The sequence below is a fragment of the Amblyomma mixtum genome, chromosome 1 (genome assembly GCF_055824585.1).
Source record: "Amblyomma mixtum isolate Tamu chromosome 1, ASM5582458v1, whole genome shotgun sequence".
In the NCBI taxonomy this organism is placed as follows: Eukaryota; Metazoa; Arthropoda; class Arachnida; order Ixodida; family Ixodidae; genus Amblyomma; species Amblyomma mixtum.
In genome coordinates this window covers 26,182,177-26,409,003 of record NC_143012.1, presented here as the reverse complement: position 1 = coordinate 26,409,003, position 226,827 = coordinate 26,182,177, and the positions used below count along the sequence as shown (strand labels likewise).

Below are 226,827 nucleotides of genomic sequence, written 5' to 3'. Positions count from 1 at the left end.
TTCTCGCGAGATGAACGAGATACAGCTTGGCTGGAAGTTTCCGCCAACTCACGGACAACGGGTGCAGCATTCAGGCAGCAGCGCAAAAAACAAGCAAAAGCGTACCTGATCGGGCACGTATACATTGAAGATCTCTGACGCAAACTGGACTAAGCGCTTCGAGAGAATGGGCAGCATAACGCTGGCGTCATCCGCACCGAGCAGCCGGCATTGCTTTTCTTTTTCCTTCTCTTGCTTTTTTAAAACGAGCGTGTCACCCGCGTAGAGTAGTGGACCGACGTCGCCGCGGTCCTCGACGCTTACACGCCGCGGCGGAGACGGAAACGCCGTTCGCTAAGCGGGTCACTGTTTATTGCCTTTTGTCCTCTCCGCGACGCGCCTTGTCTCTCAGGTGTCTCCGGTTTGCTGCTGTGTGTTGTTGTTTTCCGCCCCGGCCTGTGCCGTACTGTTGGGAACGCGGTGTTCCGCTGAGCAAGCTTAGTCGCCGTTGCACACGTTGTCTTTTGAGTGGGAGCCGCGCCGTGGACCCTGCTCGCTTTTGTCGAACGCGCGGCAGTAGCCAGCTGCTGGTGTTTGTACGACGGAACTGCACTTTTCCTACACCCCCCCCCCCCCCCTCCCCCGCCTCTGCTACAGCCGGACACGTACGTGCTTCTGTTGTCTCTGTACGCCAGCACGGCCACCGGCGTCTTTTCTTTTATATTTCAAAGCCATCGCTACAGAGACAACGGGGCAGCGATAAAGCCGCTTGGTCCGGAGATGTAGGAGCGATCACACAGAGGACCCACATAGTGGATCCACATGGGTCAGAAAGAAAAATTATAGTAAAAACAAAAATAAGAACGCTGTTGTGCTCTCGGTTCTAAACGACAGGCAAGCGGATCTCTTCCAGTTCAGATCCCCCCCCATTTCCCAAAGGATCACCTTTTTTTTTTTCATGGCGGAATTTTTTGCAGGACCTTACCAGAAGAATCACTGTGTGGTTTGTGTCCAGAAGTGTTAGGGACCAGGACACACACACACACACGCACACACGCACACACTGCCAATCTCTTCTTGTTACCTGCCTCTGGAATATGAATGGATGGGTGTTGGGTGTTAAGAGCACCCCGTTTGAAATGCGGTGGTGGCGCGTTCCATCGGACTGCAATTATTTTTCCCCACACTTAACACTTTCGTCAACTTTCGCCAGCACTGCAATGCAATTCACCGTCCATTAATTATACTCGCATGCCTTCTTAAGTTACATAAGAACTTCAGTACCTTCCCTGTAATCCGTAAGCCGCTTTTCATTGACGTCTACCGCGGATAGATTCACGTCACCTCCGATACCCTGCACCCTTGCAAACCTAGAAGACGTATCAGCCCCCTACGAGTCTCCTTCAACGACAGGCGTTGTAATGCGCAGCTTTTGCGCAACATGAGTAACGCGAGCTTGTCATCGCTCACAAGTGACAAGGCCATTGGCGAGTCTTCAGATTATCGGCCAATCAGCGTGCCCCTTCGCTTAGCCATCGTGGCTATGTAGAGTTTCGCAACGTATGAGTGAAGAGCCCTGAGCGACGCGTCCACTGGCGGAGGGTATTGTCCATCCATATTTCTTATCTGACGCAACCTCTTACTGGCACCAGGCCGCGTCCCTCGAGACTCTAATCGCGGAGATCCCAGCCAATTTGGAAATGATTTATGGCCGAGCCGCTGCTCTTCCCAAGGTTGCCGAGGAAGCGTGCCCACCCAGAAACAATGACGCCGCCACAGGTCGTCGTACACGCAGAAGATCACTGCATCGTGCCCGACTACGCGCGCGAGCGAACCTGTGTGTGAACGCGAGATCAAGCGCCCGTTATTGTGGGTGAGCTTGAGTGGATACCGGAAGGTTTGACGGTAGGGGACTGTGGAAGGGAGTGATTAACTCAAAATATAAAGGATATAGGTCTGTGATGCAGGCTGAGGAAAGCAGAATAAGTGCCAGAACGTGAAGGTAAGAGACGCTATAATATCAGATGTTAGAGCTCCCGCACATGCATGAATACACATTCGTTCGTCGGAGGTCCATCTACATCTTCCCTTGCCGCACGCCTTATTTCCTACACGTGATGATGATGATGATGGTGATGATGATGATGGTGACGATGAGCTGAGGCTGTACCCTTTGAATCGGGTAAGCGCAGGTCTGCGCCCTAGTCGCAACAGAAAAACAAAATGAAAAAGAAAAAAGCGGGGGGGGGGGAGGGGGCTGTTGCTGTTAAACGGGCTGTGTGTCGAACGCAATCTAGCTTGCGAACAGACAGAACAACGCTATGCAGACCATCTCAGCAGGTAGAATCTGTAAGAAGAATACAAGTAGAATCTGTGCAGCGCTGTTCAATCTGTCTGTATTAATACTGGGAAACAGCTCTCCCCGCTTCAAGTTAATCCACTAGCTCATCCTGTCGAAGCTAAGCTATAAGTACGGCTGAAAGTGAGTAAGCGAGAGGGACAGTGAGTGGAAGTGAGTGATTTAAGTTAGCGAGTGAGAGTGTACGCGAGTGACTGAGTGATCGAGGGCGAGTGAGCTAGAGAGTGGTTTGAGTGAGTGAGCGCAAAAAAAATCGGCGTCAGCCTGAACTACAGGAAGGTATGAAATACCAGCCACACCATGTATAAGCGACTATTCATTATTTTCACCTTGTCCACCACTTTTGTTGTTACAGATGCTGCTACTCTTTCTGCATATTAACCTGGAAGACTAAAGAACCTAAAGGGGAGGACGAACAAGGAACGCGTACGACGGCAGTGCCACCGTCATGCGAGCAGCTGTGCTATCAACACACTGCGAAGAAAACACCGCAGCTGCCACGGGAGGCGTCAGCGCGTAGTGGCGTCATTCAACGCCACCCCAGCAGCTGAGTGCGCGCTACCTTTTATACCTTTAGCTGCAAAGGACACGCCAAGGTTGACACCTCCCACAACTGTCTCGCGGCACGTGGACGTATAGCTTCAGCTGCGTCATCGCAACGTTCGCTGCTTTGTACGTCAAACACTGGTAACGCGGTTAGAACACGCACAGAAGGCAGGTGTTAAGTAGAAGCTATTCTATGCTGCAGCTTTTGAGCACGATTCTTTTGGTAGAGGCTAGCGTGGCACTTTGGACGCAGTCTGTTTGGATTAAAAGTCATGTTACTTTTTTCTCTCCTGAAATTTCACTGCCTGCAAAAAGTATAATCGTATTTAATTACTTTATTGAGTGCACACGACTTCTGCGCAAGGCAGATGAATACGAAATGAACCGTAGACAAAGATAGAAAACACAGCATTGAGTGTCAAGGCATTGAGAGCTTAAAGTACGGGGGAAAAATTTCTCGGGCGCTAGAAAAGGGCATGCATAGAAGGCAGGGTTTTTAGGCATGAGGTTACGTTTCCGCACCTCGTCAAAGCAAACCGGTGCCAGTGTCAAAACAATGCTTAACTTATACAGAAACTCCGGTGCATTATCGGCACCTGCAAAAGTCAGAATCAATTCGGCGTTACCGATGACTATTATCGGCAGCAGTACTTGTCACACACACCAGGGGCCAACAGCAAACTTACGGAGCGCACTTAAGACTGCTCACGTACTTTGAAGGCGAAATTTTTTAATTTATGTTTTTTTACTTCCTTTCTAATGAGACGCCTATTCATTCGCATGCTGTCGTACAGCAACGCATACACTAGGTTCCCCTTTATTCGCCAAGAAGCAACGCGGCTCCGTGGCCCATGGGATCTATGGTTTCTTTACGGAATGCTACGTAGTCAACCGACCACGGGACAAACAAGCCTTTGTCTCTTAACCATGGTTTAGCTGGCAATGTACCACTAGAAAGGAAAAAAAACAGGGGGAGGGTTGTGGCCCATGGGTTGAGTGCTCGTCTCGCAATCTGAGGGTCCTTGGTTCAATTCTCCGCGCCTTCGGAAGAAACTTTTTCCGTTGCTGATGACGTCATTGGGGGCTTTGCGGACCAGCTTTCCTGGACGCCGACACCGACATCGAGTTTCATTGCAAATGGCTAAATGAAAAGTACTACAGCAGTACTTGTCTGTGTCTGGCCTTAACATGACAGCTCGTTCTGAGTGGTGGAGCTGTACAGCGCATCTTTTCTCCTGCTTCTGAAAAAAGCAAACTTACTATTGCGAGTTTTGCTTCGGACAAACCGAGGTCCACCATGATATAGAGCGCTCAAATGCAAACAAGGCACCAGTATTTCCCTCTTCCATGCCGCAGCACCACATTTCCGACGCGTTATCGGACCAAGGCTTCTTTGCCAGTAGGCACGCTCGGTGTACAGCGGGGCGTCCATCTCCTTGAAACATTGCCCTGCCAAGGCGTCAAGAGGCCGCCACGGCGCAGGCGCAGTAGAGGGGTTAATGAGAGTCCATCGTCTTCGCTCATGCGCCGGACATATTTTCCTTTCTTTTATTTTTATTTCCTCTCTGTTCTTGGTCGTTTCCCCGGCACTTGAATTATGTCGCCCTAAAAGCATGCAGTGCCTCCCAGCCATACGCTGCCTTGGCGTTTGCAGCTCACAATAAGTTGTTAGGTTATTTTGTGTACGTCTATGTTATTTTCTGTCTTCATTCTTGGAAAGTTTCGCTATTGGAATTGGAAACAATGTGAAAAAAAAAAAAAATCCCAGTTGTTCTTTCTGGTATGACAGTGAGTGTTATCTACGGATGCTATGTTACTTTTCCAGTGTAATTATGTATTAAGTTTACGCAGCCCTTTCTGGGCATTGCTAAAATATTGGGTATTATATGGTTGCGTCGGAACCTGCATTCCCACGAGCACTAAATAATTTCCTGTGCATTATTTACCATTTTAATGTTGTTTAATGCTGATCTGTATATTTTTTCGAGGTGTTCTTATTTTGTATACATTTTCACATCGTAAATGGTCTAGACAACTGGAATTTGCAGGGTTTACGTACAAGAACCTCTCACTTCATCTGCTCTAGATAAGCGGACACCTGATTGTTATCTCCTAATTTCGAAGGCCTCTTGATTGCTCCATCGTACTTGTACAAAAACCGGTTTATGAATTGTTTGAATGACCAAACCGGCTTATCGACTATTTGAATGACTACAGAAGTACCAAATACCCCAGTCCAATGACGAACCTCGCTAACGGGCACGCAAGCCTCCTAAATGGTTCAACTTTCGCACAAGCAGCCGCCGGCTACGTGTAATAGCTCCCGCAGCACTGCACGGTTGTCTAGCTGGACTGAGCGAGGCACGAGAGCCGCGATTACCCAATATCCGTCGCTTGTAACACGCACAGCCCCTGAGGCCGGCCATCGTCTTCCTTCGATTACGACGATGCAGCCCAGCGCGGGCGCTTAAGGGATGAGCGAGTTCGTTCGGGCTAGACGCCGCGCTTGCACCTTCCTCGTCGTATTCGTGGCTGTTTCATTTTTTATTTTTTTACTGCGTTATTTCCTCGGTGTTTTCGGCGCGCACGACTTTGCTAGCTCGTTGCATCGTCCGGCGTGCGCGCCGCTTACATCGAGGAGGGGGTACCGTATTGACGCGAGTGTAAGCATCGCGTTTCTTCAGTGCGGTGACGTAATGGGGAGCGAAGTATGAGAGGGTGTATACCTACGTTTCTTTCCCGCCAGACTTCGTTGTTTCTTCGGCGCGCGCTCAGGACTTGGTGGTTGTGAGCTGGAGCTGTTTTGGTCGTAGAAGTTAAGAAGCATGGAACCGAAAATCCGGGCGCGAACGATAGCTGCCACGCGCTGTGGAAGTCGTTCACTTTTCGAGATTACCGTGTGCTGTGCGATGTCAGAGCACGTCAAAGAACCCCAGGTGGTCGAGTTTTGTTAACTGTCGACATGATTCGTTAGTGTTGTTTCGTTATGGTGTGATCCGACTCGCTGATATCCCTAAGCACATTGCGCAATAGATTTCATAACCACGGTATGCGCGTCCGGCTCGTCATCGGTGGTTTTGGTAGCGCTCGGGAGGTAAAGAGGCACGCTTTCATTTGCACGGCAACCCTCTTACAGGCCCACGTAAAAGATGATGGATGGGATGCTTCGGCAGTATCTGGAGACGCTGTGGCAGGCCGACGCGGCCTAGAGTCGGGGAGAAAAAAAAAAAAGTAGCAGACGATCAATGCGATTTTTGATGCAGTGTGCGTTAGCATTAGTGTTCTCCTCTAACGTTGGCGGGTGGCGTGATCCAGTCCATCAATCCGCATGTAACGCGCCGTACTGCCTATCCACTCCCTTCACCCGGGGCAGCCGCGGTAGCTCAGTGGTTATAGCGTTCGGCTACTCACCCGAAAGACGCGGATTTTATCCCGGCCGCGGTGGTCGAATTTCGATGGAGGCGAAATCCTGGAGGCCCGTTCACTGTGCGATGTCAGTGCACGTTAAGAACCCAAGGTGGTCGAAATTTCCGGAGCCCTTCACTACGGTGTCCCTCATAGCCTGAGGCGCTTCGTGACGTTAAACTCCAATAAACCAAACCAAACCAAACCAAACCAAACCAAACTTTTCGAGATTGATAATGTGCACCCCGTGTCCCGCATTCGCTTTAAAGCGGGGCCTGATTGACCATATGGAATTAGCCAAAGGCCATAGAACAATATCGCACTCTGTGAAATATTACAGCTTTACACTCTAAACAGAGAGGTGTAAAGAGGGAGTAAACTGTCCTCAATCGCACCCCCTTTTTCGAGGAGAGCTTATTCCGTTTTCGCTCCCATGTAGACGTATTCGTGTTTTTAGAGTGCAGGTGGATGATTGATTTCTTGAAAAATAAAGGGCATGAACAAGATCGCACTGAGTCATTCATTAGTGCATAGCGTTCAGGTTGCCGTCATTCAAAAAATCTCCGGTTTCTCTCTAACGAAATTCCCATTATGGTCGAAGGGTCGTGACGCCATCAGCATCGCCAAATATGAAAATCTCAGGAATAGAATGCTCGGGTACTCTTAATTGCATTATCATATGGGAATATTTTAATCCTGCCCACTAAAACATCTTAATTCACCTCTAATCCCATCAAATACACCTTATTCACCAACTAATTTCCTGTTAATCCAACTTAATTTTCTGGGTGGGTCTACTCCAAAATTTTTGGGGGTCCTTTGAAAATTTTAAGGGTGGGCCAACTTGCAAATGCTATCGCATTTTCTTTAATAATGTTGATAAGAAGGCCCCCAATTTTTTGCAGTATATATGGATGTCTGATGGACTTCCTAAGTTATTTTTTTTTTGTTTTAATGCCATGAACATCCTCGGGTGGTTAGAACACCATTAAAACACCAAATGGGATTGAAAAATTGTACACAAAATTAATAATTAACAAATTAAAACACAAACTTAGTAACATGCACTGACAAAAAACAGAAAAGAAAGAAAAATTGATAACAATATCGAGTCTGACACCGCAGGCAGGAACGTGTAAAGGCTTTACTATATTAATCCAAAGATTATTCAGCATAGATTCTTTAATAGGTGCTCCAAGAGTATAGATAGGCTTACACACGCGTGAATACGGTAAGGAGAGCGTGAATACGTTGCGGGAAAACGTGGCGGTCGGGATCCATCGCTGGTTGGAGCGAAGATGGCGGCGGAGAGAACAGCACAGAACTGTTTTGCACAGTGAGCAGGAATGAGGTAAGGTAAGCCTCTACGAAACGGATGGCGTAATCCGTTGAACATTATATTCCGGGAAGGGAGATTAGTGGCCAAGATAAAATGGTCCCAGAGTATATGGTAAGGGGAAAGCTTTGCTCAGCTTTTGGTAAAATTGAACGGCGCAAGATCTGCAGTGATATGAATAAACTACAGCGCGCAGGCTTCAAAAGGTAGGATGTCTTGTTTCCTGCATTTATGGCTAGCGTTTCTGCAGGATACCAGTTCAAAGGTTGCAAAACAACGTAACGCACCACAAACGCTCGAAGAGGCCGGATGGTATACGCTCGTGAATGGGAGAGTGAAGCTATCGCATGATGATTGAGAGCACATAAGCGCTATAGTGGTTGCTTAAAATGCACCTCAAGTTGTTGGGGATAACTTTAGGAACAGTGAGCAATAGCGCAGTACCAATCCTGCTGCCCATATTTCTTCGCTGAAAAAAATATATATAAAGACTAAAACAAGCGGTAAATTTCGGGTACCGTGGAAATTCCTGCGCTTCACATGGTTGAAGTGCAGATTTGCACATCACGCGTGGATCAAGAGTTGATTTAGGCCCGTGTGCTGTGCGATGTCAGTGCACGTTAAAGAACCCCAGGTGGTCGAAATTTCCGGAGCCCTCCACTACGGCGTCTCTCATAGCCTGAGTCGCTTTGGGACGTTAAACCCCATAAAACCAAAACCAAACCTTAATTTTTTTTTCTTCCTTTAGTGATTTTCTTCAAGTACACCACAGCAGCATACACATTAAAGCTGAAGTCACGTTTCATTTGTATTTTATATTGTATACAATCTATACAATAATATTATATATATTGTATATATTTTATATAATGCATATACAGTATATTATATATATTGTCCGTTTTATATTTTCGGCGTTGTTGTCATCTACAAAGTAACGAGCAAATGAAAGCTCATGCGGCCTTGCTGAGCTCGCTCTTGGTTCCTTAAGCCTTCGAAAGCAAACGGCGGTGGGAGGTATTATGCAATGCAACAGCCCCTTCCACACCCCGCACACCACGGTGAAAACAGTGCTTCCGTTTCTTATCTTTCTTTCTCTCTCTCTCTTTCACTTTCTTTCCAGCCTTTGCCACTGCAACGCATCAGTACACGCGCACCGTTCCTGATAGCACCGCAAAATCGAACCCGAATCTCGTGGTATACATGCCTCGGCACACGCCCGATACATTTCTGAGAAAGAACCAAATAAACAAAAGAAAAACCAGACCCCTTTTGCAGTCCGGTGCCGCAGTAATGAAATCCCGACCCCCCTCCTATCTGACCGCGTTGCTTCGATCTATATACCACACCACGAAGCATCCGTCGCCGCAGCCGCGCCGCCCTCTTTCCCACGCTGTTTGCTGTGCACTTTCACTCTATCTTCTTGCTGTGCAGCTGCTTCTCCAGCCAGGAACGCGTCTTCACCCTCGCCCCCTAGCGGCGCGACCGGCAATCTGGGAGGCGGCACAAAGGCGCGCTTCAATGCAGACTGGAGTAGAACACCCTACAGGGTCCCGGGGAGAAAGAATTATGTGTGCTCTGTATACACACTGCGTATACTACATGCACGGCCTGCAACGCCGTTCGGAGATTATCGCACTCAGGGAGGAGGCGGTGCGGTTCCAGCTATGCTGCTGCGGGCGTCGGCGCTTCCGAGCTCGTCTTCCTTCCTGGTTGCAGCGAGGAGACCTTCGGCGGAGAAGAAACCCGGTTGGGCGTCTAAATTAAGGCGACCCTTTCCCACACGCACTCTCTCTTTCTGTTGCGTCGTGCGCGTTGGAAGGCAGGAACGCGGCTCGTCCGTGACTGATGTCGTTGCGAGCGCCCATTCTGCACGGCGTGTACAACGTGTCGCCGCGTGTGCAATGCTGAAGAGATGGCTGGATCGCCAAGCGGGTGATGCGGTTGCTGAACCGGTGCTAAACGCTGGCCTGCATGGAGGGGAAGTGCGACGGTTTCGGGTGAATTCAGTTCAGACGGCAGCGATGCTGTGTTCTGTAAGCAGTGGAGACAGGTCAAGTAATGAAAAGTATAATTGAGTGACGGTTACGAAAGTTCTATTGCGTAATATATATCATCAGTGGGCAGCATCTCTTTGAACACTGTCATGGTCATACCATATTCCTTTATTTTTTATAGAATTGTGGCAAAGGTACCCTCTGCTTTGGGCGCTGTCATTAAATACCTTAGCAGTAATGAACTGTCTCGATATGTAGTCACTTGAACATTCACCACAGTGATAGATGTAAATTATATATTTTTACTGCCGATCTGGAGCATAGGAGTGCCTCCAGATTATTTTTGTTAGGAGCTGAGAGCCACCAGCACAGACCTTGCTGCCTAGAATAACGGCATTGCTAAATAGCAAGACTAGCAAGTATTACATAAACAAGATGGAAGTCAACGGCAATTCTGTACAGGTAACTATATAGGTAACACGATACGAAGTAACATAAAGACTAGCAGAGTGGAGGCACGCGGACGCCAACTTTCAAAAATTGATTATTGGAAGCAGACGTGCGCTCATTTGTACATTCACGGCGGCGGTGTACAATATCTACCCAATGAACAATGCGTGGGAGTGTACAAATACGCCCACACCAGTGTCAAATAGACTATCTTACTTTGCACTAAAAAGAACAAATGGTGCCCCCTTTGTACGGTTGATCCTTTCATTATAGCTGCGAAAAAGCTAACAAACTGAATTTGATTTTATACATCCCCAACAGTTCTGGGCAAAATTGTTTTTTAGAGGGTAAGAGTTTATCAGCGCAGTTTTTTCATATATTGTAAGATTTCACCATTACAATCAATATATCCTCAGATCTCCCGTCGACAGGCTTGAATTCTTTTGCTATGAATGTTTTCGCTACCACAAAAACCTTCCCCTTTGGTTTTTTATGGCAGTCTTAACTGCTCAGTGCGGGCGATGGAAAAACTTTATAAGAAAGATTTCGATGTACATCGGAAGAATAGACCATTACAGTACCTTACAATTTTCCAATACTCAAAATTTTTCTCCGAGAATGTTGCACATGAATATCGTACGAACAGTAAATCCGAACCTCAACCGTTTGTGCAAAACGGCAGCCTTCCACTCTGCTTCCCGAGCCAATCGCGCTCAACAAGTCCGCCCGTCTCTATCTCGGGAAAGCCCCGCGCGTCTGCAATATGCCGCTGCCGCGTGTTCGAAAGAAGAAGAAGACAGAGCGGCCATCCGAGCTGTCCGATCCTCCGCTTACCGCCTCCTGTATCGTTTCTTCCATCCATTCCTCTTTGAAAATCGTTTCCTATGCACGCGTTGAAAACTCCGCTACACGCGACTGCAACGGGCTCCGTTCACTGTCCAGTCCCCCCCCCCCCCCCCCCCCCCCCTCTTCGCGCTGCTTGGCTTTCGTGAATAAGCCTCAGCGGGTCAGCGCTAGGGGTGGTGTGTCACGTCAAGACGGCCACCGCCGAGAACGACGAGCCTAGCCCGCTTTGTTCGGCCCTTTTGTTTTTGTTTGCGCGGACGCCCACGTCTGCTTCTCCGCTGGCGTCGCACCCCGCTTCCGCGCCGCGCGTCGCTTAGCGTCGTCGCGTTGAAGTAGAGCGTTCCAGAAGCCGGCAGCATGAGTCGTATACAATGCATGGAAGGTTTGTCTTTCGTTTATTCTCGAAGTTGTAGCCACAATGGTTGGATCGCTGAGGAGTGAGTTATGCTGTAGCCGGAAACACCAGCGTGACGGACGAACTAGTGGACTGGGGTGTTCAGGAAGCAAGCGATATCATTAACAACACAGCGGACTAGCAAAGATTAATGGAGAAATGTTTTGGTTCAATGGGGTTGAGTGTCCAAAGGCGACTCAGGTTGTGAGGAACGCCATTATGGAGGGCAATGACATCGCACAGGAGATAGTAGACAGTTCTTTAACGTGCACTGACAACGCACAGTACACGGGCCTCTATAGTATTTCGCCTCCATCAAAATATGACCGACGCGCGGCCGGGATCGAAAGCTCGTCATTCGGGTTAGCAGCTGAGCACAATAACCACTCAGCCATCGTGGCAGCTCGATTTGACGCTCCTGAAACATTGAGACGTTGGTGAATAGCGGGGCGCACTCCTGTAATGCAGAAGCTAGATAATTTGGGCTCATGTTTTCTCCACCTTCCCTAAGCAGTGTTCGATTGGATCGTGCAGAATGCAGTAAGGCGTGCATAAGCGTGCGTGAGAAATATTCTGGTAAGTTTCCTCAAACTGCTCAAGGATGGCGGTTACCCTTGAACATCTGCAATATTTTCCCATGGCTCTACGTAGGAACGTATACAAATAGCATGTGTTTAATTTTAGCCCTTCATTTTAAATCTCGCATGCATTAAATACATATCCTATAGTATAGTTACAGAGCACGTACACTTTTTAAAGGTGCTAGTCCGATGCCTCCCCCAAACATTTTGCTCTTAATTATTAATTAGTTACCCAATATTTTATAACATATATTCAAATGTATTGTAATTATTCCATATCGAATAAAATGAACAAACCTTGGCTGTGCACATCTGCACGGAAAAATTATTGGACAAAACTTCGATGGACAATTACACCCCGCCTGAAGGCTGTGAAGTGATGGCGTTAATGGGTCCTATCCGTTCGAACGCACACTTCCCTTTATTTTTGTTTCATTTTATTATTTTGTAATTACCACAAGGCGCACAAGGTCTACCTTCTTCCAAAACAGTACGAACGTTGCTGAGGGGTAGCGCGCCCGGCTCACGACGCAAGGGGCAGCGGTTCGAGTCCCAGCTAGAAACGTTTTACTTTCTTCAGAGGCATTACGTAATGATGGTGAAATGACGTCATGGCTCCGCAGACCAATGAGGAATTGTGTAGCGATGTCATCAAGGTTTTACTGTATGTGATCGTTGTGGGGTGCTTGAATTACCCGCTCGAGGTCATGTGTTTGTGACGTCGCGACTCTCTCGACCAATCCCGGTTTTCTCGACACGCCAACACCAACTATGACGGTTTCTCCGCTGAACGGGGCCTATGCTATCGCGTTAAGGTACGACTCACGTACAAAGCGCAACAGGTTGACAACACCGTTCGTCGTACTCCTTGCATACATAGTTCCGTTGTGTACGAGGTCTGTTAGAAAAGTATCCGACTTTAATTTTTTTTGCGAACACCTCATGGATATGAAACAAGCGCGCTTACAGCAGCCGACCTTGAACCCTCGTGCGCATGCACGAATTTTTTCCCGAATGCCCATTGCGTCAGTCGCTGGGAAGCAGCGTTTGAGTGAGGCAGTGCACAGTGCTCTCGTCGGTTTTTTGTTGCAAGGAAAATGGCGGAGCGAGAGGAGCAGCGCTACTACCTCAAATTTTGCCAGAAACTTGGCGATAGCCAAGTGGAAACCATTCGAAATGTTCAGACGGCTTTCGGTGATGATGCTATGAGCAGCACACAGATTAAGCAGTGGTGCAACGGGTTTCAAGACGGCCGCACATCCGTGGAGAGAGAGCCACGCTCCGGTCGGCCATCAACATGCCGAAATGACCAGGCAATTGCCGAAGTGAACGCTGTGGTGATGTGGGGCTGTTGTGTGACTATCCGAGAAATTGCGGAAGAGGTGGACATCAGCAATTTTTCTGCACATTCCATTATCACCGAAGATTTGGCCATGGAGAGAGTTGCGGCGAAATTCGTGCCGAAGCTGCTGACGGTGGAGAAAAATCAGCTTCGTGTTGAAGTCTCAGAGGAGATGCTGGATTCCACAAACAGTTAGTCTGACTTCACCGACGCCGTAATCACTAGAGGCGAGTCTTGGGTGTACGGGTACGACCCGGAAACCAAATCCCAGTCGTCACAGAGGACGCATTTTACGTCCCCAAGACCAAAGAAGGCCCTCCAAGTGCGCAGCAATGTCAAAGTGATGCTGACTGCTTTTTTGACTCTCTCTGTGTGGCACACCACAAGTACGCACCCCACAGGGTCAAAGAGTGACTAAAGAGTACTACAGGGATGTCCTCCATCGCCTACGTGGTGCTGTGTGGCGCAAGAGACCGGAATTGAGGTCAAAAAGAAATTGGCGCATCCCTCGCGGCATTGCTCCTGCACATTCCTCGCACTTGATTCAGACTTTTCTGGCGAAAAACCACACTCCTGTAGTTCAACAGGCTCCTTACTCTCCTGATATGCCCCCTACCACTTCTGGCTGTTTCCTAAAATCAAGAGGCCATTGAAATGAGCGCGATTTCAGAAAAGAAAGGCCATTGTGGTTGCAACGACAGCAGAGCTAAATTCCATTCCGAAAAGGGCCTTTTCGGAATACTTCCTACAAAGGCAGCACCGCTGGGAGATGTATATGGAGCCCCAAGGAGACTACTTTGAAGGTTATTAGGTTTCTAACACTCCAGTTATGCCAGTTTTTTTTCTTCGGCCAAAGGTCGGATACTTTTCTAACAGACCTCGTAAGTACTTTGAAGTTATAACTTCCTTCAGGCGTTCCTTTCTCGTCACATTGTTCAGCTTCCCGGTCTTCGAAGTCCCTGGACTCGTCGCGGTTTTGCCACTTTTCACGTTCCATCTAAGACAACACACGTTTCCTCCATAAGCCTCGAGTACAGGCGCTCTTGGTATTGCAACTTTTTCGCGCAGACAGAAAAAGAGAATTCACCACAGGCAGTAAACGTGCCACTGAAAAACGTGTAACATCAGGGAAGCAGATCTAGCGTCCAGTGATTTGCATCGCATTTCGAACGACGTTTGCACGCTAGCTGCACCGGCCATTGAGCGTTGGCCAATGGTGTTTGCCGCCGGTACAAGAGCCAGATTAACGCGTGACCAATAACGGAGAACGCTCGCATGTGAAAAGCCTCTCGATTTCGAACACTGAGCAAAAAGCCAACTACCTGTTAAGGATCTCATGCGCTGTACAGCCTTGTTGCGCACAGTACATTCGTGAGAAATGTGAGAGGGAACAGGGTTTGAGCATTCATTTAATGATTACTCCGTAATTATATGTGATAGGCACAACATTTTTAAAGTTTTATAACTATAGTTTTCATCTTGGCGCATAATATCCAACAGTCATTCTCAAGCTTAGTGCAAAAATAACCAGAACATTTGCAATTTTGTTCAAGAAGGTTGTTCCCTCTTACCTTGCTCACGACTGTATCTGCCCGGTCACTTTGACGCGCCATTTATCTTGAAACGCTGCGTTCTGTTGCAGAAAGGGACTTGCCCTTTTCTGTACAACTCTCTTCGCCCTCTCCCTCTAAACGCTTCACAAGCTGTTTTGTTGCGAATTTTGAAATCCTACTTTCATTGTCTACTTCAAACCGGTTTTTATTCATTCCGCCTGCCAGTGTTCGAGACGCTCGGTTATTATAGCAGCGCATATGCGGTCCCCTTAAAAGGAGAAGGCGCTCGTGAGGGAACCCTTTCTCCGTATCTCGTTTCCTTTCTGTATATTTTTACTTCCCCGCGCAGCTTTCATTACGGCCACGCGGTCAGCGCTTAGACGTCCGTACACACGCAGGCATTTAGGGCGCTTGCATAGCCTTGGCCGACCTCGTATCACCGCGCAGACGTCCATCAAGCTTTTCAACCGAAAAACTCGGGCGTCCTCGAGCTGGGCAAGAATGGGTGACGCGTTAAAAGAGTGACGGGACGGTGGGAGCGCCGGCCGCTGGCATGCATGTTTGTTGGCGCGAATGAAACTATACAATGTGACGCAAAGGTTTCCAATTTTTTGTTGTTTTTTTATTCTAACTTCTTTTAAAATTCTGCGCAGAGCCACACCTTTTTGTCGCATATATGGCACTCAAGGACTGACGACGATAGCGGATGCATTTGGGTCGGTGGAATCTAAAGAAAGAGGTGCACCGAATAGCTGAGCGGCCGGGTGTTCGCGGTGTCGTTCGATCGCCATCTTTGAATTTCGTGAGTTATCGGAGCATTTGAGAAGTTTTTTTTTTTTTTTTCGGAATGAGCCAAATCCGCATCGACGTAACTTGGAAAAACGCGAAAGTTTGCTATCCGCAGGAGCCACGCAGCGGAATGCAAGCTTCAACCGTTAACGTCAGTGCACGCTAACGGTTTTAAACGTGCACTGATATCGCACAGCGTTATGCGCCCTTTGCATGATGCCACCTTTCTGTGATGCCTGTCAGAGTGATGTGCAGGTATTCGAATAAGTAAACAAATAAAGTGCAGGGCACCATGTTTCCATGTGCTCTTGCGGCCCCATGCTCCCCAGTCTCGACCGGTATGATGATTCGAAGAATATTTGAACGTGGCGCAAGTAAGGCTTCTCAGTGAGCACATCATTCAATCGAATCAAGTCGCACCTCTTTTTTTTTCTCTCTCTTTCTATCCCCCGTGACAGTACAGAAAAATTCAAGGGACACTTTGACTGTCTAAAGTGCGTAGAGGCGAAAGCGTTTTCCGCACCACTTTGAGTGCCTCTGTGGCTCTGGTGGCGTCACATATAATCGAGTACTGATTACTAAGTGATGACAAAAATAACTAATTAATGCTTAATTACTGAGTAATGCCTGAATACTAATTAACTGATAATTAATGACGCTTAAGTTTCGCCTTTAGGAGTGGAACGCGACAGCGTGTTGTAGCGCTGCCAGGAGTCCACGGAACGGGTGGACGCCACCACCCGTTCGGCGCGATGCCTTGCCCTTTGAACTCAAAAGAAATGGCGCAGTAATTCTCTGTCATTTCGGTGGGCACCTGAACCGCACCGTAGAGGAAGGGAGGAAGTGGGAGAGAAAGAAGAAAAAGAAAGATGGCCCGTAATGAAGAAAATGAAAATTGTATTTGAGGAAAGGAAATTACGCAGTAACTGTCTCGCATATCTCGGTGGACAGCCGTCAAAATTCAGGGGGGCACTTTTTTGACCTAAAGTTTGGTCACTGATGTGTGGTTAAGATGTTAAGCTTCGCCTCTAAGAGTGGAACGCGACAGCGTCTTGCAACCCTGCCAGGGAGTCCGTAGAACGCCATCGCCCATTCGGTTCTACGCTTCACTCGTCGGTAAATTGGTTTTTTTAGAAAAGGAAATGTGTCTGTCTCTCATACCTCGGTGGACACCTAAACCTCACCGGAAGGGAAGGGAGGATGATGGGAGTGAGCGAGGACACCGTATTCACTAGACGCGCCTTTGTTCATTGCAAACCATCGCGCTGGCATGGCGGAGTGGATAGCATGCTCGTCTCACACGCCGAAGACCGGGGTTCAATTCCCGAGCTCGACCAATATCCTACTTGGTTTTATTTATTTATCTGGCCTGACTTGAAAAGTTAATTAGGCTAATTGGGTAATTAAGCAATTAACTAAGCTCAGTCCCACTTACTTGGAGCCTCACTATGCGATCCCTTCAATTGGTTGCATGGTTACTAGCCAAAGTACAATCGGCCCCGTTTGAAATTGGCGCACTGTGACGTCACGACCGTTTCGACCAACTGAAAAGCGTGACATTTCTGTCGACAACTGCTGCTTCCAACGATGAGACATTAAAGGCTTTCGCCTTAAAAATGATCGGCGAAAACAATTTCTTGTTTACAGACGGATTGCTTCATATGGCGCAGTACATAAAACATGTCTATCTTCGCTTTTGTTTCCCGTGTGTTGGGCAAGCAAGTATTAAGTCTTTAAGTATCAGCCGACTTGCTTCAAAGCAACCGCTGCTAGGATTTCTCACATACCCATTACAGTGGCTCAGCAAATGTGGTGTCCACCTACTCAGTGCGAAGTCGTTTGTCTGATCACAGCTGCATGCCGGCTGCATTTCGGTGCGGGCGAAACGCCAAAACAAGGGAGCGCCGAGGTTCTCGAAACAATTCCGGCGCCCTCCACTTTACGCATGATATATGACTCCTCCCTGAGACTCTGGCCCGTGTAATGAAATTAAACGAGCGATTTAGCTAAAGGTGATCCTCGATTCGCTACCGAGATCCACTTCCGCGGCGACCCAGCTGCGCGTGGAAGTGGCAGGTATTCAGTGGCAGGTATTCAGTGGCAGGTATTCAGTGGCAGGTGTTCAGTGGCAGGTGTTCAGTGGCAGGTGTTCAGTGGCAGGTGTGCCGTCCTTGGGGCCATTTCGCATGCGCAGCTGACGTCTCGAGGGATCGGTTCGCGGTGGTAATTGAGCTGTGCTAAATCTCTCTAATATCTCTCTACACATAGGATGCACTTTAAACACAAGCACGCCTATTTTTGAGTAAAAAAAGGAGTAATGTGTCCTCTGTCCTGCAATTAAGCCTGTCCTGGACCCTGGACAAGGTTAACTGGAGAGACATGGGAGAGGCCTTTGCCCTGCATTGGGCGTAGTCAGGCTGATGATGATGATGGTGATGAATCTGTCCTCTTGCCCTCTCCCTGTTATAGAGAGAGTGCTCTAGAGGACAGATTACTCCCTTTTTACTCTCATATAGATATATTTGTTTACTCCCGCTTTTTATCCTTTATGTATAGAGTGTGTCCTCAAGAATTTGTAGGCTAATAATGCACTTCGATGCAGCACCACCATGAGCGCAAGACTATACAGGAATTTTAGCACAGCGCGATCCGCATTGCACTACCATGATCCGCGTAAGCAGGCACTCAGGTGCGCGCATCTGCGCATGCGCAAATAGCTCCCCCCCCCCCCCCCCCCCCCCCGCGGAAGTGGTTCGCGCTGTGCTAAAACTATCTTAAATCTGGTTGTTACCTCATCCAGAGCGCAGAACGCGCAGCCACTCGTCATGCGTAGATAAGCGCTAAGTCCAAGCGCGAGCGAGGTTAACCGTTAATCGCTGGTTCTGGCGAGCTCACGAAGGCTGAGCGCACGACTCAATCGCCTCTTCCGGCGTTCCCGGCGGCGCGGCAAGCTGACTGCGAGCGCGGCGAATCGCTTAGGCATGGTAATGCACGAAAATCGTGAACGCCTTCCCTTTGTTGCGCGAGTGGTTTCGAGGAGAAAACTAGAGGCTGTTATACGCCATACCGTCGGAAAGGCTCGGAACACGAATCGTGTAATACGAGAGGCCCATGCGGAATGAGGTAGATGTTTTCACGGTTGTAGAGGCTCCCTTTGAGTCTCTTGCTTTAGCTGCTGTATACGGCGAGGCAACTGACTTGAGTTCGGGGTTCACTGAAGCGTCAGCTCTTCACGCAGGCTTTCCGCGGGATTTGCGCTGCCGTCATACTAAGGCGAAAGCCTTTAATGGCTCATACTGTCGTCCGTTAGCAGAGGGTGTCCCACCTTTGGCAGCGTTTAACTCATGTTAAGTCTGGAACTAAATAAGATAGGAGAAAACGAATGGTTGCTTCAGATAGAGGAGGAAAAAATGAACATAGTAGTCACGTTTGATGACTGCAGAGTAATTAGTTAATTAAATATGGTAAAAATCTCAAAATTGCGCCGAAATAACGCAGACGTCGATATAGCCACGGGAACGATGTGACGTCACGTCCACCGGAAGTCGTCACGGCGTAGTGAAAATTGTCACAGAATGGTCGGATTCGTGTCAAATTAGATGGAAAAATGTGTAATTAAGCGCAATTAACGCTTAAGATCCCCGAAAGATGTATAATTTGGGTACCGATATAGACACGGGACCGGTGTGACGACACATGCGCCGGAAGTCGTCACGTCATAGTGTCCTCGGCTTTCGCCTCTCAACACTTTAGTTGCCGAAGTGTCCCGGCAATTTTTAGTGGTAGTAGTAGAACTCGAGTTCTACTACTGAAGGAGGTAGATATTGTCATTTGTGCGGTGGTCTCGCAAGAAAACTCAATGGAGTCAGAGCATCGAAACCACGTGATCACCTTCTGAAGAGCGCCATCTTAAGCGCTGCCGTGGCCCTACGTTAATCAATGAAAATGTACCGTCTGTATAGTCACGTCATCTATCGGTCCATTGCTACAAAAGCTGCAGAGCACCGCCTTTGGGGTTGACTATCTGGCCGTGCAGACACTTCTTTCAAGAACATTTATGAATATTAATTGCTTCATTAGTTTGTAATTCATCCGCTCTATTCGCCTTTATGACAACGATGAGGCTTCGTCTCTGTCATCGGTGCGTTGTTCTACATGCGACACAGACGCCAACTTATCCTTGTGGGCTTTTGCGCGTACCACCGGCGTATGTGAACCAACACCACCTAGACTTGATGTGAACCAACACCACCTAGTGATGTGAACACACAGGTCGGTGAGTTCATATGTATGTGACAGACGCATGTGAACTTTCCTACGCTACTCCACCACCGAATAACTAGGCCAAATAAACATCCTGATTGAAATAAAGGGATTCGATCGATCGATCAATCAATAACACGAAACACCCTGTATATGTTTAATATCTTTTGGAGCTCAAGATACCATTCCATTCCTTGAGTCACATTCTCAAGAATGTCAATAATTACGAGCTGTAGCTTTGGGCACTGACCTGAGATGTCGTAAGCGAAACGACCTTTTGAAACAGGGGTGTCAATGAAATGACAACCCTAAACCTTCGAATATTAATCGCCTGCCAAAGAGGAGCGTTTACACGAACAGCGAAAGGAAATAAAAATGACAGGCCCGGAGAGGCTTGCACCAACAAAGGCACGTCCGGTTTAAACGATTTCCCCTCGCGTAAGGGCATCTTTCATGGGAAGCACACAACGGGCCATCCAGGTATAGAAGGCAGGTCAAACAAAAGGTCGCTCAACGCCGGCAGAGAGTCCCGTGCGAATCGGCTCCCTCCACCCCAGAAGAAGGAAGCGACTCGCCGTTCGTTCCGCGAACGGAGCGTAAGAAGATAAAACCGCGAGCCGAGCTCTCCGTAGCAGTTCAAACAAAATCCGAACGCCTGGCGTCCGTGGCGGTGCGGTCGAAGCAACAGGCATAAATGATGAGGAAGGAAGATCGTTCGAAAACGGCCCGCACCGAGGTCAAGTCATTAGAGGGAAAGAGAGAATGAAAAAAAAAAAAAAACAGAAGCCTTCCGCTCATCGCCTGTGAACGAGATACCACCCCAAATGTCCTGCCCGTAGAGCGGGCTCGTAAAAGCCGTCTGCCTACAACGGGCCAGCAAAATGGCGGCCGCAGAAGAAGCAGCTGACAGCCGATATTCGTCGTCTGCTCGCTCGCCGGCGTCGTCTGCAAAAGCGCGGAACCCCATTCGAGCGGCGAGGACGGTGTAATTGGACGAGCAAACCGCGATGCGCTCTTCTCCCACCGCGCACTACGTACAACTCGGAGCGGTAAACGATGTCAGATGTAGAGAAAGCGCCGACAAGCAGAACAAAATGGCAGCGCGGCTCCACGAAGGGAGGGGGGGAGGGTTGGTCATGCCGGCTTTCAAAGCGGAAGTCGAGGAAAGGCCTGTGGCAGGTACGTATTGCTTGGGCACGATCGCTGCTTCAGGAGACGGACGCGTTGCCCCTAACAGATTGACCGCCTGCTTTGGTGGGCTCCATCAGTCGGAGAAACGTAAAGTGAACGACGCTCCTAAGAGTGCGACCAGCCCGCTCTTTGAGAGCACCGCTTGGTGGGACAGCGTGTAATCAGGCACGCCGAATGCGCATGCGCGGTGTTCGATGCTGAGAGCGTGCGCTTATGAACTCTATGCGGCGCCTTTAGACAGAACGGACGTGTGGTTCAGTTCAGGTTGTATCAGCACTGTGCTTTATTTCTACTCTTGTAACAGGTTTCTTTGCATGCATACATTACTCTAGCAGTTGCTGGTGTAATGTATGCATAACGCTTCCGGTCTGCTCGTCAGTAAGAATGCACGTCATGGAACGAAACCAAACCGCCTAATTCCCAGCGTCGTCGGCTCTGAGAGCATTGCAGTGCAGTGAGCCGTATCTGCAACGACACAAAGAGCAAAGCTCGGTAGGTGACATTGACGTGAGCGCGTGTAATTTAGCTCCTGATTACACAGGCGCGCCGGTGTTCGCTGTCGGTTGGTTTACGGCCTGACTGCGTTTAACATAACGTAATGGATGCAGTACTTACTAGCAAGGCCTGTTGGCAAAGCTCCGCACCCTAGCACCGCCGCCAAAGGATTGTTTTCGTTTTGTTGTGCACCATCTCTTCAGGATCTACCTTCATATTCACCCACGACGGAATGCGTGGTGGAGACCCCATCACGCTTGACGACTACAGCGGAAATGATAGGCGACACGAAAGGGTGCACGTGTTTAGGTACTGTTTTGTGCCACCGAAGGCAAAACCCAGAAGAGAGAGAGAATGAGGCGATACGTATCATACTACGTCAATAAACGTGTGCGCCGTCCCGACGGCGTCTCTACTACTCCGCTTTCGGACGAGTAGCAAGCAGCACAAGAGACCTCCTCAACTGCATTTGAAGAATCTAATCAATCGAACCTTATAGGTGAAATCAATGTCACTGCTGGCCTCGGCTGGGAGATGGCAGTGCAGGATCGTGGCCCATCCAAAAATTTCTTTAGACAGTCTATGGACTCTCCACAGACTTTTGTCACTAAGATCTATAGACTGGCTGTAGACAAATTCAAGAGCATAGTCTGTAGACAATACAAATCCTATAGGCATTATAGAAATCCATAGATTTATGGCCGTACAGTTTTACTAGACTCTTGTCTACAGACAGTCTATAGAGTGTAATTAGGCAAAAGGAAATATCTATTGGAAAGCAATAAAGTCTATAAGAAGTCTATAGACAGTGTATAGACCACTTTTCAGAGGGTATACCTTGCGTCGGGGAAGGGGACGAATGAATTAGGCAGTGTTAAAGGGTTCAAGAAGTGAATAAGTAGGCGAACTACGAAACCCTTGAGTAATTAGCCGCCATAATTTCTGGTTATCTCAAGCAAACCCCTATCATTTCAAGCGAATTTGTAAAACTGAATTTTCTTATGAGAGCTATGATGTCGCCTCTTTCTATCTTACTTTAATTAGTTTATTTATTTGTTCGCTCGACTGCGTGATTGGGTGGGAGTTGGGCTTGTGTTGGTGAATCCCATTTTTTTTGTGTGTGTGCGAGCCCAGATTTATGCTAATCAAAGCCCACGTAAAATGTTTCTCACCTATTGTTAATCATTTTAATACAATAACATTATACGCCCCATGGTGCCAGAATCCGCCATCGGCCATGAAATTCGCCTATTGACTACAGGGAAGTGACCCCACCACACCGGAAGTAATGTCACTTCCGGTAAATTCATCAACACCTGCTAATGCTATTGCGTTCCGTAATGGAATTAATTGTCCCTTTGAATTTTCACTTAGACGTTGATTTTGTTTCCGTGACCATTCATTTCGTTTCCATAAGTACAAGTATTTGTAATAAGGGAGTAATTACTCATTGGCATCCACCCGAGCGCAGCCATACGGCTACAAAGGAAACCTATACAGCTTTCTCAGAAACTTCGGGTGGATGCCAATGAGTAATTACTCCCTTATTACAAATCTACTCCACCTTGGGGGATTCCCCTAAACATTTGACCAACACTGTTTCCACTTCGAGTTATTGATCAATTCGCTCTCGCCCTACCATAAGCTTGCCGTCCCGGTTAGCTCAATTGGTAGAGCGACTGCTCCGGTGAAGCGGTGTTCCCGGGTTCGAACCCCGGACCAGAACGAATTTTTCTTTAACTACGGAGTTTCTGAGAAAGCTGTATAGCTTTCCTTTGTAGACGTATGGCTGCGCTCGGGTGGATGCCAATGAGTAATTACTCCCTTATTACAAATCTACTCCACCTTGGGGATTCCCCTAAACATTTGACCAAGTACAAGTATTTGTTCTTTGTTTGCTGGATATGGTTATCGAGACAGTCTCGTTTACTCATCGTTCGGTTTTATATTCATCCATGTTGTTACACGCCCCATCAAGCTAACTTCTTTCCAGCCTTGAAATCATGTGCTCAAAAAAAAAAAAAACAACGAGAAAAGAAGACTTGATATGGCTCGGTTGCTATGCACGAAATCTTGAAGCTTTTTTTATTACATGCAAATCGCGGCGAGACTATTTCTCGCGTGCAGTGACGCCACTTTCTGATTCCAAGGGAAATTGCCCATGCTCGCTCCTTTAGCGCCAACCTGTTCTCGCTTCCCAGAGGCTTCGCAGACGCTCCGGCGGGAGCCACTTTTCTCGGAAATCCGCCGCATCGATCGCGAGACTGCGATCGGCGCTCGGGCGGTCAGGCTTGGCCGACGACGCGTCGTGAGAGAAATCTGTCGCCCCTTGCGTAACGCGGTCGCGGCTGTCGTCCACGGGCTTCGCTGCATCGTCGCGCCTTGTGTCACCTGCCGAGATTGCGTTGACCGAACGACCCGCTGTGCTTCGGAGAAAAGGAAATAAAGAATAAAGTGCGAATGAATGAGACTGAGCTGTCAGTCTTTGCGATTTAGCGAGCGACGTGGCTACGCGCTGTCGACGTTGCCGTCATTGCGAAGAAAGGATATATAGGTTGGTGGGAAAGTGGCTTCAGCTTTTATCAGAGCGCATGTTTTTTTTTCGTTTTCGCACGTACACGCCCACCGACTCGTCTCCTTACACATGCACACAGACACCCTCATGCACATGCGCTCACGGAAGCTTGCTCACACTCGCACACACCACTTATGCCCTCGCATGCATGCTGTCGTTTGCACTCGCCCCCATTTGTACACTTTCTTGAAAACTCCTAAGCAGCTTGCACACTCCCTTGTATACGCTGGTAGCCCGGTACGTATAGGGTACGGTTTGGTTCGGCACGGTTCGGTACGGTTCGGTACGGCACGGTTCGGTACGGCACGGTTGGGTACGGCACGGTTCGGAACAGTTCGGCACGGTTCGGCACGGTTCGGAACTGTTCGGCAGGGTTCGGCGTGGTTCGGAACAGTTCGGAACAGTTCGGCACGGTTCGGTATAATACACTATGATACCGTAGAACGAGCAAAATTTAGCACAGAAGGTTGGAATGTGCGAAAGTTATGGACGGAGAGGAGGACACCCTGACATCTAGGCGCAGGATTAACTGACACCAGTAGCCGTGCACTCCTCTCCTCCTCTTCTCTGCACCATGTTCTTCCGGGTGCGAACGCGACCGCGGCGGCCGCGTTTCGATGGAGGCGCAAAAGGCGCCCGTGTGCTGTGCGATGTCAGTGCACGTTACAGATCCACAGGGAGTCGAAATCATTCCGCAGCCCTCCACTACGGGACCTTTTTCTCTCTTTCTTCTTTCCCTCCCACCTTCCTCCCTTTCCTCATGGCGTGGTTCGGTTGTCCACCGAAATATGTGAGACAGTTACTGCGTCATTTGCTTTCCTAAAAAAAAAAAAAAAACACTGATTGAGCACTACAGAGGCCATGGCTCATGTTTGCTTGGTCACTAAAGAAAGCCTTCTCGATTAAACTTGTTGGGCTAGTTGGTTACAGTTCGTCTTCACTGAATGCGCCAGAACAAGAAAATCCTATTTGTGTCCTTTAACTAAGATGAACCTTCCCGGTATAGCGGTCGCGGAAGGGAAGGGAAAACTTTATTTACACTAATGGTTTTTCCTGCGGTTAAAAAAATCGATGAGTTGTCTTCCTGACTGCATGATGTTCCACGTTAACGGCACCACCACTAAGAGGGATTACGCCGGGATGCGATATACTTCTACGGGGCACTGTACTCACCCTTCCTATATATGTCATAAAAAAAGCCGTGGGCAAACAGGATTACGTCATTTCAAACAAGGATGACTCTCGGTCGCAGGCTCGCTTTTATGGTTCGCAGCCAGCGCCGAGGGGTGGACGTTTGCCCACGTTCCCGCTGGTCGTTACTGACACGATACCGGTACATATAACTTCACGACATCACCACAGATATTCTGCCTCATTATTACGCCACGTTACTGCTCACTGTATGTTAGATAGAATTAAGCGCGAAAAAAACGGACAAGGGACGAAGTAAGGGACACAGAGGCGTTCACGCTCGTGAACGTCTCTGTGTCCCTTACTTCGTCCCTTGTCCGTTTTTTTTTGCGCTTAATTCTAACATGCTTCACCAACTAGCCCGGCAGCTTGCTCTCCTGAACTGCTCACTGTAGTTTATGTCCCTGGTCGCAAAAAGAAAAGCAATAAGAGTTGGGCGAAGCGCCCTGTATTTATTTGTCTTCATCTGGCCCTAAATGTATGTGTTAGGCTCTCGCATACTAGCTCGTCGGGTGAAACGTGAGGCAAAAAATGGCACGGTCGTTCTCCGTAATGGCCTTATGTAGGCGTTCCTCGTTGTTGTTTCATTGTGCAGGCGAGACCAGGATAACACGGAGCGCACTGCGGGGCTATAACGGTTCTTACACGACACTGCAAAAATTAAGATTTGTCGTGCCTATGCGGGTGTCAACGATGTGTTCGCTCAAATGCCGGAAATTGCTGGGGTTTTATGTAATCTGTGCGGCAAGCTTGAACGCTGAAGAATATTTCGTATAATTTCGATAGGCTTCCGTATAAATAACATCTCAGTTATGCAATAAATAAATGCAATGAAAGACACTCGCTATAGGGCAGCCCGTCCGCTGCCGCTGATTCCCATACCTACAAGGACTCATAATGGTGTGGCACCACAGGGACAGGGACAGAGACAGATGACAGCAACACAAGTAAGTGCTCACTAACAACTGACAAAATTTATTGAAATTCGTATGAATTCGTACCAACTCGCCCAATTTTCAACCCTTTTGTACAAGGACTCTGTTGTCTTGTTTGGTTTATGGGGTTTAACGTCCTAAAGCGGCTCAGGCTATGAGGGACGCCGTAGTGGAGGGCTTCTGAAACTGCGACCACCTGGGGTTCTTTGACGTGCACTGACATCACACAGCACACGGGCCTCAAAGAAATTCTCCAAAGAAATTCTACCGCCGCGGCTGGGATCGAACCCGCGTCTTTCGGGTCAGCAGCCGAGCACCATAACCACTGAGCCACCGCGGCGGCCTCTGTTGTCTTGTTAAAGAATAATGTACGGAGGAGAGAGAGAGAGAGAGAAAACTTTATTTACAGAGGAATTCGGGGCACGCCCCAGGGTCCCCGCACGACCCCACTGCACTCAAGTGTTTATGTTCCGAAGGTCCATAACACTGGCAGCACGGCCGGTGGCGATGGTCTGCACGGCCGGGTCCTCCGAGCGCAGAAGGGTCTCCCAGTCCTCCCAGGTCTTGAGGTCCTCTAGGTCCCGCGGGGGAGGGTCCGCCGGGCAGAGGGAAATGATGTGGAGGGAAGAGGCGAAGGGTTCTGGGCATAGGGCGCATGCCGGAGTGGGGAAGGAGGGATGATAATGGGCTAGGGTAAGGGGTGAAGGGAATCATGCACGAATCATGTACGGAAGGCCATCGCGGTTGATTTCACTATAACAGCTATTCGCTGTAAAATTCACAGGCGGCTGGGTTTGCTGTTCGGCCTCGTAAAGGTACTCCTGCCGCACTCGGAAGGCACCTCTCATGCTGAGTGGGAGGGGACACAACAGCTCCCCTTTCCTTCGATAGGCTTGATGCGATGAGGACGTCAAACGAGCCACAATGTCCGGCCTAGAAGTTGGCTCGCTGTGGGCTGATTTTTCGACAAATACTGCTCATAGGCACTGTGAGCAGTAAGTTGAGATTGGTGATAGTGGCCTAAAGCTGACGGCTCTCTCTAAGATGTTAATAAACACGGACAGTTGAGAAATACTCACAAAGTTGGGCGGCTAATAAATATTGGTTGGTGTCAGTATTAAGGCGAAAGCCTTTAATGTCTCATCGTTGTAAGCAGCAGTTGTCGACAGAAATGTCACGCTTTTCAGTTGGTCGAAACGGTCGTGACGTCACTGTGCGCCAATTTCAAACAGGGCCAATTGTACTTTGGCTAGTAACCATCCAACCAATTGAAGGGATCATATAGTGATGCTCCAAGTAAGTGGGACTGAGCTTAGTTAATTGCTTAATTACCCAATTAGCATAATTAACTTTTCTAGTCAGGCTATATAAATAAATAAACCGAGTAAGAAATTGGTCGAGCTCGGGAATCGAACCCCGGTCTTCGGAGTGCGAGACGAGCATGCTATCCACTCCGCCATGCCAGCTTTTTTTTTTCTTCAACATGGTATTTATTACAGTGATGTAATGTTCTATGTACATGAACTATATACAAGCCATTATGAAAACAGTGGTAATCAATACATATTCAAAAGACATACACTAGAAAAGGGGCAATGCAGAGCACATCAGTAATAGTGAGTGCCACTCCGGTTCGTACTCAGTCTGGGCATACACGTCTCTTAAATGAACAACCATTCGACTGAAGTGATCCTTTGTAGACACAACAGGTTCACAGTGTCTGTCCATCATGCGGGTTTTCCAGAGGCTGTGCAGTCCAATCAGAAAGAACATGTCCAGGGGTTCATCAACAAATGGCAGCGCAGTGAGATAGCGAACAGAATGTGGAGTCAGATGAATTCTTTCTTTAAAAGTGCGTTGCAGGATATCCCAGAAGAGTACTGCATCTTTGCAACTGATGAAACAATGCTGAATTGTTTCTGGTTCATCACAAAGGCGGTTCATCACAATGCCAGCTCAATGGTTTGGAATGAACAAAGGCGCGTCTAGTGAATACGGTGAGTGAGTGAAGAAACTTTATTTCCGCCAGAAGAAGACCCGTGCCCCTCCGGGTCCGCACGCAGGCGTCCGGGGAGGGGCAGCGTCGCAGCTGGAAGACTAGCAACGGTATAGTCGCGCAGCTTCTGCTGCCAGGCGGGTAGCGTATCGTTGTATGCTAAGGTCGGCATTCTGAGTATGGTCTCCCATTCCTCTGCATTATTGATTCTGCCATATCCTGGGGCACTGGGGCATCTCCATAGTATGTGTTCGAGTGTAGCGGTATGCCCGCAGAACTCGCACACCTCCGCATCCTCCCTCGTGTCACCTCCTGTCCAGCTCCTCCAGAGCGGGGATGCGAAGTTTCTAGCTTGGAGTCTTCTCCAGTCATAGGCCTCAGCCGAGCTAAGCGATCTATCCGGAGGAGGATAGATCCTTTTGTTCTTTTTCTGAATGTCTGTGATGCTATTAAAGGTATTGGTTTCCGCTTTAGTGCTGAATTCGTATGAGGTGTCCACGGCTCCCCGAGGTAAAGAGGAGCGGGCGAGCCTGTGGGCGGCCTCGTTTCCAACCAGACCCGAGTGGGCTGGGGTCCAGATAATTAGAATATTGTGGGCGGGGATAAAGTCTTTTAGATATTTAGCCGCCATTTCGTGGATGCGTCCCTTGCTGTAATTTCTAATTGCGGCTTTGCAGTCGCTTACTACGTATTTGGTACCTGGCTGAGTTAGAGCGATCGCTATTGCAACCTCCTCCGCCACAAGGGGTTTTAAGTCAAGGTGTCTTACAACGCGTAACGTTCTGCCTGAGTCCCCGACGGCTACGGAGACGGTGTCTCCTAGCGTGCCTACCGCGGCATCAGTGTAGGCGACGGTTCCCTGTGGCATCTTGCCTAGCTTAGCAGTCAGCTGTGCGACCCTGCTTTTCCTTCTGCCTTTGTCGTGGATGGGATGCATGTTTCTAGGTATGGGAGCGATAATAAGATGCTCTCTTATTTCTCTTCGCTCACTGCCATCCTCCTCCCTTCCCTTCCGGCGAGGTTTAGCTGTCCACCGAGATATGAGAGAGAAATACATTTCCTTTCCTCAAAAACCAATTTACCGACGAGCGAGGCGTAGAACCGAATGGGCGACGGCGTTCTATGGACTCCCTGGCAGCGTTGCAAGACGCTCTCGCGTTCCACTCTTAGAGGGGAAGCTTAACATCTTAGCCACACATCAGTGACCGCACTTTAGGTAAAAAAAGTGCACCCCCCACCCCCTGAATTTTGACGGGTGTCCACCGAGATATGTGAGACAGTTACTGAGTAATTTTCTTTCCTCAAATACAATTTTCATTTTCTTCATTACGGGCCATCTTTGTCTTTCTTCTTTCACTCCCACTTCCTCGCTTCCTCTACGGTGCGGTTCAGGTGTGCACCGAGATGGCAGAATTACTGCGCCATGTCCTTTCCTCAACAACCGTTGCGTTCAAACGGCAAGGCATCGCGCCTAACGGGTGGTGGCGTTCCGTGGACTCCCTGGCAGCGCTACAACACGCTGTCGCGTTCCACTCCTAAAGGCGAAGCTTAAGCGTCATTAATTAGCAGTTAATTAGTATTCAGGCATTAATCAGTAATTAACCATTAATTAGTGATTTGTCATCACTTAGTAATTAGTACTCAATTACATGTGACGCCACCAGTGCCACAGAAGCAGTGAAAGTGGTGCGTAAAACGCTTTCGCCTCTACGCACTTTAGACAGTCAAAGTGCCCCCTGAATTTTTTATCAAACTTCATTCGAAATTTAACGAGACGGACTTCTATCGAAGATGTCGATCAAACAAGGAAAGAAAGGAGAAGACGATGTCCGTTGTTGCGTCATCCATATTGCCGCGAGCCTTTGTAGTGTTCGTTTATTCTTCAAAGTTGCTGGCACGCAGCTTTATCGCTTTGTTTGTGGTGCAAGAAGCGACCAGAGTTATTTCGCTTGATCGCATCCAGGCAGAGCCGATTCTATGCTGTTCCAGAATGTTGCAACTTTGCACGCCGTATCTCGAAAGTTCGCTGTCAGCTTTAAACTGAGCACGGCCGAGAACGGCGGGCATTTCGTTTGACGACCGCCGAGCACGCTTGTTGCTGTCGCCGCCGCCAAGTCATTCAGTCCAATCTGGGCGCAGGCAAGAGAGAGAGAGAGAAAAACTTTATTTACAAAGGAATTCGGGGCACGCCCCAGGGTCCCCGCACGACCCCACTGCACTCAAGTGTTTATGTTCCTAAGTTTCATAACACTGGCAGCACGGCCGGTGGCGATGGTCTGCACGGCCGGGTCCTCCGAGCGCAGCAAGGTCTCCCAGTCCTCCCAGGTCTTGAGGTTCTCTAGGTCCCGCGGGGGAGGGTCCGCCGGGCAGAGGGAAAGGATGTGGAGGGAAGAGGCGAAGGGTTCTGGGCATAGGGCGCAAGCAGGAGTGGGGAAGGAGGGATGATAGTGGGTTAGGGTAAGGGGCGAGGGGAGAGTATGTGTTTGTAATCTGCGCCAGAGTGTTGCGTGTCTGTTATCTAGGGAGGGGTGGGGCGGGGGGTAGAGCTGGCGAGAGGCTCTGTATGCCTGGGTCAGCTCACTGAATGAGTGCATGCGATCCTTCGTGAATCCCCGATCCGAGGCCACCTGAGCCCAGTTTAAAGAACCTCGGGCTAAAAGGTTGGCGGCCTCGTTTCCGGGATTCCCGGAGTGCGCAGGCACCCATATCAGCTCCACTTGGCGGGGCGGGGGTGCATCGGGCGAGTCCAGTATGTCAAAAGCAGGGACATGAACTCGGCCTCGAGCAAAATTCAGAATCGCAGTTTTAGAGTCAGTTAAAATATACCAGGCTTCCGTGCGGGTTATAGCAAGTGCAATGGCGGCTTCCTCTGCAGCCTCTGGGGACGTGTCTGGAGGGAGAGGTAGTGTGAGGAGGGTGGATGAAGAGGAGTCCACCGCAGCTGCTGTCGCTCCATCACCCGTGCAGGCAGCGTCCACCCATACGGCGTCCGGCTCGGGGCCGTACGCTCGATGGAGTGCCTTCGCACGGGCTCTGCGGCGTTGCTCATGGTGGGACGGGCGTATATTCCTCGGGAGCGGCCTGATGAGAAGCTCTCGGTGAAGGGAAGCCGAATAAAGTTTTCTTTCCGAAGAACTTTTTGGTTGTATTCCTCACGGCTTCGAATGCCGTAACCACTACGTGACATCTTGTGGAGGTGCTGCACCGTGAACCTGAACAGCTACCGAAGATGGAGGGTGACGCTACAATATCACCGCTGGTTCTTAAACTGCCTTGTGATGTACCTGTATTCAGTGGTCTACCCCCCATGAAGACGCCTAAGAAAGGCTAGACCAGTTTGAGCGTGTGGCGACATTCAACCGATGGGACGACCAAGTGGAACTACGGTACCTCTTTTTCGTCCTGAATGGGCCCAGCTAAAACCTGGTACGATAATCACGACGCTTGCCTGGGAACGTGGAGGGAATTTTGGAAAGAACTCGTGAAAACATTCGCAAGCTTTGCCCGCAAAGAAAAGGCCTGCTCGAGACGCGCACCCAACTGCCGAACGAGATAGTCCTAGTGTACGTCGCAGAGATGTGCCGTCTGTTCCGATGCGCTGACTCTCACGTGACAGAGGAGAAGAAGGTACGCTATTTTGGTGCGAAACCCGCCCAAGACCGTTGCCGAGTTCAGAACTGAAGAGTCTACGATCGAGAAGACCCTCAACGTCAGGGTTCGGCAGTACGACCGGACACTACCAGCCTTCTCTGTGGTCCATGCGGACACCTCAGCGACCACTAATGACAGCCTACGGGACATCATCCATGAGATCGTCCGCGAAGAGCTAAGGAGATTGTTGCCACCATCCTCACAGCCTCAAGCAGCGATTCTCATTGACTTGCTTATCAACCGCTCGAAAATGCCTGCAGTTCGAGAGAGTACGCGTACATGCTTTCCGCAGTCGTGCACATCCTTGTACGCCCACCGATAGCAGACCCGTATAGCACGACGCCAAGCTTGATATCGCTGTCCGGAGGCAGTTAGCGCCGTCACCCACTCCAATGACCCGCGCAACCGCGCCAAGTTCAGACGGGAAATGGAAACGTGAGAGGTGTTAAAAACGTAAAAAGAAAGTTGCATGGGGCAGCGTATTCTTCCCCGTGAAAGCGATAGCGGCGTTGAAGAAGCGACCTTCCTCCTCTCTCTCGGTCGCGCGGAGGCTCCCGCCACTGCAAGAAGGTAGTGCGGTCAAGTCCCGTTGGACCAGTTTCCATCACCCCCCGTCCAGCGCACGCAAGAGCAAGAGCCACCGGAGCGGCAACAGCAGCAGCAGCGCTCAGAAGCCACCGCTACGTCCGCGTCTTCCCTCGCAACACCTTCGCTCTTCTTCGAGTGAAAGAGAAATGACCGGGAAAGAGCGAAAGAAAGAGAGAGAGATTGGGTGAAAACAAAAATGAACACCCGCAGTCTTCTGCTAGAGATCGTGCGGTCCAGCGTCCACAGTGGTTCCGGAGAGTGACCGTGCGGTGTTTGCGCACTGTTGTCCGCTCAGCTGCCTTTCGAAGCCGTCGCTGGTCGGTTCTTAGCGTGCTTCCCGGCGTTCTCGGATGCGCTGAGACGTCGTCGTCGCCCGTTATATAAAGAGGTGAACGCGTTCGCGCGCCCTCTCTCTTCACGCACACCGGCGTTGATCGGTCAAGCGGTGGTTCTCCGCGGTAGACTGTGAAAGGAGCGCTGCTTCCTCTAGAAGGTGTCCGCGACGACGACAGCGCGATGAGAATGAGGCGCTTGGATGCTGCGCCGCTGATGACGGTTTCGTCCACCGCGGTGCTCCTGCCGGTTCGACCGACGTGGATGATCTGCGCTGCTCTCCTGCTGGTGGTCACGTCGGTGGCGGAAGCACAGCAACGAAGTGTGAGTGCTCTCAGGAGATGAATGTTCTCCCGGGAAAATTGTCGCGTACTTCTTTTTCTCCTTCAAAGTCGGCTGACTAAGTCCCGTTTCACTGACTCCTTTTCAAACTAAAAAAAAAGAGTATGTTGCTATGGGAGTTTTATGGGAGTATATGCCCTATTGTCTGGGTAAGGACGAAGGATTGCGGAAGCCCAAAAGCGAAGCGTGAGTGGTGACAGTATCTTGCTGTTGCTAACAAATTATACTTTCAGATCAGCACACTCGGTCAGCTTGCGTAGCAAGGCTTCTTTCAGTACTTAAAAATGGAGAGTACCGTTTTGAGAGTCTTATGAGAGTAAATGCCTTCTCGTACTGGTAGCCGAAGGCAGAAGCTCAAAAGGGAAGCATGAGTGCCATCAGGAACTGAACATTCGTTCGTTACAAATGATTCCTTTTAATCTTATTTTAGCTTATATGGTTATCTAATTATTCCCTTTAACTCTTTTATTACTGTCTTTTTGGTTTCTTATACATCGGCTGATTCTTAGTACGTTTGTATTGAGACTTACTTTATCAGTTCAAGAGTTGTGTTTTATGGTACATAGGCAACTAAGGCCATTATGCGTCAAACTGAAGGTATAAAAGCAGTTTTCCGCAGAATTTGATAGGAAGGGGAAGAATCATCGGTGGTGTAGAGGGCCTAAAACGTTAGTTTGTACTACTTAGTAATGACAGAAGACAGAAATTTTGTAATGTTGCTTAAGCCTTTACACGACTAGATTGCAATTTAGACACTAGTTGGGTTTTCATATCAAGACGCCAAGCACTGAGAATTGAGAAGTTCTGCACGTGGAATGCTGGTCGGAGTGGGCCTCAAGTGCATCTTCGAATAACTCTCTCGTCCGCGGACAGAAAATGTTTTATTATGAATATTCATACTTCCTTGCCCGCTTGCCTAGCAATGCAGTTGTGTACTGCGAATATGATATTTGGTAAGAGTGTAAAAGAAAATCACCGAACACTTCTTCCGAGCGAGTCAATGCTCCTTGTTTATTGCTTCACATTAGTAAGAACTACATTTCTAAAAATGCGGCTTTGAAGATGCAAACACGGGCTGAAAGTATGACGCTCATGTTAAAGAGTGTAAAAAAAAAGCTGTGTTGTTGTGTTGTGTTGGGTTTAATGGCACATAGGCAGCTAAGGCCGTCATGCGCCAAGCACAAGGTATAGGAAATTTTTTCTGTGGGATTTAATAGTGATCAGTGGTGTAAAGGGCCTAAAAAGTTTAACTACCTAGTAATAACGAAAAAAACAAGATTTAGGAATGGCTAATGATAAAAGCTTTAAAAAAAGGTCAGGTAGCCTCAGCGGCCATCCTTGGCTAATTGCGGCAATTGCGGTAAAAAGCGCTCATTGCGGTAAAGCAAGCTTTGAAGGCTGCAATTGAAGAGGTTATATGCATTTTAAGTTACTCCGACCATCCACTTTTGTGGAAAAAATTTACACGCCAACCTTGTGAATTAACGGACTATGCTCTCAGTGTCATCCGGAACGATACGTATAGAACGAGTCAGGCGCGTACTGCACCGTAGTGCGCAGCTTTTGCACAAGTCAGTGCTCTCGCCTTCTGTAATTAAATCTGTATACACGACGACAGTTATGCAATTTATTCTCCTTCCGGTCGCGATTCATGATAGCCGTATTGCGTTGGAATAAAAAAATTCAGTAGTATCAGTCCTGAAATGCCGATTATGCACACTTGGGTTACAACAACGCAATTTCTGGAGTAGAGTGGCCAAGTTGTATAAAAATCTTGCGCTCTGTAAAGCCTTTGGATGAACCTGCGCGATTTACGCACCGACGTTTGGGGTATATAATGCCCGTGGCGAGCAGAACCTTTGAAGCTGCTACAGCATGCTCATTAAAATGCCCTGTAAAGTGCAATAAAGCTTTCTAACTGCGCCACTAAATGTTCAAGCGAAAATGCAAACGTTTAGCTCGTTAGAAACTCGAGTCATATCAGCTGCGCACACTTGATATATCGAAGATGGCGAGCAAAAATTGAGAGCGAGGCTGACCTGTCGGTGGTTAGCACACATGCATGATTAATACTTTGATGCTCTTGACCATATAAGTGCACCAGAAAACAGTGACGAAACAGAATTTGCCTAATCATTTTGGCAGCCGAATAAGCCCGTTTTATGTGCAGATTACACAGTCAGCGGGGCTTACAATAAATAAAAGTGATATTCGTCTGGCCGTACCGCAGGTGCAAGAAGGGGCGCCTCCCGTGTGCCCCCCCCCCCCCTGTGTTAATTAAGTGATAATTCTCTATCACTGCTTAGGTATTACAGACGTGAGGAGAGCACTTTACGTTGAAAAAAACTAACCACGCAGAATTTATTACTTCGAGACATAAATCTTAACTAACAACATTAGCGGGTAAATTTGTAGTTTCTACGTCCTCCTCTCTTAACCGCTACGAGTGAGATAAAAGTCAATGGCGTAACTAGCTGTCTCTGTACTTTGCTTTGGTCAGTTCATGCTTTTACATTTACATCGCCGCCGCTGTCCCGAAAGGCACACCTAAACTCGAAGCGAAGGCTAGAAGACGCTCCGTTGCCCTATCCCAGAAGACGGGAACGCTGTGCAGCGCTGCTTTAAATGTCCCATTGCTCAGGCAAGCCGAGACCCCGACGACCGCGCACAGCGCTACCAGCTTGCCGGCTGTGAAATAGTTCGCCGTGGAGCGGCCGTTGTCTTTGCCATTTTTCCGGTGCCGCAGTGGAGCCCGCAGTCTTTCTTGGAACCCTAAGATGGCGTCCCTAGCTCCGTTCCAACAGTGCGGTCCTTGAAGCCTGTACTGGTAGTTGAGCACCGGAGAGGTCATGAGTGCGTAGTACAGCTTCGGATCCGTGAAGAGTAGCTTCAGGTAGTCAGGCTTAACGCCAACGATTTTAGCGAGGTCCTCCACATAGGCGATCTTGTCGATCATCAGGGAGTGTCTGGGCGTCGGGACGAAGAAGGACTTGCTCTTCTGCTGCGTCGCGGCCACGTCCTGTTCCATGGCTTCCCTGGAAGGCAGCTTCAGCTTTCCCGAGAACACTCTCGCCATATAGCGTGCCTGCATCTCGAACGCCTGCAGGAGGTTCGCGTTGGCATCGACAAACCCCAGGAATGCTACGTTTGGGTTAGCTGGCGGGATCATCATCTTGTACAATAGAAGCCGCTCCCCATCCCGGTTTAAAGCGTCTGTCGGGAACGGCAGGCCGGTCGTGAAGCCGGTGGCGAAGACCACGGCGTCTACCTCTTCCTCGATGTAGTTCATGACGACGCCCTTCTCGGTGAACTTCTGCGGAGGTCCGCGTATCTTGACGGTCCCGTCCAGGAGCTTGCCGTCGATGTACTGGTTGATGACGAGGCCCTGGGTCATGACGTCGTGATCGGCTTCCATGCCTAGGGCCTTGTGGTCCCAGGCATCGTTCGCTACGCTGATGACGAAGCGACTGAACCACGAGTAAGGAAGCCAACTGAAGAGCCATAGTCGGGCTTGGTTGAAGAAGTACACGTCCATGGGAACGGACTTGTAGTGTGACGGAAGGACCCAGTTGATTCTCCTCGTGCTGAGAAAAACCTGCAAAAGATGGCGACAAAAAAGTAACAGATCTTAGGGTGCGAAGCGGTCCTCATGAACTTAATGACCCCACCGCCAAAGTTCCGTGGTCTCTTGTAACCAAATATTTATCCTTTCAAAAAAATTACCGCACTTAAGCATGTCGACAAAACTAGCTACGCCAACAGCAATCGCATGTTCACTTTATGATGGGGGCGGAAGCATGCTGATAAGATTTAAACAAAACAAAAGAGTGTTCGCGAGCTCTGTTGTAATAAAAAAGAAAAGCCTAATTACTTTCGGACCAACACCTGGGATGCCTTATCAAAACGTTTCTTCGGCTTATGAGCCGCGAACACTCAATTTTCTGTATTTGTCTAAATCTACTAAATTCCCAATGCAAAGACGGGTAAGCTTGTCTATCTCATCTCGATCTTGTTGTCATTCGAATAACTTTGTACACATGATGATGCTGTTATCCTGCTCTTGCCAAGTATGATATTATCCTCTGATCGAATCGTGGGCGTTTGATGTACTGGGGGGACGTGTTTGACGAGGCATTTGTCAAAAAAAAAAAAAACAAACAATGGGGCTAAGACGGCACGTCCGACGTGTTTGACGAGGCATTTGTCAAAAAAACAAACAAACAAACAATCGTGCTAAGACGGCACGTCTTCGCCCTGAGACTAACGCGGAAGAAACTGAATACGACTCCTTGATCTGTTATGAAAGAGGGGCAAGTGGCCTTCAGTGCATACAAAGCGACTTCGTAATCAGAGCAGTCGCCGTCGGCGTTATCTTGCGTGCCTGTAAATGCCCATGGCCGTACGCGTGCTTTGCGACGACCGGATGGCTCGAGCACGTTCGCAGCCCGCGTCACAGAGGAGTCTGTTTTGCATAGAATCTGACCGAGCGATGAAAGCGAGATCTCGGCTTTTGATCATACCTAAGAAATCTGTACAAAAGCCTTTTTGAACGGGAAAGGGTTTACGAATGCAATTTTTTTATATATTGCGAGATTTCACTACAACAGTCAATATATCTTCCGTCGGCAGGCTTGAAATTTTTTTGCTGTTAACGTTCTTGCCGTCGTCAAAAACGTCACCAATTGGTTTTGCATGGCAGTCTTAACTTCTCGATGTGAACGACGGAAAAACTTGAAAAGAAAGATTTTGCTACACATAGCCGCCGCGGTGGCTCAGTGGTTATGGTGCTCGGCTGCTGACCCGAAAGACGCTGGTTCGATCCCGGCCGCGGCGGCTAGAATTTCTTTGGAGGAGAAATTGTAGAGGCCCGTGTGCTGTGCGATGTCAGTGCACGTTAAAGAACCCCAGGTGGTCGAAATTTCCGGAGCCCTCCACTACGGCGTCTCTCATAGCCTGAGTCGCTTTGGGACGTTAAACCCCATAAACCAAACCAAACCTTTGCTACACATCGTTAGAATGAATCATTACCTTCAATATTTCTATAAAAGTACCTTACAACTTTCCAATATTCAAAATTTTTGTTCAAGAACGTTTGACGTGTAAACTCGCAAGGATGTTAGTACATACGAAAAATTCGCGTCGCCGCATGTTGCCGAATGGCGATAATTGTTTTAAATGTTGAGCTTTAGTACGTACACTGCGGTCAATAAGTTAGGCGCAGTTTTCTTCATACAATTGCAGACCAAATTCAATTAATTTGTTATCTTCAGTCATAGTAGGTGCATTTTTATATGTTGTATTAATGGGTATCCATAGGAAACTTCATATTAACATAAGTGTGGAATTAGTTCACACATGCAAAGTACCTGGACCATATAAATTTCTGTGGTTCCGAAGATGGCAATGAACTGTGTGCCTACAGCTGTAAGCTAACTTTGTAGTCTTGAGTGCTTGGTTCGTTCACAAATATTCGTGCTTTTGGTTGCTCTGACTACAATTTAGATGTTAGTGCTGTCGATTCTACAACACAAAGAACTGAACTCCGTCAGGCATTGCTGTGCCTTTATTGTAGACTTCCGCACGTATAGTTAAAAATAATCATTGTAATATACGAAAAAATAGTAATGAACTTTGCGTACATGCTAGCGACTAAGTCCGTTCGGGGCCAATGTTCCACTGAAGCTAGCCCCAGTTTTAAAGCGACACAGAGGAAAAATTGAAATTGGCCTGTATCAACAGATTACAGCTTCTTTACGAACAAGTTACTTTAGCTCTAAACGGGGTGTTTTTAGGCTTAACAAAATATTCCGACGATCAATCTGATGCGATGATCCTCCGTTAGCAGTGGTAATTTTAATTGCCTTAATGCTTTTGCGTTTGAAGTTTTTCTAGATAGCGGTGTTACTGGAGGGCCGCTGCCACCCTAAACATAAAGGAGTAAACAATTCATGGGAGCACTTTGACGATATAAAGTGCGCCGATGCGAAAGCCTTTAACCGCCTCTGTCGCTGCCCTCTGCTTGGCAACTGTTGAAGATCGTTTCGCGACTCTTGCTGCTGACTCCCAGCGTTCAGAGAGCAACTGAGCAGAGTTCTGTGTGGTATGACCATTGGTCAACCTTGTGACGTCATTGCGCATGCGCCGTTGTTAAAGCACCTGAGGATTGCGCATGGGGGCACTGCGCATGCGCCGTTGTTAAAGCACCTGAGGATTGCGCATGGGGGCACTGCGCATGCGCCGTTGTTAAAGCACCTGAGGATTGCGCATGGGGGCACTGCGCATGCGCCGTTGTTAAAGCACCTGAGGATTGCGCATGGGGGCACTGCGCATGCACCGTTGTTAAAGCACCTGAGGATTGCGCATGGGGGCACTGCGCATGCGCCGTGTGCGCGTTGAGTGGGTTTGCGCATTTACTGGGTATCATTAACTAATTAATCGTCACGAACTAATTAACTAATTATCATTAGCGGTTACCTGGTTATATTTCACTAAATAATTAATTATCAATAATCTTTTAACGAATTATCATTGACCATTTAAGTAATCATCATTAACTGATTGACTAATCATTACCTACAATTGAGTATGAACTACTGTTCATACATCAACTACTACACCATGAACTATAATTACTGACTTTTCAAGTAACCATTAACCATTCTTACTATCATACTGATGACTGACAGGTGCCGCGGACGCACGGACGGGGGGACACGCTGGTGAGTCATGAGCCAATACAGGCTTCCTCCTTAAAAGGGGAGTAAGCTGTCCTTAGTGCACATTCTTTTACCAAAGAGTGTGCGATAGGGGACAGATCATGACGGTGAAGGCAGCGAGGACATCATCTTGATGAAGGCTTACTACGCTGTATGCCCTAACTCGGGATAACTCGGTTCTCAACGAAAACGAAGTAACCATGTGGCATCGTTAATAGGAACGCGCACACGTGGAGGTAGTCGGAATCGTAATGGCCGCAGCTCTGTCGCGCGCTCCACAGTTCAACAGAATACGAAACCTTCCAAGGAACAAGCATGATTGTCGCATCGGTAAAAGTGCAGTCTCCGCCATACTTGTGTGTAGCGCTCGAGAGGTGCTCTACCCTGGAAAGAACTTGAAGAACACATCACAAGCTAGTTGGTTTTCCATCACACGAGAACAGCGCAAACTACACAAAGGACGCAGAAAGGGTCGAATTTTTTGGAGGCGAAATTACAGAGGCCCGTGTACTGTGCGATGTCAGTGAACGTTAAAGAACCCCAGATGGTCGAAATTTCCGGAGTCCTTCACTACGGCGTCTCTCATAGCCTGAGTCGCTTTGGGACGTTAAACCCCATAAACCAACCAACCACTGTGGGTTCAATAGAAGCAACGATTGGCCGAAAGTTGAGCCGCTTAGACCAACAAGGAATGTGGACTCGTGCATTTCACCCTCAAACCGTGGGCCGCAGTACAAGTTCATATTTTATAGCGTGATGGGCACTTCTGGAGCATTTTACACAGGAGGTGACGCCAACTGTGTGTATTGTGGCTATCAATCCACTCATGAAAAGTGTAGTCCCGTCGCGAGTCCACAAGATTAGATAACTTCTCCCCGTGCAACCGAGCTGAAAACGACAGCACCACGCACACAGAGCGATAAAGGGATAAAACGGACTGAGGAAGCAAACCATAAAAACGAAGTCTCGAAGTAATACGCTCAGGTCGCACTAGTTGCGTCCGTTACTCTGAGCAGCAATAAGCTGAGCAGTCAGAGCCAGTTTTGACTCAAATAAAATTACGAATTAGTTCCGTGAGAAGGAGAATGTATAGTTTGGTTTATGGGGTTTAACATCCAAAAGCGACTGAGGCTATGAGAGACGCCGTAGTGGAGGGCTCCGGAAATTTCGACCACCTGGGGTTCTTTAACGTGCACTGACATCGCACAGTACACGGGCCTCTAGAATTTCTCCTCCAAAGAAACTCTAGCCGCCGCGGCCGGGATCGAACCCGCGCCTTTCGGGTCAGCAGCCGAGCATCATAACCACTGAGCCACCGCGGCGGCGGAGAATGTATAGGAAATATGTTTGTGCGCATCATAAGGAGTCATTTAAGTCGGCGGAACTTGCAGGCATGCGCGGCGTTGATCGACAACTGCCTCCTCTGCTAGATTCGTGCATCTGGCGCGCGGTTTCAGTATCAGAGTTGCATCCTCGAACAGGCCCGCGACTATCGCGCGCCTGGCACGACCCAGATATGCTCCTGTTGCCCAACGCATCCCGGTGCGGTTGAAGTGCACCGGCGGCTGCAGGGATTGCCGCCTGTGACTTACAAGTGCTCTAAACACGAGTAATTGAGAAGAAATACACAGTATACCCTTTGTCTGGTGGGCTCTACGTTCTTCCGGAGACATATTACAGCCGCAATGGCTCAGTGGTTATGGTGCTCGGCTGCAGACCCAAAAGACGCGGGTTCGATCCCGGCCGTGGCGGTCGAATTTCGATGGAGGTGAAATGCTAGATGCCCATGTACTGAGCGATGTCAGTGCACGTTAAAGAACCCCAGGTGGTCGAAGGTGGTCCCTCATAGCCTGAGTTGATTTGGGAAGTTAAACCCCTATAAGCTAAACCAAAAATTTGTCTGATGCGCTGATCTGTGTTATGGATCACAAGCCATTGACCACTACTTGTAAACTGTCGGGTTTAACGCCCCGAATCGACACAAGGGCTGTGAGTAAAACCGTAGTGGATGGCTCTGGATTAATTTAGACCGCCTGGGGTTGAGATTAGTACTGCGCGAATGGGACAGGACAGGAGGACGAGGAACACAGACGACAACAGAGGCGCAGACTCGTACCTGTGCCGGCACTATCTTGCGTTTCAAGCAGTGCGCCAGTACGCCTGGAGTCCTGTGCGTTCGCCCAGTACTAATCTTTTCTGCGATGAACCAACTAGCCCGCAAGAACGTTCTACTTCACCTGGGGTTCTTTAACATGCGCTGACATCATGCAGCACTCGGGTGCTTTCTGCGTTTCGCCTAATCTAAACGCGGCCGCCGCGGCCAGGATTGAACCCGGGTCCTTAGGCTCAGTATTCAACCTCCCTCACCACTGAGGCAACGCGGCGGTTTCTTTCACCGTTGTTTCACCTTTGTTTTGTTTGTTTCTTTCCTGAAAATTAGACATTGTAAATAAACGGTTGATTGTCACAACTGTTTTTGTTATGACAAACTGTATTCTGTCTGAATGATGTTAAATAATGTCAGATTACGTTGCTGCGAATACTGCCAGGGTGGCACAGCCACGTCAGGCTCTTTTCGGGCCTTTTGTTATGCCTCGCGAGGCAATCTGTTCTTGAAATGTCCCTAATAAAAAGAAAAGAAAGGAAAGGAGAGTGCTTTTCGCTCATAATTATTGACTAGTCGTTGGTTGAAAGTCCATATTGCGTTCCTCTTCATATTGGAGCTGCCTGTATACATTCAATTGCATTAATGGGTTCAAGTATGCCGCTTGCAATCAGTCAGCTTTCATCTGTTGACAACATTCTTCTGTATATTGTTTTTCTTACTGTGTTGGCTTGCTATTCCAATGAACTAAGAAGATCATCTCTATCTGCGCAGACTGCATCGCGCAGAGCTGTAGTTATTAAAGTTCGCATGCTTACCTGACGGGCGACGGTGCTCAGGTTCACGGCGACGTCCAGCGCCGAGTTCGCAAACCCCACGACGACCACGTTCTTGTCCTTGAACGCTTCGTCGGCATACTTGTATTCGCGCGAGTGCATCACCCGCCCGCGGAAGAGCTCACGACCGGGAATATCGGGCACCGAGGGCGACCCGTGGTGTCCCGTGCAGACCAGGACGCCGTCGAAGACGTCCTCCCAATCTCGGCCGGTCCTCAAGTCGCGGACCCTGATCGTGCCGTCCCGGTCCAGCCTGAGGACCTCGTGGTTGAAGCGGATCTTGGGAGTGACGCCGAAGTGGTCCGCGTAGCTGCGAATGTATCGGAGGTACTGCCAGTGGGGCATGAACAAGGGAGCGTCCTTGTCTGGCGGGAAGTCGCTGTAGCAGGACATTTCCTTGCTGGTGTTGGCCACCGTGAAGCGCATCACGGTACCGGCCCCCGACTCCGGCGTCTCGTCTCGGTACCACCATAGCCCGCCGCAGTCGGATGCCTTCTCGAAGCAGACCACGTCCAGTCCTTCTTCGAGACATGCCTTAACGGCCGTTATGCCGCAACAGCCGGCGCCGATCACGGCGACCCTCATCTCTCCCCTGCTGAGCGGCTGCGGGCCCGACGACCAGAAGCAGTGTGGCACGACTCGCTAGAAGAGGACACACAGGAGTACCGTTACGTCATAACCCGAACACTTGCCCGATTAGATAGCGTACGTGCACGCCGCAAGACGGCGTCGTTTTGTTCCTGATTGTTTATCATCCGAGACGTCATCGTGGAGGAGATTACGAGTGAAGCCGGAAAGTCCAGCTGCCAGAAAGCTTTCTTTTGATAGTATTTGAAGACTATAAACGACGTGGTAAAACAAGAAGCGTCAGCTCGGCACTTAAGCACTAGAACACCACTGAATGGCAGATTGCGGAGGATATCATTCGTGATAAGAGACACCGTACTGTTTAAGTTGTATACGTAGCTATACTTGAGCGCAGCGCTCCAAGACAGCGTCAGTGTCGGGCACAGCAGTGGCCAGAACCTGCTAACGGCGGCCGAAACTGGTATGAAATAGGGTGCCTCGATGCGCGGGCCGCGCGCATCGAGGCACCCTAGTCTGAAATGCAACGTTGCGCTACCTAGCGGCGGCCAGCTCTGTTACTGAGCGTCAATTTATGCTGTGTGCCCATTTGTAGTGGAGGTGGTCGTCCTAGTGGTCCTCGGTTTGGTGGTCTTGGGTTTCAAACGAGTAGAGGCGCGGCGATCTACTGCTAGTGCAATATTGAAAGAAGGGTTGCTTATCTGATTCAGATCCTGGCAACGCTTTATCACAATGGCGGCACACACCGGGAGCGGTAGGCACGCAAGATCCTAGATTCGCCGTGAGTGTGACTTCTAGACTAAAGCCCATGGAAAGCAGGTCTCAAGCTTCTGAACGAGCACTGCTACATGCATGAAACGAAGGCGCCTTGAACGGACTTCATCGTTCAATTCAGGGCCGACAGGTGACGCAACAATGCACTTCAGCATAAAGTCATTTCAGTAGGCACTTGGTCATCGGGCGCACTTTAGTACATTTCAACTAACGGAAGTAAATTCATTCAGTGGCGTCGCTAGGGTCAGCTGAAACCGGTGCGGTGGCTAGCGCGTCACATCTTCTGCCTTCTGCGCACCTTCCTTCGACGCTTCCGGTACACCGCTCTGTCGTCATGCTCCGAGTGAGTGTGGAGCTCACTGTATACCTTTTACGGCAGACAATTTAATTAATCAGTTGTATTAAAAAGCTTAATCACGTGAACAAAGACTTTGTGAATAAAGGAGTAGTGAAGGAGAGGTAAAATCCGCGCCGCATATTGTGGCATAGATGACTATCGCGAATAACAGTGTGAGAATTAGACGGGAGTAAATAAAAAGTCAAGATTTGCAAATATTGTTTGAGAAGTGAAAGAGTTTTGAACGCAATGTGTAGGAATATTTTTAAAGAGACACAATGGCAACCAGCCAAGAACTATTTGATAATATACTGATGAACTAAATTTGTGCCTCTAGTAATGACTACAAACGAACCAATAATCAACTCCTGCAAACATTGAGCATATGAAAACGCGTGTAAGGACTGCGCAGGATCGACCAACGACAGGTAGAGTGGAGAAAGGCGCGCTCGAACACACAGAAAACAAGTGAACTTATATGGGTAGGGTTTAGTTTGGTTTGGTTTATTGGGGTTTAACGTCCCAAAGCGACTAAGGCTATGAGAGACGCCGTAGTGGAGGGCTCCGGAAATTTCGACCACCTGGGGTTCTTTAACGTGCACTGACTGGGTAGGGACAACCAAGAACACATAGGCAAGCAATAAAGATAGTTCGCACTGATACTGCAAAACGGCTAAACTTTGCAACAATAATTTGCAAATATTTAAGGCAAAACAGTTTCAGAGCGTCGCTTGATACGTATACGAGGAGTGTTCAACATGTTCTCTTCCTGTGGTGGGGAGCTAAGCTTTTCTGTGCAGATTGAGACAAGTCCGGACATGAACACATATGAGCAGATCCATCCGATTAAGGCACCTATAGTTACGGTATGGTTAGTGCGGTGAAGCGTGGTCTAGAAAGTAAGCAAGGAGATTTCAAACTTCGTTTCGTAATTAACGTATTTGCAAAGAAAAAAATCCATGAAGGGATGATTTCTGTACTTGGTCATGACACACCTTGCTTCAATAATGTAAAGCTGTGGGTCAAGCAGTTTCAACACAGTAAGAAATAACTTGCAGATTACCGCCATGACGTGGGGGCCATGATATTTGAATATTTTTGGTGTTATGGCTCAAGAAAGGGCATTTCAGTAGACACGGTTTCCAGTGTCATTCGTGATCTTTTGATGACGTCAAAGGTTAGTTTCGGGCGGCAGCTACAGGTGTTTACGCCGGCGCAGAAAGCATATCGTCAGCAATGCAACCAAGAGAAGTTAGCCATGCTTATAAAATATCCAGGAGGCTTTTATTGACGAAATTTCACGGGTGATGAAACTTTGGTCCAGCGCCACGATTTAGAGTTCAATCGAGATTCTATGCAATGGAGGCACAAAGGTGAACAGCTCCAAAGAAAACTCATGCGCCAATATAAGCTGCAAAGATTATGGCAACTTTTACCCGACAGCATAAAGAGCTCCTCGGCTCGTTTGGAGGCGTCCGGTTCAAACCTGGGTCGATTCCAAGTATCAAGTCATGTGATCACATATGGTCAGTGTATACAATGAGGTATATTATTAAGCATGACACGTCACGTGATGCGTGGTGATGACAAGCATGCCATATAACGTGACGTCACCAAACCGGAAGCGACTTCCGGAAGTGGTGTTACCAAACCAGTGGTGTTACCATACTTGGCGGACGCATCGTTTCTATTAGGAAGTTGTGTTGCACAAACATTTGCACTGAGACCATTATATTGTTTATGTATGTGCATGTATGTGCCCCTTGCTGTTGTGTTCGAGTGGTGCCTAGGGCCCAGTCAGGCGGATTGATTTTCGCCTTTTGCCCTCTGCACCAAGGCACTGTGTTGTCTGAATTTTCTTGAATAAAAAAAAATCTACATGTTCCTATTACAGTGGTCAAGCAATTTCTTATACTTTTCTAAGTATAACCCCTCTCCCCTAATATCATGACGCCACAGGCAGCGATATCCTCATGAATATTTTCAGGCCTAGTGGAAAGGTTATGTGAGACATAACTCCTCTGCTGCAGTTTCATCTCCTTCAGCTCGGAACCCGGTATGGACAACGCACCATAAGTAAGACCACTGTATTCACTGCTTCGCGGTTCAAGTTGATAAAAGTTCACGTGCCAAAGCACCCACGTCGTATATAGGGCACACCGCAGTGGAGGAGTTGGGATGATTATTTGTCCACGGAGTCGTCCTTAAAGGCCCATTCACACGACGGACGAAATCAGTTTCGCCCGGACGCCGAGACGGCACCACGTGACCAGACGTCACTGGCTCCGCCTTCTTCGCGGACGCCGCAGGCTTTACAAGCCAAAAACGGGCGCGCGGGTCACACACTAACGCCTGAACTGCGGTCTGCTGCGAAGAATGGTGCTTGTCGGATGAGATTCTCCGAAACCTCGAGGCACCTCCACACCTCCAGGACGTGCCACTGTTTGGCTTGGAGCTTGCCTCAAAGCCTGTCTTCAGCTAGGGGCCTGCCTCTATGCCTCCGTGTGGCTTCGAACATGCCTTTACGGTGGCATCTCTTCAGTCATGTCCTGTGCTCATACTTATACCTACCGTCTTTGACGTTTGCTTTGGCGACTTAGCACCCTCACTCTCCTTTTACTTTCTCTTTCCTCCATCCCTGTGCGGAGTGCAAGTCAGGGTTACCTTACCGCCGGCCGACCTCTCCACCTTTCCGTTCATTAGATTACTTTCTCTCTCCCTCTCTCTCTCTTGATTTGAAAACCCCAATGGCGTAATTTTATTGAATGAAGAACGTTAAAAGATTGCATCTTGCAACTGAGGCAGCCTGACACCGCACCCGCAACGACCCCTTCCAAAAGTTTCCTTTAAATATGGACATCCAGAGATTGCTGCCCCGCCTTACACACCATCTGAAATACTGCACCCCACCAAAGTATATTTATATTGTCAAAGATTCACAACCTCATCATGTGCTTGCAACTTTTTTCCTTCTGTTTTTATGCAGTGGGGCCTTTCATTAAGCCCCCCCCCCCCGCCCCCCCTCCAGAAACGAACTCTGTAGACCTGAGTGCCAAATATATTTATTGAGGGGGGGGGGGGGGGGAGGGAATAGCAAGGAACCAGATGAAGTGGAGATCACGAAGGGCCAAAAAGTCCATGAGTATTCTGGATGAGTATTCTGTTTTTGAGCGCCGGCAAGCAGTTAGCAACTGGCTCAGCAGTGGCGGTAGTGTGCTCCACAAAAAAATAAAAAAAGTCATGGATCTCCTGTTAACCACACCGATGACGCAACAGCCGCCGCCAGAGCGGCCACCCCGACAGCAGAGCGTGGGTGCAACCGCGGCTTTGACGTCGTCTTTCCAGCAGTAGCACCGGGGCGGGTAAGCGGAGCTCGTCTCCGCTCCCTGTATCCAAAAATGGCCTCCCGAGCTCCCTTCCAAGCGTGGGGTCCTTCCAGTCTGTACTGATAATTCAACAGCGGGGAAAGCATCAGCGTCCAGTACAACTTCGGATCGGTGACGAAAAGTTTCCAGTAGTTCGGCCTCACGCCTATGATTCCAGCGAGGTCGTCTACGTAGCCCACTCGGTCTATCATGAGGGCGTGTCTGGTTGTGGGGATGAATGTGCTTGTAATCCTGTTCTGCGTGTTTTGTATGTCCGCCTTCATCGCTTCCTTGGACGGCAGACGCAGCTTTCCGGACAGCACCAGAGCCATGTAACGTGCCTGCATCTCGAAAGCCTGCAGCATGTTGGAGCTGGCGTCGATGAATCCCAGGAAGGCCACTTTGGGGTTGTCAGGAGGGACCATCATCTTGTACAGGAGAAACCTTTCCCCGTTTAGGGGCAGCGCGTCCGAGGGGAATGTGAGACCTGCCTCGTAGCCCGTTGCAAAGACTACCACGTCGACGTCCTCCTCGATATCGTCCATGACCACGCCGGTCTTGGTGAACCGCTGGGGGGCGCCGCGGACTTTGACGGTGCCGTCCAGGAGCTTGCCCTGAATGTAGTTGTTGACGACAAGGCCTTGGCTGAGGATGTCGTGGTCTGGTTTGAGGCCGAAGGTTTCGTGGTCCCACGCTTCGTCGGCTATGCTGGTGAGGAATCGGGAGTAGCACCAACGGGGCAGCCAGCCGTAAAGCCATAGTCTGATCTGGTTGAAGGCGTATTCGTCAAATGGCGTTCCTCGGTAGTGATTGGGGAGTATCCAGTTGACTCTCCTGGTGCTGAGGAAGACCTGCGCAGCGGTTGAAGAAGGTTTTTTAAGGGGCGTCGCATGAACCCAAAGGAACACACTGATGAACATAATAGAAAATTCGGACAATGGAATCAGTCTATGTGCAAAAATCTGTTTTGCCCAATGTATTCAGGGGAACTTATTAAGGCGGAAATGATTTCAATTAAAGAAAAAAAGACCAGTTGGTCGTAATCATCCATTCGCGTGTAGCCAGACGGCCACAAGTAAATATACACAGCTTTTTGAATCCTTTGTAACTTAAAAAAATAACTGAAGGAATGATTACGATACTCGGTAACGATGCGTTATTGCAGCGCAACTGTTGTAGGTGAATTATGCGACTGAATGAAGAAGCTATTTTTATGCCAATTGAAGTAGTGAATACATTTTAATTAAATGCTCCATATATCCTCTCCATCAATTTTATTTATGCGAGCTATTTTTCCACACCTGAGGCATTTTTTCTGGAATATTCCTCTGACTGACTAAGGCTGTTTTGTGGTCTGTCAAGTGAATTCTTTTTGTCCTAAATGTATCATATCCTTCTGACGTTGGTAGTTTTGAAGAAAGTTGGCCTGTACGCTTTGTAGCGAAGATATATGAAGATATTGAGCACGATATTCGACCACTGTAGAAACCTTATATCCAGTGCTTGAAGTGTCAGACCTCTCAAGCCGAGAAAGCAGGGTGAAAGGCTTCGTTTTTGTACACTGTGCTGATAAATCCAGTGAAGTGTTTTTCGCGCCATCAGTGTCACTGTTATCGGGGTTGGTTGTGATTGAGGAGGTCTCATGACACCAGGGCGTCTGAGGCCAAAGGACGCAGGAGATATCAGGTTTTCACTCATTTGATCTTCATCACCTGCGCACAATGCTACCGCGAGTGTTGCTTCCACTCAAAGTTCCAAATAAGGTTTCGAAACAATTCAGTCAAGCGCTGCGGTGCACAGAAGTGCTTTACTGTAGCTCGAGCGTTGGCGCCATTAAAGGGTTGATACCGACAAAGCAGCCATTCAGTAGCGGCGTTTTCTGGGAAATGAGGCGGCGGCATATGGTCGCATAGGCTTGTGGGACGTTTGTTGCGAATTACCGCATGCCGTGGGAACATATGGTTCTGAAGCGCCTGCCCCACAAGTGCAGGTAAGGGAACACATGACGATGGCGCATCTGCGCTTTCCTAAGCCAAACGCTTTGAAATGTCGCCCTTAAATTCAGCGTTCTCTTTTAGAGCCACAGCTGTGCCAGCTTTATTCTCTGGAATTTACAGCATGTCTCAAATGAAAACTGGATGACTACACCCCTGCCCAGTTAAGAATGCTGGCCAACAAGGATGCTCCATTTATGATCACTTGAACCACGTCTGGAATATTTGTGTCCTGTCTGCAGGGGGTGAGGAGCAAGTGGATAAACGTACAGTTACCCAGTTATCGCTGTCATATCTTCACAGGATAGAGAACGAAAAGGCCGAGTTTTTTTCGGGCTATGTCTGTGTTGCAGTCCCCTCCCCCCACCATTCCCACTCCCTTCCATTCCTCATTCTACCACGTTACTTGCCTTGCCTAGATTCAGGTTAAAACCGACACAATGCTACCATGCCACCAGCCTTACCGTAATTTTGCTTTAGTGTTTGCTTTCTTCCCAGAAATGTCTTTCCGCTATATCTACGTGAGAACCGACCGGTATTTGACAGCGTTATGCTGATGTCCACGTGACCATACTACTGGCGGGTAACCTGGTTCTTACTGTCTTCTTCCTCAGTAGGGGCCTGTCTCACCCCTTTCAATAAGGTTGTTAATCTGCGCACATATCCACACCAATTCTGTCAGTCTTTATCAAACGAAATGAAATCAAAATGCTTATCTCCAACATTACGAAATACAAATGCAATGCTGAGGCGTGCAGGAAAAGAGCCTGCTGGAGGCTTGACTAGTCATGCAGGCTCAGAGCCACCTCTACTCTCATGTCCAATATTCTTGGACACAAATTTTGAATATCGGAGAATTCTAACGTACTGTTATAGACATATTGAAGGTAAAGGGCCCTTCGGATGTGCAGTAAAATCTTTCTTTTATTAAACTTTTTCCATCACTCGTACGGAGCAGTTCAGCCTGCCATAGAAAACCAATGGGGGAAGTTTTTGACGATAGCAAGAACGTTAATACAAAAAATGGTAGCCCGGGTCAGGGAGATCAGCAGATATATTGATTGTTATAGTGCAGTATTAAAAAATGAAAAAAAAATACGCTCATAAACTCTTTCTCGTTCAAAAATGCTTTTCTCTAGAATTGTTGGGTATGGCCTAAAAGCAATAAGCAGGTCACAAGGACTAGTCTACCTCGGGTCAACCTCTCATGCGTTTCCCTCTATCAATCTTCTCTCCCCTCCTAAATGTTTAATTGTCAGCGAAGTTGTGCTTCACGTCCTGCGAGCCCTTCGTATGGACTACCTCACTTACCTGCCGAGCAACAGAGGCAACGTCGACCGCCACGTCCACAGCCGAGTTGGCACAACCCACGACGACCACGTTCTTGTCCCTAAACGTCTCGTCGGCGTACTTGTAGTCGCGCGAGTGCATCACACGCCCTCGAAAAGAGTCACGACCCGGAACGTCCGGCATCAGAGGAGTGGCGTGATGACCGGAGCACACCAACACTCCGTAGAAGGTCTCTTCCCACTCGCGGCCGGTCTTCAAGTCGCGGACCCTGACCGTGCCATCCCGGTTCAGCCTGAGGACCTCGTGGTTGAAGCGGATCTTCGGAGTGACGCCGAAGTGGTCCGCGTAGCTGCGAATGTAACGAAGGGTCTGCCAATGGGTCATGAACAGGGGGGCGTCCTTGTCCGGCGGGAAGTCGCTGAAACTGGACATTTCCTTGCTGGTGTTGGCCACGGTGAAACGCATCACGGTGCCCGACCCCGACTCCGGTGCGTCGTCTCGGTACCACCAGAGCCCGCCGCAGTCGGAGGCCTTCTCGAAGCAGACCACGTCTAGTCCTTCTTCGAGGCATGACTTGACCGCGACTATGCCACAACAGCCGGCGCCGATCACGGCGATCCTCATTTTTCGGGCAGTGCGCCTTGGGGTGAAAAGACATTGAAAGACATTGGGCTCTCCACTGCCGTAAAAGACGCTGCAAGTTTCGCAATTGCTCTCGGCTTCTGCAGGCGAGCCGCACAGAACAAAGATGATGATGTGCGGTGAAACGCACACAACGTTCGTTTCCCTCAACTCATCGGAGCATGTAGCTGACGCGAATGCCTTCTTCTAAGACACCGCGCCGTCACCCTGCCGGTGCGAGTGATTGTAACAGTACTTTTTCGAGACAATATGGGAGCAGATTTCGACGACTCCCTCGTACTTTCTCAGCTCCTGAAATGGGAAGAATAGACGTTGAGGTGCAGCAGAGCACCCCGTTCAAAGACGAAGAACAGGCCTTGGCTGGGCCCTCCTGAAAACGCCGAGAGCTGCGGTCGACAACAAAATTGCCCCTAGCTGTATCTTCTTTAACAAGTTTCAGGACCTTCTAACCCAAATGTCTGTTTAGCTTTACTAATTGATTGTACCACATGCTGCATTCAGCTGTTTTGTTATTTTGTTTTGTTCCTGCGGTTATGTTATGCCTCTAAAGCACTATCTGTTCTCTTTTCGTGTAAATTACAATGTATATTGCAGGTCTTTTGTTTGTTTCTTTTGTTTTGTTTTCTACTTGTGCTTTCTGCATTTATGTATTGCACCTTGGCGCTTGCTCATTCTTGTTTTGTGTGTCAATGCTCCCCCCTATGTAATACCCTCGATTGAGGGCCTTTAGGGATTTATTGCATAAACAAATAAATAAGTATATATATATATATATATATATATATATATATATATATATATATATATATATATATATATATAGTACCATACCCTTTCACAAGAGGCGTTGTTTAATCAAAAGTGGTATTCACCCGTGTCCTCGTGTCTGATGATTTTATTATATTTTTTATTATTTTGTTGTTGTTGCTGTTCGCCTTTTCTTGTGCATTTCAGCTACGACCAAAACATTTTTGTATTATTTACATTTTTTTCACAATGTGATTGCAGTTATACTCCACGATGATTTAGTAATTTTTGACTGTGCTTTCTTTACTACATTTATCATTCACTGGCGATTCATACTGAGGTGTTTGCCGCTGCGATGCGCCAATCAGAATGTTCCCTCCCCGCGTACATTCCCTTATAAACTGTGTCTTTTGCCTGTACCCCATCACTCTGACGAAGGCCAGACCCTGGTCGAAACGTTAGAATAAAGTTGTTGTTTTTCTACCGTGTGTCAACCGAATTACGTTTATATATATATATATATATATATATATATATATATATATATATATATATATATTTTTTTTTTCCCTTCTCCAAAGAACGATGCAGTGCACTCCGATGCAGGACGTCCTGTTTCATTTCAGCCACCTGTTACAGTTCTTTATTTCGCTTAGAAATATCAGCGCACGTGTGCTGTTTGCAATCCGTCTGCACCCAAATGCGACACGTGCGACCCCGTGGGATCCCGCGACCTGAGGCGCCACCGGTGTCTTTATTTCGCTTAGAAATATCAGCGCACGTGTGCTGTTTGCAATCCGTCTGCACCCAAATGCGACACGTGCGACCCCGTGGGATCCCGCGACCTGAGGCGCCACAGGTGTCAAATGGCGTTTCGCAGTGAGAGTGTCGCCTGAGAATGTTACAGCTGCTGACCGAAGATGGCAACCAACAGCACGTGCTTTTAGGGCGAATAGCCTGTCGGAACCAGTGCGATACCTCACCCCGCTTACCCCTAAATCCCCTCCTTTTATTTGTTTATTTATTTTATTCATATACTCTAAAGACCCTAGCGCACATTACATGAGAGAGGGGGGAGGTACAATAAAAGTTGAAAGCGCAGAACATACACAATAACAACCAAACATTCATATAGTTCGTACGTGAAGTAAACACGTCATTGCAAATAGAAAATGAGCTGCTCCAAGACATAATTAATGGTCGTTCTTTATCGATATGGTCTGCGGTAGCGAGAAACGAGCGTTTCGAATGTATGCAACAGATTTGCGAACGGTCGTTTATTTATTCAACATAAACTGGCGGCGGCAACACACAAGATTAGATTGACAGATTTTGCGAGAGCATTGACAGTACCGTTAATGCATAAAATTGCGAAAATATCGATTCATCGGGCAGGTCGCATAAAGAGGTACGAATAACCTGCAAGTTTAGCAGGGAAAAAAACGGTAGTAGACTGAGCGTTGAAGCCTATAGACACTGAGTAACAAGGGAGAATGTGCGGTGCCTCCGCTCCAAGATGGCCGGCGATGAGCAGGTCATGGAGTTCCTTCAGGACATCAGAACGGAGCCGTTGAGTATCGCAAGCAGCAACCCAGGCCCGTCCGAGTGGACACTGCGTCGTTACAGAGTGTGATCACAAAGAACAATTGTTGTCATAGGGAGGCTTTCAGGTTTGCAGAGTCGAAGCCTTGAATGAGCGGGCTCTGTTCGTCTGGCACCGAAAGTCAGATATGGCGAAAAGGCAAGACCGAAAGTCTCCAACTCAAGGCAGATGACGGTGATGGTAAGAATAGTAATAGGGACAGCTGAATTGATGGAGCATTGCAAAAAACAACAGGGCTAGTAGCGTCCGTTCATTGCCTCGTACTTCGTCCGTTTGCGCTATTGCTTTCCGTAACGAAAAAAAGAAAACCAGTCCGCGTCGAGTTGCATATACCTGGACGTGTACTTATCGCGGGATGGTTTGGGTGCGTTGATTATGCAATTACTAACAGCGCCTGTGCTTGCGTTCTTGTCGTGTTCCATCCTGTCAGAAGTGTCAGCCTCTGAACGTGACATTGAACGAACTCTGTTGCAGGCTCTAAAGACAAACTAGTCGGCCCGTGGGTTCTCTTAGGGGAAAAAGTGTAACTCAGTCAAGAGTTGACAGTCGTCCATGACTGTGAAATGCCGACCGAACAGGAAGGGCAAAGTTCGGAATGAATTGGCTCAAGAAGCAAACACTCGCGTCCACTGATTGACCTATTTGGCTCAGCGGTTGATAGAAGGCGAGTAGCGTAACGAGTGACGCGTTCGTAGCCTTTCAGTAATTGTAGGGCTAGTATGACACCCGTCCCCTGCGTGTCTTCTGGCATTAGTTCAAACTTCAGGAAGAAGAACTCTACTTTGGGCTAGTTGGTTCATGATTCAGGAGGAAAACGGCGCAAAAAAAAAAAAAAAACGTGGACAAATGAGAGACAAACACGACGGGACGGCGCTGGTCCTGTCTTGTTTGTCTCTCTTCTGTCCACGTTTTTTTGAGCCGTTTTCCTCCTGAATCAAACTTCAGCAGCGCCTGTTGCATCATAATAGGATGAAGTAAGTGGCGTGTGGTGTAATCAGCAACGATGGAAGCGATGAAAAAGCTTGCCGCGGGCCCGGTCGTGTTCCAAAGCATCGGTGGCGGCAGAAATGACGCTTCATGGAATTGAGCTGAATTCCGGCTCGACGAATAAGAACAACAAAAGTAGAAAGTTGTTTAAGGTGTGTATAAAACGTTGACGAGAACACCACAAGGTCGTACAGGTAGCACAGATAAGTGATACACTTGAAGTCTTGAAAGGGGCAGTCCATATCGCCCGCTAGAAAAACGCCGCATCATTACATATAGCTGAACGACAAACTTTAAACAGATAGACCACAAGGTGTATCTAACGGGGTGTTTCCGTGTTCCATGTCACCGAGAGCAATCTACCAAAAAGCGGCGCGGAAATCGATAGATGAAATCATACCGGTCAAGGTGAAGATATTTAAATATAATAATCGCGCAAAATAAAAGCGGAAAATGTTAGGCGGCTGACATTTATCATTTGCAAGGAAGCCTTACTGAGGATGGGACACCGCGATTGTGACATGGACGAATGTCTAGACTGACAGCGTGAAAATTCGAACCCCGAACAATATGGTGATAATCAGAGCTTTGAGCTCGTGAGCTGCGGGCATGAATCGATGTGGGTGTATGAGTGCTCTCATTGCCAATCGTACGAAAATGAAAGGCAAACACAGTTTCGTTGGGATGTGCAACATTTGAAACACAGATTCTCCTGTGACACCATGGTCGCAATCCCACTCACCCTCTTCCTCCTCACCCCCTTTTCCGCAGCTGCTGCCCCCTAAGTGCTGCACCCTGTGCGGTCCGCACCCCCTGCTTCCTCCTATAGCTAGTGACGCCATACTTTACAGAACGGCTCGTCTTGTGGACTACAAAATGCAGGAGGAGTGAAGCGATGTTTTATTTTTAGGCCGTCTCCCACCCCTGTGTGACTCTTGAGAAGGGCTTCGAGAAACACAAGCCCCCCCAAAAAAAACACTTTGAAGGAACGCATACTTTCGGCCTCTCACAGAGCAAAGTCGCGACGACAGCGCCACTGCACCCCCTCCTCCTCCTCCTCTGCATTACAGCGCACATTCCCAAGCCGCCCTCTCATATCACGCGACCGAAGACGGCACATTCTCCAGCCCCCTTTCCCTGCAAACCATGGACAACTTTTCTTTCAGCCATCGCGTGACCACGGCTGTCTTCGGTTAGGGCATGAAACGTACAGTCGCGGTCAGAATTACCTGCAACGCTCTGGCGGCCACCTTCTCGTGGTTTACGTTCGATAGGAAACGAATACGCTGTCTTGCACAATATACCAGGCACCCGGGAACGCTGCTCGGCAGCTATGTACAAACTTTGCAGCAGCGCCCAACTCGCACTGCTTCGAGACATCAGCTAGTACCACCTGATGCGTGTTGCAAGTCATACCGCACGCGATAGTACGTCAACGACTCTTACCTCATAGTGGGCCCCGAGTTAAAAGTCGCTCTACCTTGCTATGGTCTGCCAAATCATATTGTGCCAACGAAGGACTTGCGAAAGACGTACCAGCTCTGTTTGGGCTGAGCCTAAGGAAATACTTCTCCTGCCGTTCACGCTACTTTCTGACCCGCTAGAAGAGCATAGGTGTTGTCTACTACTCACGTTGAAACACAGACGCAGGACCTTAGGCCGCTCCTTCTGGCGCCGTGGACGTGAAGTCAATAAGTGAGCCAGCGAGTGGACTAACTGGTTTCTGATTGTTGGGGGGAAGCAACACGTGAAACGCTTCGGGGAACCACGGTGTGCCTCGCTTCCACAACAACGACAACGAGAAAAAAAAAAAACGCTCAAAGCGAATACGAATTGGCTCGCGTGCGTTGTTCCTTCGTGTTAGCTTTTAGCTCTGCCTGGAGCGTTGTTCGAGGGGACCAGCTTTTCCTGGTCGCGTGTATTTGAGGTCGCTGCGGGGCACATCGCAAATCTGCCTAACTCTAATCGTCCGCCTAAGAAGACGAAAAAAAAAAACAAACAAAGAAAACCTATGAGGAAGCGATAGCGTTACATTTCGCATTTGTTGCAGCTTCTGTAGCAACTTCTGCGTGTGTCTGCGTCAGTTTCTTTGCAACTGTGGATCCATCAACCGCCATATTCGGACTGATAGCTGCTGTAACAGGTATCAGCGATGCAGTGGCTATGCCGACATTTGAATACCTCATTTTTTTCACATTTTTTATTCCTATTCTCTATTTAGGTTGCAGTGTAGCATCTATGTTGCTCACGAGTTGTGCGGACGTCACAAGGTCACGTGACTTGTCTTGGTCAGTCAGCGAATTTTGTGGCACCGGACATTGGCGGGGTTTTGGTTTTACGACAACTGAAATGATATCGCAATAAAAGGAAAATTCAGGGGGGCACTTTGCTGACCTAAAGTGCGGTGAGGCGGAAGCCTTAAGCACGGTGTTGCTACTTGTGTCACTGATGTGTGGCTAAGATGTTAAGCTTCGCCTCTAAGAGTGGAACGCGACAGCGTCTTGCAACGCTGCCAGGGAGTCCACAGAACGCCATCGCCCATTCGGCTGCACGCCTTGCTCGTCGGTAAATTTGTTTTTGAAGAAAGGAAATGTATCTGCCTCGCATATATCGGTGGACAGCTGAACCTCGCCGTAACGGGAAGGGAGGAAGATGGGAGTGAACGAAGACACCGTATCACTAGACGCGAGCATGTCCACTTCAAACCATGGAGCTGGCATGGCGGAGCGGTTAGCGTGCTCGTCTCTCATTCCTGGAGACCCTGGTTCGATTTCCCAACTCGACCAATTTCCTACTCGGTCTTATTTATTTATTATATAGTCTGACTAGAAATAATAATTAGGCTAATTTCTTAACTATTAGTACTCAATTAGTCATTAATTATCATGCAAATATTATTAAGTATTGAATAAGTAATGATTGGCATATGCCCATATAAGGCACGTAACCGAAACGCGGACACATCTGCCGACACGGCTGCTAACGACAGTATGAGGCATTAAGGGCTTTCGCCTTAAAAACAAACAAGGAAGTGAGGAAGGGGATGTGTAGGGACTGACGCTGTGGGTCGCAACTGTAAATCAGGGACGCTATTCCCTTTTTACTGCCGTATAGTCGTATTTTTGTTTCGAGTGTGATGATGAGATTCACGGTCGGGATAGTAGGTGATTCTTTTAAGATTACATTAATTTTTCTTCTTCCGTGTCTTCTCCGTTGGGCGAAGTGAAACCACTCCTTGCGTTATCTCTTGCGTACTGGCTGAAGCCAGCGGAGGCATTCTGTCGCTTCAGCAAGTGACGAATAGCGGAAAGAATGAGAATGGAATAGCAGAATATTTATATTATACCGGCTTTGGTCGGCCTGTGAGCGCCAGGCAACAGCGGCAGCAAGTCTTGTCCCCGTCGCTTCCAGAGAAGTTAGGATGACATCGGGTGAGCCTCTGCTCCCCGCTCCGGATCTGCTCCGCAAACTCCGCCGTTACTCACATTGCCACAGTGATCAGGCAACCACGGAGTTGTTCTCAACCTACTGTTTAATACATCTTTTAAACTTCTAGTTTCCTTAAATCCCAAGGTACCGACAGTGCCCGCATCGTCGTCCAGCGTGACCAGACTGAAGGACCATGTAATGATTGCTTTGGCTTATTGCGGTTTAACTTCCCGAAGCGACTCAGGCTGGGACGCCGTAGTGAAGGGATCCGGAAATTTCGACCACCTGGAGTTCTTTATCGTGCACTGACATCGCACAGTACACGGGCCTCAAGGATTTTGCCTCCATCGAAATTCGACCGCCGCGGCCAGGATCGAACCCGCTTAATTCGGGTCTGCAAAAGAGAGCCATAACCACTGAGCCACCGCGGCGGCTTGAACCATGTAAAGGAACACTTATCTGAAAGTCCCAATCGCAGCTCCTGCATACATGTGAAATGGTTCATTACATGTTAAGTGGACTATGTATTGAATCCCTTCAAATGTATACTGGAGCAGCTATTGGGACTTTCAGACAATGCGATTTAGTTCAGTATCTTTAACTACTCATGGAGCATCATGGTGGACGTCTACAGCCACAAGGGACACGCTTTGTAACATAAAGTCTTCGCCGTGAAAAAAAAATATCTGAACGTGCAGCTAGAGAGAAAAGTGACATGTTTTATCTCCTCAAAACAAACACCGATAATTATAGGCGCTGCTGCAATGCACATGCCCGATTTGCTCTTCGTTGGTAAGGATTTCCTATAAGTTAGCGTTAGCTATAAATACTTGCTGCTACATTTATATTCAGTCGTAACATTAGTGTAGGTGTCTTAAAGAAACAACAACTAATGATTACCTACAAGCAATAACCAGGTGAATATCAACACCCGGCAGCGGTACTTTGTCGACTGACGAGTCTTACAGCACTAGTGCGCCCGCGCACCAAATGGCAGCACTGAACAACGGGAACTCCGAAGTGAGCAGTACAGCCAGACAGAGCACCACGATCAGAAGCACCACCGTAACCAGGGTGATCTCCGAACGCTTCCGCTCAGACCGGTCCAGCCTGCCGGGCGGCTTCAGGGGCGCTCTCATCCGGGACTCGTATCCTAATATGGCGTCACGGGCGCCTGGCCAAGAGTGCGGGCCTTTGAGGCGATACTTGTAGTTGAGCGTGGGCGCCCTGATAGCGGCGAAGAACAGTCGGGGGTCCGTCAGGAGCATGCGAACGAAGTTAGGCCTAACTCCAATAATGCTGGCCAACTCCCCCGTGTAGACGAGGACGTCGACCATGAGCGTGTGGCGCTTGGACGGCACAAAGTATCTCCGGGCTTCCTCCATCTTCATGATAACATTGGCGAGCATGGTGCTCGAGGACGGCAGCGCCAGCTTGCCGGCGAACACCTGGACCGCGTAGCGGGACTGCATCTCGGCGACCTGAAGCATGCAGGCGTTGACGTCCACGAGCCCGATGAAGGCGACTTCGGGGTGTTCGGGCGGGAATATCCTGTGGTACAGAAGGGGGAAGTCGCCTTCGCGCCGAAGCACGTTGCCGGCGAAGGGTACGTCGGTTTTGTAGCCAGTGGCGAAGACCACGAGGTCGGCCTGTTCCTCGACGCCGTCCATGATGACCCCTTGCTCAGTGAACGCTTCGATTTCACCGCGAAACTTGACCCCACCGTTGAGAACTTTCTCCGGCAGCGCGCTGGTGATGAGCGCGTACTGAGCGAGTAGCTGATGCTTCGGTTCCAGGCCGATCAGTTTGTGGTTGCAGGCGCGGTTGGCCACCCACTGCAAGTACCAGGAGCTCAGGGCGATGGGGATGTAGTCGTAGAGGAAAACGTTTAGCTGCTTCGAGAACTTCACGTCGATGGGCACGCCGCCAACGTGGCGGGGTACGATCCAGTTGGCCCTCCGTATGCTGAGGAAGACCTGTCAAGGAACGACGGCGTCGCTTTTTATCAACAGTCCCAAAAGACTAAAGTTGCAACGAACAGCCCTTGTCAAACGATGGTTACAATAAAAACGATCTTGTTGTACGACGTTTCTGCGGACCTCTTTTTTCGCCTTTTTCTCCCAAGGACTCTAACCAGAGCTGAGCATAGCATGTCAGCGCTGTTCTAACGCCGATTAAATATGTGCCTTTGATCGCAGAGCGTCTCTCTTTCTCGCATCATGATCAAGCAGTTTATCCAGGGAATTTGACTGTTGTCATGGGTTTTGGTTGAGACGCTTTCGGGGATAAGATGGCTGCCGCTGACTAAGTACAGGATTACCTGGGGTTGAATAAGAGAGGGCTTCTCCCACGTATAGTTAGCCTGATGATGATGGCAGTGATTTGCTTTATAAGTAAGTAGAAATGCTCAAATCATTATTGTTTTGCTGGCCCTTCAGGACAGGGTTATTTGGAGTTGAATAGGAGATGCCTTCTAACGCGTACAGTTAGCCTGGTGAAGATGGCAATGATTTGCTCTATAAGTAAGTAGAAATGCTCGATTCATTATTGTTTCGCGTATGCTTCAGGACAGGGTTACCTCGAGCTGAATAGGACAGGCTTTCTCTCACGTACAGTTAGCCTGGTGACGATCGCAATGATGTGCTCTATAAGTAAGCAGAAATACTCGAAACATTATTGTTTTGCGGACGCTTCAGATGCAAAGTGCAACAAAGGTCGTATTCACCCAAAACAATTATCATCAGTCCGGCTGCGGCCACTGTAGGACAAACACCTCTTCCAATGATATCAAATGATACTTATCTTGCGCGAGCTGCGGCAGCACTATCCTGGAATATATTTCTCGTCTGACAACTTCACTCGCTGCCGTCCGTTGCTACACTCTTCTAATCTCGGAATCTACTACGCTTCCCGAACGGACAATCGGTTACCTGCGCGCGGTCCGCACTACATGCCTCACCCATCATTTTTTTTCTCGTCCTAATTTCAGCTATGATATCTCTCATTAACTCGTGCTTGTCTGTAAACACACGCCTCTCTTCCTATCACTTTACGTTACTTCTGTCTTTTTTCATTCCATGCCTATCTGCGTTGTCCTCAATTTAAATTTAAATGTTTTCATTTGTATCAATTAAGTTTTACAGTTCTGTTTTCGAGTTTGTGTTAGCCTGCGGATTCAGCTAGGATATTTATAGCTGGGCTGACGCTCAGGCGTAAGATGAAACCTGAACATTTTTCACAATGCTACTACTCCTCACGGAATAATGCTCCTAGTACGCTAGGAGGGCAAAAATAGCCTGCGGATGCATCATGCTATGCATGCATGTCTAAAATTTCTTGTGCATGCACCTTTGCATCGATAAAAAAAAACCTAAAGGAAAGCAGTATTTTGTAAAAATGACACTAACAAGTGCTTGGTAGTGAGAGGGCTGGGAGGTGGGTTTCTTGACAACACAACGTGAACAGGCGAGGGATGATCTTTAGGGTGCTTAGCCAATGTTTGGGCAAGAGGACTTGCCAATCCGTCTGGACTTACCTGCTCTGTGATGTCGCTCATGTCAACCGCGATGTCGACAGCAGAGTTTCCGAAGCCAACGATCACGACTCTTTTGCCGCGCAGACTCTCCTCGGTGTACTTGTAATCCCGTGAGTGCATCACTCTACCTTTGTACTTGTCCCGTCCCGAGACGAACGGCACGAAGGGCATCGCATGGTGTCCCGTGCAGACCATCACTCTGTCGAAGGTCTCCTCAAACTCCTTGCCCGTCTCCAAGTCTCGCACCCTCAGCGTCAGGTCTTTGCTCATGTCGACCACCATGTGCTTGAAGCGTATCCGCGGCGTCACCCTGAAGTGGTCCGCGTAGTCGCGAATGTAACGCAGCATCTTTTCGTGGTGGAGGAACACGGGCCAGTTCTTGTCGGGCGGGAAGTCGCTGTAAACGCACATCTCCTTGCTGGTGTTGGCCACGGTGAAACGCATCACCGTGCCAGTGTCCGGGTCGTCGTCTTCGTCCCGATACCACCATAGTCCACCGCTGTCGGCTGCCCTCTCGAAACACACCACGTCGAGTCCTTCTTCGAGACATGCCTTGACGGCCGTAACGCCCGAGCATCCGGCCCCGATCACTGCGACTTTCATCGCCCAAAGCTGAAAAAGCTTCGCGAACGGGTTCCCGCTTGTAGAAAGACCTAACACGCCGAGCCTAAGACATCGACTGGAGTCATCGATAAAAGAAGTCTTGTCAAGGCGGTGTTCTCGTCATAGAGGTGTCCTTCACGGTCCGCTCAAAGGATATGATTGACTTAATGCGATCCTCCGCGAGACACTGATGTTAGAGCTTTCCGAGCTTCTTTAAGCTGTGGTTGTCGTTGTCGTGATCTTTGGAGGGCCAACTTGAAGACCAATATCCCCTCAACGCTCTCGTAGTACACTTGCGCAGCAAGATTAACGCACCACAGATGCTTCCGTTCGTAGTCTTGCCGTGTGCGCTGGACTCCCAGTCCGTCGTCCTACAAATGCAGAGAGAGAACTGCAGAACTGTACGCTCGGGTCGAGGCTTACTACTAGAGGTACTCCGTCTCCACCAAACATGACGGGAAAATGCGACCGCGAGGGCAGTGCAGTTATAAGCCCCGAACCCAGTTTGCAAAGCTTGAACGAGCGAGTGGTCTCCGGCGAAAACCAACACTCAGACCTTCTTTCCTCGTCGCCTGTTGTTTACAGGCTAGATTTTACTCCTTTTCTTTTTCTGCCACGACCTGGTAGCGAAGGTTCATCATAGAGGAAGCTTGCCGACATTTGCCTCATGTTTTTTTCACGCTCCACGGAGGCTCTGTAGACGCCACAGCGGAGAAGTAGACGTCGAAATCTATTCCGCGAACAGAGGACGGAATCTGCGTCCGCTCGAGTGCCGATGCCGCCGAGAATGATTTGCATTGCCAGTCACATCTCCTGCTGACCTTGAGATGGATTACCGTTTCTTTACCGTCACGTCTTTTCACTCTCGCTGGGCAGGAAGAGCTAAGGTAAGAGTGTTACGGCTCGTTGAACTCTCAATGCAGCGACTTGTGATATTGTTTATTGATGGATATCGTGCTGAGAAATAGGGTTAGCTATTCCACTCGCGTATATGCGTGATCGGTTCGATGTAGCGAAGCAAATGGACTGCAGACTGTCTCCGCTCGGCTTCGCCGAGACGAAACGGGCTTCCCTAACTATGCTGTGTTCGGTCCTATATACGACGCGTACGTCACCGGGTGAATACCAGTAGTCTATACCCTGCCAAAACTGACAAGCTCAACTCGCGACTAACGCGAAGTTTTCTCTGGAAGAGGAGGAGGAAAGGCGGGGAGGTTAACCGGTAGAGAGAGAGAGAGACTTTAATGAATAAAGGAGAGATGAAACCAGTTTGCTACCCTGCGTTGGGGGAAAGGGATGAGGGGATATATTTCCTATGGAAATAAATGATAAGCCGAAGCAAAAGAGTACAAACTCAATCCTCGTCGGATTCTGGCGGCGGCTTCACAACGGCTATGGTAATTACGCCACTGATACGAAGGTCGTGTGTTCGTCTCAGTTCGCTAAAGCTTTCTTGTTCTCTATTCAACGGAAAGGCGAAATTCAAATCTTCTTGGGCTGTTATTCTTTTCGTTCTCTTTAAGAGTAGGCGTTGATATTCATACCTTATAGAAGCACGTGGAGAGATGAGTTTAGTGAACCGTGCGCCACTTTCGCATTGAATCGCGACTTTCCCTTCCGAGAATAAAGTCTGCTCGAGCCACGCCCATGGAGCGGTCGGCGTCACGCGGACTCCATTTGCAAGGCAAGGAGCCCAAAGCAAGCGAGCCTTGACTCAATCAAAAGCCGAATGTGTGGCGGTGGCATACAGGATCGCGCGTTCCCGTTACACGTCGCCCCCTAGCGGCGCACATTAGCGAGGCTGCGAGATAGGTAATCGCCTCGGCGCGCTTTGTATACACCGCGGCGGCGTCGTGATGACCCCTTTGTGACTCGAGACCTGGCTCCTCACGGCTCACGAAGGACTTCGCTCTTCCCCCTCTCCTCTCTTCTCTTTGGCGTTCTGTCTTTGTAAATCCATGCAGCATTGTGGAAGCTGAGTGCATGACGAACAGCGTCAGCTTTCAAGTGCTGCTGAAGTGGCAGTTTCTAGGTTTAAGCTACACAGAGATGCGGAGGTGCTGCAGAGGGGAAATGCTCGAGTAAAACTATATTCAGGCTGCAGTCGTAACGCATTGAACGCTAGAGAAGTAGCGAAATACTTTTCACGAGTTTCTGTCGGCCGGAAGACTTGCTTACGTCACTTCTTGGGCAGGATGCGGCAGTTGTGTTCATAGTGACAAAATGAGCCTTAAGATGGCGCGCACAAAGAATGAGAAAAATGAGACCTCTTCACTCTGGTCGAGTGAAACGGCGGTTTAAATTAGGCCCTCAGCGCCATTCTATCCAGTTGCAGGGTTCTGAACTGACCTTGCTAATGGTACTGCTTTAGAGACAAAAAAAAATAACATATAGCGCGCGACAGAGAACAAGGATTAATGGTAACCATAACAATGGACTGCCACTGCGGCGTGTCTAGCCTGTCCTGCTGGAAGTTGTCCCACCCGTGCTTCTATGTCTGGCATAGAATTACAGTGCCCTCTGGAAGCAATTTTTAGCAATGAAGCTTTGTGGGCATCTCCAATTACAAGTATCTGGGCTGGTCTTATTAATTAAACATTTTTTTTCTGAAGGGCAACACGTACAGCCTTTGTCTTAAGTTCCCGGCCCACAGGACTCGGTATTGAACCTTGTTTAACATGCAAAACCCTTTACGCACCACCGCTGTGGACATCTGGAACTTCCCGAATACCATACGTGCCTTAAGCTTGGACAGTGAATCCTCTGGTCCGGGCACTGAAAAAGAACGTACACGTAACTCGGCACGCAGAACAAGGACTCAGAGGAGAGGCTGTGCGTCAGAATTTTGTCTCGACTGTCATCCTTCTACACTCTGAACAGAGAGGAGTAAAAATTGAGTGAGATGTCCTCTAGCGCACTCCCCTTCAAAAAAGGAGTGCGTTGGAGGACAGAGTACTTCCTTTTACAGAGTATTTCCTTTCTACAGCTTACTCCCTCAAAAAGGGAGTAAGTTTAAGGAGTGCATTGGAGTACAGAGTATTTCCTTTCTACAGCATACTCTCTTAAAAAGGGAGTAAGTTTACTCCATTAAAAAGGGAGTAAGCTGTCTTCTAGAGGACAGAGTACTTCCTTTTAGAGCTTACTCCCTTAAAAAGGGAATAAGCTGTTCTCTAGCGCGCTCCCTTTTATAAAAGAGAGTGCGCTAGAAGACAGAGTACTCCCGTTTTACTCCCATATAGGCGTGTTCGTGTTTAAAGTATATGTCCCCCGTTAAGACCACAGTGACGTCCAGGCGCGGTTCTTTTCGAAGACTGGACCGAGCAGGTCTCAGCCTATGGTAACGCTGAACCAAACTGGTCGGACGGACTTTGTCGACCTCGCGGTGCCAGAGTGTGTGAAACTTGCGGCGCTTTCAATGTGGGACGTCAAGCTCCAGCAGCCTGGGCACAATTAGCATCGACCGGAACGCGCGGGAGCCGTGTGACCCGCGACGAAAGATGAAAGCTGGTTCGACGGCGTTCCGGCGCCTCCTCTCTCGATATGTGGGACGTCGTGCGCTTTAACCTTGCTGCGTCCCGAGACAGCGCCAGCGCGCTTCTGGGACGACGAGCTAATTGTCGATAATTGCAAATTATATACGCCGAGAGAAACTCGACACGAAGCTTGGCGTCCGCAGACGCTGTGTTGAAACACACGCGCGGTCGTCACTGTCCTGTCCCTATAATTGCCTATCGCGGAATGATATAAGTTTCGCCGAGTTCTTGCCTGTGTTAGGTTTTGCTCTGTCTCTAGTGAGCAGTAGTGGTATTCGACTTTATTGTGCTGTCGGTCATTTTACTCCTGGCCTGATCGCTCGTATTGTTCGGGGCCGTCACAGGCTGCTGGGGTTCTATGCGCCGTGGTCTCACGGTCGCCCCCTTGATTGCTTTGATGAAGGCGCTGTGGCAGCTACGCCGTGACTGCGTAGTAGATGTCGCTGAAGAAAACAGGCGCCCAGCAATTAAGATCTGCACCACTAGCCAGTGCTTAGGTGGCCCTTACCAGCGGAAGTCGGTTCATTGTGATTCGTATCAGTGTGCTGTCATTTGCCGTGCTTTATTTTTTTTTGTTCACATTGACCGTTGCTTCATGCTGTTTGCATTCGTCTAAGCTACTCACATAGCCCTCAAGGACACAAGATCAGAGAGCTGTTTGCTTCCTTGTCTCGCATTGCCTTTTTTATCGTCAGCCTGTTTCAGTCGTCCTTTTGTACTAAGGGAAGAGCAAAAATCTTTGCAACTTGGCTATCACAGTGATCTCTCTATAGCTATTGTTCAGGCCATATCTCTAGCAAAGCAAGGTCTCAATATCAAGCCTTCCGGTTCCTCCCTTGGTGTGAACCGATCAATTAGGCCCTCCCACGATTCCGAAATTGGGTACCGGAGCGCGATACAGTTTTTGTGCAAAGAAAGAAGTTCCATCAGAAAATTTCGCAGTAAAATTACGAATGTATATGACAGTGAATTTACATCATATGCTGCACTAACTCGTTGGTTCACCGAGTTCAAATGTGGCCGTGTGGACCTGCATGGTGACCAAAGGTCCGAACTCTTTGACCAATTTGGATCATTCAGTCTCACTTGAGAGTCTTATCATGAACAGTCACCGAATTAACGTGACCGAAGTTGCCACAGAATTAACATTTAGTATGGCAGCGCTTTCACAACCATCCATGATGTTTTGGAAATGTGGAAGTCGCAGCACGATGGGTGGCACGGAGCATCTCTATTCAAGACTGACACCACTGCTTGCATTCTTCATGGGAGCTTTTTGTGGCTCTGTGCAAGCGACCAAGAAGATTTTCTCACCCGCCATGTTTCTGGAGATGAGGCGTGGATGTACAAGTGGGACCCTGAAACATAAAAAAAAAAGCAGTCTACACTGTGGAAATGTACACAGTCTACACCTCCAAAAAAATGATGACCCAACGAGCCGGGAGCAGAATGACGACGACAGTTTTTTGGGTCGTAAAGAGGATCCTGTTAATCAATTATCTCGAAAATATCAGGACAATAACGGGCGAATAATACGCCATTGCTCTCCTAAAACTGCATGATGCTACCGTTGAAGAACGATGAGGATTGGTGACAAGAGACGTCTTCCTCCTTCACGACAACGTCCCGGTTCACAGGTTCTGTGTTCACGAGGGTGCCATCAAGAACGTGCTTTCGAAGAGGTCGACCACTTACCCTACAGTCCCGATCTGACCCCTAAAGACTCCTTTTTAAATCCCGAAGTTGAAGAAACACTTGAAGGCAACGAGGTTTGATGACTGTAGCGTACTTCAAACTGCCACCTAGGAGCGGCTTGACGTCCAAGACGACTTTTTTTTAGAGCGAAAAACTCGACTCCTCCCATGCTGAACTGAAGGTCAGCTGGCTCTTAGATTTGACCTCTAACGGGCGGCGCGCCGCATGTGCAAAATCGCGCGTGGCAGGTGCCTCGATCTTCATCTTCAATTTGTGTCTTCTCCGACGCCACAGCTGCGCTCTTGGCAGTCACGCCCGCTGCTGCGCTGGCTACTCCTCGCCAGTTGTGGCATGTGATGTGTCACGTGATTCGCTCTTGCGCTTGGGAGCCACGCTCGCTGTCGCGCCGACCGCCGCTCTGGACGCTCGCCCTTGCACTTGTGGCACCACTTGGTACATCACGTGATTTGCCCTCGCTGAAACAATTTGCTCTTGCTGAAGTCTTGAAACAATAAAGATGAACCAAAGCTATACCGTGTCTGACCATGCTTAAAAGAGCTTTCGCTCTGTATACCCTGGCTCAACTGAGTTTAGCCACAGCCATTTTTTTTTTTTTGCAGTGTATCAAAAGCTATCCAGACAAATGGTAGAAGTGCAGTAATGGGGGCCGGGATTATGTCGAATAATATTTTTTTTTCAAAGCTCAGGTAGAGTTTCTGATACGCGAGGCACAAAACTTTTGCGTCACCCGATTTACGTTGATCCGGGCTGATTATTTCATCGGTTGTCTACGCGGCATGAAACTTGCAGCTCACAAAACCCGCTGATGTAAGGAACTCTAACAAAGAGCTCAGGGGTGCTGGTCCCACATGTATTTATTCAAGTATGCACATCGAAATGAGGCTCATATTCCCGAGGAAAGTGCATCACTGCCGATCGCTGGCTTTCCTCAACACCTCTTTCCCTTCCATCGGTAATGAGCGCCAATGTCCTGGTCGAGCGGTAATATCGAAGAGGTCATCGCCTACACTTTTTCTTCTAGACCTGTCGTACCCTGCACACTCGGCGATGACGTCATCAGGGCTGGCATGTTGACAAGGAAGCAGCGAACAGCGACGTCGCGACACTGCACTTCTATTTAGGCGGAAGCCTTTAATGCCTCATCGTTGTAAGCAGAAGTTGTCGACAGAAAATGTCACGCTTTTCAATTGGTCGAAACGGTCGTGACGTCACAGTGCGCGAATTTCAAACGGGGTCAAGCTGTACACTGGCTAGTAACCAAGCAACCAATTAACGGGATTGTAATACTGATTCTCCAAGTTAGTTGGACTTACTTAACCAATTAGCCTAATTAACCTTCCTAGTCAGACCAGATAAATAAATAAAACCGAGTAAGAAATTGGCCGAGCTCGGGAATCGAACTCCGGTCTCCGAAGTGCGAGACGAGCACGGTACCACTCCTCCACGCCAGCTCGATGGCTTGGAATGAACAAAGGCGCGTCTAGTGAATACGGTGTCTTCGTTCACTCCCATCTTCCTCCCTTCACGTTGCGGTGAGGTTTAGGTGTACACCGAGATATGAGAGACAGATACATTTCCTTTCCTCAAAAACCAATTTACCAACGAGCAAGGCGTAGAACCTTTTCTCAAAAAGCGTTGCATTCAAAGGGCAACGCATTGCGCCGAGTGGGTGGTGGCGTTCCGTGGACCGCCTGGCAGCGCTACAACAGGCTGTCGCGTTCCACTTCTAAAGGCGAAGCTAAAGCGTCATTAATTGGAAGTTAATTAATGCACCAACAGAATGTGAAGTGAACAGTCGCGTAGCAGAATGCAGCACTCAGGCTTTCAGTTAATTAATGCACCAACAGAATGTGAACTGAACAGTCGCGTAGCAGAATGCAGCACTCAGGCTTTCGCCTTTCACAACTTTAGCCGCTAAAGTTCCTCGTAATTTTTCCCCGGTATCGGACAAAAATTAAGAAGATAAGCGTGGCGGCGCCACCAGTGTACAAGACGATTACTATGGGCGTACTTAGCAACGGTCTTTTAGTGCTTCACTATTCCAATGGGTAAATCCCGAGCAAGGTCTTGCGATGTTTGTGGGTCTGCTAAGTGAAATAAGCAGAAAAAAGAAATGAAATAAATATCCTCGACTGGGGATCAAACCCGCGGCGGCGCGAACAAATCAGCTTCATTGGCCACTGCGCGAGAGAACACGCCTCGTGTTAAACTGCAAATCACTCTCGAGCTGGGCATTGTACATCGTCTTCTTCATCAACTAATACTACTATCAAACTAGTATTTGTTCTTTGAGTTAGGTGGCGCCAGTGACTGAGAGGTGTGCGCTGCATGCGTTGGCGTGGGCAGCGTTGAGGCAGAAACGCGGCACTAGAACAATAAGCGCTGGCGTTCACAACATTGTTGCAGAAAAGCGGCACTGGAGCATAGGCTGCCGGTGTATGTTGGGTAAATTGGCACTGACGATAAAAAAAAAAGTTGAAGACTCGCATAACTGGCTCCCTGGGTTAGTGGACACCTCAATCGCGCTTATAGGTACAGCCTTTGCTGAAAGTTTAGAGCCCAGGGGGTTTGCTTCTGGGCCACACAGCTTTGCTCGTAATGCGTCCTCAGCGTCCCAAATCTCCTGAAGGTAAGAATATTTTTGGTCCTGCTCCCTCCGATGCGTAGGACTTCCATTAGTGCTACAGGAGCGCCACAATAGGGCTTAGAAGCAAACCCCCTGGCCTCTAAACCTTTGACAAAGGCTGTACGTGGCGGAGGTGTCCACCTGCAAAAATAACTGTGCTTTCGCATAATATTTCATGCTTAGCAATACTAAACCGCCGGACATTTTTTTTCCCGATTGTGTTTTGAGCCGTTAGGCGCTGATACAGACGGCTAGGCTTTGATCAACGATTCAATTCCCAATTCGAAGAAAGGTGTGGTGTTGTCTTCGTTCTTACCTGATCACAGTTTATGGACCGTTCTCTGCAACAACTCGGTCGGCATTTCTTACCACAACTTATGCTAATCGTACACACAACTCGCATTAAACGTCGTCACCCCTTTGAGCCCCCTTTGAACCGCTGGAGATTGAACGAAATTACTGCTGTACGGGAGAATCCAGAGAGCAGCCAGATAGCATCAGGGGCCGTGCAAGAGGTCCGGCGTGAGCACGCGATGGCTGCGCTGAATCGCATTGACTTAATACTATGATTTGGGCTGGCGAGTGAGGCCGTACGGCAACTTCACTTTCTTATTGTTACATAACACGGGCTCCGCACTCAAGCTGGGCTATACCTTCTACCGAGGCCGACCGTCTCTGACGCCTCTGCAGGAGCCGATGGTTGCCAGCAGGCCGCGAAGGGATTGAATAATAAATTTCCTGGACTGCGGAGACCAATTACTCGTCGCGGACCACTGACGGACGGCTGACCCCAGACGGCAGCTTTGCTGCTGAATTGCAGAATATGCCCCATTTACGAGACGGCTGTTCTTTCGCCGGGTTGGTAGAAGGCGCCACGATAGCTGCGAGTTCCGAGCGTGCCCTGACTTCGTGGTCCGGAAGAACGTCATAGGGATGATCACTGCACCAAGAAGTGGTAACAGACTAATTACTTTCTTCTGAGGGTGCCTCATTGCTTACAATGGGAGCTTTGATGCGAGGGTATTGAAAGCCTCATCGGTAAGGAAATATGTCGTCGGCCATAAAATTCGTCCATTGGCTGCAGCGAAGTGACGTCACTTCCGGTGAACTCATCAACAGCTTCTTGGGTGTCCATGTGAATTTTGTTTACTTCCGCTTTTGAGAAACACAGACATCAGTCATGACAGCAGGGCTCTGACTGTGTTGTCAGCGCCCGGCAAAGAACCGCATTCAGTCGAAATTAATCTAGATCCATGCATGGCAGTCGAATTTCTATGGAGGCGAAATTCTAGAGGCCCGTGTACTGTGCGATGTCAGTGCACGTTAAGGAACCCCAGGTGGTCGAAATTTCCGGAGCCCTTCACTAAGGCGTCCCTCATAGCCTGAGTCGCTTTGGGACGTTAAGCCCCATAAACCAAACCAAACCATACACTACAGTGACTATCTTTTTATCTTATTTAACTTCCTCCTTCAGGTCTTCCCTCAAGGCGTAGATGAGGGGACCACCAAAAGTGAGATAGATACTGCGCCTTTCATTTCCTCATAACTACCACCTCCACCAGTTTAGCCTGGTCAGACGCCAAGTCAAGAATTTGATGCAATAGGTGAGAAGTACCTGAAACAGAGGCAAGAGCAAACAGGCCCATTTGGAGTTCAGAACTCGTTCAATAACAGCAAACCTCGTTGTAATGAACCAGTCTATGAACGGCATAGCGTATGTAACGAGCGAAATTATATTTCTGTTCACAGCTCCAATAAAAACAACGCATTCAATACCTCTTTATAGAATCAAAACTTAATTTCCAGTCGACACAATCGAATAATTTTCCTCAGTCGAAATGCAAGTGGCCACTTCCCGTTAGGTTGAAGGTACGATCCCCTCAGCGACTACCTATGAGTTTTTTTTTCGATTTATTGTCTTTTGACTCATCATTATTACCTTGCAGTAACATGTAATGAAGAGAGAAGGCAATAACTGTGGAACTGCGGGGGCTTCGCTTGTACCTTGTACCTGCACGTCGTGGAAAAACGTTTCATGTTTTTTTTTTTTTTAACCAAGCGTGAAGAAAAAATAAGTGCAACGCGGATTCGGAAGCACAGAAGACGAGGCCTTTCCCGTCGACCGCCTTTGCTACGACAGTTCGAACACCGAGTCTTCGATACGGCAGCAATGTAACAAACGCACAGGTGCGCAAACAAGCCAGAATGTGCGTAACGTCAGAAATTTTGTTCCTCTAGTCCTCATTTCAAAGCTCTTTCAGACGTCACTCACGGGTAAGAACGCACGCCATCTGACGGGGCACACGCCAATTACAGTCGCGCGCTCTATCTCGGTCATTATCGACGCTGTAATGCATTACGACGACGGCGATAATTTGCGCAATCGCGACCACCTCTACAGCTTGCTACTCAGACTCGCCGGAGGGCACGCACTGAGAAAAGTCGAGCAGGGCGGTTCGCGAATAAGGCCTAATCGGCGACCGCCGCAGGAGGACGTCCCATTCGCAATCGAATGTGGGTAGAAGTGAGTGACAGGCAAAACGCAGCGGTTACTGTCAATTGGTCAACTCGCAGTCGCGCTAAACGCTGACGCCAGGTCGCGCTTGTTGTTGTTGTTGTGTTGTGTTATGCTTCGTTGAGCTGCGCCGTCGCTGTTGTTGTGACCCCAAGGAAATGGCGCATGGTCTCCTGGGAGAGAGTGCTTGCCACGTAGTAGAACAACAGGCATTGTTGTTGACACTGAAGGAATGACACGTACCCACGGTGGGTGATTGGCCAGAGTTTGGTGCAGGCCCATGCATAAGAAAAATTCCCCCAGACTTAGCTAAAACGGTTCATAAAGAATCAGGGAAGGTGCGTAATGAATTGTGAAAGACTTTGAGGTGATATGAATGATTGAAATCAATGAAAAAAAAAAAGAGATGAGAAAAAAGCTACACATTTTGAGGGGAAAGTAAAGAAAAAGAAGCGTTAACGCAAAATTTCCCGGTTTCAGTAATAAAACTATGAAGACGCTCATACAACGAATTTAGGGCATGCCCTCTCACGGTTGTTGTGAAGGAGCGGAGGATGGGAATAGTAAACGAAGGCATCATTGGCCTAGGAAAAAATAAATATTCCACTGACTCATCTGCATTCTTTCATAAATTTTTCACATGTGAAAAGCATGTTGGTGGTCTGAGAACTTCGTTGTGAACTACCAAGTAGCGCTTTCCGTATGTACTACAAGTTCTCACCTTCCTGCAGTCGGCGTATCGCATACGCTACAAACGATGCAAATGTTAATTAATTATCGTCTCATCTAAACAATCACATGTGCTCACAGCATTATACGAAGTGCAAAAATCCGCTTGTCCTGTGGTTTCTTCGCTGTCCTTTGTTTGTTCGCGCCCAGAAATTTTCATCATGAACAACCTACAACTAGCCCAGCTTTCCATTCTGTTGCCCTAAAGAAAAGATGAACACGGTCGGAGGTATGAGCGAACACTAAGTAAGGTGCTTGTAAGAGATCTGTCGGAATTACACACTCGGTCACTCAGGAGGGGGAAAAAAAAAAAAACATTTCCCATTCCCTTACCCAGCTCTTCAACTTTGAACATTTGTATTGGTTTGTACTACAGTAATGTTTAACTGCTTCATTTTCCTTATTTGTCTTGCTTGCAGGTTCCTATTGGACCCAAGGGTCGCGTCATCAAGGACTGTGAGTGGAGGTACAGGCATGTAAACCACGTAAGTGTTGTGTGGGCATACCTTTGGTCCTAATCCTGGAACTCTTAGAAAAATCCCGGCGTGTCTTGGAATCTAAAGCATCCTGGGCTATATTTGTAAGAATTTCTCAAGGTGGGGTGAGACTTCGTAAATGACTTTAAGAAATTGGTCGTAGAGCAGTTGAAATGGCAGCTATGGGCACGAAATTTGTTAGCAAACTGATAAATAGATGCAGCTTGCATTAGCGCTAAAACTGGACAAAAATTATGTCTAATATTTTTATTTTGTTTTTCTACTAACGTATTTTTTCTTAAAAGCTACTGTTTGCAGAGCGTTGAAATTTTTCATGACCGCAGAAACTGTCGTTCTACACAGCTGATGTGAAAATCGGCGCTTTGAAAAGAAATTACATTTATGTTCATTAAAACTGCCACCTATGAATGTTCTTTTTTGTCATGAAAATAGACATCAACTTAGGCTTTTGATTCTTTGATTCTGGTACCGGTCTGTAAAAGTGATTGGTTGGAACCCGAGGAAAATCTTTTTTGCTCACGCCGGAGAAGAACATACAGAAACCTCGAAACATGCTGTTTAAAAAAAAATGCAAACAAAATCTGAAAATTCGCACCTTTCTGCTCGACCTAAGCACGAAAACGCATGTTTGGAAACGCGAATCGGCAAGAGTAATATAGTTTTCAAAAGTTTAAGAAATAAGATGCAGAATTTAAACATTGATTTTTTTTTTACAAAACAAAGTCCCTCTCTGCGTTAATTAATGAACTCCCAGAGCTGTTCAGGCATTGTCTTGGTGAGCGGGTAAAAAGGCGCAAACGAAAGACAAGAAAATATTAGTCACGGAGAATATTTCTCCTAATTTATGCAATGTTACCTAGGTTTAGTAAATATATGGGATTGCGCCAGAACAGTACTTTAAAAATCTTTCATACTGACACAATGCTTGCTAAAGCTTTGCGCGAAACGCTGTTATCAGAAATGAATACAATGCTACATGGATTATCGTTCCATCCTTTGGGTGCACGAAGAAGAAATCAGTGAAAGATAGAAATCGCTTTACATATAAGGATGCCAACTTCGAGAGGATGATCCATGCGATGTTTTATGTACTGTGTTCTTTGTATTCATTTATTATGTAAAGTGAAATGATAATGTAACTTGTGGAATTAAGTTAATTGCGAACCCTTTCGCCGGGATGCTAATATGGAAATACCTGAATACATTTTATATACCGTTGTACTTGCTCCCCGATCATGGTTAAGCAGAATGAAGTGAACGATACCATGAACAAATTCAAGCGATGTTATTAAGTAGTCATGTATAGGATCCTAGACTTCTGTACAATAATAAAATTTAGGAATAATTAGCGTTTTATTCTGCTGCTTTCTGGGTCGTTAAAAATACTAGTGAATGAGCTGTGCTCAAGCAGTCGGCAATAGTTACTGGTTATACATGTAGGACGATAATTATCAAAGGCGTCTTTACTCCCAAGACATATGAAGTGGAACGATACTTCCGATTTTCCGTTGTTTAGGAAGTTTGCTTGTAACCAGGGACTGTTCAAAATATGACTGAATATAACTGAGCTATAAACACAATTTTTTACAAGAATTTTGTCCTACTGCAATTACAGCTACTCGTCTCTGATGCGATAACAACAGTATTGCCCTATAGCTTTATCATCTCATCGTATAGAGGCGCATGTGTTTTCAAAGCGAGGGACATTTTTAGACACTTTCCATTAATCGGAAAACGATTGTTCTTCGCGCATTCCATGCTTTTGTTATGATAAGCACCACATCCGTATTTTTTTAGTTACACGCTCTACTAGACCCAAGATGGGCCCGTTGCAGAGCAATATTTACGCAGCTGATAATACGCAGAGCCTTCGCCTTGAAGAACAAATGGATCTTTGTCGGAAAAGCTGCCTGCAGGTAGCATAAAGTAAGCATTTGCAAGTCGTAATTTGGTTCTATGGGCATCGTGGCATTATAAATAGCCCGTCAATGAAGCCATACGCGTGCATTTCTTTACTAACTACATCAAGATAGATGAGCCTAGTGGTCAGTCGTTAAACCCAAGCGCGAAAGCCTAGTTTCCGCGTTCCTGTGCGCGCTCATTCCATTCACTCTGTTGTTTTCCATCTCTTTTTACCATGCTTTCATCCTTTTAATTTTTTTTTTGTATTCTCTTTCTGCCTACCTTTAGTGCCTCTTCCTTCGTCCCTTCCTTACTATATTTTTTAATTTCCCTGTTGCTTATTTTTTTACCTCTTTCTTCGCTTGTTCGTTTTCTCACTTCGTGATTCATTCTTTCTCCCCTCTTCTGTTTCTTTCCCTGCTTCTTTTCTTCTCCTTGCTTCCTTTGTATCTCCGTTCGCTAATGGGAAGCTGCTGCGAGTCGTTATCCATTCGTCTTTCTTCTTTCTCTTTCTGTCTCTTACGCTCTTTCTTTCTTTTGCTTTCCAACTCTGAGACCGCTGCAATCTGCTCTTTCCCGGCGAGCCGTAATACGCGGCCCGCTGCAGCGCCATTTCGCGAAACCAACAGAAAGGGCACGTGCTGGCTTTCAAGCTAACAATGGCGTCGGTATTTCATCCTGCCACGACTGCCGCTGTACGGGAGCAATTAAACTCCACGGTAGCGGCCAGCCGTGCCCGTGATTGCAGGCAGCAGCGCGAGGCGAGCTCTCTCTAAACGTCGGTGCACATTGCTGCCATGGTGGGGAGGTGGTGTTGCAGGAACTCCGCGCGTGAAGTTAGTCGTGTTAGTTAGTGAGTGAGCACACATGAATGCTTTACTTGTTTTGGAGATATGCTGGAAAGATATAGATTCGACGTATGTGTACCACTTTCCCCGCTTTGCATGTATACGCGGGGCACCAGATTCATTTTAACGCGAACGCCACTTTACGTGCAGGATGAACTTAGCCGTAAACTTCGTGTCACGTGTTCAGCTGCAGCAAACTGCCGCCATGGCATGGTGGCTCAGCCGAATTTTGGTGTGGGGTTGTCCGAAACAAGTTCCAGGAGAAAAGCTGAGCTTGGATTTTAGTGGCCATCGTATTAACCTCTCCGGTTATACACTGCCTATCGTTGCGAGAAACCCAGTACACAGTGTAGTACAATAAAATGGAGTATCTAATACTATAAGTGAGTGACTAGTCGGTTGGTGACGGCACTCGGGCAGTACTTTAGTGCCGCAAATTCGAGCCTCGTTACTGTTTCTCTAAACACACCTGCGGATTGTGAAATGGATGGGCTTCACTGATCGGCTCAAATAGAAAACGTGAATGCACACATGTAACATGTTAAACTAACAATAGTTTCGGGAAGGGGAAAACAGGCATTACAGTCGCGTATTTCTTCCTGTATGTGCGGGGCAGCTTGTGGATTGGGGTTGCCTTAAAGTGTGTGCGTAGAAAAACTCAGAAGGATCGTTGGTAGTTCACTAGCATGCGGGCGACACATGCAAGAGCTACCTGAGCACAAAGGCTGATGCAGATTTAATAGATCTCGGTGTGATAAGCCACAAAAAGTGAGTGCTGCGCATAAACAGTGTTGCGCATCAGACATTATATCAGTCTAAGCCTAAAAATTTCACAGCAAGCGCTGGTGGCTTCGAGCAACATACTAATCGCGCCGCCAGCCGGCCAGCAAAAACTTTCCGCAGAAAGAAGTGTAACTTCACTGCTCGACTGGTAGCCTTGTCCAGTGCACAACTGAAGCACATGAGGAAGAGCGAGCTCCCGAAGCACAATTTAATCGAATGAGCAAAGTCAGTATTCCAAGAATTCAGCCGCAGAGATCTTCAAGAACGAATTACCGTAATCACTCGCATATAGGTCCACCTGCTTTTCTGTTGTTGTTGTTTTTTGTTTCAAATTTGCGCTCTCCAATCTCGGTGGTCAACCAATATGCGGGTCGCGTACTGTGCGAAGCGCAAAACAGGCTTTAAACGCACAAAAACAAACGGAGACAACAATGCCAGCTTTGCAATAGTGCAGAAAGCCTTCCTTTCCGGACGCCTTCCAGCCTTCACTGATTGATGGCGTATTTTAATTGGTGATCTAGAGCAGTGACCTGGAACTGTGAAGGAGCACAGAATCCGTCTCGGCCAATAAATAAATAAACGTCTGAGGCCAAATCACCCATTGAAGCACGCTTTTCGGTTCGCGGAGCAAGGAAACTTCATGTTTTAAGGCGAGAGCCTCTAATGCCTCATCGTTGTCGACAGAAGGTTGTCGACAGAAGGTTGTCGACAGAAGGTTGTCAGCAGAGGTGTCACGTTTCTTCTAGTCACAATAGAAAAAATACCTTTGTGCACGCTGGGATTCGAACCAACATCCTTCCGTTCTGCATCCGAGCGTGCTAATGGCTACGCTACTTCCTGCCAACGCACCAACGCATATGCAGTTCTCCTTGTCTAGGACGCTGGAGTGTGTTTGCAGAAAGGCGTCGAATGAGACGGATGCTTCCCAAACGCCCTCCAGTGTCTCCAGCAATTAAGATACACAAACAACTGTGTACTCAATTAACATCTTAACCACAAATCAGTGACACAAGCAGCAACACCGCGCTAAAGGCTTTCGCCTCACCGCACTTTAGGTCAACGAGGTGCCCCCCTGGATTTTTTTCCGGCCCACGAAGTTCAGTAGGGGGGGAGGGAATCGACCAATACGATGTATCGGCCAATATACGAGAGAATTTCACGGAGGATATGCTATCGCCTTTTATCCTCTACAGTACTTTCGAAGAGGGCGCATGCGCGGTTCCTTTTACTTCGTCATTCCCGTCTCCCAGAGACGTGACGAAGTAGGTATCGTAAACTTCCGCGATTATGAAGTAGCTCGCACCGTTCGAGGTACCTCGAAATGTGCGAAGGGGGAAAGGAGGGGAATCTCACACCTGCTTTGGAACGGCTGTGCGTTGCATCCTGCGGGGCTACGCACGGAAGCAGTCAAACCACGGGAAGGGAGTGAGCGCGTAAGAAAAAAAAAAAACTGGAGCACAGGCAGCGAATTCTCCGCGCTCCCTGACCCCAAAGAAACCACGCGGTGGCCGAAATTAGCATGAGCCTTTCACGGTTCGCTCTTCAACGGCAGCGGGTTGCGGTGTGTCAAGAACCGCCGAGCTGACCACCTATACCATTGTTTCCCCTGAACTCGAAGAAAAAACAAAACTTTCAAAGCAAGTAATGGAGTAGAACCTATAGAAACGCGCGCACACGGAGAAAGCCGGCCGGGCTCTCTTCCTCTGTGTTTAAGCAAACACGCCCGCCATTTACACCTCCGCCAGCCCGCTACAGTTTCAGCAGCGTCCGTTTGTGAGAAGCTAGGCCGTAGCGGGCTAAGTTTAGAGCAATTCACGCGATGCTCTTGGAATGAAGCAAAGAGACACAGGAGGCAGATGGAGGCGTCGGCATAGAGATAGACGACGCTGTTAAAAGGAGTCACAAAGGGGCAAACGAAAGCCAGTGGCGGCCACCGCGGTGCTCTCGACGCTGGCGCCGGCTCTGAATGCGTAATCGCGAAGGAGATGACCGGCGAGCGCCGCCTCTGGATGCCCAGCCGGCCGCGTCGGTCCAGACGGGTCCGCCTTTCTTCTTCGCCGCTGCATTGTGTCAGAGCTCTATTTCTGGCGAGGCGCAGGAGTTCGTGCTTACCTGTAACCGCAATACGCACCCTTTCTAGCCCCCCCCCCCCCCCCCCCCCCCCCACCTCTGCCCCTTCTCTTCATACCCTCCGTAACCTTTCTTTTCTTCCGAAATCTCTCTCCCCTTCCCCTCCCCCCCAGCCTTTTGATTCCACTCTCTCCCCAAAGCAACTTCTCTCTCTCTTTCTGAATTATTTCGACAATCAACGTGTCGCAGAGTCTACTGAGGATATCGCCCATATGTAGCACGTTACGCAGTCTGAATAGAGGGGCGGATACCACCGAAATCCGGGTCATTGGCTCTTAAGCATATCTGCTTTGTATTTGCTTGATTTTTTTTTATTTCGCTTTGCCAGGTTTATTGATTTATTATTGTTGTTGTTGTCATTTCCTTGCAACGCAACTCGTTTCGTGGTCCGGAACTGACGCGCGGCGCTCGGAAGTCGACAGGCGGAAAGACAAACTCGAGAGGAGGAAATGCAAGTCGTCTCCGGGGCTGTCGCGGCCCATACGCGCTTGTAAGCCGTGCAACATGTGGGACGGACCAGTACCGTTACTGCCTTCTCTGTCAGTCACGGGCTTCCCACGACTATCCTCAGAACTTCACGCGCAGTTTCTTTCTTATTCTCGGGCAGGCGCGGCAGTGTGCTCGCCTTCTTTGAGTTGGACAGGTCGCTGAGATGCGATCCGGCTGTACCGCATCCGGCCGTCGTAGCACACAAATATGTTGCGGGGGAAAAAGCAGCCGTGCGAAGTTTCCATTTCCCTTCGCAGGCGAAAATCTCGCACCTGTCACGCACTGGACGCGATGATGTAACAACGTAATAACGCACACGGCTCGCTTTTTTCGGGGAACGTGTCGCTTCCTGGTGAGTAGTCTGGCATTCGCCGGAAGCCCGAGGAAGGTTTCGAGGGGCATTCTGAAGGTGGTCGCGTCGCGGAGTCTCGGGCCACCCGTATCACTGCTGCTCGAGAGCAGACCACCGTCTTGAGCATCTCGAACCCTTTGTTCTCTTCGACCGTGCAGCTTTCCTTTGAGCAAGGTTCGGCCTTTGTGAGAAAGGCACAGCCTATGGCGTTTGCTTCTAAGCCACGTGTCCTTAGACATGTATTATCCTTGCGTGTCCGCACCTCCGGAAGACGCAGGACAAGAATTCAATTCACCTACGAGACGTTCGGAACTCTGGTGGCATACCAGGTGCTTTAGCGAACAATTGAAAAAAAGTCCGCTGTGGCTTAGCTTGCATGGTTAAGCCCGGTAATTGCGAAAGCAATATCCGTACCTACGCCATGGTTCAGCTCGTAGTGTAGCTGGTGGTGGTGCTTGTGGTTAGACTTGTGGTGATGCATCGGTTATACAATCAAATCCAATCTAATTTAATCTTATCTAAATCTAATATAAATGTAATCTAATCTAATCTAATGTAATCTAGTGTAATCTAATTCAATCTAATCCAATCCAATCCAAATTAATCCAATCTAATGCAATCAAGGTCAAATGAAGGTCAATGGTGGTCACCGCCGCGGCACGGCAAAGGCGTGAAAGTGCAAGTAGTATTGCTTTCGCAATAAAAGTGCAAAAATATGCTTTTTGGAGAAAAATATTGCTTTTGCGGCATAGTATTACCAGTGTTGGAGGACACCAGATGACCGGTGAATCGTCTTAAGTAGTAAGCTGGTTAACTAATTTTTAATAATTTAGTTTTTAACTGCTAGAGTTAGGCGCCTATTTGCAATTAGAGATTTGTAGCCGGTCGTTAGTAATAGCCGTATCATTTTTTAGGATTTCATTAAGTACATCGGAATACAGCTAAGACATGCTAACTAGCAGGCTGGTTAATTAATATTGAATAGTCAACTTTTCAACTATTACTGTTAGGCTCCTAATTATTGAGAGGCGTGAAACCCGCCGTAAGTAATTTTTATATCGATTTTTAGAATTTCGAAAACGCTGTTACCCTCGGCGCTGTGGCCGAACACATGTATGCTACCTGGCGCCGAAATACATGCGCAATCGAGAAGCTTGCAGGCAAAGTAGCCTCTCCAGTGCGCATTCACTCGTCGAAGTAGCCAGAATTTGATGGACCACAGCGCCAAGGGTAACCGCGTTTTCGAAATTCTCAAAACTGACATGCATGTTATTTACGTTGGGCTACATGCCTTTTGATAATTAACGACGAAGCAGTAATAGTTAAAAAGTTAACTTTTTAGTCAACCAGCCTGCTAGTTAGCACCTCTTAGCTCTATTGTGGTGTACTACACCTCTCACAATGCTATGCCGAAAAAAGCGCTCTTCTAACTAAAAAAAAAAAACAATTTTATAAATTGCGCAAAATCTTAGGTGAAACACCCTGTATATTTACCACTCTCCAACACCTGCGAAATGGGGAGCCGAATTTTGTTTTACTTTTTTAATTCCGCTAATTTTTTTCAGTGTGTTTTCGATGTATGTTTTCCACTCAATGGTCGATTTGTAAGGGCGCGCCTTAATATAAAATGTATTTACTTGTGCATCACCGTCCTCCAGCTGTGTCACCTGCCGTACTGCACTCGTGTTTTACTGGTGTTGTTATTTCTATTTTACAACAGCTTAATCGAGCGAAAACCTATGTCAGACAGATGACCAGTTTTAAACTCTATCCATCCATTCTGTGTTTGCAATAGATGCTGAAAAGCAAGTGGCCTGTGCCTCTTGCGTCCATCCAAGGGGGTGAAGTATAGAATACGCCGAGGTTGCGATACGCACCCACTTTAAGTCAAGGCATGTACCGCAATAACGACCGGCAGCTTTCAGCAGCTGGCTGTACACGGAATATTAATTCGTTTCTCCAGTACACCTTGTTCCGTCACCTCCGTGATGTCGCAGTCATTGCTGCTAAATACATTCTTGTATTTCGCTTAACGCTTATCACTTCAATGTTATGTTTTGTTTTGTTTTACAGAGTGACGACGTCCTGTCCTGCAAGAAATGTGTCAAGGATTACGAACTCCACTTTCCCCCTCGAAGACTAGACGTAAGTGGAGCTTCGCAAGCTATACTTTCGTGAAAAAAAAAATTCACGATTTATACATCTCTGAAGTGTGCACACCTGCTGTAGAGTTACCTTTGAGTGGACAGGAAAAATTAGCTCCATAGCACTCCTCAAGCGCCAGTTGTCCAATGTGAATGTTTGTGAGCGAATATAGGGAGCATATGACGCCACCTCTATGAAGCCGAATAGTAACTGTTTCTTTGGGAAAATAAGTATAACCCGCCTTGACATTCTGGAGCCCCCTAAGCCCCCTACGTGGTGCGAACTTTGCGACAATGTAAAGCGCGAATAAGGGGCCAGATCGTCGGAACATCTGCCACGTCACAGCGTTCTGTGATTGGTCGGCATACCTGCACTGGCCGATAGTGACACAGCCAGAGAAAAGGACGCTGGCTATTAAACGAAATGAATTTCAGGTCAGAGAATGCTTTTTAAAATCTTGTTCTAAATTTTCATTTCGCATGGTCAATCTTAAAACCTGACGTCACAAACTATCTTAGAGCAGGATCACCTTTGTCCAACATACGGAGAGGCATATGTTCCGCACAACGAAAGACGGGCTCTAGGTTGTGACGTCAGTGAAACAGCCAATGGGCGCGAACCGCTAACGTTCAGAGCAAGTAGTAAAAAGCACGTAAGCGTTCCGCACGGCGCACAGCATAAGGAAAGTGCTTGCACAAGAACCCACGTATTTGCAAGCTTTCGTTGTAGCTATATGATCCTCTGGAGTTAACCACGTATAACCAACGCAGGCGCACGAGTTCGAATGGCCACGCTGCTTTCTTTGTGTGCTAATACGATCGCGAGCTGTCAGGAAGTCCGAGATCTCGATCTGTCCAACATGAGCAGGAAGGTCGCGCAGCTGTTGTTTGCATTTGTTTGTTTATTTCCTGCTTGTGTGTTTACATAGTCATGAGTGTTTTCTTGGTAGAGAATCAAGGTCTTGTCGACCATTAAATGCCCACTGATGTGGATCCGTCGGTTCCTTCCGTCACTGTCCATATTGGTATGGGCAAGATGGTCGTATAGGCTTTATTCGTATATGCCTAAACTTCATGAAATGTTAAAAAATATATATTTCTACGTAAAATGTTTACTTCAGAATTGAGATCCATCCTTCTATTGATGGAAATATTTTTCTTAACGCAGGATTTTGAGTCGTCCTACTATTCACTAGCTATTGCGTGCCGTAAAGACTGAAATGTCGTGACTCTATTGTCACATTTCTTATAACACTTGGGGGTCTTCTAATTACTACGCATGAGACTTGTTTCCTTTCTTTGCGTAATCACAATGTAGTCGATGAGGTGTAATTACTCAGTGTGAAAAGGAAGGAATAGCGCCGATCAAAAGGGAGTTGCTGAAGGATGAACTAATTACCTTCTGCAGTCATTAAGCTATACAGTGCCAGTGTTACTAAATAAGATCAGTCTATCTAGTTTTAATAACGCTCGAATAACACGTAAAATTTTGCGTTCAAAGTTTCTGGAGCGACCCGTGTTTGCTGTTTCTGGCGTGAAATGGTAGCGCGTGCAATAAAAACAAACATATAGTAGTTTAACCTTTCATGTGTGCAATTATCGGTTTGGTGGCAGTATCGCGTGCATGTTAACCCTAGTCTTTGTATATTTCGATATCTTTTTTGATTCATTTACTTCACCTCAAATTTTTGTAAATTTATGATAAAATGTGGCTGTTTCTTTAAGTATAGCAATTGATATTTTGTGTAAAAATTTTTTTGTACTGCTGTCACTGTTGCCTGCCGCCGGCTCCTAGACCTCATCAAGCTGTTGCTGCAGCTTTTTGCCTGGGAGACCGTCAACATTGTGAAATGTTGAAAATAAAGATGAATTGGATTGAATTGAATGTAACGAACGTTCCGGCTTCCGTACGGAAGCCTTGTTCACTGAGCCAAAAAGCCCAAAGCACGAAACTTCAGTGCGTCGCAGTAATCGCGTGCATGTCGCTCACGCTCCTGCGTGTAAGCTGAGGCACGAACTGGTGGCCGTGGAGGATCAACTCGAGAAAGAAAAATTTTCTGGCGTAGTATATAAAATTTCCTGCGCCGACTGCGACTGCTGTTACATTGGCGAGAGTGGTAAACTTCGAAAGGCGTTTGAGGGATCAAAAGAACGAAGTGGCAAACTAGAAGATTGCTTCGAACGCACTTGAGGAACACGTGGAAGCAACGACACGCAGGATTCCTCGGGAAGAAGCAGCGATTGTCGGAAGAGGAAAAAAAAAACTGTTTGTCACGCCGATATCTGGAGTCCTTGATGATTCAGACTACAGATAAGACCCTAAATCGCAACGATGGTATGGTAATGTCCGGGCTAAGTACGCAAGATGCCTAGGGTGATTACTTAAGCTTCGTGCTCTGGGCTTTTTGGCTCAGTGAACAAGGCTTCCGCACTGAAGCCGTAACGTCAATTTCATCTTTTAAAGACTCCCTATTGGCCGGCATATTTCCTTTCTTTTCACACATGAATCTTCCACCCGACCAGTCGAGATTTCGTCAAACCTTAGATGTTAATCTACTCAGTGTTTCCAGAGGATTCTGGCGGCTCCTCCTGAGCTCACGCGACGCACGAAACTGAACGCACATAGAGCAGCACTTGCGCACGAAACGTTTTCAGCTTTTCTAACCTGCTCTAGCGGGCGCAAGATTTTATACACAGTAAACATTTAGAGTTACTGAGCGCGAAAGCGGTTTCCTACAAATTGGGCATTAAGCACATACGGGTTAAAAAATTGTAGTAAAAAAATTGCCTATGCTGAGCCGCCGCGGTGGCTCAGTGGTTACGGCGCTCGGCTGCTGACCCGAAAGACGTGCGTTTGATCCCGGCCGCTGCGGTCGAATTTCGATGAAGGCGAAATTCTAGAGGCCCCTGTGCTGTGCGATGTCAGTGCCCGTTACAGAACCCCAGGTGGTCGAAATTTCCGGAGCCCTTCACTACGGCGTCCCTCATAGCCTGTGTTACTTCGGGACGTTAAACCACAATTGATTTATGGCCATGCACTTTCAGCATACTTTTGTCTATAAATAGACTATCCTCAGAGAAAAGGTTTGGTTTATGGTTTATAGGGGTTTAACATCCCAAAGCGACACAGGCTCTGAAGGACGGCGTAGTGAAGGGTTCCGGAAATTTCGACCACCGGGGGTTCTTTAACGTGCGCTGACATCGCACAGTACAAGGGCCTCTATATTTTCGCCTCCATCGAAATTCGACCGCCGCGGCCAGGATCGAACCCGCGTATTTCTGGTCAGCAGCCGATCGCCATAAACACTGAGCCATCACGGCGGCTACCTTATAGAAGTCTATAGAAAATATAGACGACCATTTTTATATGGGCTGCCCTTTCATCTTATGTGGTAGCGGTGTGATAGGTCCTGGTGCATGATGATGTTTTACAATTAAATCACTGAAACCAGTTCGGTGCTTTCTAGTTTGTGCCTAAAAGAGCCGCGAAAGTAGCATTGTAGTTAAAGGGCATAGGAGATTGAATTCTTGACAGCACGTAATGAACAAGAGGCGGAACGGTAGCCTCGTCTGAGACGGAGAAAAGTCCTCTCGTCGAAAAGTTGGGTGGTCTGAGGCTTCCTCCGGATCCTTGTTCAGCTTGAGCATACTTTTGTTTATAGACACTCCATAGACTATCCATAGAGAAAAAGAAATATCTATAGGAATGCAACAGTGTCTATGAGAAGTGTATAGAAAATATAGAAAACCATTTTATATCGGCTGAGCTTTCATCTTATGTGGTAGCAGTGTGATAGAACCCGGCGCATGATGATGTGGTTCTACAATTATGTCATTGAAGCCAGTTGAGATGACAAAGGTGAGGTGATTTGAGGTGATAAAGTATTGAGATGATTTGAAAGCAAAGATTTCAGCCTATACTCCAGGATTTTAGGGGCTACCACACAACTTTTTCCTTTAGTCACGATTTGAGAAGTAAAACGGCTGGGGTCATAAAGAAATGAGGTGGCATTCTTTCTTAAAAAAAAAAAAAACAACTTGTTTAACGTCATCTCTCACTTACACATCCATGTCTAGTAAACCGCCGCTTTCCCCCTTCTCATATTTTTTTCTTTGTATTTCATAAGAAGAATGCTGTTTTAAAGATGAAACAAAACTCACTGACTAGTGTGGTGGCATCATAATAAGTAAAAAAAAAAAATCTCACCGTCCAGTTAAATTTCCTAACTTTCACTTCTGTAGCAAGTGTGGGATTCAAGTATCTGTTGTCAGTTTGGCGAAGATTCATAGGTGGCAGAAGTTATACCCCTGTCACACGGCCAGTTTCAATGGCCACTGAGTCGGGAGCCTTCGAGATTCCCAATCACTATCGAACTCGAAGGAGTCGTGTCGCTGCTACACGGCAAACCTCAATGGCCATTGAAATGGTTCTCGTGTTTTACGCCAAGCTTATGTGGCGCCACAATCGCTACTTTAGATTTTGCGGAAATAGCGAAAATATTTTCATAAATCTAAACTCAATTTTGTAATGCACTTTTTTGGTGTCATGGGAGGTTTTTAGTAGTTATTGACGCTCATTTGAGTTGTCTTGCAAGACACTGCTTTTTCGAAAGACGCGGGTTCGATACCGGCCGCGGCGGTTGAATTTCTTTGGAGGAGAAATTCTAGAGGCCCGTGTACTGTGCGATGTCAGTGCACGTTAAAGAACCCCAGGTGGTCGAAATTTCCGGAGCCCTTCACTACGGCGTCCCTCATAGCCTGAGTCGCTTTGGGACGTTAAACGCCAATAAACCAAACCAAAACCAAACCAAACTACGATGTTATGTTTGTTTTTTGTAACGCTCTTGCAACACTGATACCGCTGGCGTTACCGTCTTTTGCGATGGCGAGTATAAAATTAATGCGGTTTAAACCAGACCGGTACAATTTTTTTAAAGACTAATAGTTTACTGCTTGCATTAAAGTTTAGGAGAATAATGTTTGTTGATGCTTTTGTACCGTGCACGTAAGGGCGCGTTGGCGCCGCTCGAAGCAACGCTGGAAACCTTGGGCAACGCTTGAAGGCCCTCGAAATCTCGATAAAGTTCCGCGCTGCTCCGTTGACTCGATATACTATTCGAAGGCCGTTGGAACCGCCCGTGTAGCAGCGCTCAATGACCTTTGAGTCGATAAACTATCGGTTCGAGGGGTATTAGACTCAAGTGTGACAGGGGTATTAGACTCAAGCCGAGTCGCAGCTCAAAACTAGTAACTAGATAGAATGAAATTTCGGCTAATCTCTTGCGCATTCGCGTCCTTTTCCATTACCGTTTGAGCTGTGAAAAAAACAAAAACACAAACACACACAAAAGAACGAAAAGGAGCAAACAAACTGACGACAGACGCAAGAAGCCACTTCATATTAAAAAAAAAAAAGGAATTAAGGCAGGCACTTAAGTCCCTTACGTGCTTTGAGTGCGAAAGCTTTCTTTTTTTTTTTTATTAGCCTGCAGTCGTAAGGCAGCTCATATATCAGGTTCACCTTTGTTCTCCGAGAAGCGACGCAGTTTTGTAGCCTTTGGACTGCGTGCCCACCCCACAATCTGAAGGTTCTTGGTTCGAATCCCGTACGCTTTCGCTTAAAAAAAAAGTCCATTAAATACTACTGCGTGGCCTAACGTATCTTATGCAGGGTGTCTCGCCTAGGACTGTACTCAATTTTTAAAAATACGGCTCTAGAGTTAGAAGAGGGCTTTTTTCGGCGAAGGATTTTCGCTTCAATGCCCGCAAGTATTGGCGACATTCCAGCGTAACTAACGTTAAGGCGTCGGTATATCTTTCATTCTTGGAATATCGCAGAACAATAGCACGTATCTGCCTCTTCCATAAAATTGTTTGCAGCCATCATTCCTTCACGCTACCTCTTGCGCAACCGGCCCGCACATCTCACCAATTGCATAATCACTTCAGTTTCAAACGCCTTTCGGGAAGGACCACCACATTCAACTCATCATCCTTGCCCCGTGCAATCATTTATTGGATTAGCCTTCCTACCAACATTGTTCACTTCAGAGATTATGTTATTTTAAAAGAAAAAATAAGCAGCATATTGTTCTGAAATGTGTTTTTTTGTGAAGTGTGTTCTGAAGTGTGATTTTCAATTTAGTTCTATTTTCTGGTTGGTTGCTTACTATTGTATAACGATGTTAAAAGAACCATCTTCTATTTGCTTCTGTTTCGCAGCCCAGTTATGTAACCCCCCTCACATAGTACTCCAGTCGGAGCCCGTGATGTATTTGAAAAATAAATAAATAAATAAATAAATAAATAAATAAATAAATAAATAAATAAATAAATAAATAAATATTGTCAGTGGTGTAGTTCATCCGAATACAGCGAAGATGTACTAAATAGCAGGCTGGTTAAATAATATTGAATAGTTAACTTTTTAACTATTACTGATTAATTACTGAGTGGCATGTAGCCTACAGAAATTGATATCCATATCAGTTATTAGAATTTCGAAAACGCGGTTACCATCGGCGCTGTGGCCCAACGAATTATGGCTACATCGCGTCAAAATACATGCGCTTTCGAGAAGCTTGCAGGCAAAGCAACCTCTCCAGTGCACGCAACTCGTAGAAATGGCCAAAATTTGTCGGCCCACAGCGCCCAGGGTAACCGCGGTTTTGAAGTACTAAAACCTCGTACAGATATTAATGAGGGCGAGCTACACGCCTCTCAGTGATTAAAGGGTCTAACAGTAATAGTTAAAAAGCTAACTATTCGGTATTTTTTAACCAACCTGCTAGTTCGCACGTCTTAGCTGTATTCTGACTTACTTCACCGCTGACAATGGTGTGATGAGAAAATCGCTCTCATAGCTCAAAAAGCCTACTTTTAAAAATTGTGTAAACTCTTAGCTGAAACACCCTGTATGTAGCCCATGCGATGAGGACGAGCGTGTACCCCACCACCAACAAAGCCAACGTTATAAATTTCTGCCAGCACAGCCAAACTTGCACGGCGCACCCGTGTTCGCATAACGAATGAATAATTAAAAAATTGAATACATTTACGTAACCTATGAAGCAACCTACGCACCGAAGTACCCGGTCTCCGCATGCAGGTATACTGTCATAGACAAAAGTTTGCGGGACGCCGGTTAGCGGCGGAAAAAAAAATGGTTGTGTGATCGGGCAAAGCGGCTAAATAGAAAGCATTGAAGTCCAAGGGAACATTCGTGCTTTGTCCTATCGAAGAATACCAGCTAACTGACAGGCCGGACAACGAAACCTACATACGTGTACGCAACCATCGCGCAAACAACCGATGTTTTCTGACTGCGAGTTGGAAAAAAAATTGGATCAGCAGCATTTCACCAAACTCACCTTTACAGGAAGCGACGAGTTTCTTCTGCTTCAATGAGCTTTCGCGACTCAGGCCTTACCGATCGGGTTTGCGACAAGGTTGTTGCAGAAAAACCGCCTAAGGGGGGATCTCGCATCGAACAGAAACCTCGCCGCAGACAACAAGTTGGCAAGCTTCGCGTCCTTACTCTCGTCAGCCGGTGCAACGTGTACGCGCCGAACACGGCTCTGTAACCGACCTAAGCAGGCAAGGGCGCGTTAAAAAAAGAATAAAGTAAAATAGAAGGAGATAACTGGTTGTTTTCCGGGACAAATTATGCAGCATCGTCAATGTCGAGCGTTTGCCTGGCTAGGTGCCAGTCCAGTTTGCAGGCAAGAAAACAAATCGCACTGAAAGAGCTCTGAGGGAAAGGGTGACGAAAGGGTTGAACGCGTTCTCTCTTGTCTTCGCGGTACAGACGTCACGGTATCTGTGCCGGCATTTTTAAATTGGTGCAGACACGGAAAGTTCGAACCCGAACAAACGATGTTATTTGTTTCATGGGCCTAAGGAGATGCCTTCTAGCAAGTTTCGGTCGCTGGCGTTGAGTGGAACTTAACTTAATATTACTATTTATTCATTTATTGTTGCTGTTTATTGAATGCTGTCCGAAGAGCCGCTCGGCATTTCCACTCGTATTGAGTGACGTCACGGTGGCACCTAACCCAATTATTAATGCGAAAGCATTATTGGCTATGTCGCATCAGCAAAAAGTGTCCGCAAAACGTGTCCATAGATTTTATCCGCCCGATTGCGTCGTCCTCTGACGATAAGTATGTGAAAGTGTGACTGTGATAGATAATGTGATAAAATTGTGCCGTGTGAAAAATTTCGTTGATGAGGCGTAATTTGTTAATTAATTAAACGTGAAAAACGCGAATAAAAAATACTTAGACGTCAAAATAGCCATAGACGTCGATATAGTACACGGACGTCAGAACAGCCGCGGACGTCGATATAGTATGTGGACGTTTTGCTTTCGCATTGCCCCAATGCGGGTCGCAGCAGTGACCTCAAAGTTTTTGTGACGTCATCGAAACCACCCATTCTTCTCAGGAACCACCAGTATTTGCCGGCGACGTCGGCGTCATCTAGAATGTGGTAGTCCAGATTGGCCGGTCGACTGGGACGTCAAAGTGCGTTTCAGCACTGGCGCCGACAGAGATCGTAACTGCTAGTACAAAATCGATTGTAATTAATTCTTAACGGTGCGCACTGGTGTTTTGAGCTCATTTTCATGGTCACTATAGTCCCGTAGGCACCTTTGAAGGTAAACAAAAAAAAAACGTACACCATAAAACTTTTCGTCGTACTCCTTAGCAATTCTATTATAAGGGAGTAATTTCTAAGGGACGAATTTTATAAGGGACGAATTTTTCTTTAACTACGAAGTTCCTTTGTAGCCGTATGGCTGCGCTAGGGTGGACGTCAAGGAGTAATTACACCCTTATTACAAATCTACTCCACCTTGGGGGATTCCCCTAGATATTTGATCAACAATTCTGTTGCTTCTCATGTATTTTGAGGGGCGCGCGTCGAGCGTTTGAATGCTTTCACATTTTACTTCTTGTATCGCAGGTCGTCAAGATGCGCCAGGCATGCGTCCAACCGGTGAGTCCTTTTATTGCCGCGAGACGAGTGGATTCACTGCGCATATCGATGAGTCCATTTAAGTGCGAGTCTTTCTTTATATGTATTTTTTGTGTTTACTTTATATGTCTAGTACACAGCCAAGGAGGCCGCCATTATCCTCTGCAACGCTTTCCACCGCCCTACGGTAAGTTTCCAAACTGTTCAAGGCTGCTTTTATTCGCAACAGCAGAACAGATAGATAAAATAGACGTATAAAAAATGAAGCAACCCACTTCACTCAGCATGCAACTGAGTGCCCTGGTTGTCGACAAATACTGGCGCGCAGCATTCCTCTCGCAAAAGTCCATTTACATAATGCGTTGATACAGCCGTTGAAAGGCTTGTTTTCCTTCCAGTACAAAATAAACATTAAAAGAAGGAAAAAAGGTGACCGACCCCAGTCAAGTTTCCAGTTATGAGGAATGCCAGGAGGATAAAACCCTCAGAAATCGGCTGTGTTGGTATTTCAAGACAGCGATAAAAACTTTGGTTGCCCCATTCGTGTCTTGTTTGTCGACGCCGGAGAACAAATAAAAGAAGGCTGTATTGGAAAACGTCAAGGATTGCTAGGTGAGAAGCTCAGATGCCTCCTCGACCGAGCGACTCACCTATTGGGTCCGCACTGCTCGAGTTAAAGGCGTGAGCCGTCATTACATCTTCCAAATCGCAATAACTGGTGGTGCCGATGGTACTGCTAAATGTTATTTGCCCCTCTAGGATTGGCAACTGCAACCTCTGACGTCACGACTGGCAGCATCATTGGCCGCTAGGGTCGCTAGGAATGGCACGGAAGGGGATACTAAACGACTAGCTAAAGATGAGCCAGGCTAATTTCACCTGTAGCATACAACAACTTAACTCAACTAGTTAAAAATATGGCACTCGGGTGCGCGTTCCCAGCATGCGATTGAGCATAATGCATACCAACGCTTTTGAATATTTGATTGATTGATTGATTGATTGATTGATTGATTGATTGATTGATTGATTGATTGATTGATCGATCGATCGATTGATTCGTTCAAACTTTATTCAGGCACAAAAGTGGTCTCGGGCGATGAGGGAAAAGGCGCATACACTCTGGATTACGATTTCGCAGTTTACACCCTTGTATTCCTCAGAAGCGGTATATCAGAGTGAACAGTAATACGGACATAATACATGAGAATAAATTGAACAGATTTGCACTATAGTAAAGCAAAAAAAAAAAACACAGTACACACAATACGTTGCATGAACTGCATGCATTACTACTGTAATAAGCAAACAACAAATGAAACTGAAGTGTACACTGCTCAAGAGCAAGAGAAACGTACAAACACAAGGCATGAGAAGGGGTGAGAGCTGCATTTAAAGGGGTACAAACACAAAATTTCGAACGCAAGCGAAGTATATGATTTGTTTCACGGGCGTAAGGCCTTCTAGCAAGTGTCAGTCGCAGGCGTTGAGTGGAACGTAATTAGTGCGATAGCGTACGTTCAGCGGCAAATCCTCCGACGTCGTGGTCGCCATCAGCATGAGGACAAAAACCGCCAGAGAAGCAACATAGGTGGCAGGTGGGCCACCTAGATCACGTGACCTTATGACGTCATCGTAACCTGTCCACCGGATCGTGAGAAAACTGCTCACCGAGACAGGCGGCAATTAAATTAATCACTGGGGGCTATAGGTTGCTCGGGAAGAGCAACCTGGGTCACACAAGACCCTCAGGTGGCAGCACCTGCCGTCGCATGGGCAGTGGCGCATCTCTTAACCTCGGCACCGCTGCACCAGGAGTGGTATGAGGACTTCCAATGGTCTATAAATGTTGAGTAGACAATGACCAATTCCGCATATATGGGAGTCAACCCTTTAACGTTCTCGCTTCATACCCTTAAGGCGGAGCTCAGGTAAGTGTCCCAAGTTAAAATAAGCATAACCAGTGCTAGCGCATCTATGTTGCAATATGACTACCCAAGCTAAATCATTCTGAGAAAGCGGTTAGCTTTCCTTTGTAGACGTATAGCTGCACTCGAGTGGATGTCAGTGAGCAATTACTCCCTTATTACAAATCTACTCCACCTTGGGGGATTCCGCTATACATTGAACCAAGCTAAATCATATGTCACTTTGTTTTTTAGATATGATTTCGAATGTTGTCCGAGGAGTCGCTCGGCATTTCCACCCGCATAGAGTGAGGTCAAGGTGCACTTATTCCGATTATTGTGACGTAACTGAAGCCAGCGGTTGTTCACAGGAACAACCAGCGCCTGTTGGCGACGCCGACGTCTTCCGGAATGGGGTAGTCCAGGTTGGCCGGGCGACCGCGACATCAATGTGCGCTTAGGGCAGGCGCCGACCGAGTCGAAAACTTCCGGTACAAAATCGTTTGTAATGAATCATTAACGCTTCACACTGGTGTTTTTCAGCTCATTTTCATGATTATTAGGCAAAAACACACACCTTTCAGGGCAAGTAAACAGACGCCTAAAGTGCGTGCACCCCTTTAATACTTCGCCCCATTCAAGTACACAGCAAAGCAACGGCGTTGCAGTTGACCGTCACGATTAGACAGCCGCACCAGACATTAGAAGGAGCTCTGTTGTTGGTGAAGTGCTACATGTATCTGTATTTCTTCTATTTAATCTTTTCTTTTGCAGGAAGAGAGGGAAAAATGCATTCGCTGCGTAGAAGAATATGACCTTCCTGAGAACGCTACCAAGATCGAGGTGCGCGGCCAAGGATTATCGTTACTTCTAACCAGCTTGCAAACGCATACACCTTACAAGCGCGCAGTGTTTTGGCGAGCTGGCTCTATTGCGCCCGTAATAACCGCTCATTATCTTCGAGGAGCCAAGTGCGCATTGGCTGGTTTTACAATTCATATCAGTTTATTTACTATGTCTACTTTCTTTATAAAGACACATATACATCACTGCCTGGATCCTTAGCTAAAAACTAGTTATATATCCATGTAATAAAAGTAAAGAAAGGCTCACTAACCATTTTATGCTTTACATTTGCTGAATTTACGCTTCGCTTTACTTTGGCTGGCTTTATAGGTCGCTAATTCATTTTTATGCTTTTACGTTTGTTCCATTACAAATATTTCGCCTTACTTGGAGCCGCAGCGCCGCTTTCCCTCTCTCCGTACTCGCAGCTCGTTAAGGGGTGCCGCTGCGCCTCAGCTCGCTGCAGGCTCAAGAGGCTTCACTCTCCAGTCACGCAGAGACACACGCCGGCATTTTCGCCTAGTGGCACCCATAGAGTTTTGCTCAGTAAAAAAAAGGGGGGGGGGGGGGGGCAAATTATCCCATCGTTGACTGTACTATGGTGAGGCCTAGGGGGAACATCTAATTAACCTGCGAGTGTGGATTTCAGTTTAGGCTAAAGCTTAAAGTGAAACAATAGTTTTCTTATCGTACCATATTGGTCTCATTTTCCCTCACGAAAAGTCTCGAAATGCGACTGTTGTTCTCATTAAAAACTAGGCATGAGCTGTTTCCCTGGGCGAATAAAAAACTCTCCAAAGGGCATTATCTCAGACATAGTTTCGTCGACTCTTTTGACTGGCTGGGACTTGTGCCAATCAGTAAGCAATCTTACGTGTGAATTATTGGTAGAAATTCTAAAGACTACTTTGCTGTGCCTATCCCGAGCCAGGGCTATAATATCGAAGACTCATGCGTAAAAAAAAATCTCTCAAAAGCATCCTCGGAAAAAATGTTCCCTCCTACAAAACTTGTACTTTCAGCATCCTTTTTATAAAATAACGCCGTTATCTATTCTGTTTCTTACAGCAACGCGAACTTGACTGGAAGTGCACACCACATGTGAGTATAATCCGGCATTGAGGATTTGCAAGATCATGTATAAGCAAGTTCTTGTTTAGAACACGCCTACATCATTCGAGATTTTCTGCAGCAACCCGGGCCATGCAGGGTTGTCGCAGAAGACCGCGAATGAGGAGGCAGAAATATATTTTAATAAAGCTTTCTCTATATCTTTCTGCGGCAAAAATTCTAGTGTGCTATTCTTCATCCATGCGTACTTTGCTGGCAGGTATTGGAATAATCAAAACCAGGATTGTGTGAATAATCATAGTAACCGAAGTTTTAAGGCTAAGACTCTTCACGAAGAGTACTACCAAATAGAATTATCCAATTCAAACGAAGTGCATAATATTTGACTGTTTCGTATTTAAATTATTGTTCTGTTTCCATTCGGGGCGGCAGCTGAGCGATATCTATATTTGTATCGATTTAGAGTGAAAAACCTTTTTTTTCTTCGCTCAGTGTCTATAAACAACAAGCGCCGTACTTCTAACGTCTGAACCATTTGGCAGGCAGTGGGTCGCGGTCTGTCTAATTGCGCCCTGTGTGAATAGCCGTTCCATATGTCTTGGCGTCATCCAGCATGCAGGGCGCCGGGTTTACCGGTGCTGGAGTTTCTTATTTATTTATTTTATTTTATTTGGGAGATACTGCAGCCTCGGAAGACCGAGCAGGTGGGTGCATACAGATACAAAGCTTTACACAGCAGTGCTTTCAGAAGCATACTTCAAACGTGAGTTTGGTTCAAAAACTAGACTATTTCGGCTTTTAGAATAATTCTCTTCGAAATAGTATAAAAGCGCAGTGCTTTACTCGTTTCACCGCCTTGTGATTGTGTCCCCTTTGCTGAACCATTGGCGTCATCTCGCGGGAATACTTTTACAACGGACATCTTTTATAAAAAGCTCGCTTCTTGTGTCAAGTGATGTTAGGACGCCATTCGTTTGCATGCGTCGAGCCGGATTTGCATGCGGGACCACTTCACGAGTTATTAAACGAGACCGTGACGTAACATTGGTTCCGGACCAGTGGTTTAATGTAGGTTTAGAATTTTCCGCTTTACCTGCGCAACCAAATACAACTTCGTGCAGCTGGCAAACACTATAGGCGTTCTTTCCTGTACTCTGAACACAAATACGCCCATATGGGGGTAAAAAAGGAATAAGCTAGCTGTCTTCTAGCACACTTCCTTGGGAGTACGTTTGAGGGTAGCTAGCTTATTCCTTTTTTACTCTTTTCTGCTTAGAGTGTCACGAGGTCTTTATCTCATATTTAAGCGTAAATAAATACTTACATCCCTAACTTTTTACAATGGACAGCGCTGAAGACGACAATCAGCGTGTCGGTTTGAATAAATTGCTCGCGTTTGGCTCCAGCTTAGTAGAAGAAATTGTGCAGTTCAAACAAGAAAAGAAATAGCAGAGAAAAATAGAAACAGACATAGAACGATGTAGACTTCAAGAGGAACAAGACAGTTCATATGGCGCTTCAAATTTCGTCTTTTTTTCAGCAAGCACCCGCCACGCTACTGCTCACCGAGTGCCGCTTCCGCTACACAAAAACTGTAAGCCCGATTCTGTAAATACCCACGAGCATGCTTCTGTACGGAGTACTTTTAACCGTGCTTTCGTTTGACCTCAAGGGAATGTCCGCTGTATTTGTCCATAAGGGCAACGTAACGTTCGCCAGGCTATCGAGTCAAGATTTGATATATTTCGAAAAGAGCAGCTTAATCTTGAGAGTTCGTTTAATTTTGCGTGCGATTACGCGCATTGCCGCAGCCGGCTATACAGTGCAGTAGCTTCATCCACGCTAATCTCTGCAAGCTTCACAACAAAGTACGTGCCTGTTTTCTTCAACTATACTGAAGTAACAAATGCGCGGCGCCAATAAAGAAATGCACAGCAGGAACAGTCCCTGCTTTGTGAAATATATTTTTCAGAAACGCATAACTTGACTCTACGCCAATTGGTAGAGTTTATACTGCGAACATTCAAAATGATCAGAACTTACGTTTTAGAGCGAAAGCTCTACCACGCTAGTCCGAAGCGAAGTTTCGCTGCGTGTTGCCGGAGCCTCGAGTGGAGTAGCAGGTGCTTAGTAATGGCGTCCCTAGCAACCGGGTCTGCGTCTAGAAACAAGCGATCGCTGCGCCGAGCTCCGCGCTTCGCCACGGCGCAGCTCTGCCGGATCGTTAGACTAAGATACTACATAGACATGTACTATAGTATAGTGTGATAGTATAGTGATGTGCATAATTAGTATAAGAATTTCCACATGTAATATATTATTGGAAAGAGGAAGTTTAGCCTAATTAAGTGACACTAATTAGACAGATTAGTCACTGTAATTAATCAGGTCATATGTATGTTGCTGTAGCAACGAATAACACCTGACGTGACCTTCAGCTTGACCTTGAAAAAGAATTTAACGAAATGTAACAATAACAATGGGTGAACGGACGACATAATATACGGTACAACGCATTGTCAGTCACGTGACTGCCGTAGCTCTACCGTAGCTGCTCTCGCCAAAGACGGCGGTGACATGGACGGGAATGAAGATGTAGTCGCTTCGACGAGCTCCGGTACTGGCAGTTGTCCGGAATACACCCAACGTTACAGACGCCAAGCCGTCAAGTGGCTCGACACACCAGAGCCTTCGCTCTCTAACCAGGTTCAACAGTAGTAAAACCATAGCATTTTTTCGCACTAGTTCGATTGGAATGATTCATTCGTGTTGGCAAGATAGAATAGCTTTAGCTTTGCGTTGAAAAGAACGGTGCAGCTCTGTAGTGTTGTCCTGGAGTGTGTCCTCGCGAGCATCTCTTCCACAGCCTGGAAACCTGACCGAGTGCGAGAGGTGTGTCAACGCGACGAACATCGCCGAGAACGCCACCTTCACCGAGGTGAGCTGTAGCCGCTGCAGCTCTGCCCATATGCAGTGCTTTGAAGCTATTGTGCCACACCCGTGACACTTCAGCGCAACACTTCTTTCTCTGATTTTATTTTGTTCGTTTCTTCTTTTTTATGCTCCAATTTCAGTACAAGAAAGTGGAAGCCAAGTGTATGCCCAGGGTAAGCGTCCTCGTCTTCCATTTTTTTTTTTATCAGCCACTCGAGTACAACCTCGAGTTAAAGGGACACTGGAGAAACACTTAATTTTTCTCTGTGTCTACAGGTTACCGCATTCAAATTTTACCGGACACTTGCGCTCCACCTTTAAGGGTGTGACGCAATAGCATTGAGGGTTCCCGTCAGCGGCTCCTCTTGCTCACGCAGACACGGACACTATTTCCATATTACGTGAATGACCACACGACATACATAGTATAAAAGTATACGCTTTGCACGGAAGGCGGATGCTCTACCTCTACGCCGTCGCTGCCACTGATTGATGCATCGGTATTTGCCAATACCCAGGTCGGAGATCAGCGGGCGAGAAGTATGACACCGAGTGAATACAGTCCACTGCGTTATCAATGCGCGGTAAAGGGTACACGTCCTTCTTTGTGGCCGCATAGAATCAACACTAATCGGCGCAAAATCGCCATGAATTGTCTTTGTTCCTCACTAGTATTACGGGCGCGGCCCACGGACTGGAAGACTCGGCACCGAATGACTCCGTCATGCAAATCTCTTGGACCTCATTGTGAATGACTTTGCGCTCGGCCGCATAAACTCAATACGGTTTCTGACGAATAGGATCGAGATTCCCCGTGCTCATTTTATGTTGCATGCGACGTACTGGCAAAGATGAAAGAGATCCGTTGCGGGTAAAGTCGAACGCGTGAGCATGTAGCGCGAAAACGTGCCACAATGCACGTCGTTCGGGAGAGGCGAGCGACATGTTGAACACCTGTCGCAACTGAGCAGAATAGTCCGGAGTCTCGGATGCTGTTCGGGGACAATCGCAATTGGCCGAGGCAGTGTCGGTAACATATAGTCGCCATATCTCGCGAGTTTAAAGCCAGACGGAAGACGCACTGGTTGTGAGGACGCACTGGTTGTGTGCAACCGTCCGCTGCATGTGGAACCAATACGTTTTTCTTCAGCGCACTGGTTATGTCCGGTTCAATAGCGATGTGGCAAGGCCCCAGTCAAATTCCGGAAGATTTAACGGTGGCGAAAGCTTCTGTCTGAACTGGCAGGACCACGTCTTGCGTGAGGAAAAGCAAGCCGCAGCGACTCTGGAGCGGATCTTCGACTAACGCAGACACAGCATGTGTCGTCGCACAAGAATTTCGCCGGCTCCAATGTCTAGCGTAGCTCCACACTCGCGCAAAAAGTCAGTGTAGAAAATTACATCATGCGTAATACGTTCTTAACACAATAAATTCTGTCCTGAAACGTTCTCCACCCACTGCTATACAGAGGCAGAGCAAGGATCTACAGAGATTAGTTTGACTCCCGACGTCGCAAAAAGTGGTGGCTCGGTCCCACGCAAACATAACTTTCTGCCCAAGACGATGCCTAAACGAAAGTGTCATCACAGACAAAATGACTGTTCTAACATTGTTCACAAGGCATTTTGTTCTTCAGAAGGAGAGTGGGAAGTACGTATGGGCGAAGTTGACCGTTCGGTGACCTTACCTCCATCGCTTGCACCAGCTAGTTTCCCTGTGGCGGCGGGCTGGAACGGCGACGGGGAACGGCCGGGTCACAGTGGAGGCGAAGTGATGCAGCGCTCGGAGACGGTAGACTCCGCACTGTCTAGAAAAGGACGGCTGTCGAAGAGAAAAGCAGGCGGCTACTATGGTGCGTCGTCTCGGAAACGGGAAGGGCGTCGTTCGGAAGGACGCGCAGATAGACGGCGCTGACAGTACGGGATTGGCGTCCGCTGCGGCCGCAGCTGTAACAGACCGGCGCCTATCTCTTGTCCTTTGCGCGGCTCTTCATAGGATCGTAGAGGCCAGGGAATGGGCTGCTCCATATATGGCCGAAGCAGGAAGCACGGGCGGCACACGTGATCGTGGGTGAGACCTTGCAGCTGAGAGGGCAACTCATCACGCGCGATCCGCCGAACCACTGAGGCGATATCGTCAGATCCAGTAAGGTCGACGCTGGCGATGCTTCTGACAGTTGACAGCAGACCAAGCTGGGAATCTCGGAGGCCAGGTTAAAATGTCACTCACTTCTAAACGGTGATCACGGAGTCCTTTTCGGTGTGGACGTCATCGAGTTGCCCTCAGTGTCCCTTTCAGGACATTCTAGCCGAAATCAGGGGTGTAAAATGAGCTTCTGTACTACACATCACGCGACAAGCAAGTAGATGATTGTCTGTTATGGTTATATAGTGCATGGCTTTGGAGAGGGTTAACTAACACTGGGCGGCTGAGAGCAACGAGCGAGATGAGATGATATTAAAAACTCTACCGGAATATCGAATCCACGGCTGGCACAGCGCATTGCGATTTGGAGGTCAGTGCAAGAGACAGTCTGTGTACCACAGTACACTTTGTCTAGCGGTAATATGACTTTAGCTTCGAACCTATCCATCTCTGCATACAAAACAAGGAAATAAAGCAGTATTGTTCCACACAGTGAAGTGTGGTGGAACCAATTTTCTTCTTTGTACGATCCCTAAACTTGCAACGTTAGGCTTGATTCGACAAAGGTTTCCCGACAAAGGCCTGAATTAAAGAAGGCTTGTAAAGCGGTCTTTTCTTTTCGACCTCAGACGTAGTGCACTGCACGGGCTCGGGCCAGCCCGAAAGCCCGGGCCCGGCCCGGCCTGGCCCATGAGCCGGGTCGGGCCGGGACATGATTTGTTTTGCCGGGCCTGGGCCAGGCCCGGGCCTGAAGTTGCGGGTCCGTGCCGGGCTCGGGCTTAAAGCTGCTGGCATGAGCCGGGCTTGGGTCCGTACAGAAACGGCTGGTGTCCGACTTTTCATTCACTATTGCAGAGTGAAGTACACAACTGCGGCATTGAAGAAGCGACACGGATGAGCTATGAGTTATAGTATGCGCAGAGAAAAAAACTAAGCTTTATTCATTGACTTATTTACTTTCTTATTTCCACACCGCGTTGCACTAAGAGTAAAATTCAACCGGCCTGAATTGTCCATTGATCGTTCGTCATCCCAAAACATACCTGTACACTATTAGAAATGCATTCGGGAAGAGCATGTTAGTTTCGGACGCTTATAGTCTTCAAACACATATCGTGAAATACTCAAGCCTTTTAGCTTGTCGTTTCTGCTGAACGGCGACCAGTTCGGCTATGAGCTCAACCTGTGAGATCGCGCTCACTAAAAAAAATGTCATCCTTCTGCTTGCTATAGGCAGCTTTAATATTTATACTTCGCGGGCGGCAGAATATAACTGATTAAAATAATGGGGGAACGAAAAGTGGACTACTACGCGTGTATGCGGCCCTTTTTATTTAGCACTCGGAACTTCCTAGTAGGGGTGTGCGAATATTCGAAATTCTCGAATATAATTCGAATATTATATTTTTACTATTCGTATTCGATTCGAAATCCAAGTATTCGTGTTGTTTCGAATATTCGACCCGACGCGAATATTCGTACCCAGCCGAATATTCTATTGCGAGCACCGGCGTTCATTTCGGTCCGCAAGTCCTATCGACAGAGACATAACAATAAGGCGGCGCCCAGAGCCAAGTGAGAGGGCATTTTTGTGGCTGGAGAAGTCGCTTTAGCTAGAAGGGAACTAATTACTTCTGCCTGAATATGTGGAGCAGCCGGTTTTCCTTCACTACAACCTTTTATGTTCATCCCAGCAACGCGCTTTTTTGCTTATGGCAAGCTAGCCTTAACCAATTCTGAGTACTAGCCATCGTCTCTGATATTTCCACTCCTCTAAGATTAATGTTCGAGGCTTTGATGCTTTTTGTGCAGCCACACACATCTTTTGGGTTCATTTCATCACTCATAGTTGAACTGTGATGTTCTTGGGTGCTCAAATAATGTTCTAAAGTGGTTAAATGCGTCTGTCCTTGATTATTCGATATTCGATTCGATATTCGGAACCAATTATTCGTATTCGAAAAATTTGATATTCGCACACCCCTACTTCCTAGTTTATCTGTGCGCACCTACACGAGATCACTCTTCAAAAGACGGGCCTGGCGAACACTACTCTTCATCACTTCCTTCTGGGTTAAAAAGAACCAACTTTCTGGAAGCCAAACTGCGGTTTCAGAACCTTTGTCGGCCAGTTCCTTATCGGAGTAGTAGCAGTCTACTTGCTCAGAGTGAGCAGTATACCTCAAGCGTTACTGTGAAACGGGCCGGGCCGGGCCCGGGCTGGGCTTCACTCCGGCATTCACGGGCCGCGCTGGGCTCGCTAGAGCGATAATTTAGCGGGCCCGGGCCAGGCCCGGGCTTAAAGCCGCGGGCCTGGGCCGGGCTCGGGCTTGAGGTAATGGGCTCGAGCCGGGCTCGGGCCTCAGACTGAGGCCCGTGCAGTGCTCTACCCTGAAGTGCTGAGTGCTTAGCTGCAGTCGAATACAAACTCGAGAACGCACCGGAGAATGCCCCTCACGGGAGGCCCCCCAGCCTATGGCGTCGACCAATTGTCATGATTTCTCAAGACGGAAAGTACGTTAATGAGCTTTTTAAAAAGACAAAGTGAACCACGTAAAAAAAAGGGCATGACGTCGCGGTTAAGCCCCCTTCAACTACTAACGCGACATTGCAGGCGGCTAGCAGCTAGGAGCAAGGGGATTAACAGCGAAGTCATGACAATCGGTCGACGCCATTGGCTAGGGGGTCTCCTTTAAGGGACATTTGCCACAATGTTCTTGAGTTGAATTCCACTATAGTTTTTACTGCGGTCAAAGACGTGAAAGCACGCAAGCGCGCGTGAAACGCAGTCCAAAGGAATGACTCAAGTGTGTTCGCTGATCGGGCTATGCGGTGTACTGCATAGCGATAGGTAAAGGAGTTGTCTTATGTGCAGCGCTTTTTATGCGAAGCATACTACTTTAGCTACCACTTCAGCCCTTCACCGTGGTTATGCGCCTCCAAATCACGTGATACATGACGTCACACCACGTGACACGATGACGTCACGACAGTAGAGAAACGGGGGCCCACCTCGCGCCGTCGCTGTGGTTGTGCGCCTCCAAATTACGCGACACGATGATGCCACACCACGTGACACGATGACGTCACGACAGATCGCCGTCACGCTCTGGGAGAGGGAGAACGATGCCATCGCACAGACGCCGGAATGTCCTCGAGCGGCATTCCCGCGCATTTCGAACGCGCGTTCACACTCGGTGTAGGTGAAACGCTCGCTCCACCGGGCAGGCGGACGCGGCTTCCGTGGCAATCCAGGCGCTCACCCAACGCGCGTCTCGGGGTTAGTCGGCGTTCCGCTGTAGCCATGCCGTTGTCTTCCCCCACGACGAAGGCTTCTAGTGGTTGTATTAAAATGGCCAAGTATTCAACCAAGGAAAGCCATGTATTACCAAGCCTAGCCATCAATATGCTTCGCATCTGACTAGGCTTAACCTTAGCTAAGCCTCAGCCATTTTTTTTTTATTTACCGCTCGATGTGCCTGTCCGCACCATGAAAGCTTTCACACATACTCCACTCTGACGGCTGCTCAAGCTCTACTTTCTCGTCATTTTCTTTCTCCTTCCTGCGCTCTGAGTTCAGGCACGTACGGTATGCGTGGTAATAAAAGGGAACACATTGTTAGCATGCAACTGACTGACGCTGTTTTAGTATGTACAAGAAGTTTCACCTGTTATTCGTTTGTCTCGAATTGTTCCAAGTGGTTTTCCTTTCGTAGAAATGATTCGCATAATAATGTCCGATGGAATAGCGGGCTTCTTACGAGTGAAAGCAAAGCTGCGTGCCACATAAGGAACGCCGTAAGTAGAGGGCAGCGAGTTAATTTCGACCGATTCGGTTTCTTTAACACCGGACTCGAAATGTCAGCCTTTAAAGTTGAACAGAGACGTGAAAAAAGAAAGTTCGCTTAATTTATGTGCGCAGACGAAGCGTTTATTTTGCTTTGTTTCATACTATTTGTAGCTGCACGCGTGAAGATACGAAGCAGAGAAGGGGTGGTTTATTCTGAACATACTCTGCAAGGTATAGCTCAGTGCAGAAGCCGGAAGAGCACACTTATAAACGCCAGGTTTTCCTTTTTTTTTCTTTAATGCCCAACATTTTTCCGGCTTTTCCACGCCGCTGGCGGCGGCTCCTTTGGCATAAGTGTCTCGCGCTTATCAATTCAACACTCCAGACACTTACGCGTTCTAGAAGTGCATAATAAAAGCGATATGGCGTCCTTGGAGACTCGTACGACTGGCTCAACTACGTTAAAGCGCTAACGGTTGCCGCAAGCGTTGCATACAACCCTGAACGGAGTGCATTCGTGCTTTTTCGGATCGAAAGGATGAAGACTAGAAAAAAAAAAGAAGTAGATTACAACACAGACTCCTACTGAATACATGTCATGAATAAAAAACCATGGATCCGCTCCAAATCGCCTTACTCGCTATTCTCGTTGTGTACTGGAGCGTTTTCAGCTGGGGTTCTTCAAAGGAACCAGCCTTTGTAAATTGGTACGGCACGACAATGTACCGGTAATTTGGCAATGTTCGATGTGTTGTAGATTGCAGCAGAAGTGTATTCGCGGGCAGTTTGAACGCCCATCTTCTTCAATTGCTTCGATTTTCTACGCGAATTAGAACACGTTTATCAGAAATGGCTTTTAGCTGTTTCTGAGTTACACGGAAAGTAGCGACTTGGATCACCCGTTTAATCGTTGCCACCGGCCTCACCATGCCTCTGGTCATTCTGTCGGAACTAAACGGCAGATATTTGTTATACTGCGTCGTCACTAAAGAGTCGTCCAATGTTACGATGCACATGAAACAAATATGTGTCCTCCTTGCGATATAAGGCACTTACCTCAGTTCTAAAATCGGCTTGACATGGCGTATTGCGGAGCTCTGGGTCAAGCTCTAATTATGGATGACCATGTACAGTCGGGGATAGGAGTCTCTGGACTGCATGCTACATAAACAAAGCGGATGGCTCTAATATTAGTCACCGGTTGGAAACCATGCATACTTCCGGAGGCGAAAGTTTAAACCCTGTTCTTATAAAATAGAGCTATCGGCTTCGTTTACGGAGAACGAAGTCCAGAGACTTTTGTCACCGACTGTGCAAAGCGCTAAGGGATTCGAATTCAGTGAGGTCAGCTGAGTAGATCCTCGTGTCTCAGGCAGTAGAGGGTGTGAAACAAACTACGCTTTCATTCGTGGGGACAGCAGCAGACGCACGACGCTTCCAAAAAGAGATGAGGCAAGGGCTGTACTGCTGAAAAGAGCTCGACTGCAAGGATGGAGAGTAGGCGCAACACAAATCCTCATTTCTTTTTCGTCTTTGTAGCGGCGCTGTTTTGTAGCGAGAGCTACATTACCCGCAGTCTCGCCGTTTCGCTGTGGCGACATGGCGCCAGTTTTGCGCATGCGCGAGGAGCCTAGTGACGCCAGAGCCGCTCAGCTGGTGCGCTGCGCGCCGACCGCGGAGCAGACGCCACTCGTCTTTAATGTCTAACACGTAGCCATGACAATAAGCGACACAACTAGGCGTAACCAGGGATATACCGTACCTCTCGCTACGTATAACCTGGCATAGCTGAGATAAGCCACTGCTAATTTTTTACCACGCCAAAGATATAACTCTCAGCCCAACTTCTGACGTCAATGCAAGCTTTCTACCCTCTATCTGTTCTGGTGTTGTAGTCGTACCTTTGCTGCTGCTGCACCCGGCTCCCCCTGTTTGCCTTCCTGATAAGGCTCTTCCATCGTTCTTTTGCAGGCCTACCCGAAGGACCGAATCAGGCGGCTCTGCAGATGGAGGTTCCTCGAGGAAGTAATGCAAAAGCATCGCATACACCTCCGTTCTATCATCTGACTCGCGATTTCTTTCTCCCCCTCCTTTCACGGCGCAGGACGAGATCCATCACTGCGAGGAGTGCGTTGACAACTACACCCTGCCGGTCCCGTACGAGTATGAGGACGTAAGTGTTCCACTTTACGTATCTCAAAGCATACGCAATACCCCTCCTCCTCCTTTCTCTTACTCTCGTACAGTCAGGGACAAAAGTCTCCGGACCACGTGTTCCTCTAACGAAGCCGATAGCTCTGCTATTAGTCGGCGGCTGGAGACCACACTTGTGGAGGTAAAAGTTAAATTTTTGTTTTTTCATCTCCACAAGTGCGGTCTCCAGCCGCTGTCTGATAGTAGAGCTATAAGCTTCGTTTGAGGAAAACGTGGTCCGGAGACTTTTGTCCCCGACTGTACAGGCGCACACGTCTCTTCTTTGACTCCGATTTGAGAGAAAAAGTCTTGACACTTCGCTGAATAGCTCAAGTATCAGCCTGCTAAACTCATCTGTACGTTCAAAGGATGCTTGAGCAGCGGCGGAGGGTTTAGCCTGACTGAGTGCGCTCGAAATAAGATTCGCAATTAAAGAGTAATTATACCCTTGGGCATCCATCCAAACGCAAGAGTGATTACTTCTTTATTACAAATCTAATCCCCATGGGGGATTTCCCTAAACTTTCGACCAAATAAGATTCTCTGAAAGCGGCAATTTCGGCCAATAGACCTCCTATATACCGCGTGCTGCTGAATGCGGGAGAGAGGCGGACTTGAGGAAATGAAATTCATGGATCAGTAGAACGGCCAACCGACCGACGGTACAGCAAACCAAGTGCGATTGGAAGATGACTTATCGACGTGCGTTGAAATGCATATGCGAGAGAGAGAGAGAGAGAGAGAGAGGGGGAAAGGCAGGGATGTTAACCAGAAGGATTCCGGTTGGCTACCCTGCACAGGGGAAGGGAATAAGGGGAATTAAAGAGGAAAGAGAGAAGTAACGGGAAATAATCACAGTCTGTCAATTAAGGCAGTCGCTCTCAAAAAGCGAAAGAGTGCCTTGTAAGCCTTGATGGCAGTTGACTGTTGTGGCCACGGACCGAGGATCTTGGCCTCTGTGAAAGGGCGAGGGTCCAGGCGGTCCAGAGCACATCGCAGCTTATGTCTTTCGGCTACAAAGGCAGGGCACTCACACAAGATATGGGTGATTGTCTCATCACAGGCGCAGTTCACACAAGAGGGGCTGTCGGCCATCGCGATCCGGAAAGCATACTTATTCGTGAAGGCAACACCGAGCCATAGGCGACACAGTACTGTAGCTTCACGACGCGCTACATTACACGGAAGACGGAGGCGCAGTCCAGGGTCCAAAATCCTGAGGCGACGGTTGCACAACACACCAGAGTTCCACGCTGAAAGTGTGAGCTCCAGCCTCAAGGAACGAAGCCCACACGCTGCGTCAGCTCTCGTTACGGGGATATTAACGGGGATTCCGTCATTGTGGGCAGAACGGGCAGCTTCGTCAGCCTGGTGATTGCCATGAATGCCGCAGTGGCCCGGCAGCCACTGGAAAATTATGTTATGTCCTTTCAATGTGGCGTCATGGTAGAGCTTGCGGATTTCGGCAACGAGTTGTTCGTGTGACCCACGGCGTAGTGCAGTTTGCAGGCCTTGAAGGGCTGCTTTAGAGTCGGTGAAAACTGTCCAGTCATGTGCAGATTCCTGACTAATGAACTGAACTGCAGCCCGTAGGGCAGCTAGTTCTGCACCAGTTGAAGAGGTGAGATAGGTAGTCCTCACCTTCATTAAAATAGACCTGGCCGGTATCACCACAGACCCAGCAGAGCTTGTTAAGTCACTGAGCCATCTGTGTAGACATGTATGCGGTGTGTATGGTTAAAATGCAAATGATGCAGTGTCAGTTGCTTGAGAGCAGGCAATGATAAATCAGATTTCTTATTAATTCCAGGAATAGATAGGTGCACCCGGGGTTCATGGAGACTCCATATGGGTGAGCATGATCTTGATGGGTGGGCGAACTGCGAAGGAAGATAGGCACGGTGAGCTTGAATTACATTTGCAAATGCAGTATGTGGTCTGAGTACGGGAAGAGCTGCAAGATGATGACTCGGAACTCGCGTGAGGTGCCGAATGTGTGTTCTCATGGTTTCAACAGCAATGTGTGAAGTAACAGGATGCTCCCCAGCGACAAGAATAGTGGCTGCCGTTGAGGCACATTTAGGTAGCCCAAGGCAGATTCGTAGAGCTTGCGCTTGAACACTTTGAAGTGTCTGAAGGTTTGTCTTTCTGATATTGTTTAAAATGGGAAAGCTATACCGCATGTATCCCAGGAACAGCGAACGGTACAGTTGAAGCATCGAGCGTACAGATGCACCCCAGGACTTTCCCCCGAGGAAGGAGAGAATATGAACAATCGCTGTCAGTTTCTTTCGCATGTCGTAAAGATGGGGACTCCACGAGAGGTTCCTATCGATAACAACGCCAAGGAAGCGATGGTTTTTCTCATAGGGAATTGCGTTGCCATTAATATATATGGGGTAACTTGTCATTTTTTTTTCGCGTGAACGCCACGAGGGAACATTTCTCGGTTGAAATATTTAGGCCCTGCTGACGAAGGTATAACGTCAGTATCGTTGCCGCCTTTTGTAGTCTCGCACGAACTTGGGGACGGGTCACGCTTGATGCCCAAATACAGATATCATCGGCGTATATTGAGATCTGGACTGATTGTGGCAATGAGTCAACCAGGCCGACGAGAGCTATGTTGAAAAGAGTTGGGCTCAGCACTCCACCCTGCGGGACTCCGCGCGAATTTAGATGCGAAGAGGTTGGCCCGTCTTCAGTCTGGACAAAACACGACCTCCCTGACAAATAGCTGCGTATCCAGCTGAACATGCGGCCTCCAATCTGAGCAGCTTCTAATGCGTCCAAAATGGCCTGATGCGTTACGTTGTCGTAGGCGCCCTTGATGTCCAAGAATAGTGCCGCAGTCAATCTTTTCAAGTTTTTTTGGTGCTGGACGGACGATTCAAGGTCAACCACATTGTCAATGGAAGATCGGCCACGTCGAAACCCAGACATAAATGCAGGGTAAATTTGGTATCGCTCTAGGTACCATTCCACGCGTGTTAACAACATTCTTTCCATGACTTTCCCGACACTGCTGGAGAGTGCAATTGGTCGGTATGCTGAAATGTCGAGTGGCGATTTTCCCGGTTTAAGGAGTGGTACGAGACGACTGGTCTTCCATGCATTAGGAACTATGCCCTCGCACCATGACTTGTTGTATGAGTCCAGAAGAACCCGTCGAGCCTCTTGGCCAAGGTTGGCGAGCGCGGAGTATGTCACACCATCGGTCCCCGGCGATGACGACCTTCTGCAACAAGCCAGCGCAGCGTCAAGTTCCTCCATGGAGAACAAGTTATCCATTCGTGAATCCCGCGAGGGTGGAACATCACTGCAGTGCAGCGTTGTGGATGGGTTCGGTTGGCCTGTTATCCTTGCGCAAAATTCTTCGGCTACCGCGACCTCGCTGCGTTTTTGGTGGAGCGCGAGGGATTTAAACGGGTGGCGCTGTTGAGGGGACGTACGAAGGCCACGGATCACATTCCAAACGCGTGACAAAGGCTTTCGTGGGTCAAGTGTCTCACAAAATGTTCTCCAACGTTGTGTCTGCAGGGCTTGAATTCTGCGCTGGATTTTCTTCTGCAGGCGTCTTGCATCTCTGAGGTCTAAGCGCGACTTTGTGCGTCGGTATCTGCGCTCTGCCCTGCGCCGTAGTGCCCGCAGTCGTTGTAATCCAATATCAAAGTCGGTGTACTTTGCGACGGGGTTGTAGCAACACGTTGCGCTCTCCATGACCTCCTTAATTTTTTGTTCAAGACCTGTCGAGAATCCTTCCATGCATGCATCCTCCATACGCGCTTTAAAAACTGTCCAATCAATGCGCTGCATACGTGTGGCAGAACGGGACGTACAATGGCCGGTAAAAATCAGGTAGGTTGGGATGTGGTCACTGCCATGGGTTTCTACATCCGAAAACCATTGGAGGTTGTTGGTTAGGCATCGCGAAACGAAAGTCAAATCTAGGCAGCTGCTATAGGTCACCCCTCGAATATACGTCGGGGTTCCGTCATTTAGGCACTGGAGGCCGTGGTCATAGGCGAAGGAGACGAGTTTCCTTCCACTAAGGTTCATCCTAACGCCTCCCCACATGGTGTGGTGAGCATTGAAGTCACCTATAATCACCCATGGACCGGAGGTGGCTTGCATCAAATCACTCAACCTTTTTTCGTCAAAGCGGCTTGACGGCGCCATGTACACAGCCAAAATCGTAAACGTGAGGTCACGGTTCTTCACTGTGAGGCAAACATACTGGTTGTCATTGTGTGGGGGAACCGAATGATGCACATATGTAAGTTCACGTCGAATGTAGACGATGACTTTGCTGGTTCTGTTGCGCGTGGGGGTAGTAAAAGCTTCATAACCGGATAATCGCAAAATGTTGGGTAGATTCGGTTCACAGATAACAAGAATGGGGAAGCGGTTTTCATAAACATAATTTCGAATATCTGAAATCCGGGACTGGAGCCCGCGGGCATTCCACTCAAAAATAAAAGCTTGCTTGACTTTCTTCGTAAAAGATTGTTCCGGGGGAGCCATGGTGCCTTCTAATGAAGAGCTGCAAGAACTGGCTGTAGCGCGTCCAGTACTTGCAGTGCGTTGTGTGCTGCTGGCGTGCGCAAGCCGGACAGCAGAGCACGCATAACATTCATCAGGGACGTTAGCATTGCAATCACTTGTGTATCTTGGCCGTGGTCGGAATCGTGCCTTTTGCCCGGATCAGTTGTAGGTGTTGCAGACATGGGGTGCGGCAACGTACCGGACGAAGTGTGTGCTCTAGGCTTTGGTAGTGGTGGCCACGTTGTGTCAGAGGCAGCAGGGCGTGTTTCACGAGTCGCCAGGCTTTCCTGATTTGTTGTCGATGGAGGCGGACAAGCTGCACTGCCGCTTGGGGTCTTCTCTTCGAAGGTATTTGTGTCATTCAACGACCTTCGGCGGCGGCGCGAACGACGTCGTCGCACCTTTGCAGCAGCTTCTCTGTGGGTGGAATGATCACGCACCATTTGTTTCAGTACCGCCCTCTCTGTCTTTAGGCGAGGGCAGTCCTTCGAGGAAGAAGCGTGAGGGCCACGACAATTGGCGCACTTCAAGGCAGTCGCGCGGCAACTGTCGCCGCTGTGTGGCTCAGAGCATTTTGGGCACACAATGGTGTTTTGACAGACCCCGCTCACATGACCAATCTTCATACATTTCCGGCACTGTAGCGGCTTAGGTATGAATGCACGAACTGGGTGACGAAAGTGCCCCACCTTCACGTATGATGGAATGCAGTCACCCTTGAAAGTCAGCTTAATGCATGTAGACCTTCCAAGGCGCTTAACTTGCATTATAGAAATGCTGTTGGTTGCCGGCTTGATTAATATGGGCAAGTCGGCGTCAGGGATAGCGATGTCGACGTTGTAAATTACGCCAGCCGTGGTTCCGCTGTCTTGTAGAATAAGTGGGCGTACACTGATATTTCCCAGTTTGGTGATGGCGGCCAAACTGTCCAGCTCGCTTCGCTTCATGACATCAATGGCAATGATGTTCTTATGCGGGTTAACTCTAACGTCTTTGATCCCTCCTGGTACAAGGCTTTCAAGGAATACGGAGATGGCTTGCCTGTTCAGGAGATTCAAGTTTTCTGTTGGCTCCAATGGCACGAACAAGGCCGTATGGGCCTCGGCACTTCGCGCCGTGATGACCGTATCCGTACTTGAGGACGTCGTTGACGTCGACTCAGTTTGTCTCCGCAGTCTGCGCTTGGCCTTCTTACTGACGACGGGTACGAACCCATCGTCGGTCGAGGAGTCATCACTTCGGGGAGTCGAGTAGTCATCACCGTACACAACGGTGTCCTGGCTGCTGGAGTCACTCGGGGCGTACAGGCGCTTCCTCTGGGCGGCCGTTGCCGACCCACCGGGATCCACAGAAGGCACAGCGGCCTCCACTTCCATCGCCGTGACACAAGGGGAGCGGCGCCTCCCTAATTATGGCACAAATTATCAAAAAACTGCAGAGATATGAAGCCAGCGTTCTGACACAGAACAACTTCTTTCTCTTTGCATATGCGAGACGCCAAACAATGTCATAGCTCTGGCTTTTTTGTTTCGTTTCTCTTTAACAGGTGTGGACGATGAGGAAGAAGTGTTTGCCTCGGGTAAGAGCAGTTTTTCATTGGGTTTAATTGTCGGAAACAATGCAGGTGGACACGCATCTAAAGTACACTGGCCAAAAGTTGCACGAAAAAAAAACTGGCGTTTCGGCGCCCATTCGTAATTTCGGAATATAGTCAGTATATATATATATATATATATATATATATATATATATATATATATATTATAATATAACCGTCCCCATATGATGATCGACTTGTTTTATTTCAACGTGATCAAGGCAGGGTGGGTGATGGGTACTGAAACGTCAGTGTTTTTTTTAGCAACTTTTGGCGTGGGCACACTTTTTGCCATTCGTTATAATAATCCCTCGCCAGGTGGCCGTCAAGCCTTGGATTTCTTTATGTATGCAAATAGGCTGCATGTACTTTTGTTTTTTGCACAAATCAACAAATATATTTCGATCCGATGAAGGCGCCGGCAGGCCTTATCTAAAATTGAACCTGAAAGGAGCCCACGCAACGATGACGAATACACGAATGCCCTTATGAGCCCTTATAAAAATGGTCTATAGACTTTCCATAGACATCTTATAGACTCCGTTGACTTCCTATAGATACCTCCTTTTCCCTATTCACAGTTTATGAAATGCCCAAGACAAAAATTTTCTAAAGTGTATGGGCATAAATGTAGAGTCTATAAACTGTCTATAGGATTTGTATCGTCCTCAGTCTGACCAAAGAAAATTTTGCGAGGGATCTTCTCACAAATTCGTCTCGGTGTTTATTTGCATCCATTCCTGCTGGAACTGATAAATATTGTTTTCTGAATAATTTCCAGGGCACTTTTTCTTGACCTCAGAAAGATGCGTTTATTTAACGAGTGATAGTCAAAAAAATGATTTCAACACGCAGTAATGTGAACTTATGTCCAATTTTATCTCATCAGTCGCAACTGGCATACTATAATGAAAGTCGGGTGAAATGCTCCGTGCTGCGCAGCACTATGAGGCATGCACAAAGCAGATGAAACCTTAAGATGTCGGAGCTTATACTAGCAAGCTTCTGCTTACACCGTTAACTAATTGACTCATTCCTCGAACAGCCCGCTCTTCTGCAATGTACGAGAATCTTTTTTTAGTGCGTTCTTGTGGCATCTCATTCTTGCTATTTTGTTATTTCGAATATTTCGATAGTTCGAAGTATCTGATGTGCACTAATCCTTGGTACCGTTGTTGCCTCCGTCGAGGTGAAATCGTGTTTTTTTTTTTACAAGCCTTTTGCGAAACGTCTAGTCATAACCTAAATACTGCGCAACAGAAATGATTAAGTAAGTTACGGGCTCGAGTTGAGGGAAGGAAGGAAAGAAGTTAGCTGCAGTGGTATATATGCTGTCTATGCGCCACGTTTCTCATTGGCTGATTACATTTTCACAAAAGTCTGAAAGCGTTTTTTCTTTCAATTTTCACTTCCAGCCCACAAGAAAAGAATTGCTTCGAAAGACGTGCGATTGGTACTACAAACACCAAGAAGTAAGTGCTGCTCTCGCTCGATTTTTACCAGTCAGGAAACGTGGGAGACTAGAAAGGCCACATTCCATCACCTTTAGAAAAGGCGTTCACTGTTATTCCTTTATTAATATGTGAAGTTATCCTCTTCGTCTTGGCCTGCGGGGCCACCAGAAATGTAAATAGCACTATCAATTTTGCAGCGCTCTCTAATCAAACGAGACTTTACGCGACGTGGCGCTAAATGCTGTGCCTAAAATATTTCCTGCCAGGTGGAGAAAGCAGCTTGCGAAGCCTGCGTTGAGAAGTCCAATCTGCACGAAGACGCGTCCTACGCATACGTAAGTCCTTCGATCTGCAAAAGCAGCACCCTGAGCGTAGTGAAATGCATGTACGCTATAGTATGCGCCGTATTAATTAACGCAAAATTAACCAGCCCGTTATTCTTTGCACCCAGCCTCTTTTGATGACCCAATTTTTGAAAAAAAAAAAAAAACATGCCTAGATTCTAAGCGCATTTCCACATTTTGAGGGCGTCTCTATTTTGTAAAAAAAGTGTGTCTGAGACAAAAGGGGGCCTGAATTCGGGATAACGCGGTGTAAGATATTAAACTAACTATAGTAATTTTGTGCGTCTCCTAGAGTCATCACTGCTTAAATTTAATGAAAAGGAAGAAACGGGTGAAAAGGCAGAAAACTGAACTTTAGGGAAAAAGAAACGCAACTCGCATAATACTTTTGCAAGACAAGAAGCAGCTCGAAGGCGATTTGAAAACCATGCAGCAAGACGACAAGTTTTGACACGGACGAAGATCTGCCTCATCGTTGCTTATTAAATCAAAGACCGCTTTCTCTTCAAAACGCATGCATTCCGCAAAGACAATTGCTCATTTCGATGTCTAGAGCAGCCTACGGATCGTGTAACTAAATTCTTTGAACGTTCTCGAAGCTGCACGCGTTACCGGCTCGGTAGTGTGTTCTTGACGATCATGTGAAGCTTTCTTTCGCAGGAAGCACAAGTGAGAAGCATCTGCATGCCAAGGGTGAGTTTTATCTCCTCTTATCGCAGATAATGCCATGCAATACCTTTTCTAATGCAGCAAAAATCCAAATGAGAACCGTAGAAAAAGACATTCCGCATGTTGCATTTTCTTCCTGACGCCGTCATGCAGGCTTCAGATTATTCATCTGGCCGTGGAGATACTGCTATTCTTTGCTTTGGCAGTTTCAATGCCTGCTCGCAAAGCCGGCGCTTGTCAGCTTATCCGTGTAATAACGCGCCTGAATCAAATCGAAAGACCATTGACGCATAGAATGTGTGCTGAGCCCGAATTATTTTATTCTACTCATACTTCCGGCGAGTTATCGTATCTGGTGTCATATTTTGGCTGATATTACGTTGATGAACGGCAGCTCGCGCATATCTTAAAAAAAAAGGGGGGAGGCGGGTGGGACGTTTGGGGTCACGTACGGAGAGACGCAGCATGCGATATCTAATCTCAGTAGGACACGTCAGGCCGCTTCTGACGTCTTATTGCGCTTGACCGTAAATGATGGATGCCTTTTGTTTCCTTTCATAACTTTCCTTCAAAAGGTTTGAAGGGAATAAGCAAGGTTACCGATTTGAGTGTCGCATCATCAGCCAGAAATATTTGAAGACGCAATGGTTGAGTAGGACCTAGCTGAAAGTGAATCAGACAGCTGCTGGAAAACACTCATTAGCGGAACATTTTTTGTCTGAAAAAACAACCCAAAAATTATGAATCTAACTTATAGAATTTTCAGTACCAACGCAGCACTCCGTGCTCAGGCAAGGCGTACAAGAAGGTAAATGCCTACGGGACAATTCAAATGTGGACGCGAGCACAACAAAGGATTGATTGAAAAGGAAAGACGTACGGGCTTAATATTACTTTTAAAAGCTGGCCATCGTACTTTCGAAGTGACAGTTAACAACGTCGGAATTCAATCTATCCGAGCTATAATACCATGCTGCCGTTCATGTTTAACTTGCGCCCGATATCATGTGCGCATTCATTTGCGTACTGATGGGGCTGCTACCGCCGGGGATCGAACCCACGACCTCGTAGTTAGCAAAAAAACGTCAGACAGTCCGCTCGGAACATGAAACTGCTAACATTTCGCTCAAGGCTGGAACTTACTTTACTTTCTAATTTAGGAAACGTCTTGCGTCACTCTAGAGACTTCTCACTCTTTCGTCACTACATTTTGCACATGCTGGAGTGCGTAGCATGTTTTGGTACGCCTTGTGCGCTAAAAAAAAAAGAAAAAACATCCAGTCAATAATACGCACGCACAAAAACTCATGTAGCTATAGCCATCTCATCTGCGCTAAGCGAGGCCGTTTACCCTCCTGCTGTACATAAACAGAGTCTAGGTGGTACTGCGCTCAATGTCTACATATTCAAATTATCGATTTCTCATGTTGTTATTCTTTTTTTGCTTACAGAAACCTCCCAGAGAAAGGGTGAAGGACGCCTGCCCTCGAAGATTCAGGCAACCGGTAAGGCGCTCTCTCGGTATTGCTTTTATGTTCAGCCCGCACTGCCGTTAGAGGCAGTACAAATTAGTTATCGACAAAAATGCAGATGCGTTGTGGTTCGACAAAACACTGTGCTCAAGCTTAGTGCAAGTGAGCTGCGAGCCGTGGGCGAATCCAGTATTTTTTTAAGCATAGGCCTTGTCTTTATTGTTTTGTTTGTGCAGTTTACACTACGGGGCTGCTCTTGCGCGAATTTTTTCAAAGCGTAAGCGTCAACTGCACGAGTTGACTTCGGAGGATACAACCATGATGTTTTCTCTGTCAGTTTTGAGAGGAGTCTTGTATTTCCTGAAGCACTACTAAAAATATATAACACACAATACGCTCGTTCGTAACGCGCTTTATTAGCTTTGGTTACAAATTAATAATGCTAAAGGCGTTACCGGGATTCGGCTCCTAGATGGGACCAGTCATGAAGCCGGCAGTACCTTACTGTTTGAAGTTTGCTAGGTAGATGAGAGGAAAAGATTAAGAATTCTCTTCATTGCTGTTACCGGCAAAAAAGCCAGGACTACATGTGCATATTTCCTGATGCAGTTTCATCGCACCGAGCAATAGTAACAGACAAAAGACCACGGCACAAACAATATTTTAGTAGCAAGGGTGAGATTTGTCTTCGGGTCAGAAAGGATAGATGAGGAAACGAATATCAACGAAGACAATGGCGTTACGCGGCCAAAATGGTCTTATTACCAAAGGAGACCAAACAGTGGCTTAAGGTCGGCGTGCAGGTTGGAGCTGAGAAGGGTTTAATAACTTTTATCAGAAACCAATTAAGTGCAAGGGTAGAAAAGACACGGATATGCAAAACACCAGGTTTGAAGGCAAATATTTTGCTCGCCTTAGTTTTTTTTTATAACTAACCAAAGCCTCCACCAAGTGACCAACTTTTCCTTCATTGTTGAAAGCATATCATTTCTTTGTTATCGTAAATGAATCCGCCTAAATTATGTACCTCCGTTATTCTGCTTTCAGTCCAGGAAACCTGCGCAGAACCATAACTGTTTTTGCTCAGAACACTGCTTATTTAACGAATTCCTGTTTTCCAGCCCAATATCTCAGCCATTTGATTAATGCTTGCATAGTGAAGTGCAATCATATATCAACATTCCTAGTCGCGCTGTTGATTTCAGTATAAAGGCTGCATTCCTTATATCCACAGAAGAAACATTATAAAGATTATTGTGGAACAAGTTTCTTGTGAGACGGTCTCTCTGACACCCAGCATTAGTTTATCTCTCGGTCACACAGCAATAGAAGTTGTCGATACAATTAGAACTCTTGGTGTATATTTTCATAAACATATGTTCTGGGATGTCCATGTAAATAACGTCATTTCTCGAACTTCAAGAACCGTGGGTATACTAGCTAAATTAGAGCATTTCTTACCTCCTGCTGTTGAACTTCACTTGTTTAATTCGTTATTTATGTCTAATGTGAATTACTGCTGTCTTGTTTGGGGCAACACTACACTTACAAATTTAAATCAAATTCACACTCTACAAAAGAAAGCCGTTTGATTCATCGCAGGAGTTCGGCCAAATATACACACCAGAAGCCTTTTCACGAAGTTCCAAATACTCTCCATACATAGCCTTTATTATTTCACCTTGGCCAGAAGATATAAACGAGATCCCCATAGCGATGAGGCCCTTATTCCATCCCTAGCAAACTTAAGTTTAAGAGAATGTAGGTTGACATCTCGGCGGCCAGAAATTTGGAAGGTTCCTTTTTTAAGCACAAATTTTAGCCGTCAAATGTACTTAACTATCTGCACAGTCATAATATCAATTTAGAAAATATTAGGATGTCAATGTTGAAGACTTCTTTGCGTCCTAAAAGAGATGGTACCTTCACTAAGAATTGTATGATGGTGATGTATCTTTTTTTTCTATCCTGTTTATATGTATTGTGCTGATGCAATCTTCCAGCATGAAAATGCAATATTCTTATTTTATTATGTTAGCTTCAGTTCATGCAGTGGCTTTGAACATATATTTTGTGTATAAAGTTTGCCCTGAAAATTAAGCACTTTATATGTAAATATGTTGCACAACCGCTGTATGCCTTGTAAACAGGGGCTTGAACCTCGTCAAGTGAACTATTTTTCACTTTTGTTCGAGCCCCTGCCGCTTTGACGGAAATAAATCGTACTGAAACTGAAACTGAAAACCAAATTTTTACAGAAAACTCTCAATGAGGCTTTCGGTATTTGGAATCGTGCCGAAAAATACGCGTGTCTTTCCCTTGTAAAGTCATTATTAATGTAAGCTCGCAATGAATAGTCCTAGAAACGCTTTCTATTTTTCTATTTGCAGGAAGAAATTCAGCGCTGCAGGAAATGCGCTGAGGAGTACATGAACGACAACGAAGCTGCAAACGAGGTCCATTCGCTGGATGTAAGGTTTCTCTGCAGCTATACTCGCGTAGAGTGGGACAAACTCCATTGCGCATAAATTTATGATATCGATGTTCTTTCGCCCATATTTGCAGGTGCCGCAGTTATACCGGAAATGCTTGTCCGGGGTAAGAGTATTTTGTGTGAAAAAACATGTTTCACCCCCCCCCCCCCCCGCCCCCCCTTTCCTGAACAAAACGTGCTAATGATGAATTCTCGTTACCAAGTTTAAATAATTATTTTTCTGCTCATTGGATAGTTTAGAGGAGGATAAATAAACTTCATTACAAGAACGTGGAAGTCGACCGCGAGTTGCTGCGAGAACTCGTCAGTCCAGGAGTCCCATGGTTTCCGCTTCCCGCTGCGCCCGGTACCCCAACTTGAATTGTCATCGGGCCGAGTAGCCAGCAAAGTGCTTTTCCAAGAGTGGTGAAGAGAAATTACGAAAATAATTATCGGATATTGGGGAGTTCGTCTTACTTTTAGTAATGAAGTAACAGGGAGAAATATTTTGCGATCTTTCCATATTGTGCCGAAACATAGCGCATTATGCTCCAGAAACTAGGTGAGATTAATAAACAAAATTATTGAGTAGGGAGGCAAGATAAACTGTTTAAATAGGTAGTTAATGGCTATTCATGAAATGGAGCCCTTAAACTTTAGAAATTCGCAGGTACTTTACGGGGGAGAAAAAAGCGAGTGATGTGTCGAATAAATGATGTATGTACGATTTATTCACCTTTAATTTACGCAGAACAACCTGAAGTACCGCCTTCTGGAGGAGTGCCAACAAAAGATACAGGAACCTGTAAGTGCATGCGTGCTTTAATTTGCGCAGGGTGTATGTATGAACTTATCAATCATGTTCACGCATAGCAGACCAATAAAAGCGAAGTACTGTAACTACTCGCGTGATGAACGCACTTTTTTTTCGCGGTGCATTCATTGATTCACTTGAATCACTTGATTAACTTGATTCGGCGCATAGCTCGAGGTACGAGCACCCTCACTCTGACGAAGCCACAGAGTGTGAGCGCCTGAGTAATGGTTATAAGTAACTACAAAAGAAATGAAAAGCGCTAGCGCTATCACTTAAATGGTCATTTCCACGATTTGCGCAGCAAGTGCAAACGTTGTCAGTGTTTTTTCTTTTTCCTCCGAACGAACTTATTTCATCCGAGGACCAGCAAACACGGCAAACAGCGGCGCTTCTTCAGTTTCTTTCATGATGAGCTGTCGCGGCTTACGCCCTCTTCAACACTGCGTTTAATCTTTCGTAGTAAGCCGTCGTTATTAATGAAGGCGCTCCTTATTTCACGTCCATCGATGAACCCATCGTCAGCACTGACGTCAGCACTGTGTCTTTCAGGAGGTGGCCAAGAAATGCAAGCAGTGCATCGCCAGTACGTACCGTTGGAGGATACCCGAGCACCTGGTGAGCGTCGCCCATTACACTCTTCCCTGCCGGTGCATGCCCCACTCACTGGAAACCATACGATGTTTTCCTTATATTTATCTTTATTGCTTTTCTGATAACGGGGTGGTTGTTGTTGTTTCCCAGGCACGAGAGGCGAGGAAACGCTGTCTCCTTGAGGTGAGTTGCCGCTTTTCCGCCTGTAATAAGGCAGGCGAAATCAAAAGAAGAAGGAAAGAAATTAAGGAAATAGAAAAGGCGAACTGTAGAAAAAGTAATTCGGAAAGGAAACAGATTCGAAACGTAGCAAAGTAAGCAAAAATAGAGTCCCAGTAAGGACGCAAAAAAGGGAGGTGTCAGACGTAAACAAAATAAAGAGAAAACTGCTTTTCGCTCTTCAGCTGGCGGGTCACCTCGCAAGCTAGCAGCATCTTTCCTGGCAAAAAAAGTAAAAGAGAAAGAAAGAACTAAGGGAATTAAAACTACGCAGAAAGTGAACTATGGAAGTGGGCGCGTACGAATATGGCTTCGAGGGTGTTTACTGCTTGGACCGCATAGGCGACTGATCCGTTCACCTTCAGGGCAATCCATAGCCTCTTTAGTCGGGACTCAATTTCTAACTGTTTGATCGGTCAGAACCACACTCGTCGCAGTGGCTTAGTGGCAGTGCTGTTTGACTGCCAAGCGCAAGGTCGTGAGTTCGATTCCGGCTGCGACGGCTGCATTTCAGTAGTCCCGTATTGAGGAACTTTGGAGCTCTTTAAAGAACCACCACCGAAGGTTGAGGTTAATCAGGAGCCCTAGACTGACGGTGTGCCCCAAAGCCACTTCCCCGTTTTATTGCACGCGAATATTAATTAATTATTACTCGGTCGAGATCAAGCGTGCACTTGACTGAGAATGATTTCCGTATCCAAATGATTCGATTCCAGCTACAACAAGTATATATAGCCTGGGTCGCTGACCCACCCAGGTCGCGTGATCTTGTGACGTCATCACATCCTGCCCTCCAGGTTGTGAGCAAACTGCCCACCGTAGCACTTAAGTTAATGATTGGACGCGAGAGCTTACGCAATAGGCGCCCGTGTGTTGTGCGATGTCAGTGCACGTTAAAGATCCTCAGGTAGTCGAAACTATTCCGGAGCCCTCTACTACGGCCCCTCTTTATCCCTTTCTTCTTTCACTTCCTCCTTGTCTTACGGCGCGGTTTAGGTGTCCACTGAGATGTGAGACATTTACTCCGCCAATTCCTTTCCTCAAAAAAATGGCAGTGGTTTAGCTCTGGTTAAACCTGGTTGAGTTGCGAAAGCAGCGGCTGCTTGGCTACGCTTAGGATTCGCCTGTGGTTAGGCGTGGTTAGGCTGGCGAAGCGAGCGCCGGCGGCGGCGGCGCCATCTGGCGAAGCGCGGTGGCGGCGGCAGCTGCTGCGGTTGCTAGGCGACGGCTCAAGGTCATTCGTGGAGTCGCCGCTACGGTGAAAGTGCGGCCACGCTGAAGAGGCGAAACGGTGGGCGCAGTATTGCTTTCGCAACAAAAACCAATTTCGGTCACGAGAGGTTGCTCGGGAAGAGCATCCTGGGTCTCACAAGTCCCGCCGATGAATTTGAGTGAAACAGCCACCTGCCGAAGCAGTGGGGCGTCGCTTAAGCTCTGCACTCCGCCAGTAGTTCTGGTATATGAGGGCTCCCTGCGATCTATGAATGCAAGGTAGAGAATGACCAGAGGGCCCCATGCAGCTGAAGGGAGTCATTAACGCTATCGCATCATGCCATTAAGGCTGAGCTTAAATGTCCCTCCCAAAGGTTTTTGTTTCTGTTCCAGGGCATGCAAGAAAGCTAGCCCATCAACAACAGAGCTCTACTTTTCAAGCACTCCGAAGAAAAGACTCATGCCATCGACAGACCACCAACAGCCTGCAGTTATACCTTATTGTTTTGCTGAATGTTTACGAAAATGCGACAATAGCCAAAGAGAACAACCCACTCAATAAACTCGTGTTCTGTGCGGCTCGTTTATGATGGCCTCTGCGAGAAATCATTCACATATGTGTGGCATGTACTGGCAATAGTTTTTCCTGATCTCAGAACGAATTTCTCTGATTTGCAAGCCGCGCGACTTAACGCACTAAACGGGCAACCCTTAAAAGTTTTTTTTATACAGTCTATAGAGTTTCTATAGACTCCTGTCTATAAAGACTACAGACTCTCTACAGACAAATCCTACAGAACAGTCTATAATCAATAAAAATGCTATAGACAGTCTATAGACGATCTATAGGTTTATGGCCATATACTTTTGTCTATAGGCCATGAATAGACTGAAAGAAATACCTACAGGAAGGCAGTAGAGTCTATAAGAAGTCTATAGACTGTCTATAGACCACTTTTATAATGGAAATGCGCATCCCATTGGTGCAGTGTATGTCCTGAAGTTTCTTCATCGAAAAAAAATGGAGGACGATATGGTCGTCCTCTTGAGAATTTGTCGCTTTTAAGGAAAGTGGTTGCCCGGTAGTTATGGTGGAGGAGATAAGAGGCACTCTAACGTTCAATGGCTAATAGTTGTACTCACAAGAATAGATACGCCTGGCCCTCGAGGTGCTTGTTAGTAGTTACTTGTTTCGTAACACATCAGGGCGAGCGCGAGGCGTTGCCCGCGATGACGTCACGTATCCACGCGTAGTGCGGCGTCAGTTTGGTGTAGATTCCCGGATGACGTGGCTCGCCGCATCGAAGACCGCCCGATATGACGCCCGCCAGCTGCCATCTGCCGGCCTGCTTGACAACGAGTGGACCACCGCTGTCACCCTGGACAAGAGAAAAGGGCCCGGGACACAAAAAATGATGGCCGCCTCACTCGAAGAAGGCGAAAGTGAATTCATAACCAGTCTATGCATGTGCTGCCGTGATGGCTCAGTGGTTATGGTGCTCGGCTGCTGACCCAAAAGAAGTGGGTTCGATCCCAGCCGCGGCGGTCGAATTTCGATGGATGCTAAATTCTAGAGGTCCGTGTATTATGCGATGTCAGTGCACGTTAAAGAACCCCAGGTGGTCGAAGTTTCCGGAGCCCTTCACTACGGCGTCTCCCATAGCCTGAGTCGCTTTGGGTCGTTAAACCCCCTAAACTGAACCAAACCAGTCTATGCATGCACAAACTGGTCCTGTGGCTTCGGTTAAGGAGCAGAGAAAGTCATGAAAGGAAAAGCGGAGAGGTTGGCCAGTGCGTAGGTCAGATGACTATAGTACTGTGGAACATCGCCAGGTGGTAGAATCTGTGTGAATGAAAAATTAACGTACTGCTTAGTTAATCCTTTATAGTGCTAGGCCTAAATTTCGGACAGTTGCAGGTTGGGAGCAAGTGCAGAATACATAAGCTTTATGATGTTGCAATAAAACTGTGGGAAGTATACACAACGGACCGTCCCAATTGTCCTCGTAGGGAGAGACTAGAAACAAAGGAATGAAGGAAGGAATGAAGGTATAGTCTTCGTCAAAAGTTTATAGCCAAAGCGGGATTGCTTCTGACCCACGTCGCGAGGCTCGTTATCCATCCTCGGCGTTTGAAATCTTTTGAAGGTAAGAATTACCGTACTTCCCGCTTGAAGGGCAGGACTCCCACACATGCAACAAGAACACCACAGCACTGCTCAAAAGCAGTACCTTCCCTGGACTCTAAACTTTTGACAAAGGCTGTACGTCTGCTTACGTGGCAGGAGTCATGGCGGCCGTCTTCGTACCCGGCGCAGTACATGAGGTTGTTGATGACGCATGTCCCGTTGTAGTAGGCGGCGCAGTCATCCAGTGGCAGCACGAGCACAGCGGCCTGCTTCAGAACCGGGCTCATCTCGGCCTCTTGGATTGACCGAGGGCACGAAGACGGATAGTTTCTTGGTTAGAGCGTTTTAGGGGACCGTCTAAATCCGGGACGCACTTTTTACAAGCCACGAGATTCAGCACATTCCAGCATACGTCTCGCAGACGGATCTGCGCTTACAGAGGCTGGGACATTACAAATGGCGCAACAAAAAAGATCAAAGGCAAGAGCAGTAAGCACAAAGGACCAGCACTAGCTCCAAAAAATTGATACTTTTCTGCAGGGAGTTTTAACGACATCCCCCGCAGACGATAGCTTTCCAGCGTCGTCGTACGTCGTAACCATAAACATTGGCGTTCCCGTGATGGCCATGAAACCATCCACGTGGTCTTGAGGGATGGGGTCATGTGATGTGACCTCAAGTGGGCTGGATGAGCCGCGCTTATGAGAGATGGCCAGGGGCCGGTGGTTGCAGCTGCCGTTCTCACTTGGGTCTCGGGGAAAGCGGAAGGTACGGACAGTTTTAAGCGCGTTATTATGCAGGGGTTGGCAGGCTTACAGATGACCTTGTATGGTTAGCCTTGTGCACGCAACTGGAGAGCGCCAATTCTGGGTACGAAGCACAAACCGAACAAAAACAAAATCCTTGCCTTTGGATGATATACAAACGCCACAACCACTACACCATGTCCCAAGGTTGCCGGCCCATAGTATTGTGTGAATACTTTCCTCTTCACGCATACAGCTTTAATTTAGTGACATGGCATCCAAGGGTCGGAAAGACTTGTATATGACTCTGTAAGAACTCGGCTTTTGCGCAGAAAATGTGGACAGAAAACACATTGCAATACAAAACAATCGCTCACCTTCTGTTTACACTGTAGACTGTGTTCGCAGAGGGAAGGGGTATTTGATGCTACCTATTCAACCAACTTCTGAGAATTAGCAAGCTTGACTTTTTTTTTTTTTGCGGATGCTCACAAAGCCTAATCACAGGTGAAAAATGAGATGAGACCCGCATTGGAGCAATGCCAAAACAAAACGCCCACACATACTATATCGACGTCCGCGACTATTTTGCTATGTATTTTTTTCGCGTCGAATTACTGAACTAATTACACCTCGTCAACCAAATTTTTCCCACGGCAACATTTTACCACACACTTATCTGTCACAATCGCACTTTTACACATTTATCTTCAGAGAACAACGTAATCGTGAGGGACAAAATTGCGAACACTTTTTTTCTGACGTGACAGAACCATATAATGCTCTCGCATTAATAAACACTGCGGCCGTGTTTTTGCCGTATGACAATAGCAATAAAGGGCAAAACCGCTATCGATCTATCATCGGTCACCAAGAGGGAAGGGGAGACTGTCTTACCGCGTGTGGCACCCCAGCCGGTAACGTAACAGGTGGTGTTGTCAGCGAGTTCCGGAAGCTCCTGTAGACAGATGGGCTGCGCCTGGCCGTTCAGCGTCACGGGCGCATTCAGCTTGAGTAGGGCAATGTCATGGTCCTTCCGGTTTTCCACCAGCACCTTCTTCTGGAAGGCCAAAAGAGGACAAACCCAAATGGGTGCCATCTTGGTAGAAATTACCGAGGAGGTAGACATCTCTGGACATCCTTGTAGCGACTCTTAGCTTCAGGCATTAGTCGTGTGGACAAGGACGGTCTATAACCTACCCAGAAGCAACGACAGCAGAGAGAAACGTATACTGCTAGAAAACGCGGTTGCATACTGGCTGGCCCATGCTGAGATGAGATTAGCGCGCTCAAAAAGAGCCCCATTGGCTACGTCCAGAATTCTCGGAGAAAAATTTTGAATATGGTAACATTGTAACGTACTATTATGGAAATATTGAAGGTAATGGTGCATTCTTCCAATGCATAGCAAAATTTTGCATCGCGAAATTGAATCCGAGTTTCGCGCTTGATGCCCTCGTTCGCATCGTCTGCAACTTCTTGCACCTCAACCTACGCATCTGAACCGCGAGGGGCCCTTCATGCAACATTTCTTAAAGTGGAACTCACGACGTCTGCAACTCAAACAGCATTTCTTTCAGATACAGCAAGAGCTGTTGCAAAGCACAAGGTCATTTCCATGAGAATATTAAAAAAGAACATCTGTTCGCCGAACCATTCACTTGATTGCGAATTTTAACGTGTTGTTCCAAGACTAATGAAACCAGAGAGAACAGTGTGTTCGGTAAAGGTGAAGTCTGCACTCACCACCTCCATCTGGTAGCCGGGGTGAATGAAGATGGAGTCCACGTAGCGCAGCTGTTGCGTAGCCTCCTCCTCGACGAGGTAGTACTTGCCAACGTAGACTATCCAGTCCGACGGCTCGCCCCAGCTGCAAACGTATGACCCCCGCCCATCGAAATGTAATAAAAGACAGCCTCTTCGTTTCGTTCCCCTCGGCTACATAAACCGCAAAGCCATAGAAACAATGAAGCACAAAATGATTTCGAAATTTGTGCTGTATACACCTCACATAGCCGGAACAATCCAAGTAATGCGGTGAGGCAACCTATGGACAGTCCTGTACTCCGGAAGCGCTGCCCTCAGGGTTGCATTCTGGGGGGAAAAACTGTCTTAAAGCTATCTGTACCAGTTCTGGCACTGCAGATAATTCTGGCATTGGAAGAACAATTTTTCCATTGGCTGTCTGAAGTGTTCGCATCAGAAGCGCCGCAGGAGGCCAGAACAGTTCTTCCCAGCAGTACGTATCCTTAATACAGTCCTGTACTCGCAAGAGACTGTCCTTAGGTCGCAGGCGGCCTGAAAGAACTGCCCCTGCCACTGCATCAAACGCTTAGATACCAGAAGCTTAGTAGATTTTTAGTAGACTTTTGTCTATAGACTGTCAATAGAGTGACGGTAAACAATCTATAGATTTATGGCTATACACTTTAGTGGACTTTTGTCTATAGACAGTCTATAGGCTATGAATATTCAATAGGAAATATATGTAGGAAGGCTATAGAGCTTCGAAGAAGTCTATGGAAAGTCTATAGCTCATTTTTTATAAGGGTGCACAACGACACCGACAACGCGAAGCTGCGAGAGCTAGGCTAATAAGTAGGGGTGTGCGAATATTCGAAATTTTCGAATATATTTCGAATATTTAATTTTTAGTATTCGTATTCGATTCGAAATCCAAGTATTCGTGTTCTTTCGAATATTCGACCCGACGCGAATAATCGTATCTAGCCGAATATTCATTGTGCGCACCGGCGTTCATTTCGGTCAGCAAGCCCTGACGACAGAGACATAACAATATGGCGGCGCCCAGAGCAATGCGCATGGATGAAGGAAAATTTTTCCTTACAATTTTTCCAAGGGCCATGCCGTAGCTAACTGCGCTGGTGAGCTTTTTTATGGCTATACCTGCGAAGTTGCAATAGTCAGAGCTGTGCACAAAGTACCTCGCAATACGTGCCTGGTCAGTGCCAAGTCAGAGGGCATTTTCTGTGGCTGGAGGAGTCGTTTCAGCTAGAAGGGAACTACTTCTGCCTGACCATGTGGAGCAACTGGTTTTCCTTCACGACAACCTTTTATGTTCAGCCCAGCAACGCGCTTTTGTGCTGATGGCAAGCTAGCCTTAATCAATGTTGTGTACTAGCCATCCTCTCTGATATTTCCACTCTTCTAAGAATAATGTTCGAGACTGATACTTTTTGTGCAGCCACACACACCTTTTGTGTTCATTTAATCATCGATGTTGAACTGTGATATTCTTGGGTGCTCAAATAAATGTTTTGTAGTGGTTAAATGGATCTGTCCTTGATTATTCGATATTCGATTCGATATTCGGAATCTAGTATTCGTATTCGATTCGTATTCGAAAAATTTGATATTCGCACACCCCTACTAATAAGCTTTAGTATTGTTATAAATCTGTATAGAAGCTTGAATTGCTGGGCGAGCTGGTTATTCATGTTCTAGACAAAAACCAGCGACAACCTGTCTCTTCTGGTCCTGTGTCTCGGTTTTCGCTGTTTATTTTTTTTTTTTTTGCTAGGACAGGATTTGGCCACCCTGGTGTAGTACTTGGCCGCAACCTTCTGTGAACAAACCGATTAACTCTCGGCCCTCCGTCCCCAGCGGCTGCGGAGCAACGGACCAAGGCGGCGGTCAGACCTGTGACTCAGCGGAGGGTGCTAAGAATAACTGGGTGCAGGCAGGCCTCCATTGGAATCTGAACCTGGAAATGCTTAAGGAGTTTGTGGGGACATGGTGGACGCAGCTGGCAAAGGACAGGGTAATTGGAGAGATATGACAGAGCCCTTTGCCCAGCAGTGGGCGTAGTCAGGCTGACGGTGATGATGATGATGTATAGGATGCGACCTATAACCGACTACTTAGGTCTCAGGCGGTGCTTTGTCTTCTCTCATCTCCAGTAACTGGCCACAGGTATGATTCCTGCCCTTTGATTTGGAGTTTGTTAATTAGCATATAGGATTGCAGAACTCTCGCACTGGGTGTGGAGACGCGAGGAGAGGCGAACTCGCACCCACGTTCGGAAGCAATGCGCCGCGGAGACGAGCCACTGTCGATCGACGAGCGTGGCGCCACACTTGTGTCCGTAGACGGGGTCCTCGGCGAGCCTCAGGGACGCCTGCCACGGCCAGCTCTCGGGCTTGGCTCTGCGACCGCCCACGATGTAGGCGTCCTCGTCGCCATGGAAACGGAACGGGTCCGTCTGCGGCTGTCCGCACGTCGCCGACGCGTCGTTCTCGCTCCCGTCAAAACCTGGGAGCAAAAATACAACGCAAACCGGGTGTGATCATGATTACTAAAACATTGGTCAAAGGGCGAATGTAAAAGTGGTCTTTTCCGCCCTGATAAGCTGAAAAATCGTGAAAATGACAAAACCCGGCGGCTCAAAGGAGCTTGAGTGTAAAAAGGAACACCGAACGAAGTTCGTTGAATGTACTGGCTCAACTGTCCCTTTGACATGTGGAAAGAAACTATGTTGGCCAAAGCGGTAGGTGTTTAAATGAGCTCATCCGGAAACATTGTAACAATGTAACTGAAAAGCGAGGAGGGCTTCAAGACTCATACTGCAGAAGATGTAAGTTAAACATAAACAGTAAAGATCAGAACCAAAATGAATCAGGTCATGCTCGAAAACCAAGACTAATGAGATAGTGTCAACGTGCCAGCCAGTTTACCGTGATCGCACTGTCGTCACCAAAAGTAGATGTCACCTAACCAGATAGATTATCGAAATAGAAGTGATAGACCGATTACAGGTGCTTCCCGCGTGTCAAAGCCATCGATCACTTTTACTCGCAAGGAGCTATTGCACCTGCGCTATCACATCAATATCCCACCTGCTGCGCATGCGCGATGCTGGCCGTGTTCTTCCTATATATTCTGTCCCAAGACTCAAAATAAATAGTTGCAATCAGTGCTTTTGTGTCCCATGTGCCTTCTTTTCTTGTATCCTCGTGCCTTAGTATGCTTCCGTCATGACTAGGGCCCGGAAATTTAGGCATTTGCCTAAACATGCCTATAAATGCCTAAACGGGGTTTTTTTGCACATGCCTGCCTTTTTGTCAATTTTTAGGAAATACTACCTATTGAACCGCACTTTTGCCTATAAATGCCTAAATCCGGCACTTCGGTCCTCGGTACCGTTTTTCAATATTGAGACATCTGTCTCTATGTGTGGTGAAAGGCGCTCGCCGATGCACGCACAAAAGGCGCGGGTCTCGCCGAACGTTTTTCTCGAATTGTAACTTGAACGCAGTGTAATGAAGTGTTTATCTCGAAGTGTAGCAAGAGGCGAGTTTGGAAAGAGGCCCGACATACATTAGTGCAAACTTCTCAACATTGACGGAAAGGATGACTATTGACTCTCAGTAGATGAATCGTTGAAGGTAGCGGCAGAAGTACCAGCAGCACTTCGGGGACTGGAAGGAAAGGGCGCCTCTGCTTCTACGAAGGTGCAACAATTGGTAGAAAAAAATAGATGCCTAGAAACAATTTCCCAAATCAGAGACTTTCCACGCGGAGACGATACGGCCACATCACCTGAAGGCATAAGCCTTTGTCAACTCTCATGTTTTAGGTTCGCGCCACTAAAGTCATGTGATGGCAAACGAAGCCTTTTAAAGTACAAAACTATGCTTAGCGAAAACAGAAGGAGCTTCAATTTCGAAAACCTGAGAAAGTGCTTTATTGCTTCAGTTGAGGACTGCGTACGCTCCGTGCTTGACTTACAAATGTTGTACTTATGAGTAAAGAGTACTAAGCGCCTATTTTTGCTTTATAGCGCCTATTTCAATATTTTTTAGAGCCTAGATGCCTGCCTATTTCGGGGGTCTTTAGTGCCTACATTTCCGGGCCCTAGTCATGACAAACCAACAAGCCTAAACTGCCACGTTCGCCAACAGAGCTTTGATCCATCGAATGATCCATTGAATGCCTACAACAACCGATTCGGAATGCCTGCAGCTTGGCTCCCTGTTGCTCAGAAAGCTTTGACCTTGCCATCTTTGCAAACGCCATAGGATGCGCTTTGTGGTATGTACGCTGGGCTCACCTCATTGTTTTAACGGAAGTCTTAACCACGTAGACCATTCTACCTCTGCTGAGGCGTTTTTCCTATACGAATGCTTTCTATTATATTTCGATCCTTTCAACGAAGCACTAGACAGACTTCGTCGAAAATTCATTTGACTCACTTTTTATACAGTTGGCTCTCAGATAAAGCCTGAATTCAACTTGCCGCGTTCTGTAAAATCGCTCTCTGCAAGCAAAAGCAGAGACACGCATCTATTTATACTCCTTGACTTCGAGTTTCGTGAGAACTAATACTTCCGCTCTCACAAAACACTTTCGTTCCGTGTGGCTGTATTCGTTCGTACAGTCATCCACAGACCTCTCAGACCACTCGAACTCCGTGCCGTCTGCGCTCCGCAGCGCGCAGAGCGACGTCTAGCGGCAGCGCCTGGTTCGAGATTGTGCGTCTTTCAGTGCCGTCTGAGCATCAGACATGCGCTATCTCGAACCAGAAGCCTCCGCTAGACGTCGCTCTGCGCGCTGCGGAGCGCAGACGGCACGGGGTTAGAGCGTTCTACACAGGTCTGTGGACGACTGTACGAATACAGACACGCGGTATCAAAAGGCACAATGCAAAAGCATCTGTTAGCTCTGGATGTCCATAGTTGAAGGTGGCTTCACACAGCGTTGTGTTCTCGATATAGTGCGAATGAAAGCATAACCTCCGTGTGTTGTGCGATGGCAGTGCACGTTAAAGAACCCCAGGTGGTCGAAATTTCCGGAGCCCTTCACTACGGCGTCCCTCATAGCCTGAGTTGCTTTGGGACGTTACACCCCAATAACCTAACCTAAGCTAACCTAGAACCGATTACTTAAGGATACACGCAAGACAGTGCTCTCGGGAGGTGAGCTGCGCCTGGTCGCGCTGGAAAGCCGCTCCAAGTGAGGGCAACTACCGGACGTGCATGCTAAATACCACTACGGCTTACTGCTACACTCTAAAACCCGAATACACCTATATGGGAGTAAAAAGAGAGTAGGTTGTCCTCCAAAGCACTCTCTTTATAACGAAAGTGCTCTAGAGGATAGCTTACTCCCTATTTTTACCTTTCTTTTAATAAGGTGGCACTCGCCGAATAAGAGCCAGTGCGTCGTGATCTTGTGCGAATGGCCGCCACTTACCGCAGCGTTCTTCGTCCGTGCCGTCGCCGCAGTCGTCGTTTCGGTCGCACTTCTTGCCCTCGTCCACGCACTGGGAGTTGCGACACTTGAGTTCTCCCTCCTGGCACTCTTCTGCAGTCGCAGTTTGTGAACAAAATTACGACACGAAGTGTTTTATTACAAATCACACCAATTACAACAGAACTACTTCTCACCATGGTCTACCACGACGCACTAGAAGACAATAAGATGCACAAGTGGTTCCATAATATAAGTGTACACGGTTCTGACTTCAGAGTGTCCTGAAGCGCTACTTCGCAGGACTTCAGTGGGATATAGAGGCTATAAGATAGCTTGGACAACGTGTGCATGCGCAAGCGTTCCAGTGACGCGGAAAGCTACCCAGTACTTTCTGTTGTAGTCCTTGAAAAGTATAGATCCAGGAGACAGTCATTGTGCCCTGTTCCTTCTTTTTGTACGCATTGCATTCTTCCGGCCGTTCTCCCTTTCCCTTCTCACTTTGTTCCTTTTACCCTTTCTCGATGCGCACGGTTGCAAATTTAGCCGGGGTCTGGGGCTGCGTCTTGTGAGAATTATTTTCCGGACACATTCTCCCGGAAAGTGACCGTTTCTTTGCCATTGGTGAGGCCTTCGATACCAGACCCCGCGAACGATGTAGCTCGATGGCTATCATTAACCATGACTCCATAGGTGGTAGCTGCCATGGTAAATAGGCAAAGGAATGAATCGAAAAATTAATTGTTCTAGAGTACGGCCCCTGGATAACATTCCTGCGCTCTGTGTCTCCCTCTTCAGTGACTATTTGTGTACTATCAAGGCGCCAAGTCCTCAGACCACGGTCGAGACAGCGGACTTAAGACTGGTGTGCCCTTTGTGTGCATGCATCGCTAGTATTCATTCATTCATTCATTCAATCAATCAATCAATCAATCAATCAATCATATCTGTCTGTCTGTCTGCCTGCCTGCCTGCCTGCCTGCCTGCCTGCCTGCCTGCCTGCCTGTCTGTCTGTCTGTCTGTCTGTCTGTCTGTCTGTCTGTCTGTCTGTCTGTCTGTCTGTCTCAGTCTGTCTGTCTGTCTGTCTGTCTGTCTGTCTGTCTATCTATCATCATCATCATCCATTCAATCAATCAATCAACCAATTGTTACTTTACCTCCTACTGGAGCTTCGGTCAGGTAATATCGCGCGACGAATCCAAATCCCGGAGTGCCTAGTTTCCCGGAAGTGAACACAAGCGTGGCGGCGGTGTTTGGCGGCAGCGCGTAGTCGCGAGGAAGCCACGGTCCGCACCAACGGGCCAACAGGGTGGCGGATGCCAGGTCGTCAAAGGCCGATCCCGCGCTCGATAGCTGCTTCTGCGCCTGCTTCTCCTGCTGAGACCTGGACTGCGGCCGCAATTCCCCGGCGTACAGGGCCAGCCGGTCGCGGACACAGTCCATAGAGTCTTGAAGCGAGAACTCCTCGAACGCCAAGTTGATCACCTCGTGTGAAAGAGAGAAAATGAGAGGGGTCTGTGTAGAAACGTTTTGTGAGATCAGATTCTGATCCGTGTAAGAACAGTATACATCTATCGTCGCTTGTTCCAAGGAAGGGGAAAAGTCTGGATGCCTTTGTTCGGTCTTTCTTTAATGCATGAACTAGATTGTGGAGTCGCATTTTTTCTTTCCTCTGAGCGCACACCCGGTATTCGCTTTCCTCGCTCCTGCTTTTTCCGTGTCACCCCCCTCCCCCGTTCCCCTTCCTGCTGTCCGCTCTACCCGTGTCCACTGCGTCTAGATCTCCCCTATTCCGTGACCACTTTCCCCCTGTCTGTTCCCCGCGACTCTGCTTAAAGGGCAACTCCGGCATTTTTTGTTCCCCCACGAATTTTAGTGAAATTTTCAGGGTGTGTTCTCCGCAGTTTTCTGGTTATTCGTGCAAATTTTGCAGCCGGGCGACGTCCTCCGGTAGTGCAAATTAATTTTAAAATTTCCATATTGTGCCCTCAACCGGAGCGATTTCTACGGGCAACCTTGCGTGTTTGACGTCATGGGTCGGCACGCTTGTCGATATTGGCTCTGCGTTTGCTGAAGAACAAAATTTCCGTGCTTGTTTTTGGTTACTTCGGACAAATAAGACCAAATATGTCGATTACAGTCGCCACTTTAGCCAGTCAATGCGCAAACGATAAGTTTTGGGACCCCCAAGCAGCATTGTCCAATGGCCAATGATTGGACACGACCTGAATCAAATCGTTTTTTAATGATTATCCTAAAAATTTGCTTGCACGCCATGCGCATATCGATGAAAACTGGAGGCTCACATAAGCTATAAAAAGCCTGCTATGGGATTCCTATGTATGCAAGGGCACTCACAGCCAGGTGTTGGACACAACAAACGTTTAAAAAATATTTTAATTCGGTTCCAAAGATTACCTCAATGCTCACTCTCACGATCTAGACCCATCGCTAGCGCCATCAACCCTGACGTCGCAAGGTGGGAAGAAAAATTATTAGTTTTAGTGACGTCATACCAAAATACAGTGACGTACGATGAGCGGGGTACAGCAGTTCTAGATGGCATTGGCACAGCCGCGTGAGCGCAGTCGACGCACCAGCGAGCCGCATTTGCTGCTAACCGCCCCTCGCTCGGTTTGCGGCGCGCCGTTGCGAACAGCGTCGCAACGTCCGATTGCAGCTCGCCGCCTGCGTCCGGCCTGCTAGATGTCAACGGCGGGCCGCTCGCGGCAAACGCAACGACGGGAAGCGGCAGCCAATGCGAGCGCGGAGAGCGGCAGCGTCATGATGACATAGGGCGCACCCCTTGGAGCCGAGCGGCCTGCGCCAGTCTTCGTGCCGACCGCCGGCATCTGAAGAACGCGATAGTATTGTTTGTTCACGTTCATAGCAAACCCTGGGATATATGAATATCAAAAATGCATCGTTTCTGACGATCGTTGGCAAATAACGAGTTCCTGGTAGAAGTGATGACTGCGATGCAAGCAAATTTCATCCCATAGCCGGTTTTGCGCTGCTGCTACCTGGTGCGATTCGCCTGCCATCTGCTAGTTGCGTTGCTGAAGACATCGTGGAAATCAAACATATTTTTTATTATGGGACGAGTTCACAGTAAAGGGGTGCCGAGCGGAGCGTTTCTGAGCGCTGGCCAGTCCCGAAGCGCCCTCAGCTGCGGAGTCAATGCGAAACCATCTAGGCGCGACGACTAGGGCAGTCTGGGACCAGCGCGCAGGTCGTCGCCCGGCGTTGCCGCGGGCAGTGTCGTTGCCGAAAGATCCACTTTTAGCACAGTCATGCTGTCGTATCTCGAATCTAGGAAGCATCCTTTCTGGTAGCATAGCTGTTTTGTATTTTCTTGTGCGGACGTGAAGTACGCCGAACCTGCCGGCCGGCTGGCCAGCCTGGATCCCGTCTGCCGGCGTCATAACAACTAGCTAAAGTGTGTTCTTGACGTAAATAATAAACCCTGGGATAAGAAATGTGAAAAATGTGTCATTTTTGAGGATCGCTGACTAATACTGAGCTGCTGGTAGAGGTAACAACTGTGATATGAGCAAATTTCTTGCCACAACCGCCTCGCGCGCAGCTGCCGCTGGCCCGACGTTCGGGTCCGGCTCGCCTGGCGCCCGCTAGCTCCGCTGCCGAAGGCGTCGAGGAGATTGACCATACTATTATTTTATTGTGAGAAGATGCTGTTGACACTAAAGCTGTTTGTGAAAAGTAGGCCTTTTAATAGCGCAGGCGACTTCCAAAGCGCCGGCCGCTTGCGAAACAGGCTATAGGCCTAGCGACGACCACGGCAGCCAGGCAGCAGCAGAGATCGTCGCCCGGAGCGCGCGCGAGCGGTGCCGTTGCCGAAAGCTCCTAACATAAGCAGACATGCTTTGTCGCTGCTCGAGTATAGCGGGCCGTTCTGATCACAAGGTGAACTTGTCTTTTCTTGTGATATTTGTACACCATCCCAAGCAGCGCTCAGGTACTGCTGCACGGCGGCGAAGTGTGACACCGGTTGTGGGCGCAGCTTGGGTAGAGCGGCGCAGCGATGCTTACTGGCATTTTGCAAAGTGTTTCGCATTCTCACGCGAACCCGCGAAGGCGATATTAGCGTGTGATCAAAAAAAAGTCGATGCTGCTAGCCATCCGTTGTTTTTTTCATGCGCTGGTCAGCGCGTGTGTGAGAAAGCAGACGATGCAGCAGTATGTGCGTCACAACTTTTGTGGGCCCACGTGACCAGGCGGTTGATCTTCCCCCTCTGTGACGTCACTGTACAACTCGGCGTTCCGAAAACGAAACCGAAAATCGTTCACCTAAAAATGCGATAATAAATTATTCACTGTGAATATATGAATATTTGAGTGTGTATCATGCTTCCTGGAGCCATAAGAAGCGTTTGAAACTAAGAACGCGCGAACCACAAATTTGGTGTCTCCACCCCTTTAAGCTCGGACAGCGTGCATACGTCATGTATGGTTTATTCGGCGTTTAGCAGACAGCTGTACTTGATAATATAGACTCAAGAAACAATTAAGCTTGGACAGCGTGTCCAGTCGTTCGTCTGCACACGTCATGCGTGGTTTATTTGCTTTTTTTTTCGCCGTCTTTTGGTTTTCGCGTCCCGTCTACACCGCTCGTCATTCGGTGACTGGAGTCGGAGCGGGTCGCACGTATCTGACAACGGCAACGTAGAACGGCTGGTAGGTCTGGATGCAAAGCATACTACGTCTATGTGAGTAAGAAATTGACTTCGCTACGCGGGTCGCGTCATAAAGCAGTGAATTGAACGCGTGTACTCCATACGTGTGCACTTTCCCCGTTGTACCAGCCGCGGTGGCCCAGTGGTTACGGCGCTCGGCAGCTGACCCGAAAGACGCGGATTCGATCCCGGCCGCGGCGGCCGAATTTCGATGGAGGCGAAATTCTAGAAGCCCGTGTACTGTGCGATGTCAGTGCACGTTACAGAACCCCAGGTAATCGAAATTTCTGGAGCCCTTCACTACGGCGTCCCTCACAGCCTGACTCGCTTTGGGACGTTAATCCCTAATAAACCGAACCAAACTTCCCCCTTGTAGGTATAGTGAACGTACAGACGAAGCGTTGGTCCCTTGCTGCCAACGCTGCCAAGAAAATGGTAGTAACCCACCAAACCATAAACCTCTCAGAGACGTCTATAGCTAGACGTCTCTGAGATGTTTTTGGTTTGCTGGGAAGGGTATCTTGAGTTTTGGCTTCAGTTTCTGTTTATCGAATTGGATTTGTGCTCATTTGTGCGTATGTATGCTTGTTATCGGCTATTAATTACCACATGGCTATCACCGGTCAGGAGGTAACCATCCACGGCATATTTCCGGCGGTAACTTCTTCGTCGGAGGACTTCGGCGACTATACTTGCCTTTGTCTACACCGTCAACGAGGTCCGGGCCTCCGTTAAGTAAACATGCGTCCGCCCGGAGCCCTGAACGCAACGAGGCGCGAGTGAGTGAATTCTTCCCTACCGGCGTTCTTAGACGCATGAAGAACGGTGTTGTGAAAATGGGTGATATATTTTGAGACGCCTCGAGTTCAGTCGGTCAAGGAGACCGCTAAGCCTAGCGAACCTACGCAGTTTCAAAGATGTGAGGAATTGAAGAATATAGGCAAAGGCCAGCCAGATCTTTAACATAAAAGAGGAAAAAAAAAACAGAATAGACGTATTTATATGATTTCAAGTGCATTCAAGGCTGCTTAGTCGCCGCATTCCGTCTCCACGGAAGAAGCCGATAAAATGCTGCCGCCATTTTGGGCAACCTGTTAGTGCGCAGACGAGAAGAGGTAATATAGTTTCACTTTATTAATATTTAGCAGTAGGTCTCCATATTTAGAAACTCTATGGAGTAAGACCATTGTCCGCCATCTTCTTTAACTGGCAACCGCGAAGACCGGGAGGCCGCCAACTGTCATATTCAGTATTGCTTATTGAGGAAGGAAGTCTTCAGTGATAGAGAAGGCCAGGATGCGGCTTTTTCAGATATGACTTCTGCGAATGGGACTTCTTGAAATACAGGTCGAATTCTTAGGAGTGCTGCATGTCTTGTTGTATGCCTATTCCGGCCGAGTGAAGTTGGCCGAAGTTGACCGACGAGTTTGCCCTAAGACAGCAGAACTTAGGAGCGCTCCATTATGTGATATCCGATTTGGATGACGGTCCACTGCTCATGAGGCCGCCCATGAACAGATTCCCTGGGACGCTGGTAACCGGCAATTCATCCAAACCTCGGTGATAGCAAATGAGCTGCAAGTTACTCAAAGCAACATTTCGTCAGCATGTGATGGCCTGTGCTTAGAAAAAGAAATATTCGTGAGAGTGTCATGAATTTTTGGGGACGTCAATTTAATAACTATAACGACGATGCTTCTTTGGCAGTATGTACTACACTTATCAATTCACTTGGGCCAGGACAATGTCGAGTTTGAGCTCCTACATCCCCCCCCCCCTCCCCCGGAAAGAGCTCAGGGGATATTCAAAATTCCGCACAGCAATGTTGCCCCTAACAAGATGGCCGACTTCGCTATGAAGGAACTACATGGGCTTCAGGACAGGCGCTAAAGGTGTGGATAGAATGTAAGAAACGTATTTTGGAAGAATCAAACAAAAAACCAGTCTTTCTTGCTTTGTTTCAGCTGGAAACGCATGGTCCACCATCTTGTTGGGGGCAACATTGTAATGCGGGAAAGCGCACTTGCGGAATTTTGAATACCCTCACCCCACCTCTCCCCTTCCCTGCTACTTCTTTTCCTTCGGGGAGCGGCGTCTCTCCCCCGCCGCTGCTGTCCAAGAGTCACGCCCGGCTCTCCCCCTCCACTACCCTCATCAGATCATGAGGCCCGTGGACTGTGCGATGTCTGTGCACGTTAAGAACCTAAGGTGGTCGAAATTTCCGGAACCCTTCACTACGGCGTCCCTCATAGCCTGAGTTGCTTTGGCACGTTAAACCCCTGCAAAACATAAACCATCTTTCCTCCTCTCTCATTCTCTGCCCTCCCATCGCATTTCCGGTGAGTGGCGCCTCCATAGCCCGGTGCTGAATGCTAGTTCGCGCGCCAGTTTCGGCCTAGCTGTCGTCGCGTAATACAATGCGTAAATACAATGAGCGCGAACTAGCGCACGGAGCAGAGAACCCACAATCCCGCATGAAAGTTGGCCGGCCCTTTCTAGCGACGTTTTGATGCTCGCACCCTTCTTCGTCGCATGCTCCTGCGTATACCAATGCAGAGATGGCTATTAGGTTTCGTTCAGACGGCAGAAGACAGCCAAGGGAGCGGCCAGTAAACCGCGTAGCTCCAGGGGGTCATAAAGCTCCGTCTCTGGCGGTGAAGCCGGCAGAGAAGCGCTGACCATTCAGCGTGCGAAAAGTGATGAGAGGAGAGGGAAAGGATCGAAGACGCTGAAATTCAAATTTTGACCGCAGATAACTAAATTTCTACAAACCGCATTAAAAAATCCATGCTGGAGGATATTCGTGAAGTGGCGTCTTTTAACGCCCCACTTATACCGCAACTTTATCAAAGACCCTCTCACAGCCCCTTTAAAGCTAATTCAAGCTAAGTGAAAAGTATAAAACATACAGCTGAAATTGGTGTCTATATGTATACTCCTTTAATTGAAGCTAATTGTTAGTTATAAGTATCATACTCTCGCGGTTCCAGAGTCAGATGATCAGCACGGTTGCATCACTGTTTTTGCAAAAGTTGCATATGCTGTTTGTGAAACGCCTCCATCAGGAATACGACGCTTTAGGTATACTGCTCGAAGGTGTTCCAAGAATTGCTCGTATTTGGTCATCACACCCTATGTACAACTATACTGCTCTAAGTTATACTGCTATGTACTGCTATACTGCTCCTTGGAGCTATAGTGCTCCAGGGTGTTCCAAGAAACGCTCGTCTTCGGTTGTCACACCTATGAACTACGTGTGATCGGGCAAAAAATGGGATGTCCCATTGAGGACTGAAAAGCCATTGTAGGGTGGCCAGCGATGTCCGTCAAGCATTAAATGCCGTGCGGAAGCTGACAGGAAGCTGTAAGCTCTCTCCGTCTCTGCAAATTTTTTACAGCACTAGTTTTGTACATCAAAAGCAGCAGCCTTCATAGCAAGATACTTTTGCATTCCTCATATATGCCTCGTTTTTAACCATGGCAAAATTCTACTTAAGAATCTGCGCCTGTATCCTGCTGCCAGTTTTCCGAAAACAGAACACAGACACCAACCCAGCAAACCAAAAACCTCTCAAAGACATCTAGCCAGACGTCTCTCAGAGGTTTTTGGTTTGCTGGGAACGACGCCCTGAGCCACTTTTACATCAACTGCAGCCACTATGGGCAGCATGCTATAGCATTCGAGTAACTCAGGTTCAAGTTGATTTGACTCACATTCGTAACGTTGCAAATTTCTGACCCATGTTTCTTGAAAAAAAGCTAAAGGGATGTATCGAAACTGATCAACTAACACACAATTTGAAAGGCTATGAGTGGTGCAGAAGTGACCAGGTGTAAGCTATCGCCTAATTTCCAACTACCTTACCTTTCCGGGTGGCGTACGCAGCGTCCAGACGCAAAATGCGCCTGCGGGATACCTTGCGATGCCATCGAAATTTGGGCTCACGATGTACGTAGGGTCGTTGTCAACAACGTCAGGCCTGAGGGCATCCTTGCAAGCCCTGTCCCATTCAGAAATCGCAGGAAGGTTCAAGCTGCGGGTAAACACCTGGCCAGCTAAACAGCAGGGATGGGAAGCACGAAAGGCAAAGATTGCTTTAAAACAGCTTCACTTGTCTTGGCGTATTCCTTTCTCCTGTTTACTCCCTTTTTGAAAGAGGAACACATTTTAGAAACCAGGGTGTAAACTGTCAGAAAAGCTTGCTTCCATCTCACTTCTTTGCAGTAATTGACATACAAAAGTACTGCATTTATAACATCAAGATAGACAGCTCAGAAGCTCTGCACATGAAGGAAAAGTCACACAACCACTACAGCAATTACTGAAAGAAGGCACACACAAATGGAATGCTTCAAAGAAATTCATTTATACATGCTCACATATTCACTGTACATAAAGACTTCCAAACTGTGACTGCAATGCCTCAACATGTCTAAAATATCAGAACACAAACAACTGCTATAATATGACATGAATATGCCATGTAGTGACAGCAGTGCAAAGTACGTCTGCCTAGTTTACATGACATTCTGGACGAGGCTTTCTGGATAATAACTGCAGCTATTACACTAACATTAATGATTAACCAGGCACAACTACTGAATAAAAGAAAGAATGTAGTACCACCCACCGGAGCACAAAACTGTGACGACTAATGTGAGGAGTTTCATTGCCCAAGTGAGGTAGCTTCAATGCACCTCTTGTAAAGGAGAGCATGCCGCTGTCACTCTTATCTTATCAGGGTCGAAATTCATTGTCCGACAGACGTAATGAGACAGGGGTTTGAGCGATAACCAAGATAAGAAACAATGCTTGTAAATAATCGGGCCAATTACATGTTTTATGCAACATTTGCCGCCATTAGCGTCATCAACGGCAGCTAAATGTCTTAAGGGGTTTTAGAAAATATCTGAGGTCCAGAATCTCTTTTGCGAAATATTCAACAGGGGGGCAGAGGTGAGATGACTTGTCCAGTCTGCTTTCTTTCAGTGAGCCCACCTGTCGTTCCGCCTGGGTAAGCAAAAATTTGTATTCCACTAATAACACTAGGTTAAATCTGTAAGCGAAGTCTAGTTCCACGTGACGAAAAAAAAAAGGTGGGGAAGTTATAGAAATTTATAAATGAGCACAAATGCCCAGACCCTGATTGCATGAATTTTCACTGTCAGTGCCAGCAGTTCAAAAAAGGTAGCAAAATCTGATTTGACAGTACAGTACATAGAGTGAATACATATGACAGGAACAGACAAGTAATATAATAGAAATGCAAAATACATGTACCTAATCTGCAACAAATGTGTGCTACAAGCACTGACAGCTGTGCTGTCCTATTCACCAAACAAGCATGCTCCACGGCTGCCCGCAGCCAGGGACCTACAATGGCACTCAGCACCGAGCAAAACCATGGACCATGTCTGGGCAAGTTGGCGACCATAATATTAAATTTTCCGCACCTATGTAGCACTGCAGTGCTAAATGCTGAATACTACATAACTCAGACAAATATTAACAGCTAAACAAAGAGAATTGTATGATTAACCGTCTCACTCACACTCAGAATTTCACACAGAGGTTTTCAAATTGGAAGTCTTTAACCAACACGATAATAATGCAGTATCAAAGTTCTGAACCTCGAGCACTTCATTGCTGCTGACCCCCAACATTTAAATACATTTATAAGAGAAATATTTATAAGTAACATTAGCTAATCAGGATAACTTCCAAGTTACCAAAAACAATAAAATAACAGGTGTACACTTAGGCACATACAACAGGTGAATAACAGCATCTGAAATCATTTCCTCATCTGCTGATGTAGCAGTTTGTATACTGATATCTAGATTTTTTTGTTCTCAGGGTCAGCTTTCGCAGCGAGTGATCGCACAGAAGGCCTTTGGCACCTCTGACAGCTGATACTTCAACTTTGCTTTGAGAAACATTCTTTTGCAAGCGCAAAAAAATATGATAAAATTGATACAGTCGGTATCGTACAGGCAATACAGGGTTAAAACCCCATAACTTAAGCATGGTTTCATCTGGAGCAGGGCCAGACCAATGAGTGCAACTCTGCAACTTCTTAGCCATTGGAATGGTGGCGCCATCTATAACTAGGAGTCGGAAACTACCGGTGCAAGACTTTAGGGTTAATTACCCAAGCAAAACGTATTGGCCACGATTACTTCTGCTATAAAATCCTACTTTGTTAGTGCGGTATCATGGTCGATTATGTCATACTTAGGTTTATCATGTCAGTAAGAAGAAAACTACCATTCCAAATCACAGTATTAAGACCCATCCCTAGATGTCACTTTTACATGAAATCCCAGATTGAGTAAGCTTGCAACATTCAACACAATGCATACAAACTCTGTACACACCACAGAAATTATATGGAAACGGTTGTGAAATGTTTCACTTACAGCAAGAAATAACAAAAAGTTATATTACATTAGGCCTTTTGTTCTAACTTAATTTTTTGCATAAATCTTTGCATGTTGCTAAGAAAAATAACAATAACATTGCAGCAAGTTTTTAGCAGTTCAGAATCAAGAAGCATACTACACACAAAGGCAAGTAACAACCACTACCATGGGAACATAAACAAGCTGCCGCTACTCTGCAAGTACTAAATTGCCAGACAAGTGATTAGAATCGCGTTCGGAAACAAAGCTTTTCGCCTAACTAATACTTATTAGATAAAAATGTGGTGGTCTCCTGTATAAGTTTCAAAATCAACTTTCTGAACATAATGCCCGGGTAGAGTATTTGGTCCACACTGTTAAGGACTACTAGCGAAAGTGCTCACTCAGATGCCCTTCATCATTGATCAGAGTAACTCTTCAGTAAGAATGAACCATGAACAAAATGTTTGAAAGCATTTCCAGCTAAGAGCTGTCACTCCAAACAGTGGATATTACATTCAGTATAAAATAGCAGAGCCGAGACTAGCATATGATGCAGGAATTGACAGTACACGTTACAAGCAAGCAAGTTGGTGAAATATATACTTGCAGCACTGTATATCTGATGTAGAATTAGCTACTGCATGTAAGAAAAGGTATGAATGTCATTTTTAACTAGATATCTAGACAGCGGAATGATTTTATATTGCGCAAGAGCCAATTTAATAAAAGCTTTTCTAAACAGTAACAGCATCCGTGCGGCGAACCATGGGGGCCTGTGCAAGATGTACTATGCCCTGCTCACTAAGAACCAAAACGTTAAGCCGACTCATTTGCACGCTACAAAACTTGTTCCTAAGTATTGTAAACATGGTAGATGTGTACAATTTGGCTCAAACAGAGGCGATTGTAGTCGCTGGAATGCGACGCTTCAAACATCCATTGAAGGATTTTAACTATTCCGAGCATAGTCGAAGTGTCAACATGAAACATTATTGCTCACAATAAACACACCATCGATGCTAGGGTTCAGCCTACGTTTTTAGCAGTGAAACAGCAATTGTGCCTGTGTGCTTTTCAAGACGCACTCCTGAAACTGGTGCCAATCAAAGGATTTAACACAAATGTATTTTAATAAAGCAATTGAATTATTATAAAACGATCTCATTACACCAAGTTTTTGCACATGACCTCTACCTCATGTGTAGCTAGTAACCACAATTTTCATGGACTCTTCATAGCAAGTATGACGCAAAAAGCCAGTGCTAAAAGGCAACTTGGCTGGTGCCAAATGTATCACCGCCTTTTTTCTAAATAATCTCACTCAGCTGATGACCTCATCTGAGATGGGAAAACTAATAAAGTACGACGAACTGCTCGGCCAACTGAACACTGCTTTATTTGTTGCACATTTTTCAGTAAAACTGGGCAATTGAACAAACGAAACAGAGCTGGAGAGCTGCTTCCTTATATTATTGCAGTAAAATAAAAGTCATGCGACATATCATTACTTCTGAACAAAAAGTTCTAAAACACACTGGCACATGTATGCCAGAAAGCACAACCCTTTCTAGATGATGAGTTGATGACCATCACCACCAAACTTGTGGTTCAAGATAAAAGTTGGGCCAGAGTCAACTGTCCCAAAGTTGCCATAAAGTAAAACACAGCACTGACGGTGACTCGCATTATGGCTGCCACAGAAACAGTATTCAAAGAGGCAAGACTGGCCTACTGCAATACTTTGGCACTCGTAGCATGAATAATGTTGGTTGATGCCAGTGATCTGATTGAAAGTCAAGAATAAGGAAAAACTTAATGGCAGATATTTTCCTATTTGTTTGGCATGCAAAAAAAAGCAATTTCACAGAGCTGGTCTATGCAGTGATAAAATCCATTTTGAGTGTCTTGCACATCATATCTTACAAAAGCATGATGCTTTACTGTTTTTGCATAAATTATACTTTCAGCACTTACACACAGAAAAACAAGAAATTGTATGCTTCATTTCTGGCAGTATGCCAAAGGGCAAAATCTGCATAAAAAATTGTAATGTGGAGGTCTTTTTACCCCTCGCTTTACTATAAAGCTGCAGCAGAATGAACAACCAGACTTTATGATTACCTTGATGTTTATTTTTACATGTAGATAATGTCATGGTGAGAGATGAATATGTTGTTTGAAAAAACGAGCTGCATTCAATAATAAAACATAGCTGCACTGCTTTTTCCCTGCCTTTATCCTCCACAAACTAATTGCTTGGATCGCGATACACACGTCTACAGACAATAAAATTAACAATGGCGTTCATGTATCCACGCCAAGTGGGTGCTCCTGATGGGATTCAACACAACAATGTCAGTCTTCTCTCTTTAGAGGAAATGAACTTCGCAGTCAGAGAGCTTCAAAATGTGATGAAGACTGAACACAGATCCAAGGATCGCGTCTTCTCTTTCGCAAGTTCAATCAGTCACAGCCTTTCACGCAACAACAACGCGGACGCGCCACTCTACGGCTTGAACTTGACGAGCGGTATGCTCTTGGACGACAGACACCGATCGCACACCCACTCTGCGTAGACCTCCTGCGTAAGCAGGTGGAAGGCCGCGTCCGTGAGACCCGTGCAGATCCTGTGGAACCAAAAATTGCAGCCGCTCTCGCACAGGATCGCCTGGTCGTTGTCGTGCACTTCCTTGTGGCACACGCCGCATGGGTATATTGGGGGAGCGTTCGGGTTCTGCGGGTTGAACACCATCGGCTGGTCGGGTGGGTAGACCTTGCCAGAGGACATGGGCATGGGTTTCGGGTGCATCGCGGACGGGGGCATGCCCACGGGCGGTCCCGTGGGCATCTGGGGTTGGGTGACGTTTGGCGGCTGATGCAGCATGGCGTGTTGTGGAGGCCGCCGGTGCAGGCTTTGTTGGGAAGTGACGCTGTCGTCGAAGGGATTCGAAGCGACGATCGTCTCACCGTACCCGGTCATCGGTGGAGGCGGCACCAGGTCCGGTATCGAAGGACTTGCCTGCGCCGGCGTGCGACGCTTCTTGGTGGACGGGCTCTCCGGTTGCAGCTTCATGTCGCCCGCTCCGACGCCCGGGCCGTCGAGGTCGGCGTCCTTGAATTTGTTCGCCCCCTTGCGCTCCCGAGGCATTCTGAAGCCTTTGCCGCTTTGAGACTTCGTCCACCGGGGTCAACGCATCACAGCGAGATCAGTGAAAGACAAAACCGGCAAAGAAAAAAAAGGGACAAACGCACGGCGACAAACACGACCGGTTGACGCCAAAATCACTGGACGCGTCGTTTTAGGCTTGACTCGGACAACTTCGGCTTGTACAGAACTTTTCTGGCTAAGACCGTTTGTGCGTTTACTTATACAAAGCAAATAAACTACACTATACTATGTTAAATTAAGTAAAATTTTGAATTGCTACTTTATTATAATTATATATGAGTTCATTACTTCCAAAAAGTTAAACTTCTTACTTCTTTTTAACGCTAGTTTTTATTCTCCTCGGAGGAGGGCGACACCTGCCTGCTCAGCGAGTTTGTATGTGTGCGTCTTCGTGGTGTCTGTGCGTGCGCGCACGGCGTTGTCTCCGGCATCGGCGCCCAGGCAGTAGTAAACGTCAAAATGGCTGGGAGCATTCTCGAAAATCTTAGCGGCCGCAAGCTTGCTTGCATAGTTGCAGTAGTGCTAACACTTCAGGTTGTCTGCTTCCTTATCGGCGGCCTGATTGGTGAGTAACGTCGCCTTCCAAGCTAGAGCAGAGCGTGCGCCTTGCGTCAAATGACCGCTCTCCATGGGACGTGATTGAATAAGGAGCATAACGTCAATTTATTGTCCCTTTATTTCATGAGTAGGCTTTTGCGGTGACGCACACTTTGGACTGCAGGTTTTTTTTTTTTTTTTGTCTCGTAGCGCATAACTGAAGGTGCAGGATGCACAGGTGGAACAGTTTTGTGGGATATGTCATTCTTCATACGTCTTGTGAGGAGTTCATTGAAGATTTCTAATTTTCTGTGCATAAAGATTGTGGTTAAGATGTTATGGAAGCTGTAAATTGCTCGCAGTGGTACTGAGCGCTGAAGGAAGAAAAAAAAAAGCCTCTTAGTCGACCGCGACCACTCGTTTCATCGTATCTCGGAAGGCCAAGATTACATGGTGCTGTGGCGGGCACTGGAGAGAGCCGCAGCTTATGTAAGCTTCGGAATGTATGCTTGCATTCAAGCGCTCCCCTGCATTTGTCTCCTTCAGCGCAGCGAAGGTGTTGCGCTTGCAGTGGACAGTTGAATAAACTTTCCTCGAATCGCCAGCAATCTCGAGCGCTCGAGCAGCGCACAGCGCATGCAACTTCCGCGCGTCAAAACCGTGCACACACATGCGCGCGAATGAGAGAGAGAGAGAGAACTGAGAAGCGATGAGCCTTCTTTCTTGGCGGCCTCGCGCCCTCTCCACTGGCGCCGTCAATGAAGCTTCAAAGGCTGCCGCCGCCGTTTGTATATACCTGTACCTAAGCCCTCCTTCACGTGTGGCATGGGGAAAGGGGGGCGCCCGACGATCACCGTGTGTGGGCTCCGCATTGACGCCTTTTTCTGGCGCCTCGAATCCCCCCTCCTCCCTCCCTCCTTTTTTTTTTACTCAGGGAGAGTTTGCTCGCCACTTTTATGTCGATCGTGCGCGTTTCACAAGCGTGCGAAGGCTCTTCAGTGCGAAGTTCAAACCTTCGCCGCCAGAGCTCGCAAATTTTTTCTCTTGTACTCTCTGCAATTATATGGACTCGCAAAGCTTCAAAAGCGCTCAGTGATTTTTGTACCCTTTGTATTTACTTTGTTTTTGTTTTCACATATTGCCATATTCATACCTTCCCCCCATGTAACATCTTGAATTGGGGCCGTTAAAGGTGAATTAACTTGTGCACAAAGCGGTAGTGAATAAAACAGTAGGGAATAAAATATGCTGAATGTTTAGAGTTTTATTAAAAGTGGCTAACAAAACATGTTCATTGTTTAGAGTTTTTATTAATGAAAATGTTCAAAACAACGGTGTGAAATAAAGCATTCGTGTTTGTTTTGTCCACCTCATCTGCTGCTTAACATGTTTGCGGAGTCGTGGGTCACCGGTAGGTCACATCATGTATTCCTGCTATGCAGCACGAATACTGAGTGGTGCTATGAAGTCGTGGGACAGCTCTGATTTTTGAAAGAGCCTGGGAAAAATGCACAAAACGCACATGGCAGGTTGTTAGTGCCATCTGTTGTCAGTTTCAGTAAGTTGACTTCGCCAGAGGCTCACTAATGGGTCATGCCCCACCCCTGAAAATCTATGGGCCACAACGCATAGGGATTAGGGGCCCGAAAATCGTTGCTGCAGTGGACGTGTTAAGGGCATGAGTCAGAGTTTTTTTTTTTTAGCATGTTTTTGACATCTTTTGTTCCTTACTTTCGACTTGAACAGCTCCAGCCCCATCCAATGCGGACCAGATTCTGGCCACCATATGCAAGCGGGAAACCGTGCTCCCAATGGGTGTATTTGACGACACCTGGCACGTACCACGAGGCAATGAGGGGCAGCCCACCAACTGCACCGTGATCCACGAGCTCACCGACACGTCTCGAACTGACCCGAACCTGACAGCCAACCACATCGTTTTTGCATTCCAAGCCCCAGGACCCCGGGCCCAGATGGACCTGGACTATTCGCGTTGGATGCAGAACTTGATTGGCATCCTTCAGCTGGACATCATCCACAGTGAGACCAACCCAATGAGTGAGCTCAGCTTTCCATTATTTACCTGTTCTTCTTCTTTTTTTGCTGTTCTAAAGTGAAAGTATCTTGATCTGAGGTAAAGAACGCAAGTGGTGAAAGGCAAAAATTTGTGACTAATACTGCTGTCACACTGGCACTTTCGATCGCAGTCAAGTCGACCGAAATCGAACTCGATGCAGATCCGGCGAATTCACACACGTGCAGATGCTACACGGCGTAGATGCTACACGGTGAATTCAATTGCGATCAACCACGATCCTGCTCAACCGTATGAGCGTGATCAAGGGGTCGCTGCGAGCCTCGTTCCCAGGCTACACGCCAACTGAAACAAAATATTGCAGCTAAAACTAAAGAGTACTGAAATATTTGTTATGAGAAAAGAGGACAATTTTAAAACAACATTTTGTTTTTATTTGTGTGTCTTGATTTGCAAAGCGGTGTTTATACTCTTGACACCATGTACCCGGCATGCCCATTTTGACAGTGGTAAATAAACGCGATCCAGGCTCCCACATGTGTTGGCTGCCGAGCATTGTTTTGCTCCTGTTCGCCATGGAGCCCACTACTGGTTGCAGCAGAAAGTGATTAAGTTGCTTTTTCTGCTCATAGTTTTCGAAATTTTTCAGTAGAAAGTTTTTAGTAACGATTGTTATTTTTCATTTATTAGAAATCAATGGTGATGATGATATTACACACAGCGCTTTCTCATATGTAGCAATCTAACTAGCTGATAGGAATTGAGCGGATACATGTAGCAGCTGTCTATCTCGATCACGCTTCAAACTTCAACTGTGTTTGAGACTGATCGCGGTCCGAAGTGCCCGTGTAACAGGGGTATAAGCATAAGAAAGCCCATCTCTTTCACTCCAGCTGCCATCTCTTACTATCCTCGTTTGTGGTGTGTGACTGTAACACAGCACTCGTGATAATGCAACAAACTTCAGGACACTCAGATCGAGGTTATATTTGCTTTGAAGTATGGAATACTATTGTCACTAACATCTGTTAAGAAATCCTTATTAGGTGGATGAATAGCTCCATTCTTCGGAGAAAACTTAGCTTGTGTATTTTTGTACCCCACCATGAATGTACACCTGATACAAAAAGGAAGAAACACCCAGCACAGCAGTTTTGATTAGTGAACTCGTTGGCAGGAAGGAATGAAGTTAAGCCATTGAATTTGGGACTAAGTTATCTTAAAGACAAATAACTAATAACAAATTTAGGCTCTTCACATGTGAACTGTGCCTACATGTTGTCTGATCATGGCTTTTTTCTTTTTTCGTCAATGTTATCCACGATACCTACAACACAAGCGAGAAACCCGCTGCTTAGCTTGGAGGCAAAGCTTGGCTACAGGAACAAGCATGACCCTCCGGACAAGTGGACCCTTTTGGCGAAATCTGTTGAAGAGCGCCACTTGCAGTGCGATATAAATAACACCAGGGTATGTTCATTTGTGTGTATTGCTGCATGCCGATTATTATCAGACGTGGAGTGTGTCTGGAAATGCAACTGTTTTTTGTTCACAGAAACAAAAGTTCATTTTAAAACTGTATCGTAGTCAATTGTGTAAATTTAATGATTATGCATGATTATTACTTAGTCGGTGCCTACATTTCTGCGCTTAAGTGACTGTGTCAAGTTGTCAGTTGCAAGAGCATTCATTACATTGTAGAACGTTGTAAACCTTTGCAATTTATACTTTCTAAAATAAAATCTACGTAGGGTGGTGTGAAGTGGAAAAAGATGAGATGTAGGACTGAGAAAATACAGTGAATTTTTTTTTATTTGTTTGCTTGTCTGTTTACTTAACCTTTATGGCTCTTGGTGCCCATGATTCTGGTTTTGGGTTTTTTTGTCCAGATTTCTGATGGTCACGCCTACAACTGTGACGTCCTCAGCCTGTTTGAGTTGGGCAGCCTTCATCATGACTATTATCTCCTGAATCTGCGACTGCCACTGCACGAAGGCAGCCCCGGTAACAAGGATCTCAGAGAAGTCAAGGATGTCTGGCTCGTGGTGAGTGACTGTCTCACTGCATCTTGTCAGCTGTTTCATGTCCAAGCGTTGCTTGACTGGCTGGAAATTTTTTGGAATGGTTCTTCTCTAAATAAGTTGGGATTGTTAGGTTAATGAAAGCCCAAGCATGATGATATTGTTGCGTAGTGGTGACTGCAGTCCGGCGAATAGGAAAACAACGAGGATGTCCTCGAAACGGAACTCGTTATTCGGGCTGACTTGCGCCCGCAAAGAACTGAATCACTCGGCGGCGGCGTAGTAACAAGCGTGCTCGGCAGTCGTCAAACAGAATGCCCGCTGCTGTAGGCCGTGCTCTTTTTAAATCAGATAGCGAACATTCGAGATAAAGCTTGGGAAGTTACTATAACATTCTGGCACAAAGTAGAATCGACTCCGCCTGGATGCGATCAATCGAGATAATTCTAGGCGCATCTTGCGTCACAAACGAAGCGATAAAGCGGCGTGCCGGCAGCCTTGAAGCATGAACAAATAAACCGAAACAAAAAACGCTACAAAGATTTGCGGCAATATCAGCTTGCATCATTTACTTCAGCAAATAAGCTATGAAAGGCCTTTTCCAGTGAGTTCAGGTTGTTGTGTCAGCTGCAGCCACATTATTGCTGCAAACTTCCTGAGCTCATCATATCCAGCTCTCAGTCACCTTTGATTTCTTCCTCTTGGCATCCACCCTAATGCCGTAATTACCGCCAGTTGTTATGGTGCATTACGTTTCCTGCCCATGTCGATTTTTTTTTTTTAATTGCAGCTTCTTCAGCTGCAATCGTTAGCTTCTGTTGCTGAATTGTGTGCTGCATACATGCTGCTGTTCTTTGATATGCTTTGGTACTGTTACTCAGTGTTGCCTTGGAATGTTAAGGTGAATTTTAATTACAGCTCTATGATGCAGAATGGCGTGCACAATATGCATGATGCCTTCAAGCCATGCACAATAGCTGAGATTCGCTTGAAATTTGGAGAAATGGATAACTTCGAGTACTGCACAAGTTATTGGACTAGCTGTTACTTGGGATATAATACAGTTGATGACCAATGTGGTTGGACTCACTAGGGGCAGCTAAAATTTCAGAAAAATCGGGCAATCTGAAAAATAAAATCTCCCCGTAAAAATTACTTTACGTCAACTTATAATTGCCAGTATGGTGGAGGTAGCAGTCAGGAGTTTAGTGCACATTCTGTTACTTCACATTACTCAATCTCGGTTTGCATTGTATACACAGCTGACAGGCGGCTACCGCTTGAGCTGGGCGCTCAATGGCTGTACTGCCATTGGCTCGTCCTGGACAAACGCTTGGGCTGGGGTAAAGTCCAGGTGTGAAAGATGGTCCGAATTTTCGTCCAAATGGAATGTCATATTTGCCATGTTGGTTTGAGAGCATTAGCTCCGGTTTAGCGGATACGACAGATACATACATGCAAACAATTTGTCTTAGGGCACTAACTATATGAGGCAATAATTTGTGGCAACACACCACGCAGTTGCTTTGTACGATGGCCTTGCACAGTGAGCTAAGGGCCACTGTCGCTGAGCTTCTGGGTTCGCAAAAAATTTCACCCATCGCCCAGAAGAGGCACGAGAGACTAGCCATCAGCAGAAGGCATTCCGGGTTGATGACTTCCGATCTATATTGCGAGCAAAGGTCATTTTTGTGGCGCGGTTTCGGCGAAGACGCTGCCGATGCTCTCATCGTCATCACCCATGCATCAAAATGACTCGTGAAAGTCTGATAGGCGTTATAAAATAGAAAAGGGTGTTGTAGGATACACCTCTCAATCATTACAAGTCTCAGCTCCTCAGTAATGTAGTTAGGCACAGTGCTCCTTGGGTCCCTATATTTTATTAACAGTGCAATTCATTTTCTAAAGAACGATTTTCATCATTGCTTTTATTGTGCTTCATGCTGTTTAATGTTTTAAAAATGGGCCTGTAGCACAGTTTTACTTCTCTATGCGGACCAAAGTGGCCACAAATGAGCAACACTGCATGCCGTTCTGCGTTTTGTCGCTTCATGTGGATGTGCGAGCAGCAACAGTAGGTGACAGCTGTTGCCATCATGCATCGCGTCGCCAGGAACATGGCTTCATGTAGCCACCTTGTACTAACACATACCCACACGAATCAATCTCCCCTCAGACATTTTTGCGGTGACACAGTGGGCAGTGCTGCTAGTTGCATTGAAAAATGGGCAATACAACTTAATGTAAAGACTAGCGCTCCAAACGAGGACTCCAAGCACACTTTTTGTATCAAGATGGACCGCCCACTAGCCCAGCTTTCCACTCTGACTGGGAAGTACAAGAGGCTCTCTTAAAGGGGCCCAGAAACACAATCTTAGTTAACTGTTTTGCCTGTTGATTGCATACAGTGAGTTATAATGGTGCTATTAGCGTCGGTAATACTGCATACATTCCGTTTTTTAATATTTTAATGTCCTCCAAAAAACAACTTCATGGCTCTGATGGTGTCGCCACACAGTGGCGGGTTTTTAGCAGCAGATATGACATCACCTGGCGCGAGCTTGATGACCGGACAAACAGTAAATATACTGCAAATTGTGTGAATAAATAGAGACACATTTTGTCACCTGTCTGCGTTTTATATTAGATCAACAAAAACAACTTGTTTGTCTTAGATAAAAGCCCTACAAAGCAAGTAAAATAAAAATACACCACCAGGGGCGCTCTGGCATGGAAACAACGCTGCCAGTCTCAGCAAGAACGAGTTACAGAGAGCAGGCAACCATGGAGTACAAACTTCCGTGACATGCTGTGGCTGGCTGTTTTGATTGGTTGCGCCAGGTGCCGTCATTGGGAGAGCGAAATAGTAGTGGGAAGCCCCGCCAAAATCGAGTTGAGGGCAGCGTTTTGTTTGCGTGTATTTTGACATTTCTCCACTGAATAACTCCCGTTCCTGTGCATCGATTCCTGTAATTCTTTTTAAGTCAGCATCTGTGTGACATAAAGAACCCACCTGAAGTATAGCCGATATCCCCCCAAGCAGTGTTTCGCAGCCCCTTTAAAGAGAACTTGATTACAGAAGGGGGAGAGGTGCATTTGTCTCAGATGGACGCATGAAAATCTTGGGGTGCTCAAGTTCTGGAGTTGTTTTTGCATGGCATCAGCCGTCTGCTGAAGAAAGGAGTGGTGGGGCAGGTTGGCATGCATCTAGTGTTTACTATGCCAGCAAACTGTCTGCATTATGCAGGGAAGTCATTCTAGATGGCCCACTGGCAACACGATGCGAAAAGTGGTTTGAGAAAAAATTCGCGCCTTGTGACAGTGAGGTGGTATATATGAAATTCCACTGTCTTGCAGAGCGTCTTATATGGGGCATATGTGTTGCATCACTGATTGCCTGAGAGAACATGCCATTTCAACCAATGCAGGATCAGGCAGCGTGCTAAGCTTTTGTTGAAATGTGATCTCACTCCACACCTTGAACACTCCAATGTTCTGCGGAGATGCAGTCAACAGCATATGCGCTAGCTGTATGAAGCCTGCATCGTAGAAAGTGCGACGTGTAGTCACCTCACCATGGATTTGACAAGAAATTCACTTTCCTGCAGTCTAACAATGAAAAAAGGAATGATAAGATGCTATCCTTGTTCTTTGTTTTTATAAACACTTCTTTCTATATTTGTAGTGACCACCGCAATAAATTTTCAGTTATTAGTCAGCACTTGTGTCTGTCATTCTCCCATTTGTGTATTGTTTTCTGCGCACTGTTTTCAACGGCTTGTAAAAGGGGCTGGATGACTCCACATGTCTGGGCTTCCATCCCTAGGTTGTGCGTGCATAAAGAGTACGCACACTCATAGATCAATTGATAACTTCTGGCTGTATAGTGAAACTGGTTTTCAGACGGCAATTGCAGTGCGATTAATCCGAAAATAAAGCAAGTAAAGAAAAGGTGGGGGTTTATGCGTGCACTGATTTAGGTGCTTGGGGAATGCAAAAAGTGCTCCAAGGAATGCAAGAATTTCGTGTAACCTAGTTTAAGAACCACTGGCGTAGCGCAACATTACTTCACATTCAGGATTGTTTTTTGCCTCTCAATGGTTGTTAAAATATTGCGTATGTTTTGCAGCTGATTCACCAGAATGGTGGCTTCACGAAGGTGTGGGTCTCCCTCAAGACATTCTTTTTCCCCATCGTACTGGCCACGCTGATCTGGTTCTGGCGGCGCATCAGAATGCTGGCGCGTCCTCCGCACCTCATAGAAGGGCAAGTTTTGGACTCCTGTGGTGCACTTGTAACATTTCTAAAGGAGCATTTTTTCAATACAGAGTCACTAAACTTTGTTGTATCCTCATTTCAGCTTGCTGCTTTCCCTCGGGATTGCCCTGACCTTGCTGAACTGTAAGTACGTCTCCCTTCCAGTGGCAAGCCTGCTTTAGTTGTGTTGTGTTCGAACTGGGCAGTTTTGTTTCTGATCATAGTTGCTGCATTTTAATTGAATCTGAGTTCAGCGACTTAACACTTATCGCTAAGCTCTTTCATATGAATCTGTGCTGAAAGTCAAGGGTACTGATATGCAAAGGAAACGAGACAGCGACACCACAACTACACTGTTGTTGGTACTGGGCATTTCGACATGTGCCACAGTGATGCATTAGCAGGAAGAAGTGTTCCTGATTTCACTCCCAGATTTCCTGGCAGTGGAGATATGGTTTGCTGCGAAACAAACCTTAATAAATTCTTGAAAGGTTCAGCTATCTTAATTTTTTTAAGAGCAAAATCATGATGATGTCATCATTGTCTCTTTTAGGGAGTTCTCAAATGCTTCACACCGGAGTATGCTGCTTCTTGGAAAAACGGGCTTTTTAACAGCAGGCCACGATGACAAAAGTACCACAGATATGGCGTTGTGCGCATGCACAGTTATTTTAAGTGAACCAGGGGTGAGACATAAATAAGCAGAGGTGCACAAAACTACTCTTATTATGGAGTTAATTAAGGTGTAGGTCTGGGCTAGCTGGTATTCCATGCTTGACACAATGCGCGCAGAAAACACAATTGGAGGCCTCCAATATGTACCACCAACTCGCCCGTTTGGCTATAGTGTTGAGAAAACACAAGGACGAATGAAGACAACAGACAAGCGCTACTTCCAGCAGTAGTGCTTGTCTGCCGTCTTTCGTCCTTGTGTTTTTTATGTGCTTTGGGTCAAGTTATTAGTGCGAAAGCACCAATCAATCCGGAGGTTCAGAGCCTAGCGAATCGTCTCTTGTGGATATTATGTCTGAGAAGTGCGAGTGCTGTGTCCCGTAGTACTGCCCTTTCATCGTCATGTTCTGCGTGGCACAAATCTGTCCTTTAACACTGTTTTGGATGTGGAAACATTCTCCTTCATTTTTTATGGACTCTCAACAAAAACTTTTTCAGAGATACAGCACCTGCAGACAAATTTGATTTTTTGGTTGTAGCCTTCTTTATCACTGAACTTGATCTCTTGTCGTGTAAGGATGTCTGTCCAGTGCTTTCTGAAGATGGCTCACAACCCTCTAATTAAGAACAATGGGCTGAATTGCACATCTTATGCAAGGCCATCTCGTATTCGCCATTGACCGCCGTGGTGGCACAGTGGCTTTGGCATTTGGCTGCTGATTCCAAGGCCGCAGGTTCTATCCCAACTGTGGCAACCACTTATCAGTGGCGGTGAAATGCAAAAATGCTAGTATGCTGTGCAGTGTCAGCACAGGTTTAAGAATCTCACGTGGTCTAAATTAATCTGTAGCCCTCCACTAAGGCGTCCCTCACAACGTATTGTGTCTGTTCGGGGTTTAAAACCCGCAATTTGAATTCGTATTCATCATTGCTTTTGTCATTCTGGAAACATGTGCCCTTATGTACAAACCTGTTCGGCTATTCCCTATTTTCCATGTTTCGCTCTCTTGCATTATCCTTTTTCTGTAATACTAGGCAGAAGTGACACAAGGCTTCTTGGTGCACTGGGATCCTTGCCATTGTTAACTCTTTCCCTACCATGGGGGAAATGGCCATTTTCTGAAGGTTTCAGTACATTTTTTTTCTGCTAAAACTTTTGCATTCAATACCTATTGCAATACCAAAAACAGAGCTGAATAAAGGTGCTTTCTATTCATATAAGTATAAACAACAAATTGCATGTTGCAACAAACATTTTTTTTTGCTAAAAACGAGATTTTAGGAAAAAATTGAACAAAACTTGCAAAGACACGCTTCTATTTAAAAAGAAAAAAATGTAAAAATTTTCTGAAATATGCAAAATGTTCGTTACTGTGTTGGCCACTACCTGCAAAAAAAAATCATTTCTATCTTGAATAGTATTCATGCTACAAAACAATACCTGGAAACCCTACAGTTGTGCATCGGAGCGTGGCCGCCTGTGTTTCAGGCTGGTTTCCATCATCACCGATGTGAAAACTGAAGCATCTTCGGCACCTTGCACCATTTTCAGGCTCGTTGTTGCACAGGTCGTCGATTAAATCACTCGCAGACTAAACGCAGTCCTGAGATTTGCTATGTTTTAGTGCGCGTGGCGCGCGTGTGGAGGCTCCCAAGCGACTTTGATGGTACTGAATCTTCGGAGCGCGCTCAAAAATGCCGTTTTATAGGGGAAAAAAAAAAACTATATCGGAAACAAAACTTCACTTCTCCGGCTACATGCCAGATTCGCATCGTGCCTGTAAGCAACGCGGAAGGCTCCGAAGTCGAGCGGCGAAGGCGTCATCTGCGGGCATCATGGCAGGCTATGAGCGCAGGTCCACGTCCTCATTTCTTCACAGCGAGTTAGAAAGTGCCCCATCGTGGGACAAAAGAAAACTACATCGGAAAGAAAACTTTGAATCCTTGCCTACAAGCTGTATCTTCAGCGTGGTGATTAGCAACCCAGAAGGTTCTGAAATCGGAGCATGAAATCATCGTTAGCGGGCTAACGATGTTCAATGGGCGCGGTAGGGAAAGAGTTAAGACCATGCACTAACTGAGCAAAAGTTAAATGTGTCATGCTAGCAAGACTTTTATCATTGTTGTTGCATATCTGTGTGAACTGAAAAATAATTGTGTGATAGCAAAAATTTGATGGCTGTTCTTTCTACTGGACTCATCATTAAGGGAACATACTGTGATCTATTGAGCAAATGCGTTCGCTTGTAGGTGCAGTGAGAGGTGTTCTCAGATGAGCAAGCATTTGCAGTGAACTGTAAACCTGTGAGAGCAGACTTATTTTTCTGACGCCTGTACCCTTTCTTTGCTGTGGACGTGTTAAAGAGATGGGCCGCTCGGCATGGCTTGCAAACGGAGACATGGCTCAATATGTTTTATTACCTTTGTAATAGACATCCAAAACCTTAAAGAGGTTGTCTGAAAATGATATGTCGTGCAAGGGCTGTAACGTGAAAAGTGAAATTTTTAAAACGCGGAGAATTGTTCCCCTCGGTTGGTTTGCATTCTGCCTGTTGTGCATCTTGAGAATGCGCGCACGTCTTTTCTGGCTGCAGTGCCTCTGGAATTCCTGACCCTGTGGTTTGACATGCCATTCATGTTGCTCATGAGTGACATCAGACAAGGGATCTTCTATGCAACCCTGCTCAGTTTCTGGCTCATTTTTTGTGGAGAGCACCTGATGGTAAGCTGGCTCATTTCCGAGTTTTATAAGAACTAGTTGACGTGCACTAAGGCACACAAAAGGCACATGATAAGTGTGACTTAACGGGTAGTGTACTGTGAAGATTCTAGCATTTATGACACACATTAAGTGTGACTTAACGGGTAGAGTACTGTCAAGATTCTAACACTTACAAGTGAAGCAAACATTCTTCCATTTGACTCCTCTGTGCAATATGTGGCCAGCTATGTCAATCTAGGTATTTATTAGTAGCCTCCACCATAGAGTTTCTTACTATTACCTAGAGGGAAAGCTGGCGGCACTGCACTTCAGCCACCATGGACGCTCAAAGCATCATGGGGCAGTGAGCTACTTGTTGCGAGACAGTCGTAGTTTTTCGGGAACACAGAGTGGCACTACTAAGACGTTTCATTCCAAAAACATTGTTCGTGTGTGCGCAGACGACCTTCGCGCGAACGCAGTGTGAAAAACCCATAGTAGTGAAAACGCGACGACACACGACGCCAAGAAAAGGCTTTACTTTTATGAAATGCCATTAAAAACCTCTCATAGTGTTTAAGCATCAACATTTTTTTTTTAAACATATTTACTTTTAAAAGTGCGCTTGTTAATTACGAAATATTAGTTTTTGTAGTGTTCATCACTGGGCCAATAGGAGAGCTAGCCATGCCTTATTTTGGGCGAACTTTGCACTTAAATGCTTTTCTGCTCGTTTGTTGCAATTTACAGACAGAAGATTGAATGTTAGGACATTCTTGATTATCGAATAGCGCTTATTCTTGCATTGTTTTTTGGCCAAAAGTTGCAGTTCCGCAACAAGTAGCTCACCGCCCCATGATGCTTTGAGCGCCCATGGTGGCTGAAGTGGTCTGGAGGGGTCGCCATGCAAACTCCCATAGACGGGCTGCCAGCTTTGCCTCTAGGTAATAGTAAGAAACTCTATGGCCTACACCACTCACGGCGAATCGACACACCACACTTTCCGGTGAGAAGTGTGTGGCCAAAAACGAGCTTACTGAGAGGTGAAGGACGACAGGAAAGCTAGGAAGCCTTCGACGGTGCTGCGCTTTTCATAGTAGCATCCTGGTTGTGACAGACTCCATTGCCAGCATTGGTAAAGCTCTAGCTAGGGATACTCTAGTGGTGCATACAAGGTGGGCCTCAGAGCTCCTGCCTCTTGTTTTGGTATGTCTGACAACTCTCTGCAAAAGGAGCACCCTCATGTCATTCAAATACAGTCAAGCCCACTTATAACAATACTGGTTATAACAATATATCGGATATAACAATGGTCAGTCATGGCACCATCAGCTTTGCCATGTGTTCTATGGTAAAATAAACTGCTTATAGAAATGCTGTCAAGGCACATTATTGGTTATAACAATTAAATCTGGTAATTGAGCGTCAACCATTATAGAAAAAAAAAGAAGGGAATGCTACAACCACACCAGCAAAACCATGCCTACAACACAAAAGCGCGCACATGTGGGGCCGACCAATGGACTAAGCTGGCGCAGCAACGCCACGAAAGTAAAAGAGGCAGGCGTCATCGCGTCATGAGAGCTGCTGCCATGCGTACCCCCAATCAGTCAGTGCAATGCGCGTGCGTGCAGCCAGCGCGGTTTTTCTCTTCTCAGCTGTCACCGCACCCTTAGTTCTGCATGCTTCTTGAATTTTCCTTAAGAATCACTTCCGGAAAGCCGGCTTGATTCCTATGACGCGGAGGTGCGCGAAACTCCGGGTGGCGCAGTGATGGCGGTGCTTTGGTCATCGGTGAACGGTGAACATTATTCCGGTTCCCTGAAGTTCGAATTAACGAGCTTTTACAGGCATTAGAACAATCAAACCACTCTGGATATTTACTGTCAATAAATGCTCTGAAGTTTGTCATCTTTTCTTTTTTTTGGCACAACCCTGTTATAACAATTATTGGCTATAACAATGGTATTTCCATGGCACTTGAATATTGTTATAAGTGGCCTTGACTGTATATCTAAAGTTCAACACTGCTGATCACAGTGACTTGCTGTCGTTAGTTGGAGCAGTGCTGCATTTCGTGTGGTAGAAGCATTACTGGTGGAAATGAACTACTGCTATGAGAAAGTGATTAAGTAGTCTCTGCTTATTTTGACCATCCGTTTTTGTATGGCAAAGACATCTTCCACCAAAGTTCAACGGCGGCACTGCTGCTATATCAGTTACTGGACTACAAGAGCTCTCGTCTTGATAAATGTGACCTGGCTGTTATGTCAGGCCACTAGTTTGTTTGGTCTAGCCCATTTTAATGTTTCTGGGGCTCTCTCAAATACAGTGTATACTGCTGTCAGCCCCCAGCCAGTGTTTGCCATTTGTTGCTTTAGTTTGAGTAGCTTTTGAGGCACAGTGCTGTAATGTACAGGTTGAAGTAGTATGACTTCATTAGCACACATTCATCTGTCACTCCTAAGTATGAGAATAATTCTGTTCGCAAGTTGTTTTGCTCAAGATGCACGGCCTCTTAATGCCCCTTCAAGTTCAACACACAAGTAAAAATAGAACCAAATCTTCGCAATCAAATTGCATGCGTGTGTACTATACAGAGGGCACCAGGCCTGTATTGCAAGCTCTGCTGGGGTCCTAGTAAGCAAAGAAACTATGATGTGGGTTAATATAGCTTCTGGGTTTCAAATGCAGTGCCTGTCACAAGCACAGCAAAATGAAAATGCAAGCTGCAAAGGCCCGTTTCTAAATGGGAGCGCCATTCCCTGGACCTAGCAGCGGTTGTCACTTTCATAGTTTCATATCGGCTGTGTTCGAAGCACCCAGCGTCCCGTGTTCTGAGTCGACCTTACCTATCATCTTGATAAAAGGGAAGAATTCGGGGACACTTGAGCTCCGCCTTATGGTTGTGACATGACAGCATTAAGGCTCCCTTCAGCGGTCTGGGGTCCTCTTGGCATATCGCTTGGCGGACACCTGTTCTTTATTTTTCTTTTATTTTCATTTAATTTTTATGTTTCTTGATTAATTTTTTTATTCACCACCAGACACAAGGCCTCTCTATGACCATTTCCATCTGATGAAATATAGGAAAGGCAAAAATGGCATGGAATTGTTACAATTATACTGGCCATTAGTATGCTGGTGGTATAGGATATCAAACGCCATGTATGCTATGCTACTGTGCATGTTGCTTGGCCAGGGTTCATGATTAATGTGTTAGGTTTGGGAAGAGGGTTTAGCTGACTGCTGAAGTGTTGCTGCATCTGACTTTTTTACTTATTTCGCTAATCCATAATGTTATAACAGAGCACAATATGGCTCTCTGAACTTTGTGATGTGTCCTAGGGCAGAATTGTATACTTCTACTATGCCTTCAGCCGTGTTATTGGATACTAAAATTGCATCCAAGCACTGTGACTCATTATGTCATCGAGCAGCCTGCAGAGGTCTTTTTCTTGCAAGAATCTCTGCGATAATTACGATCGAGTTCATCTGTGGCTTTATCTTTGCAAAGGACCTTTAGATTAAACTGCATATAACTTCAGTATGCTCTTCAGAAAGGCGTATTTGGCTTTGCGTAAAGCACATGAAACTGACAGAACATGGCCTTTTTGTGAAACTGTCAGTATTGAAGGCTGTCGTACTTTGCTGGCCACCAGGTTAGAATGTTTTTTGCATTTTTTATTTTTTTTTACATAACTCTGAGCAATTAGCAGTCATAATGATGCTTTCCTGGTAAGGTGAAGAACTGGCAATTTGGTGTTGTGTGCTTAGTATGTCAGACATTGCAGAAAAGTTGAGATGCAAAACGAGAATTCGACACAGACAGCGCTGTGTCTGTGGTAAATTGCTGTCTGTCTTGTTTGTGTTTTGCTGTTTTCTTAGCGTCTGGGTAGTGTCACGAGTGGTAGACTATAAATGAGCCAAGCGTTATATCTGGCTTTGTAATAATGCCTCCTTGTAAATCGTGCACGCCTGCTTTTGTGTGTAGTGTGTGCTGCCAGCTCTGTGTGCTTGTGCGTATTGTTTTCTTCATTGGCTTTTGTGTTTGCTTTTTCATGCACGTCTTGCAGGAGGGCCGCAGGGTAGGTTGTGCTTTCTAATGGTAGGTTGCTCGTGCGCTGAACGCACATTTTCAAGAGAAAAAAAAATAAGGCCTGCATCTCCGGAGGCCGCTTTTCGCCTGAAGCGCCATAAATACCATTCTAAAGTACTTGAATGCTGGTATGTTTTCTCAGAAATTAAAAGTCTCTTTCTTTCTCAGAGTTAACGGATTGCAGAGTTGGCTGACCGTGCACACTGTATTGCAGGACGACATCGAGCGCAATAGGCTGCGGTCTTACTGGAAACACCTGAGCGCGGTGATAACGGGCTGTGTCTGCCTCTTTATCTTTGACTTGTGTGAAAGGTGGGTGGTGAGAGTAACGAAGTAGTGCCCCTGGTTTTGCAGAGTGTTAATTCGAACTTACTTGCATGTGGTCTTGCAGAGGAATTCAATTGAGGAATCCTTTCTACAGCATCTGGGCATCTCACGTTGGCAGCAACCTTGCCGTATCCTTTGGAAGACTGCTTTGAAGAGAGCTTACCAGTGTGTTTGTAGCCATATCTGTGTATATACTAGTATCTTTGTTACTCTAAATGCCATTGCGTCTACTCCACATTGATATCACGGCACCATTATCTCTGTCATGCACTGTAGTGTGCTTAGCTTTATTTTGTAACAGCATCTTTTTGTGGAGCATGCCAGAAATGTAGTAAATAAGTGGTTGTCTCCTCTGTATTCAGTCATATGCCATGTGCGGGCCAAATTCTGTTTTTGTGCACAATTTCTTTTGAGCTTGAAATTTACCGTAAAAACTTTGTTGATGCTTAACGTACCCTTGCGAGCACAGTGCAATAGCATTAGATGACCCTCCTGAGCAACTACTCCTTCTCTCATAAATTCATAGATCCACTGGGTGGGCTTGTGAGACCCAGGTTGCTCTTCCCGAGCTCCTGTAAGGGCCTTTTTTGCACAGATAGTTTCTCGGGAGGCTCTCTGTCTCTCCACCACTGAGCTGATGAGCAGTGCCAGTTTGGGCAGGTGGCATTTGCATTGAATTTATTTGAATTAATTTCATTTCCACCTGTTTGTTCGTGATGTGGACGGACAGATGCCTGCTTTTTCCATGAACGGGACCTCTAATGCTGTGCATTACAACTAGATGAAGCCTTCGAGTGCCACTGTTTCCTTGTATGTAATCTCCCCCATTGTTGCAATGCCAATGTAGTTGGTACCTTGCCAATAGCTGCTGTTCAGCTCGAATCAAGCCTTGACTTTGAACCTTTGCAGCTGGCCTTCATCATTGCAGGCGGGTTGTCGGCCGGCATTTACTTCATTTTCCTTTCTTACCTGCTGTATCGAGTGCTGCGCAACATTGGCTTCAAGAAGAGCGCTCTTCCGAGCATGAGCCAGGCACGCCGCTTGTACTACGAGGTTCGTTTTCAAATGATACGGCACCTCTAGTCACATTTCGGTTAGTGTATGCTAGCTCGCTCATGATCACAATGATTTCTTTCGTGCAGGGTATCATATACAGGTTCAAGTTCCTGCTTCTTGCCACGCAGATCTGTGCAGCCCTCACAGTGATTGCCTACATCTTAGGACAGGTCAGCAGGCACTTTTCTTGGTGTAGTGGGCCGTCCTTTCGTTGTTGATTGCTTTCTTTTTGTGTTGTTCCTAGTAGATATGCATGCACGCACATGTGTGCAACATCCAAATTTGTTTTGAGGGCTGGTTTTTGGCTGCATATTTGCATTATGTGTAGTCACTGCCAGAGCAAACGCAACAGTTAAATGTGGTGGAGGAACATGGCATGGTGAAACGCCGCTGCCAAAGGCAGAGATGTAGACTGTTCAGAACTTAAGGAATGTACCGTATTTTCCGGTATATAAGACGCGGCTTTTTTTCAAAAATCTTGCTGGTGCGTTCTATACAAGGGTGCGTCTTATATGCGACTTTTTCTGTTTTTTTTTTTTTCTGCGAGTTCAGAAATTACTCAGGTCCATGCTCAAGCTTTTTTCACCGAAAAAACATCACTACCAATAACGCGGTTTTAACAGGGTTAATACTTCAATACGGGGACCCCCGAGAGCAACTTTATTAGGTGAACTTTATTATTAAACGGTGGGGATGCCGACTTCCGGAATCATAAACCCGCGGCCGTTTCGCAGGCCCCAAGCAAAAATAATGTGAAGTGCCAAAAGATGGCGACAATCGCGTTTCTCGCCATTGTCAAGACAAGCCGGCGTTTCTTTCAGTCACCGTTTGCAACTTTTTTTGCTCCGTGTACGTAGTGCGAAGAGAATGTTTCAGCTGGGTCGCCTCCAGAAATGGGCGTGCTTTTTGATAGCGCATCTTAAGATGAATACTTCCAAGGTTTTAAGTTAATATAAAATGTTCTTATGTACATAAGGAGAGTTCCTTCGTTCTTTTTTTCTTTTTTTGCTAAAACGTGGGCGGGTATGGCGTGAGTGTTGCCTTTTTCGATCACTTAGCGGTGCTTAAGAACTTATTTTGCAATGGTCGCACAAGCATGTTTAATTAAGCCTAACTAGCCTAACTGGGTAAATTGGGATGCGTCTTATACACGGGTGCGTCTTATGTACCAACTTTTTCAATGACAGCCTGCATATATGGGGGGTGCGTCTTATACACCGGAAAATACGGTACAGCCCCGGCCATAATGTTACGAAGCACACTTTGGCAAACACTTTAGTCTTGCGTTGCCTAACGAAAATTGGGAAGTACTTTCTACGTATGTTGCCACATGCCACTGGTGCACTTGCGTAATGAACTCAAGAAGCCATCACATCTCTGCAGAACGTGCGAGGAAATTTCAAACATTGAAGCATGCTCCGTAATATTGTGGCCACACCTGTACACGCACAATGCAGGCTGGCAACTGTTGGTGCTGCATTAGATGCAAAGCAGTTTTCTTTTATCACTGATCGCACTGAAAGGATTAGAGGTAACACCGTCAAGATGCATTTAAAGCACTTCAATTAATTTTACGTTTTCTTGTTTGGGTGTAGTTGTACTCGGGTTCAGGTCTTCCTCTTTTGTGATGGTGGAGATGGGGGTCCGTTTGGGCGCGACACGTTGCAGGAGGGAGATGAGACGTAGGCGAACTTCTTTGCGGAAACGTACAAGCTGGGTTTATTTACAACTATTTACACTTATACACATCGACCAGGGTGGTCGCTAGCATTCAGGACGATCGGGAGCGTCAGGCCAGAGCTCGCCCCTACGAAACCCTGTCCTGCCTGGCCGACTGAACTCGCGCTACACGTAGCGGCTCCTCGTCCTTCGGAACGTGGCCAGCGCAAAGCTAGACCCTGTCCGTCTCGCGATTCCGACTCTCCACCAAGAGTCCCTGCCCAAGTCTCCCCCTTTGGCGCCAAAACGCCTCCTTAAATAAGTTTCCCCAGCATTCTGGGGACCAACTTAGTGACCAATGAGAGATGGGCTTCTTACAACCAATCAGAGACACGCCGGTACCCACGAGCTTGTTTGCTCGCGAGGGCCGCATGCCTTTGAAGAAGCCGATAGCGCTTTTGCGCTTTTCCACACACAGTGAAACACTTTGACAATACCACAAAAGCACGCAAGCACCACTTCCATCAGCTGTGGCTCCAAACACTACAGGGTGCATCTGAGCCCTCTGGCCAGAGGCAGAGTAATCACAACTCGTTACCCGAATGACCACTTCCATCAGGCCTCACGACCATTCGTAATTGCACTCAGCTGCCTCCCACGCAAGCTTCCCCCTCAAGTGTCCCTGAAGTTTTCTTTCGCACTGTTCGACACCGCGGTCGAAGGGTCATTGAACTTAACCCCGACAATAGCCGGGGTACGCGACTCGTACGCACTGTCCGCGGAACGGGTCCCTTTCCGGCACCCCTCGCTGCCATTGCTGCTTTTACCTTTTGGGGCGGCAGCCCTTTGACCCCAGCGTTTCCTCTGTCTGCTTAAAAGCTACGCCGCCTAAAACATCTTAAGATAAGGACATGGCCCGCTGCCCGGCGGCCCGCAAACTCAACTGGTGTTGCAAGTGCTTTTTTTTTTTTGGAAAGTGGAGAAATTTATGGTCAATTCCACTGGTCGATTTGGAGGAGGGTGCTGAATCCACACCAGGATACTTACATTTCGCCCTCATTGCTGGTGTTGGTCTCTAGGCTCCTTCAACCGCTTTCCAAATTAATTGTGATGAGTACTCTAGCTACTCCGTCTGATGATACGCATCGTCGCTATCAGGTGTGTAAACAAACGCTAGGCATGCATGCAGTTCTTTAGCTGCAAAAACATCGTTTTTGAAATGAAGCATTACAGCAGTACACTACGTAGAGCTGCTTGATGCTTCTTACAGTGACAACAAGTTGCCATACTAGTGCATTTATCGACGCACTTGCTTCTGGCAGATGCTGTAATAATGGATCTTTAATGACAAGAGTAGAAAACTACCAGGCTGGATCAAAGCAGTAGCAAGAACGGTTTGGTTACGAGAGTGTGGCTGTGTGGTTAGTGCACAGGTTAGATTTACTCCTCAAGGTGGCGTAGGCTGTTCAGAGCTCACATTAGTGCCACAGAAGGGGCGAAAGTAAACCTGTGTCCCTTAACAGTGCTGCATGTGCAGCAGCTGTTGGGGCGAGATTAAAGGTGCACTGAAGAGGAATCTGAACTTGTCTTTTTGCCGTGGGAACCTGATCTACAAGTTCCGAGCTTTCTTAGAAACTGCGATTTATTTGCCCTGTGTGGCCGATTTCACCAATTAAATCGAATTAACGTCCGGCTCCCGCCTTCTTTTTTTAATTCTGCCTCGTACGGTGGGCAGAGTCGACCAACGCGTGGAGCGCCTTTCACCCAGTCCCGTGGCGGCTTGCCGCTCTATCATCGGCGGAGTAATACGTAGTAGTCCGTAGAAGCAAATAGTCCGCGCGTATTTTTATTTCTGCGGGCTTATTTTGCGGCTATATTATCTACAAATGAAACTACTTATTCACGGAAACCTAAAAAACAAAATGAAGCGAAAGCAAAGCCTCCACGGAGCTGGCTGAAAGGCACTCTCCGCGTTGGTCGACTCCACCCACCGTACGAGGCAGAATTTTAAAAAAAGGGCGGGAGCCGGACGTTAATTCGATTTAATTAGGGAAATCGGCCACACCGGGCAATAAGTCGCAGTTTCTAAGGATGCTAGGAACGTGTAGATCGAGTTCCCGCGGCAAAAAGACAAGTTCAGAATCCTCTTCAGTGCACCTTTAACAATGCTGCACGCGCAGCAGCTGTTGGGGTGACATTAACCGAATTCGGCATTGACTGCAATTTGTGTCCTCTCCTCCACACCGACCCTGGTGGTGCTAGGTGAGTGAGGGTCGCTGGAAGTGGGATGATGACATCAAGCTGGAGTTCACGTCTGCTTTCTTCACGGGCGTCTACGGCATGTGGAACCTGTACGTCTTCATGCTGCTGGTCCTGTACGCACCGTCTCACAAGTACTACCCGACGCCTGCTGGTACGTGCGCACCCTGCTGCCATTCTGCCCAAGGGAGGGTTTTGCATGCACTGTTTAAAACCAGAAAGCTCCGGTAAACCGGAACACATTTTCATGCCTTTTATAATGTTAGCCTGTATTGACTACCTTGTTTTTTCTTCTGCTTTTCTAATCAATTAGCTTTAAGCCACAACATATTCAGTAATATTCTTACTTGATCAACGCCACAAAAAAAATAAATTAATTAGATAATAAAACAAAATCCCCTGTGCTCCTTGGTTTCTGTGGCTGTTGGCTTCTCTCATATTGATAACGAGCCCCTCATTCCCCTTCCCTTGTTTGCTTAATTGCTTAGCGAGGGCCTCGGTTCTGGCAGCCTTGACGCCATAGGAAGCATAAGAGGGTTCTCACACAGCTTCCACCCTCGCCGTTCGATGGCGTTCTATGTCACACCAGCGATAACTCAGGACGTTCAACGTCCGCCGCTTACGAACGTGGGTGGCGCTGATGAACACTCTCAAGGTTAGGTTATTTGTAAACATAAATACCCCCGAAAGCAGAAGGTTTGACAGCCGTCGCCCTAGCTCAGAGGTAGAGCACCGGACGCGTATTTCGGAGGTCGTAGGTTCGGATCCTACCGGCAGCATGTGGTTGTTTTTTCTTCTGCTTTTCTAATCAATTAGCTTTAAGCCACAACATATTCAGTAATATTCTTACTTGATCAACGCCATAAAAAAATTAATTAATTAAATAATAAAACGAAATCCCCTGTGCTGCTTGGTTTCTGTGGGTGTTGGCTTCTCTCCTATGGTTAATATTGTTTGTGATTGATCGTGTCTGATGCATGTCCATGACCACATCACCATTGCGAGTAATACTGCATAAAAAACTTTAGTACTATATCATTCCTGCTCTAAAGCAGTCTCTGAGAAGTTGTCTAATAAACCAAGAAATTGCGTTTGATGTGCGTTTTTCAGTTGTAGCAGTAGTATTCAGAAAGACTGTAGTACTTGAAAAGGGCGCTGTCTGGGTGGTGGGGTAATGGGATAGTGGGTAACAAGGCTAATGTTATGTGCAGAGGTTCTGGGTTTCAGCCCCTGGAGCTTAGGCATGGCAGTACAAGGGAACAAAAACTATTAACTCAGAAAAGCTTTTGGCAAAGCTGACAATATTAAACCTAATGACGGCTACGGGAAGCAAACACTTTGAGTGTATCTTATGCTATCTTTGTCTTTACCGCTTCAGTTATTTGGAGATAATTCATGTCCGTTTGTTTACCACATACCGTGTAGTGCTTGTGTGGAAACTGCCAGCCACTTTGAAATAAAACAAAGTGCGTGCCTCTCGTCGATTTCTGATGATCCAGATCACTCCACAAGCCAGGAAGAAATCGAATTTAGCCGGCTTACCACAACGGAGCCTGTGCCCACGGAGCCCACGGAATCTTCTTCTCTGACAGAGTTTGCCAAGAAGGCTGCCCTGGATTAGTTTGTCACTTACTCAGGCACTCGGAGTCCTCGATTTGTTTCGTCTTCATCCTAACTTTCCAGGACAATCAAGCTTTCACAGGCCCCAAAGCCTGCAACACCATATGGCCAGCTACATGTGTTCTCACAGGATGTATTGCATTAGGACATGACTTGCACTAGGATAGCCTATAAAAGCACATAAACTTCAGGGACAAAAGGCACTTAGCTTGGAGCCAATTTCAGAAGCTTAGATGTACGTATTCAGTGTTAAGAAGCAGCCCCAGCTGCAATAAAGCCTTGTGGGCTAACCTAGCTTCTCTTCTGGTAGGCTGTACAAAAAAAAAAAGAATCCAGAATTTATTTCACTGTAACGGAACCTGTGCCCACAGAATCTATGGAGTCCTCTACTCTGGAAGTTACCTAGAAAATTGCCCATTTATTCAAATCTCCATTTAAGTGCCATTGATCATCCTGTCTTGTTTAAAGCTTCGCATCTGCATTTCTGCAGTTTTCTGCTGTGTGGCATGCCATCTTGCTTGATCACGAGATTTCCATATATGTGCCATTTTTGTGTATATTTCCTGTGCCATGTTTTTCCTTTCTGTAAATTTAGCTATTTTACTGCCATCCGTTGCTGTGTTGTCTTGTAGACAAGGGGCATTTACTTGTGAATCGTTCCTAGCCCAGCTGCACATGGTCAGCAGCTGTAATGGCACCATTTCGAGGTGGCATGATTGCAGGGGATCAGAGTCGCATTACTTCATCTTTTATTTGTCGGTCCACTTGAAGCGGTCACGTTGCTGTTTTCATTGCGTATAAACCGTGGCAGCTGTTTACACATCATGCAGCATTGTTTAGGTTGCTTTTGACACCTAGCAGCATCGCGTCAACAATGAATTTGCTTTTTCTACTACTACTTACCTGATGTGATTCTTGCATCAGCTTCGTCTTTTCATTTACAAGAGCATGGTTACCATATCATGGATTTTGTGGGGCCAGCGAGGAGTTTCTACAGGGTGTGGTTGTGGCGTCAAAGCGAGTTCCCGGCTTTTGGAAGAGCAGCTTTGAATAGTGAACAGTGACAATGTTCTGTTCGTGACATCTTTGAGAACTGTGATTTTTTTATGGCATGGTGTAGATTGTGTTTCTGTAAGGTTTTGTGATTACTGAAGTAAGTTTTGCATGTTTAACTACTACAGCGTCCTTGTAGTTCACTATACAGTCGTGCCCCGTTAATGTGGACACTTTGGTTCCCAAGCAGAACTGTCCATAAAACGAGTCGTCCATAATAACGAGTCAAGAAAAATAAAATAAAAATCACATACTGAGAAAAAAAATTTGTTATTCATGTCTGCTTCTGTACATAGCGGTGTGTACTGGACTCAAACTTTGATATGATATTGGCAACCTGGTGTGCATTATCAGGGTTTTGCATTATCAAGCTCTCCATGACGAACTCTTCTCTGCTCGATGAATTGGTGTCTGAATACTGTGAGCGAGGGAGTGAAGTCACCTGGCTGTTGTGTAGAGGGCCATCGAGCAGCCTTTCCGCAACGCTATTCGTATGGCTTCCCATGAAAAAAAACACTGCAAGCTGAAGTACAGTTTAGAACTACGTGTTACCCGACTGTGAAGAGCTCAGGCCTTGTCAAAGTGGCATTTTTTATCTCAAAGGGGGGCCAGTGTGTGAACCACTATGGAAAGCGTGTCCAGAGCAGGACGGGCAGTCCCGATTGCGTGCTCGTCTCCCTTTTGTTGTCGCTGTAGATTGTGTGTGTGTGTTGTAACTGAGAAAGGAGCATTAACGGATTCGCCGAATACACATGGTGCTCATGGGTTGAAGAAAGACAACTTCATTTCTTCCTGCCATTTCGCGCGCTTTTTTTTTCTGTCTATTCCTTCTCTTCCCTCCTTTATCAGTCTCCCAGCCCGCATTCACCATAATTTATCGTAGTTCGGCCTCTCATTATGGCACTCCCACTCCGCATAAGTCTCCTAGTTCCCTCTTTCCGGTGCCTCTCTCACTTAAAGGGACACTGAGGAGAAATTGAAGTTGGCTTGTATCGACAGAATACCAGTTCCTGATTACAAAAACGCCATTCATACTGACAACAAAGCTCTTGTAACGTAGAAAAGAGGAAGAACCAAAATACAGGTATCGCCGCCACAGGCCAAACTCGCAAGTACAAGCGTGGTGACGTCATAGGACAAAACAGTGTAGCTAGAACCAATAGTTCTAGGAACACTAGGACACGAGAAGCCACGAATCACTGAGGCGCAGCAAATGCATGCGCAAATCTCCTTGACGTCGCCAGATGGCGCCACGTACCGACAGCTACGCGCGCTCCTGCAGCGCCGGGACCAATCAGCGCCTGCTCACAGCGGTATGCGGGCTCCCGGTATTCCGCTAACGGTAAACAAGGTACACGGTATGCTAAAGGTGTCTATTTGCGAGAACTTGGTTGACGACTTCGAGAATGGGATCCATTGTAACGCTGGCAAAACGCCGGTGCAAACGTAAACGAAGCGACAGCCGCAATAGCCGATAAATGCCTTCAACGTGCGGCCGGCGGTAGCTTTCTTTTCGGCTGCTGCTGGGCCGCACTGCTGGCCGCCAGAAATCACGGAGTCTGCGTTACGTCATGTGCACGTCATGTTTCAAGTCACTTAGTCCTGTGTCGTCATAGGAGAATCCCAAGTTTGAATCAGAGCGGCGGGAAACACTTTTTCAACTTCGAATCCAAATTTCTTAGAAATAAATGCATCTTTCGCTGCCGGCCAAGTGGCAACAAAGACATGAAATGTCGAACTATCGGATTTTGCTATAAAAAAATATTAATAGAGCTCTCCTCAGTGTCCCTTTAACTGACCTTCAGTTCCTGTACAGCCCTCGCCGTTCTTGTGTATTTCTGCTCCATGAGATAAAGACGGCACGTCCGCTTTGGTTCTTTTTCAACCATGCAGGCCTCGTTCAGGCCTTCGGCCTAATCAGGTATCATGGAGTTTCATGCGCGGCCACCTTTAACGTGCATTTGGACAGTGACTTGAAAGAAACAGAGCAGACTGCTCTGTTTTTTTTGAGGTGCTGACAGTATTAAGTGGGACAAAAATATATGGACTGCAATGGGCTCTGCGCATTCTCACCCTTTCCATTGTAACGAGGTGCAAATACATTGAAAAAGTTTGGTCCTCAGAAAAACTTTGCATAATTCGGGTCGCCCATATTAACGGGGTTCGTGTTAGCGGGGCACGACTGTATCCGCTTGCGTAGCTGTGCCAAAGGTCACCTGTGTTCTTGAGGCTATATTATTATAGCTGTAGAATGTTCACACATTGTCTGCTGTCCTGTACTGTGCTATAACTGAAGTGCAATGTTGTCTGCCTTTATTTTTTTATGTTTACACTTTTTATTCTACTGCTGACTGTACACTTGATTCGATTCCTTTACTTGACTCTGACAAACACAACAGCGTAAACTCATTTTATGCATCACATGTGTGCACAACTATTCTTCCTTATTTACTTTTGCATATATTACATCTATGGCAATATCGGAAACTAATTATATCTGTCTGTGCTGATGTGAGCCAGTTTTGCAGAATAAACATTTTTTATGAAGCATTGTTTCTTTGAGATTTTCTGAAATTCAGAGAAAAAAAATGATGCAGCAAACAATGGATAGCTTAAATGGTGATAAGTTATTTTGAGTGGACTCATGATTGATTTCACCTAAAAAATAGCATTCCCTAATAATTGCTGCATCATTATTTTCAAAGATATTCAATCCCACTCTGATAAATTTTGCTAAAAATTTAGCGATCATTTGCCATTTTGATTTAACTTGTAGCAGCAGAAATGGTACTTTATTTATTTACGATCTTAGCACTACAGCAATAGCAGTGTAATATTTACACAACAGAAGTAACCTTATACCTGTAATATTCCTGTGTAGGGCTGGTTTAGTAACACGGAAGTGCCCTAGTAGATTATATGTCATGCTCAAATCAAACTTGGCATAGAGCTTAGCAACTGTAAACTTGTCATTGTATTTGCAATTTCTCCATGTCATGATTCATGCCATGATTTTCCTGTTTGAGCTTACAGGATTATCTGCAGCACTTGTACCTTTTCGTGAAGTTCCTTCATAACATCCATGTAGGCTGTGCAAATAAAACTCCTGGATATTCTGCCCAACTGCAGGAGGAAGAAGTGATGGCAGTGACGATATGCATTCTGCTACAAGAGGGAGTCTTCTCCAGCGCCTACCAGGTGAATAATTCCCAGTCACTACATACCACGCCAATGCCATTTTAGCCTGGAGAGTCAAGACAGCAAAACTCCAGCATACTTTCATACGGACATAGTAACACACTCCACTACGACCGGAACAGATTTATTAACAAAGTGTACAAAGAAATACCATCTCTGAGTATGTTTGTGTAAAGTATTTTCTCTTTTTGTTTTTCTCGCGCTAACTCTGAACTCCCCCCTCGTAAGGCACTTGTGTCATTTTCATAATTGCACCCTGAGATGCGTCGAGGTTGTGGGAAATATGTACATGCAATTCGAAAAAGTTACAGCACCATTAGGGAGGTTAGTGCACGCCAGTCCCGTTTGGTCCACACGGTCCGTAACAAACAGCAATGGGATGTCGCTTAAGGTCTTGTCGTTTTTTAGTGATTAGAGGGCCTTCGTTTGTTGGCTCTTGAAACAGATGCGCAGGTTCAGATGTCAGTGTTAGAGGCTCTATCTGCAAGGAAATAAAAACGCAAAGCTTAGTTACTACCACAGACACATTAACCAACAAAGTTGGAACAGTGCAAAAAATAGCATGCGCTGTCCTATTTATACCCGAGAGCCTAACAGGCGTTACTACTACCAACTCGCTCAACACTGGTGCCACATTACACATCCTTGTCTTTCCTTTAGTAACGTGAATATGCTTTGAGCACTACTGCTGACACGTGTCTCTAAGAGCGTACAGCACTGTGAATTCAGGCTCTCTAGGCATGTTTTTGGACATCAACTACACCAGGGCTGCTCTGGCAAGCGATTCAAGTGACGTGGCTTAGGGGGTGAGGTTTTCTGCACAGTGCTGGAATGGTGTACCACACATCAAAAGCAAACATTACATCTCTATAGGAAAGATTTAGGAGGAGAAGGAGAAATGGTCTTGTAGGGTTGCGAATGGGTGAGAGCAGAAGTTGCTGTAGGGTCTCATACTGGATGGGAATAGAAAGCTGTCATGCTGCTGGCTTACTGGTGGCTGCTACAGCAGAACAATGTGTTAGTACTAGCGGTCCTGCATGCTTTCTAGCCATGTTGGCTGGTCTCATGTTGCGCCCATATACCGTCATCTTCCTACACGCAAGATGCATTAGGCAGCGCTAGAAAAGCACACCTTGGTGTGCACTGCTGGTAGCATGGGATAATGACAGAAAAAGTCGGATACTAACCGTAGACAAAAATTGGCGTCGCTCAAGCACCACTTTTAACATTTACACGCTACGACAGCTGGCATCTGCTGCAAAGGAAGCAATACGAAAAATTGAATCAGCATTATTGGTTATCAGTGCTGATCAACATTTTTTTTGTGATTCCTACGAACAACCAAGACTTCAGTCTGCATTCTATGGCTTTCAAGATTCCAACTGCACAAGATGTGTTTATGGAGAGAGAGAAAAAAAAAGCACTGTAATAATTGCATGCTAAGGAAATGCTGGTAGCACCTAGACACCTGCAAGCCAGGTGCTCAAGGCAATGTTTCATTATACAATGGTCAGTACTGTCAGGTTTGTACGAACTGCATAAGAAATTCATATGCACAGGCTGCCATTAGGTTATTTTGAGATAGTAATTTATTGATATGGATGGGGATGATAGATGATGCTATAGATGCTTATTAAAATCGGGATGTGTCGATCGTGAACTCCTACAACGCAGTGAAGTCTGCATTTCAAACTGCTGTCTGTAGGCTCTAGATGCTGTAGGCATATTGCACGAATGCCTACAAATTATAGAAATCACTGCATAAAAGTTTTTGCTCGCATATGTTGTCGGGACATGCACTTTTTAGTCTTCGCTGCAATGGCCCACTCCAGTCAAACTGTCTGAAAAGTTTGATATGGATTTTGCTGTAGTGCACTCTAGTGCTCGAGGAGAGGAACCAAGTAGGTATGTAGAAGGCCTGAAAGTGAAGCATTTTCAAAGTAGTGTAGGTCAGTGTTTCACTATGTAGTGGAATGGTTGGTTAAAACATGCTGTGCGCACATGCTCAGCTGAACTGCAGAAGCAAGCCAGAGAAGTTCACAACAGAAGTTTGCACATATCGTTGATCAAGGTAACCAATGACTGTCACGCCACAATTGTAGCTTCAAACCAGTGGAGATCAGTGTATGTCAAGTGATGAGTAAAAGGACGATGGTAAAAGATTATCACAAAAACATCTTGCTGCAAGGGCCGCACACACTTGCAATTCTGAGAAGGCATTCAAAGTTAAAATGGCCAGTTTGAAAAGGTTAGGATGGAGCTTTTGTTTTAAAGATGGACTGTTGCAAGCACCTACACAAACATCCTGTCTTTTGCCACTTTGAAACTTCGGTACCAGCCATGCCCTTATTTTTTGTATAGGAGTACCAAGGCTGAGCAATAAGCACACAAAACTATTGGCTTGTAGGGACATAGAAGAAGTCACTTGAAAAAAATGGACAGTGGCTGAACATCTTGTTACTCTTGCCACTCCACTGCGCATGTATGCCACAATTCACAACACAACTACCAAATAGCCTGAATGCATAACCACATATCAGATGCAACTTATTTATGCATGCTCACCTACATTTATCTGTTAGGTCGTGCTTCATTCTGCTGCCTTAGTCCAAAGGGCACAGGACGATACCCCTTGCTGGCACCAAAAGGCTGAACAGTCAACAGCGGCTTTGAACCACCACGTTTCGACACTTCACTGGAAGGCAGCCTCTGCCTCGCATCGGCACGAGACCGCTGCAACTCATCGCTCATGCTGTCCGAGTCTTCGAGGGATCTGTACCGCCCTTCTTTTGGCACATCCGCCTTCTTTTGAGGCACGCTGTATATGTAGTTGCAGTGGGACTCGTAGGTCCTGCCGCTGTTGGTCCTCTGCAGGGCCTCCTTCTTGAACACGCTCATGGCGTGGTCTACCTTGCGGTCGTCGTATGAAGAGCTCCTTCGTCTCGTCGGGCTGGAACTACGGTTCCTCGCGGGCCGACCTCCAACCTGCGAAGCCGGCGAGAGGGATCTCCTGTCATCCGCCGAATGACCGTTGCATTTGTCGGCGTTATCGATGCCGCCACGCATGACGCGCGATATCTGGTCGTAGATTCGCTTTTTCGCCGGCGCCGACTTTCGCTCCGGTTCAGCTGTCACTACGGTCGGGTTGTAGTTCTCCAGCGAGTTTCGGCACTCGTCTCCCGACGAACGGCCGCCTTCGGGCTCGGGCCGCGGTGGGCTGAAGTTACGGGAGTCCGCACCGTTCATCTGGTGGTCAGAGTCGCGCCGCCGCAGCCATTTGGGCACGCCGTTGCTCGAGGCGCCTTTGTGATCGGGGCTGCTGTTGCCATTCCAGGTTGCTTCGTCCCCGTTAAACAAGTCGCCGTTCTCTTGGCCATCAGACTTTTTAGCTTCGAGGTTAAGGATGCGCAGTTGATGCCGTATGTCCAGCTTCTCTTTGTCCCGCTGCTTCCGGAACTCCTCTTCCACGCGGTTCATCCAGCGGATCTCCTTCTCGCGAAGTCGCTCCTTCTCTGCTACTTCCTGCGCGAGCTGCTCTTCCAGCCTCTTCCGTTCTTCCTTCCTCACGGTGCTCATGTAGGAGAACTTCTTGGCCTTCTTATTCTCGAAGCGGGATGGACGGTTGCTGCTGGGAGGCTTGCAAGCCGAACCAGTGCGTACCTCGTACTCGGGCAGATACATGACGTGGCCCTCTCTCGAGAAGCTGAACGAAGATGTTCTCCGGGCCGACTCATTCTTCGCACTGTCGTGCCACACCGGACTCTCCTTAGGCTTCTCATCGGCTTCGGGAGTGACGGGTTCTTCCGACAACCTGCGCAGGTCGATGTCTGCCACAATGTTCAGGGAATTGGGCGCGCTTCGACTGAGTGACCAGTTCGAGTCGATGCCCGGCTGCCTGTCGACGAAGTAGTCGCGACCGCGGAGACCCAACGCCTTTCGCAGGTTCCGCAGGCTGTTGAAGTTCTCGGCAGTCGGCGTCAGACGCGGGTTCTTTCGTAGCCGTCCCCGTGGTCTGCTGCTCTGATCAGAAGAATCCTCCGTCCTCATTGTCGCCGACGGTGTAGACCAGGGGAGGAACATGTTAGCCGGCATGGTGAACTTGGCCTGGAGGCCAAGCATACCATGCGGTTGCTTCTCCTGGAGCCCCGATGTCGTGGGACCCACGCTGCCAGAGTCGGAGTCGTCCATGAGGTCTTCCTTAGGGACCCAGTGGTCGTCACGAACGCCATCCGGAGGGGACGCTCTCCCTACGCCTTCTGACCGTCTTCCGGGGCCGGGACCGAAGGGAGCTCCGTCGACGACGTCATGAATGAACAGCGGACTGCCGGCATCGGGCGAGATTCCAGAGTCACCGCAGCGATCGGCCATCACCCTCCTTGGTGCCATGACTCGACTGACCCTCCTTATCTGATCTTCGAGGACGTCGCCATCATCGGTGCTGGCTTCGGAGCGAAGCCTGTCGCTCCTTCGCGCCTGGGGACTGTCGGTAGCCCATAGCGACCTCCAAGCATCAGTGGGCGAGAAGCGTGGTATGTCCATCTGCTTCCGGGGAAGTGTCGGCCTAAGCTGGATATTGACGTTGAGGTCCTGGTCTGAGCTGCTTGATAGAGACGATTTTGATGACGTGCCCCCTCCGCTGAGGTTGTCCAGAGGCCACTGGGATTTTGGCCAAGCCGGCACGGGGCTGCGGCTATTTCGCTGTCTGTTCTCCGCCTTCCGATTACCGTTAACATAAGGCTCCGGGTCCTGGTCGACAGCAAAACAGTGGTCTTGTATCCGACTTGAATCGTTTAAGATGTACTCGATGACTTTTGATTCTCCCTGAGAATGGTCGTCGATAGCGGCTAGGGTGCGTGTAGTGAGGGCCGCGTTTTCGCGTTTCGGCGTCCCCTTTTCAGTCACTTGCTTTACGTTTCCGTTGGGCGTGGAACCGTCCTTCAGTTTGAGGGCGTCGAAGTTTGAAAAGTAATACTGCTTTTTGGGCGTCGATTTCGGGCTCTTGAGGTCACCGTTGCAGACTGGTGGCGTCTTCGCTCCGTGACCGTTGTCTTCGGCGACCTTGCGAGCGAAGCCGTTGGAAGCCCTCCGCTTTGCCACAGCCAAAAGTTCCTCCTTGAAGTCTTTGGCAAGTGTCGCAGGCTCTGCCTTGGCCGGACCGTCACTCGAAGAAGTCGTCTTTTTCTGTCCTGCGCCTTCGGCCTTTGTGGGCTCCGACTTTGAGAGCCTCCATTTATCGACGTTCCGCCGGTTCTTTTCATAGCTGCTGCCTGGTCGGAAGACGACATTGTCGTCCGAGTTGTAATCCGGAGGTGGCGGGGGTGGTGGAGGCGTTGGCGCCGGCGACTTGCCTTCGCCGCGGCGGCCCTTCAGTTTGGAGAAGACGGTTTTTCCGGGCTCCTCGGAGGACCTACCACTCGGAGTCTTATCAGTGTCCTTGGGAAGAGTGTTGGACTGTGGCTGCGGCGGCTCTGGTGCCTTGGCTTTTTTTCTGGATTTGATTTTGGCCTTGCTGGGACTGATGGCGATCAGGCTGCGGCCTGTGATACCTGCAACGAGACCCCGCGAAGAAAGGAAGATTAAAAAAAAAAAGAAGACCTCTAGGAGCCGTATTCTTCTTGCTGGGTTCAGGCTAGAAACGGAGTATATACAGTTAAATCGTGCGCTTGAAATACAAGCATTCACGCATTAGTTGTATCAGCTGATAAACGTGGTAAACATATATGCAGTGGATCTTTATATCAAGCCGAACACTCCTAATCCAAAATGATGCTAAACGTCGAAAAAAAACGGTAAATCAAACGCACGAGTACATGCAACGGCCGGAGTACCGACCAGCTATGCTCGTTGCCCTACTTTATACCAAGCACTTTGCCCTGTCAGTCATGGCAATTCGGGGGCTTTCCTAACGGGATTCGTCGCCCCGCCCCCTTGTTCCCTGCCTGTTCTTTTCCAGCGCACGTGGCGCAGCGGGGTCGAGGTTATTATTTTGGCTGCCGGGAAATGGAGGCCCAATGACAGCTACGGGTTGCTGGCGCGCGTCGGAAGCCACTTCAGACCCACCACAAGTCCTCAGGGGTGAGCGCCCACGTACGGGCCAAAAGGTCTAGGGTACAATGCTGTGTATCACTCATCGTTCCACTTGGGCTCTATTTAGTTCGTTCTGTACCGTCCAAATTTTATTTGTCGAGATTCAGCTGTTTAGCCTGGACAATGTCGACTACATCTTCAAAAGCCGGCAACATGTTATGCAACGACACTCCGTCGGAAATGGAATTTCACCGAAGAGCTCGTCCATGTAGGCGCCTGCTTTGATGGCGACGGCGGGCCAGCTATGCGGATCTAATCTTTAGCTTAAGATAATTCCCGATCAATGGGCAAGCATGGTATACTCATCATTCTTTAATTGTGCAATGTTTTCGTGAGATGAGCTCATAGATACAGCGTGTGTAATAAGGTTTGACCCTTGAGGGCGTCACGCATACCTTCGTCTTCATCTTCATCGTCGTCTTCGTCCTCGACGACGCTGCGCGCAATGTCGGGGTCGCTGTGTGCCCTGCGGCCCTGCTGCAGCTGTCCCGGCGGCTCAGCCTGCTGCTGCTGCGGACCGTCCAGGTCGGACATCGAACGCCTCTGCTGCAGGATGCGCAGCAGGTCCGGATTGTCCTGCGAGCCGCATTCACCACACGTCCAATGAAGGCGCGTTACAACGCCAGACAAAGCAGAAAACATTTGCACCTCGTGCTTTGCTCATGACAAGAATAAGCATGTTTTCACTTTGTCTGATGTTGACTAGAGTGGAGTTACATACCCTCCTTGCATTTATTTAGCACAACCTATCTTCTACCGAGGGCACGGCCCGTGATGTACGCATGAACTGTATTGAAGTTTGAGGGTTATTTAAATATTACATGGGTATTAAACAGTGCAGAAGGAGGTCCCGAAGTTAGACTGTAGTCGACGGTTCGACGTCATACAGTCTGGTCAGGAATCATGGCTTGATGAAATTCACTGGTCACTGACCAAGGTCAAACACAAATGACGTTTAGGGAGCGCTACGGCTCCCTTGTATGTGAACAAGGGAGCCGTAGCGCTCCAGAAACGTCATTTGTGTTTGACCTTGGTCAGTGACCAGTGAATTTCATCAAACTGAAGTTAGACTGTCAGAGGGACCTCTCGACAAGGGGCCCCCCTCACAGAACCAAAAGGACGGGCGCAAAACCGTACGGACAGCTGACCCTAGGGCTTCTCTCTTGTCATTTTCCTAGCTGGGCGTTTGTCTTGTGAGTGCGTTTCACCACTCTCAAAAAAGTTGGCAGCGGCTTAGCTCTGCTATGCCTGGATATACGTAGCGTGAGCAGTGACATCACGTGGCTCTGCGCCGGCGGCAGCAGCGGCGAGGCGCGCCAGCTGTGCGCAGTGACGTCACTCGCGCATGCGCAGTATGGTCGACGGAGGGAGCGCGCGAAACAGCGAGACTGTGGCCAGTGTAGCTCACGCTACAAAACTAGGCCAGTTACCACCAACAACGAGGATTATGTTGACATCCAACGAAAGCAGCACTGTCCAGGAGGGGAGGGGGGGGGGGGGGGGGCATGCATACCTGGACGTCCGAGTTCTGGCTGATGAGCCGGCGGCCGCTGATTGTGCCCCCACTATGTAGGATGTGTCCGTTCTGCGTGGTCTTGAGCAGCCGGACGCCCTCCACCGCCGGCTGGGGCAGCACCCGGTTTCCAGGGCTGGCGAACTTGCCGGCCAGCCGCTTGTTGTTGAGGCGCAGGCCGCCGTTGCCCAGACCGCCATTGCTGCTGCCTCCGCGGGAGGACGACAGCACGGATGAGTCTCGCGGCCGCTCCTCTGCGGCCTGGGAGTGCGAATTGCCCATGGCCTGTCCGGATGACGGCTGTCCTCAAGGCATCGAAGCCTGTGAATAAAGAAGAAAAAAGAGACCCCTGTCAGTCGCAAGAAACTTGGCCGTCCTATCCCGTTGCCGGAACTACGTTTGAAGAGCTCCCTACTCCTTGGGCATAGCCCAGAGAATAGATATGGCTTTAGCTTGGCTTGCTCAAGGCACCTTGAACTCCTTTAACAAGCTTCAGCATAGTGATAACCTACGTTTGATTCCGTGCAGTTCGTCTTTCCAACGGAGCGAAACTGGAGCAGATCCAGCGGATTGGAACGTGAACATTTTGACAGAAATCTGTCTGATCGGGGGTGCGCCATAAAACCCAATATAACTATAACTGTCTGATCAGGAGTCGAAACAGAAAAAAAACGTAAAACTCCGAGCAGACGGGTCCCCTGAAGAGCAGTGGGACGCTTGGGGGAGACCCACCGACCTAGACCTCTTTCCAGCCCCACCGAAGTAAGCGAAGACCATAAGCTCTGTATCCGCTCACGCCTGGCTCCGCGCATAGTGATTGCTCCGAAGACGGCCCTTCTTCACCTTCGGAGCCCTTCACTGGCGGCCCCGCAAACGAGGACCAATATTTTTCAGCCAACATTCTGCAGCTGGTGGCAACTGTCGCTGAGCACCAACGAGAACTTTTTTTTATGCGAAGCATACTACTTTAGCTACCACTTCAGCCCTTCACCGTGGTTATGCGCCTCCAAATCACGTGATACATGACGTCACGACAGTAGAGAAACGGGGGCCCACCTCGCGCCGTCGCTGTGGTTGTGCGCCTCCAAATCACGTGATACATGACGTCACACCACGTGACACGATGACGTCACGACAGTGGAGAAACGGGGGCCCACCTCGCGCCGTCGCTGTGGTTGTGCGCCTCCAAATCACGTGATACATGGCGTCACACCACGTGACACGATGACGTCACGACAGTGGAGAAACGGGGACCCACCTCGCGCCGTCGCTGTGGTTGTGCGCCTCCAAATTACGCGACACGATGATGCTTCGCATTCTCCAGGCTTAACCAAGTTAAGCCTCAGCCATTTTTTTTCAAGAATGTAAGTGCCGAGCGCACTATGTGTGTACTCCCCAGGCGAAAATCCATTGGGTCCAATTGAGCTTGCTAATTGGATCCAGTTGGAATGTCCATTTGGTTCCAATTGTTTATTTGGGCAATTGGTTGCACTTTTGGAACGTCCCAACTGGAGCTTGATACAAATTGGAACCAATAAAACATTCTGCCTGTTCCAAACGGAATGTCCAATTGCAAGCTGTTCAACTGGAGCATTTATGGTTCTAAACACACAAACTGGAACCTATAGGACATTGCAATTGGAACGTCCAATTGAAACCAATTGGTTCCAAATACACAACTGGAGCCAGTTGGACATTCTAACTGTATCCTATTTGGAAATCAAATTGGACCCATATAGCTTTTTTTTTTCTCGCCTGGATCGTGCGACGGTGTAAGTCCTCCCACACATCTGTTGTCTTAGAGCAGCTGAGAAAAAGCTAATGCACCTCTTTCGTCGAAGAAGCCGTTTCTTGTTTCTGTGAAGTCTCCCTGCTCTCGATATTGCTCGGCGATATGAGCCCGAGGCGGCGCATTACGCATGTGCTCTGTTCTCACGTGCTCTCGAGTCAAGTGCACATCCGCGTCATGACTGCAGGAAGTTGTCCGCGAGCCTGAAAGCTGCGACACAGGGGTAACACGGCCCAGGAACAACGTCACTAACATAAAGCCGTGGTTGACTCTTGATATTTTTAATTTTTTGTGTCTCTCTTCCACTAAGTAAAGAATCGATCAGTGGTTATCGCGCTCGGCAGATGACCCGAACGACGTAGATTTGATCCCGGTTGCGGCGGTATAATTTCGATGTAGGCGAAATTCTAGAGGCCCATGTATACTGTGCAATGTCAGGGCACGTTAGAGAACCCCAGGTGGTCGAAATTTCCGGAGCCCTAAACTACGGCGTCCCTCATAGCCTGAGTCGCTTTGGGACGTTAACCCCCACAAACAATACACCATCTTTTGATACAGTGTTAGCCTCGACGTTTAATTGCAGACGTGGCTTTGCGGTCATGGCAATTCACTGTTCTCACGTAAATTTCACAGCCGTGATACCTGGCCGCTGCTGCCAGGTTTCGGCGGAGGTGAAACGCGCGAAGATCCCTGTAGCGACACTTCAGTTTCAGCGCGCAGCCATATTTGTTTGCTCCAGCGGAAGCTTTGTCCTGTTGACCTTGACATCGTATTTGCAAACTGAACTTTCGATCTCCGAAGAGCAAAAGTGCCTCACTGACATGAGCCCGTCAGATGACTGCAGCTGAATGTAACGACGACGATGTGTTCAGATTCGCGCGGCCCTTAGAGTTTCTAGTCGTTTGGGTCAGACAGATCGACATCAAGAACGGTTCTCTGCAACCCTTCTCCGCCAGCAAGGAAAGCCTTAAGGTTTATATCGCCGCTCGTGGCGCCACGTGTTCCGTTACCCTTTCCACTCCTTACCACGTACTACTTCGCATGCCCATTCTGTTTCCCTTGCCGTATAAAAGCAGGCGGCCATTTGGAAAGCAGAACCCCCGTAGAAAATCTGGGGCGTCGGTATATTTGTATGCCAAGATCTTTAGCCGGCTATTCGTAAGATGCACGCGGACACTTACGTAATCCGGTTCATCGCGAGAAGGTGTATCTGGCCCGGTTGTCGCGGGGACAAACATTCAAAGGAAACGAAGCGACAAACGAACAAAAAGAAGCAGACTTCCGTTACTTCTTCTCATGCGTTCCTGATCCACTCGCCCGATAAGTGACGAACTTGAAAAACGGGGCGTCGTCGAGGGAGCTTATGGGCCGCGACACGCCGCCGCGGGCCACGCGTAGAGATAGCGCGGCCGACGCCACCTAGCGGCGCGCGAAGAAAAAACCGGTGGGAGACCGGGTCAGGCGAATGATGCGACCACGACCGGCCATGGGACGACGCCGCAGCGAGGTCACCTTTGTGTCCCGCGCTGTTTGGCCCCGTACGTATGTGTGGTGGACGACGAGGGAACGGTTGATCGCGTACTTCAAGAGAGGAGAGAAAAAAAAAAAGCACTGCACGGGCTATATCCAATTGATCGAGGCAGAAGGCTAGAGGCGCGTGTGCCATGACGCGTTGCTTAGAAAACGGTGCTGGCAGCGACACCACGTGCTTGATAACAGCTGCACGAGACCTGCACGCGTTTTCCCCTCAGCATCTAAACCTACCACCCTCCCAGCCGACAAGACCGGTCTCTGCCGCCGTCGACAAAACGTGCTCGTTATTATACGGTCGGAACGTGCGTGCGCAGCTGCGTCCACGGCGGAGAGACTGGAATTACCGCTGGCTAGAAAAAAAAAAGGGTTAAGTAAGGAATACCATTACGAAACGCGCGCCGTTCCAGTGAGTCGTAAACGTCCCTATAGTGCGGCTTACTGCATGCCCGCGCGTTCGCCTCCGAACGTGAACAGACAAATCCTTCGTTCGCCCACGCAGCTGAAGGGCGGAATTCGCCTTGCGTGGTTTCTTTCACGGCGGAAATGGCAGCTCGTGCGTGATACGTTAGCATTCGTTCATGCTGAACCAAGTTTTGATCCGCGAAGCGACTGTCCGGGAGAGGGGCGTGAATCGGCGCTCAACAGTTCCTGTGCGCGGCCCAGGATACCCATGACAACGCGCGGCCATCTTGCTGCGCTCGGCCGATATAGTCGTGCCTATGAATTTGATGCGCTCGTGCTGCGGCGGAGCGGCCGTAGGTCACCTTTCCTTTTCACACTTTCAACGGCGGCACATGCACTGCGCCTCGTAAGTTGATGCGTTGCACTGAGGCACGACTGGCTGCGCTCCTGCGACTGTATTGCGTCAGAGTTAGTGAACTGCACGATCAGTTGGATGTGAGTAGCTTGCGTCGCTGAAATGGTATGCGTCTTGAAAGTTGGCACTACTAAACATCTTCCTTTTTTGACTCCATCCTTTATCCCTTCCCGCAGAGCGCGGTTGAGGTGTCCATAGAGAAGTGAGACAGTTACTGCTTCTTTCGTTTCCTTATGACAGTTACTTGAAGGTCCGTGATGACTTGATGCTCCCTGGTGATCGACTTGAAGATACATGGTCCTCGAGGGTCCTTGAAGGTCCGTGGTGAAGGTTCCTGGTTCTGTGGTCAACGCAGGTACGTAAAGACGCCTTGTACGCCAGATCGACGGTATATCGATGATAATTTGTACAATGTATCCGACTGCAACCCACAAGGAGCTATTCCATCGAGCGGTGTACCGGCGTCTGGTAGTCATTTGGTGTTCTCTTGAATGCATGAACGGATGACCTCTGGTTCCCAATTGATCAGGCAAGGAAGACATGTTAGGGTCCTGCGTGTTCGACGTCCGCTGGAGTTGTAGGTACGCTTGAACGCGCACTACAACATATACCTGCCCATACACGACCCAGTGTTACTTTCCCCCCTTACTCGAAGGCTCGGCTCTTTTGTAGGAGGGCTTCGCCTAGCGCAAATATACTTGCCCAGTGTTATGACCTGTCGGCTGGTATTTCGAGCAGTAGGCGGAACTGGACGACAGACACGCTTATTACGCCTCCCTGCATACGAAGCATCCGCTGGAGACGCACGAAACGAACAAGACGGCCTTTTCGGAGGTCAGTGATGAACTGGCCACCACCGCCGTCTTCACCGCTCTGCGTACATACAGCACAAAGCCGGTGACAAACCTGCCAATATTTCTTCCCCGACACAGCTCTGGCCGTACGTTGAGGGACCTCATTTTGCCAAGGTCCTCGACTCAACCAAAAGATGGAACACGAAGCACTGCGCGAGCTCGTCGTGTTGCGTCCGAGGCGTGCTTACATAAATTCGGATTTGCCGACATATATACGCTACGCCTCTGGCAGAGCGGAGCGAGTACTGAAGACGACCGGCCACTACAGGACGCCTCCCTTAAAAAAATTTTTATTGCGAAAGCAATACTACGCCAGGTGTCGCCTCTTCGCGGTACCGCAGCCTACCCTTCACGGTCGGTGGTCGGTCATGTGACTACTGACGTCATACCAGAGGGAGAGATGGGGCACCAAGTCGGCTCTTCAGCGCGCCGCAGCTAGAACTTCGCGGCCGGTCGACCGCATGCGGACGGCGGCAAGCGATTGACGTCATACAAGTTGCAAGAGCTTGCAGGCCTTGCTGCGGTGATGGATGTGTGTTGCAGCGTGTGGTAGACCGTAGTAGACTGTCCGTGGGGACTTTTGTCGATGAAGTCTAAGATTTTCTATAGACGAATCCTATAGACTAGTCTACAGACAATACAAACCCTACAGAAGTCTATAGACAACTATAGATTTATGGCTACACACTCTTAGTAGACTTTTTTCTATAGACAATCTAAGACTGTCAGTAGACTAAAGGAGATATCTATAGGAAGGCAATGGAGTCTATAAGAAATCTATAGAAAGCGTGTAGACCGTTTTTATAAGGGCATGCTGGCAGCCCGTTCCTCTGAGCGCCGCACAGCTCCGCGGCACAACGCGTTCTGCTTGCCGCCTGTCAGGGGAATGCGCTGCTACTCTCTTCGTGTACAAGGTGAATGCGCCCCCGATGCTTTGGGCGGCTCTACGCCTCCCAAGAGAAGTCGTCGACATTGCTGTTATTGCTACTCTGTCAGGGAAGACGACGAACGCGCTGCAGTCGGCGTTCGGCCATCATCACCAACAACGCGCTGTGTACGTATACACCGCCCGGGCGGATTTCGGCGCGCGCGCGCTTAGAACGCCCTTGTCATCGTCAGCGCGAGGCGAAGCCCTCCCTACAAAAGCGCCGAACCTTCGAGTAAGGAGGGGACAAAAAGCCGGGCTGGCTCCCGTTTGGCCAACAAAAGACAAAACGCTCGAGGCGGGTTCGGCTGGTCATTACCTCTGCAAACGCGCGCGCGGCTCCTATATGTGTGTGTGTTCTGTCTGCCCCGTCATAACTCGGAGTCTTTTGGGTGCCCGGCTCTCTCTTTTTTTTCTCTCTCTCTCTCTAGTTTTCCTCGTTTTTCTTGATCGGTTTCGCCTTTCTGTCGCTCTTTGGTTTGGGTGCCCGTGTGTGTGTGTTGGAAGGAGGGATGGAGCTAGTCTTTCGCGCGGGCACTTCCAAGGCGGCTTCTGGAAGGACGCCTTCGTCCGCATTCCAGAAGCTCACCCCCGAGGCGAAGAAATACAGAAGAGAAGGAGAGACGCGTCCTGTTGCGGGATACAGAACAGAACGAGCGCGGCACCTCTTGCAGGCAGCGGAGGCTGCTTGGACCGGTTATTGTTGCCAGGCTTGTTTTTATTTCTACTTCCTCCACATCTCTCTGGAAACAGATGGCGTCCGTAACCGGAAGAGATCCTTGAGAAGCGCGCGGATTCTTTGTAGAAAAAGCGCCCGAGTCGCCAAGTCTGCCCTCACGAAACATCGGTGCGGGAATGCAGCCTGCACGGTTTGTTGCACATGTCTGGAAAGTTCGGTTCGCGTTCGAAAAGTTCAAGGAATACAAAGCGTACGCTATACATCACGGGTTAGAAATAAACTGGACCGAGCGTACTTCGCCAGCCGTAGTCTTCATGGTCAGATGCACTGACTCTCGGCAGAAGATTCGTCATGGCTGCCTAAGCGTTCTGTTGTTGCGGGCAACAAAAAATCTCGAAATTCCCTCTCTGATCAGCGGTTTTAGTGTGTCGATCCTGCGGACTAGACGTCTTGTATCTTTTTACAGCGCATGGCGAGAGGAATACTCTCAGAATGGCTTCCTTCTTATTCCTTCCACTTTTTTTGGAATCGAAATTTATCGCATGGATTCAACGTCCTCTCGGAGGGACAAAAAAAAACAGATTTGTACATAAAATAAATTGTTATAATAATTTACAGCCTCCAAGTTGGTGCGAAATACCGCAAGAGCAAGTATGAAGCAACACAAGTGCAGAATAGATAATATTCTGGAAGACGGCTTTGTGAAATCTGAAATGTAACGCAGAAAGGGGTGGGGGGGGGGGGGGGGGCAAAGCTACAATTCAGCAAAATTATTGTCTTTTTTCTAAGCGAAAGACTTATTTTAGTGTCAAAAGGGTACATTAGAGCGATAGCTTCTACGACCAGTGGCAGGTCGATCGTAAAACGTGCATAGAACTAATGTGGGCCTTCTTTCCGTATTTGTCTTGTTTAATCTGTGTAGCGGTCGTCGTATTCTGGCGGTAGCCTTTCGTGTACCCACTACCGGCCACACAAGCTGCACACGATCCACAAAACCAGCAGCGGCTTCGACCGATGAGGACTCCTGGGCTGATTCTCCCTCCCCCTTGCCACCACTTCTTCCTTGCTCACCGTAAACGCGGACCTAAGTATGGCTTATCCAAAAAATTCACAGGAACACCTAATTCCGCTAAGTTTTGGCGACGCGATAGCATTAGCAGGTGTCGCTGCCTTTACCGGAAGTAGTGTCACTACTGGTCTGGTGACGTCACATCCCTCCAGCCACTGTGTGGATTTCACGACCGACGATGCATTTTCACCCCATGGGCTTCAAACGCTATGGCATTATTAAACTGTTCTCCCTATTTACGCACGTACTTTGATAAAAAGGCACGTCCGCAGGACTCGTACCTCCTCGGTTCGAACAAGCGAAGGGCTCTAGACGGACGTTAATATGAGCTATCGGGAGAGACAGATCGAAGCTTCTTCAATAAAAAAGACGCGGGTTCGATCCCGGCCGCGGCGGCTGAATTTCGATGAAGGCGAAATTCTAGAGGCCCGTGTGCTGTGCGATGTCAGTGCACGTTAAAGAACCCCAGGTGGTCGAAATTTCCGGAGCCCTTCACTACGGCGTCTCTCATAGCCTCAGTCGCTTTGGGACGTTAAACCCCAAAAACCAACCATCTTTAATAAAAATGGTCTATAGGCTGTCTATAGACTTCTTTTGGGACATTATTAACATATAAGTGACGCTACGGTGGAGCGACTGCCGGTAGAATGAGCAAGGCTAATCCCACCTGTAGCATACAACAACTCAACTCAACTTCTTACAGACTCTATTGTCTTCCTATAGATATTTATTTTTGTCTATTGATAGTCTATGTAGGGTAGCAAATCGGTTATTCTTCCGGATAACCTTCCTGTCTTTCCTCTTATTCCTCCTCCTCCTATTGATAGTCTGTAGACTATCTATAGACAAAAGTCTACTGAAAGTGTATGGCCATAAATCTATAGATTGTCTATAGTATTTGTGTTGCTATAGACTGTTTATTTATTTATTTATTTATTTATTTATTTATTTATTTATTTATTTATTTATTTATTTATTTATTTATTTCCTCAAAGGTCTCGGTTGAGACATTACATGAGGGAGTGGACGGTATCTGGCAAACAATGGTAAAAAATGTTAAGATGAAAGGCTGGCGACGCTCCGCTTGAATTCTAGTGGGTTGATGATAATGGCAACTTCGGTGGGCAGATCATTCCAGTCTCGTGCAGTACGCTGAAAAAATGACTGCTGAAATGTCACAGTATGGGCTTGTAGGGGATACACTGCGTTACTATGGCTGAACCGGGCGATGCGGTGGGCTCTTTTTATGTAGGGGTTATCAAGAGGCAAAGAATGGAAAAATTTATGAAAAAGGTTAAGACGTGCTATCTTACGGCGCGAGGCTAGGGGGGGGCAAGTTGATTCGAGCTTTTAGTGCTGAGATGCTTGAGTGGTAGGAATAATTAGATAGAATGAATCGTGTTGCGCGGTTCTGAACCAATTCGAGGGCGTTAGTAAGATTATTGTGGTGCGGATCAAAAATAGCGTTAGCATACTCAAGCTTGGGACGCACAAAGGTTTGAAAAGCAAGCTGTTTAATAGGGGGAGGAGCGAGTGAAAGGTTACGGCGTAAATAACCTAGAGCACAATTAGCAGAATTTATTATGTGATTAATATGACAGGTCCAAGTTAGGTCACGCGAGATATGCACACCAAGATATTTGAATGATTCGGATGTTCCAATCTGCAGGTTATTAATATTATAATTATAATTCTCTAGGATTTGTCTATAGAGAGTCTATAGACTTTATAAACAGAAGTCTATGAATTATTTATTTATTTATTTATTAGTTACCTGCATCGCCCCGGAGGGCATTACAGCAGGGGGGGTACAGACTTCATCATAGGTATAAAAACAATTATTACAGTGCATGGAAAAATGCATCATTAGATGTGATACAAACAATGCTCGATGGCAAACTGTTCCAGTCCCGAACAGTTCTAACAAAAAAAAGAAAAACGCAAGACGTCACCCTTGCAAGAAAATGCCCTGACCTTCAAGCAGTGGTCCAGTCGCTTTGATATATAATGAGGTGCCTGGATACATTATTCGCGGTTTATGCCAGTTTTCGAATAATAAATATCTATAAACAGTCTAGTTTTACCAGTCAAGTAGACCGGGTTTACTCTGCTGGTTTTCCTTCTGCTCTTCTGAAAGCTGTTGCAGAATCTTTGCTGAAAACCCTATGGTTGAAGCAAAACCAACAAGAACTCACTGAAAGCGAGAGGAGGAAGTTTGAAGTCCTTCCTTATGTACACAAGACTTCGCACGGTTTGAAGAAGGTGGGAAGGAAATTTGGTGTCAACGTGTTCTTTTCCGCCCCATGTAAACTGTCTCGTTTATGCCGATTAACTAACAATAACCTGCAAAAGAAAGTAGGGTGCGGAGTCAACCACAGACCTAAGTTTGTAGCCTGTAAGATGGGAGTTATCTACGAGATCCCATTCAGCTGTGGTTCCGTTTATGTAGGGCAGACGGGGCGCTGCATTAATAAACGCCTTCAGGAGCACAATAACTCTTTGAGCCAGCACGGTGGGCAGCATTTAGCAAGGCACTGCCAGTCTTGTAAGATCAATGACAAGAAGAAAATAGTATTTTGTACGCCGCTTTTCAAGCAAACGAAGATTATAGGCTGCGCGAAGGACCGGAAGGCACGCGAGATTTTTGAAGCCTGGCAAATTGCTAGATACGGTGCGGAAAAACGTGTTAGCGAGGCATCAATTCACCTGTATCAGAAGGAACTTGACTTTTTGGGTTGATTAGATTGTGTACTTTTGCTTTGGGCGTTAAGTTTGGTTGCGCATGCGTTGCTCTTGAAGCAAGGTCGTTTTTTCGTCCATTAAATCAGTTGCTAGTCTACGCTCGTCCTGTCTGCATCTTTTCTGTGTCCTGTTTCCTGCGTAGTTTTGTGTCTTCAGAATGTCTTACCAACTAGCCTCTCAGCACACACTTCTATAAGCTGTCTAAATTTTTTTTATAAGGGAGGAATGCACCGAAGACCTCAGAGCGCAAATAATGCGTCGGCGGCAGGAAGCGGCGGACGGTTGCAGCAGGGCCATTGGAAAGCTGACCGCGAGGAATCGCAGCGCGCGTGTAGAAGGCGCGGCTTTGAAGCGGCGCCGCCCCGAGAGGCACCAGCGCGCCAGGGCGCGATGATGAGGTTGTTGCCTCGTCGCCGAAGGCAATGGGCATGGGCGCGTGCGAAGCCGAGCTCGCTGCCCCGTATCATTATTGAGTAGCATGCGCGAAGTCCTTTTTACGGCCTTCTTCTCCGCAGTCGTTGCACGCAACCGCACGGCTACGCTTTGCTCGCGTGGTCGTGGGTGCGGCTTTTATATACACGGCGCCTCTGTGGAGAGATTTGCCGCGCGAGTTGGTCCTCGACTCTTGTGAGAAGCGAGATCGCTGCGACTTGCGAGACACCCCACTCGTTTCGAATCGATAAATGTAGATTGAACTGCCAGCCGTACAGTCGTATTGATCATTCTCTAGAGTTCATTTTGCATTTTAACCATACACACCGCATACATGTCTACACAGATGGCTCAGTGACTTCAACAAGCTCTGCTGGGTCTGTGGTGATACCGGCCAGGTCTATTTTAATGAAGGTGAGGACTACCTATCTCACCTCTTCAACTGGTGCAGAACTAGCTGCCCTACGAGCTGCAGTTCAGTTCATTAGTCAGGAATCTGCACATGACTGGACAGTTTTCACCGACTCTAAAGCAGCCCTTCAAGGCCTGCAAACTGCACTACGCCGTGGGTCACACGAACAACTCGTTGCCGAAATCCGCAAGCTCTACCATGACGCCACATTGAAAGGACATAACATAATTTTCCAGTGGCTGCCGGGCCACTGCGGCATTCATGGCAATCACCAGGCTGACGAAGCTGCCCGTTCTGCCCACAATGACGGAATCCCCGTTAATATCCCCGTAACGAGAGCTGACGCAGCGTGTGGGCTTCGTTCCTTGAGGCTGGAGTTCACACTTTCAGCGTGGAACTCTGGTGAGTTGTGCAACCGTCGCCTCAGGACTTTGGACCCTGGACTGCGCCTCCGTCTTCCGTGTAATGTAGCGCGTCGTGAAGCAACACTACTGTGTCGTCTATGGCTCGGTGTTGCCTTCACGAATAAGTATGCTTTCCGGATCGCGATGGCCGACAGCCCTTCTTGTGTGAACTGCGCCTGTGATGAGACAATCACCCATATCTTGTGTGAGTGCCCTGCCTTTGTAGCCGAAAGACATAAGCTACGATGTGCTCTGGACCGCCTGGACCCTCGCCCTTTCACAGAGGCCAAGATCCTCGGTCCGTGGCCACAACAGTCAACTGCCATCAAGGCTTACAAGGCACTCTTTCGCTTTTTGAGAGCGACTGCCTTAATTGACAGACTGTGATTATTTCCCTTTACTTCTCTCTTTCCTCTTTAATTCCCATCATTCCCTTCCCCTGTGCAGGGTAGCCAACCGGAATCCTTTCTGGTTAACATCCCTGCCTTTCCCTCTCTCTCTCTCTCTCTCTAGAGTTCATGTTTTGTTCTTTAGCGAAAAGTGGCTACTAGCCGCCGGTGGCTTTATTATCGACGTTTTAGGCCTCGACACAACTGACCAACCCTACAAAGGGAGGAATAGTGGATGGTTTCGATTTGTTTTTACCACTTGATTGATTTATATCTTCAGCACACTGCACTCAGCTTTCGCTTCTAGCGGAACGTGGTCATCGCGACAAGGAGTCGAACGCAAGACCTTGCGACACGCGGAATGCGGCGGGTATAAGGGGGTGAGGAGAGGACAGCTCTTCAGCAAATCGTTACCTACGGGAATGACGCCTGAGGGAAAAGTCACGTCTCGAATTGAAGCCGACCTGGCATCACTTTTTCGGAGACAAAGAGACTGCATCGTCACACATGACGTTCCCTTTAACTATGGGCGAAGCTGTATCGTTGTGTTTTGCGACTTCCATAAAATACCGTTGAGGTGGCTTCGCAGCTGTGGGACATTGTATTGCTCGGCAAGGTCGCGGGTTCGATGCTTGTAGCCTTTCGACGGAGGCGAAATGCAAGAATACCCGTGCGTATTGATAGTTTCAGGAATAGCATGCAGGCAGGATTATTACATCCGCTGTCTTATTTTATGTATTTGTGGATTACCCTCTATATGTCGAACAGATGGAAGTATAATAGTTATAGGAAATTTCAATAAAAGGAATGAATACTTTCCGGCTGTACAATGCTAGCTAAAGTGGTTATCGAGTTTCAGGTAAGGCGCTGGGGCAATGTGAGCGATCGATAATGGAGATGAGCGGCTCTAGATTCAGCATAGAATTTGTATTAAAATGTTGTAACATCTACAGAACATCGTTTATAAAGTTTGGCGATCTGCCCGGGCAGATATAATGTTCAAGCTTGTCTGAAAATATTATTTGCTTATATTAATATTATTATTTACAAAGCCTGACCAAATAAACGCGTACATATAACTGTAATAAATTTAGCGCGTCGAATAAAATTAAACACACAGCACATAATGCGGAGCCTTCGCTATGTTGTTCCTCGATCGTGTCCCTAGTACGTCTCTGAGATGTTTTTAAAGAAACATTAAGCCCGTACAACAGCAACAAGCAGGCGGAAAACACGGGGGTTTCTCCGACTACAAAACAGGTGGATTCTTGCGTCGGGTGCGTGCACTATGGCGTCCGTCGCATTCCGTCGAAGCACGGAGAACTCGACACGCCAAGCAACGCTCCGTCACAATCGTTACTGCGTCGCTACACGTCTCTGAACCAGGCGTCTCCCCTGGGAGTCGCCGGGCGCGTAGTATGTACTACGGTACGATGAACTGGACTCCTCCCGCGGCTCAGCTCGGAGAGGAGGGGGAAGGTATTCGGAGGAGAAGGGAAACTGGATGCTTCATGGCTTGGAGGAGAGGGGGGGGGGAGAGGAACCTGTCGGAACAGCCGCTCTCCGACGACCTGTGCGGACTCCCCACCGCGAGACTATGCCCGTACGAGGCGGCGGTCGTAACGGAACGTCGTGTCGAAGAAGAGAAAAAAAAAAAAAAGATATATACCAGCTTTCCTCGTAGTACACCTGTGTCCCGTGCACCGGCCGCATTTGATTATCTTTTTCCTCCGCCTTTTTTTCTTTCTCCATATTTTCTTCGTTCTTTGTCTTTCTATCCCCCTCTGTCTCCGCGAACGACTTCGCCTTGCTTCAGTGGCCTTGCGACGATCGGTTGGTCGTGTGCTGCTGTCCGGAGCAGAGGCCACAAGCACGCGCGGCCTCAACAGGGACGCGATGGAATGAACGAGAAAGAAAGAAGAGTAGCGGTCAGGCCCACGTCGGGTGGCGGCACCCTTCGGCGATGAGGTGGACGACAAAAAAGGAACAGTTGTAAGCGCGGCGAGCCGAGGTTTCCGCGACGGCCAAGAACGAAACTGACAACGACATCCAGGAATGGTGAAACGAAACTGAAAGAACAAATGTGATCCTGGATGACACGGCTGCTGCTGCTCGCTCGTTCTAGAAAGGTCGAACCGTTTGCAGAGAGGTTAGCGATCGATGTGAAAGTCGAAACGAGACGTCATTCGGTGGGAAAAGAATTGAATAAAAGCATAAAGAAATGGAGAAGGAGCAGCAGCCCTATATAGGAAGCGCTGCTTTTAAAATGAGGAAGCGATCGGCGGTCATCTTTTCGGCGGAAAAAGAAAGCGATGGCTGAACTTCGCTTCAGGGGCCGGAGTAGTGCCGATCAACTCGGCAGGGGGCGTACGAGAGTGTGGGCGACGATGTCGATGACGCTTTTTTCCTTGCGCCGTCAGGATCGAGTCAAACAAGCGGCCGTGTCTTTCGGTGCGTGCTTTTGGGTCTGCGGTACAGTTTCTCGCATCTGGAGACGTTTCGACACTTTCCTCGAGTGTGAACTACTGTCGCTGAGACTGGGACAATTTATTTTTAATCCTTTTACTTATTCGGAACAGTTTATTTTTAATCCTTTAACTTGTTCCAATATAGTTATTGTCTTTAGTCACCATGGAATGGGACATTTTTTTTCGTTCTTTTGGATGTCCCACTAAAGTTTTTCTCTACGTCCACTGTCTGCCGTCAAGAGATTTCTTAACAGTCTGCTGACTGCCTACTGACTATCTGGTGCTCTTAATAAAGTTTCTAATCATGCTTTTCTTGCTTTTTCATCCGAAGTAGCTTCTGTGGAGCTGTATGGCACTCCCCCTGATTGTGAGCATAATGGCTATCTTTAATTACTGAAAGTTTCATCACAGTGTGTTGCTGATGTCCTGACTGGCTGTTGTTGTTCCAGTGTAGTTTCTGTAGGCGAATTTCTCGCCATTGCACCTGCTGTTTCTCTGGGAAGACGCCTCAACTTCTCCTTGATTATGAACTAGCTCTTGCGAGCTCACTGCAGCGGTTTCTTCTGTTCTAGAAAACTCACTGAAGAGCTCTCTCTTACTTGCTGACTCCGTTGGTTTCAACACAGTTTCTGTGGAGGGTTTAATTAACGAGTATCAAAAGGAATGCCTGTGAGCAATGTATTCAGTATCAAGCTAGCTCTGTTCGTAATTTGTTCACTATTGGTTTTCTGAAGCTCTCAATATAGCTTGTGCATGTGTTTTATTGAACATCTTATGGAGTTCTTGCAAGCGGTATTGTAATAATAAGCGAGACTTTCCACGTGCACAGCCCCCTCAGCGAGCCTGGACTGAAACTCGAGGAAAGAGTTCGCGACCATTGCAGCTTTAAATTTATTGAATGCACGCAAGGAATTATCTGCCATTCCATTCAATATAGATAATATGGCCAGCAACCGCATGCCTGCAACGTGAAAGCCGACGCATATACAACATTCGAGAGTACCACTCATAAACTTAAACGCATATATGTGCACTAGACCTCCCTTGTACGTCATCAGGACGTTCCAAACGTCCGCAGGACATCCATGGGAGTTTTGATGTCCACCGGTATGCTTGCTTTCAGGGCCTGAAAGCATGCGGCTGCTTTCCTCAGCAACTACTGGACTGAGGGACCGCTTTAGTTCACGATTCCTTGACCAGATGGCGCGAGTGACACCAAAAGTTATTTCCCGCAAAAACCGAGATATGTAATAGAGTATACTACTAGCGCAACATGTTTTGTTGCAATGAAAGGTAGATGTGGTGTGGTATGTGGGGTTTAACGGCCCGAAGGGGCGCATGGAGGCCATGAGGAGGGCCCGAGTGGAGGGCGAAACCATTATAATCCAATCGGCACTGAAACTCCCTTGGATGTCCTATAGATGTCCTAAACGTCCACAGGACGTTCAAGGGAGTTTCAGTGCTCATTGGGAAGGCGAAAGCATTGTATTGCTCATCGGCCACGAAAACCGGTGTCGGTGTTGATCAGCAGCAGTGGTGCCAAAAATCACAGATGACGTCACCGAAGTATCAATGAAAATAAAATTTCTAGCGAAAGTACAGGGAATAGAACCTGCAGGACGCTCGGACTGCGAGGCGAGCACAAAACCCGTAGGCCACAAAATCGCTTTGCTTCTTGGCGGACAAAGGTGGACCTATAGCATCTGCGTTGCCTTACGACTGTATGCCCATGAGCAGGCGCGTCATTAGAAAGGAGGAGAAAAAAATAAACAGAAAATAAAAATAAACAATGCTTTTGCATTCAAAGCACGTAAGTGTCCTAATTAAGTGCCCACCGTAATTTTTGCGTTTCGTCTCGAAATGCGGCCGCCGCGACTGGCATTAGAGCTCACGCCCTTGGCTCTACAGCCGAACGCCAACGCCACTGGGCTACCGCGGCGAGTTTCTCCGACGAAAGAAACAAAACCCCGCCGCGGTGGCTCAGTGGTTACGGCGCTCGGCTACTGATCCGAAAGACGCGCGTTCGATCCCGGCCGGGGCGGCTGAATTTCTTGAAGGCGAAATTCTAGAGGCCCGTGTGCTGTGCGATGTCAGTGCACGTTGAAGAACCCCCGGTGGTCGAAATTTACGGAGCCCTTCACTACGGCGTCTCTCATAGCCTCAGTCGTTTTGGGACGTTAAACCTCAATAAACCGAACCAAACCAAAACCAAAGAAACAAAGAAAAGTTCTGTCTTCCACCGCAGCGGTGACCTAGTGGTCTGAGCATCCGCCTCGCACGCGGTAGGTGCGGGGTTCGATCCCATGTACCGCGCGGGTACCTATCGGTAACACTATGCATGGGTACAAGCTTTCCCCTGGTCTGGTGCTCGGCTTATTAAGGGTGGAATGCTTGTGGCATGGCTCCCTTTGGCCACAGATGCCCTTACGCCATAAAAATCCATCATCATCATCAAGTTCTGTCTTCCATACTTGTACACAAGTTTGCAGTTTCCGCACAACCTTTGTATTTGTACCTTTGGCTGAAACAGATGCGGGAATTTATGCATCGCAGCTTGTTTAGCTGATAAAACTCTCGGCGTCTCTTCCGACACACATCGCTGCGTTCGTACGAACGCGAGCTGTAATCTTCTCCCGTGGTCCTCTTCTTCAGCGGGACAGCGTCCCCGTGACACGTGCGCGTCAGGCCTTATTTTGCTATAGCCGCTGAGAATAATTGCGCGTGTGCGGGTGTTCGCGCATATAATCTTCGGCCACGCGCCTCCATGGGCCGTGGAGGGGGTCTACGTGACGTCACCGCGCGATGCATGCGGGCACGAGCATGCGCAATGGGGTCACGGACGCCCTGTCAGTGGGGCTTGAGGACGGACCGGGCGCGCGCGAAACGAACGAACCTGCCCCTTCCGAATGAGCGCGCATTCCGACGCGCGCGCCGCGCTGTCCGCGCACGGATGCGTCTGTACGAATGAGGTATGTGGAATGTGGTACGTGGCGCAGACAAGTACAGTCGTGAGCAGTATCAGAGGGAACAAAGTATCAGCATTCGTTTATTGATTGCTCCATAAATGTGTGTGTTACAAGCCCAGGTTTTCCGGTTTCTAATTAGTTTTAAACCTGGCGTCTGATATCCAAAAACCATTCTCAAATTTAATGGAGATATAATCAGAAAATTCGTAGTATTGTCCAGATGGTTTGTTCCCTTTTGTATTTCTCACGACTGTATGTAGGCGTCGCGGCACCACGCATGCGTCCGGGTTTCAGTTTGCGGCACCTCTCAACTCGCTGCACTGTAGCTTCTGCATGCTTAAGCACCAACAGCGTACCCCAGAGTACGTTGTCGATCCAGCAAATAATGGTACGGGTGATAATTCGTCTTTTGTTTTATTCTTCTGCGTGTACTGCGGCCTTGTTCGAGACCACAGCAGAGGGGTCGGGGGCAGAGTTTAACAAAAGCAAACTACTCTGAACGAATTATTTTAGGTACTCTCTATAAACATTGTTATCGAGTATTGTGTAACCTGCATCAGTATTAGGACTGTTGTAATTAAATGTAATACGTGTGAGATAAGGTTATTCAAAACAATACCTATGCCTAGAAGGGTTGAAATGCGGGCCAGTTGGTACATTGTAAACTGAGAAAAAACCAGTCACACAAGACGACGGACAAGAAGAGTGTACACACCACAACGACTGGACTAACAACTGAAGTTTATTGGAAAATACATGGTCCGAGCAAGGCCAGCAGAGCATGCGCAACAGCATCATCACTAATCACTGCGCAAAAGAGACAAAGACAAGAAATCTAAACTATCGTGGACGATCTAAAAAAGCAAATTCTTTTTCAAGTAAGCGCACCGAAGTTGTGCTTATACAATCAGAGCCTAACAACCCGATATGATATGCCTCCAGTATTTCCCGCTCCTGTTTTCCCTTGCCTCTACCAAGAATGGTGGCATTGCTAAACAAAGGATAACAGCCACATTCTTGTCCGTCGTCTTGTGTGACTGGTTTTTTCTCAGTTTACCTATGCCTACATTGCCTGAAATCGCATCTAAAAAAAAGTAATGTTCCTATAGTTATAATTTTCCTATTGTATACTCTGCTGCTCGGAAAGCACGCAAGCTGTAATCTAGGTCCTGCTGTATTGCTGCCCACAGTTTGGGCGATAGTATGCACGCTGCATGAACAAGAGGGTGAATTTAAATGCGTGTGACGTCACAAATCATCTAGAGCAGTACCAATGCGGCGACGACGACGACACACGCCACAAGAATGTCACACAGTTGCTCTACAAACAGCACGGGGGAACCGGAGTCGCAATACGTAAAAACCAAGAAAACGCAAAAAGCGGGAAAATATCCAGCGGGTTTCCACAGCACACATATACACGAGGGGATTGAACTGCATGCCTGCAAAAAAAAAAAAAAAAATGAAAAGCAAAGCTAATTTCTTTTCTACGAGACAACTTGCTTTGTTTTGTTTATTTTTTTCTCACTCTAGCAAGGATCTGACTGCATAGCTCAAAGTATTTGCGTAGACAGCGTGTGTAACCGTGCCATCACTTGGGTGTTACATTGTAATGCCGATTTTTATAGCCTCCGTTTATTGCCGATTGCATAGCAGTTCGCGCACGGAAAAATCGCTCGATCTCCCCCTTTCGACGCGGTGCCGGCTTGCGACATTAGGAGACATTGCAGCCCTGAGGGCGCTTTCGCATTCTCACCTCACAGCACAGAGAAAGCAATCTCACTGCGAGCGACGTGTCTGCCATGCCGAGCAAGGGGGGGGGGGGGGGGGGGGGGTACGCTGGCTTCGTTAAGAGATTCGTGCAGTATACCCAGCGGCGAGCAGTCCCACAGGTCATTAAAACAAACGTCCAGTGCAGGCCCCTATCGGGTGACCTTCCTTCGGGCGTTGTCTGCTTCGCACATTCTTTCTACCACCGTGTGTACATGTTCGAGAACACTGCGTGCGCCTGTTCTCTCGTCTAACCTCGTAAATACCCTTCGGTAGTATACGGTAACGGGATCAGATCAGAGATGGCCTGTGAGATATGAGCAGTGTTGCCTTCCAAGCGAGGCTTAGCTATAGGGTTTATAACTTGCGGCAGTTATATATGTAGAAACCGATGACTTGTACGCACGTTGGGCGGACCCGCTCTGCGGGGACCACACAGATAGCGCTTTCCTCGGATCGTGCCCCTATTAGGCGTCATTTGTTCTAAGTCTATACAGCAAGGAACACTATGCGTGGTGCCTGGAAGGATAAGAAAAAAAAGATAGCAAAAACAGCATTTGGCATTCGCCAAAGGCCATTGGGACCAAGGGTATGATTGTCTTTCACGTGTAGTTAAAAGACGTTCGGTCTAACCGACGAACCAACGAATTCCTACTCACTCTCTCGTTCGTTCGATAGCTAGTTATTTTACATTGTTTGGTTGATTCACTGCCTGATTATTCGTGCGTTCGTTAATTAATTATTCAGTTAACGAGTCCTTCTATTAGCCAGTCGCGTTAGCACAGTGGTTAGCTTGTCGCGACACTAGCGAGGACGTCTCGAGATTATTCTGCACCTTTCGTAACGGCGTGAGGGCCATGCAGTCTGTCTGTGCACCAAGCCCATCTGACAAGAAAACATATGCTATTCAGATGGCAAAACTGGCACGTCTTTGCATGCCAGCGGTTGACTACAAAATCATATTTTCTGGTTTTCAACGGACTTGCTATACAAGTACGTTGATTGCCGGCGAATACTTCTCAGGGCTTACAGGTTCCTGGGAAGGGGCCAATAGCTTCCTGTTTCTTACTGCGCTTGCTTCAACGCGGGTCATCGATTTTAGTGCCCATTAATGGTAGCACAAGGTGCAGCCCCCGTAAGCTCAGTACCTCGAAGTAAAACAAGTAACAGCCCGAAGTCCAGCCATGATCATCTCAACACAGTATGCGTAATTGTTATGCCAACAACATATGTATGATGAAAATCTCAATGCGGGGCTACAGCATCGCCATGATTTAGAAATTTTATTTGAACTCAGAAAAACGTCCTCGATCGTCTGTGCTGATTATAGAGATTATAAACTTTTTAGCATAGCAAAGACATCAGTATCGTCATCAGCCTCACTACGCCCACTTCAGGTCAAAGGCCTCCCTCATTTCTCTCCAACTGACCCACCAATCTTTCCAATTAACCCGGTATATATCCACGCTAATACCTGTCCGCTTGCTAAAAAGTCTGAAATGTATGCATGCATAATTTCGTGCTATTGGCAAACTTTTCGAACATGAAGCGGAAAAGAAAGTACGAGTAGTATGTCTGCTGTGTCCCAGCTGAGTGGTCCATTGGTCCGCCTCGGTTGCCAACCAGTTCTTGAGTTCCGTGTAGCTCCCGTCACATTTGAAGTGTTCTGCTCAGCTCGGGGAAATGTAGTAGTCGAGGTACGTACTTTTATAAAGCGCTTGAATTGTATTATTTTTCTTAAACACCGGGATTATACTTTTTCCGTTTTTTTTTTCTTTTGCGTGCCGCGACGAGGCCTAAGACCTGTCCAACACACAAAAGCTCGTGTCAGGCGACCGTACACATGGCGTTCAGTAAAACGTTCCAATGGCGTCGAATTCCAGCCTCACGAACCGGGGAGAGGAACTGCGCCGCTGCGCATACGAAAGAACGTTCTTTTTCCCTGGCGCGCAGACGCCGAACAGAATGCGCAGGAAAGGTACGCGGGCAGGTGCGCGCAGACAGGCATGTTTATAGCCTTCACCGAGAACTCTCGCATGCAAGCATTGTGAGAACGAAGCGCGCGCGCCATTGGCGTGCTCGCGCCTCTCGCGACCTTTATCGGCGCCGGCGAATACTTCGCGCTATAGGCGCAACCAGCTGCCAGCACGCAACACCAAACAACAAAAAGGGCTCTCAAAACGAAAAACAAAAGCGGCGAGGAAAACAAGAAGAGGGAAAGAAGAGGGGTAAGCTGAAAAGGGCAGGATCACGAACTCTCGTTCTCGAAGCGCACAAGCCATCGGAGAACCACCACCGCGTGCATACAGCAACCGCGGCAACACTTGCGTGCGATAGCATCGACACGCATGCGTGAGCGCGCACGCGCGAGCATGCATACAAACGGCGGGGGCCAGTGTGGTTGTTACATGGATGTACGTGTCGGCGTTTTGTACTATGCAGCGCTGCCGCAGCTGTCTGCGGGACGTCAAAGGGACGTGCGATGGACGTGCTCTCAACTAGACATCTTTGTAAACGGGAATTTTTCGAAGACAGGCGCCTTTCTTGGCAGCATGCGAGCATGCATACAAGTGGTGGGGGCCAATGGCTGTACCCGTCGGCGTTGTGTATCGTGCACCGTTTCCGCAGCTGTACGCGGGACGTCAAAAGGACATGCTATGGACGTGCTCTCAACTAAACATCACTGTAGACGTGTATTTCTTGAAGACATGAGCGCCTTTCTTGGTGGCATGTGACATGCATACAAGTGGCGGGGACCAGTGGTTGTCACATGGCTATACGCGTCGGCGCTTTGTACCATGCAGCGTTGCTGAAACAGTCCGCGGGACGTCAAGAGATCGTGCAATGGGCGTGCTGTCAAATAAACATATTTGTAAAGGTACAATTTTTGAAGACAGCTGTAGCTTCCTCCATATCATCCACGCATTTTTGTCCGCGACTTTTTATACATCAGTCTAGTGAAACAAAATTAGTGACGTTGAATTAAACTGATTCAAACTAAACTCAATTCATTTGGTTGAATTCAATCAATTCAGTGTGTTGCAATTCTTGAAGACTTTTTTCTGAGCTCTTTCGAGCAGAACGTCTACAAAGACACACGAGAGTACATGTGAGAAACAACTTTAAATCTGTACAGACGGGACACCATGAGAGGTCAATCCCCATTTACTCAAAAGAAAATGTATTCGCTATGCAGGACGATAGTACTCGCTGTTCTATTCTGCGGGATTGGTACTAAGCTCCGCGTGCACGCTGCACTGTGCACCTTCCCCGGATGTGTTCCGGGCGTGAAAAGACGACTCGAATGTCCGCACAGTAAGACCTATACTCTCATACCTTTGAGACATCCAGGAGAGCTGGGATATTTGTTTTGTTTTTTTCTTCTTCGCAGGCAAAGTTCTCTTTCGCCAGAACACATACTGTGGTTCGATTATTGAGCTTCTTCGAGGCTAGGCAAATGAGCTTAATGCTTCGCAGATCCGCTTAATTTTGTACGTGAGCAGCACAGGGCCCTGAACATGCAAGGTTCTCAAAAACAAGATCTCACAAAACACAGAGCCCCAGTTTCTTTACACGTTGCCAAACCTGTGGACATAACCCTCAATTCTATTTATAAATAAATTTATTCGTTCATTCATTCAGCTTCTTTCAATTCTGCACATAATTCCCTAAACACAGGTTATACGAAGTGCACTCAATAATTTCTTAGCATCCTGTCTATTGACAAGGCTCCGCATCAAATCAATTTAACGAAACCTAATAAAAGCTAATTCGATTAGCTCCTAACGGTAGCACCCTTAAAATTTTTATTTCGAACTGGCCTTAGCCGTGTTCGCTATCACCAACGGAGAATTTCTCGCTTACTAGCTAGAGAGGCGTGTTTTGCCAGCGACCCATATTACTGATAACATAACCTACTGGACAATACCAATGGTAAGTGGTTCGAATTCCACTAAACACTATACCTCCAGCGAAAGGGACAAACGCACTGCCAGCGATTTTTGTTCAGTGTTTTTTCTTGACATTCTGAATAATAAGTCGAGGAATATTTGGAAACATTTTGTGGTGAAAGTTGATGATTTTAATGACATCCCACAAGAAACTCACCTGATGAAGGCCGCTATGTGTGAGTTGCATGCACTACCAATCATACACCGCTACAAGGCAGGCCAAGCGCCGTGGCATTGAGTCCTACGTTCAGCTCGGCTCAGCTCAACGATGCGGAACCGTCGGGCTTACTGCTCGGAACTTCTGAACAGCAACGTCCGTCACAAGCTGCGCCGTGAAAAGCGCATGCATACTTACGCTAGGCAAAGGCTCGGCTCACATTCATGTTGCGGAATGACCCTTTCGTAGTTGAGGCTGGCGATGCCTCAACGGCGCTCTCAGTGGCCGATCACGTGCTTCGGAGGATCTTTTCCCCTAGCCGCAGTAACCATCTCCCCCTCCCCACAGTGAATAACAGGCCCTCGTTGGGAGCCTTCACCTCGCCTCCTGGGGTGCCAAGTTTAGCGCTCTAGACAGTTCCTGGTGCACTGCTCGCCGCCTGGTGGGAAGGCATGCGTGTTGATTGCAGTGGCCTCGATGAATCCACCGATTGTACGCCAGCACATAGCCACCGATCTTGGATGAAAGTTAATGTATGCACCGTTTATCTCTCTTTCTTTTTGTAGCCTTTTTTTAAATCTGAGCAATCACGCACTGTCCTGGCTACGGTTGTGCATGAAAGTAACGTTCCCGTTCCAGCAGTTGGTTACCTAGAACGCAGACTACCAGCGAGCCACCGCCCTCAATGATAAGAACATCCGCGTGACCATTCGATCAACGGGGTCATGGTCACAGTTTCTCTCTGACGATGTCATGAAAAAAATTGAAGGGGGCAAAGCTCCGCTTTAAGAGTTGAGTTGAGATGTTGTAAGCTACAGGTGGGGTTAGCCTTGCGGTTTCTGCCGGCAATTCTCCACCGTAGCGACACCTACAATAAATAAATAACATAATCCGCCACCGAACTCACAAACACAAATAACAGACACTCATGTTGTTATCCGCTTTAAGGATAGGACGCGATAGCGTGATGGATTAATTCCCTTATATGCAGAATTGGTCATTCTCTACATTCATAGATCCCTGGGAGCGCTCATACCCCGTCCTGGCGCAGTGGTGTAGCCCTTAAGCGATAAGCCACTGCCCTGCGTTGGCAGGTGCTCCCAGCGGTGGGCCTTGTGCGACCAAAGTTGCTCTCTCCGAGCGACCAATCACTAACTACCACCTTCCACGGTGGTAGTTAACGCTCACGTTCAACAACCACGCCGACGCCGGATTTTCTGCAATTCTGCCGGTCTAATCAACCATGATGAACACTTCGGAGGCAATGAGTCCTCCCTGTAAATTCTTTTCTGGGCCTGCAAAGTACTCAGGACAAATAACGTTATGCCCAGCGGAGCTCCCTTCGTCCAGATTTGGACAACTGGCAATGAACATCAGTTCCGCGGCAGGATTGCGGCTAAAGCCGGAAAAGCACAAAATAGAACAAGAAACAAAAGCCAAACACACCAAGAAACCTGCTTTGCTCTCCTCTTGGCCTCGTCATGGTTTATTTTGTACTGGACCAACTTCTTAGCACCAACGTTCAACTATTATAAAGGTTTGTAACAAATAAGGTCTGGGTTAGTTGAAGGTTATATTGGTGTAAGAACTTCACCTACATTCTCGTCGTACTTGACTTGGCTCGCTTAAATGATTTCGTACGCGGAAGCTGCGCAGTGCCGGAAGATTATTTAGCGCCAAGCGCCATTAACTCCTTCGTTATCCGCTGCTCAATCTGCATTGCTACTGTATAACTAAGCGGGCTTTCAAAAGCGCAGCAGGAGAGCAATTCATTCCGACGGGTTCGGGTGAGGCCCCCGTTGCTTTTGTTTTTATTTTTTCTGTTTTCTTTTCCTCCGAAGAGAACCAGCCTCATGGCACCTCGTTAATTCCCGCCGTCAGGTTTTACGGCCGCACGAAACACTGCCCTCCGGGCAGGGTTTTTTTTTTTTTTTCCAAGACGGAAGTACACGAAACTCACTTCCTGAAGGTCGAGAAAGGGGGAGGACAAGAGAGATGACGGGAAGAAAAAAAAATGCCGGGACACCTAATCCGCCTTTTTCTCAAGGCCTCTTTGCGCATGCGCGCCTCTTCCAACTCCACTGATTGAAAATGACACCGCCTGCTCCTACTGCGCATGCCCAGTTCATGTTAGTCACAGGCGCACGCGACAGATGGCGGCAGTTGTCAAGCTCACGCACTTGTCACTGCGTCTTCAAGGTACATTTGTTTTCAGTCAGTAGCAGACGAATTTTCGCCGCACCCCAGAGGGCGCCACATCTTGCGAAAAAGACGGACGACATTATGTGCTCACATTGCGAAAGCATTCGAAGCTGTTGATGCTTTTGTCTGGAAGATCTTCCCGTGAACCACGTGCCAGTGTTGGAGGCTTCACACAGACGAACTTGGTCTGGCGACATCACTGCCGAACTAATGACGTCACGTCCCTCCAGCCAATAGATTTTCTATGCTATGTGACTCACTGATGACGTCACTGCACTCCAGCCAATCAGTATTTTTTTGCGCAATGCCGAATGGCGCCTGGTTTCCGATCCAGTGAAGGTTCTATGCCATCGCATAAAATATGCACAACAAGCGTCACTCAGAAGACTCCTGCCATATTGAAGCCGAACCTTCTGTGTCATATCATGCTATGCCCTTGAAGCCATGTAGTTGTCGTCAGCTGATATTTGGAACCGGGTCCGTGGAGCTCCGTCCACGTATATGGGGTCCATGCACGAATGACGGCCATACAAAAGCCAATCCTGGCATCCACTGCTGTACGGCAGTCGAGACCAATGCGCTTGCCATGTGTACGTGCTTTTCTGTGCATGCAGTTGCTTCTCGCCGCAACCCTCTCTGTTCCTGCGACGTCATTTCTGTTTTTCTACTCGCCTGTTACTCTGTCTCTTCAGCTGGCCGATGTTCAGGTGCCTGACTTGAATGCTGCAGTTTCTTTTCCTTTAACAAACCCCTGTTGCTCAAAGAGGTTCCATACACTGACACCTTCTATACGTATAGAACCTCACAACGAACGAAACCTCGCAGCGGATGGAGCCTTTCTCCACATGCTAACACGTACAGAACACCTCAACGGAAGGTTGACTAAAGGTTGAAAAACGAAAAATTGGAGGGTACACTTCTCTGCCTTAAGGTATGAGGTGATAGCGTTAATGAGTTGATGCCCACATATATGCATTCAAGAATGGTCATAGTCGCCTTTACGTTCATAGATCCCTATGAATCGTATTACCACTCCTGGCGTAATGGTGCAGTGGTCTAGTGATGCGCCACTGCCGTGTGATGGCAGGTGTTGTCACCGGTGAGGCTTGTGCGACTCTGGCTGCTCTTCCGGAACAACCTCTCACGAGGAACCATTAATTCAACTGCCACCTGCCACGGGGCGCAGTTTGCTCACAATCCGGTGGGCGGGTTGCGATGACGCCACAGGGTCACGTGACCTACGTGGCCCACTTAAGTTGCTTCTCCGGGGACTTTTCTCTCACAACGCCGACGTTAAAGGTAAGGGACGCTACGTACGTTAAAGACCTGCAGCTCTAAACGCGGTGCGGGTCTTCAAAGTAGGGACCCTCCCCTCCTGTGCTGCGGACGCGCCCTCCGCCGGGACGATTAACGTTCGTCGAACAGCGTGTATACATTCATCATTAACGTCCACCGCTCTTCCGTTCTTATTGCTCCCTTCAAATTCAGGTCGACCGTCTCCGTGCGTACCCTTCCAGCCCCGATTCCGGACAGATAATATCTAGCCGCTCCAGCTCGGAAGTTCAGGGTCGGACTGCCGGGGAAGAACCAATAAGCCAAAATGGCTCGTACCCGCCCCTTCGCCGAGCGAACGTGTAATCATGCCGTCGCATTGCATGTTGTGGGGCGCGTAGCAACACGCGCAAACTGGCCGCATAGTGCCCCCCCCCCTCTCCCCCAATTCATTCTTCTACATCTTTTTGTTTCATGTCTTCGAAATTGGGAGGGGTTTAGAATCTAATGACGCTTACCTTTGCGAGCAATAATACTTCATTTCTTATGGCCAGTGGGCTGAGATTAAGAAAATAATATGCCAGGAGTAAATTCTGCTTCGAACGGTCGTTTGCGATGATGATGATGGCTCGCCTTTCGAAACGAGAACATGAGGCGTTTTCGCGTGTTGAAAACTAAACGAGCTTATGTGCAGGCGTATTTACAAAAGAGCTTTGTAAAGACCAGCAGCACATCCGGCGAACGCTTGAAGACCACACTACTGTGGACTACATGCAGTACGCTTAGCCTATAGCCGTGCTTGCAAAAGAGAATGCTATCGCCCCCCCCCAAAAAAAAACAAACAAACAAAAAAACAGAACGTGTAACGGACGTTAAATGATGGATATGTTCGATGAAAACGCCAAGAGAAGTTGATTTACGTATAAAAGGTGGATTTCCATTTTATCGTTCACCTGTTGGGCCACGTTGAGCGAGAGGGCGGGGCATCACATGATGACGATAGTGGTGGAACTGCCGCTTAACCTCTGCGGTAGCGAGATATGACACTGTTTCGCGACTCATGCGCATGGTTTAAAGTGTACTTGCACGCAGTGGAGAAACCTCCTTAGTCAAGCAGCTACCCTAAGAGGGTGGCCACATTGAACCGCTGCGCAAGCAGACGACATCTAGCGGTGAGTTGGAGCCTCCCTGCACTCTAAGTACGAATACGCCTATAAGGGAGTAAAAAGGGAGTAAGCTCTCCTTTAGCGCAGCCATTATATCAAAAGAAGTGCGCTAGATGACAGCACTCCCGTTTTACACCCTTTTATTTAGAGTGTGCCCGCAGAGGCGTGTAAAGCAGTCGAGGAACACCACAGAACGCACAACTGAGCTGCTCAGTCCAACGGTAGACACCGCCCTTCATGACCCTGGCTTCCGCACTTTTTTTTTTGTTTTCGCCTTTCCGCACACTTTTAATTACTTCTCTGAGCGTAGGTCCTACTCAATAGCCAGCTATAGTTTCGGTGTGCATGTCAAGGCTAAGAACGAATTTGTAAACTTGAATTCGGCGCACACTTTTTTTTTTAAGTTTAAACTGAATCCAATCCCTACTTGTAAGCTGTAGAATGTAAGCTAGCAGTTCACACTCGCCCTCATGCGGTGGCAATACGACACGGTGTCGGCACAGCGCTACCGTGTAGATGTCTCACTCAACGGCGAGGAAGCAACGCCCTCGTCTGGGCGCTGGTTACGGTTCATGGCGCTCACGGCCACCGCAGGAACTGGAAAGGCCGGAGAAAATACCACGAAAAACAGAGAGGAATGACGCGTAACACGGGGGAAGAAAACAAAAAGAACAAGTAAATCCGGGCAACGCGCTCAAGTTGCCTGGGTCGTAGACGTCTCCGACCGGAGGGGAGTGTAGTTCTAAGCAAGCCAGCAAACGAGGTGCGGTGCGCCATCAGTTTGCGTTGCCGAAAAGGGGTGGGTAACAGATGCGTCTCAACTTGCCCGTGCATAGACTATGGCTGCGACAGCTCCAGATGATGTCTTACTTAAGGAAGCCAGCGTGAAGTGTTTCTTTGAGGAAGAGGGGGGGGGGGGGCGGTGTTGAGGGCAGCTTCATGATCAACACTGCAAAGGCAACGTCGGGTCGGAAATCTCAAGATGGAGCGAGCGAGGAAGTGCACAGACTACACCGACAAACGTGTACGCGTATTGCCGGAAAAGAAATAAAGAACGACCCGGATGAAAAACGTGAAAGAAGCTGAGGAGGTGCTGCAACTTCTATATACGAGCGGAGTATAGTGTATACGGCGAGGATTGGCAGGACTACTTCTGTTCTTGATATACTTCTTTCTATTTCCTTTTCCTTCTGCACCTGAGTCTCGCGTTACTTCGTTCTTCTTGTCGACTTGTTCTTCCCTGGGCAGCGACAGGGTTCACTTCCGCCGGCGCGGAGCAAGATTCCTTCCAGGTTGGGGCCGAGTGAGCGGCGGCAGCGTTGCTTCTGTGGAGGGGGAAAAAAAAGTAAGACTAAGGCGGGCACGAGTCGTTTGTATGTGGGTACGCGCGCCCGCTGCTCCTGTGACCCTTTTTTCTTCTTCTTCTCTCACTCTTTACACCCCCCCCCCCCCCCCCCCCCCCTCCGCTCCGACTTGCCCAAGCCGATGGTGCCCGAGGCTTCGGGACAGGCATCGTAATGAACGCGCAGAAGAACCCGCCGGCCAGGAAGGGACCAGTAATGGCCGCGCGACGACGGCTTCGCTTAGAGGAGGAGGAGGAGGAGGAAAGAAAAATAGGAGAGGGGGACCTGGACCAGGCAGCGGGCACAGGCGTGAGCGCTTCACGGCGCCACTGTGGTACACAGACGTCTTCCAGAGCACGCGCCTGAGGCCAAGCTCGTGGCTAGGCCTAACAAGAAGAAGAAGCAGGGAAGTCGTGTTGTTGTTGAGTGGCCGTGTACGGGCGAGGGAGGCGCTCAGATAGTCTACGCTGTCCACGAGGAAGTATACATATGTGGGGGGATGGATGTTGTAGTGCCGTGGCCTAATGTAGAGCAGAGTCCGTTCAGTGGACCCACCGCGAACTCTTCCGCTTCGCTGTCGGAAGGCGGGAGGAGAGGTAGTATAGAAGGTCGGTCGGTCGGTCAGTCGGGTCCGGCGCGACGCGGTCAACCGCCGGGAGGCGCGGCCATCGCGTCCCTCCGGCAATGTATAGATATATGAACGCACGTGTCCATCCTTCATAGAGGACACGCCGGCGAAGTTTGTCCGTGCGTTTTGATGGTGTACTTTTCTTCCGAGGACTCCTGTCGGGATAATGTTTTAGATCTGAAGTGCTCCGGAACGGGGTGGTTAGCGTGCCTTCTTTCTTCTACCCTTCCCGTTTCGAAAGACACAACAGCAGTGATAAAGGAATGTCTCGCAAAAATGAACTCTGGTACGACTTAGATTTTTTTCTTTCTTTTTTACCAATTTCCTTCACGTTCCCTCTTTTCGACTTGCTGTCGCTGAAGGCGGCGGCGTAACGCATACGACAAGCTAGTGAAACCGCTGCCCTTGCGAGAATAAACGCTGAAAACGGGTGGATTACGAAAAGAAAGTCACCTGAATGCTTGTGGACACCGTCATCAAATGCAGTGTTTCGTCCCTTCTCGGTGTTGGTACCACCTTTGTATAAGGCGCGAAACGGCTGCCTTCTATATTCCAGTAAGTTACAGCTTCGAGAGTATGCAGATACATACATTCGGCCGTTCACATTTCGTGGGAACTTCGAATCAGCACTCCCACAGTTACTAGGTATGCGGCCTCTCTTATTTTCAATAAACTGAAACAAATGTGGCAGATATGTTTGTTTGAGTACAGATTATATTTTCTCCAAGTATCACCGCACGTCTGCGCCTGTCGACTCTTATCAGCGAAGGAAGAAGAGAAGACGATGCTCTGCAATGCCATTTTGAAGTTCTTCAATAAAACTTCAGTCTACAATAATCGGTGCCAAAACTCCTTCTAAGCGGAGTTGAAACGCGATAGAGGTTTGCTAGAAGGCGTTCGGCCGATTAGCGGACGTATAATGCATGCATACAGAATGAAACTACAATTTATCTTCATTCTATATAAGGAAAAGGGAAATGTCTAAATATCCGCTTTATTTCAAGGCGCTGTAATGGTACGTATCCCTCCTGCTTTGAAACTCTTCACATACAGATGAACACAAAGGCTAAAGGGCCAGACCAACCCAATGCTCGTAAGTAGAAAGGCACTCCATATCCCGTTGTCGGAAGTATAGATGCGTATGACCGATCGTTTCACTACCGCTGTACTCTCTCCATCGTTTGCTTATTCCTTATTTGGTTATGCACCCTCACAAGTATTGTATCTCTTGTAGTGGCTCAGTGTATACGCTTTCAGCTGCTGAGAGACAGGCCGTGGGGTCGAGTCCTGGCAGCGGCAGCCGCGTGAGATGAACTGTAATAATGTTCAACAAGGGGAAGCTTTGGGCCAGTTGGTCAGACATGTAGGGGAGGTCAGACATGTTATCCCTCCTCCCCTACAACTGTAATAATGCTCGTGTGCCCTGCGATGCATGTAAACGTACTTTAAAGACCACTGGGTGGTCTAAATTAATCCGCAGCCCTCCGCTACGACACCTGTTCGCAGCCCATGTGAAACTTCGGGATAAACCACACATACCACCATATATACCACCATCTCATCAGACTACGAAAGGATGTGGCTAGGCAGCATTTCTTCCCGTCAATTCTCGCTCTGTCCTTGCGACCTATGTGGTGCAAATACTGAACGCCGGAAACGCCGACAGGGGACTTCGCGTTGCCGCGAAGAAGAAGATGCGTTCTCGTCAAGTACGTGGCTTTACAGCATCTGAGCAAGGGTGAACGGCAAGCAGTTCGTTTCGCTTTACTTTGCCTATGCTACACAGAAGGCGGCAAACGTGACACGACGGAGACCGGAAGCCACACGCATTGCGGCGGATAGCCACACAAGCGTGCGAAGGTGCTATAGCTGTCTGGCTATGCCAGAGGCCTGTGACAGTGGTCTTCACCGATGTAGGAGGCACTGAATGGGCACTGAACTCCCTTGGACGTCCTGTGGACGTTTAGGACGTCCATGGGATGTCCAAGAAAGTTCCAGTGCCCATTTGGTAAAAACGACAGAAGGGCAAGACGTTTCTTTCCTCTCTCGCTCTGTTTTCTTACGCCGGCGGTGTTTGCAACGTAGCGTGAAGGTTGACGAGCTTTTGATTGCTGTGCGTGAAGTTGAAGCGTGCCGCATCTCTCTCCTCTAAAAGAAAAAAAAAGTAAAATGGAAACTATAGGAGAGAAAATGAGAAGGCGAATTCAGGAAGCCCTCCCTCGGGCGGCGGTCGCACGCCAAGAAGCCCCTCCATTTTCTCGCGCCGGACTGTTTGTTTTCTCAAAACCTACGCGTCGACGTTCAAGCGACTGAAGGGCGGAGACGGTGGATCGTGAAGTCGGGGAGGTAAGACTGCAGACGCGCTCCGCGTTGTCCGCGTCTTGCCGTGACGATGACCTCACACGAGCGACGCCGCGGTTTCGGGCAGCACAGATTCAGGCCCTGCCCGCAGGGCTAAGTACACGTCACGGGCTGCGAAGCAACTGCTGCCGCGGTAATTGGACAAATAAAGTGACGTCATTCTGCCAGCGAGCGAATGAGAGCGCATTAATTCGGGATTGCGCGTGTTCGGCCCAGTTAGTTTGCACTGTCGTGATTAATACGAAGCTAATCGGTTATGTCCGGCGAACAATGCCAATAAATAAGTGCCGCCGCGGTGGCTCAGTGGTTATGTCTGCTGACCCGAAAGACGCGGCTTCGATCCCAGCCGCGGCGGTCGAATTTCGAAGGAGACGAAATTCTAGAGGTCCATCTACTGTGCGATGCCAGTGCGCGTTAAATAACCCCGGTTGGTCGAAATTCCGGGAGCTCTCCACTACGGCGTCTCTCATAGCCTCAGTCGCTTTGGGACGTTAAACCCTCCATTGCCGTAAACGATGCCAATAAATATTTCCAGGCCTCGCTTGTTATCGATACCGTGAAAGCGGCTGTGAAGGACACAGAAACCAAGGGGCATCTGTGATCGCGTGTTTTGATAGCCATTCGAGATTTTTGATGGAATTAACGTGGTACCCTAGGAATTAGACGAGGCAAAACAGGGTACGCAGGCGCTTGTCCCGTGTACCCCGCTTTGTCTCGTCTAATTCCTAGTGTAGCGCGTTAAGTCCATCAAACATCTTCAACCAACTAGCCCCTTTTGATGCCTTGCTTGTTTTCAAAAGTATCTATGCAATAGTATCTGCCTTCAAAAGCATCTGCGCAAAAGTAACCAGGCAGCATGGTTTGCTTGGTGGTAGGCATAAATGGAGCACTTATGCCACCGCCAAGCTCCAAATCTATACATAATACACTCTAAATACGAAAGGAATACAAAGGCAGTAAGCTGTCCTCTAGCGCACTCCCTTTTATAAAAGGCAGTGCGCTAGAGAAGACCTTGCTCCCCTTTTACTCCCATACAGGCGTATTAGCGCTTAGAAAGTAAAGGGAACCGTCGTTCAAGACGTTTCAAGACCTTTCACGACGTTTTGTTTTTTAGAGGTGCTGTAAGGGTTCCACTACACGAGTGAGAAGCAAACCATGCTGCCTGGACACTTTTGGCAAAGATTGCACAACACTTGCAGGAACTGGAGCTGTCTTCTTCTTCAGACTGACGGCAGCAGAATACTCGCGGCGTGCAGCGGCTGGGATGTCGTGCTGTTCGTTGAACAGAAGTTTACATCATTAACCAGCCCGGTGCGAGCTTGATGCGTTCTGTACTCAAGGCAATCGGCGTTTGAAGTGCATGAAGAGTAGAGGGGTCAGTGAACCCCTCAAACATCCATCAAACATCTTCAACCAACTAGCCCCTTTTGATGCCTTGCTTGTTTTCAAAAGTATCTATGCAATAGTATCTGCCTTCAAAAGCATCTGCGCAAAAGTAACCAGGCAGCATGGTTTGCTTCTCACTCGTGTAGTGGAACCCTTACAGCACCTCTAAGAAACAAAACGTCGTGAAAGGTCTTGAAACGTCTTGAACGACGGTTCCCTTTACTTTCTAAGCGCTAATACGCCTGTATGGGAGTAAAAGGGGAGCAAGGTCTTCTCTAGCGAAATCTAGAGCGAAATCGGGTCCAGGATTCTTGGACGTAATTTTAATTGTGAGGCAACTGTGGAATAGTGCAAAGTATACCGTTATGAATAAATTGAAGGCGACGGTCCATTCTTCCGATTTGTAGCAAAATCTTTCTTTTAAAGTTTGTCCGTCACTCGCAACACGAATACGTCTATACGGGAGTAAAAAGACAGTTAGCTGTCCTGTAAGGCACTCCCTTTTATATCACTGCCCTTTAGCTCCTTTCTGTTCAGAGTGCACGACTGCCATATAAAACCAATGGGGAACGTTTTTGACAATAGCAAAAACTAGGGGTGTCCGAATATTCGAAATTTTCGAATATAATTCGAGTATTATATTTTTAGTATTCGTATTCGATTCGAAATCCAAGTATTCGTGTTGTTTCGAATATTCGACCCGACGCGAATAGTCGTATCTAGCCGAATATTCTATTGCGAGCACCGGTGTTCATTTCGGTCCGCAAGTCCTATCGACAGAGACATAACAACATGGCGACGCCCAGAGCAATGCGTAACGTTGGTCCATGCAGTAGCTGACTGCGCTGGTGAGCTTCTTTGGGGCTATACCTGCGAAGCTGGTGTAGTCAGAGCTGTGCACGAAATACCTCGCAATACGTGCCAGTTCAGTGCCAATTGAGAGGGCATTTCTGTGGCTGGAGAAGTCGTTTCAGCTAGAAGGGAACTACTTCTGCCTGACGACGTGGAGCAGCCGGTTTTCCTTCACGACAACCCTATATGTTCATCCCAACAACGCGGTTTTGTGCTTATGGCGAGCTAGCCTGAATAAAGGCTGTGTACTAGCCATCTTCTCTGATAAATCCACTCTGCTCAGAATCATGTTCCAGACTTTGATACTTTTTGTGCAGCCACGCACACCTTTGTGTTAATTTCATCACTGATAGTTGAACTGTGACGTTCTTGGGTGCTCAAATAAATGTTTTCTGATGGTTAAATGCGTCTGTCCTTGATTGTTCGATATTCGATTCGATATTCGGAATCAAGTATTCGTATTCGATTCGTATTCGAAAAATTTGATATTCGCACACCCCTAGCAGAAACGTTAATAGCGAAAAAAATACAATTCTACCGTTGGAAGATCCGCGGATATATTGGTGGTTATAGTGAAATGTTACGATATATGAAAAAAATTACGTTCATAAACCTTTTCCCGTTGAAAAATGCGCTTGTCCATAATTTCCGCGTATGCACCTCAAGCTGATTTTGTTTTCTATATTTTTCAGCGCTTGCCTCAATTTCCGCGGCGATTAAGATGTTGCAGTGATTGGAGCACATCAGTTGCCTACTGGCTGACATAGTTTATGTCGATACAGGATCGACAGCTCAAACGCCTTTTCCATCTGGAGCTGTTCCCTGAAAAGGGCTTATAAAAGTTTTTGTAACAGGCAACAGCTGCGGCAGATTCCACAAGCATGGTTTGAAAGCGTGTGCTTAAAGAAACAAACTGTTTCTGAAAGGAGCCAATCTTCTAGAAAAGGTTGTGCTGCCACAGCGATCCCCATTGATAGGACCAGGTGTTGTATTGTGTATTGCTGGGCATAAAAAGCGACGGAAAAATCAGGCGTCCACGCCACGAAGCGAACAACTTGCGTTCATACCATGCGAAGCTTCTTATCTCGTCGCCACTGACGTCACAACTACGTATTACCGTCCCTTGTACTCATCAGAGAATAGACCGAATCACCACTCGTCTGTACTCTTAACGACGCGTACTCTAAGGCTAAAATACGTCTGAATACAAACTAAGCCCAGGATGAAATTCTAAATGTTTAAATGGATTGCCCCCCGCGGACGGGTGAAGCCGTGAGCAATATTAGAGGGAACAAAGTTTGTGCACAAAACTAGCGGATTTCCTTGTTAGTTATTTCTCCGCTGAATTTGAGAAATAATTTTGGGTATTATAAACCAAGAGGAAAACTAGTTAGAAAACAAGAACGAAGACACCGCTTGCTTCACATAATTATGGAGTAATGAACGAATGAATTCTCAATCTTTGTTCCCTTTTATATTGCACAAGACAGTACGTACTCAACTAATGCAGCCGGGCAACACAACGAAGCGGCGCTTCCTTACGCGATTGCGTGCAGCCGTGCGGGCTGCGGTGTGGGCCGCTCGGAAGCCGGTCGTCCTTGTTAATAGTTTTGCGTGCCGCCGACCTCAGCGCGGCTCCGCAAAGACCTGGATCCATCCTCGCCCTCTACACGCGAGAAGTTCATCGTCGTCAGGCCCCGCTGACTCCGCCAAGCGGCCTGGCGTTACGCTTCCCACCGCGTCGGCCGCCGCCACGGTGTGTAAGTGGCGTGCGACTCCCTCCAGCTTCAATGAGAAAGCACGGCGCATATACGCTTGCTTCTTTTTAACTTTTTCCCCGGCCAGACATGAAAGCTGCGAGAAGTGGCGAGATACCGTGAACCGCGCGTGTACAGTTGGAACAGTCGTTATGCGGTGGTGGCATCACTCGACTCGCTACGTTGCTCCACGTTCGGTTGTTCCGTTATATGAGAGTTCCCGAACGTGTGAAACAGCTGAAACGGAGGTTATGCCTTTCGCTATGATGGTTATCCCCATATCGCTGCCGCAAAGGCAAAATTTGGTGGACCGCCGCTAACGTCCTAGCTTGTGGTATAGTCAAGTAATTCGAACATGGTTGTTTTTTTTTTCGTACGTCTATGTAACGAGCTCCTTGGCAATAAAATATCGAGGCGGCATTTAGAGCATACTGAGTGTGTCCAAATGAAATGAAATTGAAAAAAAAAACAGCATGTAAATTCTGCGGTATCCAGTTGCCTGTGGGCGAGCCAGCATCATCTATCGTCAGCAAAAGAAAAGACATTTCCCATTGCATGTTCAATGGACCCTCTCCAGCAGAGGTAGCGCCCATCTTATCCCAGCAAACTTCCTGACGTCATCTCTCTGTCTGACTACAGCCGCCCCCGCGAAAGCAGCGCCATCTGGCGAAAACGCCGGCGTTTTCTGTGTGAAGTCTTGGAGAGGGAGACCTCAACGCGCCGGAAGCACCAACCACTTCCCCAACCCACCTTCTAGTTTAAACCACCTCTGCCCATCTCCAGTCTTCAGAAAAATTCTGTTGCGTGTGTGAAATATCGGCTTGGAGTAAAAAAAAAAAATCATTATAGTAAAATCATCAACGTAATCATCAAAGTGTAAACCCAACAGCTTTCGTAGTTTTCTAGCAACAACTTTCGTTTTCGTCCTGTCAGTTTTCCTGCCTGTCGGGCCTGCTCCGTTTCTCAGGTACACGTAGTACACAGCGAAAAATTTTAGCTTTTGAAAAAAGCTTGCGGGAGTAGGGATAGCACTGCCTGGTGCTACCGCACAGTTAGAGAAGGCGCTATATAGAAGAGAGGCAAGAGTGGGTTCGAACTTCGAAGCTAGCAAAAATTTGCCGGGAACTTTACGCAAATTTCTGTACGTTGTACTCAGGTACTTGATGAAATCTACATGCCGTACTAATGCGCCAACGCTGTGGAGCCAGCTTTGTTACGACGACTTTCGTACCGCCAGTAAAAAAAAAAAAAAAAACTACAGTGGGACGGCTTATAGTTCTTTTAGAGTTTCGATTCACCATCAAATGTGAAGCCCAAAATCTCTTCACGGCGGAAGTAATCATCCTACACGGAAGGTGTTCGTTCTGCGGCGGTTTCTCTACGTCGCGTATGTAACCAACCACTGAAGGCCGAACCGTATAGTTACGTCTAGTCTGAGACGTTCTCTTTCCGCAGAGATGACGAGCGCATAATAATGGTTTTCAGTACAGGGAGAGAGTGGCCATCATAACGGCGGACAACTTTCACAGAAGGTGCGTTTGTTCTATGCGATTGTCTATGTGGGATGCGAGCTATTAAGAGCGGACGAAACCCAAAGTGGAAAGAACGCGACAGAGTCATCTGCCGGGCAACTCAGGAGGGACAACGGTCATTCGATTGTCCGCGGTTGCGTCACGGAGGGCGGTTCATCCCAGCACTCGTTTCGGCGTGACAAATCACTTAAAGACCTTCCCTCCTGGAAAAAAAACTGGCCCCTAGTGGTCTTTTCGCGTGCATCTGAACGAGCCATCGCTCTGTTACGTCCTCCGAGAGAAAACAGCGTAATCAGTGACGACGTCGCAGGGATCCAGAGCTGTCAAGTAAAAGTGATAGTAAACGTAATTGTAGCCCAACGTGCGAATACGGGATCGTGTGTAAACCTACAACGATGCCGTATTTAGGTACCAGCGGTTCAAGTGAAATGGCTGAAAAGGCAGAAAAAAGAAAACTAATTGAGAAGGGCTGCAGCGATTGACTTCTTTGTTTGTTCCACGTTTTTGCCTTCAATCGTTTGCACGTGTAGGTATACGCACGAGTAGGCACGTAAATGCGCTGAAAAGCGAAGTAAGCGTCACTCAAAAATAAATAAATAAACGAATAAATAAATTAGAGCTCTGTGCAACGCCGTTTTTATAAATCGGATTTTTATATATACACTGTGTATGGCGGAAATTTTAATATATAAATGGCACCTGTATAGAATCTTTTGGAAGCCACAGCGGCATCACCGTCCGAACAAAGAAGGTGATCTTTTTGTCACACACGCAGCGCTATTGAGTGAAGGATCTTTCCTTCACTTGTATCTTTTGGAAATCAAACGCACACACACGCGCAAAAAAAAAAAAAAAGAAACGCGGATATTATTATTATTTTTTTTTTTTACCTGCCCCCAGCACTGTTCGCTGTTACCTGCCCCCAGCACTGTTGAGGGCTACCGAGGTTAAACTTTATATTTCACGCGTGTTTCTCTCCGAGGCACCTCGGGGTTCTGCTGTGACCGTTATTTCCATTGGACACGCGGTGTCCAGGAAGCTGTCAGACAGGGGCGCTTCCGTGTTTGCGTTTATTTGTTTTTCCCAGGATGAAATGGTCAGTGCAAAAAAAAAGGGGAAAAGGAAGACTTGCGCCTTGGCTACATTGTATTCCACTGAAAAAAAAAACAAAAAACACCACGCAGCATTGTTAAAAATAACAAGCCCCACTGTGGTGGTCACCACACAGTGCGCGAAAGAAACAATGTAACTATGTGTAACAGCGTGTGGAGCGGCGTACTTGTTACGCTTATTATCTGTTCCGTTCTATACATTACGTATAAACGCTTCATAAACCCTGAGCAGCTTTTCATACCAATGGCTACGTAAACGCCCTTGAAATAGTTCGTCACGATGTTTTAATCATACAGCCCCTAGTACTTCTGAATCTAGCCAAGCGCTCATCGCACGCTCATTATACAGTCCTGAGAAAATAAGTATCAGCTGCTGCCGCCTTTTTGGTTTCCAGAATATAGAAATACCTTACATTTCCTCTTGTACGTACGTTATCACGCTTTCCGTTATCCACATATACCCCTCCGGTACCCTGTTGAGCGACGCGATTGTGTGAGAGCACTGCTTTTGTACGTATACCACTAGAGCGCAGCCAGCTTGTATGAGACGGAATATGATAAAACTTGAGAAGCAAAACACCTCGCAGCCTTTAGCTGTACCTTCGAACTGTCGTCTCTTTACGAATGGGTGCGCAGACAGCGCATACAGGATCAGAGCTCACTGAATGTATGATTTGCGAAACTGTGCGCAGTCTACACAGGGTCTATGGTATAGTCTACAGAGGGTCCATTCGGCTCACTGATTGGTCAAATACTCGTAACCTAGCCGACTGCCACACCACTAGCGGCACTCAGATGAACTGATCCGAGCTGCTCATATGACACGGTTACGGTGTGAAAAAAAAAAAAAAATGTCGCAGGGCACCACAGATAGTTGAGTCAAGCTCACAGGCGGCGCTTCAATCAGTTAACCTCCTGAAGCTGGCCGCGGGTCAAGTCCGTATTTTCGAAACTCGTAGATTTGTAACTGAACGAATTAAACTGAAATGCTTTCCCTTCGGAGGAACGCTCTAGATAGATGCATGTAGTTGCCCTCTTTATTGGCAGACGACGCCAACTGTAGTCTACACAACTCGGTACAGTTTTCCAGTGAGGCAGGTTACGCAGCGCGTCTCACACACAGGCTCAGCTGAAACTTCAAACGAAAACTTCCATGACAAAAAAAAAAAAAAACTTACGAAGACGACGAGAGAAAGCGTAAAACGGAGAACGTAGGGGGTAAGAGCGATGGCGCTGCGGTCGTCATCGCAGGCGGGGGACTCACCTTGTTGGAGGTCTTCAAAGGAGGAGCATGGACGCTTCCGCCAGCGACCGAGGTCGCATCGTGTCCGACGCGGTCACGGGCTGTCAAAGAGCGAGGCGGCTGGAGGAGGGCTGCCCGGAGAAGATAAACAAAGAAAAAAGCGAATTTCAGTCTTCAGGAGTCTTCGCGCAAGAAAACGTGCTTTTGACACGCCGAATCAGACAGTGCAGGCGTTTTCAAGTACTGCCTTTTTTTGTCTGTGTATGCGGAGTGCTAAAAAAGGAACGAGCTCTTCACATTACTTCTTTTTTAACACGTTTTGCTGCCCTGCAGTCTTGCTTTCTCTTGGCCTTCGCAGCATGTGTAGAGGAAACCCTCCAAGGTAGAACAGGTTTTCAGCGAGTAAATGATTAATGTTAACATTCGGCTGTGAGCAGCTGCTGGGATGGAAAGGAAAGGTACACGTAGGTATTCGCATGATTGAAGAAAACTCTGTCCTAGTCCGGGCATCGAACCCGGAACCATCGCCCCTGTAAAGCATTTACTGTACTCTCTCGTTCCAATTACCATATACTGAGGTCCGTATATACCTCCGTACATTCTGCTGACGTACTCGCATCTAACGTGAGCACGCTTGGAGTATTTCCAGGCAAACTGAATACATCGGTTCGTTTTCTAAAGCAGCCTTTATTGCTTGCCACACAGCATGTGTTTGTTGCGTGAAGCTGATCTAAGCGCGTATCACGCGTTAAGTTTCGATTATGCAAATACAGGCATTACAGCAGATGCCCATACGGCTTGCCCCGATATTCCATGCTCGACCGTAAACATAGTCAAATATGGCATCCATATAAAGGCATTCGCGGGCTAAAGTCGCTTTCTTCCTCCATGTTTTAAGGTCGCAAATAAACTTTTGGACATATCATTTATTAATAAATAATGATGCTTTGGTTCGTTAATGCTTAGATTTACTTGAGAAGGAGCTGAGTTAGGAGTATATTATGCTCCTTTTGTTTTTTTGGTAACGAGACGTAAAATGAAAAACACGTGCTCTTACATTGCTAAAACCATTGTTCGAACTTACGTTGCAGCCAATAAATAAATAAACTCACGCACGAGGGCGGACGCTTGCACACACGTCGTGTCGACTTTACCACAAACAAAAAAAAAACCGATGAAGCGGGCGGACTACAGCGAAACGTAGCATGAAAAGGCCGCTAAGCTATAGCGTACACACAGACGCAGGCCGCATACTATACGTGCGGCCCGGCCGAAACCGCACGCCTCACGATAGCTGCGCAGCAAACTCCCCACGGCGCTGACCTCAATTATCACGCAGCCGTGGACGCCGTAGCGCCACGAAAACACACACAGTATACACGCTCCGCTAACGTCTCTTATACGCTCCCGAAAAGATCTTCGCGCATTTTTCCCACACGTCAACTCAGTCTTGGTGTGCTCGCTGCGCGTGACGTGGTCACGGTCTCCCCTCCCCCTCCCAAATCTATCCCCCTCTCCCAGCGGTACAATAGATTCACGCTTCAATTGATATTCCCTTCCTGCGCACGCGCAACATCGTGGCCTACTCCGCCCACACGTACACAAATACTCACTGCGCGGAGAATGCTCTACTATATATAGCTGCCACTATGTATGCCCACATCAAAGATCCCGCGCGGTGTATAAAACCTGGAACATGCGCGAGCATTTATGCTATACAGATGGAACGCATAGCAGAGCGCAGCAGTGAACGGAATGCGAGAGATATAGCGCGTCTGGGCCCGTATCCAGCGTAGTTTATATGACTTCGTGCTCCTGCATGCCCGAGGCGTCGGGAGAATGTGCTAAACGCGGTATTAGTCTTGACGCCGGAGCACTGTTCTAGAACCCTAATAAAGGAGAAAGAGAAAAAGGAGAAGGACAGACGGGAGGTTAACCCTAATGAATAGTCGGGAAAAGTAGAGCGATGAACGACACACAGATGGCACCACTGGTTCAGTATTCCTCTCACCGGCCTGGTAACTCGCCATTCTCTCAGCAGAGACACGTGTACGACGGGCCGGTTACCGTGAACACAGATTGCCACGTGTAACAGCACTTGGACGCAGCAAGCAGCCACATCTTCAAAGCCTTGAAGGTTTATTTTTTTTTAATGTTTCACAGCTGCTTCAACGAATTTTTTACCGACACGATTTCTCGCGCCGATATTCGTGCGTGGGAAACGAAGGGAAATGCAAACTGAAACGAATTGAATTGAACAACACATCGATTACAGCATATCACGGGGTACCGACGTCGAGGCAGTAGCACACGGGACGCCGTTAAAATCATACCTGCTGCATATGTTGTCCGGCAATGCAGGATTTTTTTTCATGTAGCTCACCACCACCGTTTCGAAGCCGGACTAAATGGGTGAAAACGGCGGGTCACCGCGTAGGAATCAATATCAACGTTGAGTTACCTTTATGGGATATCAAAAAGCATTGCATACAACGCGTACTACATGCGAACATGCACTGAGTTGAGCTACGCAGAAGAGAAAAGGGCACTGTCGCCCCGGGGTTTGTTGAACCACGTGACTTGCGCTGCTACGTCACGTACCAGCCAGTGACGTCACATGCAGTGCTTGCTCCCGCAAATCGAAACCAGATGTCAGACCACGGACACTTTACACTGAGCTATTTGGACAATTCCTACATGCGCTAATGACGTGCACTGTTGGGTATGTCCGGGTGGTCTGCACATCCGTAAAAAACTGGTAAAAAATATTCACGTTATATTTCTTGTTACCACTGATTTGGGGCAAGCATGCCACTATTTTTTATCGCGTGAAACATTGCTTGTTCTTGTTTCTGTGCATTTACTTCCCGGCCGTAGTCTCGACGATGCGTTTCCCGCTCCATCCTGGCCTCAGCTTTTTTTTCTTCATTATGGTTTCTCGCGTACTCATACTGTATAGTTTAGTTTTACTGCAACTGTATAGTTTAGTTTTTGTTTTTCACTGCTCCTGTATATGTGTTATATGAGTTAAAGTACATCGCGATTTCCATGTCGGTAACTATGTTTGCTGTTCCATTAAACTTGTGGTATGCGCAGTCTCTATGAACAATAAGGTCGCGTAGCCTCGTTAACCATTCTTGTGTTAGTAGCCTTTCCACCCCCAAAAAACGGTGACGTAAAAAAAAAACGCTTTGTTTTGAATAGTTGCCCACAGCGAGCGCATGGGTGAGCGAGCAAGCAAGCAGAACAGAGAACCAGAAAGGAAAAAATATATATACAAAGCGCGCCACCTCCTCGCCCGAAAAATCTCCGCGTGAATTCCCGCGATCGCGCACAGCTTCACGTACGTGCCTGTGTTTTTGCGTGCTCCGGCGCACGCAGATGACGGAAGCGACTGCAGCGCCGCGGTCACCCGTGCGGCCTCCGAATGTAGGTCTCCGTGTTTCTTCTGCTTTCAGGAAACTCTTCTTCCCGCGTCGCGTGCAGAACGCCGTAAAATCCGGTAAGCGCGTTCGCTCCTCGGAGATTACGTCTGCAGTGATGGATTATCACGTTCGGTTGTTTTTTATTTTCCCCCAGGCACTAACATGCCCACTGACGTGCTCAAATACGTTGAAACACTCGCACCGACATGTCTGAGTAGACTTGGTTTTCCGCATACCGCAAAAAATTTGTAACTCATTTCCTGGTGTCACTCCCACGGTAAGTTTGCAGGAACGTTTAGATGCTCCCACGCGCAGGTTAGCTGGACATTCAGCCTTCAGCAGCATCTGTCGGCCGCCAGTAGCGGAAATCGCGTAACTCAGTGGGAATGTTTTTAATTTTGTGAAGACTGAAGACTGCCGATAGATTCTGCGCGAATATCATGGCTATCATGGCCGACCCTTCCTCCTCGCCACGACATATAAAATGCTTCCCGCGCTAATACCATGCCCTTCCGACTAGACGGTCGATAAAATCGATGGAATGTAATGAAAATTTGAAATTCCCGCGGTGATACTGAGACTTCAGCGCCACGTGGCACGCGGTGGCAGCTGTTCAAACTAGAAACATTTGTTGTGCAGATTTCCTGGGTTTGTGTCATTATGTGGTTGCACTTCGTGCTTCTTGTGTCCCTTCATGCCACAGGTTCTCGTGTGTCTGCACAGGTTCTCGTGTGTCTGCAGTATGAGAAGTTTATAAAATATAAAAAAACTGAGATGTGCCGCCACAGTTTCTTTTTGTGATTTTACTTAAGGTGGTGAATCAATTTTCTCCTTAATGAAGTGGTTCCCGATGTTACAGCTTACTGCGCCCTTAGATATGCGTAAGCATGCGCGTTTGTCTGTATATGTGCATTCCTATACCTGCTTCTCGCATGCCTGAGCGGATTACAGAAGCGTGAACGGTTGACGCTGACCAGCGCTGACCTACTTCGCAGCAATTAGCGCAGACTGTACACCAGCTGGATAAAAAGAAAAGAAAAACGACCCGCCGACCTTTGACAACTATTGGCACCCAGCGACACACACACACGCTCGCACAACGGCTTTCACATCGGAAAAACGCGAAAGGGCACACGGAAAAGAGGAGCTCGCGGTCGCATGCATATTTATGCGCGGAAATGCAGATGTGTGGCCTGCTGTTGTTGCACACGCTCCATGGTTCCGTGTGTGTAACATCGGTGACCTTGCGAGTATGGCGTCCTGCTGTGAGATGGGTGCCCCTAGGTGAGGATAGTGTCAGTTCACGCAGACCCCCGTACGGGACATACTTTGGCTCCCACGATGTCGAGACCTCCGCATATTTGGGCGATAGAATGCTTTCCAGGCCACTGTGTACATAAACACTGAATATCGGTTGCCATAAATTGACCGGACATGTACCACTTTGGTAATGCGAATTGCAGAAGCAGAAACAGCTGGGGTTGACTGACATATATGCCGATGCCACTCAGCGTTTTCAGTAACTCTGAAGCTCGTACTC

General features: G+C 47.6%; 8 protein-coding genes across 20 annotated transcripts; 2 read left to right on the top strand and 6 right to left on the bottom strand.

Moving 5' to 3' along the window:
- The first annotated feature begins 32,672 nt into the window (after window positions 1-32,672).
- On the top strand, window positions 32,673-122,792 carry LOC149365811 (uncharacterized). Its single transcript, XM_089546418.1, has 23 exons — window positions 32,673-33,119; window positions 74,223-74,288; window positions 82,878-82,949; window positions 91,916-91,948; window positions 92,061-92,114; window positions 94,609-94,677; window positions 95,749-95,781; window positions 97,292-97,345; window positions 98,618-98,689; window positions 98,826-98,858; window positions 106,593-106,646; window positions 106,726-106,794; window positions 112,906-112,938; window positions 114,372-114,428; window positions 114,677-114,745; window positions 115,415-115,447; window positions 116,875-116,928; window positions 119,286-119,366; window positions 119,461-119,493; window positions 120,120-120,173; window positions 120,735-120,800; window positions 120,927-120,959; window positions 122,601-122,792. Exons 1-23 carry the CDS (start codon window positions 32,979-32,981, stop codon window positions 122,616-122,618), a joined length of 1,281 nt encoding a protein of 426 aa, XP_089402544.1. The 5' UTR covers window positions 32,673-32,978; the 3' UTR covers window positions 122,619-122,792.
- LOC149365812 (flavin-containing monooxygenase 5-like) lies at window positions 34,359-120,827 on the bottom strand. 3 transcript variants are annotated; one of them, XM_089546357.1, is made up of 3 exons: window positions 120,777-120,827; window positions 42,776-43,435; window positions 34,359-36,732 (listed from the first exon to the last, which is right to left on the bottom strand). In XM_089546357.1, exons 1-3 carry the CDS (start codon window positions 120,813-120,815, stop codon window positions 35,653-35,655), a joined length of 1,779 nt encoding a protein of 592 aa, XP_089402483.1. In that variant the 5' UTR covers window positions 120,816-120,827; the 3' UTR covers window positions 34,359-35,652. The 3 variants fall into 3 exon arrangements, with proteins under 3 accessions (XP_089402483.1, XP_089402486.1, XP_089402495.1); XM_089546360.1 differs by lacking the exon at window positions 120,777-120,827 and adding an exon at window positions 100,374-100,499; XM_089546369.1 differs by lacking the exon at window positions 120,777-120,827 and adding an exon at window positions 56,750-56,877.
- LOC149365813 (flavin-containing monooxygenase 5-like) lies at window positions 47,576-90,431 on the bottom strand. Of its 3 annotated transcripts, none has more exons than XM_089546395.1 (3): window positions 90,319-90,431; window positions 51,160-51,778; window positions 47,576-48,705 (listed from the first exon to the last, which is right to left on the bottom strand). In XM_089546395.1, the coding sequence occupies exons 2-3, from the start codon at window positions 51,760-51,762 to the stop codon at window positions 47,728-47,730; spliced, it is 1,581 nt and encodes a 526-aa protein (XP_089402521.1). In that variant the 5' UTR covers window positions 51,763-51,778; window positions 90,319-90,431; the 3' UTR covers window positions 47,576-47,727. The 3 variants fall into 3 exon arrangements, with proteins under 3 accessions (XP_089402521.1, XP_089402505.1, XP_089402515.1); XM_089546379.1 differs by lacking the exon at window positions 90,319-90,431 and adding an exon at window positions 56,564-56,737; XM_089546389.1 differs by lacking the exon at window positions 90,319-90,431 and adding an exon at window positions 56,750-56,897 and having other exon boundaries at window positions 47,622-48,705.
- On the bottom strand, window positions 59,088-64,049 carry LOC149365814 (flavin-containing monooxygenase 5-like). The gene is made up of 2 exons (XM_089546422.1): window positions 62,082-64,049; window positions 59,088-60,522 (listed from the first exon to the last, which is right to left on the bottom strand). The coding sequence occupies exons 1-2, from the start codon at window positions 62,682-62,684 to the stop codon at window positions 59,509-59,511; spliced, it is 1,617 nt and encodes a 538-aa protein (XP_089402548.1). The 5' UTR covers window positions 62,685-64,049; the 3' UTR covers window positions 59,088-59,508.
- LOC149365810 (transmembrane protease serine 9-like) lies at window positions 120,866-142,519 on the bottom strand. 2 transcript variants are annotated; one of them, XM_089546410.1, is made up of 10 exons: window positions 141,616-142,519; window positions 140,850-141,040; window positions 133,448-133,775; window positions 132,294-132,404; window positions 129,119-129,353; window positions 126,828-126,951; window positions 125,979-126,138; window positions 124,485-124,630; window positions 123,351-123,586; window positions 120,866-120,979 (listed from the first exon to the last, which is right to left on the bottom strand). In XM_089546410.1, the coding sequence occupies exons 1-9, from the start codon at window positions 141,653-141,655 to the stop codon at window positions 123,410-123,412; spliced, it is 1,512 nt and encodes a 503-aa protein (XP_089402536.1). In that variant the 5' UTR covers window positions 141,656-142,519; the 3' UTR covers window positions 120,866-120,979; window positions 123,351-123,409. The 2 variants fall into 2 exon arrangements, with proteins under 2 accessions (XP_089402536.1, XP_089402531.1); XM_089546405.1 differs by having other exon boundaries at window positions 125,979-126,141; window positions 141,616-142,517.
- Window positions 142,520-144,760: 2,241 nt separating this feature from the next.
- Window positions 144,761-146,681, bottom strand: LOC149365809 (uncharacterized). Its single transcript, XM_089546346.1, has one exon. It carries the CDS (start codon window positions 146,535-146,537, stop codon window positions 145,896-145,898), a length of 642 nt encoding a protein of 213 aa, XP_089402472.1. The 5' UTR covers window positions 146,538-146,681; the 3' UTR covers window positions 144,761-145,895.
- A 281-nt stretch (window positions 146,682-146,962) lies between these two features.
- Window positions 146,963-186,070, top strand: wls (Wnt ligand secretion mediator). Of its 3 annotated transcripts, none has more exons than XM_089546318.1 (13): window positions 146,963-147,123; window positions 148,842-149,153; window positions 150,470-150,600; window positions 151,020-151,175; window positions 155,281-155,417; window positions 155,512-155,552; window positions 158,675-158,802; window positions 163,095-163,192; window positions 163,272-163,335; window positions 164,117-164,260; window positions 164,350-164,433; window positions 173,984-174,052; window positions 186,032-186,070. In XM_089546318.1, the coding sequence occupies exons 1-13, from the start codon at window positions 147,018-147,020 to the stop codon at window positions 186,047-186,049; spliced, it is 1,488 nt and encodes a 495-aa protein (XP_089402444.1). In that variant the 5' UTR covers window positions 146,963-147,017; the 3' UTR covers window positions 186,050-186,070. The 3 variants fall into 3 exon arrangements, with proteins under 3 accessions (XP_089402444.1, XP_089402437.1, XP_089402428.1); XM_089546311.1 differs by lacking the exon at window positions 186,032-186,070 and adding an exon at window positions 180,006-180,146; XM_089546302.1 differs by lacking the exons at window positions 173,984-174,052; window positions 186,032-186,070 and adding exons at window positions 168,185-168,335; window positions 169,681-173,404.
- On the bottom strand, window positions 174,161-222,001 carry LOC149365807 (uncharacterized). Of its 6 annotated transcripts, none has more exons than XR_016283199.1 (6): window positions 221,884-222,001; window positions 181,653-181,973; window positions 180,535-180,715; window positions 176,618-179,598; window positions 175,240-175,307; window positions 174,161-174,533 (listed from the first exon to the last, which is right to left on the bottom strand). XR_016283199.1 is itself a non-coding variant. In XM_089546289.1 (5 exons), exons 2-4 carry the CDS (start codon window positions 181,932-181,934, stop codon window positions 176,624-176,626), a joined length of 3,438 nt encoding a protein of 1,145 aa, XP_089402415.1. In that variant the 5' UTR covers window positions 181,935-181,973; window positions 221,884-222,001; the 3' UTR covers window positions 174,161-174,533; window positions 176,618-176,623. The 6 variants fall into 6 exon arrangements, 2 of the variants coding, with proteins under 2 accessions (XP_089402415.1, XP_089402422.1); XR_016283201.1 differs by having other exon boundaries at window positions 175,240-175,304; XR_016283198.1 differs by having other exon boundaries at window positions 176,622-179,598.
- Between the last annotated feature and the right edge of the window lie 4,826 nt (window positions 222,002-226,827).

Coding starts and splice junctions, on each gene's coding strand:
- LOC149365811 (XM_089546418.1), top strand. CDS start 32,979: ATGAGAATGAGGCGCTTGGATGCTGCGCCGCTGATGACGGTTTCGTCC. Junction 114,429..114,676: donor GGTACTACAAACACCAAGAA/GTAAGTGCTGCT, acceptor ATTTCCTGCCAG/GTGGAGAAAGCAGCTTGCGA. Junction 116,929..119,285: donor CTCGAAGATTCAGGCAACCG/GTAAGGCGCTCT, acceptor TTCTATTTGCAG/GAAGAAATTCAGCGCTGCAG.
- LOC149365813 (XM_089546379.1), bottom strand. Junction 48,706..51,159: donor TTGCCTCTGTTGCTCGGCAG/GTAAGTGAGGTA, acceptor ACCGCTGCGCAG/GTCTTCCTCAGCACCAGGAG.
- LOC149365814 (XM_089546422.1), bottom strand. CDS start 62,684: ATGAAAGTCGCAGTGATCGGGGCCGGATGCTCGGGCGTTACGGCCGTC. Junction 60,523..62,081: donor TGAGCGACATCACAGAGCAG/GTAAGTCCAGAC, acceptor GTTCCTTGACAG/GTCTTCCTCAGCATACGGAG.
- LOC149365812 (XM_089546357.1), bottom strand. CDS start 120,815: ATGGGCGACGCTCACCAGGTGCTCGGGTATCCTCCAACG. Junction 43,436..120,776: donor TGCTCGGGTATCCTCCAACG/GTACGTACTGGC, acceptor GTCCTCTTCTAG/CGAGTCGTGCCACACTGCTT. Junction 36,733..42,775: donor TGAGCACCGTCGCCCGTCAG/GTAAGCATGCGA, acceptor CATCTTTTGCAG/GTTTTTCTCAGCACGAGGAG.
- LOC149365810 (XM_089546405.1), bottom strand. CDS start 141,655: ATGAAACTCCTCACATTAGTCGTCACAGTTTTGTGCTCCG. Junction 141,041..141,615: donor CGTCACAGTTTTGTGCTCCG/GTGGGTGGTACT, acceptor CCTGCTGTTTAG/CTGGCCAGGTGTTTACCCGC. Junction 123,587..124,484: donor GCCGCCATGACTCCTGCCAC/GTAAGCAGACGT, acceptor TCTCTTGTCCAG/GGTGACAGCGGTGGTCCACT.
- LOC149365809 (XM_089546346.1), bottom strand. CDS start 146,537: ATGCCTCGGGAGCGCAAGGGGGCGAACAAATTCAAGGACGCCGACCTC.
- wls (XM_089546302.1), top strand. CDS start 147,018: ATGGCTGGGAGCATTCTCGAAAATCTTAGCGGCCGCAAGCTTGCTTGC. Junction 155,418..155,511: donor CCTCCGCACCTCATAGAAGG/GCAAGTTTTGGA, acceptor TCCTCATTTCAG/CTTGCTGCTTTCCCTCGGGA. Junction 164,434..168,184: donor TTGCCTACATCTTAGGACAG/GTCAGCAGGCAC, acceptor TGGTGGTGCTAG/GTGAGTGAGGGTCGCTGGAA.
- LOC149365807 (XM_089546289.1), bottom strand. CDS start 181,934: ATGGGCAATTCGCACTCCCAGGCCGCAGAGGAGCGGCCGCGAGACTCA. Junction 180,716..181,652: donor GCCAGAACTCGGACGTCCAG/GTATGCATGCCC, acceptor TGCGGCTCGCAG/GACAATCCGGACCTGCTGCG. Junction 179,599..180,534: donor CGATGAAGATGAAGACGAAG/GTATGCGTGACG, acceptor GTCTCGTTGCAG/GTATCACAGGCCGCAGCCTG.